The sequence below is a fragment of the Rutidosis leptorrhynchoides genome, chromosome 1 (assembly GCF_046630445.1).
Source record: "Rutidosis leptorrhynchoides isolate AG116_Rl617_1_P2 chromosome 1, CSIRO_AGI_Rlap_v1, whole genome shotgun sequence".
NCBI lineage: Eukaryota > Viridiplantae > Streptophyta > Magnoliopsida > Asterales > Asteraceae > Rutidosis > Rutidosis leptorrhynchoides.
The window spans coordinates 579,682,092-579,970,449 of NC_092333.1; the positions used below are offsets into that span (position 1 = coordinate 579,682,092).

At 34.5% G+C, this 288,358-nt stretch overlaps 2 protein-coding genes and 1 non-coding gene across 3 annotated transcripts; 2 read left to right on the plus strand and 1 right to left on the minus strand.

Annotated features, from left to right (window-relative positions):
- Positions 1-30,161: 30,161 nt before the first annotated feature.
- LOC139845621 (uncharacterized) lies at positions 30,162-152,512 on the plus strand. Its single transcript, XM_071835886.1, has 4 exons — positions 30,162-30,385; positions 151,830-151,912; positions 152,018-152,094; positions 152,180-152,512. The coding sequence occupies exons 1-4, from the start codon at positions 30,162-30,164 to the stop codon at positions 152,510-152,512; spliced, it is 717 nt and encodes a 238-aa protein (XP_071691987.1).
- Positions 123,289-123,395, minus strand: LOC139887295 (small nucleolar RNA R71). The gene has a single exon (XR_011773132.1). It is a non-coding gene; the product is annotated as a small nucleolar RNA R71 (small nucleolar RNA).
- Positions 152,513-166,569: 14,057 nt separating the features above from the next.
- LOC139845629 (DNA polymerase-like) lies at positions 166,570-169,200 on the plus strand. The gene has a single exon (XM_071835897.1). It carries the CDS (start codon positions 166,570-166,572, stop codon positions 169,198-169,200), a length of 2,631 nt encoding a protein of 876 aa, XP_071691998.1.
- The last annotated feature ends 119,158 nt before the right edge of the window (positions 169,201-288,358 follow it).

The window sequence follows — 288,358 nt, forward strand, 5'->3', positions numbered from 1 at the left end:
ATTTTTGGGCTGAGATTACATGCGCAATTTTTATAAATGTTTTACGAAATAGACACAAGTGATCAAAAACTACCTTATATGGTTGGATTATTAAACCGAATATCGCCCTTCAAGTCTGGTAACCTAAGAATTTAAGGAAATGGCCCCTGATTGACGCGAATCCTAAAGATAGATCTTTGGACCTTGACAAGTCCCATTCGGGTACGAATGCTTTAGTACTTCGAGATTATTAAACAGACGAAAGGTTCTGTTTTGGGGATATTCTATGCATTAAATTAACGTCGGTTACCAGGTGTTCAATCCATATGAATGATTTTTTTATCTCTATGCAGTTTGCGAAATGCCTGATATGAGAATGATGTTTATGAAATATGAAAATCTTGTGGTCTATTAAAATGATGAAAATGATTATTTATGTTAAACTAATGAACTCACCAACCTTTTGGTTGACACTTTAAAGCATGTTTATTCTCAGGTATGAAAGAAGTCTTCCGCTGTGAAATTGCTCATTTTAAAGATATTACTTGGAGTCATTCATGACATATTTCAAAAGACGTTGCATTCGAGTCGTTGAGTTCATCAAGATTATTATTAAGTCAATTATAGTTAGATATATTATGGAATGATATACATGTCGTCAACTTTCGATGTAATGAAAGATGGTCTTTTCAAAAACGAATGCAATGTTTGTAAAATGTATCATATAGAGGTCAAGTACCTCACGATGTAATCAACTGTTGTGAATCATTTATAATCGATATGGACTTCGTCTGGATGGATTAGGATGGGTCTCTACAGTTGGTATCAGAGCGGTGGTCTTAGCGAACCAGGTTTGCATTAGTGTGTATAACTGATAAGTCGTTAGGATGCATTAGTGAGTCTGAACTTCGACCGTGTCTGCATGTCAAAAGGTTTGCTTATCATTAGTGTCGAAAATTATTTGCTTATCATCCTTAAAGTCTAGACACGTCTTACTGCCTCTATTGCATAGATAGTGTATAGATAAATTCATATCTTAGCGTATCTGTTATTGTTACCTTTGCCTGACAGGTTTCGTAAATTCCTCCGTAACTTATGGGATTTTAGTATTATATATGCATATGTAAACTATATATTGCAGGGTACTAATCTACATCCTATAATCTATTTCTTATCGAAAATCCTTCATCTGATCGTACGAGGTGAATCCCTCAACTAGTTTGAGTCCCTTAGATTCCGATAGCTATTCCGATAGTTATTCCGACAGCTATTCCGACATGAATATTCACCTAAGCTCCGAAGGCAGTGTAACCGGAATGGATCAGCCAATCAGCCATCATCAATCCTAAACGAATTGGGGCTGAGTTCGTAGTCGACTGAATCAATGGAGACGAAAAGAAGGTGATCTTTTCCATCAATCAAATTTCCCTCTTGGCAAAGAACCTGAAGCACTTACCGGCGAACCAGTCCGAAACACCATTTTCTCTCTCATTTCCAGAGTATCTCGCCACGACTATATCACAACTCAGATTCTAAACCTTATTCATTCACTCGTTCCTACCGACAATCATCCCTGAATAATATAATAAGTCAACGAGCTTCGCGCCCGAGTTGTAGTCTTGGAAAATATGGTGCAAAACATACCAGCTTCAGCAACATCACCACCACCAACAGTACCACCAACATCAATACCAGTATCACCAACAACCTAAGTTTCAACATCACACGCCTCAACATCTCATTCTGTACCTCGAGTATAATTATCATTCTACGAATCGTTCTACATCATTTATTTTCGTTCGACATGGCGATTATGTAATCTTTAATGTTTTAGATATTATATATTCTTGTTCTAACGATAAATCAAAAGAGTTTAATATCATATTGACTCATTAAATCCATGATTACATCTGAAGAAAATATATATGTATATATGTTTTCATAATGATTGTAATTAAAAATTCTTTTGTACAAACTGTTAATGATGAAAATATTTTAACGGGTAGGTGATACCCGAGGAATATTTAAGATTTCACATTAATAAGTTACACTGTACATTCTTCGAATCTGATTCGACGGTCGTTTACTATCCTACTTACGTCCATCGATATACGTATCCGTTCACCACAGAATAACTATTTTCATTCAATTTCAAATTTGGATTTTGACCTATCAGAATCCGACAAGTGGCATAATGAAGAAAACATTGGACAAAATAAAATTTGTTAGAAACAAATAAATTAATTATGAGAAATTTTGTTAAGAATCCACGCTAACTGTTCCTAGCTAACTGATTACATTTTATTGATCGCAATTTATTTAACGCAATTTATTTATCGCATTTTAATTATCACAATTTTAATTCTCGCAATTTATTTATCGTCGTTTAATTTCTGTTATTTATTTTACGCACTTTAAATATCGGGACACGTATACAAGGTTTTGACATATCATATCGACGCATCTATATATATTATTTGGAATAACCATAGACACTCTATATGCAATAATGCTGGAGTTAGCTATACAGGGTTGAGGTTGATTCTACAATAATATATATAGTTTGAGTTGTGATCGAGTCTGAGACGTATACAGGTCACGATACGTATTAATTAATTCAGATATTATATATTAAGCTATATATGAATTATTGGACTGTTAATTGTGGACTATCAACTGTGGACTGCCGACATTGGACAATTAAAATGAATTAAAATATTGATTATAAAATATGAAACTAAACAATTCTTCAAGTTTGCCACTTGATTTCATCTTAAACCTCATTTGTATCTTGACGATTACAATCTGCGTTCAACACCTTTCATGACTCTTGAAAACATCTCAATCGAGAGGATGAACCAACCGCACTTCATCTACGAAAGGAAGAACTTATGCATATAGTTATGCATCTGAAAACACTCGAAACCTGAGTAAACGTTTAACACTTATTTATGCTAGCTCCTTTGGCGTTGTTATTACCGAAAATAACTTTGCAATCCCATTTCAAATTAGCCAATTTTGTCACAGCTCCAACAAGTCAACTTCGACTTTTCATTTGGATTAACCTTATTATAACCTTGATATATATGCGTGCTCTTTTATTGTTACCGGGGAACCTTTTATATTCCACCATATTACCAGCAGATGTACCAGCAACCACGTTACTCCTTGGCTTAAATCTCTCCGACAAATCACTATATTTATCTATTGAAGTCTCATCATGTACTCATCCGTATCTTGTAACAAGAATTGCCATACCAATTACCGGGAATCAGCAAATCTGTATTGTGAATCTCGCAACGTTTCCACATCAACAATTACATGTATCCATATAACATTTATCTCTTAGAACTATGATCTTCCATTCTGAAATTCTGAAAAGCACACAGTCTGCAAATTAATGCTCTAAATTTTGAAAAGTTGAATGAAGCAACAAAAACTGTAAATGACCTCAACAGCCAAAAGTTGATGATAAAGAATGGAGTATTGGAAACACTCAATAGAAAATTTAGTACCGAAAAGCGGATTATGCAAAACTATGAAGGAAACCGTGGACAAATCACAAAGAATAAGTTTGACTTCAAAGAATCCAAATAATTCAATGCCTGCTGAAGTCTTTAGCGAATATCTTGCTCCTTACTCTAGACCCTTGCGGACAATAGTCTCCATCATCCTCTGATCTTAGATATTCAAAGATATTATCGTATCTTTCATTATAAATATCCTCCATATTTCTGAAGGTATTTTCATAACTATTCTTATCTGAAATCATTAATCTCTTCATGCTATCAGTGTTACATCATATAGAAACTGTTAGTTTCTATATTCTGTAAACTTTCAAGTTTAAAATAGGAATGTTATTGAAATAATGTTGGAAACTGATGCATGAGTTAGTATAATATAATGACACTTGATCAACGTGATTATATTACAGTAAGTCATGCTGAGTTTCTAAATGGAACATGATGATTCACAGATTATAACATCATTATGTGTCATGTTACATAACCCTTTCATTCTGCTTAAATTCTGAACATATTGTAACGACCCGCACTTTTTCGATCATACTATACTTATAAGATTAATATTTACATAAAATAAACATTACCAACTTGATAAGCAATCCAAATTGTTGAGACTTATGTTTCCGAAAAGAGTTTTACACAACGTTCGACCGTCTAGTTTGACCGATGATATCACGAACTATACAATATATGATAATTATACGTTTGTGTATATATATGTATATATACATATTTAACATGATTAAAGAATGTTTTAATACCTCATTTTATATTAATAACAACAAGTTATATGTGTATTTTGAAACTACTAACTTAAGTTTTCAAAACGATAACAATACGTAACGTTATTTGACATATATATTTAAGACTTATAATGTTATACATATATTGTATAAGTAATGTATTTAATTACTTTTAAAGAACTTAAATACATAAAATCATATAAGTGTATTCACAAAAGATAGCTATATTTGAATCCTCATTTCATTTTTCACAAAATTTCTATACGTATACCTAGAGTATTTGTACTCGTATCATACCTAGCTCCTATACGTATTTACTAATAGTAAATACACATCAAAATCACCACCTAACCAGCCATTATTCATGCCCTTAGAGCTAGGTAATTACTTTTGGATGATTACTTGACTAATTAACAAAATTACAAACTAAAAATCTTATCATGTATTACATGATACACATTTTTTTTAGGTTATAAGTATCACCATTTCTAGTTCATTTTCTAACCTCATTTTTAGTTAAACACACACTCTTTCACAACCCTTAAAACCCTTAATCAATTCAGCAAAGTTTCCAAGAAGATCTAGCTTCAAAAACCATACTAAAACACCATAAGAAAACCATACAAAAACACTTCAAGAAAACCCTCCAAGAACACCAACTTACTACCAATCTTTCATCCACTTCTATCACCCTTTTGATTCTAGCTTCTTACTTCTCTTTTACAGCAAACTTATCCAAGGAACTTGAGGTAGAATCTATGTTCATAACCTTATTCGATTCATATATATATAGCTATCTTATTTTGTGGTACAAAAGTTTAACAACAAGAACATAGTTTGAATGTTTTCAAACTTGTTTGCAAACTAAATAGATCCTTCTAACTTAACTTTTAAAATACTTCAAGACATGTAACATAACTTATTTATATGTTAATTTAACAAGGTAAAACTTGGTTTTTTCAAAGTATAAGTATTTTTGGAAAAATGGTCATTAAATGATTTTGTTGTAACAAAAATGTTTAATTTCATATGTTTCACTAATGTTTCACTTATGCCGTATGATTTTGAATACAAACCAAGGTATTTACAGTTCATAGTCTTAAAGAAGAACTCGATCCAAGAAGATGGCAATTTGAATCAACGAAAACGGATTTGTAACGAAGAAACTATGACCGAAACAAAATTGGTTATCCTAGATCATTTCAACTACGGGATCAATTGGAAAAAAATGATATAAATCACATATTTCTAAGATAACATGATATTTTATATATATGTACTTATAATTCAATTTTATATGGTTCAGGATCACCCGTAAACAACACGAGAAGATTAATCATAAGATCCCATGATTGTACGCAACACGTCATTTGACAACACCGGTACTTTATGTACGCAACACGTCATTTGACAACACCGGTACCATGGGTCAAGATTAATCTCGACCAATACATATACGATGGGGTTTTATTTATTTTGTTGGGGGTTTTATTTATTTCATTGCGGGTATATTAAACATCTAAAAATGAACCATTAAAATTGAATTACTAACATCGGACTGCTAACTACGGACTAAGGAATTATTCAAAGTATTAAAAGTATAACAAGTATATATTTATAACGTTTGTTTAAAAATGAAAACATATTGATATATTATATATGGATAGGTTCGTGATATCAACCGGAAGACCGAGTCAAATTATTTATATCATCAAGACAAGAGTGAGTATATAGTCCCACTTTTAAACTCTAAATATTTCGGGATGAGAATACATGTATTTTATGTTTTACGATATGGACACAAGTAACTGAAAAATATGTTCTACGTTGAGTTGTACCACTGGCATACTTCCCTGTAGCTTGGTAACTAATATTTACAGCGGTATTGTAAACGCGAATCCTGTTGATAGATCTATCGGGCCTGACAACCCCAACCGGACTGGACGACCAGTATTCAACGGTTGCACAGTACTTCGTTTTGTGACTACACTTGGTACGGTGTAGTAAGATTTCATATTAAAGGGAATATGCGACGTGAAAATGTTAAGTATGGTTACCAAGTGCTCAACCACTTAGAATATTTTTATTGAAATGTTTATATACGAAATCTTGTGGTCTATATATATATATTGCTGCGCACTAAACCTATATCTCACCAACTTTATGTTGACGTTTTTTTAAACATGTTTATTCTCAGGTGATAATTAAAGCTTCCGCTGCATTATGTTGAATCTAAGCAGGATCATGCGTACTCATATTTGTGTCAAAAATAAAACTGCATATCCGAGGACGTGTGTTGTAAAATATGCTAGAAATCGTGTTGTTATTATCATTTGTAAAGTTTGTAAGTCGAAGATTATCGTTAAACGATAATCATCTTTTTATTGTCTAAAGCTTGTAACAAAAATAATGGTTTGGTTTGTAATGTATAATATATGCAGTTTTCCTTTTTAAAAATGTCGCATATAGAGGTCAATACCTCGCAATGAAATCATACGTTATCTAACACGTTCTTATGGTTAAGGACGGGTTATGACATGTGGTATCAGAGCGGTGGTCTTAGCGAACCAGGTTTGCATTAGTGTGTCTAACCGATAAGTCGTTAGGATACATTAGTAAGTCTGGACTTTGACCGGGTCTGATTTAAAAAAAAAACCATTGCTTATCACTGTTGGTTAAAATTTATATGTAAATATTATATAAGTACTAATGGGTTAGTTGTTGTGTGATAGATGTCGAGCTCAAAAATTGTTATCACAATCAACGACTCCGAATCAGAATCTTCAGATGGCGTTCCAGTCATTAACCTGTCCGATGACGAAAATGATATCCTTGGGGAAGACTCACAAATTCCGGATGAACCAACTATAAAGAACCCGGAAAGTGAACCCGAGGAGGAAAGTGAACCCGAGGAGGAAAGTGAACCCGAGGAGGAAAGTGAAACCGAGGAAGAAATACTAGAAATTACGAAAGAAAAATTCGATCAAGGAAAGAAACGAAAAGCGAATGAATTAGAAAATTCAAATCCCGAACTTAGTGAGAATGAAGTGGCACCAATTCCACTCAATACTACCACCCCTATCCCCGCTATTCCTATTCGTTCTGTCCCGGCATCCAGTTCTTCAGTCCCACAGCCAAAATATAGGCAGACAGTTAGGATAAGCGTTAAGCAAATCTTTGTGTCTAAACGTCCTAGAAAATAGATCAAACGATGCGCTGCTGTGTCAAACCATGGAACCGAATAATGTTTTGTATAATATTAATAGTGTGGTTTGCTTAATGTTCGATGTAAGATAAGCATATGTAAAATATTGAAGTATGAAATGCAATAATTTTCCATGGTTAAGTATTATTTAGATTGTAGTAATTGATTCTGTACTAAGCTATTAAGTATGAACATTAACGGGTAGGTACTACCCAAGATATAATTATAAAACGCTAATAAGAAGAAAAGGCTTTTATAATAATACCTGGTTCATATTATTAACAAGCTATAAATGTACTATAAATACACACTACATCTATAATATTCCATGTGAATAATTATTTTCTTTCATTAGGAAATGGCGCGATTGAATAGAATGACGGAACAAGAACTCGAGGAACTCATCAACCAGCGAGTGAACGACAGAATGTTATGGGTTGAGGCTGCAAGAGCTGCTGCAGTTAATCCAAATCCTCGTGTAGGATGCTCCTACAAGACGTTTCAAGCTTGCAAGCCTTCATCATTCAGTGGAACGGAAGGGCCGATCGGTTTAACCCGATGGATAGAAAAGATGGAGACGGTGTTTAAAATCAGTGGTTGTGATGAAAAAGACATGACCAAGTTTGCATCGTGCACTTTACAAGATAGTGCACTCACATGGTGGAAGAATTATGTGAAGGCGGTAGGAGGAGATGTAGCTTATGATACTCCATGGGAAGAATTCAAAGCAATGATAATCACCGAGTATTGTCCAAGGAATGAGGTTATTAAGTTAGAAGATGAGTTACGAAGTTTGAAGGTGGTTGGTACTGAAATCACCAACTACAACCAGCGATTCATGGAATTAGTTTTGCTATGTCCTGAATTGGTTCCAACCGAAGAACGGAAGATTGAAATGTACAAAGCTGGTTTGCCCAAAAAGGTCAAGGCAAATGTTACAGCATCGAAACCTAAGACAATTCATGAAGCTATAACCATGGCGAACGAGCTAATGGATCAGGTCATTTTGGACAAGAAAGCATTCAATACTGAGGTGAAGGTATTGGGAAACAAGAAAAAGTGGAATGGAAGTTATGATCGAGGTAACCAACAACAACCTTATAAGAAACAAGAAACCACAAAAGGTGCGAGTAGTGGTTCAGGTTTTGGTTATAAAGGACAAAGTCCTTTATGCAACTGTTGCCACAAACATCACTTTGGTTACTGTAGTGTGTTATGCACCAAGTGTAATCGACAAGGTCATCTTGCGGAAGATTGTAAGGCTCTCGTTACAAATGGCAACAAGACTCCTGCCACCAACGCAAATAGAACTGCTTTGGCTACCATTACTTGTTTTGGTTGTGGAAAACAAGGTCACTATAAGAGTCAGTGCCCGAATCAGAATGGCGGACCTGCACGTGGAAGAGCGTTTGTTATTAATGCTAGAGAGGCACGAGAAGACCCGGAGCTTGTTACGGGTACGTTTACCATTAATAACTTATCAGCATCTATTTTATTTGATACTGGCGCCGATAGAAGCTACGTGTGTATAAATTTTTACACTAAATTGAATTGTTCATCATTACCTTTAGATGCTAAGTACTTGATTGAGTTAGCTAATGGTAAACTAATTGAAGCCGATAAAATTTGTCGTGATTGTGAAATAAATTTAGCCGGAGAAACGTTTAAAATCGACTTAATACCCGTAGAATTGGGAGGTTTTGATGTAATAGTCGGCATGGACTGGATGTCCAAAATAGGAGCGGAAGTTGTTTGTGCTAAGAAGGCAATTCGTATTCCTGGTAAGGATAAAATACCGGTGATGATTTATGGAGAGAAGGGTAATTCAAAGCTAAAACTCATTAGCTGTTTGAAAGCCAAGAAGTGTTTAGAAAAGGGATGTTACGCTATTTTAGCACATGTTAATAAAATCGAAAAGAAAGAAAAGTGCATCAACGACGTGCCTGTGGCAAGAGATTTTCCTGAAGTTTTTCCGGAAGAATTGCCGGGATTACCTCCATTTAGATCGGTAGAATTTCAAATAGATTTAGTACCAGGAGCTGCACCAGTGGCTCGTGCTCCATATAGACTTGCACCGTCCGAGTTAAAAGAACTTCAAAGTCAGTTAAAAGAATTACTGGACCGTGGATTCATACGACCGAGTACTTCACCGTGGGGAGCTCCAATTTTGTTTGTTAAGAAGAAAGATGGATCTTTCAGGATGTGTATAGATTATCGTGAATTAAATAAGTTAACTATCAAGAATCGGTATCCACTACCGAGAATTGATGACTTATTTGATCAATTGCAAGGATCATGTGTGTATTCGAAAATCGACTTAAGATCGGGCTATCATCAACTACGCGTTAAAGAAGAGGACATTCCGAAAACTGCTTTTCGGACACGTTATGGTCATTATGAATTTTTGGTTATGCCGTTTGGATTGACGAATGCGCCAGCTGTATTCATGGACCTCATGAATCGAGTTTGTAGTCCGTATTTAGATAAGTTTGTTATCGTTTTCATTGATGATATTCTTATCTATTCCAAGAGTGAGCAAGAGCATGAAGAGCATTTAAGGTTGATATTGGAGTTGTTAAGAAAAGAACAGCTATATGCTAAATTTTCTAAGTGTGCTTTTTGGTTGAAAGAAGTGCAATTTCTTGGCCATGTTGTTAATAGCGAAGGAATTCAGGTTGATCCAGCAAAAACTGAAGCTATTGAAAAATGGGAGACTCCTAAGACACCAACACAGATACGCCAATTTTTGGGTTTAGCCGGTTATTATAGAAGGTTTATTCAAGATTTTTCCCGAATAGCTAAGCCGTTGACAGCATTAACGCAAAAAGGGAAGAAATATGAATGGACTTCGGAGCAGGAGAACGCATTTCAATTACTGAAGAAGAAGTTAACTACGGCGCCTATTTTATCGTTACCTGAAGGGAACGATGATTTTGAAATATATTGTGACGCTTCGCGACAAGGTTTTGGTTGTGTTCTTATGCAACGAAAGAAAGTTATTGCATTTGCATCCCGACAATTGAAGATTCACGAGCGAAATTATACGACGCATGATCTAGAATTGGGAGCAGTCGTGTTTGCATTGAAGATGTGGAGACACTACTTGTATGGGGTTAAATTCACTGTGTTTACTGATCATAAAAGCCTTCAACATATTTTTGATCAGAAACAATTGAACATGAGGCAACGTAGGTGGGTCGAGTTAATAAACGACTATGATTGTGAAATTCGTTATCATCCCGGAAAGGCGAACGTGGTGGCCGATGCTTTAAGCAGAAAGGAACGAGAACCAATTCGAGTTCGAGCAATGAATATAAAAATTCGCATGAATCTCAACTCACAAATCAAAGAAGTTCAACGAGAAGCACTTACTAAAGAAAATAAAGGAAATGAAATAATGAAGAAGTATGAGAAGCAACTCGTTATGCGGGAAGACGGAATTAGATATTTTGCAAATCGTATTTGGGTACCGAAGTTGGGTGGATTAAGGAAGTTGATATTGAACGAGGCACATAAGACAAGATATTCGATACATCCTGGAGTTGGAAAGATGTACCAAGATCTTAAGACGCATTATTGGTGGCCTAACTTAAAGACCGACGTTGCAACATATGTTGGGGAATGTTTGACTTGCTCCAAAGTCAAAGCAGAACATCAAAAGCCGTCAGGGTTACTTCAACAACCAGAAATTCCAGAATGGAAATGGGACGGTATTACCATGGATTTCATCACAAAGTTACCAAAGACTGCCTGGGGACACGACACCATTTGGGTAATTGTTGATCGTCTCACCAAGTCTGCACATTTCTTGCCTATAAAGGAAACAGATAGAATGGAGAAACTATTACGATTGTATATAAAGGAAGTTGTTTCAAGGCATGGAATACCTATTTCCATTATATCCGATCGTGATAGTAGATTTACCTCAAAGTTTTGGCAATCACTACAGGAGGCACTAGGAACTCGGTTGGATATGAGTACCGCATATCATCCACAAACCGATGGACAGAGTGAAAGAACGATTCAGACTCTCGAAGACATGCTCAGGGCATGTGTGATCGATTTTGGAAACGGATGGGATAAATACCTACCGTTAGCAGAATTCTCGTATAATAATAGTTATCATGCGAGCATTGGAGCTGCGCCATTCGAAGCATTGTACGGAAGGAAGTGTAGATCTCCTATCTGTTGGAATGAAGTAGGAGATCGACATTTAACTGGTCCCGAGATCATACATGAAACGACTGAGAAGATAGTACAAATCAAGGAGAGATTGAAAACAGCCCGTAGTCGCCAAAAGAGCTACGCCGATGTTCGAAGGAAACCATTAGAGTTTCAGGTCGGGGACATGGTTATGCTAAAGGTGTCACCTTGGAAAGGTGTAATACGTTTCGGCAAAAGGGGTAAACTGAACCCAAGATATGTAGGCCCGTTCAAGATCATCGAACGCATTGGACCGGTAGCTTATCGACTCGAGTTACCGCAACAACTCGCCGGAGTACATAATACCTTTCACATCTCGAACCTTAAGAAGTGTCTTGCAAAGGAAGACCTTACCATTCCTCTTGAAGAAATCCATGTCGACGAGAAACTACAATTCGTCGAAGAACCAATTGAAATCATGGACCGTGAAGTTAAACAGCTCAAACAGAGCAATATACCGATTGTTAAGGTTCGTTGGAATGCTAGAAGAGGTCCCGAGTTTACTTGGGAACGAGAGGATCAGATGAAACGAAAGTATCCGCATTTGTTTCTCGATGACGCAAAATAGGTACAATTTTAAAATTTCGGGACGAAATTTATTTAACGGGGAGGTAATGTAACGACCCGCACTTTTTCGATCATACTATACTTATAAGATTAATATTTACATAAAATAAACATTACCAACTTGATAAGCAATCCAAATTGTTGAGACTTATGTTTCCGAAAAGAGTTTTACACAACGTTCGACCGTCTAGTTTGACCGATGATATCACGAACTATACAATATATGATAATTATACGTTTGTGTATATATATGTATATATACATATTTAACATGATTAAAGAATGTTTTAATACCTCATTTTATATTAATAACAACAAGTTATATGTGTATTTTGAAACTACTAACTTAAGTTTTCAAAACGATAACAATACGTAACGTTATTTGACATATATATTTAAGACTTATAATGTTATACATATATTGTATAAGTAATGTATTTAATTACTTTTAAAGAACTTAAATACATAAAATCATATAAGTGTATTCACAAAAGATAGCTATATTTGAATCCTCATTTCATTTTTCACAAAATTTCTATACGTATACCTAGAGTATTTGTACTCGTATCATACCTAGCTCCTATACGTATTTACTAATAGTAAATACACATCAAAATCACCACCTAACCAGCCATTATTCATGCCCTTAGAGCTAGGTAATTACTTTTGGATGATTACTTGACTAATTAACAAAATTACAAACTAAAAATCTTATCATGTATTACATGATACACATTTTTTTTAGGTTATAAGTATCACCATTTCTAGTTCATTTTCTAACCTCATTTTTAGTTAAACACACACTCTTTCACAACCCTTAAAACCCTTAATCAATTCAGCAAAGTTTCCAAGAAGATCTAGCTTCAAAAACCATACTAAAACACCATAAGAAAACCATACAAAAACACTTCAAGAAAACCCTCCAAGAACACCAACTTACTACCAATCTTTCATCCACTTCTATCACCCTTTTGATTCTAGCTTCTTACTTCTCTTTTACAGCAAACTTATCCAAGGAACTTGAGGTAGAATCTATGTTCATAACCTTATTCGATTCATATATATATAGCTATCTTATTTTGTGGTACAAAAGTTTAACAACAAGAACATAGTTTGAATGTTTTCAAACTTGTTTGCAAACTAAATAGATCCTTCTAACTTAACTTTTAAAATACTTCAAGACATGTAACATAACTTATTTATATGTTAATTTAACAAGGTAAAACTTGGTTTTTCAAAGTATAAGTATTTTTGGAAAAATGGTCATTAAATGATTTTGTTGTAACAAAAATGTTTAATTTCATATGTTTCACTAATGTTTCACTTATGCCGTATGATTTTGAATACAAACCAAGGTATTTACAGTTCATAGTCTTAAAGAAGAACTCGATCCAAGAAGATGGCAATTTGAATCAACGAAAACGGATTTGTAACGAAGAAACTATGACCGAAACAAAATTGGTTATCCTAGATCATTTCAACTACGGGATCAATTGGAAAAAAATGATATAAATCACATATTTCTAAGATAACATGATATTTTATATATATGTACTTATAATTCAATTTTATATGGTTCAGGATCACCCGTAAACAACACGAGAAGATTAATCATAAGATCCCATGATTGTACGCAACACGTCATTTGACAACACCGGTACTTTATGTACGCAACACGTCATTTGACAACACCGGTACCATGGGTCAAGATTAATCTCGACCAATACATATACGATGGGGTTTTATTTATTTTGTTGGGGGTTTTATTTATTTCATTGCGGGTATATTAAACATCTAAAAATGAACCATTAAAATTGAATTACTAACATCGGACTGCTAACTACGGACTAAGGAATTATTCAAAGTATTAAAAGTATAACAAGTATATATTTATAACGTTTGTTTAAAAATGAAAACATATTGATATATTATATATGGATAGGTTCGTGATATCAACCGGAAGACCGAGTCAAATTATTTATATCATCAAGACAAGAGTGAGTATATAGTCCCACTTTTAAACTCTAAATATTTCGGGATGAGAATACATGTATTTTATGTTTTACGATATGGACACAAGTAACTGAAAAATATGTTCTACGTTGAGTTGTACCACTGGCATACTTCCCTGTAGCTTGGTAACTAATATTTACAGCGGTATTGTAAACGCGAATCCTGTTGATAGATCTATCGGGCCTGACAACCCCAACCGGACTGGACGACCAGTATTCAACGGTTGCACAGTACTTCGTTTTGTGACTACACTTGGTACGGTGTAGTAAGATTTCATATTAAAGGGAATATGCGACGTGAAAATGTTAAGTATGGTTACCAAGTGCTCAACCACTTAGAATATTTTTATTGAAATGTTTATATACGAAATCTTGTGGTCTATATATATATATTGCTGCGCACTAAACCTATATCTCACCAACTTTATGTTGACGTTTTTTTAAACATGTTTATTCTCAGGTGATAATTAAAGCTTCCGCTGCATTATGTTGAATCTAAGCAGGATCATGCGTACTCATATTTGTGTCAAAAATAAAACTGCATATCCGAGGACGTGTGTTGTAAAATATGCTAGAAATCGTGTTGTTATTATCATTTGTAAAGTTTGTAAGTCGAAGATTATCGTTAAACGATAATCATCTTTTTATTGTCTAAAGCTTGTAACAAAAATAATGGTTTGGTTTGTAATGTATAATATATGCAGTTTTCCTTTTTAAAAATGTCGCATATAGAGGTCAATACCTCGCAATGAAATCATACGTTATCTAACACGTTCTTATGGTTAAGGACGGGTTATGACACATATCAAGAAAGTATGTTCTTGATAGTTCTATTCTCAGTGACTCAGGTAATTTGACAAATCAAATCGTGTGATTACGTTCTTTCTTGTTTAGGACATTAAATTCATTCGAAACTCTATACTTATGAATTCAGGACCGTTACTCGCGTTACTACCGGTCAAGAAGACAATAAAAAGGCAAAGAGCTCCAAAATATAAGAGAAAATATAAAGCCCAATAACAACACGGAGGTTACAAACCATGTATATTAATATGAATATCAATATAAGGACACGGTAGAATTAAGAATAGTATCACTCCAAGGTAATAGTAGAAGTAAACAGATTTTTCTGGTGGAAGGATTGAAAAGAGGGATGACAGAAATGATAATTAGAAAAACATCAAGGATTAGAAATGGATTAAGCATTTTCACAATCTTTTAGATGTATAAACTAAGAAAGAAAGTATAGGAATGGTGAGAATAATGGAACGGAAAAAGTTTAATTTATAATGGAAATATCAGATAGAGTAATCGAGGCAGATCACCGTATTTAATTATAAAGATCTTAATTTCCTTACTTGCCGAAGAATCAAATCTTTTAGATTTCGAAGATTTTCTTTAAATCCCTTGAATTCCGAAATTCAACCAAGACAACTTCAAAAGTTAAGACGCACCTTATTTTATAAATTCAACCATGACTACGTCAAAAGTTAAGACGAATCTTTATTTCTTCATCTCACTCTTTTGTGATAGCTTCACTCGTACGCTTCGAGTAATCGAATCGTTTTAACCTAATTATTCAATGGTGATAAAACTTTAATTATCAGCTCATATTCGTCAGGAAAACATTCTTATTGTTAGCTATGATGACCTCACTCAAATTTCAGGATGAAATTTCTTTAACGGGTAGGTACTGTGACGACCCGGGAATTTCTGACCAAATTTAAACTTAATCTTATTATGATTTCGACACGATAAGCAAAGTCTGTAACGTTGAAGTCTCAAAAACTGTGAACTGTGTTTATGTATTCATTTGACCTTTGACTACTCCTGACGATTCACGAACAATTAATTGTAAATAGATATGTGTGTGTGTGTGTATATATATATATATATATATATATATAAATAATAAATGGAAGTATAATTTGAAATATTATATGTTATTGCTATTAAAATTTAATTATGTAAAAAAAATAAAAAAAATAAGATATTATAATAATTATTATTTAAAATATATCTATATATAAATAAAGTATATTAAAAAATAAATATTTAATGATTGTAATACTCATTTGATGTCTCGATTGATATTAAGTAAGTTAAATTCAAACTTATTTGATTTTAAAATAAACGATGATCCGAAACTGAGTTATATAAATTATAGACTTATTAAAAATGTATTTAGGAGCTATTTTCTAAATTTTAGAACTTTTTATATTTTATCTAGAATCGAGTACGGACAGTTGATTTAATTTTTATTTAATATTTTTTTAAACAATTAATGATCATTTTTTTTATAAATATTTATTATAAGATTTTTGGGAAGACCTTTATCCGCCACCGATGATCAACGGAGCATGAATTACAGTCCGTTAATGAAATAGTAGACGACGACTAAAAATATACACGTTTATATTTCTTTGATTATTATAATATTATTATTAAATGCATCCGTGAACTATGAATGATCAACAAGATATAATGAATGAAATTTAGATCACTATTTTTGATTGATGTTGATTGAATTACGTGCCTCTTAAAATCTATCTTTATATATAACATCTCTCATCTATATATACAGATCATATATGCATATCTGTATTGCAATTTTTTTATATATCATCGGAGAACAAATCTTCTTCTTCTTCAATTACATATCGACTCACCATCAACCTTCACAAAAACGCTATATATTAAACTTGTTTCTATTAACAAGCTTCAACAACCGAACCATCATTATTGTTGATGATATCAATGAGACACAAACCCATAAACCTCTCACCTGCTACTTTGAACTGCGGTTGTGTACCATCATCATCATCGAACACCCAAACCACAAGCATCCTGATCACAGGTCTACTACAAGTAAGTTGCTGCAATAGTTATGGTCCGGTCTAAAATACCATCACTAACTTGACCTGTACTTTTGTTTAGTTAACTTGCAATTGTTACTATGTTTTGGTTTTACTATTGTTGTGTTCGATTATTTTGATCACCAAAAACCACCACTTAAACACCACCTACAATCACACATTAGTTGCCATTATTTTTTTTATTGATTCTTACATGAACCACCTTTGAACACCAACATCAAACCCACAACTAAACCCTCTCCTTCCAACTGCTAGTGTGTCTGCCCATTGTCGGGTAAAACTGAAGACCAAACAACCAAACAATCAATCGAAACATTTTTGATACAAACCATTCAACAAATCATGGTTGCTATTACATCGCTGCTACGGCTGCTATTCTTTTTCTGTTCTAATCAGTTTAAGAAAACTCCACTAGTTGCTTGCCTCTTTCTTCTCTTCTTTAAATCACCCCACCTTCGGCCTTCTTCCTTTTGTAGCTAGACACAAACCACCATCGATCAAAAGCATTCACATTCACATCATCTTCTACAACTAATTAAGCTGCTACAGCTCTTTTATTATGGTGTTGAGAACTAGACTCAAACCCATACCACCCAAGAACCCCCACAGCTATGTCTTCTATTTCAATAACAAACCCAAAACCCAATCAAACCCATTCGATTTCTGTGACTAACCGAAACCTGTAACCTTTCTACCATGTTACTATTTTCTGTTTAATTCTACAAACACACCTCAAAGAAAATCCCATCATACGTTATTTATATTCTTCTGTGTCAGCTGCAATTTGTGATCACCTTGATCCAATAACAAGCTATTCGTATGAGGTTATATACAAAAGAATGTAGCCGATCCATAAATGGGTCACATAGGTGGTGTGTTATTTTTTTTTATAATGATGAAGTAGATAAAGTGGATGATGATGAAGTAGCAATGGAGTCAATAATGTAGGATATGATAGTTCCTTTACAGCTCAATCTCACTTTTCTTTTAATCAAACAACAAAAAAATTCTTGCCATTATTTGATTAGTGGTTAGTGGGTTGATGATGTAGGGCAGTGTACAAGGATCGGTTTATAAAGGAAACATTATAATAATGTTGTTACATAACATCACATTATAAAGCATGAGGATGTGTTAAACATTAGTCTTCTGCCTGTACGAAATCTAAAGGGACCGTAATAATTCATAGGCTGTGAAACTTGATCTTTGTATATTGGGTTCCTTTTAAATGATAAATGGATTAATTATAAAGTGGGCCGATTAAGTATTGCTTGTTGGGCCATGATTTAAATGCTCATTGGACTGAAAGAACTTGGGCCGAGATCCAAGTAATTAAATTGGGCCACGATTCAATTTACTAATTTGGGCTGAACCCAAATTTAATTAGATTACGTAATGAGGGTTATATGGTATTGATTCGGTATTAGAACAGAAAGATACCAAACAGATGAATGGTTAAGATTGTGGGGTTGTTAAGCGAGAGGTCGTGAGTTCGAGCCCGGTCTGAGGCATTTTTTATTTTGGAAAAAGCTTTAAAGGTAGTTTACTTATTATTAGTATCATTATTGTTAGTATTATTATTATTATTATTAATGTTATTATTATTATCATCATTATTATTATCATTAATATTATTATTATTACCACAAGTATTAGTATTATTATTATTAGTAAAAATTATTATTTTTACAGTTACTATTATTAGTATTAATTATTATTAAAAGTATCATTTTTATAAAAATTATCATTTTTGTTATTATAACTATTATTATTATTATAGGATGAAACAACTTTTTATTTATTATTATTAATATTATTTTATCAAATAACTATTAGTTATATAAAACGAAATTTACTACATATAACATGACTATATTAATATTTTTATAATAAATATTAATAAATGTAATTAATTAGGTTATTAATGAAACACATAATTAAAATAACAATTTAATCACTAATAATACATAATTTTGTTCGATTACCATTATATGTGTTAATATATATATATATATAAATGATATATGTTCGTGAATCCGAGGTCAACTCTGCATTGTTCAGTTTCATCATATGTATTTTTTCTACAAAATACAGTATTGTGAGTTTCATTTGCCTTTTTACCCTTTATATTTTTGGGCTGAGAATACATGCGTAATTTTTATAAATGTTTTACGAAATAGACACAAGTGATCAAAAACTACATTATATGGTTGGATTATTAAACCGAATATCGCCCTTCAAGTCTGGTAACCTAAGAATTTAGGGAAATGGCCCCCGATTGACGCGAATCCTAAAGATAGATCTATGGACCTTGACAAGTCCCATTCGGGGTACGAATGCTTTAGTACTTCGAGATTATTATACAGACGAAAGGTTCTGTTTTGGGGATATTCTATGCATTAAGTTAATGTCGGTTACTAGGTGTTCAATCCATATGAATGATTTTTTTTATCTCTATGCAGTTTGCGAAATGCCTGATATGAGAATGATGTTTATGAAATATGAAAATCTTGTGGTCTATTAAAATGATGGAAATGGTTATTTATGTTAAACTAATGAACTCACCAACCTTTTGGTTGACACTTTAAAGCATGTTTATTCTCAGGTATGAACGAAGTCTTTCGCTGTGAAATTGCTCATTTTAAAGATATTACTTGGAGTCATTCATGACATATTTTAAAAGACGTTGCATTCGAGTCATTGAGTTCATCAAGATTATTATTAAGTCAATTATAGTTAGATATATTATGGAATGATATACATGTCGTCAACTTTCGATGTAATGAAAGATGGTCTTTTCAAAAACGAATGCAATGTTTGTAAAATGTATCATATAGAGGTCAAGTACCTCGCGATGTAATCAACTGTTGTGAATCGTTTATAATCGATATGGACTTCGTCCGGATGGATTAGGACGGGTCTCTACATATATTACAGTAAGTCATGCTGAGTTTCTAAATGGAACGTGATGATTCACAGACCATACCGTCATCATGTGCCATGTTACACGACTCTTGTATTATACTTAATCTCTAAAATATCCAGAAAATATTTCTTGATGATTCGGCTTCTTCCGAGGTATTCTGGTAATTTGACAAGTCAAGATCGTGCCATTACAATTTTCTTCCTAGAACATTAACAATGTTCATTCCGAAATTCATATCTGCGAATTCTATACCATTACAAACGGTGCTTAATCGCAAGAAGAAGAAACGAGCGGACAAAGCTCCGAAACAGAAATTGGAGATGACAATGATTATGGGAAACAGAAGCAGGGACATCGAAATATAAGAGAAGATATAAAGCCCAACAACTACCCATAAATTATAAACCGTATATATCGATGCATATAGCAATATAAAGACACGGGAGGACTAAAAACACTATAAACCCAAGGGTATAGTAAAAGTAAATAGATTCTTCCGGCGGCAGATGAAAAAGGAGAATGACAGATATGAAGGTAAGGAGTATATCAAGAATTAGAACTGGATGGAGCATATTAATGAATGCCTTAAAGTATGAATTGAGGAGAAGGAATATAAGGTAATGAAGGAGGGTGGATTTATAGTGAAATATCTGACAAAGCAATCGAAACAGATTATTGCATTTAATCAAAAGAAGATTCTAATTTCCTTAATCGCCGAAGAACCAAATCTTATTACGAAGATTTTCTTTAAATCACATGAATTCCGAAAATAAATCATAACTAAGTCATCGGTTAAAGAGAATATACATTTTCTCATTTCACACTCTTGCGATAGCTTCACTTATACTCCTCGCGTAATCAAATTGTTTTATCTATATTACTCAATGATGGTAAAACTCTAGTTACCAACTCATATTCGTCATGAAAACATTTTTAGAGTTAGCCATGACGACCTCGATCAAATTTCGGGACGAAATTTCTTTAACGGGTAAGTACTGTGATGACCCGGAAATTTCCGATCAAATTTAAACTTTAATCTTTATATGTTCCCAACACGATAAGCAAAATCTGTAATGTTGAGCCTCGAAAGTTTGAAATCTATATTCATGTAATCAATTACCCTTTGACTATGTTCAACGATTCACGAACATTATGTATATATAGATATGTGTATATAATATATACTTATTAAGTGAAAACCTTAACAAAGTATTAGATGCATAATACTTTACATGAACGTATTTTGTTTCAATATAAAGTTATTATAGTTATCGACAGAATTAAAAGATAATATCATACGATTGAATTATCAGATACATTGAATTATGATTACGAGTCTCTGTTATGAGGTCCACTCTGAATTAGGAAACCCTTACTTTTTAACTGTATTCGGAATAATTGGTAAAGTGATTTACAAATGAGAACAAAGCATCACTTATCAAGTGTCAGACAAACGTTAGTGGAGAATTGAATTTCATACTACTTGATTGATCTATTTTCAAACGTACGAAAACGATTTTCGATATAATATAACTTGATTATTAAAATGTCTTTGTTTAAATAACGTAAGTTAGAATATTGGTTATTAGATATATAAATAACGTGCAACGTATATTTAAGTAAGCGATAGTAACACTTGTTTATTTAATTCGATTTCAAATATATTTAAAACGTGTTTATGTTTATTAAATATATATGATTTCAAATTAGTTAAGTAAGCGATAGTAACACTTGTTTATTTAATTCAATTGATATTAAGATATATAATTTAGAAATTAAAATAAACGTTGGCGCATAAAAGAATTTTATCAAATTAAGTTTAAAGCGTAAACGTTATATGATATAATATTTTCGATTATGTAAACGATCTTAAATTATACTTTGAAATATAATTAGTTTTGAAAATCTAAATATTGTATTATTAGATACATATTTCAATAATACATATTTCAAACCTATATATTATGTATATTTTAATTTAGTCATAAAACGTTTTGATTTAAACTAATAATATTAAATATTCTTTGATAAATAACGAGACTTTGAATTATAAAAGTTAATGACCAAAACGCTTAAATGATTAGGTTACATTTAGAGTAAAATAATTTTTCATTGATTTGAGTCTTGTCATATATAAAGGTACGTTACACAAAACACAAAGTATCAGTTTTCTACACGTACGAAAATGTGTTCGAAAAACCGAAAGTGGTACATGAGTCAAGTGACAACGTACGTGTCATTTGAGTAAAAATTATATTTTTACCATATACGTAAATATAATATTATATATAATTAATTATATAGATTATTAATTAATTAATTATATTTATTATTTAAACGAGTGTCGGCAGGTTTTATTGGTCGAATGGGGGCTGCCAAGAGGAGCCATGCGATCGCATGGCCCTAAGGCACACTAACCATGCGATCGCATGGTGATGGAAGTCAGGCCAACTCTTTATAGTTCGAACGAATTCATTTTGCACACACACATATCACTCTATATCTCTTTATCTAAGATATTACTCCTTATGTATGTATTTATTTATTTATTTATTATTATTATTAATAAAGATTATTATTATTAATCTAAAAATATTATGAGTAGTAGTATTATTATTATGTATTATACATAAAATACTACGACAAGAGGTACGCGCGAGCTATTATAACATGAGTTTTATGAAAGGGATAGAGCTAAGGAAATTATGGGTTATAGCTTTGGAGGTTATGGGTATAGTTCGGGGGTTTTGCTCGTGAGTCAAACTAGTGTTTATCATCTTCGTTGTGTCTACGTACTTTCCTGCAATATTGAATCTCAATATTGATACGTGAGCACTCATAACTTAACTTTTATATACTATTAGTGTATCCCTGGCTAGTGCTCGAGTATTTAGGATTATGCATGCTTGTACTTTTGATATTTCCTTTAGTTAGGTTATGTTGAATCCTGAATTAGTTACATATGCGGTTGAGATAAGGTATAAGATATGCATGTCGTTGGAAAGCTAGCAAAAAATTAAGAACTTTTCCTTTAGATATCGAATGGTTTCGATGAACGGATTTGAAGTTATAGTCAATCGAATTTTTTGTATTAAAAATGATTATTATTATCGTCATTCTAGTTTTATCATATTATTATTATCTTTTATCAATAAAAGGATTTATCATTAAAAATTATTATTTTTATTATTATTACTATCGTTAATATCGTTAAAGTTATAATTATTATTATTATTATTATTATAATAATAATTATTATTATTATTATTATCTAATTATTATTATTATTATTATTATTATTATTATTATTATTATTATTATTATTATTATTATTATTATCATTATTAATATATATACATCATTATTTAAAAATGGTTATTGTTATTGTTATTATTATTATTATATTATCATTAAAATAATTATTAGTATTATCGTTAATAATGTTATAGTAATTATCATTATTAGTATTATTGTAATTAAAACTAATATTAGTAACACCAAATTATTTTGATTACTATTATTATCATTATTATGAACGCGATATAAAAGACGATTAAAAGCTATTAAACGAAACGATTAGGATATAATGAGTATGAGTATCATGATGAAATTAAAATATTGTAAGATATTGATTTAGATAAAACTATCGTTCTTAGTATTTTTATCATTACTATTATTAAATGTATCGTTAGTATTGAAACTATCATTTTAACAAAAATTATCATTTTAAACGAAATGTCATTGTTATTAAAAAATATCATTATTATTATTATTTTAAATAAAATTATTATTTTAAAGTTAATATTAAAAGGTATCGTAAATATTAAAGTTATTATAATTAGAATTATCATTTTATCATAATATCAAATTGAGTAAATATAAATATTGATATTTTTATTAATAGAATAATAATAATAATTATTACAAAAAATACAAATTTTACTTATTATTATCATCAATGTTATTTTATCAAATAAATATGTAATACAAATAATATAATTACCTTAATAAGATTTATCATAATATTTTTATGAACTTTATAAATTTTATTACTTAAGATATATAAAAGAATATTTTTTTATATAAAGTTTTATTTATTAATAAATGAATTATATTATTTACTTTATTAAATCTTTTAAAAATATTTTAAAATATAAAACGACGATATTTAAACTATATAATAATCATGGATAAATTTTGGAAATCATTTTAAGTCAAATTGACTTTTGTCGACTTTTGCATACTAGACTCGAGCATTAGGATTGTGGTACACTATGACTTGACCTAAATTGTTAGACAAATATTGACCAACATATAAATATATATAATTAATTTAGGTTCGTGAATCCGAGACCAACCTTGCACTTGTTCAATGACGTTATATGTATTTTTACTACGAAATACAGTATGGTAAGTTTCATTTGCCTTTTTACCCTTTATATTTTTGGACTAGGAATACATGCGCAATTTTTATAAATGTTTTACGAAATAGACACAAGTAATCGAAACTACATTATATGGTTGAATGATCGAAGCCGAATATGCCCCTTTTTGCTTGGTAGCCTAAGAATTGGGGAACATCACTAATTTTGAGAATTAGTGCACCCCTAATTGACGCGAATCCTAAAGATAGATCTATTGGGCCTAACGAACCCCATCCAAAGTACCGGATGCTTTAGTACTTTGAATTCGTTTTTATCATGTCCGAAGGATTTCCCGAAATGATAAGGGATATTCTTATATGCATATTGTTAATGTCGGTTACCAGGTGTTCAATCCATATGAATGATTTTTGTCTCTATGCATGGGACGTATTTTATGAGAATTGGAAATGAAATTCTTGTGGTCTATTAAAATGATGGAAATGAATGATTATGATAAACTAATGAACTCACCAACCTTTTGGTTGACACTTTAAAGCATGTTTATTCTCAGGTATTTAAAGAAATCTTCCGCTGTGCATTAGCTCAATTTAAAGACATTACTTGGAGTCTTTCATGGCATACATTTCGAAAGACGTTGCATTCGAGTCATTGAGTTCATCAAGATTATTATTAAGTCAATTATAGTTTGGATAGTGGATTTTAAGAAAGGGTATTCATGTCTGTCAATTTTCGATGTAAAGAAAGTTTATCTTTTAAAAACGAATGCAATGTTTGTAAAATGTATCATATAGAGGTCAAATACCTCGCGATGAAATCAACTATTGTGAATCGTTTATAATGTATATGAACGGGTCCTTTCACGTTTTTCGTTGACAGTTTTCTATAAGTTTTCTCAGGTTCTTTATTGGCTACTTGATACATGCTTCCGCGTACACTTATATTTGCTTGGGGTCAAGCATACATGCATACATTCTGATTTCTTGCTTAGGGTTAAGCATACATGCACACGCTTTGATTACTTGCTTGGGGTCAAGCATACATACATACGCTATTGATAGCATTCATGATTTTCAAATTATATTATGTCGCAAATTATTTCATTCATACTTTATAACTTTTGTAAACTTAAACTTGTTGTCGAACCGTTTGGTTTACTTAAAACTTTGCAAGTCTTATACGTTTCAAATGAATGCGACATAATTTTAGTCAAACGCATCTCATTTAGGGACTATGACCACGTAACGAGACCTAAGTTAACAACGTCGTCAATGACGATTTTGTCGGGTCATTACAGATGGTACCAGAGCGTTGGTTGTAGGGATCTAGGATATGCATTAGTGTGTCTGACAGAGTCGTTAGGATGCATTAGTGAATCTAGACTATAACCGGATAGTTAATCATTGCATTCTGACTTGCATTTGCTATAGATAGCAGTTACTTGACTACTTGTGCATATATACTTGAATCTTTCTTACGTGAACTTCTTAATGGTACCAAATTTTCATCATACGAACTCGTACTCTGCCACTTTCGGGTAACATACGTAAACTTAAGATTCATACGCGTAAGGATGACGACGACTTCATAAGTTACACTAGTCCGGGAACTTTGTCTCCCATGTTGTTATTCACCCCATCTCAGCTTACTATCCACAAGAGTTTTAAAGTTATCACCACTACTTTAGATGAGTATCATCATCACTATTTATCACTACGGTTACGTACTACTCGTTATCATAATTCGTTACTCTTTTTGTGCCTAAAGGCATTATTTTTTGACTTGAACCGCATTGACGTGAACAATCAATTATACACTTCCCTCGGGAAACGCTTCTTCAGAGTTGCACTAATTCTTTCGATTCAATACGAGTCACGTTAGAGACGTCGTTACACTTTGTTCATTTTAAAACTTCACGATCACACGAACTTAGTTCTATGGAGTGATGTGGGAATGGAGGTATGAGTTAGCGTAATATAACGACACTTGATCAATGTGGTTATATTATGGTAAGTCATACCAAAGTTCTAATGACTCGCGATGGTGATTGGACTCGATCAACCTAATCACCACCATGTGCCATGTACATGACTTCATTTTCTTGTTGGACATCTAAAAACTCCGAGAATACTGATAACAACCATACCAAGGACGCACCTTTGATTATTGTTAAACCATATTTATGCTTCCGAATGAATGACAAATTCTTTCAACTTCAAACATATGTTACACGTGTATACTATCTCGTTTTCGCAGAGTTTTATCGACGAACTACAATATGCTTGATATGCTCACATCGAGGCGGAAACTTCTCTCACATTACACTCGTACTTCCATATAAGGAAATCTTTAATCTAAATTCTCATTGGAGAGAGAGACTCTTCACATTATGCTATATTCGCCTCGAGGGTGAATAGTCCTAACGAACATTTTCAGAAACCGATAAGAAACTTGTTCTAACAAACGTTTTCAAGTCCTAAAAACTTGTTCAAAAATGTATCTTAAATAAATGTACCTCGTTTCGGATCGAGATGCTCGTTTCACTTCTAGACTTACAAAAAGCCTCAGGACCACGTTTAGACATGAGTACGGCGTATCAACCACAAACTGACGGACCAAGTAAATGTACGATTCAAACCTCGGAAACCATAATGCGAATTTGTGTTATCAACTTCAAATTTACTTGAGAAAATTATTTGCCTTTAGCCGAATTCTCTTACTAAAATAATTTTCATTCGAGTATTAACGCCACACCTTTCAAAGCTTTATATGGCCGCAAATGTCGTTCTACTATTTGTTGGGCCAACGTAGGTAACAATCAAACCATCCTTCTAACTTGACTTTTAAAATCAACTAAACACATGTTCTATATCTATATGATATGCTAACTTAAAGATTTAAAACCGGGAAACACGAAAAACACCGTAAAACCGGATATACGCCGTCGTAGTAACACCGCAGGCTGTTTTGGGTTAGTTAATTAAAAACTATGATAAACTTTGATTAAAAGTTATTTTTCTGGGAAAATGATTTTTCTTATGAACATGAAACTATATCCAAAAATCATGGTTAAACTCAAAGTAGAAGTATGTTTTCCAAAATGGTCATCTAGACGTCGTTCTTTCGACTGAAATGACTACCTTTACAAAAACGACTTGTAACCTGTATTTTCGACTATAAACTTATACTTTTTCTGTTTAGATTCATTAACTTAAGTTCAATATGAAACCATAGCAACTTGAAACACTCAAAACGGATTTAAAACGAAGAAGTTATGGGTAAAACAAGATTGGATAATTTTTCTTGTTGTAGCTACGTGAAAATCGGTAACAAATCTATATTAATCATATCCTAGCTAACTTATATTGTATTACATGTATTCTAATATATTATGTAATCTTGGGATACCATAGACACGTATGCAAATGTTTTGACATATCATAACGACCCATGTATATATATTATTTGGAACAACCATAGACACTCTATATGCAGTAATGTTGGAGTTAGCTATACAGGGTTGAGGTTGATTCCAAAAATATATATACTTTGAGTTGTGATCTAGCCTGAGACGTGTATACGCTGGGTCGTGGATTGATTCAAGATAATATATATCGATTTATTTCTGTACATCTAACTGTGGACAACTAGTTGTAGGTTACTAACAAGGACAGCTGACTTAATAAACTTAAAACAGTAAAACGTAATAAAAATGTTGTAAATATATTTTGAACATACTTTGATATATATGTACATATTTATTACAGGTTCGTGAATCGACCAGTGGCCAAGTCTTACTTCCCGACGAAGTAAAAATCTGTGAAAGTGAGTTATAGTCCCACTTTTAAAATCTATTATTTTTTTGGGATGAGAATACATGCGATTTTATAATGGTTTTACAAAATAGACACAAGTAATCGAAAATACTTTCTATGTTGGATTATCGAACCGAATATGCCCCTTGTTAGCTTGTAGCCTAAGAATTAGGGAAATGGCCCCTAATTGATGCGAATCCTAAAGATAGATCTATTTGGCCCAACAAGCCTCATCCGAGTTACGGATGCTTTAGTACTTCGATTTATCATATCCGATGAGAGTCCCGGATTTATCATATCCGATGAGAGTCCCGGAATGATGGGGATATTCTATATGCATCTTGTTAAGGTCGGTTACCAGGTGTTCAACATATGAATGATTTTTATCTCTATGCAGTTTGCGAAATGCCTGATATGAGATGTGTTATAAAAATGAAATCTTGTGGTCTATTATTATGATTTGATAATAATAATATGTAGGTTAAACCTATAACTCACCAACAATTTTGTTGACGTTTTAAGCATGTTTATTATCAGGTGATTATTAAGAGCTTCCGCTGTTGCATACTAAATTAAGGACAAGATTTGGAGTCCATGCTTGTATAATATTGTTTAAAAAATGCATTCGAAGACTTATGTTGATGTGTAATATTATTGTAAACCATTATGTAATGGTCGTGTGAAAAACGCTATATTTTAGATTATCATTATTTGATAATCGTCGTAATATTTTAAAGGTTATGGTTTGTTCTAAAATCGAATGCAGTCTTTGAAAAACGTCTCATATAGAGGTCAAAATCTCGCAACGAAATCAATTAATATGGAACGTTTATAATCAATATGAACGGGACATTTCAATATGATATAAAAGGTTTCTTGTCTTTTATTTTCACTACTATTATTAGTAAAATTTGTTACATATTTTGATTGCTTTGGTTGTATCTTTTATATTAAGAAAATAATAATTTGTTAGTCACTACAATTTTATTAATCTTTAAGGAAATTTTTTAACGACTAACAACTGCTTGACAGTTCGAACTATCATTAAGTTGAATAAAAGTGACGATTATGAAATTATACTTGACTTTTATCGTTAGATTATTTTTTTGTTATATATTTTATTATTATTATTATATTATTATTATTTATAATTATAATTATTATTAATTATTTTGTACAACCAGTGATTATTATTTCTAGATCCGCCACTGATGACAAGACGTGGCAAAACAGCACGATATGGAGGGGACCACGTGGGTGCACGATCCACACGACATAATAGTACTAGTTTGTACTATTCTGTCCCCTCCTCCTTTCTTGTCGCCTACTTGGCAGAAGAAAGGACTGCCACTCTTACTTATAAATACTCACATCCAACTTCTCAAACAACACATTCAAGATAGAGGGAAAAAACTCATCTTTCACAACACTCTATCTGTACGGTTACAATAACGGTTCTCATGTAACGTTCCTTGAACATCAAATCCTAACACCGTCCAATGAGCCATCGCCTCCGATTAACCCGAATGATGGTGGGTTACGTTTAACCACTCTTTATGAGATCATCATCTCGTATGAGGGTTATTCACGGTACTCCGGACTGGATAGTTAAACTCAAGAAACCCTTAAATCCCCCTTGATTGTTGATCTTGAATGAACCGAACCCCTTAGACCATTTTATGCTTGATCATCATCATCATCATCATCATCATCATCACCACCACCACCACCACCACCACCACCACCATCATCATATTATTATTATTATTATTATTATTATTATTATTATTATTATTATTATTATTATTATTATTATTATTATTATTATTATTATTATTATTATTATTATTATTATTATTATTATTATTATTATTATTATTATTATTATTGTGTAAAGGGTGAGATAGATTGCGGAAATCAAAAATGAACATGGTAATGTTTGAAAGGCTTACACCATGCGAACTTGACAAAAAACAGGGGTGGCACGCCGTGCCAGAAAGTGGCGCTCCGTGCCACATGGTGACTGAAAATAGCAGAAGTGAAGTGGCACGTCGTGTCACTTGTGGCACGCCGTGCCACATACGGGTATACCTGGAAAATGGGTCGAGATGGGTCGGTTGGGTCGAAGATCGAATGGGTTTGGGTCAAAATGGGTCAGAAATAAAATGGGTCGAATGGGTTGGGTCGAGACCCGGGTCGGGTTGGGTCGAGACCCGGGTCGGGTTGAGTCGAGACCCGGGTCGGATGGGTCGGACTAGTTAACATGTTAACAAGCTGATCAAAAATTCATATAGTTCACCCCATTTGTTAATCAAAAATTCAAAATCAAGATGACAAAGACAACCATGTTAACATGCTGATCAAAATTTCATATAGTTCACCCCATTTATTAATCAAAATCAAAATATATATAACAAAGTCAAATGAATACCCAAACATCATAGTCAAATAAATTACTTTATTTAATACATTGAGACTAAAAGAACAGTATTCATTGCATTATAGGTATGATATACTCGATGGTTCTTAACATTGCAACCACCCATCATTTAGGTATTCAAATGAACTATTTAAAAAATGCAAGTTATAGGTATGAAACCTTAAAAATAACATTACAAAGTTTATGAATTTATTAACCTGGATGAAATTTAGGTACAAAACTTCAGACAATTACATGTTTTCAGAATCATGTAGTACTATTGAAAAATCATAACTGCTACCCTATTCAATTTCAACAGCATGATATAACCGTATTACATACCTTATAATGTGTGATGACCAGGGAATTTCCGACCAAATTTAAACTCAATCTTTCTATGATTTCGATACGACAAGTAAAGTATGTAATGTTGAGTCTAGAAAAGTTTGAAACTATGTTCATGTATTCAATTGACCTTTGACTATTCCTGACGATTCACGAACAATTGTATATAATTAAATATGTATACTTATATGTATAAATGTAAATATATATATAAATATAAATAAAAGTGTATATATATATATAATAAATTGAATTAATAAAATACACTTTAATTAATTGGAATTAAGAATTTAAAATGTTAAATAAAATAATTAAGTTACTATTAAAATGAATATATATATAAATATATATATAATTTATAATTAGTTGTAATATATAAATATTAAATAAATGTTATCATACAATATAATATTGGATATTATATTAAATGTAGTTATCAGTATAGTTGTTATATATTTATATTCAATATTATTAATATGATTAAAACCCATTATATGAGATTCGATACATTTAAGTTATTATAATTACTAATAATATTGTCGTCGTTGTTAACATCATTATTATTATTAAAACTAGTAGTAAAGTTATAACTTTAATTAATATTAACAATTAATATAACAATTTTAATTATAAATTATATTGTTGTAGTAATATAATAATCACTTTCAATATTAAAAATATATATGTGTAATAGTAATATGAAAATATGTATATATAAATAAATTGTTATATTATTTCTAATATAATTGTAATTAATGGTATCATCAATAATATAATTCTTATTAATATTATTAGTGTAAGCTTGATAGAATTATTATCAATATTATTAATAATTCTATAATTATTATTATTACTAGTATTCTCATTTAACATTAATATTATTAACAGATTTTATTAATAGAATTATATTATTAATTAGTATTACTGAATTTAATATAACAATATATAAATATATATATATATATATATATATATATATATATATATATATATATATATATATATATATATATATATATATATATATATATATATATATATATATATATATATATATATATACGTTTACTGATATATAGATATTGTTTTTACAGATAATAAAATATAGATAGATTCAATGTCTGTTACATGTCGCCATCTTCACTATTTAATTTGTCTATCTAATTGATTTATTTGCGAATCCAATCTAACATAATCCAAATTGAGATGCAAGATCGATATCTGCTTTTATTTTAATTCTTTTGTTTGGTTGTTTCTTTTCTTTCCTAACAGATTCTATCTGTCGATCTTTATTTGCATATACACCATCAAATAACTCACGGTATGGGATAAAACCGTTCGAGTGTATCACAAGTACTATCATTTATCAATCATATGTATTTTGTTTTCAAGAAAATTAATCAGAAAACATATAAAACAGTCCGGTTACCCTGTTCTTGGTTCATCACATCAAAAGCTCGATTTAGAGTCATATTTCAAAATGTAAAAATGCTGTTTTGTTAGGATTTATGTATGTAAACTACCTGCTAAGTTTCAAAATCCAATTCATTATATCAAGATCGAATTCTTGAGTCAAAGTTTTAGTTTTCAAAGTCAAACGAAGTAATTATCATGAAATTCAAACTTTGTATGATGTTTTAGGATCAATTGAGAGTACAGAAAGTTTATAGGATGGATTTGCAACATTTTTCATTCAGAAACCGTGGGCTAAAACTTCATAAATTTCTGAAAGTGATTTGGAGTTCATCCCAAATTATACAGCATTTTTTTTAAAAGCTTGATTTTTTTTACTTCTTGTTTATTCTGTTAATCTATAACAATCACAATAACTACTTCTGTTTCATTTAATAATTTAAAACTCATCTTTGGGGTTGCTGTTCTGATCCATGATATTGCTCTGGCCGATTTGGAATATGAAGAAGAAGAAGATACACTTATATGGGTTATAAACAAATAAAACTGATATAAAACAGAATCTGGGCAATAGCCCAACGGTTCAGTGTGTTATGAGTATTCAGGAGGTCTAGGGTTCGATCTCTGCTGGTGGCATTTTTTTTTAAAGCCTACTTACATGAGGTAGTTTTTCTTTAATAATAATAATAATAATAATAATAATAATAATAATATTATTATTATTATTATTATTATTATTATTATTATTATTATTATTATTATTATTATTATTATTATTATTATTGTTATTGATATTGTTATTATTATTAGTAATATACTTATTATTGTTGTTATTGCTACTAAATCAAGATTATAGATCATTTATCATTATTGTAATTATAAAGATTATAATTATTATTATTAGGATTATATCTAAAAGTATTATAATTATCATTAGTATTATTATTATTATTATTATTATTATTATTATTATTATTATTATTATTATTATTATTATTATTATTATTAATGATTGTATTAAAACAAGTATTAGAGTTGTTATCATTATTATTACTAATATTAGTATTAGTATAATTATGTACCTATTAGTAATATTAGAATCATTATTAACATATGTATTATTATTATTATTAATATCATTATCATTTTATTATTAGTATCATCTTATTAATAAAATTATTATTGGTAAGACTATTATTAGTAAATCATTAATATTAAAAACTATCATTTTTGTTACAAATAAATATTTTGACTTAACATATATATTTTATTAATAGTTTATATACCTATATATAAAACCTATTAACATTAATTACATAAATCCTTATATATAACAAACCAATGAATTTTAGATATAATACGAACCATAAATATATAAAATGAAAATTTAAATGTAATGAAACTTGTTAATCAACTATATATATAAATTACATCACTAATCATAATATATTTGTTCGATTATAATTATGTATATTAATAAATACACAAATGATATAGGTTCGTGAATCCGAGGCCAACCCTGCCTTGTTCAATATTGTCATATGTATTTTTACTACAAAATACATTAGGTGAGTTTCATTTGCTCTCTTTTTAATTGCTTTTGCATTATATATTTTTGGGCTGAGAATACAAGCGCTGTTTTATAAATAATAGACACAAAAACTAATCCCATTTTTAAAACTCTTTAAATGTTTTGGGATGAATAAATGAGCTTTTTGATTTACAAAATAGTTTCTTCAAAAACTAAATTCTATGTAGAGTTGTATCAACAAATATTTTTGGTTACACCTCAGGCTGTGGAATAGAACTATAGATTACTATATGCTGTTTAGCATGGATTATTATATGATGTTTAGCATTGATTTTAAATTCTAAGCTGAGTTGTATCATTAAATATTTTTGTTACACCTCAATGTAGAATAATTTTATAAAATGTTTTATAAATCTATTGGGCCTAACAAACCCCATCCAAAGTACCGGATGCTTTAGTACTTCGAAATTTATATCATATCCGAAGGGTGTCCCGGAATGATGGGGATATTTTTATATATGCATCTTGTTAATGTCGGTTACCAGGTGTTCACCATATGAATGATTTTTATCTCTATGTATGGGATGTGTATTGAAATATGAAAATCTTGTGGTCTATTAAAATGATGGAAATGATTATTTATGTTAAACTAATGAACTCGCCAACCTTTAGGTTGACACTTGAAAGCATGTTATTCTCAGGTACGAAAGAAATCTTCCGCTGTGCATTTGCTCATTTTAAGAAATATCACTTGGAGTCATTCATGGCATATTTCAAAAGACGTTGCATTCGAGTCGTCGAGTTCATCAAGATTATTATTAAGTCAATTATAGTTGGATATATATTCTGAAATGGTATGCATGCCGTCAACTTTTGTTGTAAAGAAAGATTGTCTTTTAAAATCGAATGCAATGTTTGTAAAATGTATCATATAGAGGTCAAGTACCTCGCGATGTAATCAACTGTTGTGAATCGGTTATAATCGATATGGACTTCGTCCGGATGGATTAGGACGGGTCTCTACAGTTGGTATCAGAGCGGTGGTCTTAGCGAACCAGGTCTTGCATTAGTGTGTCTAACTAATAGTTGTTTAGATGCATTAGTGAGTCTGGACTTCGACCGTGTCTGCATGTCAAAAGTTTTGCTTATCATTTAGTGTCGAAAATTATTTGCTTATCATCCTTAAAGTCTAGACACGTCTTACTGCCTCTATTGCATAGACTGTGTATAGATAAATTCATATCTTAGCGTATCTGTTATTGTTACCTTTGCCTGACAGCTTCCGTAGATTTCTTCGTAACTTATGGGATTTTAGTATTATATATGCATATGTAAGTTATGTATTGTAGGGTACTAATCTACATCCTATAATCTATTTCTTATCGAAAAATCCATCATCTGATCGTACGAGATGAATCCCTCAACCAGTTCGAATTCCTCGGATTCCGACAGCTATTCCGATATGGAGTTTCGCCTAAGCTCCGAAAGAAGTGTCACCAGAATGAATCAGCCAATCAGCCATCCCCAATTCATCTGATGGGTTCGTAGCCTACTTAATCATTGGTGGCAAGAAAAAAGTGATCCCTTCCATCCACCAAATTGCCCTCTTAGCGAAGAACCTGAAACACTTACCGGCGAATCTATCCGAAACACCATTTTCAGCCTTAGTTCCAGAGTAGCTCGACACGATTATATTCTATCCACAATTCTAGATCTTATTCATCCACTCGTTCGAACCGACAATCATCCCGGAGTAATAAGTCAACGAGTTTCGCACCCGAGTTGTAGCCTTGAAAAAATATGGTGCAAAACTTACCAGCTTCAGCAACATCAACGGCACCAACAGTACCAATAACACAACAATCAACATCACACACCTCAACATCTCATTATGTACCTCGAGCATAATCATTAATCTGCGAATCGTTCTACATCATTTATCTTCGTTCGACATGACGATTATGTAATCTCTAATGTGTTAGAGATTATATATTATAGTTCTAACGATAAATCAAAATGAGTTTAATATTATGTTAACTCATTAAATCCATGATTACATCTGAAGAAAATATATATGTATATATGTTTTCATAAAGATTGTAATTAAAAATTCTTTTGTACAAACTGTTAATGGTGAAAATATTTTAACGGGTAGGTAATACCTGAGGAATATTTAGATTTCACATTAATAAGTTACATTGTACATTCTTCGAATCTGATTCAACAGTCATTTACTATCCTACTTACATCCACAAGATATACGTATCCGTTCACCGCAGAATAACCATTTTCATTCAATTTCATATTTGGATTTTGACCTATCAGAATCCAACAAGTGGCATAATGAAGAAAACATTTGATAAAAATAAAATTTGTTAGAAACAGACAAATTAACTATGAGGAATTTTGTTAAGAATTCACGCTAACAAAATCCTAGCTAACTGTTCCTAGCTAACTGTTAATTCCTTATTACATTTTATTTATCGCAGTTTATTTATCGCAATTTAATTATCGCAATTTTATTTATCGTCATTTAATTTCTGTTATTTACTTTACGCACTTTATTTATCGTCATTTAATTTCTGTTATTTTTTTTACGCACTTTAAATATCGGGACACGTATACAAGGTTTTGACATATCATATCGACCCATCTATATATATTATTTGGAATAACCATAGACACTCTATATGCAGTAATGCGGGAGTTAGCTATACAGGGTTGAGGTTGATTCTACAATAATATATATAGTTTGAGTTGTGATCGAGTTTGAGACATATACACGGGTCACGATACGTATTAATTAATTCTAATATTATATATTAAATTATATATGAATTATTGGACTGTTAACTGTGGATTATCGACTGTGGACTAATGACATTGGACAATTAAAATAAATTAAAATATTAATTATAATATATGAAACTAAATAATTCTTCAAGTTTGCCACTTGATTTCATCTTAAACCTCATTTGTATCTTGACGATTACAATCTGCGTTCAAACCTTTCGTAATTCTTGAAAACACCTCAATCGAGAGGATGAACCAACCGCACTTCATCTACGTAAGAAGAGATTGATGCATATAGTTATGCACTTGAAAACTCTTAGAACCTGAGTAAATGTTTAACACGTATCTGTGCTAATTCCTTTAGTATTATTATTACCAAAAATTACTTGGTAATTCCTTTTAAAGTAGCAAATTTTGTCACAGCTCCAGCAAGTCAACTTTGACTTTTTGTTTGAAACAACCTTATTATCACCTTGATTTATATGCATGCTCTTTTATTGTTACCAGAGAACCTTTTATATTCCACCATATTATCAGCAGATGTACCAGCAACCTCGTCGCTCCTTGGTTTAAATCCCTCCGACAAATCACTATATTTATCTATTGAAGTCTCATCATGTACACATCCGTATCTTGTAACAAGAATTACCATACCAATTACCAGAAATCAGCAAATCTGTATTTTGAGTCTCGCAACGATTCCACATCAACAGTTATATGTATCCATATAACATTTATCTCTTAGAACTATGATCTTCCATTCTGAAATTCTGAAAAGCACCAAGTTTGCGAATTAATACTCTGAATTTTGAAAAGTTGAATGAAGCAACAAAAACTGTAAATGACATCAACAGCCAAAAGTTGATAATAAAGAATTGTATGTTGGCAAAGCTCAGAAAAAGTTTGAAACTGAAAAAAAAAACTGATTGAGCAAACTACGAAGGAGTCTCTGAACAAATCAAAAGGACTTAACTTTTACATTAAGAATCCTGATGATTCTGTTTCTGATGAAATCTTTAGCGAATACCTTGCTTCTGACTCCAAACTCTTGCGGACAAATTTTCTTCACCATCCTTCGATATTAGAAATTCCAAGATATCATCGTATCTTTCATTATAAATATCCTCTATATTTCTGAAGATATTTTCATAATTATTCTTATCTAAAATCATTAATCTCTTTGTGCTATCAGTGTTACATCATATAGAAACTGTTAGTTTCTATATTCTGTAAACTTTGGAGCTTAAAATATAAATGTTATTGAAGTAATGTTGGGAACTGATGCATGAGTTAGTATAATATAATGACACTTGATCAACGTGATTATATTACAGTAAGTCATGATGAGTTTCTAATGAAATGTGTTGATTCACAGACCATAACGTCATCATGTGCCATGTTACACGACTCTTACATTTTATCTGATATATAAATATATCAAGAACATATTTTCTTGATAGTTCTATCTTTCCCGAATATTCTGGTAATTTGACGAATCAAGATCGTGCTATTACCATTTCTTTCTTAGAACATTAACTATATTCATTTCGAAATTCATATCTATGAATTCTGGACCGTTGCTCGCGTTACTAGAGGACGAGAGGATAATAAAAAGGCAAAGAAATCCAAAATATAAGAGAAAATATAAAGCCCAATGACAACACCGGAATTACAAACCGTGAATATTAATACGAATAGCAATATAAAAACACGGTATAATTACGAATAGTATCATCCCAAGGTAATAGTAGAAGTAAACAGATTTTTCTGGTGGAAGATTGAAAAGAAGGATGACAGAAATGATAATTAGGAAAATATTAGGGATTAGAACTTGACTAAGCATTTTCACAATCTTTTGGATGTATGAACTAAGAAGGAAAGTATAGGAATGGTGAGAATAATGGAACGGATGAGTTTAATTTATAATGAAAATATCAGACATAGTAATCGAGGCAGATCATCGTATTTAATTATAGAGATCTTAATTTCCTTACTCGCTGAAGAATCAAATCTTTTAGATTTCGAAGATTTTTTTTAAATCCCTTGAATTTCGGAATTCAACCCTGTTTACGTCAAAAGCTAAGGAAAATCTTATTTTCTTCAATTCACTCTTTTGCGATAGCGTCACACGTATTCTTAGAATAATCGAATTATTTTATCATTATTATTCAATGATGATAAACCTCTAATTATCAACTCGTATTGGTCATGAAAACATTTTTATTGTAAGCTATGACCACCTCACTCAAATTTCGGGACGAAATTTCTTTAACGGGTAGGTACTGTGATGACCCGGGAATTTCCGACCAAATTTAAACTCAATCTTTCTATGATTTCGATACGACAAGCAAAGTATGTAATGTTGAGTCTAGAAAAGTTTGAAACTATATTCATGTATTCAATTGACCTTTGACTATTCCTGACGATTCACGAACAATTGTATATAATTAAATATGTATACTTATATGTATAAATGTAAATATATATAAATATAAATGAAAGTGTATATATATAATAAATTGAATTAATAAAATACACTTTAATTAATTGGAATTAAGAATGTAAAATGTTAAATAAAATAATTAAGTTACTATTAAAATGAATATATATACAAATATATATATATATATATATATATATATATATATATATATATATATATAATTTATAATTAGTTGTAATATATAAATATTAAATAAATGTTATCATACAATATAATATTAGATATTATATTAAATGTAGTTATCAGTATAGTTGTTATATATTTATATTCAATATTAATAATATTATTAAAACCCATTATATGAGATTCGATACATTTGAGTTATTATAATTACTAATAATATTGTCATAGTTGTTAACATCATTATTATTATTAAAACTAGTAGTAAAGTTATAACTTTAATTAATATTAACAATTAATATAACAAGTTTAATTATAAATTATATTGTTGTAGTAATATAATAATCACTTTCAATATTAAAAATATATATGTGTAATAGTAATATGAAAATATGTATATATAAATAAATTGTTATATTATTTCTAATATAATTGTAATTAATGGTATCATCAATAATATAATTCTTATTAATATTATTAGTGTAAGCTTGATAGAATTATTATCAATATTATTAATAATTCGATAATTATTATTATTACTAGTATTCTCATTTAAGATTAATATTATTAACAGATTTTATTAATAGAATTATATTATTAATTAGTATTACTGAATTTAATATAACAATATATAAATATATATATATATATATATATATATATATATATATATATATATATATATATATATATATATATATATATATATACGTTTACTGATATATAGATATTTTTTTACAGATAATAAAATATAGATAGATTCAATGTCTGTTACATGTCGCCATCTTCACTATTTAATTTGTCTATCTAATTGATTTATTTGCGAATCCAATCTAACTTAATCCAAATTGTAGCGAGGGGGTACGTAATAGTTATTATTTTACTACGAAATAATATTAAATACGATACAATTTTACACAAGTTATTTATTTATTTAAAGAATGGATATACCTAAACCTTGCTACAACACTTATAGGCAGTGTACCTAATCGTAGATTAGTGTAGTTTTTAGTAAGTCCGGTTCGTTCCACAGGGAGCTAATTGAAAACGTACTATATTTTTATACAACTATATTTATAGAAATATATATAATTATATATAGGTATTATTATTATTATTATTATTATTATTATTATTATTATTATTATTATTATTATTATTATTATTATTATTATTATTATTATTATAAAAAGGGGGTTTTACCATTTAATGACCGGTTTGTCGATTTTATATTTTTAGGTGTAAAGATAAATGACAATAATTAAAGTGCGTAAAATAAATAACGATAAATAAAATGCGATATAAAAAATTGCGAGTAATAAAATGACGGTAAATAAATGTACGATGAAATATGAAATAAAAGTATTATGATTATTTAAACTTCCTTAATCATGATATTCGACGTGTTGATTTTAATTTATTATCGTGTTGATTTTAATTTATTATCATGGGTTAATTGTCCTTTGTCCTGGTTTATTCGATATGTCCATACGGTTTTTGTCCATAACGGTCCATCGGTCATAAATATAAAGTGCGAGTGTCTTCGTCAAATTAAACTTATACCCGAAGTCAAATATTCCAACTAATTGGGGATTCGAACTGTAACAAGGTTTTAATACTTAGTTTAATGAATACACCAGGTTGTCGACTGCGTGCAATCCAAGGTTTTAATATTTTGTTAACAATTACACCAATTATTGTTGTATGTAATCCACCCCTGTTTTAATGAGATATGAATATTAATTTATCCAATTGATCAGTTTGAATAATCAATTACCCAACCCGAATAATTAATTAAATGATTGTAAAGGATGTCGTATAAACGTCACTAAATAGGACATTCGTAATCATTTTAATAATTATTAGATTAACTAATTTGAAGATAGGTTCGACAGATTCCAATGAGTTGTCTCTCAATCAGACAATACCCCCCATCTATTAATAGTCATAGTCCAATGTCCACAAGTGTCGGTCTTTTGTCCAAACCCGAATTATGGTACAAAATCCAATAACCCCATCTTAATATTTAGCCCAATATCACGATTACTTCGATTTAAATAAACATAATAAAAACTTAGTTACTAGACATTAAATTAAAAAGGAAGAATATAGCTTACAGTGATTATTAATAGCATAGCGTTACACGGACAGAGTTTCGACTTATAAACTTAAAACATTTGCCACTATAACCTTATTATTATGAACTTAAATTAAAATTAAAATTATAAATATAAATATATATATTTTACATAGATAGAAAGAAAGAAAAAGGGATGGTTCATCGAGCAGAATTCGCGAGCTTTTATAGGCTCACTTTGAACTGTACAGCTCCGCGAGTGCGGAGCTTTTGTGCTTCACAGCTCCGCGAGTGCGGAGGTTCGCATTCCAGCTCACACAAATTGGATCCTAGGCTGCCGACGTTTATTTTAATAATATATAAATATAATATATATAATTTACATAATTAATTATATATTATATTATATTTATGTGCATAGTTGACTTGTAATTTTAGGTTCGTTGCATCGTGCATTGAAAGTTGGTTCATGTCTCGGTTCCGGATTTTCGAACGCCTTTTTGTACGATTTAATATCTTGTACTTTACGTTTCACGGCTTGTACTCTTGTCATTTTTAGGCGTTTCTCATCAATAATTTGAACCTCTTTGATTGTACTTTGTACTTTTTGGCGTTTTGGTCATTTGCGTCTTCAATTCGTCGAATCTGCCTTTTGTCTTCACCTTTTATTATTTAAACAAATATCACTTGTAAATAGAACAATTGCAACCAAAAGCTTGTCTTTCTTGAGGGATAATGCCATGAAATATATGTTCGTTTTTAGCATTATCAAATATTCCCACACTTGAGCGTTGCTTGTCCTCAAGCAATATAGTCTTTAAATAAAAATACTAGAATCACTTCTTTATTCTTCACACTTTGTACATCAGTGATTTCTATACGGCGGTATGAACAATGGTAGTAACATTGTGGTTTACAGTCCCACATGACTATAAAAATTTAGATCCTTTAGGAAATTGGATCTTTATGAAAACATTTGATCTTTTGAAAATTCAATCTAGCTTTTATCCTAGATAAGTTTTCCGGAATAACCCTTCCCCGGTGTTTGCAAAATATTTTTGTGGGTTGCGTGGGTTTCATATATAAAATTTTAGCTCAAAACTTGCGGTTTTGTGTCACTCACTTGCTAACCTTGTATTAGGAAAGCAACACGTCCAGTATACTTGCTCCGTATATTACCTTTCGGTAAACTATCGTCCGGTTGTAAAGGAAAGCGTTGAACAAGCAACTGTTAAGGCAATGTCCCGTGACATGCTTTTGATTATAGTCTATATCGTGTTAGATACAATTACTATCCTTGGTAGGAGCAATATTAAAGATCACCCTATAGTTTTTCGGTTTGGCACAAGGTCCTGTCTTCGACCATTCTATGCAACCACCGTTCTTACAGTTGACACCCGATTTGGTTCAGGTGACCTAATGAATTCCGGTGAATTCTTAGGATTTTACGTTCAATGGTAATGAGCGCATTGAAAATGGGTTTTTAGAAAACAAATCGTTTTGTAATTTTGATCAAAATATTTTCTCGTTCAAGCTCGAGTATAGATATCATCGAATTCCATGAGTTTGTAATTCTCAATCTTTAAGGTCAATCTCTAGGATTGAGTAATATCAGGCTTAAATGCTGATTTTTAATCTTTAAGAAGATTATCCTTTCTGGGGGTCTGATTCATTAGTCTTATCAAGCTAATTTGCACGGCGCCCTCCCCATTTTACGAGACAGATCCTCTCATGGTTAGGATAAGTCTGACCACATGGCGACCCTGTTTGATGCTGAGGTTCGTGGATTTCCAGCTGATTTTTGAGATGACTTTTCTAGATTTTTCGTCAACCTACAGCTGGTCTGGACGACAACTTCCTAACCTAAATTAAGAAGCGTGTGTCTTTTTCCTCGGAAGACTTTACTTCCCTTTAAATCAAGTGGTACATTTCTTTCAAATATATTATAAGCAATCGGGTAAAACTGATAAAATCATTCAAAACAAAAGTATCTTCAATTATTTGTACAAAAATATGTGATATGTAATTTGAATAACTTGGTAAATTTTTCCTCCACTTGGCTTTTATTTTATTTTCTTTGTCTTTTTAATCTCCTCTATTCCATTTTTAAATGAATTTTAACATTTTGGGTTGTTTCTCAATTTATGTCCTTTCCGAGGTAACAATAATTTCGATGTTAACACCTAGTTTTATCGTTCATAAATATGTATAAACATGATTTTGAATTCATTTAGTTGAAAATTTTTAAAATTTTACTAGAATTGGGTAGTCAGTATATAAGACTAGGGCTGTTCTTTATTATCAGAGAGCACTAGATTCTAATAAAACTACTGCGTTACTAGTATTTTTTAATGGTAACCAAGCGTTAAAATCAAAAAATTTAAAAATCCGAAAGAATTTAACCCCTTCCCACACTTAAGATCTTGCAATGCCCTCATTTGCAAGACATCAGTAACAATTTAAATTATTGAGGGTGATTAGCGTAAAAAGATGATTAAAATTTTACCTAAGTTTCCAAACATATTGTTTTATGCTTTGAATGATAAATGGTGCACTTCATTTGTTCATTTCATCTGTTGTTACATCACATTTGTTTTTCGTTTTGTCATCAAAATTATTACTTTTGCTGAACTTAATGCCAGTTTTTGAAAGTTCGCTGTTTTTACCCTGTTTATAAGATAAACTACAAACAAATATATACATTTTTTTTAATAAAACCTTTTACTTATAAAAAAAATAATTAATTAATTTTAAAAATTTGTTTTCCTTGGTATTTAGGACGAGGTCGTTTCGGTACGTTTACCTAATCCGTCCCTCGACAAAATTTTAAATATTGTCATTTTAAAGCGATTGTTTTAAAAGCAAAGATTTTTGGGTTTTTTTAAATGTTTTTGGCATACTTTAAATCAATAAGATTAAAAATAATGATAATAAAATTTCTCGTCCCGCCCTCGGGTAAAGCAATTTCGGTTCAACGACCTAGTCTTCAACTCACGACGAATTTTTGAAATCATTTTTTAAACTTCATGAAATAAAGTAAATTTTGTTTTTAAATTCACACAAAACTTAAATAAAGAAAACATATAAATTTTAAATAAAACCTACAAAACAAAAAAAAAAATCAGAATGGGGGGAGAAAACTAGTTCTTTATTGTCTGCTAGCGTAAAAGACCAATCGGATTCCATTCTCGGAACTACACGAGAACAGAACAACTAACTCTAGACAACATTTTCTTTTTAGAACATTTGAATCTCCCCACACTTAGGTAGCTTTGGTGTCGAAATTGTGATTAACTTCATCATCAATTTCTCTTGGACCATATTTAACTTGCATATCTGTGACTTTTGCTTTAAGCCATTGGTCGGATTCTTGTGTAATATCCACAAATTCAACTAGTTTCGCCTTTTCTTTGGGCAATAGATTGGATACTAACCGGTTACATAACTTAAAGTTCCCCTTGGTTCTAGCATCGCGAATCCGTTTAATAAGTTTCTTCATTGAACTGTTAATAACGGGGTCATTTAATTTCGCATCAACAACGGGGTTCTTTGTTATCAAGTCATCATTAGGTGTTACTTCATCTTCCCCACACTTAGGCGTTTTATTATTGTTAAGTACTACCGTTGAAGTTGGTAAAACAATGTGCTTCTCATCGATCGTTTTTACTGGTTCAACGGTTTTGGTTGGTAGAGATTTAGACTTTCGACTCACAAAGGTGATCGATTTTTCACCATCACTAAGTGTCATTCTACCCTTTCTTACATCAATAAATGCCTCGGTGGACGCTAAGAATGGTCAACCTAAAATTAAAGGAATGTTTGAGTCCTCTTCTATGTCAATAACAACAAATTCGACTAGAAACGTTAAATTACCCACTTGAACGGGTAGGTTGTCAGCAATTCCAACTGGGTGCCTAATGGTTTGATCAAAGAGTCGAACACTCATTTTCGTTGGACTTAACTCACCTACTCCTAATCTCTTATATAATGAAAGAGGCATAACACTCACACTCGCACCTAAATATGCTAGTGCATCATACATGACACAATCACTAAGTAGACAAGGAACAATAAATTCACCCGGATCACCCAACCTTGGTGGAGGTTTTGGTGGATCCGTCTTTACCGGGTTTACTTTTACGGTTTTTGTTTCTTGCACTTTCTTATTCTTCTTCTTCTTTCCAGAGGTATCACAAACTTTATTACCTATTACTTGCTCATACTCAACTCCTTTTCTTGGAAACGGGATGGGTGATCTGTATGGTGCCACCACTGGCTTTACATACTCGGGTGGTGGTGGTGTTGTAACTTCTTCATTGTTACTCACATCAAAAACCTTCCCATCTTCTGATGCTGGTTTTTCAGAATTTGTTGAAATCATATTAACATTCTCATTCTGAGGATTTACTTCAGTATTACTCGGTAGCTTTCCTTGTTCCCTCTCACTCATCAAGCTAGCAAGAGTACCTACGTGTTTTTCTAGATTCAAAATGGAAGCTTGTTGAGTTCTTAATGACTGATCAAACCTCTCATTCGTTTGGGTTTGAGATGTAATGAATTCTGTTTGAGATTCCATTAGCTTTGCCATCATTTCTTCCAGATTTGGCTTTTTCTCTTCGGTTTGTTGTGGTGGTTTATATAAGTCAGGTCTTTGTTGATTGAAAGTGTTGTTTTGAGTTGGTTGGTTATTCGGACCTTGTTGGTTGTACGAGTTATTGTTGGGTCCATTTGGATTGTAAAGAATGTTTTGATTTCGATTTAAGTTTCGCCTTGGCGGTTGATAATTATTTTGATAATTATTTCCCGGCCTTTGATTCATGTAGGAAACATTCTCACGTTGTTCCATTGTTTGCTCAATGTGACAATCTTTCGTTAAGTGTGGTCCACTGCATTGCTCACAACTGATTCGTATTGCGTGAATATCTTTAGTCATCTTTTCCATTCGTCTTTCGAAAGCATCTATTTTTGCGGAAACGGAATCAAAGTCATGGCTAGAATCGGCACTAGCCGCTTTAGATGAACGAAAAATATCTTTTTCCTGGTGCCACTCATGCGAGTGGGAAGCTGTGTTATCAATGATTTTGTGAGCTTCGGTTGCGGTTTTCTTCATAATGGAACCACCAGCTGCTGTGTCGATGTCTTTTCGTGTAGCAACGTTGACACCTTGGTAGAATATTTGTACTATTTGATAAGTGTCTAAACCATGTTGTGGACATCCTCTCAACAACTTTCCAAATCTTGTCCACACCTCATATAGAGTTTCATTTGGCTTTTGTGTGAACGTAACTATTTCTCCTTGAAGTCTCACGGCTTTAGATGCCGAAAAGAATTGTTTAAGAAATTTTTCAACTAAAACATCCCATGTATCAATCACCCCTTCAGGTAACGATTTTAACCACTCTTTGGCTTCTCCCTTTAAAGTCCAGGGAAATAACATGAGATATATCTGTTCATCCTCAACTTCTCGAATTTTGAATAGTGTACAAATCCTATTAAAGGTACGAAGATGTTCGTTTGGATCTTTTTTTGGCGTACCACTAAATTGGCATTGGTTAGTTACCATGTGTAGGATTTGTCCTTTGATTTCATAATCTGGTGCATTAACATCTGGCTTAATAATGGCGTGACCTTGGCCCGTGCGTGTAGCTCTCATTCGGTCTTCCATACTTAGAGGTTCTTGATTTTCCATGATTGGATTTGTTGAATCTGAATCACTAAGGGATTCTGATTTAATGGTTTCTTCCTCGACAATCTCTGTTTGAATGATTGGTGGTTCCGGAGGAAAGATTAATGGTTCAGGATCTCTGAATTATCCCTGAATATCCTCCGGATTCTCAATTGTGAGGTCGGGTTCAAAAAATGGATTATCGGAAATGTGAATTGGAGTACTTGGTCGACTTGATGACGATTCTAAAGAAAAATCAACGGCGACAATATTTGCTAAATGTCTTGATCGAGTTACAGGTGGTGAACGTATGAAAGGTGGTGAACGTTTTGCTCGGTGCATTCACAGAATATCCTATTAGTTATAAAAAGAAAGAAAAATTATATAAGTTATCCAATTAATAGACTTTTCTGCTTTTGCCCACGTTTCGAATAGCTAAAAGATGTAGCAGGGAGCCAGAACCCGTTAAATCGGAAGCTCACAACTCAGCCACTAACAAATCCAACTATTACTACGAAGCAGAAAATTTTGATGTCTATCAATTTAACCGCTTAAAATAATTTTTCGTTGAAATTTAAAGAAATTTTAGAGAAGTAATAGAGAAAATTCTAAGTCCTAAAAACTAGAGCGGCGAGAAATAAGAAAAAAAAAGAGTGCGTCGAAAAACGTCAAAAAATAAAAGGTCGAAAAATAAGGCGTCGAAAAATAAAAATAGGGTAGCGCGTCGAAACTTAAAAAAAAACTAAAATTTATAAACAGCGGCGCAAAATTCTAAAGCACCTAAATCTTAGTCTAAAGAAAAAGCACTTAAGGAATTTTACGGTAAATCCTAAGAATCTAAAAATAAAAATAACTACGACAAATACTAGTCTTAAAACTAATTACGAATGATAATAATACAAATTATGAATAAAAAAAATACAAAATAAAAATGAACTTAAAGTTATAAAAATACAATTTTTATAAAAATATTATTTTTATATTATATTTTATAAAAGTATTAATTTATATATTAATAAAACTAAATAAAACTTAAAAATACAAATTTAATTAACTAAAACTAATTAATATTTTAATTAAACCCTAATTAATAATAATAATAAGTTTTAGTTAATTAAATTTGTTTTTGGCGTATTACTACGAAATCAAATCTTTTAGAATTTCAAAGATTTTCTATAAATCCCTTGAATTCCAGAATTTAACAGTGACTATGTCAAAAGTTAAGACGTACCTTAATTTCTGAATTCAACCGAAACAACGTCAAAAGTTAAGACGCATCCTATTTTCTAAATTCAATCGTGACTACGACAAAAGTTAAGACGAAACTTTTCATTCTTTTGTGATAGCTTCATTCGTACTCTCCGGATAATCGAATTGTTTTATTCACATTACTCAATGATGATAAAACTCTATGTATCAACTCATATTCGTCATAAAAATATATTTATGGTTAACCATGACAACCGCACTCAAATTTCGGGACGAAATTTCTTTAACGGGTAGGTACTGTGACGACCCGGGAAATTCCGACTAAATTTAAACTTAAATCTTAATATGATATCGACACGATAAGCAAAGTCTATAATATTAAATCACTAAATGTTTGAACTATTGATTTAACCTCAGACTATCCCCGACGATTCACGAACCAATGTTTGTAAATAAATATGTATTTATATATAAATGTTAGTAGACATAGTAATATTATTATTATTTCGATGTTAACATCTATATTAGTAACTATTAATATGAAGGTGAAAATATATATATATATATATATATATATATATATATATATATATATATATATATATATATATATATATATATATATATATATATATATATATATCATTATATTATTGTTATTACTAATATTATTATGACTAGTATTATTATTAGTAATAATATCATTATTAGTATTTTATTTTTATTAGTAATTCTATTACTACATTTATCATTATTAGTTTCATTATTATTATTAAAATTAATATCAAGTATTAATAATTATATAGTTAATATTATTATGTTACTTTATAAAAAATTAATATTCATATATATATATATATATATATACACACACGAATATTAAAATATCTCGTTTACCCACAATTTAGAGTGAAGATATCTGATAATCCTAAAAACGAACATATATTTCATAGCATTATTCCTCAAGAAAGACAAGCTTTTAGTTGCAATTGTTCTATTTACAAGAGATATTCGTTTAAATAATAAAAGGTGAAGACAAAAGACAGATTCGACGAATTGAAGACGCAAACGACCAAAAAGCTCAAAAGTACAAAAGACAATCAAAGAGGTTCCAATTATTGATAAGAAACGTCTCGAAATTACAAGAGTACAAGATTCAAAACGCAAAATACAAAATATAAAAGTGTACGCGAGGACGTTCGAAAATCCGGAACCGGGACCAGAGTCAAATCTTAACGCTCGACGCAACGGACTAAAAATTATAATTTAACTATGCATATAAATATAATATAATATATAATTAATTATATTAATTATATATATATTATATATATATATTATAAAACCGTCGGCAGAGAAACTCCAAGGGTGTGAGCTGTAAATACATTCTCCGCGACTCGCGGAGTTTGAAGAGCATTTTGCCGCGAGTCGCGGAGCCCCAAATTTCAACTCTGGCTATAAAGCAAACCGAATTCTGATCATTTTTCATATTCTATTTTCTCTCTTCTCTCATATATACGTAAAATATATATATATATAATTTATATTTTAATTTTAATTTTAATTATAATTCTAATAATAAGGGTATGTTAGCGAATATTGTAAGGGTGTAAGTCGAAATTCTGTCCGTGTAACGCTACGCTATTTTTAATCATTGTAAGTTATGTTCAACCTTTTTATATTAATGTCTCGTAGCTAAGTTATTATTATGCTTATTTAAAACGAAGTAATCATGATGTTGGGCTAATTACTAAAATTGGGTAATTGGACTTTGTACCATAATTGGGGTTTGGACAAAAGAACGACACTTGTGGAAATTAGACTATGGGCTATTAATGGGCTTTATATTTGTTTAACTAAATGAAAGTTTGTTAATGTTAATATAAAGATTTACAATTGGGCGTCCCTATAAATTACCATATACACTCAATCGGACACGATGGGCGGGGTATTTATACGTACGAATAATCGTTCATTTAACCGGACACGGGAATGGATTAATAGCCACTAGAATAATTAAAACAGGGGTGAAATTACATTCAAGGGTAATTGGTGTAATTGTTAACAAAGTAGTAAAACCTTGGTTTACACGCAGTCGATAACCTGGTGTATTCATTAAACAAAGTATTAAAACCTTGTTACAATTCGAATCCCCAATTAGTTGGAATATTTAACTTCGGGTATAAGAATAATTTGATGAGGACACTCGCACTTTATATTTATGACTGATGGACTGTTATGGACAAAAACCAGACGGACATATTAAATAATCCAGGACAAAGGACAATTAACCCATGGGCATAAAACTAAAATCAACACGTCAAACATCATGATTACGGAAGTTTAAATAAGCATAATTCTTTTATTTCATATTTAATTTCCTTTATTTTATATTTAATTGCACTTCTAATTATCGCACTTTTATTTATTGTTATTTAATCGCACTTTTAATTATCGTACTTTTTAATTATCGTAAGTTTATTTTATCGCACTTTTATTATTCGCAATTTCATTATCGTTATTTACTTTACGCTTTAATTTAAGTCTTGTATTTATTTTATATTTTACATTAGGTTTTAACTGCGACTAAAGTCTTAAAATCGACAAACCGGTCATTAAACGGTAAAAACCCCCCTTTATAATAATAATATTACTTATATATATATTTGTATTTTTAATAAAAGTAAACTAATATAGCGTTGAGCTTTGTTTAAAGATTTCCCTGTGGAACGAACCAGACTTACTAAAAACTACACTACTGTACGATTAGGTACACTGCCTATAAGTGTTGTAGCAAGGTTTAAGTATATCCATTCTATAAATAAATAAATATCTTGTGTAAAATTGTATCGTATTTAATAGTTTTTCCTGCTAAAATTAATAACTATTTTGTATACACCTCGCTTTGACATCAAGTATTTTTGGCGCCGCTGCCGGGGAAAGTTATCTTAAAAGCCGGAAACGCAACGCTAAAATATAAAAAAAAAAGATTTTTAGTTAACTTTTATTAAAATTCGTTTTTGTAAAAATACGTTTTAATTATTCAAAAATATAAAAAGAAAAACAAAAATATATGTATTTTTAAGATTTTGTTAAATATTTAAGTTTTATAAGTTTCTTTATTTTTATTTTAGTTTATAAAAATATAAGTTTTATTTTAAAATCTTTTATTTATTTAAAAACAGAAAACAGAAAAAAAAAAAATATAAAAACGCGTAAAATTTCAAACCTGTCAGCTGAATTCTGGAACCCCGCGACTCGCGGGGTTTGATGCTTTAATTGCCGCGACTCGCGGAGCCTTTCTGACAGGCGACAGGAAGCCCTAATTCAGCATTAATTACGGTTTATTATTAATTATAATTATTATTTAAACCTAATTATTATTATTATTATTATTAGTTTTATTTTTATTTTTACTTTTTATTTAATTTATGTATTTAGTATTAATTAGTTTTATTAAATTGTAAAATTAGTAGTTTTATTAAATAAATAATATAAAAATAATATTTTTATAAAAATTGAACTTATTACAACTTTTTGTATATTTTTATATTTTGTCCCTTTTTAATCGTTGCAGCATAACTTTTGAATTTTTAAGCTCATATTTAATTTTAAACTCAGTTTTTGCTATAGTTATTTTTACTCCTAGATTTTTAGGCTTTGCCGTAGAATTCCTTAAGTGCTTTTTCTTTAGACTAAGATTTAGGTGCTTTAGAATTTTGCGACGCCTTTTTAAGTTTTAGTTTCTTTTTAAGTTATTTCCATTTGGAATTTAGTTTTTCCTGTAAGCTTTAATATTTTTAGACACCTTTTACTATGTATCAATTATCATTCCAATTAGTAATTTCAATTTGCGATTATAATTTTAAGTTAGTTGTAGTAATAAGGTTAGGTTAGTTAAGTATTTTTAAGTTTTTATAAGTTTCTTTTATTTTTCCGTCACCTTTTATTTTTCAACCATTTTTTTTTTCTTTTTCGACCTTTTGCGACGAACTCTTTTTCTCTCTTATTTCTCGCTATTCTAGTTTTTAGGACTTAGAATTTTTTCTACTTCTTATCTAAATTTCTTAAAATTACGAAAATTTATGTTGAGTGGTTAAATTGATAGACATCAAAATTTTCTGGTTCGTAGTAATAGTTGGATTTGTACGTGGACCGGGTTATTGGAGCCAAACAGTCCTCAATTATATTGAGACCAAACGAATCATGCCCCTCTGCTGCATCTTTTGGCTATTCGAAACGTGGGCAAAATCAGAAAAGTCTATTGATTGGATAACTTATTATAATTTTTCTTTCCTTTTTAAAACTAATAGGATATTCAGTGAATGCACCGAGCAAGACGTTCATCACCTTTTGTACGTTCACCACCTGTAACTAGATCAAGACATTTAGCAAATATAACCGCCGTTGATTTTTCTTTAGAATCGTCATCCAGTCGACCAAGTACTTCAGTTCAAATTTCCGATAATCCATTTTTTGAACCCGACCTCACAATTGAGAATCCGGAAAATATTCAGGAACGGTTCGTAGATCCTGAACCATTAAACTTTCCTCCGGAGCCACAAATCATTCAAACAGAGATTGTTGAGGAACGAACCATTAAATCTGAATCCTCTAGTGATTCCGATTCAACAAATTCAATTATGGAGAATCTGGAACCTTTAAGTATGGAAGACCGAATGAGAGCTAAACGCACTGGCCAAGGTCACGCAATTACTCATCCAGACATTAATGCGCCAGATTATGAAATCAAAGGACAAATTCTACACATGGTGACTAATCAATGCCAATTTAGTGGTGCGCCGAAGGAAGATCCAAATGAACATCTACGTACCTTTAATAGAATCTGCACACTATTTAAAATCCGAGAAGTGGAGGATGAACAGATATATCTCATGTTATTTCCCTGGACTTTAAAGGGAGAAGCCAAAGATTGGTTGGAATCGTTACCTGAAGGGGCGATCGATACATGGGACGTTTTAATTGACAAATTTCTTAAACAATTCTTTCCTGCATCTAAAGCCGTAAGACTTCAAGCAGAAATTGTTACGTTCACACAGAAACCAAATGAAACTCTATATGAGGCGTGGACAAGATATGGAAAGTTGTTAAGAGGATGTCCGCAACATGGTTTAGACACCTGTCAAATAGTACAAATATTCTACCAAGGATGCGACATCACTACAAGAAAAGACATAGATATAGCAGCTGGTGGTTCTATTATGAAGAAAACCGAAACTGATGCTTACAAAATTATTGATAATACTGCTTCCCACTCACATGAGTGGCACCAAGAAAAAGATATCATTAGATCATCTAAAGCAGCTAGAGCCGATTCTAGCCATGACTTAGATTCCATTTCCGCAAAGATAGATGCTGTGAAGAGACGAATGGAAAAGATGACTAAAGATATTCACTCAATACGAATTAGTTGTGAGCAGTGTGGAGGACCACATTTGACAAAAGATTGTCTCAGTATTGAATTAACAATGGAACAAAGAGAGAATATTTCATACATAAACCAAAGGCCTGGAAATAATTATCAGAATAATTATCAACCGCCAAGACCGATTTACAATCAAAACCAGAATTATAACCGAAATATTCCATACAACAACCAACAAGGTCCTAGCAATCAACAAGTATCCAATAATACTTACAACCAGCAAAGACCGAATTTTCAAAACAAACCACCACAACAAACCGATGATAAAAAGCCGAATTTAGAAGATATGATGACGAAGCTAGTTGAAACTCAAAAACAGTTTTTCACATCTCAAAAACAAACCAATGAACAAAATGTTCAAGCATTTAGAAATCAACAAGCTTCTATTCAAAATCTGGAACAAGAAGTAAGTAACCTAGTAAGGTTGATAGGTGAAAGAAAACCGGGAAGTCTACCTAGTGATACAAACGCTAACCCCCGGAATGAAACAGCTAAAGCTATTACCACAAGAAGTGGTACAACACTTAAACCACCTGAAATACCTGTAACTTCTGATGAAACTATTCCTACTCCACAAGAACCACAACCTGATCAAGATAAGGAAAAAGAACCGGTAGTTGAAAAGGTTAATGAAGATAACACAGTTAAGGCTAAACCTTATGTTAAACCGTACCAACCACCACTTCCTTACCCGAGTAAAATGAAGAAAGAAAAACTTGAAGCCGAGCAATCCAAATTTTTGGATATGTTTAAACAGATAAATGTAAATCTTCCTTTCATTGATGTGATTTCAGGAATGCCAAGATATGCTAAATTCTTGAAAGATCTAATCACGAATAGAAAGAAAATGGAAGAACTCTCGGCTGTCACTATGAATGCAAATTGTTCAGCAGTGCTGTTGAATAAGATACCAGAAAAATTATCTGATCCAGGAAGTTTCACAATTCCATGTTTTCTGGGTAGTCTTAGTTCAATAGAAGCATTGGCAGACTTAGGTGCTAGTATAAATCTAATGCCGTATTCACTATACGCTAAACTAAACCTTGGAGAATTGAAACCAACCCGAATAAGCATACAACTAGCCGATAGATCAATAAAATATCCTAGAGGGATAATGGAGAACATGCTAGTTAAAGTTGGTACTTTAGTATTTCCAGTAGATTTTGTTGTTTTGGACATGGAAGAAGATTCTCAAGTTCCTCTCATATTAGGAAGACCATTCTTAAACACGGCTAAAGCAATGATAGACGTGTTCGGTAAGAAACTGACCCTAAGTATAGAGGATGAGAGTGTTACCTTTTCAGTTGATAGAGCAATGCAACAACCACAATCTGCAGATGATACATGTTATTATATTCAAACTATAGATGCACATGCAGAATTATTAGAAGAATTTCCAGAATTACAAGGAACAGGAGAATGTTCTTTAGGAGAAGGTAATGAACCAATTGATGAAGCTGAAATGTTAGCTACACTTATAGCTAATGGATATGAACCAACAACAGAAGAAATTCAAATGCTAAAAGAAGAAGACAGATATCGATATAAATCATCGATAGAAGAACCTCCGAAATTAGAGTTAAAGCCACTTCCAAACCATTTGGAATACGCTTATTTACATGGTGAATCTGAATTACCTGTAATAATATCGTCTTCTCTTACTGAAAATGAGAAATCACAACTCATTTCTGTGTTGAAAGCTCATAAACCAGCCATTGCATGGAAGATTCATGATATTAAAGGAATAAGTCCTTCGTATTGCACACATAAAATCCTTATGGAAGAAGGTCATAAAACGTATGTGCAACGCCAACGAAGACTAAATCCTAATATGCAAGATGTAGTTAAGAAAGAGATTATTAAACTGCTAGATGCAGGTTTAATTTATCCAATCTCTGATAGTCCATGGGTAAGCCCAGTTCAATGCGTGCCTAAGAAGGGTGGCATGACTGTCATCACAAATGAGAAAAATGAGCTTATTCCTACTAGGACTGTAACAGGATGGCGTGTATGTATTGATTATAGAAAATTAAATGACGCCACCAGAAAAGATCACTTTCCCTTACCTTTCATAGATCAAATGTTGGAAAGATTAGCCGGAAATAGTTACTATTGTTTTCTAGATGGATTTTCCGGATATTTTCAAATTCCAATAGCACCCGAGGACCAAGAGAAAACCACATTCACGTGCCCTTATGGTACTTTTGCTTACAAACGCATGCCATTTGGACTTTGTAACGCCCCTGCAACCTTTCAAAGGTGTATGATGGCGATTTTTCATGACATGATAGAAGAATGCATGGAAGTTTTCATGGATGACTTTTCAGTCTTCGGTGATACATTTAAATCATGTCTAGTTAATCTGGAACGAATGCTAATTAGATGCGAAAAATCAAATCTAGTACTTAATTGGGAGAAATGCCATTTCATGGTTAAAGAAGGCATCGTTCTTGGACATAAAATTTCAAAAGAAGGAATTGAAGTGGATAGAGCTAAAGTAGATGTAATTGCTAAACTTCCACATCCCACCAATGTTAGAGGAGTTAGGAGTTTTCTAGGGCATGCCGGTTTTTACCGACGTTTCATAAAAGATTTTTCTAAAATTGCCACTCCTATGAATAAACTCCTAGAAAAGGATGCGCCATTCATCTTTTCAGATGAGTGTATCAAATCTTTTAATATTCTTAAAGAAAAACTCACTAATGCACCGATCATGATAACACCAAATTGGAATCTACCATTTGAACTAATGTGCGATGCAAGTGATTTTGCAATGGGAGCCGTTTTAGGACAAAGGATTGAAAAACGATTTCAACCTATATATTATGCTAGTAAGATGTTACAAGGAGCACAAACGAACTATACAACTACTGAAAAAGAACTCCTTGCTATTGTCTTTGCTTTTGACAAATTTCGATCATATCTCGTTCTAGCAAAAACGGTGGTCTATACCGACCATTCTGCTCTTAGATACCTATTTTCAAAACAAGATGCTAAACCAAGATTAATCCGTTGGATCTTACTCTTACAAGAGTTTGATATTGAAATCCGAGATAAAAGAGGAGCAGAAAATCTCGCCGCTGATCATCTTTCTCGTCTTGAAAATCCCGAATTAGAAGTTCTGAATGAATCAGCCATACAAGACAACTTTCCTGATGAATATCTATTGAAGATAGATTATAAAGAAATCCCATGGTTTGCAGACTATGCAAACAACTTAGTTTGTGGATTCCTTGAAAAAGGATTATCGTACCAAAGACGAAAGAAATTCTTCAGTGATATAAAATACTATTTCTGGGAAGATCCACATCTGTTTAAAAGTTGTCCCGATGGAATAATACGCCGATGTGTATTTGGAGATGAAGCTAGTAAAATTTTAAACCATTGTCACACAGGACCAACAGGAGGGCATTATGGGCCTCAACTAACAGCAAGAAAAGTTTATGAAGCTGGATTCTATTGGCCTACAATTTACAAAGACGCACACCTTCTTTGCAAATCCTGTGATGCATGTCAAAGGGCCGGAAAAATAAGTCAACGTGATGAAATGCCACAAAATGTCATCCAAGTATGTGAAGTATTTGACATTTGGGGTATTGACTTTATGGGTCCATTTCCAAAATCTCATAATAATCTATATATACTCGTAGCCATTGATTATGTATCTAAATGGGCGGAAGCACAAGCTCTCCCAACTAACGATGCACGAGTTGTAGTCAACTTTTTAAAACGTCTTTTTGCAAGGTTTGGAACACCGAAAGCTTTAATAAGTGATCGGGGTACTCATTTCTGTAATAATCAACTTGAGAAAGTTCTTAAAAGATATGGAGTAACTCATAAAATCTCCACCGCATATCATCCACAAACAAGTGGACAAGTTGAAAATACCAACCGAGCTTTAAAACGTATTCTAGAGAAAACCGTAGGATCAAATCCGAAGGAATGGTCCATTAAATTGGAGGATGCACTCTGGGCTTTTAGAACAGCCTACAAAACTCCAATTGGAACCACACCTTTTAGACTTGTTTATGGAAAAGCATGTCATCTTCCAGTAGAAATTGAACACAAAGCATTTTGGGCTTTGAAGACATGTAATCTTGATTTACATGAAGCCGGACGTCTACGATTAAGTCAACTAAACGAATTAGAAGAATTAAGACATGAAGCATACGAAAATTCGTAAATCTATAAAGAAAGAACGAAGAAATGGCATGATAAAAGAATCAGAAGTTCAAAAGAATTTAAAGAAGGAGACAGAGTTCTTCTTTTCAATTCACGATTCAAGCTATTTCCTGGAAAATTGAAATCAAGATGGTCTGGACCATTCATAGTCAAAAGAGTTTTCCCATACGGAACGATAGAATTGATAAATTCAAATGGGATTGAATTTAAAGTTAATGGTCACAGAGTTAAACATTACATACATGGTCCGATGGAAGTCGACAACGAAGTTAATCACAATTTCGACACCACAGCTAACTAAGTGTGGGGAGAATCAAGTCTTTAAAGGATAATATGTATTTCTGTTAGAGTTAGATTGTCTGTTTTCGTGTAGTTCTCGAAAATGGAACACGAATGGTCTTTCCCTAGCAGACCCTAAAGAACTAGTCTTCTCCCCCCATTCTGAATTTTTATTTTTTTTAGGTTTTTACAAAATGAAGACTGCCTGTGAACTAAACCATGGTCTAATGCTACACGCTTTGATCACTAAACGTAATAATGACATACTACCGAGTGAGATAGTATCAGTAATCAGAGAAAGAATGGACGGAGTTAGAAAAGAATCCAGATGCGAAGATAATAAGTTACAATTTGGTAAAGGAAAATCAAAATCCGCAGCGAAAAGAAGAGCACGACACCTAGAACGATGTCACAAATGCGGAAAATGGTCACATGGAGGTAAATGTTCAAATAATCAAACCTATTCAAATACCGAATTTGTTACTTTATGCAGAGACGGACCGTTCATATGTTTAGAAGAAAAGACACTGAATGCTCGAGGTTACGCCTATGTAGCCATGGAAAACCAATTAAACCGACTATCTTATGAATGGAATAGATCATATAACTAAGAAATCTATTTCACAGGTATGTCTGTACAGTTTTTATTTTTATTTTTATTTTTAACCTTTTGATAATAAACGCTAATTTGTTCGCTAAAAAGTATTAAATTGGTATTAAATAAAATTAGGTTTGGCGACCGAAATTATTGATATTATTCAAAAATTTATTACATCACTGCGAAATTTAACGTTTATTCTTAAGGTATAAATATCTTTAATCAATCAACCCAAAATATTTCAAAAATTCGTCATGAGTTAAATTAGGTCTTGGAACCGAAATTACTTTACCGAAAAGAGGGGCGCATATTTTTGATAATATTTGATTGATTAAAGTGGGATAAAAAGACAAAAAGATTTTTAATTTTATTTTTACCATATTTTAAAAATTAATATTTAAATCTTAAATTAATATTGTAAACTTTGTAAAAACAATATATTTAAAATTGTAAATATTTGAAAAATTAATATAAGTTTGATATGAATTTATAAATTTTTAAATTAAAGTTGGTGTGAATTTTTAATTTTTAAAATATTAATTTTTAATTTTATGCATTTCAAATTTTAAGTTTGGTGTGAATTTTTAATATTAATTTTGAATTTTATATTTAAGTTGTGTGAATTTAAAAACAAAAATTTACTTTATCTCATTAAGTTAAGAATATGATTTTTAAAATTCGTCGTAAGTTGAAGACTAGGTCTTTGAACCGAAATTGCTTTACCCGAGGGAGGGACGAGAACTTTTATTATCATTATTTTTAATCTTATTGATTTAAAGTATGCCAAAAACATTGAAAAAACTCAAAAAAATCTTAGCTTTTAAAACAATCGCTACAAAAAGACAAATTTTAAAATTTTGTCGAAGGACGGACTAGGACATCGATCCGAAACGACCTCGTCCTAAATAACAAGGGAAACAAAATTTTAAAATTAATTTCTTAATTGTTTCAAAAGTTAATGATTATAAAAAAAAAAAAAAAAAAAAAAAAAACTCCGCGAGTCGCGGAGTTTGAAGTGCATTTCGCCGCGACTCGCGGAGGGACCGGAAATCAGAAAAAAAATATAGAGCTGCAACAGCTCAGTTTCACACACCCAAAACAAAAATACTGCGAACATAACCCCGAAAATACACGAAAAACACCCCCAAAAATCCCAATTTTTAACCGTTAATCACCAAATTTTTTGCTAAAATCATGTTGAGAAGGATGCTATCTAAGAATTACTCAAGAAAAACGTTAAATTTCTACACCTATACACCATTTAATTCGAAATTTGATGTTCTTGAGCTATTTTTTCCCCAATTTGATTTTGATGCTTTTTAGTGTAATTAGACTTAAATTGTTTATGTATTATGCTTGTATAACCTAGATTGATGCTGTTTAACATGATTAGAAGCCTTAAACTTCAAATTTTGAGTAATCTAGGGTTTGTGTTCTTGAGCAAATTTGGGGCTTTTTGATATAAACAGGTTATGGCCGATTTTTGTCATGAATTATTGCCAAATTGAGTAGTGTAACATGTTTAGATAGTTAAATGATCCAAACTTTGAGCCTAAACATGATTTTGAGAATTAAAGTGGACTTTTTCAAGTCTAAAATTCATGAACTTGATTTTTGAAAGATAATGCCATTTGAGACTTGTTTAATTGCTAGTAATGATTATTTTGACATGTTATTTGAGTTGAATGCTTATGAACTTGGCAAACATTTTCGTATATGCTTATTTGAAAAAGTGTAGATTTGATGAAAATGTAAAAATAAACTTAAGTTTGATATAAATTGATAATGTCATTGTAATTATTTTGATTGATGATTTTGCTGACACTAATGCATATTTGGATGCACAAAAATTGTGTTTGATGTGTTTTGCAGAATGAAAGGGGTGAATCTTCATCCCAAGCCCGCAATGCTCCTACTGAGAATTTGGAACAACAGGAGGTGGATAACTACTACAAGCAGGATGTACCTCATCCAGTCATCACCTTTTCCGATATGCACTTGGAAGAGTTGCACCCGAACCTGAGATTTGACAGACTTTGGATAGATTATCCAAAATATCAACGGGGTTTGCATACTCTTCATTCTAAGGTTGTTGAGGTACCGAGGGTCATAGAATGGGGACCCTTAGAAGCTGTAGAATTGGCCAGGCCAATTAGGGAATTACTTGTACAGAGGTATGGTAATTCTTCTTTTAATGACTGGATATGTTTATTCACCATACGTAGACCTGTATATTAAGTATGGTGTGAAGAATTGTTATGTAGTATAGAGTTGAATGATCGGGTAGCTAGTTTAACCGATCGTTCTTTTATTAGATTTTTGTTAGGCGGTTCGATGCGCCACATGTCTTTACTGGACATGGCTCAGGCTTTACGTATATATATGCCTGAGGAGTTAGCGTCTGCCGATTGTAGATGATTGATACTAAACGGTAGAAAGATAGATGAGAATTTTGATACACACGGTGTGTGGAGTCAAATGACAAGCCATCACCGTTTCAAAGGGGGAAACTACTCTTATTTGGATATAGATAGAGCCGAATTAAGAGTGATACATAGGTTTTTAGCTAATTCGATTACACAAAGGGGTAAGAACAAAGAAAAAGTAAATGAACAAGATTTGTTTTACCATATGTGTATTCGAGACCCACAAAGCGCTGTAAGTATACCATATTGTGTGGGTTATTATTTATCAGCTATGGTTCGAGGGATGCGACCACATAGCATAATAGGAGGTGGTATTTTTATTACTTTGATTGGTGAATATCTCGGTGTGGATATAAGTCGGGGGAGATTATTACTAGAAGAGCCGGAACCCCGCGACACTATAGGTTTAAATGTATACCATGGTGCGAAAGTTTTGAAGAGGCGAAATAACGCCGCAGTACGATACCATGGTAGACATCCACAGGTGGAGAGAAACCAGCAGCAAGGTAATGTAGGAGGGGGGAATGAGATGCAAGAAATGTATAGGTTTATAACTTCCCAGGAATACGAAAATGCTAGACAGAGAGCATTTGAAGATTGGCAAGTTCATCAGAACCAGATCATAGCTCATTGCCAACATATAGGTAGAAACTATATTCCTACACCGAAACCCATCTTCCCTCCTTGGTCGATAGAGATGCAGCCACCATATCCTACGTATGACCCTGCCGAAGCATTCTATAGCACTTATGGTTATGCCTGGAACCCCTATTGGTACCAATATCATCCTTAGTTTACTTATTATTTTTTTATTATTTTGTAATTTGTAATTATTGATACAATTAATACTTTTGTTAATATTGTAATCATTTTTATAATTATCTAACTTTTATTCTTAGACTTTAATAATTTTTGAATGTGGGGTAATGTACCAAACTTCAAAAATATGTATATATGTTTGCAGTTTATCTTATGTACACAACAGGGTAAAACAACGCATTTTCAAAGACTGGCATTAAGTTCAGCAAAAGCAACTAATTTTGACGACAAGATGCAAAATATATGTGAAATAACAACAAGACGGAATGAACAAATGATGTGCACCATTTATCATTCAGCAAACAAACACCAATATATTTGGAAACTTTGGTAAAAATTTAATCATTTTCACACAAATCACCCTCAATAATTTAAATTGTTACTGATTTCTTGCAAATGAGGGCATTGCAAGATCTTAAGTGTGGGAAGGGGTTAAATTCTTTCGGATTTTAAAATTTTTCACTTTATCCACTTGGTTACCATTAAAAATACTAGTAAAGCAGTAGTTGTATTAGAATCTAGTGCTCTCTGATAAAAAAGAACAGCCCTAGTCTTATATACTGACTACCCAATTCTAGTAAAATTTTTCAATTAAATGAATTCAAATCATTTTTATACATATTTATGAACGATAAAACTAGGTTTTAACACCGAAATTATTGTTATCTCAGAAAGAACATAAATTAAGAAACAAACTAAAATGTCAAAATTCATTTAAAATGGAATAGAGGACGATAAAAAGGAAAATAAAAGCCAAGTGTGGGAAAATTTACCAAGTTATTTTAAACATATGTCACATATATCTGTAACAAATAACTGAAAATACTTTTGCTTTGGACTAAACTAAACTGTTTTACCCGATGAAAGAAAAGAAGAGATGGATCTACACGATGAATCAATTCCATCATTAAAAGGAAGTAAAGTCTTCCGAAAAAGAAACGCGCTTCTTGATTTAGGTCATGAAGTTGTCGTCCAGACCAGCTGTAGGTTGACGAAAAATCTAGAAAAGTCATCACTAAAATCAGCAGGAAATCCACGGACCTCAGCATTAAACAGGGTTGCTAAGTGGTCAGATTTATCCTAACCATGAGAAGGATTTATCTCGTACAATGGGGGGGGCACCATGCAAATTAGCTGGATAAGACTAATGAATCAGATCCCCAGAAAGGATAATCTCCTTAAAGATTAAAAATCAGCTTTTAAGACTGATATTACTCAATCCTAGAGATTGACCTTAAAGATTGAGAATTACAAACTCATGGAATTCGATGATATCTAAACTCGAGCTTAAACGAGAAAATATTTTGATCAAAATTATAAACCGATTTGTTTTCTGAAAACCCTATTTTCAATGCGTTCATTACCATTGAACGTAAAATCCTAGGAATTCACCTGGAATTCATTAGGTCACCTGAACTAAATCGGGTGTCAACCGTAAGAACGGTGGTTGCATAGTGGTCAAAGACAGGACCTTGTGCCAGACTGAAAAATTATAAGGGTGAGCTTTACTATTGCTCCTACCAAGGATAGTAATTGCGTCCGACACGTTAAAAGACCATAATCATCTGCATGTCACGGGACATTGCCTTAACAGTTGCTTGTTCAACGCTTTCCTTTACAACCGGACGGTAGTTTACCGAAAGGTAATATACGGGACAAGTAAACTGGACGTGTTGCTTTCCAAATACAAGGTTAGCAAGTGGGTGACACAAAACCGCAAGTTTGAGCTAAAATTTTCAAATCTGAAACCCACCAAACCCACAAAAATATTTTGCAAACACCGGTAAAGGGTTATTCCGGAAAACTTATCTAGGGTAAAAACTAGATTTAAAAAAAAATCAAATGTTTTCATAAAGATCCAATTTCCTTAATGGATCTAAATTTTTATAGTCATGTGGGACTGTAAACCATATCGTTACTACCATTGTTTATACCGCCGTATAGAAATCACTGATGTACAAAGTGTGAAGAATAAAGAAGTGATTCTAGTATTTCAAGACGATATTGCTTGAGGACAAGCAACGCTCAAGTGTGGGAATATTTGATAATGCTAAAAACGAACATATATTTCATAGCATTATTCCTCAAGAAAGACAAGCTTTTAGTTGCAATTGTTCTATTTACAAGAGATATTCGTTTAAATAATAAAAGGTGAAGACAAAAGACAGATTCGACGAATTGAAGACGCAAACGACCAAAAAGCTCAAAAGTACAAAAGACAATTAAAGAGGTTCCAATTATTGATAAGAAACGTCTCGAAATTACAAGAGTACAAGATTCAAAACGCAAAATACAAAATATAAAATTGTACGCGAGGACGTTCGAAAATCCGGAACCGGGACCAGAGTCAACTCTTAACGCTCGACGCAACGGACTAAAAATTATAAGTTAACTATGCATATAAATATAATATAATATATAATTAATTATATTAATTATATATATATTATATATATATATATATATTATAAAACCGTCGGCAGAGAAACTCCAAGGGTGTGAGCTGTAAATACATTCTCCGCGACTCGTGGAGTTTGAAGAGCATTTTGCCGCGAGTCGCGGAGCCCCAAATTTCAACTCTGGCTATAAAGCAAACCGAATTCTGATCATTTTTCATATTCTATTTTCTCTCTTCTCTCATATATACGTAAAATATATATATATAATTTATATTTTAATTTTAATTTTAATTATAATTCTAATAATAAGGGTATGTTAGCGAATATTGTAAGGGTGTAAGTCGAAATTCTGTCCGTGTAACGCTACGCTATTTTTAATCATTGTAAGTTATGTTCAACCTTTTTATATTAATGTCTCGTAGCTAAGTTATTATTATGCTTATTTAAAACGAAGTAATCATGATGTTGGGCTAATTACTAAAATTGGGTAATTGGGCTTTGTACCATAATTGGGGTTTGGAAAAAAGAACGACACTTGTGGAAATTAGACTATGGGCTATTAATGGGCTTTATATTTGTTTAACTAAATGAAAGTTTGTTAATGTTAATATAAAGATTTACAATTGGGCGTCCCTATAAATTACCATATACACTCAATCGGACACGATGGGCGGGGTATTTATACGTACGAATAATCGTTCATTTAACCGGACACGGGAATGGATTAATAGCCACTAGAATAATTAAAACAGGGGTGAAATTACATTCAAGGGTAATTGGTGTAATTGTTAACAAAGTAGTAAAACCTTGGTTTACACGCAGTCGATAACCTGGTGTATTCATTAAACAAAGTATTAAAACCTTGTTACAATTCGAATCCCCAATTAGTTGGAATATTTAACTTCGGGTATAAGAATAATTTGATGAGGACACTCGCACTTTATATTTATGACTGATGGACTGTTATGGACAAAAACCAGACGGACATATTAAATAATCCAGGACAAAGGACAATTAACCCATGGGCATAAAACTAAAATCAACACGTCAAACATCATGATTACGGAAGTTTAAATAAGCATAATTCTTTTATTTCATATTTAATTTCCTTTATTTTATATTTAATTGCACTTCTAATTATCGCACTTTTATTTATTGTTATTTAATCGCACTTTTAATTATCGTACTTTTTAATTATCGTAAGTTTATTTTATCGCACTTTTATTATTCGCAATTTCATTATCGTTATTTACTTTACGCTTTAATTTAAGTCTTGTATTTATTTTATATTTTACATTAGGTTTTAACTGCAACTAAAGTCTTAAAATCGACAAACCGGTCATTAAACGGTAAAAACCCCCCTTTATAATAATAATATTACTTATATATATATTTGTATTTTTAATAAAAGTAAACTAATATAGCGTTGAGCTTTGTTTAAAGATTTCCCTGTGGAACGAACCGAACTTACTAAAAACTACACTACTGTACGATTAGGTACACTGCCTATAAGTGTTGTAGCAAGGTTTAAGTATATCCATTCTATAAATAAATAAATATCTTGTGTAAAATTGTATCGTATTTAATAGTTTTTCCTGCTAAAATTAATAACTATTTTGTATACACCTCGCTTTGACATCAATATCCATAATCTTCTATCCATGATGGCTTTGCTTTTTGACACACTTATTTATCTCGTGAATTAAAGTATGTTAGTAAATTATCACTCTTTTTGGATTCCAACTAACTAAAGTTATATTATATACATACTTAATACATATTGAGTAAGTATATTACACCACATCACTTTCTGCTATTGGATTCATCTTCGACAAACAACATCACTTCAATCACCTAACAAATTCGATTTCATGTCATCAACAAACAACTCCACCATCAATTATTATTACCCCACTCCATTATTATCACCTCAATATTATGGAAGATAGAATGAATATATAATATAAAATTTATATATATATATATATATATATATATATATATATATATATATATATTTGTTAAATGATTATATATATATATATATATATATATATATATATATATATATATATATATATATATAAATCATTTAACACACTTGCAGATTATAAATAAAACAATGTAACCACCACCTTCCAACCTCTTTAACCCTTCGATTACAGGTATTGCTTGTATGAGCTGTCTCCACCGTTGCCATCATCTTGATCAACCCACTACCACCATTAACTCACCACTACCGCTACCCGATATCACCACAACCACCTTGAACCATCACCATTAATTACTCAACGTCAACCCAACTCGACATCACCTTCATCAAAGCTCATGGCAACCATCATCTTTAATCATCATCTCACTTGATTGTGTTACTACTACTCTTCTGTCCAAACGCCACCTTTCGTTCCGATTATTAAGTGAACAAGACAACCCACTACCATCGAAAAACCATTTAAAACATCATCATGAATCATTTCTATTCGTGCTTAATAGTGCTTCTATGTACCAATTATGCTTCTTCATTTCCTGCTGTTACAGCTTCTACTCATCATCCTGGTTCGAGCAAGAACGTCAAGGCCGACATCATCAAGTTGTCACAGCTACTGCAATAGTTCTGTTCCCTGCTCAAACCAAACCCCTTCTACGATCAGCACCCTAAACTTATAGTTACTGCCGATTGTTTATCTTTCTGTTCTCTTTTCGATTATCACCAAGAAGCCACCACAATTTCTGTTTCTATTTCATTACTACGACTTGCAATTATAAATCGTTTATAAATGACTACAACCTTTATCTTTAGCCGACAAACTTTACATTAGGAATACCCCACTTCAATTGGTGCAACATGTGCTTCTACATCTAAAGTAATGACTTTATGAATTCAATATACATTTCTTTCTTTTCTTTTGGATTACAGCTATTAAACCAAATACCACTTAATGTGGACCTCATTCCCCCACTTGTAACCATAAAAATCAATATTTAAACACCCCTTGAGCAGTTACTATCGAGTTTAAATTGAAGATCCAGACAACTAAGCTTTTACTAGGCTAGGCTATTATTATCTTTTTCTGTTGGACTGTAAACTCTTCTAATTTGGGCCGAGATGATCCAGGTTATTTGTGGGATGAGACCCATATTATTCTTAGTTTTGTGGACGGGACCTTCAATATTGAATGAATACTTAATGAGGATGTTTCGTATAGAGGATGATATAGGGTGATGAATCTAATTGCTGCTACTCTGTGTCTTCTTGTTCTAGAATAACAATAACGAATGATAATTATCGAAAGATAATGTTTAACGATGATGATGGTAACGATGGGGTAATGTTATGTATGTGTTGATAATGAAGATATTTAGATGATGGATAAATGATGAATTAAAAATTGTAATTTTTTGTTAGTGATGCGAATAAGCTGTTAATCGATGATATGATTGTCGATAATGATATTGGATTTTAGATTTTTTTTCAAGAAGAAGAAGAAGAACAGGCTGTTAGAAGGGTTATATGAATTTAAATCCATGTACTAAACAGAAAAACAGATTAGCTTAAGGGGTTAGGGGTATTTGTGTTGAGAACCGAGAAGTCCCAGGTTCGATTCTAGGCCCAGGACATAATTTTTTTTTTTTGAGAATAGCATGTGCTGGGCTGCCATATTGGGCCTAGATAAATCTCAAAATCTTGTTGGGCCAGACAAATAGCAGCTTATATAAATTTGGTCTAGGGTATTAAACAGCAAAACTAAAATAGTGGATTGGTTAAAGGGTGTTTTCTTTGAGCGGGAGGTCTTAAGTTCAAGCACGAGCCAGGGCAATTTTTTTTTTTTTTTTAAAGCCTTTCCCATGTAAGGTAGTCATTTTAATTATTATTATTATTATTATTATTATTATTATTATTATTATTATTATTATTATTATTATTATTATTATTATTATTATTATTATTAATAACATCATTGATATTATTGTTATTATCATTAGTGTAAAAAAAATATCATCTTTATAAATATCATTTAGTAAAAGTAGTAGTATTATTGTTATTATTGATATTATTATTATTATTATTATTATTATTATTATTATTATTATTATTATTAGTAAAATCATTATTTTTATAATTATTATTATTAGTATACATCATTAACAAAATTAACATTTTTATTAAAAGTATTATTTTTATTAAAGTTATCATTTTATTATTAATATTAAAAGTATCATTTTTAACTCTATTATCATTATTATTATTTTTATAATTTCTAATATTAATTTTAGTATTAATACAAGTTTAACAAACAAAAGATATATATACATATATATATATATATATACAAAAATGTATTACTACATATAACATAACGATATTAATATTTTTATAATAAATAGTAATAAATGAAATATATTAGGGTATTAATCAAACACATAATTAAAATAACAATTTATTCACTAATAATACATAAATTTGTTCGATTATCATTATATGTGTTAATATATATATATATATATATATATATATATATATATATATATATATATATATATATAAATGATATAGGTTCGTGAATCCGAGGCCAACCCTACACTTGTTAAATGAAGTCATATGTATTTTTACTACAAAATACAGTATAGTGAGTTTCATTACTCCCCTTTTAAATGCTTTTGCAATATATATTTTTGGGACTGAGAATACATGCGCTGTTTTTATAAATGTTTTACGAAATAGACACAAGTAATCGAAACTACATTATATGGTTGAATGATCGAAGCCGAATATGTCCCTTTTGCTTGGCAGCCTAAGAATTAGTAAACTGATCTACTAATTGACGCGAATCCTAAAGATAGATCTATTGGGCCTAACAAACCCCATCCAAAGTACCGGATGCTTTAGTACTTTGATGATGTTTTATATCATGTCCGAAGGATTTCCCGGAATGATAGGGGATATTCTTATATGCATCTTGTTAATGTCGGTTACCAGGTGTTCAATCCATATGAATGATTTTTGTCTCTATGCATGGGACGTATATTTATGAGAACTGAAAATGAAAATCTTGTGGTCTATTAAAATGATGGAAATAATTATTTATGTTAAACTAATGAACTCACCAACCTTTTGGTTGACACTTTAAAGCATGTTTATTCTCAGATATGAAAGAAGTCTTCCGCTATGCAATTGCTCATTTTAAAGATATTACTTGGAGTCATTCATGACATATTTCAAAAGACGTTGCATTCGAGTCGTTGAGTTCATCAAGATTATTATTAAGTCAATTATAGTTAGATATATTATAAAATGATATGCATGCCGTCAACTTTCGATGTAATGAAAGATTGTCTTTTCAAAAACGAATGCAATATTTGTAAAATGTATCATATAGAGGTCAAGTACCTCGTGATGAAATCAACTGTTGTGAATCGTTTATAATCGATATGGACTTCGTCCGGATAGATTAGGACGGGTCTCTTCAATTAATATTACGTAAAATAACTATTACAATTGTTTAAATGAAACCTACAAAACAAAATAAATTTTGGTTGCAATTGTTCTATTTACAAGTGATATTCGTTTAAATAATAAAAGGTGAAGACAAAAGGCAGATTCGATGAATTGAAGACGCAAATGACCAAAACGCCAAAAAGTACAAAGTACAATCAAAGAGGTTCAAATTATTGATGAGAAACGCCTAAAAATGACAAGAGTACAAGCCGTGAAACGTAAAGTACAAGATATTAAATCGTACGAAAAGGCGTTCGAAAATTCGAAACCGAGACATGAACCAACTTTCAATGCACGACGCAACAGACCTAAAATTACAAGTCAACTATGCACATAAATAGAATATAATATATAATTAATTATGTAAATTATACATATATTATATTTATATATTATAAAAATAAACGTCGGCATCCTAGGATCCAATTTGTGTGAGCTGGAATGCGAACCTCAGCACTCGCGGAGCTGTGAAGCACAAAAACTCCGCACTCGCGGAGCTGTACAGTTCAAAGTGGGCCTATAAAAGCTCGCGAATTCTGCTCGATGAACCATCCCTTTTTCTTTCTTTCTATCTACGTAAAATATATATATTTATATTTATAATTTTAATTTTAATTTAAGTTAATAATAATAAGGTTATAGTGGCGAATGTTTTAAGTTTGTAAGTCAAAACTCTGTCCGTGTAACGCTACGCTATTAATAATTACTGTAAGCTATGTTCTTCCTTTTTAATTTAATGTCTCGTAACTAAGTTATTATTATGCTTATTTAAATCGAAGTAATCGTGATGTTGGGCTAAATATTAAGATGGGGTTATTGGATTTTGTACCATAATTCGGGTTTGGACAAAAGACCGACACTTGTGGATATTAGACTATGACTATTAATAGATGGGGGGTATTGTCTAATTGAGCGACAACTCATTGGAATCTGTCGAACCTATCTTCAAATTAGTTAATCTAATAATTATTAAAATGATTACGAATGTCCTATTTAGTGACGTTTATACGACATCCTTTACAATCATTCAATTAATTATTCGGGTTGGGTAATTGATTATTCAAACTGATCAATTGGATAAATTAATATTCATATCTCATTAAAACAGGATTGGATTACATACAACAATAATTGGTGTAATTGTTAACAAAGTATTAAAACCTTGGATTGCACACAGTCAATAACCTGGTGTATTCATTAAACAAAGTATTAAAATCTTGTTACAGTTCGAATCCCCAATTAGTTGGAATATTTGACTTCGGGTATAAGATTAATTTGACGAAGACACTCGCACTTTATATTTATGACCGATGGACCGTTATGAACAAAAACCGCATGGACATATCGAATAAACCAGGACAAAGGACAATTAACCCATGATAATAAATTAAAATCAACACGTCGAACATCATGATTACGGAAGTTTAAATAAGCATAATACTTTTATTTCATATTTCATCGTACTTTTATTTACCGTCATTTTATTACTCGCAATTTTTTATATCGCATTTTATTTATCGTTATTTATTTTACGCACTTTAATTATTGTCATTTATCTTTACACCTAAAAATATAAAATCGACAAACCGGTCATTAAACGGTAAAACCCCCTTTTTATAATAATAATAATACTACTACCTATATATAATTATATATATTTATATAAATATAGTTGTATAAAAATATAGTACGTTTTCAGTTAGCTCACCTGTGGAACGAACCGAACTTACTAAAAACTACATTACTCTACGATTAGGTACACTGCCTATAAGTGTTGTAGCAAGGTTTAGGTATATCCTGAAATGTCCCGTTCTTATTGATTAAAAACGTTCCATATTAATTGATTTTATTGCGAGGTTTTGACCTCTATATGAGACGTTTTTCAAAGACTGCATTCATTTTTAAAACAAACCATAACCTTTATTTCATAGATAAAGGTTTTAAAAAGCTTTACGTAGATTATCAAATAATGATAATCTAAAATATCCTGTTTACACACGACCATTACATAATGGTTTACAATATAAATATGTTACAACAAAATAAGTTTCTTGAATGCAGTTTTTACACAATATCATACAAGCATGGACTCCAAATCTCGTCCTTATTTAAGTATGCGACAGCGGAAGCTCTTAATAATCACCTGAGAATAAACATGCTTAAAACGTCAACAAAAATGTTGGTGAGTTATAGGTTTAACCTATATATATCAAATCATAATAATAGACCACAAGATTTCATATTTCAATACACATCCCATACATAGAGATAAAAATCATTCATATGGTGAACACCTGGTAACCGACATTAACAAGATGCATATATAAGAATATCCCCATCATTCCGGGACACCCTTCGGATATGATATAAATTTCGAAGTACTAAAGCATCCGGTACTTTGGATGGGGCTTGTTGGGCCCGATAGATCTATCTTTAGGATTCGCGTCAATTAGGGTGTCTGTTCCCTAATTCTTAGATTACCAGACTTAATAAAAAGGGGCATATTCGATTTCGATAATTCAACCATAGAATGTAGTTTCACGTACTTGTGTCTATTTTGTAAATCATTTATAAAACCTGCATGTATTCTCATCCCAAAAATATTAGATTTTAAAAGTGGGACTATAACTCACTTTCACAGATTTTTACTTCGTCGGGAAGTAAGACTTGGCCACTGGTTGATTCACGAACCTATAACAATATATACATATATATCAAAGTATGTTCAAAATATATTTACAACACTTTTAATATATTTTGATGTTTTAAGTTTATTAAGTCAGCTGTCCTCGTTAGTAACCTACAACTAGTTGTCCACAATTAGATGTACAGAAATAAATCGATAAATATTATCTTGAATCAATCCACGACCCAGTGTATACGTATCTCAGTATTGATCACAACTCAAACTATATATATTTTGGAATCAACCTCAACCCTGTATAGCTAACTCCAACATTCACATATAGAGTGTCTATGGTTGTTCCGAAATATATATAGATGTGTCGACATGATAGGTCGAAACATTGTATACGTGTCTATGGTATCTCAAGATTACATAATATATAATACAAGTTGATTAAGTTATGGTTGGAATAGATTTGTTACCAATTTTCACGTAGCTAAAATGAGAAAAATTATTCAATCTTGTTTTACCCATAACTTCTTCATTTTAAATCCGTTTTGAGTGAATCAAATTGCTATGGTTTCATATTGAACTCTATTTTATGAATCTAAACAGAAAAGTCTAGGTTTATAGTCGGAAAAATAAGTTACAAGTCGTTTTTGTAAAGGTAGTCATTTCAGTCGAAAGAACGACGTCTAGATGACCATTTTAGAAAACATACTTCCACTTTGAGTTTAACCATAATTTTTGGATATAGTTTCATGTTCATAATAAAAATCATTTTCTTAGAATAACAACTTTTAAATCAAAGTTTATCATAGTTTTTAATTAACTAACCCAAAACAGCCCGCGGTGTTACTACGACGGCGTAAATCCGGTTTTACGGTGTTTTTCGTGTTTCCAGGTTTTAAATCATTAAGTTAGCATATCATATAGATATATAACATGTGTTTAGTTGATTTTAAAAGTCAAGTTAGAAGGATTAACTTTTGTTTGCGAACAAGTTTAGAATTAACTAAACTATGTTCTAGTGATTACAAGTTTAAGCCTTCGAATAAGATAGCTTTATATGTATGAATCGAATGATGTTATGAACATCATTACTACCTTAAGTTCCTTGGATAAACCTACTGGAAAAGAGAAAATTGGATCTAGCTTCAACGGATCCTTGGATGGCTCGAAGTTCTTGAAGCAGAATCATGACACGAAAACAAGTTCAAGTAAGATCATCACTTGAAATAAGATTGTTATAGTTATAGAAATTAAACCAAAGTTTGAATATGATTATTACCTTGTATTAGAATGATAATATACTGTAAGAAACAAAGATTTCTTGAGGTTGGATGATCACCTTACAAGATTGGAAGTGAGCTAGCAAACTTGAAAGTATTCTTGATTTTATGAAACTAGAACTTTTGGAATTTATGAAGAACACTTAGAACTTGAAGATAGAACTTAAGAGAGATCAATTAGATGAAGAAAATTGAAGAATGAAAGTGTTTGTAGGTGTTTTTGGTCGTTGGTGTATGGATTAGATATAAAGGATATGTAATTTTGTTTTCATGTAAATAAGTCATGAATGATTACTCATATTTTTATAATTTTATGAGATATTTCATGCTAGTTGCCAAATGATGGCTTCCACATGTGTTAGGTGACTCACATGGGCTGCTAAGAGCTGATCATTGGAGTGTATATACCAATAGTACATACATCTAAAAGCTGTGTATTGTACGAGTACGAATACGGGTGCATACGAGTAGAATTGTTGATGAAACTGAACGAGGATGTAATTGTAAGCATTTTTGTTAAGTAGAAGTATTTTGATAAGTGTATTGAAGTCTTTCAAAAGTGTATAAATACATATTAAAACACTACATGTATATACATTTTAACTGAGTCGTTAAGTCATCGTTAGTCGTTACATGTAAGTGTTGTTTTGAAACCTTTAGGTTAACGATCTTGTTAAATGTTGTTAACCCAATGTTTATAATATCAAATGAGATTTTAAATTATTATATTATCATGATATTATCATGTATGAATATCTCTTAATATGATATATATACATTAAATGTCTTTACAACGATAATCGTTACATATATGTCTCGTTTAAAAATCATTAAGTTAGTAGTCTTGTTTTTACATATGTAGTTCATTGTTAATATACTTAATGATATGTTTACTTATCATAGTATCATGTTAACTATATATATATCCATATATATGTCATCATATAGTTTTTACAAGTTTTAACATTTGTGAATCACCGGTCAACTTGGGTGGTCAATTGTCTATATGAAACATATTTCAATTAATCAAGTCTTAACAAGTTTGATTGCTTAACATGTTGGAAACATTTAATCATGTAAATATCAATCTCAATTAATATATATAAACATGGAAAAGTTCGGGTCACTACAGTACCTACCTGTTAAATAAATTTCTTCCCGAAATTTTAAGCTGTTGAAGGTGTTGACGAATCTTCTGGAAATAGATGCGGGTATTTCTTCTTCATCTGATCTTCACGCTCCCAGGTAAACTCGGGTCCTCTACGAGCATTCCATCGAACCTTAACAATTGGTATCTTGTTTTGCTTAAGTCTTTTAACCTCACGATCCATTATTTCGACGGGTTCTTCGATGAATTGGAGTTTTTCGTTGATTTGGATTTCATCTAACGGAATAGTGAGATCTTCTTTAGCAAAACATTTCTTCAAATTCGAGACGTGGAAAGTGTTATGTACAGCCGCGAGTTGTTGAGGTAACTCAAGTCGGTAAGCTACTGGTCCGACACGATCAATAATCTTGAATGGTCCAATATACCTTGGATTTAATTTCCCTCGTTTACCAAATCGAACAACGCCTTTCCAAGGTGCAACTTTAAGCATGACCATCTCTCCAATTTCAAATTCTATATCTTTTCTTTTAATGTCAGCGTAGCTCTTTTGTCGACTTTGGGCGGTTTTCAACCGTTGTTGAATTTGGATGATCTTCTCGGTAGTTTCTTGTATAATCTCCGGACCCGTAATCTGTCTATCCCCCACTTCACTCCAACAAATCGGAGACCTGCAATTTCTACCATAAAGTGCTTCAAACGGTGCCATCTCAATGCTTGAATGGTAGCTGTTGTTGTAGGAAAATTCTGCTAACGGTAGATGTCGATCCCGTTTGTTTCCGAAATCAATAACACATGCTCGTAGCATGTCTTCAAGCGTTTGTATCATCCTTTCGCTCTGCCCATCAGTTTGTGGATGATAGGCAGTACTCATGTCTAGACGAGTTCCTAATGCTTGCTGTAATGTCTGCCAGAATCTTGAAATAAATCTGCCATCCCTATCAGAGATAATAGAGATTGGTATTCCATGTCTGGAGACGACTTCCTTCAAATACAGTCGTGCTAACTTCTCCATCTTGTCATCTTCTCTTATTGGCAGGAAGTGTGCTGATTTGGTGAGACGATCAACTATTACCCAAATAGTATCAAAACCACTTGCAGTCCTTGGCAATTTAGTGATGAAATCCATGGTAATGTTTTCCCATTTCCATTCTGGGATTTCGGGTTGTTGAAGTAGACCTGATGGTTTCTGATGCTCAGCTTTGACCTTAGAACACGTCAAACATTCTCCTACGTATTTAGCAACATCGGCTTTCATACCCGGCCACCAAAAATGTTTCTTGAGATCCTTGTACATCTTCCCCGTTCTAGGATGTATTGAGTATCTGGTTTTATGAGCTTCTCTAAGTACCATTTCTCTCATATCTCCAAATTTTGGTACCCAAATCCTTTCAGCCCTATACCGGGTTCCGTCTTCCCAAATATTAAGATGCTTCTCCGATCCTTTGGGTATTTCATCCTTTAAATTTCCCTCTTTTAAAACTCCTTGTTGCGCCTCCTTTATTTGAGTAGTAAGGTTATTATGAATCATTATATTCATAGATTTTACTCGAATGGGTTCTCTGTCCTTCCTGCTCAAGGCATCGGCTACCACATTTGCCTTCCCCGGGTGGTAAAGAATCTCAAAGTCGTAATCATTCAATAATTCAATCCACCTACGCTGCCTCATATTCAGTTGTTTCTGATTAAATATGTGTTGAAGACTTTTGTGGTCGGTATATATAATACTTTTGACCCCATATAAGTAGTGCCTCCAAGTCTTTAATGCAAAAACAACCGCTCCTAATTCCAAATCATGCGTCGTATAATTTTGTTCGTGAATCTTCAATTGTCTAGACGCATAAGCAATCACCTTCGTTCGTTGCATTAATACACAACCGAGACCTTGCTTTGATGCGTCACAATAAATCACAAAATCATCATTCCCTTCAGGTAATGACAATATAGGTGCCGTAGTTAGCTTTTTCTTCAATAACTGAAACGCTTTCTCTTGTTCATCATTCCATTCAAATTTCTTCCCTTTATGCGTTAATGCAGTCAAGGGTTTTGCTATTCTGGAAAAATCTTGGATGAACCTTCTGTAGTAACCAGCTAGTCCTAAAAACTGGCGTATGTGTTTCGGAGTTTTTGGGGTTTCCCACTTTTCAACAGTTTCTATCTTTGCCGGATCCACCTTAATACCTTCTTTGTTCACTATGTGACCGAGGAATTGAACTTCTTCCAACCAAAATGCACACTTTGAAAACTTAGCGTACAATTCTTCCTTCCTCAATACTTCTAACACCTTTCTCAAATGTTCACCGTGTTCTTGGTCATTCTTTGAGTAAATAAGTATGTCATCAATGAAAACAATGACAAACTTGTCAAGGTATGGTCCACACACTCGGTTCATAAGGTCCATGAACACAGCTGGTGCATTAGTTAAACCAAACGGCATGACCATAAACTCGTAATGACCGTAACGTGTTCTGAAAGTAGTCTTTGGAATATCATCTTCTTTCACTCGCATTTGATGATACCCGGAACGTAAGTCAATCTTTGAATAAACAGACGAGCCTTGTAGTTGATCAAATAAGTCGTTGATTCTCGGTAGTGGGTAGCGGTTCTTGATGGTAAGTTTGTTCAAGTCTCGGTAGTCGATACACAACCTGAATGTACCATCTTTCTTCTTGACAAACAAAACAGGAGCTCCCCACGGTGATGTGCTTGGTCGAATGAAACCACGCTCTAAAAGTTCTTGTAATTGGCTTTGCAGTTCTTTCATCTCGCTGAGTGCGAGTCTGTAAGGAGCACGAGCTATTGGTGCAGCTCCTGGTACAAGATCTATTTGAAATTCAACGGATCGCTGTGGGGGTAATCCCGGTAATTCTTTTGGAAATACATCGGGAAATTCTTTTGCAATGGGAACATCATTGATGCTCTTTTCTTCAGTTTGTACTTTCTCGACGTGTGCTAGAACAGCATAGCAACCTTTTCTTATTAGTTTTTGTGCCTTCAAATTACTAATAAGATGTAGCTTCGTCTTGCCCTTTCCTCCTTACACCATTAAGGGTTTTCCTTTTTCTCGTATAATGCGAATTGCATTTTTGTAACAAACGATCTCTGCTTTCACTTCTTTTAACCAGTCCATACCGATTATCACATCAAAACTCCCTAACTCTACTGGTATCAAATCAATCTTAAATGTTTCGCTAACCAGTTTAATTTCTCGATTCCGACATATATTATCTGCTGAAATTAATTTACCATTTGCTAATTCGAGTAAAAATTTACTATCCAAAGGCGTCAATGGACAACTTAATTTAGCACAAAAATCTCTACTCATATAGCTTCTATCCGCACCCGAATCAAATAAAACGTAAGCAAATTTATTGTCAATAAGAAACGTACCCGTAACAAGCTCCGGGTCTTCCTGTGCCTCTGCCGCATTAATATTGAAAACTCTTCCACGGCCTTGTCCATTCGTGTTCTCCTGGTTCGGGCAATTTCTAATAATGTGGCCCGGTTTTCCACATTTATAACAAACTACATTGGCATAACTTGCTCCGACACTACTTGCTCCGCCATTACTCGTTCCGACACCATTTGTTCCTTTCGTTCTATTAACCCCTGGTCCGTAGACCTCACACTTCGCAGCGCTATGACCATTTCTTTTACACTTGTTGCAAAATTTGGTGCAGAACCCCGAGTGATACTTTTCACACCTTTGGCATAGCTGCTTCTGATTGTTGTTGTTGTTGCGGTTATTATTGTTGTTGGGATGATTGTTGTAGTTGCTGTTGTTGTTGTTGTTGTTGTTGTTGGGCCGTTTGTTGTAGTTGCGATTGATGTTGCGATTGTTGGGATAATTGTTGCGATTATTGTTGTAATTGCTGCTGTTGTTGTTGTATTGGTGATTCTTATCACCGTTTTCCTCCCACTTTCTTTTTACTTGCTTTACATTGGCCTCTTCAGCAGTCTGTTCTTTAATTCTTTCTTCAATCTGGTTCACTAGTTTGTTAGCCATTCTACATGCCTATTGTATAGAGGCGGGCTCGTGTGAACTTATATCTTCTTGGATTCTTTCCGGTAATCCTTTTACAAACGCGTCGATCTTCTCTTCTTCATCTTCGAATGCTCCCGGACACAATAGGCACAATTCTGTGAATCGTCTTTCGTACGTGGTAATATCAAATCCTTGGGTTCGTAACCCTCTAAGTTCTGTCTTGAGCTTATTGACCTCGGTTCTGGGACGGTACTTCTCGTTCATCAAGTGCTTGAATGCTGACCACGGTAGTGCGTACGCATCGTTTTGTCCCACTTGCTCTAAATAGGTATTCCACCATGTTAACGCAGAACCTGTGAAGGTATGCGTAGCGTACTTCACTTTGTCCTCTTCAGTACACTTACTTATGGCAAACACCGATTCGACCTTCTCGGTCCACCGTTTCAATCCGATCGGTCCTTCGGTTCCATCAAATTCCAAAGGTTTGCAGGAAGTGAATTCTTTGTAGGTGCATCCTACACGATTTCCTGTACTGCTAGATCCAAGGTTATTGTTGGTATGTAACGCAGCCTGTACTGCGGCTATGTTTGAAGCTAGAAAAGTACGGAATTCCTCTTCATTCATATTCACGGTGTGTCGAGTAGTCGGTGCCATTTCCTTCAAAATAGTCAAATGGAACAAGTTAATCATACAGAATATTAAGAGTAGTTAATAGTATTTCGTAGCATAATATGAACTCATTTATAAAAGCTTTTTCTTCATATTAGCGTTTTATAAGTTTAAATTCGGGTAGTACCTACCCGTTAAGTTCATACTTAGTAGCTAATATACAATTCAACTACTACAATTCTATATGAAAAACTGATTATAATAATATTTCGCGTTCAAACTTTTATACAATATTTTACAACTTACAATACCGCTTATTTTACATAAAGCATGAAATATAGCACACAATAACTTTGATACAAGATAGTTGTGAAGATAATTCTAGCTAGTACACAAGTCGTTCAGCAAAGGCAATAAAGACACGTAATTCATACGTCCAGAAACAAGTCATGCATTCTGGTTTTACTAGGACTACTTCCCATCCTTGGTCTTGTGGAACATAACCGTTATGGCCGTTGATAAGACAACGTGTTGTAACGTCGTCAAAGGGACGAGGGTTACGTAATGTCCAACAGTCCCGTAACAATCTAAAAACCTCATTTCTTACCCCAATTACCGACTCCGTCACTTGTGGAAACGTTTTGTTTAATAGTTGTAGCCCGATGTTCTTGTTCTCACTTTGGTGAGAAGCAAACATTACTAATCCGTAAGCATAACATGCTTCTTTATGTTGCATGTTAGCCGCTTTTTCTAAATCACGAAGTCCAATATTCGGATATATTGAGTCAAAATAATTTCTTAACCCGTTGCGTAAAATAGCATTTGGGTTCCCCGCAATATATGCGTCAAAGTAAACACATCGTAACTTATGGGTTTCCCAATGTGATATCCCCCATCTTTCAAATGAAAGCCTTTTATAAACCAAGGCATTCTTGGAACGTTCTTCGAATGTCTTACAAAATGATCTCGCCTTAAATAGTTGTGCCGAGGAATTCTGACCGACTCTAGACAAGATTTCATCAATCATGTCTCCGGGTAGGTCTCTTAAAATATTGGGTTGTCTATCCATTTTGTGTTTTTATACTGTAAAATAGACAAGAGTTAGTTTCATAAAAAAAATACTTATTAATACAAGCAATTGTTACATATATCATAAAGCATAAGCACACTATATTACATATATTACACCACACGAATACAACTATCTTATTCCAACTCGCTCGTTTCTTCTTGTTCGATTTTGGTTCGTTTTGCCAAGTTTCTAGGGATATATGATGTTCCCCTAATACGAGCCGTCGTTATCCACATTGGTTTAGAAAAACCTGGTGGTTTAGAGGTTCCCGGGTCATTGTTACAACTTAAGGACTTCGGGGGTTGACGATACATATAAAGTTCATGGGGGTTGGAATTAGATTTCTCTATTTTTATGCCCTTTCCCTTATTATTTTCTTTTGCCTTTTTAAATTCAGTTGGGGTAATTTCTATAACATCATCGGAATTCTCGTCGGAATCCGATTCATCGGAGAATTGGTAATCCTCCCAATATTTTGCTTCCTTGGCGGAAACACCATTGACCATAATTAACCTTAGTCGGTTGGTTGAGGATTCTCTTTTACTTAACCATTTTATTATTTCCCCCACCGGTTCTATTTCTTCTTCCGGTTCCGATTCTTCTTCCGGTTCCGATTCTTCTTCCGGTTCCGACTCTTCTTCCGGTTCCTCTTCGGGAACTTGTGAATCAGTCCACGAATCATTCCAATTTACATTTGACTCTTCATTATTATTAGGTGAGTCAATGGGACTTGTTCTAGAGGTAGACATCTATCACATAATATCAAACGCGTTAAGAGATTAATATATCACATAATATTCACATGTTAAAAATATATAGTTTCCAACAAAATTTGTTAAGCAATCATTTTTCAAGTAAACACGGTCGAAGTCGAGACTCACTAATGCATCCTAAGAAACTAAATAAGACACACTAATGCAAAATTCCGGTTCTCTAAGACCAACGCTCGGATACCAACTGAAATGTCCCGTTCTTATTGATTAAAAACGTTCCATATTAATTGATTTCGTTGCGAGGTTTTGACCTCTATATGAGACGTTTTTCAAAGACTGCATTCATTTTTAAAACAAACCATAACCTTTATTTCATAGATAAAGGTTTTAAAAAGCTTTACGTAGATTATCAAATAATGATAATCTAAAATATCCTGTTTACACACGACCATTATATAATGGTTTACAATACAAATATGTTACAACAAAATAAGTTTCTTGAATGCAGTTTTTACACAATATCATACAAGCATGGACTCCAAATCTCGTCCTTATTTAAGTATGCGACAGCGGAAGCTCTTAATAATCACCTGAGAATAAACATGCTTAAAACGTCAACAAAAATGTTGGTGAGTTATAGGTTTAACCTATATATATCAAATCATAATAATAGACCACAAGATTTCATATTTCAATACACATCCCATACATAGAGATAAAAATCATTCATATGGTGAACACCTGGTAACCGACATTAACAAGATGCATATATAAGAATATCCCCATCATTCCGGGACACCCTTCGGATATGATATAAATTTCGAAGTACTAAAGCATCCGGTACTTTGGATGGGGCTTGTTGGGCTCGATAGATCTATCTTTAGGATTCGCGTCAATTAGGGTGTCTGTTCCCTAATTCTTAGATTACCAGACTTAATAAAAAGGGGCATATTCGATTTCGATAATTCAACCATAGAATGTAGTTTCACGTACTTGTGTCTATTTTGTAAATCATTTATAAAACCTGCATGTATTCTCATCCCAAAAATATTAGATTTTAAAAGTGGGACTATAACTCACTTTCACAGATTTTTACTTCGTCGGGAAGTAAGACTTGGCCACTGGTTGATTCATGAACCTATAACAATATATACATATATATCAAAGTATGTTCAAAATATATTTATAACACTTTTAATATATTTTGATGTTTTAAGTTTATTAAGTCAGCTGTCCTCGTTAGTAACCTACAACTAGTTGTCCACAATTAGATGTACAGAAATAAATCGATAAATATTATCTTGAATCAATCCACGACCCAGTGTATACGTATCTCAGTATTGATCACAACTCAAACTATATATATTTTGGAATCAACCTCAACCCTGTATAGCTAACTCCAACATTCACATATAGAGTGTCTATGGTTGTTCCGAAATATATATAGATGTGTCGACATGATAGGTCGAAACATTGTATACGTGTCTATGGTATCTCAAGATTACATAATATACAATACAAGTTGATTAAGTTATGGTTGGAATAGATTTGTTACCAATTTTCACGTAGCTAAAATGAGAAAAATTATCCAATCTTGTTTTACCCATAACTTCTTCATTTTAAATCCGTTTTGAGTGAATCAAATTGCTATGGTTTCATATTGAACTCTATTTTATGAATCTAAACAGAAAAGTCTAGGTTTATAGTCGGAAAAATAAGTTACAAGTCGTTTTTGTAAAGGTAGTCATTTCAGTCGAAAGAACGACGTCTAGATGACCATTTTAGAAAACATACTTCCACTTTGAGTTTAACCATAATTTTTGGATATAGTTTCATGTTCATAATAAAAATCATTTTCTTAGAATAACAACTTTTAATTCAAAGTTTATCATAGTTTTTAATTAACTAACCCAAAACAGCCCGCGGTGTTACTACGACGGCGTAAATCCGGTTTTACGGTGTTTTTCGTGTTTCCAGGTTTTAAATCATTAAGTTAGCATATCATATAGATATATAACATGTGTTTAGTTGATTTTAAAAGTCAAGTTAGAAGGATTAACTTTTGTTTGCGAACAAGTTTAGAATTAACTAAACTATGTTCTAGTGATTACAAGTTTAAGCCTTCGAATAAGATAGCTTTATATGTATGAATCGAATGATGTTATGAACATCATTACTACCTTAAGTTCCTTGGATAAACCTACTGGAAAAGAGAAAATTGGATCTAGCTTCAACGGATCCTTGGATGGCTCGAAGTTCTTGAAGCAGAATCATGACACGAAAACAAGTTCAAGTAAGATCATCACTTGAAATAAGATTGTTATAGTTATAGAAATTAAACCAAAGTTTGAATATGATTATTACCTTGTATTAGAATGATAATCTACTGTAAGAAACAAAGATTTCTTGAGGTTGGATGATCACCTTACAAGATTGGAAGTGAGCTAGCAAACTTGAAAGTATTCTTGATTTTATGAAACTAGAACTTTTGGAATTTATGAAAAACACTTAGAACTTGAAGATAGAACTTGAGAGAGATCAATTAGATGAAGAAAATTGAAGAATGAAAGTGTTTGTAGGTGTTTTTGGTCGTTGGTGTATGGATTAGATATAAAGGATATGTAATTTTGTTTTCATGTAAATAAGTCATGAATGATTACTCATATTTTTGTAATTTTATGAGATATTTCATGCTAGTTGCCAAATGATGGCTCCCACATGTGTTAGGTGACTCATATGGGCTGCTAAGAGCTGATCATTGGAGTGTATATACCAATAGTACATACATCTAAAAGCTGTGTATTGTACGAGTACGAATATGGGTGCATACGAGTAGAATTGTTGATGAAACTGAACGAGGATGTAATTGTAAGCATTTTTGTTAAGTAGAAGTATTTTGATAAGTGTATTGAAGTCTTTCAAAAGTGTATAAATACATATTAAAACACTACATGTATATACATTTTAACTGAGTCGTTAAGTCATCGTTAGTCGTTACATGTAAGTGTTGTTTTGAAACCTTTAGGTTAACGATCTTGTTAAATGTTGTTAACCCAATGTTTATAATATCAAATGAGATTTTAAATTATTATATTATCATGATATTATCATGTATGAATATCTCTTAATATGATATATATACATTAAATGTCTTTACAACGATAATCGTTACATATATGTCTCGTTTAAAAATCATTAAGTTAGTAGTCTTGTTTTTACATATGTAGTTCATTGTTAATATACTTAATGATATGTTTACTTATCATAGTATCATGTTAACTATATATATATCCATATATATGTCATCATATAGTTTTTACAAGTTTTAACATTTGTGAATCACCGGTCAACTTGGGTGGTCAATTGTCTATATGAAACATATTTCAATTAATCAAGTCTTAACAAGTTTGATTGCTTAACATGTTGGAAACAATTAATCATGTAAATATCAATCTCAATTAATATATATAAACATGGAAAAGTTCGGGTCACTACAGTACCTACCTGTTAAATAAATTTCGTCCCGAAATTTTAAGCTGTTGAAGGTGTTGACGAATCTTCTGGAAATAGATGTGGGTATTTCTTCTTCATCTGATCTTCATGCTCCCAGGTAAACTCGGGTCCTCTACGAGCATTCCATCGAACCTTAACAATTGGTATCTTGTTTTGCTTAAGTCTTTTAACCTCACGATCCATTATTTCGACGGGTTCTTCGATGAATTGGAGTTTTTCATTGATTTGGATTTCATCTAACGGAATAGTGAGATCTTCTTTAGCAAAACATTTCTTCAAATTCGAGACGTGGAAAGTGTTATGTACAGCCGCGAGTTGTTGAGGTAACTCAAGTCGGTAAGCTACTGGTCCGACAGGATCAATAATCTTGAATGGTCCAATATACCTTGGATTTAATTTCCCTCGTTTACCAAATCGAACAACGCCTTTCCAAGGTGCAACTTTAAGCATGACCATCTCTCCAATTTCAAATTCTATATCTTTTCTTTTAATGTCAGCGTAGCTCTTTTGTCGACTTTGGGCGGTTTTCAACCGTTGTTGAATTTGGATGATCTTCTCGGTAGTTTCTTGTATAATCTCCGGACCCGTAATCTGTCTATCCCCCACTTCACTCCAACAAATCGGAGACCTGCAATTTCTACCATAAAGTGCTTCAAACGGCGCCATCTCAATGCTTGAATGGTAGCTGTTGTTGTAGGAAAATTCTGCTAACGGTAGATGTCGATCCCAACTGTTTCCGAAATCAATAACACATGCTCGTAGCATGTCTTCAAGCGTTTGTATCATCCTTTCGCTCTGCCCATCAGTTTGTGGATGATAGGCAGTACTCATGTCTAGACGAGTTCCTAATGCTTGCTGTAATGTCTGCCAGAATCTTGAAATAAATCTGCCATCCCTATCAGAGATAATAGAGATTGGTATTCCATGTCTGGAGACGACTTCCTTCAAATACAGTCGTGCTAACTTCTCCATCTTGTCATCTTCTCTTATTGGCAGGAAGTGTGCTGATTTGGTGAGACGATCAACTATTACCCAAATAGTATCAAAACCACTTGCAGTCCTTGGCAATTTAGTGATGAAATCCATGGTAATGTTTTCCCATTTCCATTCTGGGATTTCGGGTTGTTGAAGTAGACCTGATGGTTTCTGATGCTCAGCTTTGACCTTAGAACACGTCAAACATTCTCCTACGTATTTAGCAACATCGGCTTTCATACCCGGCCACCAAAAATGTTTCTTGAGATCCTTGTACATCTTCCCCGTTCCAGGATGTATTGAGTATCTGGTTTTATGAGCTTCTCTAAGTACCATTTCTCTCATATCTCCAAATTTTGGTACCCAAATCCTTTCAGCCCTATACCGGGTTCCGTCTTCCCGAATATTAAGATGCTTCTCCGATCCTTTGGGTATTTCATCCTTTAAATTTCCCTCTTTTAAAACTCCTTGTTGCGCCTCCTTTATTTGAGTAGTAAGGTTATTATGAATCATTATATTCATAGATTTTACTCGAATGGGTTCTCTGTCCTTCCTGCTCAAGGCATCGGCTACCACATTTGCCTTCCCCGGGTGGTAACGAATCTCAAAGTCGTAATCATTCAATAATTCAATCCACCTACGCTGCCTCATATTCAGTTGTTTCTGATTAAATATGTGTTGAAGACTTTTGTGGTCGGTATATATAATACTTTTGACCTCATATAAGTAGTGCCTCCAAGTCTTTAATGCAAAAACAACCGCTCCTAATTCCAAATCATGCGTCGTATAATTTTGTTCGTGAATCTTCAATTGTCTAGACGCATAAGCAATCACCTTCGTTCGTTGCATTAATACACAACCGAGACCTTGCTTTGATGCGTCACAATAAATCACAAAATCATCATTCCCTTCAGGTAATGACAATATAGGTGCCGTAGTTAGCTTTTTCTTCAATAACTGAAACGCTTTCTCTTGTTCATCATTCCATTCAAATTTCTTCCCTTTATGCGTTAATGCAGTCAAGGGTTTTGCTATTCTGGAAAAATTTTGGATGAACCTTCTGTAGTAACCAGCTAGTCCTAAAAACTGGCGTATGTGTTTCGGAGTTTTCGGGGTTTCCCACTTTTCAACAGTTTCTATCTTTGCCGGATCCACCTTAATACCTTCTTTGTTCACTATGTGACCGAGGAATTGAACTTCTTCCAACCAAAATGCACACTTTGAAAACTTAGCGTACAATTCTTCCTTCCTCAATACTTCTAACACCTTTCTCAAATGTTCACCGTGTTCTTGGTCATTCTTTGAGTAAATAAGTATGTTATCAATGAAAACAATGACAAACTTGTCAAGGTATGGTCTAAGATTTAGGTGCTTTAGAATTTTGCGACGCTGTTTATAAATTTTAGTTTTTTTTTTTAAGTTTCGACGCGCTACCCTATTTTTATTTTTCGACGCCTTATTTTTCGACCTTTTATTTTTTGACGTTTTTCGACGCACTCTTTTTCTTTCTTATTTCTCGCCGCTCTAGTTTTTAGGACTTAGAATTTTCTCTATTACTTCTCTAAAATTTCTTTAAATTTCAACGAAAAATTATTTTAAGCGGTTAAATTGATAGACATCAAAATTTTCTGCTTCGTAGTAATAGTTGGATTTGTTAGTGGCTGAGTTGTGAGCTTCCGATTTAAAGGGTTCTGGCTCCCTACTACATCTTTTGACTATTCGAAACGTGGGCAAAAGCAGAAAAGTCTATTAATTGGATAACTTATATAATTTTTCTTTCTTTTTATAACTAATAGGATATTCTGTGAATGAACCAAGCAAAACGTTCACCACCTTCATACGTTCACCACCTGTAACTCGATCAAGACATTTAGCAAATATTGTCGCCGTTGATTTTTCTTTAGAATCGTCATCAAGTCGAACAAGTACTCCAATTCAAATTTCCGATAATCCATTTTTTGAACCCGACCTCACAATTGAGAATCCGGAGGATATTCAGGGACAATTCAGAGATCCTGAACCATTAATCTTTCCTCCGGAACCACCAATCATTCAAACAGAGATTGTCGAGGAAGAAACCATTAAATCAGAATCCCTTAGTGATTCAGATTCAACAAATCCAATCATGGAAAATCAAGAATCTCTAAGTATGGAAGACCGAATGAGAGCTACACGCACGGGCCAAGGTCACACCATTATTAACCCAGATGTTAATGCACCAAATTATGAAATCAAAGGACAAATCCTACACATGGTAACTAACCAATGCCAATTTAGTGGTACGCCAAAAGAAGATCCAAACGAACATCTTCGTACCTTTAATAGGATTTGTACACTATTCAAAATTCGAGAAGTTGAGGATGAATAGATATATCTCATGTTATTTCCCTGGACTTTAAAGTGAGAAGCCAAAGAGTGGTTAGAATCGTTACCTGAAGGGGCGATTGATACATGGGATGTTTTAGTTGAAAATTTTCTTAAACAATTCTTTCTGGCATCTAAAGCCGTGAGACTTCAAGGAGAAATAGTTACGTTCACACAAAAGCCAAATGAAACTCTATATGAGGCGTGGACAAGATTTGGAAAGTTGTTGAGAGGATGTCCACAAAATGGTTTAGACACTTATCAAATAGTACAAATATTCTACCAAGGTGTCAACGTTGCTACATGAAAAGACATCGACACAGCAGCTGGTGGTTCCATTATGAAGAAAACCGCAACCGAAGCTCACAAAATCATTGATAACACAGCTTCCCACTTGCATGAGTGGCACCAGGAAAAAGATATTTTTCATTCATCTAAAGCAGCTAGAGCCGATTCTAGCCATGACTTTGATTCCGTTTCCGTAAAAATAGATGCTTTTGAAAGACGAATGGAAAAGATGACTAAAGATATTCACGCAATACGAATCAGTTGTGAGCAATGCAGTGGACCACACTTAACGAAAGATTGTCACATTGAGCAAACAATGGAACAACATGAGAATGTTTCCTACATGAATCAAAGGCCGGGAAATAATTATCAAAATAATTATCAACCGCCAAGGCCAAACTTCAATCGAAATCAAAACATTCTTTACAATCCAAATGGACCCAACAATAACTCGTACAACCAACAAGGTCCGAATAACCAACCAACTCAAAACAACACTTTCAATCAACAAAGACCTGGCTTATTTAAACCACCACAACAAACCGAACAGAAAAAGCCAAATCTGGAAGAAATGATGGCAAAGCTAATGGAATCTCAAACACAATTCATTACATCTCAAACCCAAATGAATGAGAGGTTTGATCAGTCATTAAGAACTCAACAAGCTTCCATTTTGAATCTATAAAAACATGTAGGTACTCTTGCTAGCTTGATGAGTGAGAGGGAACAAGGAAAGCTACTGAGTAATACTGAAGTAAATCCTCAGAATGAGAATGTTAATATGGTTTCAATAAATTCTGAAAAACCAGCATCAGAAGATGGGAAGGTTTTTGATGTGAGTAACAATGAAGAAGTTACAACACCACCACCACCCGAGTATGTAAAGCCAGTGGTGGCACCATACAGATCACCCATACCGTTTCCAAGAAAAGGAGTTGAGTATGAGCAAGTAATAGGTAATAAAGTTTGTGATACCTCTAGAAAGAAGAAGAAGAATAAGAAAGTGCAAGAAACAAAAATCGTAAAAGTAAACCCGGTAAAGACAGATCCACCAAAACCTCCACCAAGGTTGGGTGATTCGGGTGAATTTATTGTTCCTTGTCTACTTAGTGATTGTGTCATGTATGATGCACTAGCAGATTTAGGTGCGAGTGTGAGTGTTATGCCTCTTTCATTATATAAGAGATTAGGAGTAGGTGAGTTAAGTCCAACGAAAATGAGTGTTCGACTCTTTGATCAAACCATTAGGCACCCAGTTGGAATTCCTGACAACCTACCCGTTCAAGTGGGTAATTTAATGTTTCTAGTCGAATTTGTTGTTATTGACATAGAAGAGGACTCAAACATTCCTTTAATTTTAGGTCGACCATTCTTAGCATCCACCGAGGCGTTTATTGATGTAAGAAAGGGTAGAATGACACTTAGTGATGGTGAAAAATCGATCACCTTTGTGAGTCGAAAGTCTAAATCTCCACCAACCAAAACTGTTGAACCAGTAAAAACGAACGATGAGAAGCACATTGTTTTACCATCTTCAACAGTAGTGCTTAACAATAATAAAACGCCTAAGTGTAGGGAAGATGAAGTAACACCTAATGATGACTTGATAACAAAGAACCCCGTTGTTGATGTGAAATTAAATGACCCCGTTATTAACAGTTCAATGAAGAAACTTATTAAACGGATTCACGATGCTAGAACCAAGGGGAACTTTAAGTTATGTAACCGGTTAGTATCCAATCTATCGCCCAAAGAAAAGGCGAAACTAGTTGAATTTGTGGATATTACACAAGAATCCGACCAATGGCTTAAAGCAAAAGTCACAGATATGCAAGTTGATTATGGTCCAAGAGAAATTGACGATGAAGTTAATCACAATTTCGACACCAAAGCTACCTAAGTGTGGGGAGATTCAAAATTTCTAAAAAGAAAATGTTGTCTAGAGTTAGTTGTTCTGTTCTCGTGTAGTTCCGAGAATGGAATCCGATTGGTCTTTTCCGCTAACAGACATTAAAGAACTAGTTTTCTCCCCCCATTCTGAATTTATTTTTGTTTTTTTGTTTTGTAGGTTTTATTTAAAATTTATATGTTTTCTTTATTTAAGTTTTGTGTGAATTTAAAAACAAAATTTACTTTATTTCATTAAGTTTAAAAAATGATTTCAAAAATTCGTCGTGAGTTGAAGACTAGGTCGTTGAACATAAATTGCTTTACCCGAGGGCGGGACGAGAAATTTTATTATCATTATTTTTAATCTTATTGATTTAAATTATGCCAAAAACATTTAAAAAACCCAAAAATCTTTGCTTTTAAAACAATCGCTTTAAAATGACAAATTTTAAAATTTTGTCGAGGGACGGATTAGGTAAACGTACCGAAATGACCTCGTCCTAAATACCAAGGAAAACAAATTTTTAAAATTAATTAATTATTTGTTTTATAAGTAAAAGGTTTTATTAAAAAAAAAAAGTATGTATATATTTATTTGTAGTTTATCTTATAAACAGGGTAAAAACATCGAACTTTCAAAAACTGGCATTAAGTTCAGCAAAAGCAATAATTTTGACGACAAAATGAAAAAAAATGTGATGTAACAACAGACGAAATGAACAAATGAAGTGCACAATTTATCATTCAAAGCATCCAACAATATGTTTGGAAACCTAGGTAAAATTTTAATCATCTTTTTACGCTAATCACCCTCAATAATTTAAATTGTTACTGATTTCTTGCAAATGAGGGCATTGCAAGATCTTAAGTGTGGGAAGGGGTTAAATTCTTTCGAATTTTAAAATTTTTTGATTTTAACGCTTGGTTACCATTAAAAAATACTAGTAACGCAGTAGTTGTATTAGAATCGAGTGCTCTCTGATAATAAAGAACAGCCCTAGTCTTATATACTGACTACCCAATTCTAGTAAAATTTTAAAAATTTTCAACTAAATGAATTCAAAATCATGTTAATACATATTTATGAACGATAAAACTAGGTGTTAACGTCAAAATTATTGTTACCTCGGAAAGGACATAAATTGAGAAACAACCCAAAATGTTAGAATTTATTTAAAAATGGAGTAGGGGAGATTAAAAAGACAAAGAAAATAAAATAAAAGCCAAGTGTGGGAAAAATTTACCAAGTTATTCAAATTACATATCACATATTTTTGTACAAATAATTGAAGTTACTTTTGTTTTGAATGATTTTATCAGTTTTACCCGATTGCTTATAATATATTTGAAAGAAATGTACCACTTGATTTAAAGGGAAGTAAAGTCTTCCGAGGAAAAAGACACACGCTTCTTGATTTAGGTCAGGAAGTTGTCGTCCAGACCAGCTGTAGGTTGACGAAAAATCTAGAAAAGTCATCTCGAAAATCAGCTAGAAATCCACGGACCTCAGCATCAAACAGGGTCACCATGTGGTCAGACTTATCCTAACCATGAGAGGATTTGTCTCGTAAAATGGGGAGGGCACCATGCAAATTAGCTTGATAAGACTAATGAATCAGACCCCCAGAAAGGATAATCTTCTTAAAGATTAAAAATCAGCATTTAAGCCTGATATTACTCAATCCTAGAGATTGACCTTAAAGATTGAGAATTACAAACTCATGGAATTCGATGATATCTGAACTCGAGCTTGAACGAGAAAATATTTTGATCAAAATTACAAACCGATTTGTTTTCTAAAAACCCATTTTCAATGCGCTCATTACCATTGAACGTAAAATCCTAAGAATTCACCGGAATTCATTAGGTCACCTGAACCAAATCGGGTGTCAACCGTAAGAACGGTGGTTGCATAGCATGGTCGAAGACAGGACCTTGTGCCAAATCAAAAAACTATAGGGTGATCTTTATTATTGCTCCTACCAAGGATAGTAATTGCATCAGACACGATATAGACCATAATCAAAAGCATGTCACAGGACATTGCCTTAACAGTTGCTTATTCAACGCTTTCCTTTACAACCGGACGGTAGTTTACCGAAAGGTAATATACGAAGCAAGTATACTGGACGTGTTGCTTTCCTAATACAAGGTTAGCAAGTGGGTGACACAAAACCGTAAGTTTTGAGCTAAAATTTTAAATATGAAACCCACGCAACCCACAAAAATATTTTGCAAACACCGAGGAAGGGTTATTCTGGAAAACTTATCTAGGATAAAAGCTAGATTAAATTTTCAAAAGATCAAATGTTTTCATAAAGATCCAATTTCCTAAAGGATCTAAATTTTTATAGTCATGTGGGACTGTAAACCACAATGTTACTACCATTGTTCATACCGCCGTATAGAAATCACTGATGTACAAAGTGTGAAGAATAAAGAAGTGATTCTAGTATTTTTATTTAAAGACTATATTGCTTGAGGACAAGCAACGCTCAAGTGTGGGAATATTTGATAATGCTAAAAACGAACATATATTTCATAGCATTATCCCTCAAGAAAGACAAGATATTGGTTACAATTGTTCTATTTACAAGTGATATTCGTTTAAATAATAAAAGGTGAAGACAAAAGGCAGATTCGACGAATTGAAGACGCAAATGACCAAAACGCCAAAAAGTACAAAGTACAATCAAAGAGGTTCAAATTATTGATGAGAAATGCCTAAAAATGACAAGAGTACAAGCCGTGAAACGTAAAGTACAAGATATTAAATCGTACGAAAAGGCGTTCGAAAATCCGGAACCGAGACATGAACCAACTTTCAATGCACGACGCAACGGACCTAAAATTACAAGTCAACTATGCACATAAATATAATATAATATATAAATAATTATGTAAATTATATATATATTATATTTATATATTATAAAAATAAACGTCGGCAGCCTAGGATCCAATTTGTGTGAGCTGGAATGCGAACCTCAGCACTCGAGGAGCTGTGAAGCACAAAAGCTCCGCACTCGCGGAGCTGTACAGTTCAAAGTGGGCCTATAAAAGCTCGCGAATTCTGCTCGATGAACCATCCCTTTTTCTTTCTTTCTATCTACGTAAAATATATATATTTATATTTATAATTTTAATTTTAATTTAAGTTAATAATAATAAGGTTATAGTGGCGAATGTTTTAAGTTTGTAAGTTGAAACTCTGTCCGTGTAACGCCACGCTATTAATAATCACTGTAAGCTACGTTCTTCCTTTTTAATTTAATGTCTCGTAACTAAGTTATTATTATGCTTATTTAAATCGAAGTAATCGTGATGTTGGGCTAAATATTAAGATGGGGTTATTGGATTTTGTACCATAATTCGGGTGTGGACAAAAGACCGAAACTTGTGGACATTGGACTATGACTATTAATAGATGGGGGGTATTGTCTAATTGAGCGACAACTCATTGGAATCTGTCGAACCTATCTTCAAATTAGTTAATCTAATAATTATTAAAATGATTACGAATGTCCTACTTAGTGACGTTTATACGACATCCTTTACAATCATTTAATTAATTATTCGGGTTGGGTAATTGATTATTCAAACTGATCAATTGGATAAATTAATATTCATATCTCATTAAAACAGGAGTGGATTACATACAACGATAATTGGTGTAATTGTTAACAAAGTATTAAAACCTTGGATTGCACGCAGTCGATAACCTGGTGTATTCATTAAACTAAGTATTAAAACCTTGTTACAGTTCGAATCCCCAATTAGTTGGAATATTTGACTTCGGGTATAAGATTAGTTTGACGAATACACTCGCACTTTATATTTATGACCGATGGACCGTTATGGACAAAAACTGTATGGACATATCGAATAAACCAGGACAAAGGACAATTAACCCATGATAATAAATTAAAATCAACACGTCGAACATCATGATTACGGAAGTTTAAATAAGCATAATACTTTTATATCATATTTCATCGTACTTTTATTTACCGTCATTTTATTACTCGCAATTTTATATATCGCATTTTATTTATCATTATTTATTTTACGCACTTTAATTATTGTCGTTTATCTTTACACCTAAAAATATAAAATCGACAAACCGGTCATTAAACGGTAAAACCCCCCTTTTATAATAATAATAATAATACTACCTATATATAATTATATATATTTATATAAATATAGTTGTATAAAAATATAGTACGTTTTCAATTAGCTCCCTATGGAACGAACCGGACTTACTAAAAACTACACTACTCTATGATTAGGTACACTGCCTATAAGTGTTGTAGTAAGGTTTAGGTATATCCATTCTTTAAATAAATAAATAACTTGTGTAAAATTGTATCGTATTTAATATTATTTCGTAGTAAAATAATAACTATTACGTACCCCCTCGCTATAACATCAACTGCCATTTTCAAAATCTCAAACGATTCCACCACGATCGTTTTTTGAGCAGCGATTAATTTAGGGTTCTTGAGCGATTAGCCGATTAAGATCGAGGATCGTTTAGGGTTTTTTTAGTAGCGATTGAGGGATTGAGGGATTAAGAATTTAAGATCGTTCGCTGACGAATTGAATGGATGCGATTAAGATCGTTCATCATTGCAGATCGCCAGATCTAATCCGAGATTCAATTTTAGTACCAAGACCCTTTTGGGTCATGCCTAGACCCAATTGATCTTTTAAAATAACTTGGACTTTGGTGGGCTTAAAATTTGGACCCCCTTCTTTGTCTTTTCTATTAAATACTTGGACCCATTTGGGTCTTCAATTAAACTCACTTGACCTCTTTTTAATGGTTTGAGTCTTACTTGCCAAGTATACATACGGGCTGCACTGAAAGGGTGGTAACTTTTGACTGAAAATTTGCTTCGGTTCACCAAAAGTTGTACTTCATTCCTGGAAGGTAAGGCACGGTTTTAACATGTTTTCTAGCCCATTTTAACACCATTTCAAGGGGTTAATTACCAAGGGTTGTGTCATATCAAAATTGTTAATTACCAAGGGTTGTGTCATATCAAAATGACCCATTTTGAAAGGTTGCAACACTTTATTGCATCTTTTGACCCATTATAAATATATGAAGTTATTTTCATATGAAGGGTTAGAGATTTTGCTGTAGTTACCCGAGCTTTTCCATGATTATATATTAAATCAAAACTATATTTACATGATTAAATGTTTCCAACATGTTAAACAATCAAACTTGTTAAGACTTGATTATTTGAAATGAGTTTCATGTAGACAATTGACCACCCAAATTGACAAACGATTCACAAACGTTAAAAACTTGTAAAGACTACATGATGATATATATATGGATATATATATATATATATATATATATATATATATATATATATATATATATAGTTAACATGAGATTATGATGAGTAAGTATCTCATCAAGTATATTAACAAAGAGTTATATGCATAAAATGAAACTACTGAATTAAAGAAACTCGAAACGATATATATATATATATATATATATATATATATATATATATATATATATATATATATATATATATATATATATATATATATATATATATATATATAACGATTATCGTTATAACAACGTTCTAATTAAAATAAATACATATGTATTGTATTAGGATATTAACACACTATGTTTAACATGATAAAATTATAATTAAATATATCATTAAATGTATTAACAATGAACTACACGGGTAAGACGAGACTACTAACTTAAGGGTTTCGAAACAATATATATATTTAACGATTACCGTTGTAATAACATTTTAACATATATATATATATATATATATATATATATATATATATATATATATATATATATATATATATATATATATATATATATATGATATTAAGATACATTAATACACCATGTTATCATGTTAACATAAAAATTTAACATCTCATTAAATATAATAACAATGGACTAATTACATTTAACAAGATAGTTAACTTAAAAGTTTCAAAATAACACTTACATGTAACGACTAACGATGACTTAACGACTCAGTTAAAATGTATATACATGTAATGTATTAAGATGTCTTAATACACTTTTGGAAGACTTCAAGATACATATCAAAACACTCATACTTATCAAAGTTGGTCACAATTACATTCTCATTCGTTTTCATCAACAATTCTACTCGTACTCATCCGTATTCGTACTCGTACAATACCCAGCTTCTAGATGTATTCACTATTGGTATATACACACTCAATAATCAGATCTTAGAAGCCCTAAATGACTCATCATCCATTATAGAAACATGTAGGGATTAACCTTTGTCATTTACCATGAATTATTAAGCTAAATAACAAAACTAGAAAGCCTTTGTTGACTAGCTAAAATAAACGTGGGAATGCATTGATATATACATCCATTTCATGCTAGATTACTACATCATATTACTCTCTAAACACACACACTTCCATCTCTTTTAACCCTCATCATATTCAGCAAGTTTTGATCTCATAATCAAAGTTTAGATCACCATAAAAAGAATCATTCAAGAACACTTCAAGAAACCTTTCAAGTTGCAAGATTACTTTCAATCTTTCTAATCCATTTCAAGTGATCATTCAACCTCAAGAAATCTTTCTTATTTACAGTAGTATATCTTTCTAATTCAAGGTAATACTCAGATTCAAACTTTGATTCAATTTCTATAACTATAACAATCTTAATTCGAGTGATAATCTTACTTGAACTTGTTTTCATGTCATGATTCTACTTCAAGAACTTTCAAGCCATCCAAGAATCCTTTGAAGCTAGATCATTTCTTGTCACTTCTAGTAGGTTTGCCTACTAAACTTGAGGTAGTAATGATGTTCATAACATCATTCGTTTCATATATATATAACTATCTTATTCGAAGATTTAAACTTGTAATCACTAGAACATAGTTTAGTTAATTCTAAACTTGTTCGCAAACAAAGTTAATCCTGCTAACTTAACTTTTAAAATCAACTAAACACATGTTCTATATCTATATGATATGCTAACTTAACGATTTAAAACCTGGAAACACGAAGAACACCGTAAAACCGGACATACGCTGTTGTAGTAAAACCGGGGACTGTTTTGGGTTAGATAATTAAAAACTTTGATAAACTTTGATTTAAAAGTTGTTATTCTGGGAAAATGATTTTTCTTATGAACATGAAACTATATCCAAAAACCATGGTTAAACTCAAAGTGGAAGTATGTTTTTCAAAATGGTCATCAAGACGTCGTTCTTTCGACTAAAATGACTACCTCTTACAAAAATGACTTGTAACTTATATTTCTGACTATAAATCTATACTTTTTATGTTTAGATTATTAATCTTTGGTTCGATATGAAACCATAGCAATTGGATTCACTCAAAACGGATTTAAAACGAAGAAATTATGGGTAAAACAAAATCGGATAATTTTGCTTGCTTTAGCTACGTGAAACTTTGTAATAAATCTATACTAACCATAATTTAACTAACTTAAATTGTATTATACATGTATTCTAACATATATTATGTAATCTTGATAGACCATAGACACGTATACAATGTTTTAACATATCATATCGACGTCATCTATATATATTATTTGGAACAACCATAGACACTCTATATGCGGTAATGATCGAGTTAGCTTTACAGGGTTGAGATTGATTCCAAAATAATATATATACTTTGAGTTGTGATCGAGTCTGAGACTTGTATACACTGGGTTGTGGATTGATTAGAGATATTATATTGATTTATTTATGAACTACTAACTGTGGACTACTAATTGTGGACTTCTAATGTTGGACTGCTAATTTAACAATTTAAATCGTTAAAACGTAATAAAATATGTTGTGAATATATTTCGATCATACTTTGATATATATATATATATATATATATATATATATACATATATATATACACACATATATATATATATACACACACACACACACACACACATATATATATATATATATATATATATATATATATATATATATATATATATATATATATATATATATATATATATATATATATATATATATATATTTGTTATAGGTTCGTGAATCGACCCGTGGCCAAGTCTTATTTTCTGACGAAGTGAAAATACGTGAAAGTGAGTTATAGTCCCATTTTTACTATCTAATATTTTTGGGATGAAAATACATGCAATTTTGTAAATGTTTTACAAAATAGACACAAGTACTTGAAATTACATTCTATGTTGGATTATGAATACCGAATATCACCTTTTTAGCTTGGTAGCCTAAGAATTAGGGAACAGACACCCTAATTGACGCGAATCCTAAAGGTAGATCTATGGGAACTAACTCCCCCCATACTGGGAAATGGTATGCTTTAGTACTTCGAGTTATTAATACAGATGGATTTCTGTTTTGGGGATATTCTATATGCATTTTGTTAATGTCGGTTATCAGGTGTTCAACATATGAATAATTTTTATGCAGATTGTTATATGCATGCATGATGTTTATGAAAAATGGAAATGAAATCTTGTGGTCTATTATTACAATTTGATATATAGGTTAAACCTATAACTCACCAACATTTTTGTTGACGTTTAAGGCATGTTTATTCCCAGGTGATTATTAAGAGCTTTCGCTGTTGCATGCTAATTAAAGACAAGAAATGGAGTCAGCATGCTTGTATAATATTGTTTAAAACTGCATTCGAAGAACTTAAATTGTAGTATAATATTATTGTAAACCATTATGTAATGGTCATGAGTAAACGCTATATTTTAGATTATCATTATTTGATAATCTTAGTAATGCTTTTAAAACCTTTATCGATAAAATAAAGGTTATGGTTGTTTTAAAAATCGAATGCAGTATTTGAAAAACGTCTCATATCGAGGTCAAAACCTAGCAACGAAATCAATTAATATGAAACGTTTATAATCGATATGAAAGGGGACATTTCAGTTGATATCCGAGCATTGGTCTTAGAGAACCAGAAATTGCATTAGTGTGTCTTATCGAGTTTGTTAGGATGCATTAGTGAGTCTGGACTTCGACCGTGTTTTTCTTTAAAAACGATTGCTTAACACTTTTTTTTGGAAACTGCATATTGTTAACATGTAAATATTATGTGATATATTAATCTCTTAACGTGTTTGATATTGTGTGATAGATGTCTACCTCTAGTACAAATCTCATCGACTCACCTAATAATAATGAAGAGTCGAATATATTTTGGGAAGATTCACAAATTCCCGAAGAGGAACCGGAAGAAGAGGAACCGGAAGAAGAGGAACCGGAAAAAGAGGTTCTGGAGGAGGAAATATTAGGAACCCCAGAAAAATAGAGAAATAAAAGAAAATCCTTAACCAATGGACCAAAGTTAAAAATGGTCAATGGTGTTTCCGCCGAGGAAGCAAAATATTGGGAAAATTACCAATTTTCTGATGAATCGGATCCCAATAAGGATTCCGATGATGTTATAGAAATACCCCAACCCAATTTAATGAAGTAAAAGAAAATAATAAGGGAAAAGCTATAAAAATAGAAAAACCCGATTTCCAAATCTGATGAACTCTATCGTAAACACCCGTATTTCTTAAATTTTAACTATAACCCGAGAACATCTAAGCCACCAGGTTTTTCTAAACCATTTGTGAAAACGACGACTCGTATTAGAGGAACACCATATATCCCTAGGAAGTTAGCAAAGCGAACCAAGTCCGAAGAGCAAGAAACGAGTGAGTCAGAATAAAGAGTTGTAATCATATTGTGTAATATATGTATTGTAGTGTGTTTGTACTTTTATGTTATATGTAAAAATTGCTTGTAATGTTTGTTAATTATCTGTTACAAATCTAATCTTCGTCTATTTTACAGTATAAAAACACAAAATGGATGTTAAGGATAGACGACCAAATATTTTAGAAGACCTACCAGGGGATATGATTGATGAAATCTTGTCTAAAGTTGGTCAGAATTCATCGGCACAATTATTTACGGTGAAATTAGGTTGTCGAACGTTTGAAAGACATTCCAGGCATGCCTTAGTTTATAAAAGGCTTTCCTTTGAAAGATGGGGTATATCACATTGGGGAGACCTTAAGTTACGCCGTGTTTTCTTTAAAGCATTAAGTGCGGGGAACCCAAATGCAATTTTACGCTACGGGTTAAGAGCCTATTTTGACTCCACATATCCTAAGATAGGATTTCGTTCTTTAGAAAGAGCTTCCAACACGCAACTTAAAGAAGCATGTTATGTTTACGGATTAGTGATGTTCGCTTCTCACCAAATTGAGAAAAAGAACATCGAATTGCAACTGCTAAATAAAACATTCCCACAAGTGACGAATTCAGTAGTTGGAGTGAGTGATAATGCTAAAAACGAACATATATTTCATATCATTATCCTTCAAGAAAGACAAGCTTTTAGTTGCAATTGTTCTATTTACAAGTGATATTCGTTTAAATAATAAAAGGTGAAGACAAAAGACAGATTTGACGATTTGAAGACGCAAACGACCAAAAAGCTAAAAAGTACAAAGTACAATCTAAGTGGTTCAATTTATTGATGAGAAACGTCTAAAAATGTCAAGAGTACAAGCCGCAAAAAGCAAAGTACAAGATATTAAATTATACGAAAAGGTGTTCGAAAATCCGGAACCGGGACATGAACCAACTTTCAGCGCGCGACGCAACGGACCAAAAATTACAAGTCAACTATGCACAAGAATATAATATAATATATAATTAATTATATATATTATTATATATTATAATTATACACAACCCACGTTTTGGATTTGATCTATGAGTTGGAATCCAGAGCTCGCACTCGCGGAGCTGTGATGAATAAAACCTCCGCACTCGCGGAGTACAACAGTTAAACGTGGGCCTATAAAAGGCCACCATTCTTCTCGATGAAAACACACCTTTTTCTATCTATCTATCTACAATATATTTATATTTATATTTTATAATTTTAATTTTAATTTAAGTTTAATAATAATAAGGTTATAGTGGCGAATGTTTTAAGTTTGTAAGTCGAAACTCTATCCGTGTAACGCTACGCTATTAATACTCATTGTAAGTTATGTTCAACCTTTTAAAATTAATTTCTAGTAGCTAAGTTATTATTATGCTTATTTAAATCGAAGTAATCATGATGTTGGGCTAAATATTTAAGACGGGGTTATTGGGCTTTGGACCATAATTGGGGTTTGGACAAAAGATCGACACTTGTGGAAATTAGACTATGGGCTATCAATGGGCTTTATATTAAATAAACGATACCTCGTTAATTTAATATAAAGGTTACAATTTGACGTATCTATATATAACCACATACGCTTAATTGGGTACGGTGGGGGGATACTTATAAATACGAATTATTGTTCATTTAACCGGACACGGGAATTGATTAATAGTCAATGGACTCATTAAAACAGGGGTGGATTATATTCAAGGTTAATTGATGTAATTATTAACAAAGTATTAAAATCTTGGACTACACGCAGTCAATAACCTGGTGTATTCATTAAACAAAGTATTAAGACCTTTATAATTATGACTGATGGACTATTATGGACAAAACCATATGGACATATCGAATAATCCAGGACAAAGGACAATTAACCCATGGTAATAGATTAAAATCAACACGTCAAGCATCATGATTACGGAAGTTTAAATAAGCATAATTCCTTTATTTTATATCTTATCGCACTTTTAATTATCGTACTTTTTAATTATCGCAATTTTATTTATCGTCATTTTATTTATTGCACTTTAAATTATCGCACTTTTATTATCGTTATTTACTTTACACTTTAAATTAAGTTATTTTTATATTTAATATTTTACATTAGGTTTTAATTGTGACTAAAGTTTTAAAATCGACAAACCGATCATTAAACGGTAAAACCCCCTTTTTATAATAATAATACTACTTATATATATATATATATATATATATATATATATATATATATATATATATATATATATATATATATATATATATATATATATATATATATATATATATATATATATATATATATATATATATATATATATATATATATATATATATATATATATATATATATATATATATACAAATATAGTTTAAAATAAAATATAGCGTTGAACTTGGCTAGCTCCCTGCGGAACGAACCGGACTTACTAAAAACTATACTACTTTACGATTAGGTACACTGCCTATAAGTGTTGTAGCAAGGTTTAGGTATATCCACTCTATAAATAAATAAATAACTTGTGTAAAATTGTATCGTATTTAATAGTATTTTGTAGTAAAAATATAACTATTTCGTATACACCTCGCAAAAAAATCAAGTATTTTTGGCGCCGCTGCCGGGGAAAATTCAACGCCGAAGCGAAACGCTATAAAAAAAAGATTTTTATTAAGTTTTAATCTATTTTTGTAAAAATATAAGTTTTAAATATTAAAAACAAAAATATAAAAACATAAAAAAATATATCTATTTAGGTGTTTTAATTAAAAAGTTTATTTTTTTTAGAATTATAAAAATCTAATAAGTAATTGTTAAAATATAAGTTTTATTTAAACTAAAAATAGAAAATATAAAAAAAATTAAAAGTAAAAAAGTAAAAAAAAAACGTTGAAACTGCACGAATTTGAACCTACAGCTCGTTTGAATTTGCATCCTCCGCACTCGCGGAGTTTTTTGTCAGAAGACAACCGCACTCGCGGAGCCGTCTGACATCTGCGAACTGGTACCTCATTTATTACGAAATTAGGGTTAAAAAATTAATTATTATTAATTATAATTAAGGTTTAGTAATTTAATATAATTAGTTTTAAGTTTTAATTAAATTTTGTATTTTTAAGTTTTAATTAGTTTTATTAATATATAAAACTAATATTTTTTATAAAATACTCTATATAAAAATAATATTTTTATAAAAATTGTATTTTTATAACTTTAGTTTTATTTTTAAATTTTGTATCTTTTTAATCGTTTAATCGTAATTTGTATTTTTATCATTCGTAATTAGTTTTAAGTTAGTTTTTGCAGTAGTTATTTTCATTTCTAGATTTTTAGGCTTTGCCGTAAAATCCCTTAAGTGCTTTTTCTAAGATTTAGTCGCCTTAGAATTTTACGACGTTGTTTATCGCTTTAGTTTTAAATAAAGTTTTAGTGCCTAATTAAGTTATTGCCGATTTGGATATAGAATTCCTTTTAAGCTTTAATACCTTTAGACGTAAGTTTTAATTTTTAGTTTTTAGACTTTTAAGTTTCGACGCTGCATTTTATTATTTTTTGACCTTTTATTTTTCGACGTTTTTCGACGCACTCTTTTTCTTTCTTATTTCTCGACGCTCTAGTTTTTAGGACATAGATTTTTATTTCAAAATTTCGACGAAAAATTATTTTAAGCGGTTAAATTGATAGACATCCAAAATTTTCAGATTAGTAGTAATAGTTGGAATTGTTAGTGGCGAGTTGTGGGTTTAACGACCCATCAAAGTACACTTGACGACCACCGTTATCTTGGTCGCACAGCTTGATCATAACTCTATATGAATTTAATAAATAACCTTGCATTCTTTATTTAAAAATGATTTCCTATAAAGGAAACCTATCAAAATATGTAAGTTTTGAAAAACCATAAATTATTACTTAACCAAAAGTTGACCAAAACAAAGTCAACAGCATCCACTATTAAATGTATCAAAATAGAATGCAAGTTATTGTTTAACAAAAGCTGCCATCATAAATATGCAAACTCTCAAAACACAGCGAAAGCAATCAATCATGAACCTGAGAATAATACATGCGAGTAACTGTAAACAAAAATGTTGAGTGAATTATAGTTTTAATATTGCAAACAATATTTAATAAAAACCATAAAAATTTATGTTTGAAAACATAAAAACTCCTTTTTGGACCATAAAATTATATGCTAGAAAACATATAAAAATATTATTTCATTTTCCGTGAGCCACCTGGTAACCACTTAACCATTTATTTACCCTTGCCAAACACAATAAATAATATACACCGAACAAGTGTATCTACAATAAAATACGAAGTACTAAACATTCCGATTAAAAATTGCTAGCGCGACTAGCTCGAAATGGGGTTATCAAACTCGATAGATCTATCCATAGGATTCGCGTTCACCAGTAGAAACCAGTGATTATAGTTACCAGACTAGGGAATTTTTTGTTCAACTCACAATGAATAATTTAAACCAACTTCCACTTGTGTCTAAAATATAAATAAATTGCATGTATTCTCATCTCAAAAGATTTAAAATAGAAAAATGGGACTATAACTCACCTTAATAGCAAACGAAGTAACCACACAAATATGCGAACAGCAAATGAAGTAAAGTGATCAGGAATGATCACAACGCCGACCTATAAATAAAGAAGGTCAATATAAATAACTAACTTAGGTCAAGTCTTAGTATGATAGCTATTGTACATGTTGCAAGTAGTCATAGAACAATACTCAACATGCATCGGTTTGATCGGAACAGCGGACGGACATACACTTTCTATTTTTAGAAAGTTTCTATTTTTAGCAGGTTTCCATTTTTGGAAAGCTCCTATTTTAGGAAAGTTTCTATTTTTGGAAAGTTTCTATTTTTAGAAAGTTTCTAGGTTAGGAAAGTTTCCTTAATTAGAAAGTCAACAGAAGTCAACTGAAAGTCAAAGTCAACCGAAAGTCAACTCAAAAGTCAACCTTGGTCAACATAGTCAACATTAATTTTAAAAGTGTAAGTTATATTAATAATATAAGTTATAATGTTAATTAAAAACAAATGTGTATAATTATGTCATAACATAAGTTTAATTAAATTAAAATGAATTATTAAAGTTAATATAAGTCTAAATGATATAATTAGTATAACATAAGTATTTAATTAATTAATTAAATATTAATCATAATATAAGTATTATTAATTAATAACAAATTTTAATCATATCATAAGTATTATTAATTAATAATGAATTATTAATCATATCATAAGTTTCTAATTATAATTATTAAATCATAAGTATTTAATAATTAAATTATAATTAAATAATAATTAAATAATAATTAAGTCTTATAATAATTAAATAATTAATTAATCCTTATTATAAGTCTTATAATAATAATCTCATAATATAAGTTTAATACTTACCATAAGTATTTTTCATTAATAATAAAAATATTATTAATCATAAGTTTAATTAAAGTTTCATTAATCATAATTAATTAATAAATGATATAATAAATATGTATATCATAAATCTTAAATTAAAATAATTACTTTTTATATCATAAGTAATTTATTAATAATGAAAATCATTATTCATATCATAAGTCTTATTTAATAACCATAAGTTTTATTTAAAAGTTCATCGGGTCATAACTTGAGCCTCGGGAATCAGTTTTCGGCGAGTCTTATATATATCTTCGCCTAACCAACCCACCCAACACCTTAGTGTTCTTAAGAACATCCCAAGAATAGCCACCAAGTCATGAGTTATAGCCATTAATCAGTTTGGATCTTTAATCCGCTCAAAAACGTGTTTTAGTCATAACGGGTGATCCGTGGCTCGGATTTCGATGAACCGAACATGAAAGTTCATCCCATCATTAATCTTAACACACTAGTACACCCTAAAGACTCTAAAAATGGTCACAAAGTCAGACCATACCTGTACCAATTCGTTTTCACCTTTTAATTCCAATTAAACACCATTTTGATCATAACTTATGTTCCGGGAATCGAAATAACATGAATCCGGAGTCTAAAATTAATGTCTTGATGAGAGAAACTCATCTAGACACTTTAATTTCACTTTTATATTAGTTGTATTTACAGAACCAATCAAACAAACCGCTGTCCCAAATCAATCAAACCAAAAACATGAATTAACGAGCATTTCTACGCATACTATCAATAATACAATAACATACAATCATCATACTATCATAATATCATATAAAAACAGTAAAATTAAAGAAAAATCAAAAAGTTAGGGTTAGGGTTTATACCCTAATCAAAAATTGATTTATATGAACGCGTAGAGAAGAACGAAAGCAATCTGATTATGTAAAAAGCCCTATGATCCAAGCTTGATTTGATGATGAATTTATGATGATTATGGTGATATGGGATGGCATAGAGAGAAAAGGGAAAGGGAGAAAAGAATTTTTAGGTTAAAATGAAGTAGTATGCTAGGTTTTGATCAAGTAAACCTCAAGTTTCAAAAAGTGACACATACCCCCCCTCCATGGGGGTATTCGGCTGAACCATCACAAGGGAGTGGGATCACTAAGCCCACTTTGATGACTAGATAATAATCTTGTGGCCCAAAAGCCCGATCGAAGCCCAAAATGCGAAAACGCTACTACGCGATTGATTTTTCGGAGAGATAACAATTACGCGACGAATAAAATATATAAACACTATATATAATCATATGATATTAAAATATCATATTTAAAATAATTAAGATTCAAAAATCCCAAAAGTCTGACAGTTGGTTTGAAAACCGAAATGATTCGCCGGATAGAAATCCGCGACACGTAGAAACGTACAATTTAAAATATGAATACAAATATTCATATAGCATATAATAATTAATATATTACTACTAAAATAACAATATAGGTCATAGAAATGACGTGGCATGAATAACAATTAACGGTCGTTAAATAATTAACGGTAAAAGATAACGGAAAAAGTAGGGTCGTTACAGTACCTTCCCGTTACGGAAAAAGTAGGGTCGAAATTTAAGTAGGTGCAGGGGTTGACTCAGCATCCGGGAACAAATGCGGGTACTTCTGCTTCATCTGATCTTCACGCTCCCAAGTGAACTTAGGACCGCGTCTGGCGTTCCATCTAACTCGAACAATGGGAATTCTACTCTGCTTAAGAGTCTTAACCTCTCGATCCATAATTTCAACAGGTTCCTTAATAAAATGAAGTTGCTTATCAACATGAAGTTCCTCCAGAGGAATAGTTTCATCAGCCTCTGCCAAACATTTCTTCAAATTCGACACGTGAAAAACGTCGTGAACAGCACTGAGTTCTTGTGGCAATTTCAAACGATAAGCCACAGGTCCAACTCTCTCAATAATCTCAAATGGTCCAAAAAAACGAGGATTCAACTTTTCTCTCTTACCAATCGTACCACATCCTTCCAAGGTGATACTTTCAACATAACACGGTCACCGACCTGATACTCAATATATTTCCTTCTCCTTGTGGCATAGCTCTTTTGCCAACTTCTGGCAGTTCTCAATCTTTCTTTAATCTGTACGATTTTCTTGGTAGTCTCATGAATAATTCCTGGACCTGTGAGTTGAGCATCCCCAACCTCATTCTAACAGACAGGAGACCTACACTTTCTGCCATACAGAGCTTCAAACGATGCGGCCTTAATACTTGCATGATAACTGTTGTTATAAGAAAATTCAACCAACGGCAAGTATCTATCCCAACCATTACTAAAATCAATTACGCATGCCCTCAACATATCTTCCAACATTTGGATAGTCCTTTCACTTCGACCATCCGAATGTGGATGATAATTGGTGCTCATACCCAATTTGGTTCCCAAAGCATCTTGTAAGGACTACCAAAACCTCGATGTAAATCGACTGTCTCAGTCCGAAATAATCGATACAAGAACACCATGTCTCGAAACAATCTCCTTCAAATACAAATGAGTAAGCTTCTTCATTGAATCTGTTTCCTTAATTGGCAAGAAATGAGTTGACTTAGTGAGTCGGTCAACAATCACCCAAATGGTATTATAACCACCCACAGCTCTTGGTAACTTCGTAATTAAGTCCATCGTAATACCTTCCCACTTCCACTCGGGAATTTCAGGTTGCACCAAAAGTCCTGACTGTTCCGATGTTCAGCTTTAACCTTAGCACTGGTCAAACACTTAGCCACATACGTAGCAACATCAGCCTTCAAATGAGGCCCTCAATACAGCTCTTTAAGATCCTGATACATCTTTCCCGAACCAGGATGAATAGAGTACCTAGACCTATGAGCCTCCTCTAGAACAAGTTGTCGCAGATCACCAAACTTCGGAACCCAAAGGCGCCCCGCAAAATACCGAGTACCATCGGTTCGTTCCTCTAACTGTTTACTCAAGCCTCAGACCTTCCCGTTACAAAATTCTCCTCCTTCAAGGCTTCTTGTTGTGCCTCAAGAATCTGCCTAGCGAGGTTTGTTCGAATTGTCATATTCAAGGCCCTAAACCTGCGAGGTTCAGCCCCTTTCTTTATGACTTAATGCATCAGCCACAACATTGGCCTTTCCCAGATGATATAAAAGCTCACAATCATAATCATTCAACGTCTCAATCCATCTTCATTGACTCATATTCAACTGTTTCTGATCAAGGAAATGTTGGAGACTTTTGTGATCGGTGTACACAGTACTTTTGACCCCATAAAGATACTGTCTCCAAATCTTAAGCGCAAACACAACAGCTCCCAATTCTAAATCATGGGTTGTATAATTCTGTTCATGGATCTTTAACTGACGTGACGCGTACGCAATAACTTTCTTTTACTGCATCAAAACACAGCCAAAGCCCTGACGCGATGCATCACAATAAACAACAAAATCATCATTACCCTCAGGTAGTGACAATATCGGAGCGGTAGTCAACTTCTTCTTCAAAATCTGAAAAGCATTCTCTTGTTTATCCTTCCACTCGTACTTCTTCCCCTTGTGCGTTAAAGCAGTCAGAGGTTTCGCTATACGAGAAAAATCTTGAATGAACCTTCTATAGTAACCTGCCAACCCTAGAAACTGACGAATATGAGTAGGAGTTTTCGAAATTTCCCACCTTTCAATCGCCTTAATTTTAGCAGGATCAACTTGTATTCGCTATTCACTAACAATATGTCCAAGGAATTGAACTTCTCCTAACCAGAAAGCACACTTAGAGAACTTAGCGTACAACTCTTCTTTTCTCAATAAATCAAGCACTAACTTCAAATGTTCTTCATGCTCTTCATCATTCTTAGAATAAATAAGGATGGCGTCGATGAAAACAATAACGAATTTGTCCAGATAGGGTCTACACACACGGTTCATGAGGTCCATGAACACAGCAGGTGCATTTGTCAATCTGAACAGCATAACAAGGAATTCAAAGTGACCATAACGGGTGCGAAAAGCAGTTTTCAGAACATCAGATTCTTTAACACGCAACTGATGATAGCCGGAACGAAGAATGATCTTAGAATAAACAGACGAACCTTGAAGCTGATCGAATAGATCATCAATTCTCGGAAGAGGGTAACGGTTTTTAACAGTAAGCTTGTTCAATTCACGATAATCAATACACCATTGGAATGATCCACCCTTCTTCTTAATAAACAAAACAGAAGCTCCCCAAGGGGACGAACTGGGATGAATGAAATATAGTTGCAACAATGAAGGAAGAAATATATGGAGTAGTCACATAAGTGGCATAGATATTTAAGGCAATTCTCTCAAAGGAGATAACGAGGATCATGGATTTCAAAGTAGATTTTTATTACATTTCCGAAAGGAAGACGTACGAAAGGTGTGATATTTCAACGAGAGTGAACTCCCTTGCTCAATGAGCGAGGAAATCTAGGATTCATCTATATTCTTAAATTTATGTGCGGATGAAAAGAATGCGAATCATGGGTTATAAAGAATGGCCGACTCCAGGTGGGATGAATCTCCAAAAATAATTTTGTGCGCCTCAAAGTATTGAATCCTAGGATTGATGTTTACGAGGGTGTTGCGGTTGACAGCGAATATTGAGAGTAGAAACTCCTCAAAAGGTCTAGTGTAATATATATCCATGATACCCACTATAATAACAGTTGGGGTAGAAACCCACCTAGCGCCTTTTCTACAATAGGGTCACCACCGAGCGTATCCCAGAAAATTGATTTATCGGTCCGTGTTTCGGCCATGTCCAATCATAAGAGGGAAAATTTTATGAGCGCAAAGACTTTCCAACAAATTTTATAAAACTGACATCCAAAGTGGCGTAAGAGTTTCTATCAATGAACTTAATGGTAAGTTTCATCCTTAAACCGAGGATGAGAAGAACTGTGATCCAGACACTCTGTAGGGTAATGTGAAATGTTGATAAAATTAATCAAAGGAGTTTTGAAAAAGCTTTAAACGTTTGATGTGACAACATAAACGGAACGAAGTTCTTAGTAATTTAGAAGTATGTACAATGTGTACCATTTTATATAAAATAATCTGACTTAATTAAACAACTCAATAAAGGTGTGGTTTTAAAATAATTTTGAAGGTATAATTTAGTATGTACTAATCAAAATAGGTTAAGGTAAACTTATTCATTTGAATCCATACGTACATATACGATTTTATAAATTGTATACATGACAAAATATTTCATTACTTCTATTCGCCTATAAATCCGTGAGAACCACCCAATTAAACAAATGTGTAAAACTCCCGATGATAAACAGAGTATCTGTATTTCAGAGGTTACAAGTTGAAGTAAGATTGTGAAAGATCGAGTAAATGACCTGAAACGTCGTGCGACATTTGACCAACAAATGTTACGAGGTCATGAAAACCAATGAGTTAAATGTTGTTTTGACTATTATCAGGACATAAGTCCTTGGGCCAAAACTATTCCCGAGCGAAGCTGTTGCTAACAAGCGAGTTATGAAAGGGTAGAGCATGAGATAGATAATCTAGTTAAGATGAGCTCCTCGTATATCAACAAATAAGATAATGAATATTTTCCCTACCCATGTAATACATCTGAATTTCTAAATGAGTAGTGTAAAAATTTTCTTTGACTCGCTTTCTATTCCTCATGTCACAATATTGAGACTTCTTTATGAATTAACGTAATATAATCATGTTGGCCTGACGCCATTATATTTCACTAATTCGTAGTTCCATTCCAATAGCACTACATGAGGTCAGGACACGCGATCAACCTCAAATTTTCACACAATTTCTCTAAAACGATTTCTTAAACAATGTGCTAAGGATAGCACAAGAGACAAAAATATCAAAAGTAATGAATAGGAGTAACGATGACATAAAAATGTCTTCGAGGTACCAAGAATCTCTAAAAGTCAAGAATGACGTTTTCCGGTTCAAAAACCAAAGCACATAGGCACAACGGCACAAAGGCACGTAATATAACAAGAATGTTATATACCTAAACATAATAGCTGACATTGAAATGCCGAGCATTTAGAAGTCAAGAATAACATCTCGCGTAACATAACTCAAACGTCAAACACATAACCATAATAGATGACATAGGAATGTCAAGAATTTCAGAAGTCAAGAATGACATCCCTCGGTTTCACTATCCGAGGTGTTCTTATAAAAGATAAACTCACATGAGTCGAAGAATACGTTTAAATCGGAATGGGAGTTCCTCCCGGATTCAGAACATAACAGAGATGTATGTATGATAACAATATACATGGCAATACGATACAAATAATCACATATAATAATATATAATAGGTAGGGCTGTAGACTAGACTCACTAATGCACCCTACTGACTCGGGTAACGCCATCAATGCAGCCTAATTCAGTACAACCAGAGCTCTGATACCAACTTTAACGACCCGTCAAAGTACACTTGACGACCATCGTTATCTTGATCCCACAGCTTGATCATAACTCTATATGAATTTAATAAATAACCTTGCATTCTTTATTTAAAAATGATTTCCTGTAAAGGAAACCTATCAAAATATGTAAGTTTAGAAAAACCATACATTATTACTTAACCAAAAGTTGACCAAAACAAAGTCAACAGCATCCACTATTAAATGTATCAAAATAGAATGCAAGTTATTGTTTAACAAAAGCTGCCATCATAAATATGCAGACTCTCTAAACACAGCGAAAGAAATCAATCATGAACCTGAGAATAAAACATGCGAATAACTGTCAACAAAAATGTTGAGTGAATTATAGGTTTAATATTGCAAACATTATTTAATAAAAACCATAAAAATTTATGTTTGAAAACATAAAAACTCCTTTTTGGACCACAAAATTATATGCTAGAAAACATATAAAAATATTATTCCATTTTCCGTGAGCCACCTGGTAACCACTTAACCATTTATTTACCCTTGCCAAACACAATAAATAATATACACCGAACAAGTGTATCTACAATAAAATACGAAGTACTAAACATTCCGATTATAAATTGCTAGCGCGTGTAGCGACCCGACCAAATCGTCATTGACGGCGCCGACTACTTAGGTCCCGTTGCGTGGTCGTAGTCCCTATATGAGACTCGTTTGACCAAAATTATGTCGCGTTCATTTGAAAGGTACAAAGTTTAGTTTAGCAAACGGATCGACAATAAGTTTAAGTTTACAAAGTTATAAGGTATGAATGAATAACTTGCGACATAATTAGTTTGAAACCACAGTTGCTAAAAATAGCGTAAGTATGTAAACAAAAGTTTGAATCCAAAGGTGCTATCACTAGCGTATGTATGTATGTATCTTGACTCCAAGCAAATAATCAGAGTGTATGCATGTATGCTTGACCCCAAGCAAGTATGAGTGTACGCGGAAGCATGTATCAAATAGCCAAGTATGAACCTGAGAAACATATAGAAAACTGTCAACGCAAAAACGTTGGTGAAATCATAGGTGTATTAGTAAAAGTTATATTTTGAACCACAAGATTTAGTATTTCCATAAATTGATCATCCAAAAGTTGCATTCCAAAAGTTGGTTCGCGAGCACCCAATTATCAAGACTTAACGTTTCCTTCCATAGAACCCCATCACAATAGTGTTAGAACATACACTGTTTCCCGAAAATATATTTCATCCGTAGACGGTAGCGAACTGTCCGTAATGAGGGTTTGTCAAACCCGTATGGCCACACAATATAAGTTCTCGCTTACACCCTGCAAGTGTAACTAATGATAATCGAATTGAGGATTTTTGTTCTAACTCGCTGTGGAATGTTTGTTTTCCTTGTACTTGTGTTCAAGTATAAAAGCAAGTAGTACAAAATGTAACAAAGTATATGTTTCTCAGCCCACAATTTAAAGTATAAAAAGTTGTTGAAAAGGTGGGACTATGATCTCACCTCGAGTGCACGAGTATAAAAGTACTTCAACAAGTAAACGTGTGCATGAAAGTTGCTTAGCCTTGACCTAAACAAGTAAGTTATATCAATTAACCGGTTACGACACAAGGTCGGGTGAAATGTGTTCAATTAGTCCTATGGCTCGTTACGACTCGATTAAGTATAGCATGTGAATCACGTTGTCAAGTTTCATACAAGAAACAAGTATAAAAGCATGTTAGAATGATTGTATAAAAGTTTGGTTAAGTTTGACTAAAAGTCAAACTTGGTCAAAGTCAACGAAAAAGTCAACACGTTCGGGTTCGGTCCCGAACTATTTTTCTGAGGTTTTTATTCATATATAAGCATATTAGAACAAGTTTCATGTGAATCGGAGGTCGGTAGCTAGTCAAACATTTCGCGTGAAATGTGACAAAGTGAGCAGAATCTGGCCAGGCGATTCTGCGCGCCGCGCGGGTATGTGGCGCGCCGCGCCACTACCTGGCCAGAGAATTCTGGTCAGTTTTTCCAAGTGTGCACGAACCAAAACCTTTTCCAACCCAATTCTTGACCCGCAAACACTTATAATGCCTATCATATATCGTCGGAAAGGTATTTTGACGAGGAATACAACTAACCACATATCATCAATCAAAAACATCATTTACAATAACCGAAAACTCGTCAATTGATCAAGAAAGGTTTATTTTCAAAGTTTCAAGTTCGTAAAACGTATTTTATGATTCGGGAATCCAATTTACACATACGATATGCCGTTTTGAAGGTAATGAGGCATACATTACAACTAAACACTAACAATTAACATTCCATGGCATTCAAGCATCCAAAAATTCATGTCAAGAACTATCAAACCCTAGTCAAACATCACAAAATCAATATTCATGTTTTTGAAGTTTTCTTAATCAACCTACGCATCAAAACGAAGCTAGTGATACTAGTAACACAATTAAAACATGCACTTTAACAATCTAACAACATTAACTCATCCAAAATCAAGGATTAAGCACACCCATTTCAAGTTCATGCTAGTTACTCCAAAAACAACAAATCGAGCAAACCAAACATATATTCATGTTAGACTTGAGCCATAGACACTAACTAACACCATTTCAAATCAAAAACACGAATTTAGAGAAATCTAGAGTTTTAGAAATGTTACCCAAACGAGATGAAGTTGGTATCAAATTGTAGAGGATGAAGAGAGGATTCCAAATATGTAATTTGTTTTGAAGTTTGCTTCCAATCCCGAATTTAGATGATGATTCTATGAAGTTGGGGTTTGTGTGTGTTCTTGAGATGGAGAGAAAAGGGATGAGGGAGATGATGGAATGGATGAAATGGGTTGACTAGTTGACCTAGTCAACTAGTTTGCCCATTTGGCAACTCCGGTCCCTCGAGTTTCAAAGCGGGTGCGGGATTTAACCGATCGAGTATTTTTAAAACGCAAGTTAACGAGAGATGTTATAATTAAATGACGGAATTATTATGAACGTTAGTCAACGGAAACTACGAATTTAAATAACGAAATGTATTATTTAAAAGAAAAAGACGGTGTTAAAAATAAATTTAACGGAAAAAGGCGGGATGTTACATTATCCACAACTCAAAAGAAATTTCGTCCCGAAATTTAGTTGGAAGTAGTAGTTGTTGAATCTTACTCGAGACCTTGCGTTGTAAATTCTACGAATAAGTGAAGGTACGTCCTTGAGTATTTCCACGAATTTTGACGGTCGGGATCATATGTTGTTTTAAGGTTTGGCTTCCATGATTCATGGTTTCAACCGGTCCTCCTAGGAAGTGAGGGTTATCGTCGATAGTGAGTTCATCAAAGGAGATAACAAGTTCTCGTTTCGCAAAACACGTCTTTGAGTTGATACATCGAATGTAGGATAAACGGAGACCCAAAATGAGTCGGAAAAGTCTAAACGGCTAGCGACGGGTCCAAAACACCCCAAGAATTTAAAGGATCAAAATACCGCGGATTTAGCTTCCTACGTTTTCCCGAAACGGATTGCACCTTTCCAAGGTGCGACTCTTAACGTGACGCGGTTTCCCACGTGGAATTTGAAATGTTTACGTCTAACATCGGCGTAGCTCTTGGTGATTACGAGTCGCGTAGGGTTTTACCTGAATATGAATAAATTTTCTCGGTTGCTCATGAATAACCTCGGCCCCGGTGAATTGATCATCGTTTACTTGGTTCGATAAAGGAGAATGACGTTTCCGATCACATGTGGTTTCAAAAGGAGTGACGTTAAAACTCGAATGAAAATCATTGTAGTACGAGGATTCGGTTAAAGGAAAATACTTTTCTCAAGTAAATTTGAAGTTGGTAATACAAATTCGTATTATGGTTTTCAAGACTTAAATCGTATGTTTGTTCGGTCCGTCGGGTTATGGTTGATGTGCGGTACTCATGTCTAAACGTGGTCCCGAGACTTTTTGTGAGGCACTCCAAAATCTAGAAGTGAAACGAGGATCTCGGTCCGAAACGGAGTACATTCCGTATGGTATATTTGGACAAGTTTGTTAGGACAAGTTTCTCAAGAAAATTCGCGTCGCGGAAGATTTATCGGTTTCCAAAAACGTTCGTCGGGGCAAGTTCTTATCGGGTTTTGAAAACGATTGTTAGGACTATCCACCCTCGCGGCGAATACTTGTATGACGTGAAGAGTCGCTCTCCATTGAGATTTTAGAATAAGGACCTCCTGAACCGGAAGTACGAGGGTGATGCAAGAGAAGTTCCCGCCCCGATGTGAGCATAACGAGTAAATTGTAGTTAGTCAATAAGACTGCGCGAGGACGAGCTAGTATACCCGTGTGACATACGGTTGAAGTCGAATGGAATCGGTAATTCATTCGGAAGCATAAATATAATTTGACAATAACTGAAGGTGTGTCCCCGGTATGGTTGTTATAAATATTCTCGGAGTTTTCGGATGTCCAAACCTGAAAAGATGAAGTCATGTACATGGCACATGGTGGTGTTTAGGTTGATCGAGTCTAACCACCATCACGCGTCACTAGAACTTTGGTATGTCTTACCGTAATATAACCACGTTGATCGAGTGTCGTTATATTACGCTAACTCATACCTCCATTCCCACATCACTCTATAGATTCAAGTTCGTGTCATCGCGAAAATCTAAAATGAACAAAATGTAACGACGTCTCAAACGTGACTCATATTAAATCGAAAGAATTTCTGCAAATCTAAGGAAGCGTTCCCCGAGGGAAGTGTATAAATGATTGTTCACGTCATTGTGGTTCAAGTCAAGCGATAATGCCCTTAGGCACGAAAGGAGTAACGAATCATGATAACAAAAAGTACGCAACCGTAGTGATAAACGTTGATGACGATACTCACCTAGAGTAGTGATGGTAGTAACACCAAAAAGTAGATAGTAAGAAACACCAGTGGGAAACCGATAGTAAGTTGAAACGGTGGCAAATAACAATCCGGGAGACAGAGTTCCCGAACAAGTGTGACTAATGAAGTCGTCGTCATCCATACGTGTATGAATCATGAATTTGCGTGTGTTACCAAAAAGTGGCGGTATACGAGTTCGTATGATGAAGGTTGGGCATCATTAAAAAGTTTGCCTAAGAATGATTCAAGTATAATGCACAAGTAGTCAAGTAAGTGCTATCTATAGCAAATGTATGTCAGAATGCAAATGCTAACTATCCGGTTGTAGTCTAGACTCACTAATGCGTCCTAACGACTCTGTTAGACACACTAATGCACGTCCTAGTTCCCTACAACCAACGCTCTGATACCATCTGTAGCGACCCGACCAAATCGTCATTGACGGCGCCGACTACTTAGGTCCCGTTGCGTGGTCGTAGTCCCTATATGAGACTCGTTTGACCAAAATTATGTCGCGTTCATTTGAAAGGTACAAAGTTTAGTTTAGCAAACGGATCGACAATAAGTTTAAGTTTACAAAGTTATAAGGTATGAATGAATAACTTGCGACATAATTAGTTTGAAACCACAGTTGCTAAAAATAGCGTAAGTATGTAAACAAAAGTTTGAATCCAAAGGTGCTATCACTAGCGTATGTATGTATGTATCTTGACTCCAAGCAAATAATCAGAGTGTATGCATGTATGCTTGACCCCAAGCAAGTATGAGTGTACGCGGAAGCATGTATCAAATAGCCAAGTATGAACCTGAGAAACATATAAAAAACTGTCAACGCAAAAACGTTGGTGAAATCATAGGTGTATTAGTAAAAGTTATATTTTGAACCACAAGATTTAGTATTTCCATAAATTGATCATCCAAAAGTTGCATTCCAAAAGTTGGTTCGCGAGCACCCAATTATCAAGACTTAACGTTTCCTTCCATAGAACCCCATCACAATAGTGTTAGAACATACACTGTTTCCCGAAAATATATTTCATCCGTAGACGGTAGCGAACCGTCCGTAATGAGGGTTTGTCAAACCCGTATGGCCACACAATATAAGTTCTCGCTTACACCCTGCAAGTGTAACTAATGATAATCGAATTGAGGATTTTTGTTCTAACTCGCTGTGGAATGTTTGTTTTCCTTGTACTTGTGTTCAAGTATAAAAGCAAGTAGTACAAAATGTAACAAAGTATATGTTTCTCAGCCCACAATTTAAAGTATAAAAAGTTGTTGAAAAGGTGGGACTATGATCTCACCTCGAGTGCACGAGTATAAAAGTACTTCAACAAGTAAACGTGTGCATGAAAGTTGCTTAGCCTTGACCTAAACAAGTAAGTTATATCAATTAACCGGTTACGACACAAGGTCGGGTGAAATGTGTTCAATTAGTCCTATGGCTCGTTACGACTCGATTAAGTATAGCATGTGAATCACGTTGTCAAGTTTCATACAAGAAACAAGTATAAAAGCATGTTAGAATGATTGTATAAAAGTTTGGTTAAGTTTGACTAAAAGTCAAACTTGGTCAAAGTCAACGAAAAAGTCAACACGTTCGGGTTCGGTCCCGAACTATTTTTCTGAGGTTTTTATTCATATATAAGCATATTAGAACAAGTTTCATGTGAATCGGAGGTCGGTAGCTAGTCAAACATTTCGCGTGAAATGTGACAAAGTGAGCAGAATCTGGCCAGGCGATTCTGCGCGCCGCGCGGGTATGTGGCGCGCCGCGCCACTACCTGGCCAGAGAATTCTGGTCAGTTTTTCCAAGTGTGCACGAACCAAAACCTTTTCCAACCCAATTCTTGACCCGCAAACACTTATAATGCCTATCATATATCGTCGGAAAGGTATTTTGACGAGGAATACAACTAACCACATATCATCAATCAAAAACATCATTTACAATAACCGAAAACTCGTCAATTGATCAAGAAAGGCTTATTTTCAAAGTTTCAAGTTCGTAAAACGTATTTTATGATTCGGGAATCCAATTTACACATACGATATGCCGTTTTGAAGGTAATGAGGCATACATTACAACTAAACACTAACAATTAACATTCCATGGCATTCAAGCATCCAAAAATTCATGTCAAGAACTATCAAACCCTAGTCAAACATCACAAAATCAATATTCATGTTTTTGAAGTTTTCTTAATCAACCTACGCATCAAAACGAAGCTAGTGATACTAGTAACACAATTAAAACATGCACTTTAACAATCTAACAACATTAACTCATCCAAAATCAAGGATTAAGCACACCCATTTCAAGTTCATGCTAGTTACTCCAAAAACAACAAATCGAGCAAACCAAACATATATTCATGTTAGACTTGAGCCATAGACACTAACTAACACCATTTCAAATCAAAAACAAGAATTTAGAGAAATCTAGAGTTTTAGAAATGTTACCCAAACGAGATGAAGTTGGTATCAAATTGTAGAGGATGAAGAGAGGATTCCAAATATGTAATTTGTTTTGAAGTTTGCTTCCAATCCCGAATTTAGATGATGATTCTATGAAGTTGGGGTTTGTGTGTGTTCTTGAGATGGAGAGAAAAGGGATGAGGGAGATGATGGAATGGATGAAATGGGTTGACTAGTTGACCTAGTCAACTAGTTTGCCCATTTGGCAACTCCGGTCCCTCGAGTTTCAAAGCGGGTGCGGGATTTAACCGATCGAGTATTTTTAAAACGCAAGTTAACGAGAGATGTTATAATTAAATGACGGAATTATTATGAACGTTAGTCAACGGAAACTACGAATTTAAATAACGAAATGTATTATTTAAAAGAAAAAGACGGTGTTAAAAATAAATTTAACGGAAAAAGGCGGGATGTTACAGCGCGACTAGCTCGAAATAGGGTTGTCAAACCCGATAGATCTATCCATAGGATTCGCGTTCACCATTAGAAACCAGTGATTATAGTTACCAGACTAGGGAATATTTTTGTTCAACTCACAATGAATAATTTAAACCAACTTCCACTTGTGTCCAAAATATAAATAAATTGCATGTATTCTCATCCCAAAAGATTTAAAATAGAAAAATAGGACTATAACACACCTTAATAGCAAACGAAGTAACCACATAAATATGCGAACAACAAATGAAGTAAAGTGATCAGGAATGATCACAACGCCGACCTATAAATAAAGAAGGTCGATATAAATAACTAACTTAGGTCAAGTCTTAGTATGATAGCTATTGTACATGTTGTAAGTAGTCATAGAACAATACTCAACATGCATCGGTTTGATCGGAACAGCGGACGGACATACACTTTCTATTTTTAGAAAGTTTCTATTTTTAGCAGTTTTGGAAAGCTCCTATTTTAGGAAAGTTTCTATTTTTGGAAAGTTTCTATTTTTAGAAAGTTTCTAGGTTAGGAAAGTTTCCTTAATTAGAAAGTCAACAGAAGTCAACTGAAAGTCAAAGTCAATCGAAAGTCAACTCAAAAGTCAACCTTGGTCAACATAGTCAACATTAATTTTAAAAGTGTAAGTTATATTAATAATATAAGTTATAATGTTAATTAAAAACAAATGTGTATAATTATGTCATAACATAAGTTTAATTAAATTAAAATGAATTATTAAAGTTAATATAAGTCTAAATGATATAATTAGTATAACATAAGTATTTAATTAATTAATTAAATATTAATCATAATATAAGTATTATTAATTAATAACAAATTTTAATCATATCATAAGTATTATTAATTAATAATGAATTATTAATCATATCATAAGTTTCTAATTATAATTATTAAATCATAAGTATTTAATAATTAAATTATAATTAAATAAAATTAAATAATAATTAAATAATAATTAAGTCTTATAATAATTAAATAATTAATTAATTCTTATTATAAGTATTATAATAATAATCTCATAATATAAGTTTAATACTTATAATAAGTATTTTTCATTAATAATAAAAGTATTATTAATCATAAGTTTAATTGAAGTTTCATTAATCATAATTAATTAATAAATGATATAATAAATATGTATATCATAAGTATTAAATTAAAATAATTACTTTTTATATCATAAGTAATTTATTAATAATGAAAATCATTATTCATATCATAAGTCTTATTTAATAACCATAAGTTTTATTTAAAAGTTCATCGGGTCATAACTTGAGCCCCGGGAATCAGTTTTCGGCGAGTCTTATATATATCTTCACCTAACCAACCCACCCAACACCTTAGTGTTCTTAATAACATCCCATGAACAGCCAAAAAGTCATGACTTATAGCCATTAATCAGTTTGGATCTTTAATCCGCTCAAAAACGTGTTTTAGTCATAACGGGTGATCCGTGGCTCGGATTTCGATGAACCGAACATGAAAGTTCATCCCATCATTAATCCTAACACACTAGTACACCCTAAAGACTCTAAAAATGGTCACAAAGTCAGACCATACCTGTACCAATTCGTTTTCACCTTTTAATTCCAATTAAACACCATTTTGATCATAACTTATGTTCCGGGAATCGAAATAACATGAATCCGGAGTCTAAAATTAATGTCTTGATGAGAGAAACTCATCTAGACTCTTTAATTTCACTTTTATATCAGTTGTATTTACAGAACCAATCAAACAAACCGCTGTCCCAAATCAATCAAATCAAAAACATGAATTAACGAGCATTTCTACGCATACTATCAATAATACAATAACATACAATCATCATACTATCATAATATCATATAAAAATAGTAAAATTAAAGAAAAATCAAAAAGTTAGGGTTAGGGTTTATATCCTAATCAAAAATTGATTTATATGAACGCGTAGAGAAGAACGAAAGCAATCTGATTATGTAAAAAGCCCTATGATCCAAGCTTGATTTGATGATGAATCGATGATGATTATGGTGATATGGGATGGCATAGAGAGAAAAGGGAAAGGGAGAAAAGAATTTTTAGGTTAAAATGAAGTAGTATGCTAGGTTTTGATCAAGTAAACCTCAAGTTTCAAAAAGTGACACATACCCCCCCCCCCCTCCATGGGGGTATTCGGCTGAACCATCACAAGGGAGTGGGCTCACTTAGCCCACTTTGATGACTAGATAATAATCTTGTGGCCCAAAAGCCCGATCGAAGCCCAAAATGTGAAAACGCTACTACGCGATTGATTTTTCGGAGAGATAACAATTACGCGACGAATAAAATATATAAACACTATATATAATCATATGATATTAAAATAACATATTTAAAATAATTAAGATTCAAAAATCTCAAAAGTCTGACCGTTGGTTTGAAAATCGAAATGATTCGCCGGATAGAAATCCGCGACACGTAGAAACGTACAATTTAAAATATGAATACAAATATTCACATAGCATATAATAATTAATATATTACTACTAAAATAACAATATAGGTCATAGAAATGACGTGGTACGAATAACAACTAACGGTCGTTAAATAATTAACGGTAAAAGATAACGGAAAAAGTAGGGTCGTTACAGTGGGCTTCCAATTTAAAGGGTCATGGCTACCTGCTGCATCTATTGGCTATTCGAAACGTGAGCAAAATCAGAAAAGTCTATTAATTTGATAGCTTATATAATTTTTATCTTTATAACTAATAGGATATTCAGTGAATGCACCGAGCAAAACGTTCACCACCTTTCATACGTTCACCACCTGTAACTCGATCAAGACATCTAGCCAATATTGTCGCCGTTGATTTTTCTTTAGAATCGTCATCTAGTCGACCAAGTACTCCAATTCAAATTTTCGATAATCCATTTTTTGAACTCGACCTCACAATTCAGAACCCGGAGGATATTCAGGGACAATTCAGAGATCCTGAACCACTAATCATTCCTCCTGAACCACAAATCACTCATCCAGAGATTGTCGAGGAAGAAACCATTAAGTCAGAATCCTCTAGTGATTCAGATTCAACAAATTCAATCATGAAAAATCTGGAACCTCTAAGTATGGAAGACCGAATGAGAGCTAAACGCACTAGCCAAGGTCATGCAATTACTCAACCAGACATTAATGCGCCAGATTATGAAATTAAAGGACAAATCTTACACATGGTAACTAATCAATGCCAATTTCGTGGTGCGCCGAAGGAAGATCCAAACAAACATCTTCAAACCTGTAATAGGATCTGTACACTATTCAAAATCAGAGAAGTTGAGGATGAACAGATCCATCTCATGTTATTTCCCTGGACTTTAAAGGGAGAAGCCAAAGATTTGTTAGAATCGTTACCTAAAGGGGCGATTGATACATGGGATGTTTTAGTTGAAAAATTTCTTAAACAATTCTTTCCAGCATCTAAAGTCGTGAGACTTCAAGGAGAAATTGTTACGTTCACACAAAAGCCAAATGAAACTTTATATGAGGCGTGGACAAGATTTGGAAAGTTGTTGAGAGGATGTCCTCAACATGGTTTAGACACTTATCAAATAGTACAAATATTCTATCAAGGATGCGATATTACTACACGAAAAGACATCGACATAGCAGCTGTGATGATCGCTCCAAATCCATATGGACGAACACGTCATTCATCAATTTCATTGCGAGGTATTTGACCTCTATATGATACATTTTGTAAACATTGCATTCTTTTGAAAAGGCACACCATAAATGAATATTTAAATCAAAGGTTTTCGACATCTGATTATTTCTACATATAGACAATCACCGTAATATAATAGTTTACAATGATACTTCCGTTGACAATGCAGTCAAAATAAGATACATGGTGATGATTTGGTGAATGCAACGTTTTCTTGAAAAAAATATGTCATGTAAAACTCCATGCACATAGCTTTTCTAACATATATGCAAACAGTGGAAGACTTCTAGGAAACCTGAGAATAAACATGCTAACAGGTGTCAACACAAAGGTTGGTGAGTTCATATTTTATTGTTTCGTATAATCTGTATGTAATGGTGGATCACAAGATTTCAGTTGTTTCATCCAGAAACGTTTATCAAAATATTCTACAAGATTGAGCAGCCTGGTAACTAAGCTTTAACGTTATAATAAATACCCCTGTTTTAACATACATGCAACCAACATGTACAATACACGCAAACCAACGTATACTAAACTCAAATAGCATACGTCTGTTTAATAGTTCAGGCTAGGGTTTCTAAACCTGGAACAGACGGGGATGTCAAGCCCTATGGATCCATATATAACTACTCGCGCCCACCAGTTTTTATAACCGGCAGTTACTAGTTACCAAAGCTAAGGAATTTTCGGTTCAAACTCGGTGTAGAATTTAGTATGTACTTGTATCCATTGCGTTTAAAATAAAGTGCATGTATTCTCAGCCTAAAATATAAATTGCAAAAGCATTTAAAAGGGGAGCAAATGAAACTCACCTTAGCAGCATATAAAGTTGTTCACCAAAATGTGACCGAAACTCGGATTACCAATTAATCGTAGATCTCAACCTAGAGAACATATGTTGGTCAATAAATGTCTATCAAGCTAAGTCAGGTCATAGTGTATCACAATCCTAATGCTCGAGATCAACATACAAAAGTTATCAAAAGTCATTTCAAAAAGTCAATTTTGACAAAAGTTCAACAAAACGAGATGTACCTTATATAAGGATTCATTTACTAAGTTGGCAATATTCAAAAATCCAATTTATCAATCTCATAAACTAGTTATTTAAATCTTAATTGCAGATTCAAAAGCAATTTCAATTAACGTCAATCATAATTCAGTTGATCATATCTTTTAATCCGTTCATCGAAATTACGCGATTTCTAAATGAAAAGTTATTGATTTTTCGCCAGCTTTCCAAAAACATGTATATCATATACCTTTTACCAGTAATATATGTATTTATTTTATGATTCATTATATCCTCTTTAATGATGAAATTTAGTATACAAGCATGCATAAACATATATACTCGAGCACTAGACATGTATACACTATTAATATATAAAAAATAAGATATAAATGCTCACGTATCAAAATTGTGATTCAATATTGCAGGAAAGTACGTAGACGCAACGGAGATGATAAACACTAGGTTTGACTTGCGAACAATACTCATAATTTCCTTAGCTCTATCCCGCTCAAAACTCGTTTTGAAAGTGACACGCTCATGACCTTGTCGTAATATTTTATGTATAATACTACTAATAATATTAATATTAAAAATAATAATAATAATAATAATAATAATAATAATAATAATAATAATAATAATAATAATAATAATAATAATAATAATAATAATATAATTAATAAATACATACGGAGTAAAAATGAATATATGTGTGTGTGATTAAGCCTGAACTCGCTCGAATTTATAGATGTTTGCTGATCTCTGTGGTCATGCGATAGCATGACTCTGGAGTGCAATACTCATGCGATCGCATGAGATCAATTGTCTGCTTAAATTGTTTTTGTAATCTAGCTTGTCGACATAATAAATAAATATATAATAGATATAATTTAAATAATTAATTATATATTATATTAAATTCACATGCATAGTTGATTTGTAATTTTAGTTCCGATAAGTCGTACGTTATCACTCGACTTATGTCCCGGTTCCGGTTTTTCGAACGTTGTTTCGTACATTTAGAAAACTTGCATTTTACGTTTCATGTCACGTACCTTTGTCAAAATATAGCCTTAAATTATCCATAAACTATACCACTCAAAGTATATCTTAAAATTTCGAGTGTTTTGGTCATTTACTTCTATAAATTATCGCCTCGTTATACACACACACACACACATACACACACACACACACACACACACACATATATATATATATATATATATATATATATATATATATATATATATATATATAATAGCATCCTTTTTACTCAAAACGTTATATAATTAAATTAATCTCAAATTTATTATATCATATAACGTTTTTATTTTAAAACTAAACTAAGTAGTTCATTTATGTACTAGCATTTATTACTTCTTTATGTACTATATGACATAACTAAATTTCAATCGAATCCATAAGAGAGCGTAACAATCGTTTACTTAATTAATTTGAAATCAAATATATCTAATATATATATAAACACGTTTTAAATACACTTTGCAAGTTATTCATATATCTAATTCTAACAGTTAATATTCCTTATTATTGTATGTGTCCAAAATACGTTATTTAAACAAACACTTTACCATTAATTCCGAATACCGTTAAACATGAATGATTTCCCAAATCAACGTGGACCTTACAACAGAGACCCGTAATAATATCATAATCATTAAGGGACTCAGTAAATATCTTTTAATTCAATCGTTTAGCATAACCTTTTAACTTAGCAGTTAAATATATTAATCAGATAATCAAACCAATATGTTTAATGCACAGTATCATTTACTTAACACTTTGTTACGTTTTCAAGTTATAGTATATGTATCTATTTACATATAATTGTTCACGAATCGTTGAGAACAATCGAAGTTGAATAGTTCAAAATTTTGAGATTCAACTTCATAGACTTTGCTTATCATGTCAGAAACGTTAAAGATTAAGTTTAAATTTGGTCAGAAATTTCTGGGTCATCACAGTACCTCCCCGTTAAAGAAATTTTGTCCCGAAATTTGAGTGAGGTCGTCATGGCTAACAATAAAAATGTTTTCATGACGTACATGAGTTGATAAATAGAGTTTTATTACCGTTGAATATTATGGATAAAACAATCCAATTACCCGAAGCGTATGAGAGAAGTTATCGTAAAAGAGTGAAATGAGGGAATAGAGATTCATTTTAACTTTTGACGTATTAACGATTGATTTCCGAAATTTAAGGAATAGAAAATCTTCATAATCTAAATAAGATTTGATTCTTCGGAATTTGCGGAAATTAGGATTTTCTTTGATTAAATGCGTAATCTGCCTCGATTGCTATGTCTGATATTTCGCTATAAATTGACCTCTTCCGTTTCATTATTTTCACCACTCCTATATCTTCTTCCTGATTTCATACTTCCAAAAGATTGTGAAATGCTTCATCCAGTTCTGATTCTTGATATACTCCTAACTTTCATATCTGTCATTCTTCTTTTTCATCTACCACCAGAGGAAGTTATTTTTTTCAACTATTACCTTGGGGTTATAGTGTTTTTCATTCTCCCGTGTCTTTATATTGCTATACCCATTGATATACACGGTTTGTAAATTTCGGGGTTGTTATCGGGCTTATATTCTCCTTTATATTTCAGAGCTCCATGCTTTCAATTTCTCTTCCCGATTTTAAGTCAAACGAATAATGGTCCAGCATTTGTAGGTATGGATTTCTGAATGAACATAGTTAATGTTCTAAGAAAGAAATTGAAATGACACGATCTTGATTTGTCAAATTACCAAAATATCCGAAAAAGACCGAATCATCAAGAAATATATTTTCTTGATATATTTAGAGATTATATAGAATGAAAGAGTTATGTAACATGGTTCATGATGAGGGTGTGATCTGTGAACCTTTATCACGTTCCATTAGAAACTCAACATGACTTACTGTAATATAATTACGTTGATCAAGTGTCTTTATATTATACTAACTCATGCTTCAGTTCCCAACATTACTTCAAAACATCCATTTTTTTGAATTTTTCAGATTTTAGAAACTAAAATAGTTTCTTTTATGATGTAACACAGATAGCGCGAAGAGGTAATGATTACAGATAAGAATGGTTTCGAAAAATATATTCAGAAATATGGAGGATATTTATAATGGGAGATACGATGATATCTTAGAATATTTAAGATAAGATAAGATGATGATGAAGAATATTGTCTGCAAAGGTTTTAGAGTAAGGAGCAAGGTATTCGCTAATGATTTCAGCAGATACTGAATCATTTGGATTCTTTGAAGGTAGATTTAGTCTTTGTGATTTGTCCACAGCCTCCTTCATGGTCTGCTCAATCCGTTTTTCAGTTCCAAACCTTCTCTTTTTCTCAGCTTTACCACCATACTATTCTTTATCATCAAACTTTTGACTGTTAAGGTTGTTTTTCGTTTTTGCTGCTTCATCAGCATTGTTCCAATTTCAGAGAACTAGTTCATAGTTTGGGATATTTTTCAGAAACTTCACATTCGAAGTATGTAAGTCTAGAAGATAGATGTTATCTATATATAACTATTATCGTAGAAAATGCTGCGAGATTCAAAATACTGATTGCTAATTCCAGGTAGTTGGTATGGCAATTACCATTACAAGATGTGAATGAGTACATGATAGGGTTTTAATGAGTATAAGGATTTTTCGGAAGGTCAAGGATCAATGAAGTTGTTGGTAAATTTACTGCTAATGTGGTGGAATATAAAAGGTTCCCGGTAACAAAAATGTATATGTCAAGGTTATAATAAGGCTAATCCAAAAAGTCAAAATTGACTGGTTGGAAGTGGGGTAAAACTGGATAATTTGAAAAAGAAATTGCAAGGTTATTTTCGGTAAAAACAACGCTAAAGGATCTTGCACAGTTTTGAAGTCAAAGTATAGATTTGAAAGATGTAGAGATCTAAGAGTGATGTCATTTGTTAAATCTTTACTTGGATTCTGTTCTGTCAGAATATGTAATTGAATTTGAATAAGAATGGTTGTTTAAATTTCTATGAACGAATGTATAGCGTTGTGAAAGTAGTGTAGTTAATGATTATTGAATAATAGGATGATGTACTGTGTAACATATTAATTTTGAACTTAAATATTTCCCCGGGTATTACCTACCCGTTAAAGATTTCACAATTAATACTTTGTACAAAAGAATTTTTATTACCATCTTTATGAAAATATGTGTATGTACATTTCTTCAGATATAATACTGTTTTAATGAGTTAAAATCATATTAAGCTCATTTGATTTTTTTTAGCTTGAATTATAAATGAATAATCTCTAAAACATTAGAGATTACATAATCTTCGCGGAGTATTTCACTAATGAAATTTATTCTTATTGATATTCCTTGGTGGAGGATGTTGATGCTTGTGGAATTCTTGAAAACTTTGCAAGGCACGGATGATATTTTCTGGAAAGTTTCGAGTATATCGAAAATGAAAATGTAAAATCAATTATGTAATTGATTAATACACTTGGTTTATTATGAAATGGAATTCATTGAGTTGAAACAGAGATTGTTGTTAACGATGGTTAAGTCGTTAACGAAGGATGTACATCATAGCATATTAGTAATATGAATTATCCGAGTAATATTTACCCTTTTTCAATTCATACATAATAGCTTAGTACGAAAAGATTTATGATGGTTTTAAAATTTATATATTTAAGATATACATATAAATTCTTTAGAGGAATTGAGTTATTACTTCATAACTCATTGATACAATATACTCGTTGTTGACTCGTAATAATGTCCACGGTGCTTTCTTGAACTGGCAGAGCTTGTGATGTTAGAGGCGATGTTGACAGCACTGACTGTGCTGGTGAGGCTAAGGGTACTATTGATGCTGTTGGTAAAACAAGTCTAGCTTGTACCTTACACACCATTCTTGTCAGGGTTTCTATTCTTCCTTCTTTCATCTCTATTCATTTACGGTTAGAACTGGGATACATAATCTCTAAGATTTTAGAGATTACCTAATTGCCGTAGAATATTTCTCCGATGAAGTTATGAATCAATACTTTATCGTTTATTGTTGTTGGTACTCCTTAGTACCTATGGTGCGTATGATGTTGATATCCGAGGTACAGATTGTGATGTTGAGGTGTGTGATGGGGATGTTGTTGTTGGTGGTACTGTTGCCGCTGATGCTGGTGGTGCCTGTGATGCCTGCAAGTTGCGCATCATGTTCTCCAAAGTCACTACTCGAGCGCGAAGCTCGTTGACTTCTTCTACTACTCCCGGATGATTGGCGGTTCGGATAAAAGGATGAATAAAATTTAGAATATTGGATATTACGTAGTCGTTGTGAGCTATTCTGGAAATGAGGGTGAAAATGGTGTTACGAACAGGTTCGTCGGTAAGTGCTTCAGGTTCTTAACCAAGAGGTGAATGTGGTGGATGGAAGGGATCACCTTCTTCTTGTCTCCAATGATTAAGTAGATTACGAACCCATCCCCAATTCATCCAGAATAGGTGATGGCTAATTGGTTGATCCATTCCGGTTACGCTGCTTTCGGAGCTCGAAGTGAAATCCATATCGGAATAGCTGTCGGAATCTGAGGAATTTGAACTAGATGCGGAATTCATCTTACACGGTTTGAATAAAGGATTTTTTATATGAAATGATTTTTAGATATCGGATGATATTCTAATTACATAGAATACCTATATATAGTACAAGGGATCCGCAATTTACGGAGGAATCTTTCGAAAGCTGTCAGGCAAAGTTTACAGTAACAGATACGCTAAGATATGAATTAGCAGATACGCTATGATACGAATTTTGTCTATACACTATTCATGCAATCAATGCAGTAAGATGTGTCTAGACTAGGAATGATAAGCAGGTAATTTCCGACAAGAAATGATAAGCAAAACTTTTGACATGCAGACACAGTCAAAGTCCAGACTTACGAATGCATCCTAACAACTATCAGTTAGACACACTAATGCAAGACCTGGTTTACTAGGACCAACGCTCTGATACCAACTTTGACGATCACTCCAAATCCATATGAACGAACACGTCATTCATCGATTTCATTGCGAGGTATTTGACCTCTATATATTACGTTTTGTAAACATTGCATTCTTTTGAAAAGGCACACCATAAATGAATATTTAAATCAAAGGTTTTCGACATCTGATGATTTCTACATATAGACAATCACCGTAATATAATAGTTTACAATGATACTTCCGTTGACAATGCAGTCAAAATAAGATACATGGTGATGATTTGGTGAATGCAACGTTTCCTTGAATAAAATATGTCATGTAAGACTCCATGCACATAGCTTGTCTAACATATATGCAAACAGCGTAAGACTTCTAGGAAACCTGAGAATAAACATGCTAACAAGTGTCAACACAAAGGTTGGTGAGTTCATAGTTTTATTGTTTCGTATAATCTGTATGTAAAGGTGGATCACAAGATTTCAGTTGTTTCATCCAGAAACATTTATCAAAATATTCTACAAGATTGAGCACCCTGGTAACTAAGCTTTAACGTTATAATAAGTACCCCTGTTTTAACATACATGCAACCAACATGTACAATACACGCAAACCAACGTGTACCAAACTCAAATAGCATACGTTTGTTTAATAGTTCAGGCTAGGGTTTCTAAACCTGGAACAGACGGGGATGTCAAGCCCTATGGATCCATATATAACTACTCGCGCCCACCAGTTCTTATAACCGGCAATTACTAGTTACCAAAGCTAAGGGATTTTCGGTTCAAACTCGGTGTAGAATTTAGTATGTACTTGTATCCATTGCGTTTAAAATAAAGTGCATGTATTCTCTGCCCAAAATATAAATTGCAAAAGCATTTAAAAAGGGAGCAAATGAAACTCACCTTAGCAGCATATAAAGTTGTTCACCAAAATGTGACCGAAACTCGGATTACCAATTAATCATAGATCTCAACCTAGAGAACATATGTTGGTCAATAAATGTCTATCAAGCTAAGTCAGGTCATAGTGTATCACAATCCTAATGCTCAAGACCGACATACAAAAGTTATCAAAAGTCATTTCAAAAAGTCAATTTTGACAAAAGTTCAACAAAACGAGATGTACCTTATATAAGGATTAATTTACTCGGTTGGTAATATTCAAAAATCCAATTCATCAATCTCGTAAACAAGTTGTTTAAATCTTAATTTCAGATTCAAAAGCAATTTCAATTAACGTCAATCATAATTCAGTTGATCATATCTTTTAATCCGTTCATCGAAATTACGCGATTTCTAAATGAAAAGTTATTGATTTTTCGCCAACTTTCCAAAAACATGTATATCATATACCTTTTATGTAGTGACCCGAACTTTTCCATGTTTATATATATTAATTGAGATTGATATTTACATGATTAAATGTTTCCAACATGTTAAGCAATCAAACTTGTTAAGACTTGATTAATTGAAATATGTTTCATATAGACAATTGACCACCCAAGTTGACCGGTGATTCACGAACGTTAAAACTTGTAAAAACTATACGATGACATATATATGGTTATATATATAGTTAACATGTTTTTATTATAAGTATGTATCTCATTAGGTATTTTAACAATGAGTTATATACATAAAAATGAGACTATTAATTTAAGAAACTCGAAAACGATATATATAACGATTATCGTTATAACAACATCTTACTAGGTACATATGAATCATATTAAGATATTGATACACTTGGTTAATTATGTTAAATGATAAGTAAATATATTATTAAGTGTATTAACAATGAAATACATATGTAAAAATAAGACTACTAACTTAATGATTTCGAAACGAGACATATATGTAACGATTATCATTGTAACGACATTTAACTGTATATACATCATACTAAGATATATTATATATCATGATAATATAATAATTTAACATCTCATTTGTTATAATAAACAATGGGTTAACAACATTCAACAAGATCGTTAACCTAAAGGTTTCAAAACAACATTTACATGTAACGACTAACGATGACTTAACGACTCAGTTAAAATGTATATACATGTAGTGTTTTAATATGTATTCATACACTTTTGAAAGACTTCAAGACACTTATCAAAATACTTCTACTTAACAAAAATGCTTAAAATTACATCCTCGTTCAGTTTCATCAACAATTCTACTCGTATGCACCCGTATTCGTACTCGTACAATACACAGCTTTTAGATGTATGTACTATTGGTATATACACTCCAATGATCAGCTCTTAGCAGCCCATGTGAGTCACCTAACACATGTGGGAACCATCATTTGGCAACTAGCATGAAATATCTCATAAAATTACAAAAATATGAGTAATCATTCATGACTTATTTACATGAAAACAAAATTACATATCCTTTATATCTAATCCATACACCAACGACCAAAAACACCTACAAACACTTTCATTCTTCAATTTTCTTCATCTAATTGATCTCTCTCAAGTTCTATCTTCAAGTTCTAAGTGTTCTCATATATTTTACAAGTTCTAGTTACATAAAATCAAGAATACTTTCAAGTTTGCTAGCTCACTTCCAATCTTGTAAGGTGATCATCCAACCTCAAGAAATCTTTGTTTCTTACAGTAGGTTATCATTCTAATACAAGGTAATAATCATATTCAAACTTTGGTTCAATTTCTATAACTATAAACTATCTTAATTCGAGTAAAAATCTTACTTGAACTTGTTTTTGTGTCATGATCCTACTTCAAGAACTTTCAAGCCATCCAAGATCCTTTGAAGCTAGATCATTTCTTGTCACTTCCAGTAGGTTTACCTACTAAACTTGAGGTAGTAATGATGTTCATAACATCATTCGATTCATATATATAAAACTATCTTATTCGAAGGTTTAAACTCGTAATCACTAGAACATAGTTTAGTTAATTCTAAACTTGTTCGCAAACAAAAGTTAATCCTTCTAAATTGACTTTTAAAATCAACTAAACACATGTTCTATATCTATATGATATGCTAACTTAATGATTTAAAACCTGGAAACACGAAAAACACCGTAAAGCCGGATTTACTCCGTCGTAGTAACACCGCGGGCTGTTTTGGGGCTAGTTAATTAAAAACTATGATAAACTTTGATTTAAAAGTTGTTATTCTGAGAAGATGATTTTTATTATGAACATGAAACTATATCCAAAAATTATGGTTAAACTCAAAGTGGAAGTTTGTTTTCTAAAATGGTCATCTAGACGTCGTTCTTTCGACTGAAATGACTACCTTTACAAAAACGACTTGTAACTTATTTTTCTGACTATAAACCTATACTTTTTCTGTTTAGATTCATAAAATAGAGTTCAATATGAAACCATAGCAATTTGATTCACTCAAAACGGATTTAAAATGAAGATGTTATGGGTAAAATAAGATTGGATAATTTTTCTCATTTTAGCTACGTGAAAATTGGTAACAAATCTATTCCAACCATAACTTAATCAACTTGTATTGTATATTATGTAACCTTGAGATACCATAGACACGTATACAATGTTTCGACCTATCATGTCGACACATCTATACATATTTCGGAACAACCATAGACACTCTATATGTGAATGTTGGAGTTAGCTATACAGGGTTGAGGTTGATTCCAAAATATATATAGTTTGAGTTGTGATCAATACTGAGATACGTATACACTAGGTCGTGGATTGATTCAAGATAATATTTATCGATTTATTTCTGTACATCTAATTGTGGACAACTAGTTGTAGGTTACTAACGAGGACAACTGACTTAATAAACTTAAAACATCAAAATATATTAAAAGTGTTGTAAATATATTTTGAACATACTTTGATATATATGTATATATTGTTATAGGTTCGTGAATCAACCAGTGGCCAAGTCTTACTTCCCGACGAAGTAAAAATCTGTGAAAGTGAGTTATAGTCCCACTTTTAAATCTAATATTTTTGGGATGAGAATACATGCAGGTTTTATAAATGATTTACAAAATAGACACAAGTACGTGAAACTACATTCTATGGTTGAATTATCAAAATCGAATATGCCCCTTTTTATTAAGTCTGGTAATCTAAGAATTAGGGAACAGACACCCTAATTGACGCGAATCCTAAAGATAGATCTATTGGGCCTAACAAACCCCATCCAAAGTATCGGATGCTTTAGTACTTCGAAATTTATATCATATCCGAAGGGTGTCCCGGAATGATGGGGATATTCTTATATATGCATCTTGTTAATGTCGGTTACCAGGTGTTCACCATATGAATGATTTTTTATCTCTATGTATGGGATGTATATTGAAATATGAAATCTTGTGGTCTATTGTTACAATTTGATATATATAGGTAAAACCTATAACTCACCAACATTTTTGTTGACGTTTAAAGCATGTTTATTCTCAGGTGAATACTAAGAGCTTCCGCTGTTGCATACTAAAATAAGGAAAAGATTTGGAGTCCATGTTTGTATGATACTGTGTAAAAACTGCATTCAAGAAACTGATTTCGATGTAACATATTTATATTGTAAACCATTATGTAATGGTCGTGTGTAAACAGGATATTTTAGATTATCATTATTTGATAATCTACGTAAAGCTTTTTAAACCTTTATTTATGAAATAAAGGTTATGCTTTGTTTTAAAAATGAATGCAGTCTTTGAAAAACGTCTCATATAGAGGTCAAAACCTCGCAACGAAATCAATTAATATGGAACGTTTTTAATCAATAAGAACGGGACATTTCAGTTGGTATCCGAGCGTTGGTCTTAGAGAACCAGAATTTTGCATTAGTGTGTCTTATCGAGTTTGTTAAGATGCATTAGTGAGTCTGGACTTCGACCGTGTTTACTTGAAAAATGATTGCTTAACAAATTTTGTTGGAAACTATATATTTTTAACATGTGAATTTTATGTGATATATTAATCTCTTAACGCGTTTGATATTATGTGATAGATGTCTACCTCTAGAACAAGTCCCATTGACTCACCTAATAATAATGAAGAGTCAAATGTAAATTGGAATGATTCGTGGACTGATTCACAAGTTCCCAAAGAGGAACCGGAAGAAGAGTCGGAATCGGAAGAAGAATCGGAACCGGAAGAAGAATCGGAAGCTGAAGAAGAAATAGAACCGGTGGGGGAAATAATAAAACGGCTAAGTAAAAGAGAATCCTTAACCAACCGACCAAGGTTAATTATGGTCAATGGTGTTTCCGCCAAGGAAGCAAAATATTGGGAGGATTACCATTTCTCTGATGAATCGGATTCCGACGAGAAGTCCGATGATGTTATAGAAATTACCCCAACTGAATTTAAAAAGGCAAAAGAAAATAATAAGGGAAAGGGCATAAAAATAGAGAAATCGAATTCCAACCCCGATGAACTTTATATGTATCGTCAGCCCCCGAAGTCCTTAAGTTGTAACAATGACCCGGGAACCTCTAAACCACCAGGTTTTTCTAAACCAATGTGGAAAATTACGGCTCGTATTAGGGGAACATCATATATCCCTAGAAACTTGGCAAAACGAACCAAAACTGAAGAAGAAGAAACGAGCGAGTCGGAATAAGATAGTTGTATTCGTGTGGTGTAATATATGTAATATAGTGTGCTTATGCTTTATGATATATGTAAAAATTGCTTGTATTAATAAGTATTTTTTTATGAATCTAACTCTTGTCTATTTTACAGTTTAAAAACACAAAATGGATAGACAACCCAATATTTTAAGAGACCTACCCGGAGACATGATTGATGAAATCTTGTCTAGAGTCGGTCAGAATTCCTCGGCACAACTATTTAAGTCGAGATCAGTTTGTAAGACATTCGAAGAACGTTCCAAGAATGTCTTGGTTTATAAGAGACTTTCGTTTGAAAGATGGGGGATATCACATTGGGAAACCCATAAGTTACGATGTGTTTACTTTGACGCATATATTGAGGGGAACCCAAATGCTATTTTACGCAACGGGTTAAGAAATTATTTTGACTCAATATATCCGAATATTGGACTTCGTGATTTAGAAAAAGCGGCTAACATGCAACATAAAGAAGCATGTTATGCTTACGGATTAGTAATGTTCACTTCTCACCAAAGTGAGAACAAGAACATCGGGCTACAACTATTAAACAAAACGTTTCCACAAGTGACGGAGTCGGTAATTGGGGTAAGAAATGAGGTTTTTCGATTGTTACGGGACTGTTGGACATTACATAACCCTCGTCCTTTTGACGACGTTACAACACGCTGTCTTATCAATGGCCATAACGGTTATGTTCCACAAGACCAAGGATGGGAAGTAATCCTAGTAAAACCAGAATGCATGACTTGTTTCTGGACGTATGAATTACGTGTCTTTATTGCCTTTGCTGCACGACTTGTGTACTAGCTAGAATTATCTTCACAACCATCTTGTATCAAATTTATTGTGTGCTATATTTCATGCTATATGTAAAATAAGCGGTATTGTAAGTTTGTAAAATATTGTATAAAAGTTTGAACGCGAAATATTATTATAATCAGTTTTTCATATAGAATTGTAGTAGTTGAATTATATATTAGCTACTAAGTATGAACTTAACGGGTAGGTACTACCCGAATTTAAACTTATAAAACGCTAATATGAAGAAAAAGCTTTTATAAATGAGTTCATATTATGCTACGAAATACTATTAACTACTCTTAATATTCTGTATGATTAACTTGTTCCATTTGACTATTTTGAAGGAAATGGCACCGACTACTCGACACACCGTGAATATGAATGAAGAGGAATTCCGTACTTTTCTAGCTTCAAACATAGCCGCAGTACAGGCTGCGCTACATACCAACAATAACCTTGGATCTAGCAGTACAGGAAATCGTGTAGGATGCACCTACAAAGAATTCACTGCCTGCAAACCTTTGGAATTTGATGGAACCGAAGGACCGATCGGATTGAAATGGTGGACCGAGAAGGTCGAATCGGTGTTTGCCATAAGTAAGTGTACTGAAGAGGACAAAGTGAAGTACGCTACGCATACCTTCACAGGTTCTGCGTTAACATGGTGGAATACCTATCTAGAGTAAGTGGGACAAGATGATGCGTACGCACTACCGTGGTCAGCATTCAAGCACTTGATGAACGAGAAGTACCGTCCCAGAACCGAGGTCAATAAGCTCAAGACAGAACTTAGAGGGTTACGAACCCAAGGATTTGATATTACCACGTACGAAAGACGATTCACAGAATTGTGCCTATTGTGTCCGGGAGCATTCGAAGATGAGGAAGAGAAGATCGACGCGTTTGTGAAAGGATTACCGGAAAGAATCCAAGAAGATATAAGTTCACACGAGCCCGCCTCCATACAACAGGCATGTAGAATGGCTCACAAACTAGTGAACCAGATTGAAGAAAGAATTAAAGAACAGACTGCTGAAGAGGCCAATGTGAAGCAAGTCAAAAGAAAGTGGGAGGAAAATAGTGATAAGAATCACCAATACAACAACAACAGCAATTACAACAATAATCGCAACAATTATCCCAACAATCGCAACATCAATCGCAACTACAACAAATGGCCCAACAACAACAACAACAACAACAACAATAACAACAGCAACTACAACAATCATCCCAACAACAATAATAACCGCAACAACAACAACAATCAGAAGCAGCTATGCCAAAGGTGTGAAAAGTATCACTCGGGGTTCTGCACCAAATTTTGCAACAAGTGTAAAAGAAATGGTCATAGCGCGGTGAAGTGTGAGGTCTACGGACCAGGGGTTAATAGAACGAAAGGAACAAATGGTGTCGGAACGAGTAATGGCGGAGCAAGTAGTGTCGGAGCAAGTTATGCCAATGTAGTTTGTTATAAATGTGGAAAACCGGGCCACATTATTAGAAATTGCCCGAACCAGGAGAACACGAATGGACAAGGCCGCGGAAGAGTTTTCAATATTAATGCGGCAGAGGCACAGGAAGACCCGGAGCTTGTTACGGGTACGTTTCTTATTGACAATAAATCTGCTTACGTTTTATTTGATTCGGGTGCGGATAGAAGCTATATGAGTAGAGATTTTTGTGCTAAATTAAGTTGTCCATTGACGCCTTTGGATAGTAAATTTTTACTCGAATTAGCAAATGGTAAATTAATTTCAGCAGATAATATATGTCGGAATCGAGAAATTAAACTGGTTAGCGAAACATTTAAGATTGATTTGATACCAGTAGAGTTAGGGAGTTTTGATGTGATAATCGGTATGGACTGGTTGAAAGAAGTGAAAGCAGAGATCGTCTGTTACAAAAATGCAATTCGCATTATACGAGAAAAAGGAAAACCCTTAATGGTGTACGGAGAAAAGGGCAACACGAAGCTACATCTTATTAGTAATTTGAAGGCACAAAAACTAATAAGAAAAGGTTGCTTTGCTGTTCTAGCACACGTCAAGAAAGTACAAACTGAAGAAAAGAGCATCAATGATGTTCCCATTGCAAAACAATTTCCCGATGTATTTCCGAAAGAATTACCGGGATTACCCCCACAGCGATCCGTTGAATTTCAAATAGATCTTGTACCAGGAGCTGCACCAATAGCTCGTGCTCCTTACAGACTCGCACCCAGCGAGATGAAAGAACTGCAAAGCCAATTACAAGAACTTTTAGAGCGTGGTTTCATTCGACCAAGCACATCACCGTGGGGAGCTCCTGTTTTGTTTGTCAAGAAGAAAGATGGTACATTCAGGTTGTGTATCGACTACCGAGAGTTGAAAAAACTTACCATCAAGAACCGCTACCCTCTACCGAGAATCGATGACTTATTTGATCAACTACAAGGCTCGTCTGTTTATTCAAAGATTGACTTACGTTCCGGGTATCATCAAATGCGGGTGAAAGAAGATGATATTCCAAAGACTGCTTTCAGAACACGTTACGGTCATTACGAGTTTATGGTCATGCCGTTTGGTTTAACTAATGCACCAGCCGTGTTCATGGACCTTATGAACCGAGTGTGTGGACCATACCTTGACAAGTTTGTCATTGTTTTCATTGATGACATACTTATTTACTCAAAGAATGACCAAGAACACGGTGAACATTTGAGAAAGGTGTTAGAAGTATTGAGGAAGGAAGAATTGTACGCTAAGTTTTCAAAGTGTGCATTTTGGTTGGAAGAAGTTCAATTCCTCGGTCACATAGTGAACAAAGAAGGTATTAAGGTGGATCCGGCAAAGATAGAAACTGTTGAAAAGTGGGAAACCCCGAAAACTCCGAAACACATACGCCAGTTTTTAGGATTAGCTGGTTACTACAGAAGGTTCATCCAAGACTTTTCCAGAATAGCAAAACCCTTGACTGCATTAACGCATAAAGGGAAGAAATTTGAATGGAATGATGAACAAGAGAAAGCGTTTCAGTTATTGAAGAAAAAGCTAACTAAGGCACCTATATTGTCATTGCCTGAAGGGAATGATGATTTTGTGATTTATTGTGATGCATCAAAGCAAGGTCTCGGTTGTGTATTAATGCAACGAATGAAGGTGATTGCTTATGCGTCTAGACAATTGAAGATTCACGAACAAAATTATACGACACATGATTTGGAATTAGGCGCGGTTGTTTTTGCATTAAAGACTTGGAGGCACTACTTATATGGGGTCAAAAGTATTATATATACCGACCACAAAAGTCTTCAACACATATTTAATCAGAAACAACTGAATATGAGGCAGCGTAGGTGGATTGAATTATTGAATGATTACGACTTTGAGATTCGTTACCACCCGGGGAAGGCAAATGTGGTAGCCGATGCCTTGAGCAGGAAGGACAGAGAACCCATTCGAGTAAAATCTATGAATATAATGATTCATAATAACCTTACTACTCAAATAAAGGAGGCGCAACAAGGAGTTTTAAAAGAGGGAAATTTAAAGGATGAAATACCCAAAGGATCGGAGAAACATCTTAATATTCGAGAAGACGGAACCCGGTATAGGGCTGAAAGGATTTGGGTACCAAAATTTGGAGATATGAGAGAAATGGTACTTAGAGAAGCTCATAAAACCAGATACTCAATACATCCTGGAACGGGGAAGATGTACAAGGATCTCAAGAAACATTTTTGGTGGCCGGGTATGAAAGCCGATGTTGCTAAATATGTAGGAGAATGTTTGACGTGTTCTAAGGTCAAAGCTGAGCATCAGAAACCATCAGGTCTACTTCAACAACCCGAAATCCCGGAATGGAAATGGGAAAACATTACCATGGATTTCATCACTAAATTGCCAAGGACTGCAAGTGGTTTTGATACTATTTGGGTAATAGTTGATCGTCTCACCAAATCAGCACACTTCCTGCCAATAAGAGAAGATGACAAGATGGAGAAGTTAGCACGGCTGTATTTGAAGGAAGTCGTCTCCAGACATGGAATACCAATCTCTATTATCTCTGATAGGGATGGCAGATTTATTTCAAGATTCTGGCAGACATTACAGCAAGCATTAGGAACTCGTCTAGACATGAGTACTGCCTATCATCCACAAACTGATGGGCAGAGTGAAAGGATGATACAAATGCTTGAAGACATGCTACGAGCATGTGTTATTGATTTCGGAAACAGTTGGGATCGACATCTACCGTTAGCAGAATTTTCCTACAACAACAGCTACCATTCAAGCATTGAGATGGCGCCGTTTGAAGCACTTTATGGTAGAAAGTGCAGGTCTCCGATTTGTTGGAGTGAAGTGGGGGATAGACAGATTACGGGTCCGGAGATTATACAAGAAACTACCGAGAAGATCATCCAAATTCAACAACGGTTGAAAACCGCCCAAAGTCGACAAAAGAGCTACGCTGACATTAAAAGAAAAGATATAGAATTTGAAATTGGAGAGATGGTCATGCTTAAAGTTGCACCTTGGAAAGGCGTTGTTCGATTTGGTAAACGAGGGAAATTAAATCCAAGGTATATTGGACCATTCAAGATTATTGATCGTGTCGGACCAGTAGCTTACCGACTTGAGTTACCTCAACAACTCGCGGCTGTACATAACACTTTCCACGTCTCAAATTTGAAGAAATGTTTTGCTAAAGAAGATCTCACTATTCCGTTAGATGAAGTCCAAATCAACGAAAAACTTCAATTCATCGAAGAACCCGTCGAAATAATGGATCGTGAGGTTAAAAGTCTTAAGCAAAACAAGATACCAATTGTTAAGGTTCGATGGAATGCTCGTAGAGGACCCGAGTTCACCTGGGAGCGTGAAGATCAGATGAAGAAGAAATACCCGCATCTATTTCCAGAAGATTCGTCAACACCTTCAACAGCTTAAAATTTCGGGACGAAATTTATTTAACGGGTAGGTACTGTAGTGACCCGAACTTTTCCATGTTTATATATATTAATTGAGATTGATATTTACATGATTAAATGTTTCCAACATGTTAAGCAATCAAACTTGTTAAGACTTGATTAATTGAAATATGTTTCATATAGACAATTGACCACCCAAGTTGACCGGTGATTCACGAACGTTAAAACTTGTAAAAACTATACGATGACATATATATGGTTATATATATAGTTAACATGTTTTTATTATAAGTATGTATCTCATTAGGTATTTAAACAATGAGTTATATACATAAAAATGAGACTATTAATTTAAGAAACTCGAAAACGATATATATAACGATTATCGTTATAACAACATCTTACTAGGTACATATGAATCATATTAAGATATTGATACACTTGGTTAATTATGTTATATGATAAGTAAATATATTATTAAGTGTATTAACAATGAAATACATATGTAAAAATAAGACTACTAACTTAATGATTTCGAAACGAGACATATATGTAACGATTATCGTTGTAACGACATTTAACTGTATATACATCATACTAAGATATATTATATATCATAATATCATGATAATATAATAATTTAACATCTCATTTGTTATAATAAACAATGGGTTAACAACATTCAACAAGATCGTTAACCTAAAGGTTTCAAAACAACATTTACATGTAACGACTAACGATGACTTAACGACTCAGTTAAAATGTATATACATGTAGTGTTTTAATATGTATTCATACACTTTTGAAAGACTTCAAGACACTTATCAAAATACTTCTACTTAACAAAAATGCTTACAATTACATCCTCGTTCAGTTTCATCAACAATTCTACTCGTATGCACCCGTATTCGTACTCGTACAATACACAGCTTTTAGATGTGTGTACTATTGGTATATACACTCCAATGATCAGCTCTTAGCAGCCCATGTGAGTCACCTAACACATGTGGGAACCATCATTTGGCAACTAGCATGAAATATCTCATAAAATTACAAAAATATGAGTAATCATTCATGACTTATTTACATGAAAACAAAATTACATATCCTTTATATCTAATCCATACACCAACGACCAAAAACACCTACAAACACTTTCATTCTTCAATTTTCTTCATCTAATTGATCTCTCTCAAGTTCTATCTTCAAGTTCTAAGTGTTCTTCATATATTTTACAAGTTCTAGTTACATAAAATCAAGAATACTTTCAAGTTTGCTAGCTCACTTCCAATCTTGTAAGGTGATCATCCAACCTCAAGAAATCTTTGTTTCTTACAGTAGGTTATCATTCTAATACAAGGTAATAATCATATTCAAACTTTGGTTCAATTTCTATAACTATAAACTATCTTAATTCGAGTAAAAATCTTACTTGAACTTGTTTTTGTGTCATGATCCTACTTCAAGAACTTTCAAGCCATCCAAGATCCTTTGAAGCTAGATCATTTCTTGTCACTTCCAGTAGGTTTACCTACTAAACTTGAGGTAGTAATGATGTTCATAACATCATTCGATTCATATATATAAAACTATCTTATTCGAAGGTTTAAACTCGTAATCACTAGAACATAGTTTAGTTAATTCTAAACTTGTTCGCAAACAAAAGTTAATCCTTCTAACTTGACTTTTAAAATCAACTAAACACATGTTCTATATCTATATGATATGCTAACTTAATGATTTAAAACCTGGAAACACGAAAAACACCGTAAAACCGGATTTACGCCGTCGTAGTAACACCGCGGGCTGTTTTGGGGTTAGTTAATTAAAAACTATGATAAACTTTGACTTAAAAGTTGTTATTCTGAGAAGATGATTTTTATTATGAACATGAAACTATATCCAAAAATTATGGTTAAACTCAAAGTGGAAGTTTGTTTTCTAAAATGGTCATCTAGACGTCGTTCTTTCGACTGAAATGACTACCTTTACAAAAATGACTTGTAACTTATTTTTCTGACTATAAACCTATACTTTTTCTATTTAGATTCATAAAATAGAGTTCAATATGAAACCATAACAATTTGATTCACTCAAAACGGATTTAAAATGAAGATGTTATGGGTAAAATAAGATTGGATAATTTTTCTCATTTTAGCTACGTGAAAATTGGTAACAAATCTATTCCAACCATAACTTAATCAACTTGTATTGTATATTATGTAATCTTGAGATACCATAGACACGTATACAATGTTTCGACCTATCATGTCGACACATCTATACATATTTCAGAACAACCATAGACACTCTATATGTGAATGTTGGAGTTAGCTATACAGGGTTGAGGTTGATTCCAAAATATATATAGTTTGAGTTGTGATCAATACTGAGATACGTATACACTGGGTCGTGGATTGATTCAAGATAATATTTATCGATTTATTTCTGTACATCTAATTGTGGACAACTAGTTGTAGGTTACTAACGAGGACAGCTGACTTAATAAACTTAAAACATCAAAATATATTAAAAGTGTTGTAAATATATTTTGAACATACTTTGATATATATGTATATATTGTTATAGGTTCGTGAATCAACCAGTGGCCAAGTCTTACTTCCCGATGAAGTAAAAATCTGTGAAAGTGAGTTATAGTCCCACTTTTAAATCTAATATTTTTGGGATGAGAATACATGCAGGTTTTATAAATGATTTACAAAATAGACACAAGTACGTGAAACTACATTCTATGGTTGAATTATCGAAATCGAATATGCCCCTTTTTATTAAGTCTGGTAATCTAAGAATTAGGGAACAGACACCCTAATTGACGCAAATCCTAAAGATAGATCTATTGGGCCTAACAAACCCCATCCAAAGTACCGGATGCTTTAGTACTTCGAAATTTATATCATATCCGAAGGGTGTCCCGGAATGATGGGGATATTCTTATATATGCATCTTGTTAATGTCGGTTACCAGGTGTTCACCATATGAATGATTTTTTATCTCTATGTATGGGATGCATATTGAAATATGAAATCTTGTGGTCTATTGTTACAATTTGATATATATAGGTTAAACCTATAACTCACCAACATTTTTGTTGACGTTTAAAGCATGTTTATTCTCAGGTGAATACTAAGAGCTTCCGCTGTTGCATACTAAAATAAGGACAAGATTTGGAGTCCATGTTTGTATGATACTGTGTAAAAACTGCATTCAAGAAACTGATTTCGATGTAACATATTTATATTGTAAACCATTATGTAATGGTCGTGTGTAAACAGGATATTTTAGATTATCATTATTTGATAATCTACGTAAAGCTTTTTAAACCTTTATTTATGAAATAAAGGTTATGGTTTGTTTTAAAAATGAATGCAGTCTTTGAAAAACGTCTCATATAGAGGTCAAAACCTCGCAACGAAATCAATTAATATGGAACGTTTTTAATCAATAAGAACGGGACATTTCATTTTACCAGTAATATATGTATTTAATTCGTGATTCATTATAAACTGTTTAACGACGAAATTTAGTATACAAGCATGCATAAACATATATACCCGAGCACTAGACATGTATACACTATTAATATATAAAAGATAAGATATGAATGCTCACGTATCAATATTGTGATTCAATATTGCAGGAAAGTACGTAGACGCAACGGAGATGATAAACACTAGGTTTGACTTGTGAACAATACTCATAATTTCCTTAGCTCTATCCCGCTCAAAACTTGTTTTGAAAGTGACACGCTCATGACCTTGTCGTAATATTTTATGTATAATACTACTAATAATATTAATATTAAAAATAATAATAATAATATAATTAATAAATACATACGGAGTAAAAATGAATATATGTGTGTGTGATTAAGCCTGAACTCGCTCGAATTTATAGATGTTTGCTGATCCCTGTGGTCATACGATCGCATGACTCTGGAGTGCAATACTCATGCGATCGCATGAGATCAATTGCCAGCTCAAATTGTTTTTGTAATCTAGCTTGTCGACATAATAAATAAATATATAATATATATAATTTAAATAATTAATTATATATTATATTAAATTCACGTGCATAGTTGATTTGTAATTTTAGTTCCGATAAGTCGTACGTCATCACTCGACTTATGTCCCGGTTCCGGTTTTTCAAACGTTCTCTCGTACATTTAGAAAACTTTCATTTTACGTTTCGTGTCACGTACCTTGCCAAAATATAGCCTTAAATTATCCATAAACTATACCACTCAAAGTATATCTTAAACTTTCGAGTGTTTTGGTCATTTACTTCTATAAATTATCGCCTCGTTATATATACATATACATATATATATAATAGTATCCTTTTTACTCAAAACGTTTTATAATTAAATTAATATCAAATTTATTATATCATATGACGTTTTTATTTTAAAACTTAACTAAGTAGTTCATTTATGTACTAGCGTTTATTACTTCTTTATGTACTATATGACATAACTAATTTCAATCGAATCCATAAGAGAGCGTAACAATCGTTTACTTAATTAATTTGAAATCGAATATATCAAATATATATATATATATATATATATATATATATATATATATATATATATATATATATATATATATATATATATATATATATATATATATATATATATATATATATATATATATATATATATATATATATATATATATATATATATATATATATATAAGCACGTTTTAAATACACTTTGCAAGTTATTCATATATCTAATTCTAACAGTTAATATTCCTTATTATTGTATGTGTCTAAATTACGTTATTTAAACAAACACTTTACCATTAATTCCGAATACCGTTAAACATGAATGATTTCCCAAATCAACGTGGACCTTACAACAGAGACACGTAATAATATCATAATCATTAAGGGACTCAGTAAATATCTTTTAATTCAGTCGTTTAGCATAATCTTTTAACTTAGTAGTTAAATATATTAATCAGATAATCAAACCAATAAGTTTAATGCACGGTATCATTTACTTAACACTTTGTTACATCTATTTACATATAATTATTCACGAATCGTTGAGAACAATCGAAGGGTAATTGAATAGTTTAAAATTTTGAGATTCAACTTCATAGACTTTGCTTATCGTGTAGGAAACATTAAAGATTAAGTTTAAATTTGGTCAGAAATTTACGGGTCATCATTGTAGCTGGTGGTTCCATTATGAAGAAAACCGCAACTGAAGCTTACAAAATTATTGATAACACTGCTTCCCAATCACATGAGTGACATCAAGAAAAAGATATCATTAGATCATCTAAAGCAGCTAGAGCCGATTCTAGCCATGACTTTGATTCCATTTCCGCAAAGATAGATGCTTTCGAAAGACGAATGGAAAAGATGACTAAAGATATTCACGCTATACGAATTAGTTGTGAGCAGTGTGGAGGACCACATTTGACAAAAGATTGTCTCAGTATTGAACAAACAATGGAATAAAGAGAGAATGTTTCATACATGAACCAAAGGCCTGGAAATAATTATCAGAATAATTATCAACCGCCAAGACCAAACTACAATCAAAATCAGAATTATAACCGAAATATTCCATACAACAACCAACAAGGTCCTAGAAATCAACAAGTATCTAATAATACTTACAATAAGCAAAGACCTAATTTTCCAATTAAACCACCACAAACTGATGATAAAAAGCCAAATTTAGAAGATATGATGTCGAAGCTAGTTGAATATCAAACGCAATTTTTCACATCTCAGAAACAAACCAATGAACAAAGTGCTCAAGCATTTAGAAATTAACAAGCTTCTATTCAAAATCAGGAACAAGAAGTAAGTAACCTAGCAAGGTTGATAGGTGAAAGAAAACCGGGAAGTCTACCCAGAGATATAAATGCTAACCCCCAGAATGAAACAGCTAAATCCATTACCATAAGAAGTGGTATTACACTTAAACCACCTGAAATACCAGTAATTTCTGATGACTCTATCCCTACTCCACAAGAACCACAGCCTGAGCAAGATAAGGAAACAGAACCGGTAGTTGAAAATGTTAATGAAGATAACATAGTTAAGGCTAAACCTTATGTTAAACCATACCAACCACCACTTCCTTACCCAAGTAAAATGAGAAAAGAAAGACTTGAAGCCGAGCAATCCAAATTCTTGGATATGTTTAAACAAATAAATGTAAATCTTCCTTTCATTGATGTGATTTCAGGAATGCTTAGATATGCTAAATTTCTGAAAGATCTAATCACAAATAGAAAGAAAATGGAAGAACTCTCGGCTGTAACTATGAATGCAAATTGTTCTGCAGTGCTGTTGAATAAACTACCAGAATAACTCTCAGATCCAGGAAGTTTCACAATTCCATGTTTTCTGGGTAGTCTTAGTTCAATAGAAGCATTGACAGACTTAGGTGCTAGTATAAATTTAATGCCGTATTCAATATACGCTAAACTAGACCTTGGAGATTTGAAACCAACACGAATAAGCATACAACTAGCCGATAGATCTGTAAAATATCCTAGAGGGATAATGGAAAACATGCTAGTTAAAGTTGGTACTTTAGTATTTCCAGTAGATTTTGTTATTCTGGACTTGGAAGAAGATTCTCGAGTTCCTCTCATATTAGGAAGACCATTCTTAAACACGGATAAAGCAATAATTGACATGTTCGGTAAGAAACTGACCCTAAGTATAGAGAACGAGAGTGTTACCTTTTCTGTTGATAGAGCTATACAACAACCGCAATCTGCATATGATACATGTTATAATGTTCAAACTATAGATTCACATGCAGAATTGTTACAAGAATTTCCAGAATTACAAGAAACAGGAGAATGTTCTTTAGGAGAAGGAACTGAACCAATTGATGAAGCTGAAATGTTAGCTACACTCATGGCTAATGAATACGAACCAACAACAGAAGAACTTCAAATGCTAAAAGAGGAAGACAGATATCGATATAAATCATCGATAGAAGAACCACCGACATTAGAGTTAAAGCCACTTCCAAACCATTTGGAATATGCTTATTTACATGGTGAATCTGAATTACCTGTAATAATATCGTCTTCTCTTACTAAAAATGAAAAATCTCAACTCATTTCTATGCTAAAAGCTCATAAACCAGCTATTGCATGGAAGATTCATGACATTAAAGGTATAAGTCCTTCGTATTGCACACATAAAATCCTTATGGAAGAAGGTCATAAAACGTATGTGCAACGCCAATGAAGACTAAATCCTAATATGCAAGATGTTATTAAGAAAGAAGTTATTAAACTGCTAGATGCAGGTTTAATTTATCCAATCTCTGATAGTCCATGGGTAAGCCCAGTTCAATGCGTACTTAAGAAGGGTGGCATGACTGTCATCACAAATGAAAAAAATGAGCTTATTCCTACTAGGACTGTAACAGGATGGCGTGTATGTATTGATTATAGAAAATTAAATGACACCACCAGAAAAGATCACTTTCCCTTACCTTTCATTGATCAAATGTTGGAAAGGTTAGCCAAAAACAGTTACTATTGTTTTCTTGACGGTTTCTCCGGATATTTTCAAATTCCAATCGCACCTGAGGACCAAGAGAAAACCACATTCACGTGCCCTTATGGTACTTTTGCTTACAAAAGCATGTCATTTGGGCTTTGCAACGCCCCTACAACCTTTCAAAGATGCATGATGGCGATTTTTCACGACATGATAGAAGATGTAGTGACCCGAACTTTTCCATGTTTATATATATTAGATGAAATTGATATTTACATGATTAAGTTTTTCCAACATGTTAAGCAATCAAACTTGTTAAGACTTGATTAACTGAAATAGGTTTCATATAGACAATTGACCACCCAAGTTGACCGACGATTCACGAACGTTAAAACTCGTAAAAACGACATGACGATATATATATGGATATACATATTGTTAACATGAGATTATGATAAGTAAGTATCTCCATAAGTATATTAACAATGAGTTATATACATAAAAACAAGACTACTGACTTAAGGATTTCGAAACGAGACATATATGTAACAATTATCATTGTAACGACATTTAAATGTATATATATCATATTAAGATATATTAATATATCATAATATCATGATAATATAATAATTTAATATCTCATTAGATATAATAAACAATGGGTTAACAATATTAAATGAGATCGTTAACTTAAAGGTTTCAAAACAACACTTACATGTAACGACTAACGATGACTTAACGACTCAGTTAAAATGTATATACATGTAGTGTATTTAGATGTATTAATATACTTTTGGAAGACTTCAAGACATATATCAAAACACTCATACTTAACAAAAATGGTTACAGTTACATTCCCATTCTTTTTTCATCAAGAATTCTAGTCGTATTCATACCCGTATTATACACAGCTTCAAGACGTACTTACTATGGGTATATACCAATAGGAACTAGCATGGGATTCCACTCTTGATTATGTCATACATGACTAATCAATTTTAACTTCTACCATGAACTAGTCAACTAACTAGAACTTCTTTTAACCCCACTCACCACTCACCACTCACCACTTACCACTCATCATTCACTCCATTTCACTTCCAATTCTCTTTCTAATTCTCTCTTAACACACACACACACATACTTATGAACGAATTTTGCCAGTAGCTAATCATCATCTTCATCAAAAATTACTTCAAGAATCAAGCTATAATCATCTTAGGAAGAACAATTCAAGAACACTTCGAAAATCCTTTCAAGTTTACTAGTTTACATCCAAGCTTTCTAATCCATTCCAAGTAATCATCTAAGATCAAGAAACCTTTGTTACTTATAGTAGGTTATTTTCTTATTCAAGGTAATATTCATATTCAAACTTTGATTCAATTTCTATAACTATAAACTATCTTAATTCAAGTAAAAATCTTACTTGAACTTGTTTTTGTGTCATGATCCTACTTCAAGAACTTTCAAGCCATCCAAGATCCTTTGAAGCTAGATCATTTCTTGTCACTTCCAGTAGGTTTACCTACTAAAATTGAGGTAGTAATGATGTTCATAACATCATTTGATTCATATATATAAAACTATCTTATTCGAAGGTTTAAACTCGTAATCACTAGAACATAGTTTAGTTAATTCTAAACTTGTTCGCAAACAAAAGTTAATCCTTCTAACTTGACTTTTAAAATCAACTAAACAAATGTTATATATCTATATGATATGCTAACTTAATGATTTGAAACCGGAAAACACGAAAAACACCGTAAAATTGGATATACGCCGTCGTAGTAACACCGTTGGCTGTTTTGGGTTACTTAATTAAAAACTATGATAAACTTTGATTTAAAAGTTGTTCTTTTGGGAAAATGATTTTTCTTATGAACATGAAACTATATCCAAAAATCATGGTTAAACTCAAAGTGGAAGTATGTTTTCCAAAATGGTCATCTAGACGTCATTTTTTTCGACTGAAATGACTACCTTTACAAAAATAACTTGTAACTTATGTTTCTGACAATAAACCTATAATTTTTCTATTTAGATTCATAAAATAGAGTTCAATATGAAACCATAGCAATTTGATTCACTCAAAATGGATTTAAAAAGAAGAAGTTATGGGTAAAATAAGATTGGATTTTTTTTTATTGTTGTAGCTACGGGAAATATTGTAACAATTTTATACAAATCATAACTTAACAAACTTATATTATATTATTCATGTATTCTAATATATATTATGTAATCTTGGGATACCATAGACTATATATATATATATATATATATATATATATATATATATATATATATATATATATATATATATATATATATATATATATGTTCAGGTACCGCAGCGGTCGACGACTTGGCTGGGGCAGATCTTCACTCATTATCCTTCTTCGAACCTTTTGGTATGTATTGCCCCCTAACTATAGATCAGATCCAGCAGACGAGAAAGAAAATTCCGCACTGCTGCTGAGTCGTCAGACTTATCCACCAAGGGATTCATGGAATTTCTGTGGATTGCGTTGGGGGAAATCTACCAAAGCTAGGCAGATAGATAGACTCCTTTCCCGCTGCTAAGGGAGAGCAAGAAAGAGAAAAATTCTTGTTTTTTAACCAGCGCCCCCTTTTGGGTATGCAGGTACTAAGAGTCCTCTCACTACCAACCAGCAGACATCATCTGGCTGGGTCTTGCCGGTATCAACAACGATAAAAAAACTACCAAATGGAAACAGCAACTAACTATGGCTCTTGGTGGGCCCAGACAACGTCCTAGGCGTAGGGGAGATCGGAGCAACAGGTAACGCCTAGACGACGTTTTTATTCTTGGGCTGCAGTAAGTAGATCGAGAGGTCGTTTCGCCCCTTGTCCCCGAATATGGGTAATATGTTCTCATACAATGTTGCTCCAATCTGACCTAGCTGGCGAGCGATCCCAGTTCGCGACAGAGAACAAGACAGCAAGTGAGCGTACCTTTGTTCGCTTCTTCTCTACCAAGCACGGAAGTTTAAGGATAACTGTAGGTCGGTGGCTACCTAAGGAAACTCCGATTCGATCCGCCCCCCGGCTGGGAGGCATCTACCTCATCCCGATCACAAGGAGAGGTTCACTATGATGGGGGGTACTTCTTTTTTTCCCTTCTGGAAAGAATGAAATGCATAGGGGACCATCCTTTTGTTGCGGCATGCTCCTCAGATTTACGGATTCACAGGGGGCCTCAGGCCCTACTTAGTTGACTGACAATGACAAAGGCTTACGAAACTAAGTAGGGCCTTTTGAGTTGAATCTTAAGTAGTCTATCAGTGGTGCAAAGCTAATTGCCCCTTTTCAGTAAGGGGCGAAAGGTTAGACCTTAGAAAGTCAGCGAACAGCGGTTCTTCTATGTAGGCCCCCTTGACTCTCCTAACGTCGAGCTAAGTGATCTCGTAACCTTTTCGTAGCGTAGTAGAATGAAGGCTACGCACCGACGCTCTCTTTTCTATTAGCCTAAGCGTCTTCGCTAACTCGCTCGCCTACTATACCCTACTATACCACTTTTAGGGTAGGCTAGGCTAACTCAGCCGCTTACTTCTACTAATGTAGGGCTATATAGCGCCTTTTCTTTTTAAAATAACCAATTCTCATTATTGCGAACCTATAGGTCCCTAGTAGCGTTGACAAAGAAGAACAGCCGGTTAAAAGACAACTTTTTATTTACATCTTAATTATATATATATATATTTTTATATATAATAATTAAGAATATATCAAATTTTAGGCCAGCTTGACAAGCTACCCTTCCTCTTGATCTGAGGTGCGAAGATCAAGATATCTTTTTTATGACTTCCATTCCACTTATCGATCCCGGCCCAGAAAAGTGACCGACCAGGGCCCTATTGATGAATGAAAGAATTTATGAGCCCTGTAAGCCCACACCTGTGTAGAGTGGATCGTTCAACACCTGCGGCACAAACCCATTTTTGACCTATTGGTCCTAGTATCATAGACGACCGAACGGCCGCCCCCTAATTACTAGACCGACCTGCTATAATAATTCCATAAACACCTAGCGAAGATATGGCAAACAAATAAAGTAGCCCTATGTTCGGATCTGACAATACCATACCATAATTAAAAGGTACAACGGCCCGAGCGACCAGACTTAACATAAATGTAGCCACTGGAGCCATTCTAAAAAGGGAGAAATTTGCACTACTTGGTGAAATAGGTTCTTTTATAATCAATTTAAAACCATCTGCTAGAGGTTGTAACAATCCAAACGATCCCAATACATCAGGACCCTTTCAACGTTGCGCAAAAGCCATTACTTTACGTTCAGCTAGCACTAAAAAGGCTACTCCTAGTAGAAGTGGTAGAATTATTCCAAGTATTTCAGCTGGCACTGCTATGTACATTTTCTATTTTCTATTCACTCATGATCTGGCCTAGTCGACCCGATCATGATATTTCACTCATGATCTGGCCTGGTCGACCCAATCATGATATTGAAGGATGGGACCTTTTCTCGAAAAAGAAAGGAGATTCTATTTCTTCTTCCAAGCCCTTCTTAGAAGATGCAGTCAGTAAGCTCTCACTTATCTTCTTCATTTACGAAAATAGATAGATAAGAAAAGATGTCAGCCTCTCTTTTCTCGCGGAACACTCACTTAATGGGGCTATTTGAATTGGAAGACAACGACAAAAGTGAAAGAAGGAGGTCTATTTCGTTGATCGATGTCAATGGACCAAGAAACCTGTCCTTTGCTGAAAGCTCATAGGGTAAGAAGAATTCAAAGGTAGGTTTTGTCAGTGATTAAATGGAAAGGTTAGCTGGAGCGAAAACCAATCAAACTCAGAAAGATAGGTAGATCGAGCGCGCTGAGGGAAATTAGAGAGATCCGGAGACATGGCCACTACTGGCCTACGGTCCTTGCAGATTACATAGCACATGCTAAGAGCTGCGATGCCTGCCAGAGGTATGAAGGAATCCAGCACAAGCCGGCTTCCGAGTTATACCCGATTATAAAGCCTTGGCCATTTCGAGGGTGGGCCATGGATACCATCGGAAAGATCTATCCCAGATCTTAAAGAGGTCATACTTTTATCCTAGAATAGTAGCTACGGCCCAGCCTTCTCCACCTTCTGCCCTGGGTAGAAGCCGAGCCTCCCCAGAATGTGACTTCTACGGAGGTAATAAGGGTCTGGTATATATTACTGTTATTCGTCCAGATATTGCTTATGCAGTTCATGTAGTGAGTCAATTTGTGTCTGCTTCTACCGGTCCCCGTCGCGGCGTTAGGAGACATTCATTGGGTAATTCCGCAGAAGACCACACAGGCCATAGGTAACGGCTCTTATGCCTTGCCAGCAGAAATCAATCCAGAGACCGTCCTCCCTATCGCCCGCCCAATGCTTACTATCGAGATTGGTTCGTCGGGCTTGACTCCCATTCCAAAGTTTCTGAATTTGCTTTAGAGATTGAACAAGTGTAAAAAGTATAGAGTGATCTGGTTTGCGCGGCTTTCGGGTTATGTCTACTAGAATAACAACCCGTAGTCTAGTTGAAACCCTCTTTTACAAGATTACAGACTAAAATGACTCGCTTTCTTTCTGAATCTGCTTTCTCTATTGACATATAAGAGTCTCGACTTGAGCGCTTCCTCGAGATAAAACGGCGAAGGAACACCTTCTCTCTCGTGCTATGGCTTTGCTTCCTTATCTGGAGAGACGTGACTAAGCCTAAAAGGCGCTAGACGGCACTGTTGACGCCTTATTTTCTTTCCATAGGAACTCCTAAAGTATACTTATGCATTTGAGTCTGTTCAGTCGTGCCTATCCCCGATAGTCACTCCTTCACTCACTTTATTTCCTTATTTATGTGATTATGTGACACGTCTATCTTTGAAACTATTACCATTAGCTAAAAGACAAAGATGAAATGAAAGGTAAGGTCTAACTAAACCGGCTCAGTACTATGACCCCGACTCTGTTTCTCTATCCCTTTCCCGACTCTGTTAAGGAGGATCGCTAACCCAACTCTTTGAATCTCTGACTAAGCCTGTTCCTCGAGTACCGCTTGCTAATCGGCTAACGGAACTGGTAACCGTTGACTACTTCTTCTCTTGTCTTTAACGAGTCACTCTAACTCTCTCCTCTGTCTACGCTCATTCCTGTCCTTAAACGAAGCTCTCCGGTTGCTTCCTTCTCCTTGCTAAACTAGAAATGATCTCTTACGACTAGCATTGCGATTCACGCATCTCGCACAACCGTGCCTGAGAGATTAGTGGTGAATACTCTTGTATACTAGCCATCTCACAGGTTCTCGTTAGCAAGGATAGAGAGACAAAAGGATAGCTTCGAAAGTAGGTAGGCTAGGGAGATGCTCAAACCGGGGCTGGATCGAATTCCTGTAAGACTTCTATCCTTTTTATCTTTCTTTCTTACTATATTCCCCTGCCCCCTATATTCAACTAAAAGACTAGAAAACCTCTCTTGTGCGTCTACGTACCCGTCTTACCAACAATTGAGTTGCTTCCCCCCTTTTCTTTTCCCTCACCCTACCCTTTCATTTCCGCTTAAGCTTCCCCGGTTTGGGGGATTAATTGATTGGATACCCGAGAACCATAATCTTTCCTAGGAACAGCTTCTACGACGATAGATAGGGGTCAGGTTTGTTTGGCATCTATGCCCCCTGCCCTCCAAACAGTATGGGAGCCTTTCAGCTCGTACTGCTCACACTCCTAGATCTTCACGGCACCTCCTCCACCATAGTGTGAGCTAGGAGCAGCTCCGAAAAGTGAGGCCTACCTAAATAAGTAATGAGCTTTCAACAACGTTAACAACACTACGAAAAAAGTAAACTATGGTTGCCCACTGATCTGATCATAGGTGAAATCCAACCCCTTCTCTGCTCCTTTCCTGACCCTTTCTAAGCTCTTGGATCCTGCCCTGCGCCTCTCTAGGCTTCGCTATCGCTCATGACTGGTATATGGATCTCTCTATGTAGTGGTCGGCCTTCTAGAAGCTTCGTCAGAAGCGACTAGTCGCTTCCCGAATGCCCCGGCACCTTCGCTACTAGGAGAGTCGCTAGCTTGCTTCATTATATTCTATAAGCGGAGCGACTTGTCGAGTCTACGAAGCTTCGTAGTTGCTCCCCCCCCCCCTTTTCTTTTGCCCCGCCATGCCACTAGATCCATAATGACCGGCGAGTCGGAACATGTATGAATATAACCACGCAGAGCACCGTACCGGCCTATCGAAGGAAGAAAGAGATCATTGAGCCTATTTAGCCGAGCGGAACCCTTTAGAAATAATATCTATAGATATATGAAAATAATAAGCTAAGGGGGCTGGGAATCGCAAGAATTTAAAAGTCCTCCATTGAATGGGATGAGAAAGACAGGTTCGGAAATGGCCGGATTAGCAGGAGGAAGGGCGGCCCCACCCTGAAACAAAGGTGTACGTACATAAATAAAGAGACTGGTTATGGCCTTGATAGGGCTCCTTCCCATCAGACCGGGAAGAGGGGGGAGGCTCTTGCGGAAGCCCTGCCCGCCCTTCTCTATTCTATTTTGAGGATCCGGCTTTCCGGACTCGTAAAAGACGGCTAGGAACAAGAATAGGGTCAGTAGTCTCTGCCGTTGCAGGTCCTTCTCCTTCCGCTGAGATGGCCCTCTTTTTTGTTTTGTTTGTTCACCGCGGCACGAAATCATGAAAAAGCTGGAATAACTCAGAAAGAGAGTGGCGCCTAGCCGTTGAGAGCGTCTGCTGTCTTTGTAGAGGAACAGTACGATCTTGGACTGGCCCCCTTCGCATGACCTAGAAAGAAAAAAAAGTCCGTGCTACTATAAGGCCTCTAAACTCCTCCCTCAGGACATTGTTGCGTTGCCCATGGGGACGGGCTAGCCCCGACTTCCATAGGTCCTTGGTTCGACCTCCTAATGAGAATTGAGGTCCTTACGCGGGCGTCTCATCCCTAAGACTTGTTTGCTCTGTATGGAGTGCCCCGTGGTTCCTCGAGTGCCAGCCGTAGAGAGGAATGCCATCAACTAGGGCGCTATTGGCCATTAACCACTCGCTCACCGGACGCTCGGGCTCCGTGTTTCAAGTTCGTTATCCTAACCGTATCCTCTGCTCCACCGGGAGCCTGACCACTTCTTCTATCTTATCTGCTGCCTTGCTCCTCGGCTCCATACTGCTCCAGCCACTCGCTGTAATAGCTTGCTTCTCGGGTGGCTCGCACCCTGGGTGGTGCGGTTGAGCCAGAGTGGGCTCAGCAGTCGGCCTATCTTTCCGGGCGCACGCATAAAGGCATGATTAGTTCCACAAGTCTCACTGCACTAACCATAGTAAACTCCTTCTCATTGTACCGAAATAGAGATTTGATTTAAACGACCAGGTACAGCATCACATTTTACACCTGAGGAAGGTACAGCCCAACTATGAAGTACATCAGCAGATGTTACAATAACACGTAGATGACTTTTGGCTGGTACAACCACTCGATTGTCCACTTCTAATAAACGTAATTGACCCAATTCTAGATCATCTTCTGGAATCATATAACTGTCAAAAGTGAGTGACTGTTCATCGGAACTGTTATAGTCCGAATACTCATAGGTCCAATACGATTGATGTCCAATAGCTTTGATGGTAATGGCTGGATTTACTACTACCTCGTCCATTGAGTATAAGAGAGCAAATGATGGTATAGCAATGAACATCAGGATGATACTAGGAAATATGGTCCAAAGAATCTCGATAGTAGTTCCATGAACAATCCTTTGCGGGATTGGATTTTTTTCTTTTCGGAAATGCCATAAAGCGCGAACCAAGATCCGTGATACGAAAACCATAAAATATGAATAATGAAACGTGAGGAAGAGTATACCCTTTTGTGACATAGCAGTTCTCCTAATCGACTACTTATCATAATGAACATTCCAAAACTCAAAAAAGCCCTTTCTCGGATTTGAAGCGATGACTTAAGCCTCTTTCTTAGCTTAGGGCCTTTAAAGTGAAAGAGCGTGACTCTTTAAAATAAAACCATTTGATTCAATTCATGAATTAGCCCACTATGAGTCTACTCTACTGCATTTAAAAAAAATATATATATAATAATATTATTAGAATATAATATAGTATATCATTCGTGTTTCTGTTACAACACCGCGAAAGTCAATAGTTCGAATGAAGAGAAAAAAAAAGTGGAGGCTGTACACCTCATTTTCCTGGGATTGTAGTTCAATCGGTCAGAGCACCGCCCTGTCAAGGCGGAAGCTGCGGGTTCGAGCCCCATTAGTCCCGACGCCGGATTCCAAAAATGTGGGAATAAAGAGTATTAACAGAAAAGATTTCATCTTTCCTTGATGCGGCGATACAATAAATAGTCCTTACTTTCCTGAAAGCTTACTAAGGTACGACGCCTGATTGTGAGTCTCATAGCCATACGAGAGCTTGGAATTACACCCTAGAAGGAGTTAGTCAAAGCCTTCCTTTCGCCCTCGCTTTCCTTCATCTCATGCATCTGGGTAAGGAAGCGAAGCTGTTTAAGTAAGAGTTAGCGCCTATGGAAAAGAGATTTGAATCGCTTGAGTGAACCGGAATCAGAAAGGTAGTTCCTTTGGTGAGATTCTTCCCCACACCCGTTCGGTAGTCTACTTCAGTTACAAGACTCTTTCCCCCCTCCGATCCGTGGCTAATTTTGCTTGCTTCCCCTTCTATGGGATAGTAGACAGGCTAGCTGCCCTCTTTCTTATGTTTGGCTTGGAAGTCTATTATCAGAAGGACTCTTTGGGAAGTGAAAGACTACTACAACTTTTCTAGGAAGTATGAAGTGTACAGCGCACTAGCAGGAGGACTAGAATCATCTTCTTCTTATTCAATTCCTTTCCCCGGCCAGGAGACATAGTGCTTTCATTCGCAAAAGACGAAGACGAATCTCTTGTTCAAGAATCCCCCGCCCGATTGTTCTTAGGAGTTTGGTTCGCAGTAGAATCACATAGGTGCTGGCACATAGAAAAATCGCTTCTACCGAAGCTACCTCGATGCAATGAGCTCTTCCGAGTCAGTCTACTTCTCAGTCTAAGAGGTCAGCAAGAACAGCACAAAGAGCAGCAGTTGATTCAGCCGTCACGACTTCAACTAAACTTCCGGGGAACTTTTGCTAGAATCAGGAAAATGCTTTTGCTTTATAGAGCCAAGAAAGGCCTTTGAAAGCAAGACATAAGGAATGGGAGTCAGAAGGAAGGGACCCCTATGAAGTAGAGCCTGTAGCGCTTTTACCCGCAGAACTCAAACCTATCCGAGGGTTAGGTGAAAGGGATCGGGAGAGCAGTTGAAGACCCCTCGCCTTCGTTGAGCGTATTTCAAAACCTCCCAAAAAGTGCACTTGAGGAGTTTAGCGGCCACGCTTGTACCTGTACGGCTCCTTCTTTCACCTTGAAAACCGAGTTGGAATGCTTTTAGAATAGAATGCTTCGTAACCTCACCCTTTCCATCATTAACACTCCTCCTTAAGCTTCGCTAAAGCAAGTACCTCGCTGCTGCTAAGTGTGAATATCCTGAGGCTATCGAGAGTAGGCAGAGGACTATAACATAGAAGAATGGCTACCCGGGCCAAGAAGGGCGATCCATTAGCACGCACCTAGCAAGTCAAGAGTCTGGTCTGATAAGGAATGCGAATGAAGCTATCTTTCCTACTAAATGTATGGTATGCTCTATCTATCGTTAACTCCTTAGTTCCTTAGAAAAGGATAATAAGGGAGAAGAAAAACGCTCCTAAAGAATGGATACGATCTCATCCGGCTAATGAGAAGGCAAAGGAGGCTTTCTCAATCTGTCTTTGCTTTAACCTCATTCCTAGCTCTTATAGGCATCGCTCGCTAAGATAAAGTCATAGATTACGATCTATTTCAAGAAGTATGCGAACACCTTCTTCGGGACTTCTTTTTTAGTAAGAGATTCGTGAGTTTCAGGCTTCCTAGAATAAGATACTATACTCAATGTCAGGTTAACTCGTTGTCAGTCCTAATGCAAGACTTTGGCATGACACCTTTAAAAGGGATAGCTTACGAGAGTTCCAGAAAGGGATAGAACCTGGACAGGAATAAGAGAAAGCGCTATCAAAGCCGCTGTCCCAATAGCTTCGTTCAGGAGCGAACAACCACTAAATTGCTTGTTAAATGGAGGAGCGGAAGGGGCAAAGTGACTGAGGCCAGAAGGTAAGTGAAAGTAGAAGCCAGGGACAGAGAGAGCAGAGGAGAAGACTGATTGAATGAATGTCATTTCACGCTGATAGGAATGGGGGTTCTCCCTGTATTTTCTATTTCTCCTGTCTTATTGATCAATGGTGTGCCATGAGATGCTTCGCCCGGAGGATCATTCATGGTGAAGATCCCAACATGATCTACTCGGTCAAGTCTGATTAAAGCACTCCAACCTACCCAACAAAAGAAGCAACAGGCATACAAACTCACTCTCCCGGGGCAGCAGAGGAAGGCAAGATTTATTAGGAGGTGGGGCAACTAGCTAGCCTTAGTAGTAAGGACGGGAATCATACAACCTAGCTCCGGAGTTCATACATTTTGAATGCGGCTAACTATCAATTTAGACGGAATTGTAAGGAATTCTGTAGAGTGGCAGGTCAGAAGCAAGCCTATAGCCTTTGAAGGAAAGAAATCCCAGAAAAGTCTCAATGCGGGGGAAGCCCCATAGCTGAAAGAACGTTTGGAAAAGGCTAGAGTACTCAAGACGGATAAGGGATCCGCTATAGGCCTGTGTTGATTGTTCTTTCCTAGGTCGAATGTGTATTCGCTGGCTGGGTTCAACTGCTATTAGAGCTCGTACAACCATGAGTAATCTGTGACATCAACTAGTTCAAACAAGTTACTAGCCTAGTGCTACTTATCCTCCAATGAAGACTTGCTAGAATAGCTTACATGGAGAGCTGTTTTGACTGGAAGTAGTACAAACCTATCTATTGAGAAAGGTAAGGAAGGCGGGTTCACATCACTATCTAAGGGCAGACGTTACTAAACGGAAGATGGTCTAGGTGTTCGAAGCATGATTCATCAACTGGTAAAGGGTGTAGTTCATCGGAAACCATTCCTCTCAAAAGTCAAGGAAAAAGCGAAGTGAACCCAGCAAGTCTTTTAGGCAGCTTTCGAAAAACATTCTTCATCGACAGGGAGCAAGCTCAGTCATTACAACTTGGGCTAAAGCCGATTGCTTTCTTCCGGAGAATCTACGGCAACGTGAGAAGCGAAGTTTCTAATTTGATCACAAAAAATAGGTAGCTCAAAGCGCCAACCCTTCCTCTTGGACACTACTACTGATCAGCATGACTTTCTTTCTTGAGTAAGGTAAGGGGTACGGAAACGTCCTCTTATCACAGCTTGAACGGGATTCATTGTTGGGAAGAAGTCAATTCAATCCAACTCCAACCGACCGGCTGTAGAGATATTTAGTCATGAAAGAAATAAGAAAGAGATTATTCCCTAAGAGCTTGTCCAGTACCTTTTGTTTAGAGTCTTTCTCTCAGCTATAACCAAGTTGCTATTTCGGGGTTAAGGAAATGAGTTGTAAGTCGCGTAATCCCCCTTCCACCCTTGCAGTAAAAACTCTCCTCTAATAGCAGAAAGCTTCCATGCCCTATTTTGGAAAAGGACCTCTTACGACAGTTGACAGTGGAAACTTTCCAGCTAGCGATTGATCTAGTTACCGGTAAAGGACAGAAGAAAGAAGAGAGATGAGCTACTATCACTCAAGAAGAAGGAAAGAAAACGAACCACTTCTAGTCTCTCGCCCAGCCTTCGCCTTCTTCAGTGGCCAAGTTGAAGCGTTCAACGGTTCTTCGGCCTACCACCTTTCTCAAGGTTGAGCTTGTTTAATTGAAGCTAATGCTATGCTGCCCTTCCCTTGTTCAAGAGAAAGCGAGGACTTTCTTTTGGCCCAAACAAAAGAGATTAGCCTCTTGATCGATCGATTGATTGGATCGAAGTACGAAAGGCTTGATTGAAGTGTGAGATCAGCCCAAGACTAAGGCCGAGCAACTAGCTGCTTAGCCAATGACGATGAAGGTTAGTAACACTCCTTAAGGTCGATGTTAAAGAGCGTACTTAAGACCAACCCCGGGCAAGCACCCAGGAAGGAAGACTAACAAGCTCGCCGTATTCAATAGGGGCTTAGCGAGTGTTTGAAGCCTCCTCTCTTAAAGGTCCTAGCTTTAGGGGCGGCAGGGCGTTTTAGACTACTTATACCCCTCACCATGCTGCTTCCTTCGCACCTTCAAAGGCTATAGGCTTGCTTCTTTCAACGACCGGAATACTTTACCCGGAAATGCACTATTCGGCCTTCGACTGCTTGCTTTACGCGAGCAATGAGGATGCGCGTTACTAAGGCTTGAGCTCTTGGAGTTGGGGAGTCAGCTCTTTTCCCATGCTTGTCTTTGTTAGCGATCGAACCATCTCGAAAGCACTAGGATCCGGATCTGTCTTATTGACCGGCTTTTAGACTTTGAATAGGCAAGTGGGGTTGGACGTGCCCGCGAAACCATATGAGAATGTAGAGTAGGCTAGGCTTGGGGATGAACATCTTCCGTTTTTGATTCAAAAGATGCAATTTCCAGCTCTTCTTTCTGGTCAGTCTTATCGGTCTTCTGGCAGTATAAGGCATAGAATCTATTATTTGACACCCTGATTTGGTCGAACAACCATTTATTACATTTGATTTGAACGGCTGCAGCCTACATAACACATTTCCCAAGGAAGTGAGTCTCAGACCTATGTAGTTCTTGCACCCTTTTTTAGACAGTTCCATAATAACTTAGGAGGAGGCCAACCTAACTCTACTCCAGCGATAGTCTCCCTAACGGTCGACGGTAGTCTCCCTTCTAAGGTCGGTCGACAGGTAGCACTTCTCCTCCCCAAAAGAAAGCTGCATACATACCCGTTTAAGCATAGTCGCTCGTCTAAGGTTTCGGGACAAGAGGAGAGGCGGTTTCGAGTGCTCATGTGCCAATTTTGGGTGAGGTAATGCTAATTGATCCTCCGTAGTTGATGAACCTCTTTCAGAGCCTGTTACTCGTAAGTCAAAAGAATTCTATGCCCATGGAAAAAAGGATTTCAATGCTGATTTATGGCCGGCCAAACGAATGAGACTTGTTCACCGACGGAAAGAGAGAGTGCTAACCCGAAGCACCGTCCCCCCTACTATCCCAATTGACTTACCCAATTGACTTACCGACTCTCCCGCTGCTGCTGCTGCTACTGCTCGGAAGAGAAGACCCTGGGTCCTTAGGAATGCCACAGGCAGAGAGAAAGAAGCAAGACAAACTTATCTCAGATGCAGAGAATCTTCCTTGATTCCGTCATGCTTGGAAATTGGAATCACTCCACCTTGCCCGGTGAACTGCTAACGGGCTACTGTCTTTCTTGAACAGAACGAGAGGAATACCTTACACGAGTATAAAGGACCAGGCCAAAGAAGCAATAAACTGACCTACAGAGTGAGTTTAAACAGGCGATAAGCCGACTACATTGCTACCTGAAAAGCGAGCGCTAATGGAGTTAAAGCAATAAATAAACCAATACCTCTCTCCTCTTGCTAAAAGGGGGAATAAAGCACTACTGAGAGACATTATCTATTAAGAGAGTATGAAGGCTACCTAAAAAAGTGTATTCCTACCCTTTCCCCTTTCTGTCAATGTTGCCAATTCCCAGAAGACTAATGTACCCTCGTGTATACAGTTGCCCAATTTCTTCCTCCGACTTCTTTAGCCACTTCCGTCTTCCCCGCTTCCGCATCTGTCATATTCGGGAGAGCTTGCTTCGTGGCGGAGAATTTAGCAATGCTAGCAGCCTGGTGAGGGCTGGCTGTCTGGGGACATTTTAAGGTAGGGCCTGCTGGGCTTGCTTCTCATGAGATTGGGTAAGGGAATCGGAAATGGGCTCATAAACCGGGCGGGCTTTTAGGTACACGGAAAAGGGGAAGTGGATGGAGGGTGCTTCTCAGCTAGAGTTGGGGGTGGGGTCGCTATAGTGGCTAGGGTGAGTCTTCCTACACGGCTGGACGCCCGGCTCTAGACGAAGCTGAGGGGGGGGGGGGGGTTACCACCACATCCTCTCCCGATAGACTCAAAGCTCTTCATAGTCAGGCGTGGTATAAAATCTTCTCTCAAAAAGAGACAGACCAGAGATGACAGAGGAAGGTATTCGGTTCAAAAAAGATACGCCAGTCAGAACAGCTTCAGTCCAAAATTGACTAAGGACAGAAGCAAGCTACAAGCATTAGCAACCGCTTTCGTTTAATCTTTTGTAAAAAAAAAAGAAGCAGCGAAGAAAACAAGACAGTAAGTTGTTGCGCTAACTCGCTAGCGCTAGCGCACTACGGCTTTTCAGCCTCCTGCAGTTCATTCCATTCCCTTCGCTACACTCGACTTAAACCACCCACGAACTCACCCATAAGGAAACTTGTCAAGTAGGTCTTTCGAGCCTTTCCTTTTTTTACAAATCTGGTAAGGTGGGGTATTATCCTAAGGTCTGCTTTATAAATATTTAGTCGTCTTTCAGTACTGGCGAAGCTTTAATTGAAGACCCTTCAGTGCCGTTTCATTTGGTCCCCTGGGTACCTTCTCCGCACTTAGCTATAAGCATTTCAAGTAGATAAAATCATAAAAGAAGAAATGGGAAGGAGTACAACCATTATGCGATGCGCTATTATTTGAATGCGAAGGTCAATCATTCCCGGTGAAGGTATGGGGAGGAGTACGTTATTCAAATAGAGGGCTCTCACGGGGGCGTAGTCCACGGCTTTAACCTTAAGCTTGGGCTGTAGTTCTTGTATTGGGCGAACCAAAGCATTAAATAGCACCGTTTAGTGGCGTGCAGGGGGTAGTCGTCTTGTTGTGCTGGTAGGTGCGACTATGTGAGTTGACAAGAATACACTGCGGTATGTGTGAGTGAAGATTTTCCTTAGTGATCCAAAGGAGCAAGTAGAGTTACTGCAGACTGGCTTCCCCCCATATACCCCCACGGATGCGGATTTCCTACCATTGAAGGAAATAGATCAAACTGCTAATCCCACCCACGCCGTAAATGGATGCCCTATCTGATCCATCTCAAATCCAGTCGGAGGTCTTCGAGCCTTGTTACGAACTAAAGTTCTAAAGCAAAGCGACCCCAATCCCTCCCCAGCCCAGGTCAAAGGTCTCCCAGCTCTTTTTAGGGGGTTCGTTACGGTCAGCAAATAAGCCCCGCATCGTATCGATAGCGATTCAGATCACCTCCCCAAGCCTGCCTAACCTAATTGTGTGTGAGCAATCAATCGTGACAAGTCGACCGATCCATAATGAAAGAACCTGTAGATAGAAGCCGTTTGCCGACCGGTGGACTCATCCTCAATGCCGTTTAGGCTCCCCAGTTCAGTCGGTTGTCCGCCGCTTTTCTTTCCCATGCCGGGTATGACCTTATGGGCAGCAGCCTCCCACAGAGATGGCTTTGTGGTCACCTTCTATTCTGCTTGTTGGAAGGTTCGTCCGGGCCCGGGTCAACCCACCCTCAACTGAGAATCATGAGAAGCAGTACTGCTTGAAGGATCGGCAGAAATCTGTATGTGCTGAGAATTTGATTATTTATTAAAAGAAAAAGATTCTGCTCCGTCTTTCTTCTACTAGTTCGGGTGGAAACCCTGATCAGGCGGGGGGCCTAGCTAACCCCTTTCTTCGTGCTTTTACGACAGATCGCTTCGCTTTCCATTGAACGGATCACAGGAAATCACCCAGCAGATAGAATCCGGAAAGAGCCAAGACAAAGATACTACAGCAGCATTGTACACATTAAGACACCTACGGTTTAGAGAATGACCAGGTCTTACACACCTAAACAAGAAATACATAAAAGAAATGCCTAACATGGCACTCCCGTGGCAGCTCTGAGAAAGATAGGAGTGAGAGTGTCTCTTGAGTAGAGTAGACTTCCCTTCAGCCTCTAAACTCATGCACAAAAGAGAGTGGATCGCCTTTAAAGTAAGAGTTTTTCTCATTTCTTTAAGATAAGTAAGTTAGAAAGCCGATTCCTGTCCTTTTCTTATATTAGCGAAAACTCTTCTTTCCTAAAATCTTCCAGTTTCTTTATAGTTTCAAATTGTTATCCAGAACCTTTTATTAACGATGTCGATCTTCATACTCTCTTAATAATGGATCTATTAAACCAGTTTGCTTACCCTTCAATCACTACTGGTTACGCTAAATTTGGTATTTTAATTACCATAAGGCGATCTTACGGAGAGGAGATCACATTTTCGATTGGTCCTGCTATCCCTTTAACTGACGATAGTGGGTGTTTACTTTCCAAAAGTGTGGTCTATTCTAATATCTATAAATTAATCACTAAACAAGCAGAAATTGATGATGGGGATCAACTTGTTCGAGTCACGATTAGAGTCTATCTAGACCAGGATAAAAAGAAGAAAAGGCCTTCCCTAGACGAAGAAGATAGATATAACTTACTTAATGAAATTATTGAAGTGGGAGTTGTTGATACCAATGATATAATAGCAATGAAAATCCAGCATAATAAGCGTAGATATCTTAAAAATATAAGCCCGATAGATGTAAAAGATCAAAATCTTAGACCTTTCATTGTATCTGATCTCGAGACCTTACTGGATAAGAATCAGTTTCATAAGCCTTATGCAGCTGGTCTCTTGATGGTTTTCCCAGGTAAAGAAATCCAGAATTGGATGATCGAAACCTGGTATAGCGAAGATTACTCTATACTATATCCTGAAGCCTTTGAAAAACGGAGTAAGAAAGTACTTACTGACTTGGTATTAAGGATCACTGCTCTTGTTAAAAAGAACAAGGAAGTCCAAACTATTTACTTCCACAACTTTTCTAGATTCGATGGTATTATCTTGCTAAAGCACCTTGCGTGTAATCACAAGGACTTCCATCTAAAACCTCTTATGAGGAATCATAGGCTTTACGAGTTAGCAGTCTATTCAGGTAAAAAGATGTTATTCCGCTTCAGGGACTCATTGAATCTACTCCATGGTTCACTTAATGATCTGGCTAAGAGTCTCTGTCCTGATTTTGGTACGAAGGGTTCTATCAACTATGACGAAGTTACCGTGGATAAGCTTCCAGCTATGAAAGATGAATATATTGACTATATGAAACAGGACATCTATCTATTAGGTGGTGTGATGCAAAAAGCACAAGAGATCTATAGTAATCTGTATAAAGTGGACATTGAGAGTAAAATCACCCTTTCAGCACTGTCACTGAGCATCTTTCGTATGAAATACTTCGATGACTCTCATTTTAGTATCCACATCCCTAACAGAAATGAAGACCAATTTATACGACATGGATACTACGGGGGTCACACGGATGCGTACAAGCCACATGGCAAGGACCTATACTTTTATGATGTAAACTCTCTCTATCCATTTATCATGAAGGAATTCCCAATGCCACATGGTGCGCCTGTCTGGTATGGAAATCTTCAAGAGAAGGACTTAGATAACAAGTTAGGGTTTATTGAGGCATATGTGGAATGTCCGAAAACTCTCAAGAATCCATTTCTACCCTATCGAGACAAGAACGGGCTTCTCCTTTTTCCAACAGGAAAGTTTGTGGGTGTATACTTTAGCGAAGAATTGAAGTTTGCTAGAGAGATTGGCTACACTGTGATTCCACTCTCTGGCTACCTCTTTGAGAAGAAGGAAAGCCCTTTCAGTAACTTTGTAAGCAATCTCTTTGAAAGCAGGTTAGAAGCTAAGAAGTCTGGGAATGATGCGTTGTCTTATGTGTACAAAATCCTTATGAATTCGCTCTATGGTAGATTTGGCATTAACCCTCAGAGCACAAAAACCGAGGTCTGCGATACAGTAAGATCCAGAAAGTTATTAAGAAGAAGTGAATTGATATCAGCTGATGTGCTTAACGACAACTGCAACGTTGTTTCCTACCATCACAACTATAAATCCAATGATTATTGGGATCCACCGAAGAACACAGCTGTCCAACTTTCAGCTGCTATCACAGCCTATGCTAGGATCTATATATACCCGTATATCTCAAGAGAGGACTGTTACTATACAGATACAGACTCTGTTGTGCTAGGTAATCCACTACCTGATGAATTGATTTCAAGTTCTATCTTAGGTAAGTTTAAGCTAGAGGACAGAATCTCTGAGGGATTCTTTTTAGCACTGAAGTCCTATTGCTACAAAACTGTAGATGGAAAGGAGATAGTCAAGTTCAAAGGGGCTGCGAAGGACCAAATCAGTCCTGAATGGTTTCCGTCACAGCTCGCTAACCCTGATCTGAAGCAACAAGTAACTGTGGAAGCCCACTTCCGGATTGAGTGGTCAACACTTGAAGTTTACAAGAAAGACCAAAAATTCCTGGTTGGAATTAATAAGGGGGCAAAAAGGAAACCTGTACATATTCATGAGAAATGGTCTGATACTGAGCCTATTGAAGTGAATGACTTGTCTAGACTAGATCACATTAGCAAAAGACTAGTCATGTTTCTAAGTGAAAATATAACACATCTTGTGAGAGAGAATCACAGTCTCCATGAAAAATTATCGCTTATGGAAAAGGGGATAGACCCTGAGATGAAAGAAGAACCTACAGAGGTCACTAACCCAACTGTAGACGAGATACCTTTGACTGACAATCAACCTAAGAAGAAGCCTAAGACAGACAAGAAAGAACCTAAAAAGAAAGCTAAAAAGAAGAAAGCACCGTTGACTGACAATCAACCTAAGAAGAAACAACCTAAGAAGAAACCACCTAAGAAGAAACCACCGTGATGAAGACTCTACTAAAGTCTCGCTAGAAGTTCTTACTAAAAAAGTAAGGGATAGTCTAGCTAGAGGTTCTTACTAAAAGGTATGAAGTTCTTACTAAAAAGTAAGGGATAGTCTCGCTAGAGGTTCTTATTTACATCGCTGGATATTAAGTCGAGAGATGACAGCAATAAACCGTTTTCCTTCTTTTGCTCTTTAGAGTCTTAGGAAGAAAGGTAGGAAGTCACTGATTTGTCAGAGAAGCAGGGACAGCACCTTTCGAAAAAGGATGAACCTCACCTACGTTTGAAAACGAACTGCCGGTACTCCACTTAGAAAAAATGCTCTTCTGCACCTGACCTAGTGGCTGAATCGACAGCAAAACTCCAATTGGCATAGCAGCTGCAAGAGAAGGAAGGCAATCTTGTTGGCAGAGAAAGAGGAGTTTAGCTAGCCTGATAGTAGGTTGAGTAAGAGAGAGTTCTCCGTGGCTTAAACTTTTCTTTGAGAAATGACAGCTACAAAGGCAGTCCTAACTAAAGAGCAATCCGCTGCGCTAGTGATGATCGGGAAGTACTTGACCTTTTTCTTTTCTCCAACTGTCATTGCAAGAGAATCAACTAAAACTGGCTTGGCAGATACAACTCACTGAACACTCTTTCACCGCTAATGAACCCGAAGGTACGGAGTAGAATGCTTTCCCGCCTGCTTCTCTCTATAGGGGTGCCAGTAGCTTTCTTCTGTCACTTCTTTCAGATCAATGAAGTTGAAAAGGAATAGAGTATACAAAGCTGTCACTCCAAGAACTCGAATAGTTGTGAGCTTAACTACCTGTGCAAAGAGAATCGATGCCTTCTATCTTAGAGTAAGCAAGGGCTAGAAATCGAGCACCGCTACAGCGATTCATCTGCTCTCCATTTCGATCCATTTGCAACCTTTCTTAGGTTAATCTGTTAGGTTCAAAAGCCTTTCCGAATCATCGCTCCTCACCCTCATCAATGGGAGGAATATCCATCTCAATCGGTTCCAAGTGGTGGTCTCATGCAATAAAGCTAGTAATTCTGAGTTGTGGATATATCATATTGAATGCGTGGCACACAAACCATATCATATCACACAGGATCGGGTGAACCAATATTGTTAGATGGTTGAAACTCTTTAAATTGAGTATGATATTGATATAAGGTGCAATGGCTACAACTGGGATGATGAATAGCTAATGGTTTGATCATCCTATGATCACTGAACTTGCTGAGTGCTTGCTGCTTTTGGCTCCCGGTCTTCTTTTCTTGCCACAAGGGTCAACACTTTGCTTCTCATGATTCTTCTAGCCGTCATGCATTCGGCCAGTCTATTGTTGTCAATCTAACTAGTAATAAATAAAGACTCCTCCCTTCCCCCAGCTTGCCCAACCTAGTAAAGGGGCTTATTTCGAAAGAGAGTACCGCTTACCCCTTTCAGTGCAGGTTGGTGAAATGACGTACTGAGGATTCCCTCCTGCAAGCAAGGGTATCAAAACCACTCTTTAGAAAGATAGCCTACATTGAACCAAAGGACTGATCCCCACGCCGAATGAGATGTCGTATACGCAACCGTTGCAGGCATAAGCGCTGCAAACATGGCCACTTCAGCTCTTTTCTTTTCAGAAGGGAAGAGAGTTCCATCACTTCTGGGCTTAGGGCAGCTCATGACGAGAAAACCATCACCCAAGCATCAAGCAGTCTTCCACAACGGGTTAATCCAAAGCCCACAAAGCCATAAAAGTGGCCCATCAAGATCCCACCCACCAAGAACAGGCTAATGAAGCTAAGCAGAGTGCACCAGTCCCAGCTCAGGACCTCTATGTGAATTTTACGATACGTAGAGAAAGTCTTTAGATAAGGTACGGGAGTAACGTCTATTTCAAAAAGTGCAACTCTTCCAATGGGAAAAAAGGTAGCAATCAGGGGAAACTTTGACTGATAGGTTACGGAGTTGAATACTTGGAGCTAGAGCGAAGCCGTAATCCAGTAGGAAGTGCCTCAATTGTTAAGGGGAGAGTTCCAGATGCTCGACGGTACCTAAAAAGAAGATTGCCAAAGAGGCTAAATTCCTTCTACCGATTGACTCTTCAATTCTTTCTCCTTTCGCAGGGGACTCTAGGGAGAAGAGAAGGCTTTCATTCACCTTACGTACTGTGAGAGCTACCTAGTGACTTTCTTACCTTGCTTACGTCCCTATGGGATAGAATTGACAAGATTACCGCTACTCCTTGCTTGAAGGCATTCGCCATTCACATTCAGGTCCGGCATTGAGTAATTGGTAAGATAAGTCAGTCAGTCTCTTGATCACCATGCCCTCATCTACTGCTGAAGGGCTTGTTCACGAATGCCCTGTTATGTTAGAAGGAAATCTCTTGTGTATTCAAAAGGGCTATTAAATGTCCAAGAAGAGATGACTGGTTAAGTCTTTGACTTTCTGTGTTCTGTGGGATTACCCTTTGTCATAGAAAGAGCTTTCACTCAACAGTCTGGCAACTGCCTTGCGAGGTTGTAGAGCCCACCTAAGATCGAAAAAGGTCTGTCTGTGATTGAGACTAAGGAACGCTAGCTATATGCTTAACACCAGGTTCTATATTTGTTTGAAGAAAATGCTTAGCTTATCTACGCTATTTATTTAGTTTCCTCCCGGAAGTAGCTTTCTCTAATAAGATCGGCATAGGGGAGATGGTTGATAGCTTAGGTTTAGCAAGAAATTTGGGGATGGCTTCGCTCCTCTTGAACCAGTCTAGCTCGTAAACTCGCTCCATTAATATTGTATCAGAATGACAAGGCAAAAGATATGGGCTGAGTCTAGCTTGGGACGAGCCTTAGAGAAAGGTCATTTTCGAGAGAGATGACCTGGCAGTTCTTCAGATCAGCAACTCGGCGGATAGAGAGCTTTTGAGCCCAATGGACTTCTTATTTATGAATCTCGCTACCTCTTAGCTAGAGACTGGGAGAGAGATTTTCGACATAGCAGGGGAATTTCTGCGCATATGGACTTGCCGGCTTCATAAGAGCCTGAAAAAAGGGTGGTCTCTTTCATGTACTTGATTTTCTTATCTTAGGGGTCAGTTTCCTTACATCCAGCTGTCGTTCCCCTCGGATTAGAAAGCAAGCCAAGTCCATGCTTTCTTCTATGACTGAACTTCGCTTCGTTCGTACCCGCTGGATCTATCCAAATTCAAAGCCAGTCAAAGGTGGCTCTTCACATGAAATCATGCAAAGGAGATGCGCAACCAGTCAATCATGCTATACATGAAATCATGCAAAGGAGATGCGCAACCAGTCAATCATGCTATACATACCTTCCAACCAATCGGCCAATCATGCTATCCTTACCTTTCAAGCAAGCCCTTCGATTCCGCTTCTGCAGCAGTATATAATCTTGGTCCCTTACCTTGATGCCTACAGCTCAATTGATTTTCCAGTGATGGCAAGAATCTGCAAAATACTGCTTTTTCTTTTTCTTCTTCTTGGTCTCTTCTTTCTAAATGGCATCACGGCTACACGACAGAAAGCGATGCTGCCCACTCTGCCGAAAAAGGGGGCCGCTTTCTTCCCCCCAAAAATGCAAGTTCCACCATCAGGGCACAGCAAGCACCATAATTCTGTTCCGGAGCGGTCCTTCATTCCAGCAACAGTAGTCTATGGTTCAAAGCGCCTTGTTCCATCCGGCGCGAATCCCCTCCATCACTAGTATAGTGGAGGTCTTATTTGTATTGCAATAATGAATAAATGTACGAACACAAAGAATGAGCAGACCAGCTCACTTTTATATGTGGGTTCATTTCATAATGTATTTATGTTTTGAATAAAGGGCGACTGAAAGGAGCCTGTTAGTGTAACGTAGGTGTCTTTCTTGGTTGATGATGGGATAAATGCCTATATCGCTTTGTAATGTTATTGTCATGTTGATGCTATTGCTATATTAAAGAATATAATCTAAAAAAGTTGCTTTAGTCCCATTCTTTATAATTGTCTTTCTCGCCTTTCTCTACTATGCCGGTAAACGAACTTCAAGTCTGAATTGTGTACTCACCAGGAAGCGTCACAGCCTAGGTTTGGGCCACCTCCGATGTCGATCTGCAGTAATAGTTTGTTTTCGAAAGTCGTTTTCCGAGGTAGGTTTTATTTTAACCTAGAGCGATTTGACTGCTTCTTTCTAGGCTATAGTTTACCTGTATCATGCAAATGTCCAACACTTAGGTGCTTTCTAAGATCATCCTATATGAAAGATGTATGACATGTGTGGATAATGAATTACTTGCATGGTATGCAGAACATCCACAGAGTACAAAAGGTAAGACCTAATAAGAGAAATGAGCTTAGCACAACACGATATGGGATAGAAACCTAATCGTAAAAGGAGAAAACCCATCACTGAACAATCATAGGAATAGAAGAAATAGGTTCAGACCAAGTGACAGAACTCTCTATGAGTTGGGCTACATAAAATATCCTATTGTAAAATGGATGTAGCTTAACTAAAGCTCAATGCAGGTTGAACTCTATGGAATCTAAGCCTCACTACCCTCTTAGAGCGTTACAAGGAATTTTGGGCCTAATGACAAGAGTTTAAAGTATGGGTTAAACCATAGGTGAAAGATAGCCTACACAAGCTAGGCCTAACACAATGCCCCATATAGATTCAGCTTAGGGGTTTATGAGAGATTGATTGATGGACCTAAGCTAAACTTAGTTGATTGAACCTAAACTAAAGCCTATAGACTTTATTAGGAGAGCAGAGGTTTAATCCAAGACCAGGTGACGTAGGGAACGAAATCCAATAGTTTGGCTGTTGTGCGTACGAAACTAGCCTTCAAGCTTGAAACTTCTTGTCCATCCATCCTGGCTTTAAACATAGGATTTGCGGCATATGACTATTACTATTTAAAAGGAAGCATGGAAAGAGCATTCGATTATCGCCATATACTATTTATATCGAACCCCATTTTTTAATATGCCTTAGTATAAAGAGCTGGCTTAGTACATATCCATAAATATGTCTTTTTGACTGCGGCATAGCTATCCCGTTGTTTTCCTTTTCATAAGAGAAAGGATCCGTATAGGTATAGTATACGTAAGTTTACCTAGATCTATGTATTTACCTTATGTGCCTTAAATCTACAGATGAGTCGGGATCCTAATCTTACTATTACAATTATAGGATCAGCTCTTATTTGCAATCTTCCTTAAAGAAAGTCTAAGGTAGTTGCAGGTCCATTTTCCTTTTTTTATAATGTGCGGGATTCCTAATCTGAGTAGGCTTCTTCGTGCGTGCCATTCTAGGAGTCTTCATTTACTCCGGTATAAAAAGGGTTATATCAAGGTCAAAAATGTCTTTCTGGTCCACCAAGAATTTTTTTTCAACTAAGGTTTGTCCACCACAGCATGCCTTTTCCGTCTATAGCGGATAGGTAATTTAGCTACCTCCGCAACAACAATTGCTTCAGCGGGAGCTGTCGTCGTGGGATCCGTAATAGTGAGCATTGTAACTGATACCGGGAGTTTCATATCTAGTTTTTTCTGCTTACGAAATGCTTACGCTTACCAAAAGGACTAGGGCATCTTGTCAAGAGCAAAAGCGAGCAGTGACTCTATCGGAATCTATAGAACTCGACTGGAAGCGGGTGGAACCCAGAATGGAATATGTCCTGTCTAGAGCTCTTTGCCCTAAACCACTGCGTGTTTACTGACACACTATCCCACCTTAGGGTAGCCCCCTTCTTTCAAATAGAATACCTATCCTATTAGCTCTGAATAGCTCTGAAGCAGGAAAGATTCTTTTCTTTTCTACACTACATTCTGGACGGAAAGGAGATGGTTGTTGAACATCTTCCTAGGCCCCTCCCATCGTACTCGTCCCTTCTTCTTCCCCTCCGACCTGTGCTATCCATTCTGCATGCAGTATTATAATATTAGTCGGTCTTGGGTCTAGGAAATGCCAACAGAGAAGCAAGCCGAACCACCATAAGTGGATCCTGAGCATGAGTCAGTACGTCAACAATCATAAAAAAAACCTCCATATAGCACATTTCCCAATAGTTGGATTCTTTGTCAGGTCTTTCCAATGCCGGGGACAGCAGCAAACCACCTTTTTTATTCACAAATGATTGTGATTGTGGAGTTGAGGCAGGGAACGGTGCTAGACGACTCGGCGATTCTACCCTACCTTTTTCCCAGGATTTTCTTGCTGCTTGACGAGAAAAAACCGCATGTTTGGCTCTATATTCCGCTTTTTAGCTTAGTAAGCTCTTCTTTCTCTTTCAGGCACTCTACCTCAGCAAAGGATGCGATGAAGGAGTCACCATCTGTCACATGGGTGATCATGGCGGACATTGTTCTTTCGTCAGTGCAGTCAGATTGGATCTGAGGCAGAATGGATAGAAGGAGAAGTTGTTCTTCTTTTTTCTGCATCAGCTACTAATCACACGTTTGGAATCGATCTAGCTGCTTAGCTTATCTTATGTGGTTTGGGCATACAGATTCGACTAGCATTCACGCGGGTAGCATTTGAATGCGGAATCACCCGAAAGCACGGGATTCTACTTGACTTTCTTTCCGATGGTCCTATCTTATTAGAAATAAGTAAATAGTGGATCTTCGACTAGCATTTCGTGGAAATCATAGTTGGTAGTGGCTTTTTTGCTTTGACCAGGCCAAAGGCGAAAAAGAGAGAAAAAAGGCAATTCCTTCTCTTCTGTTGTCACAAGAAGGGACTAGGTTCCTAGCCAAGCCAGGGAATCCACGACCGATTGTCAAAAAATATCCCACTACGGGGGTAAGAAGCAAGGAAGGAGTGCCACTTTCAAAAATTCTTTTTTAGTTCAATCACCCGCCGAAGCGAATCCTTCGAAATAGCCAAGCCAATAAGTAGAAGGGCAAGGTGACCACAGGGAAAGGCATTACCAGAAGGAAAGTAGTCCAACTCAATGTCTTACGCATCAGTGGCATTTGAGTGAAAGCAGTAAGTCAGTGGCCAAGAATCGTCGATTTTGGAGTTACCAGCTCAAGGCAGCTCATGGGAATTTCTTTAAGTAAGAACGATCCCCAGTGTCATCCTCTTCGTCTTCTCTTTAGGAAAGCAAGCCCCATCGAGTGGAGTCAAGGCATGCCTTAAGGTAGCGACTGACTTTCAGGTGAGATGGTTCAATAGTAGATTAGATAAAGGCTCTTGCTACTTCCCACGAGGGGAGGAAAGTCAATAGCGTAGATAAGGAAGTGGTTGTTCTTGTTTGTTCATGATTCCGCTGCGCTCCTATTTCATGGAATAAGCGCCTTTTCTCTTACAGACAAAAGAAATGGATCTCTTCCGGCTAGCTCGAAGGAAAGAGCGCTATAAGAGTAAGAGAAAGAGTGCCTCGAGAATATTTGGGATTTTTGCTGAAAGCAGAGGAAGCATTCGATGCATCATAAAAAAAAGTGCAGCTGCCAGAGCCCCGTATTTACCAGCGGGGGTCCCAAGATATTCTATGATCAAAGGCTTTGTGGTTGTCACGAACTGGATTCGAACCAGCACCTCTGGGAGCAAAAGACAGACCCAGCGAACTACCATTCATTCTGATCGCGACTTTGTTTACCCGGTTCCCCTCGCGGCTAAAGGGTACATCCGGGTTCGGTCGCATGGACCTACTTACCTTGCTTGTAGACCAGCTGCAGAGCTAACCCTTGTTCTATTGCTTTGATGCTACCAAGATGACTTCTTTATGCCCATCAAAGGACCCCGAGATGCTAATCCACGAAAAACGAGACGAGAAATTCGAAAGAACTTATATACGGAACGAGGGCGACCCGTGGAAATACATCGGTTTCTTACTCGTGCAAAGGAACTATTTCTTGGCAACTTGGACAAATTCTAATGATGTTTGTCCCGCATATCACTAGATCGATCGGTATCTTTACAAATTGATAAAGCTTTCGTCTCAATTCATACTTAGCCGCGAGCAATCTACGTTTGTGATCTCGTATATTTTGCTTCTCCAACATCTTACTGACTTTCCCCCTCATCTTTTTGAAAAAAGCCGCTCCACGGTGGTAAAGTCTCATCTTGTGTGTTGGCCGAAGTTACAATAGTGACATTGAACCCTCGAATATGTTCGAAGATCTCGAAATGATCTTCCAGTTCCGGGGAGAATTCGCAAAACTCCATTTCCATCAAGAATTGAATGGACTTTTCCCGTATTTCGACCGGAAAATCTAACAGAGACATTACTGCGGAGATTCTTACCAAAAAATGAGACATTCCAGGGCCTCGGAGAGTGCTTTGCCGTGCTAGGTCACTGACATATCCTTTTTTGTCTTTATTTGACCCCGAGAATGAATTGGATCGAAACGACTTTCCTGTCGAAGCCCTTTGTGTCTGTATTAATTTCTGACCGCACGGAATCTCCATAGCCAATTTTCCATTTTTGATTATGAAATCAGAAGGTGCTGCCTTTGGTACTACTCTTATTTTACACGATCCAGGAACTTCCATAACGTTGGCGTGATTCGGTTTGAGCAACGGATCCTGACGTGATACATCTTCGTAATGAAAATGGAGTGTAAACATTATTCTTTTTTTTCCCTGTATCGATAGAATGAGCACTGTGAACTATCTGCTTCAAAAAAGAGAATTGTAAATCAGAGCAATATATCGTAGTGTAGAACATATTTGAAGTAATGGGGATCACATTAGTAGGAATATAGGCCAGTCTCCAGCTTCTATCCTTTTCTTTTCCGCTGGCATCTCGTATTCACGCCCCCGTTTGACTGCTGCTGTTAGAACACCACAATATTCGTCCTTTTGGGCTTAATGCTCTCAATGGTGAATTGATCATTCGATATCCTTCCTCTTATGAGAGGACAGAATGGAATAAAAGTAATGAAACCCGCGATGGCTACTGAATAACCTCCTTTTACTTTATCAATAAAAAAGCCACCTATACTGATCAGATTACGGATCAAGACTCCCTAGATTCCGCGTCAAGACTCTCTTTTCTCAGGGATACTTTTTCGCTCAATGAAAAGAAAGTTCTAGAGGTCCTCCCGTACTGATCGAGATCCTCCAGAAGGCTATAGAGCCTTCTCAAGGACGACTCCTCTGTAGCGCTATTGGGGGAGAGCTCGTAGGCCTTATTCTGCAGATCAAAGAGCGACTGAATTCCCCATTCATCCGAAATAGTATTTTAGTATAGAACAGAGGCATCGTGGGCCGACTACTATGACTACATGCGCATCTAGTGCAGTGGCTTGGAAGCAAGCTACCTTGACCATCTTCCGAAGTTCTAAATAATCTACTGATCAAAGGCTGTAAGGGCGGGCTGCTCTACATTCAGCCACATCACAGTAACCCCCGAAGCGATCTTATTCTAGTTGCGGGACGAAATCCGACAGCCAATTGCTGGCTCTGAATAACCCGCCCACAATTTTTTGACATATCATATCGACCCATATATATAATATATTGGAACAACCATAGACACTCTATATGCATTAATGTTGGAGTTAGCTATACAGGGTTGAGGTTGATTCCAAAATAATATATATAGTTTGAGTTGTGATCTAGCCTGAGGGTTGTATACACTGGGTCGTGGATTGATCCAAGATAATTTATATTTATTTATTTCTGTACATCTAACTGTGTACAACTAGCTGTAGGTTACTAACGAGGACTGCTGACTTAACAAACTCAAATCATTAAAACGTAATAAAAAATGTTGTAAATATATTTTGATCATACTTTGATATATATGTACATATTTGTATAGGTTCGTGAATCGATCAGCAGCCAAGTCTTACTTCCCGACGAAGTAAAAATCTGTGAAAGTGAGTTATAGTCCCACTTTTAAAATCTAATATTTTGGGATGAGAATACATGCAACTTTATAAATGTTTTATGAAATAGACACATGTAAATGAAACTACATTATATGGGTGAATGATCGAAGCCGAATATGCCCCTTTTTAGCTTGGTAGCCTAAGAATTTAGGAACAGACCCCCAAATTGACGCGAATCCTAAAGATAGGTCTATCGGGCCCAACAAGCCCCATTCTGGAATTTGGAATGCTTTAGTACTTCAAAATTATCATGTCCGATGGGTGTCCCGAAATGATGGGGATATTCTATATGCATCTTGTTAATGTCGGTTACCAGGTGTTCACTATATGAATTATTTTTGTAGTGACCCGAACTTTTCCATGTTTATATATATATTAAATGAAATTTTTATTTACATGATTAAGTGTTTCCAACATGTTAAGCAATCAAACTTGTTAAGACTTGATTAATTGAAATAGGTTTCATATAGACCATTGAACACCCAAGTTGACCGGTGATTCACGAACGTTAAAACTTGTAAAAACTATACGATGACATATATATGGTTATATATATAGTTAACATGATTTTATTATAAGTATGTATCTCATTAGGTATTTTAACAATGAGTTATATACATAAAAATGAGACTATTAATTTAAGAAACTCGAAAACGATATATATAACGATTATCGTTATAACAACGTCTTACTAGGTACATATGAATCATATTAAGATATTGATACACTTGGTTAATTATGTTAAATGATAAGTAAATATATTATTAAGTGTATTAACAATGAAATACATATGTAAAAATAAGACTACTAACTTAATGATTTCGAAACGAGACATATATGTAACGATTATCGTTGTAACGACATTTAACTGTATATATATCATACTAATATATATTATATATCATAATATCATGATAATATAACAATTTAACATCTCATTTGATATTATAAACATTGGGCTAACAACATTTAACAAGATCGTTAACCTAAAGGTTTCAAAACAACACTTACATGTAACGACTAACGATGACTTCACGACTCAGTTAAAATGTATATACATGTAGTGTTTTAATATGTATTTATACACTTTTGAAAGAATTCAATACACTTATCAAAATACTTATACTTAAAAAAAATGCTTACAATTACATCCTCGTTCAGTTTCATCAACAATTCTACTCGTATGCACCCGTATTCGTACTCGTACAATACACAGCTTTTAGATGTATGTATTATTGGTATATACACTCCAATGATCAGCTCTTAGCAGCCCATGTGAGTCACCTAACACATGTGGGAACCATCATTTGGCAACTAGCATGAAATATCTCATAAAATTACAAAAATATGAGTAATCATTCATGACTTATTTACATGAAAACAAAATTACATATCCTTTATATCTAATCCATACACCAATGACCAAAAAGACCTACAAACACTTTCATTCTTCAATTTTCTTCATCTAATTTATCTCTCTCAAGTTCTATCTTCAAGTTCTAAGTGTTCTTCATAAATTCCAAAAGTTCTAGTTTCATAAAATCAAGAATACTTCCAAGATTGCAAGTTTACTTCCAAGTTTTCTAAATCCATTCCAAGTAATCATCCAAGATCAAGAAACCTTTGTTACTTACAGTAGGTTATCTTTCTAATACAAGGTAATAATCATATTCAAACTTTAATTCAATTTCTATAAATATAACAATCTTATTTCGAGTGGAAATCTTACTTGAAATTGTTTTCGTGTCATGATTCTGCTTCAAGAACTTTCAAGCCATCCAAGGATCCTTTGAAGCTAGATCTATTTTTCTCATTTCCAGTAGGTTTATCCAAGGAACTTGAGGTTGTAATGATGTTCATAACACCATTCGATTCATACATATAAAGCTATCTTATTCGAAGGTTTAAACTTGTAATCACTAGAACATAGTTTAGTTAATTTTAAACTTGTTAGCAAATAAAAGTTAATCCTTCTAACTTGACTTTTAAAATCAACTAAACACATGTTCTATATCTATATTATATGCTAACTTAATGATTTAGAACCTGGAAACACAAAAAACATCGTAAAATCGGATTTACGCCGTCGTAGTAACACCGCGGGCTGTTTTGGGTTAGTTAATTAAAAACTATGATAAAATTTGATTTAAAAGTTGTTATTCTAGGAAAATTATTTTTATTATGAACATGAAACTATATCCAAAAATTATGATTAAACTCAAAGTGGAAGTATGTTTTCTAAAATGGTCATCTAGACGTCGTTCTTTCGACTGAAATGACTACCTTTACAAAAATGACTTGTAACTTATTTTTCCGACTATAAACCTATACTTTTTCTATTTAGATTCATAAAATAGAGTTCAATATGAAACAATAGCAATTTGATTAACTCAAAACGGATTTAAAATGAAGAAGTTATGGGTAAAACAAGATTGGATAATTTTTCTCATTTTAGCTACGTGAAAATTGGTAACAAATCTATTCCAACCATAACTTAATCAACTTGTATTGTATATTATGTAATCTTGAGATACCATAGACACGTATACAATGTTTTGACCTATCATGTCGACACATCTATATATATTTCGGAACAACCATAGACACTCTATATGTGAATGTTGGAGCTAGCTATACAGGGTTGAGATTGATTCCAAAATATATATAGTTTGAGTTGTGATCAATACTGAGATGCGTATACACTGGGTCGTGGATTGATTCAAGATAATATTTATCCATTTATTTCTGTACATCTAACTGTGGACAACTAGTTGTAGGTTACTAACGAGGACAGCTGACTTAATAAACTTAAAACATCAAAATATATTAAAAGTGTTGTAAATATATTTTGAACATACTTTGATATATATGTATATATTGTTATAGGTTCGTGAATCAACCAGTGGCCAAGTCTTACTTCCCGACGAAGTAAAAATCTGTGAAAGTGAGTTATAATCCCACTTTTAAAATCTAATATTTTTGGGATGAGAATACATGCAGGTTTTATAAATGATTTACAAAATAGACACAAGTACGTGAAACTACATTCTATGGTTGAATTATCGAAATCGAATATGCCTCTTTTTATTAAGTCTGGTAATCTAAGAATTAGGGAACAGACACCCTAATTGACGCGAATCCTAAAGATAGATCTATTGGGCCTAACAAACCCCATCCAAAGTATCGGATGCTTTAGTAATTCAAAATTTATATTATATCCGAAGGGTGTCCCGGAATGATGGGGATATTCTTATATATGCATCTTGTTAATGTCGATTACCAGGTGTTCACCATATGAATGATTTTTATCTCTATGTATGGGATGTGTATTGAAATATGAAATCTTGTGGTCTATTGTTACGATTTGATATATATAGGTTAAACCTATAACTCACCAACATTTTTGTTGACGTTTAAAGCATGTTTATTCTCGGGTGAATACTAAGAGCTTCCGCTGTTGCATACTAAAATAAGGACAAGATTTGGAGTCCATGTTTGTATGATATTGTGTAAAAACTGCATTCAAGAAACTGATTTCGATGTAACATATTTGTATTGTAAACCATTATGTAATGGTCGTGTGTAAACAGGATATTTTAGATTATCATTATTTGATAATCTACGTAAAGCTTTTTAAACCTTTATTGATGAAATAAAGGTTATGGTTTGTTTTAAAATGAATGCAGTCTTTGAAAAACGTCTCATATAGAGGTCAAAACCTCGCAACGAAATCAATTAATATGGAACGTTTTTAATCAATAAGAACGGGACATTTCAATTTTTATCTCCATGTATGGGATGTATTGAAATATGAAATCTTGTGATCTATTATTATGATTTGATAATATATAGGTTAAACCTATAACTCACCAACATTTTTGTTGACGTTTTAAGCATGTTTATTCTCAGGTGATTATTAAGAGCTTCCGCTGTTGCATACTAAAATAAGGACAAGATTTGGAGTCCGTGCTTATATGATATTGTGTAAAAACTGCATTCAAGAAACTGATTTTTGATGTAATATATTCTTATTGTAAACCATTATGTAATGGTCGTGTGTAAACCGTATATTTTAGATTATCATTATTTAATAATCTACGTAATGCTTTTTAAACCTTTATCGATAAAATAAAGGTTATGTTTGTTTTAAAAATGAATGCAGTCTTTTAAAAACGTCTCATATAGAGGTCAAAACCTCACAACGAAATCAATTAATATGGAACGTTTATAATCAATATGAACGTGACATTTCAGTTGGTATTAGAGTGTTGGTCTTAGAGAACCAGAAATTTGTATTAGTGTGTCTTATCGAGTTTGTTAGGATACATTAGTGAGTCTGGACTTCGACCGTGTTTTCTTTAAAAATGATTGCTTAACACTTTTGTTGGAAACTATATATTATTAACATGTAAATATTATGTGATATATTAACCTCTTGATGTGTTTGATATTGTGTGATAGATGTCTACCACTAGTACAAATCCCATCGATTCACCTAATAATAATGAAGAGTCGAATATATTTTGGAAAGATTCACAAATTCCCGAAGAAGAACCGGAAGAGGAGGAATCGGAAGAGGAGGAACCGGAAGAAGAAGAACCGGAAGAGGAGGAACCCGAAGAAGAAGATGTTCCGGAGGAAGAAATATCGATACCTACATTAATTCGATTAAATAAAAGAAAATCCTCAGCGAACGGACCAAAGTTAATAATGGTCAATGGTGTTTCCGCCGAGGAAGCAAAATATCGGGAAGACTACCAATTTTTCGATGAATCGGATCCCGATGAGGATTCCGATGATGTTATAGAAATTACCTCGACCCAATTTAATAAAGCGAAAGAAAATAATAAGGGAAAAGGTATAAAAATAGAGAAACCCGATTCCAACCCCGATGAACTTTATATGTATCGGCAACATCCGTATTTCCTAAAATGTAACAATGACCCGGGAACCTCTAAACCACTAGTTTTTCTAAACCATTATGGAAAATGACGGCTCATATTAGAGGAACACCATATATTCCTAGAAAATTAGGAAAACGAACCAAGTCCGAAGAAGAAGAAACCAGTGATTCAGATTAGAGGGTTGTAATCATGTTGTGTATGTATTGTAGTGTGCTTGTACTTTTATGTTCTATGTAAAAATTGCTTGTATTGTTTGTTAATTATCTTTTACGAATCTAATCCTTGTCTATTTTACAGTATAAAAACAAAATGGACGTTAAGGGTAGACAACCGAATATTTTAGAAGACCTACCAGAGGATATGATTGAGGAAATCTTGTCTAGAGTCGGTCAGAATTCATCAGCACATTTTGTTATGGCGAAATTAACTTGTCAAACATTTGAAAGACTTTCCGGAAATGCCTTAGTTTATAAAAGGCTTTCCTTTGATAGGTGGGGTATATCACATTGGGGAGACTGCAAGCTACGCCGTGTTTTCTTTAAAGCGTTAAATGCGGGGAACCCAAATGCAATTTTATGCTACGGGTTACGAACCTATTTTGACTCAACATATCCCAATATAGGATTTCGTGAGTTAGAAAGAGCTTCTAACATGCAACATAAAGAAGCATGTTATACTTATGGGTTAGTGATGTTCGCTTCTTATCAAAGTGAGAAAAAGAATATCGGGTTACAACTTTTAAATAAAACATTCCCACAAGTGACGGACTCAGTAGTTGGGGTAAGGAACAAGGTTTTTAGATTGCTACGAGGCTGTTGGGCATTACGAAACCCTCGTCCTTTTGACGACATTACAACATGCTGCCTAGCTAATGGTCATAACGGTTACTTTCCACAAGACCAAGGATGGGAAGTCGTCTTAGTAAAACCTGAATGCATGACTTGTTTCTGGACTTATGAATTACGTGTCTTTATTTCCTTTGCTGAACAACTTGCGTATTAACTAGTTTTATCTTCAAAACTGTTCTGTATCAAAGTGTACTATATTTCATGTTATATGTAATATAGCGAAGTTGTAAGTTTGTAAAATAATTGTATGTGATATATTATTAAAATCAGTTTTTCATATGGAATTGTAGTAGTTGAATTGTATATTAGCTACTAAGTAAGAACTTAACGGGTAGGTAGTACCCGAATTTAAACTTATAAAATGCTAATATGAAGAAAAAGCTTTTATAAATAAGTTCATATAATGCTACGAGATACTATTGACTACTCTTAAATTCTATATGATTAACTCAATTCTTTGGCTATATTTTGAAGGAAATGGCAACTGCGACTCGTCAGAATTTGAACATGAGCGAGGAAGACTTCCGTGTTTTCCTTGCAGCAAACATAGCCGCAGTACAGGCTGCGATGCAAAATAACAATAACTCTGGATCTAGCAGTGGAACTAATTCCATAAGAAATCGTGTAGGATGCACCTACAAAGAATTCACTGCCTGCAAACCTTTGGAATTTGATGGAACTGAAGGACCAATTGGATTGAAACGGTGGACCGAGAAAGTTGAATCGGTGTTTACCATAAGTAAGTGTACTGAAGAGGACAAAGTTAAGTACGCTACACATACCTTCACAGGTACTACGTTAACATGGTGGAACGCCTATCTTGAACAGGTAGGACAAAATGCTGCTTACGCACTACCGTGGTCGGCATTCAAGCAATTGATGAACGAGCAGTACCATCCTAGAAACGAAGTCAATAAGCTCAAGGTAGAGCTTAGAGAATTACGAACACAAGGGTTCGATATTACCACATATGAACGACGATTCACAGAGTTGTGCCTATTATGTCCAGGAACGTTCGAAGATGAAGAAGAGAAGATCGACGCGTTTATAAAAGGGTTACCAGTAAGGATTCAAGAAGATGTGAGTTCACACAAGCCCGCTTCCATACAAAAGGCAAGTCGAATGGATCATAAACTCATAAATCAGATTGAGGGAAGAATTAAAGAGCAGGCGGCCGAAGAAACCAACACGAAACAACTCAAGAGAAAGTGGGAAGAAACCAGTGACAAGGGTCACCAATACAACAACAACAACAACAACAACAATTACAACCACAACCGCAACAATAATCGCAACAATAACCGCAATCCTAACAATAACTACAACAAACGTCCCAACAACAACAACTACAATAACCGTTCCAACAACAATAAAAATCTCAACAACAACCTCCATAACAACAACGGCAACAAAAACCAAAAATGTCAAAGGTGTGAAGAGTACCACCAAAATGGGTTCTGCACGACATTTTGCACCAAGTGTAAAAGAACTGGCCATGGTGCAAAAAAGTGTGAGGTCTACGGACCAAAGTTTAACAGAACTAAAGGAACAAATAGTGGCGAAACAAGTAATGCCGCCTTTGTTTGTTATGGATGTGGAAAAACCGGGCCACATTAGAAGTAATTGCCCGAATCAGGGGAACACTAGTGGGCAGGGCCGCGGAAAAGTTTTCAATATTAATACGGCAGAAGCGCAGGAAGACCCGGAGCTTGTTATGGGTACGTTTCTTATTGATAATAAATCTGCTTATGTTTTATTTGATTCGGGTGTGGATAGAAACTATATGAGTAGAGATTTTTGTGCTAAGTTAAGTTGCCCATTGACGCCTTTAGATTGTAAATTTTTACTCGAATTAGCAAACGGTAAATTAATTTCAGCAGATAATATATGTCGGGATAGAGAAATTATACTGGGTGATGAAACATTTAGGATTGATTTAATACCAGTCGATTTAGGGAGTTTTGATGTAATAATTGGCATGGACTGGTTGAAGAGAGTGAGAGCAGAGGTCGTTTGTTACAAAAATGCGATTCGCATTATGCGTGAAAAGGGAAAACCTTTAATGGTGTACGGAGAAAAGAACAATGCAAAATTAAATCTTATTAGTAGTTTGAAAGCGCAAAAACTAATAAGAAAAGGTTATTACGTCATTCTAGCACACATCAAGGAAGTTAAACCTGAAGAAAAGAACATCAGTGATATTCCCATCGCAAAAGAATTTCCCGATGTATTTCTGAAAGAATTACCGGGATTACCCCCACATCGATCCATTGAATTTCAAATAGACCTTGTACCAGGAGCTGCACCAATAGCTCGTGCTCCATACAGACTCGAACCCAGCTAAATGAAAGAATTACAAAGTCAATTACAGGAACTTTTAGAGCGTGGTTTCATTCGACCAAGCACATCACCATGGGGAGCTCCTGTTTTGTTTGTCAAGAAGAAGGATGGTACATTTAGGTTATGTATCGACTACCGAGAGTTGAACAAACTTACCATCAAGAACCGCTACCCACTACCGAGAATCGACGACTTATTTGATCAACTACAAGACTCGTCGGTTTATTCGAAGATTGATTTACGTTCTGGGTATCATCAAATGCGGGTGAAGGAGGATGATATTCCAAAGACTGCTTTTAGGACGCGTTACGGTCATTACGAGTTTATGGTTATGTCGTTCGGGTTAACTAACGCACCAGCTATGTTCACGGACCTCATGAACTGAGTGTGTGGACCATACCTTGACAAGTTTGTCATTGTTTTCATCGATGACATACTTATTTACTCAAAGAATGACCAAGAGCATGAAGAACATTTGAGAAAAGTGCTAGAGTTGTTAAGAAAGGAAAAATTGTACGCTAAGTTTTCAAAGTGTGCATTTTGGTTGGAAGAAGTTCAATTCCTCGGTCACATAGTGAACAAAGAAGGTATTCAGGTGGATCCAGCAAAGATTGAAATCGTTGAAAAGTAGGAAACCCCGAAAACTCCGAAGCACATACGCCAATTTTTAGGGCTGGCTGGTTATTACAGGAGATTCATCCAAGATTTTTCCAAAATAGCAAAACCCTTGAATGCATTAATGCATAAAGGGAAGAAATTTGAATGGAAGGATGAACAAGAGAAAGCGTTTCAATTGTTGAAGAAAAAGTTAACTACGGCACCTATATTGTCATTACCTGAAGGGAATGATGATTTTGTGATATATTGTGATGCCTCAAAGCAAGGTCTCGGTTGTGTATTAATGCAACGAACGAAGGTAATTGCTTATGCGTCTAGACAATTGAAGATTCACGAGCAGAATTATACGACTCATGATTTGGAATTAGGCGCGGTTGTTTTTGCATTAAAGACTTGGAGGCACTACTTATATGGGGTCAAAAGTATTATATATACCGACCACAAAAGTCTTCAACACATATTTAATCAGAAACAACTGAATATGAGGCAGCGTAGGTGGATTGAATTGTTGAATGATTACGACTTTGAGATTCGTTATCACCCGGGAAAGGCAAATGTGGTAACCGACGCCTTGAGCAGAAAGGACAGAGAACCTATTCGAGTAAAATCTTTGAATATAATGATTCACACTAACCTTACTACTCAAATAAAGGAGGCGCAACAAGGAGTTTTAAAAGAAGGAAACTTAAGGGATGATATACCCAAAGGATCAGAGAAGCATCTTAATATTCGAGAAAACGGAATCCGGTATAGGGCTGAAAGAATTTGGGTACCAAAATTTGGAGATATTAGAGAAATGGTACTTAGAGAAGCTCATAAAATCAGATACTCAATACATCCTGGAACGGGAAAGATGTACAAGGATCTCAAGAAACATTTTTGGTGGCCGGGTATGAAAGCCGATGTTGTTAAATACGTAGGAGAATGTTTGACATGTTCTAAGGTCAAAGCGGAACATCAGAAACCATCAGGTCTACTTCAACAACCCGAAATCCCGGAATGGAAATGGAAAAATATTACCATGGATTTCATCACTAAATTGCCAAGGACTGCAAGTGGTTTTGATACTATTTGGGTAATAATTGATCGTCTCACCAAATCAGCACACTTCCTGCCAATAAGAGAAGATGACAAAATGGAGAAGTTAGCACGACTGTATTTGAAGGAAGTTGTCTCCAGACATGGAATACCAATCTCTATTATCTCTGATAGGGATGGAAGATTTATTTCAAGATTCTGGCAGACATTACAGCAAGCATTAGGAACTCGTCTAGACATGAGTACTGCCTATCATCCACAAACTGATGGGCAGAGTGAAAGGATGATACAAATACTTGAAGACATGCTACGAGCCTGTGTTATTGATTTCGGAAACAGTTGGGATCGACACCTTCCGTTAGCAGAATTTTCCTACAACAACAGCTACCATTCAAGCATTGAGATGACGCCGTTTGAGGCACTTTATGGTAGAAAGTGCAGGTCTTCGATTTGTTGGAGTGAAGTGGGGGATAGACAGATTACGGGTCCAGAGATAATATAAGAAACTACCTAGAAGATCATCCAAATTCAACAACGGTTGATAACTGCCCAAAGTCGATAAAAGAGTTACGCTGACATTAAAAGAAAAGATATAGAATTTGAAATTGAAGAGATGGTCATGCTTAAAGTTGCACCTTGGAAAGGCGTTGTTCGATTTGGTAAACGAGGGAAATTAAATCCAAGGTATATTGGACCATTCAAGATTATTGATCGTGTCGGACCAGTAGCTTACCGACTTGAGTTACCTCAACAACTCGCGGCTGTACATAACACTTTCCACGTCTCGAATTTGAAGAAATGTTTTTCTAAAGAAGATCTCACTATTCCGTTAGACGAAATTCAAATCAACGAAAAACTTCAATTCATCGAAGAACCCGTCGAAATAATGGATCGTGAGGTTTAAAGACTTAAGCAAAACAAGATACCAATTGTTAAGGTTCAATGGAATGCTCGTAGAGGACCCGAGTTCACCTGGGAATGAGAAGATCAGATGAAGAAGAAATACCCGCACTTATTTCCAGAAGATACGTCAACACCTCCAACTGCTTAAAATTTCGGGATGAAATTTATTTAACGGGTAGGTACGGTAGTGACCCGAACTTTTTCATGTTTATATATGTTAGATGAAATTGATATTTACATGATTAAGTTTTTCCAACATGGTAAGCAATCAAACTTGTTAAGACTTGATTAACTGAAATAGGTTTCATATAGACAATTGACCACCCAAGTTGACCGACGATTCACAAACGTTAAAACTCGTAAAAATGACATGACGATATATATATGGATATACATATTGTTAACATGAGATTATGATAAGTAAGTATCTCCATAAGTATATTAACAATGATTTATATACATAAAAACAAGACTACTAACTTAAGGATTTCGAAACTTGACATATATGTAACGATTATCGTTGTAACGACATTTAAATGTGTATATATCATATTAAGATATATTAATATATCATAATATCATGATAATATAATAATTTAATATCTCATTAGATATAATAAACAATGGGTTAACAATATTAAATGAGATCGTTAACTTAAAGGTTTCAAAACAACACTTACATGTAACGACTAACGATGACTTAACGACTCAGTTAAAATGTATATACATGTAGTGTATTTAGATGTATTAATATACTTTTGGAAGACTTCAAGACATATATCAAAACACTCATACTTAACGAAAATGGTTGCAGTTACATTCCCATTCTTTTTTCATCAAGAATTCTAGTCGTATTCATACCCGTATTATACACAACTTCAAGACGTACTTACTATGGGTATATACCAATAAGAACTAGCATGGAATTCCACTCTTGATTATGTCATACATGACTAATCAATTTTAACTTCTACCATGAACTAGTCAACTAACTAGAACTCCTTTTAACCCCACTCACCACTCACCACTTACCAATCATCATTCACTCCATTTCACTTCCAATTCTCTTTCTAATTCTCTCTCAACACACACACACACACACACACACACACACACACACACACACTTATGAACGAATTTTGCCAGTAGCTAATCATCATCTTCATCAAAAATTACTTCAAGAATCAAGCTATAATCATCTTAGGAAGAACACTTCAAGAACACTTCGAAAATCCTTTCAAGTTTACTAGTTTACATCCAAGCTTTCTAATCCATTCCAAGTAATCATATAAGATCAAGAAACCTTTGTTATTTATAGTAGGTTATCTTTCTTATTCAAGGTAATATTCATATTCAAACTTTGATTCAATTTCTATAACTATAAACTATCTTAATTTAAGTAAAAATCTTACTTTAACTTGTTTTTGTGTCATGATCCTACTTCAAGAACTTTCAAGCCATCCAAGATCCTTTGAAGTTAGATCATTTCTTGTCACTTCCAGTAGGTTTACCTAATAAACTTGAGGTAGTAATGATGTTCATAACATCATTCGATTCATATATATAAAACTATCTTATTCGAAGGTTTAAACTCGTAATCACTAGAACATAGTTTAGTTAATTCTAAACTTGTTCGCAAACAAAAGTTAATCCTTCTAACTTGACTTTTAAAATCAACTAAACACATGTTATATATCTATATGATATGCTAACTTAATGATTTGAAAACGGAAAACACGAAAACCACCGTAAAATCGGATATACGCCGTCGTAGTAACACCGCGGGCTGTTTTGGGTTAGTTAATTAAAAACTATGATAAACTTTGATTTAAAAGTTGTTCTTCTGGGAAAATAATTTTTCTTATGAACATGAAACTATATCCAAAAATCATGGTTAAACTCAAAGTGGAAGTATGTTTTCCAAAATGGTCATCTTGACGTCGTTTTTTCGACTGAAATGACTACCTTTACAAAAATGAATTGTAACTTATGTTTCCGACTATAAACCTATACTTTTTCTGTTCAGATTCATAAATAGAGTTCAATATGAAACCATATCAATTTGGTTCACTCATAATGGATTTAAAACGAAGAAGTTATGGGTAAAACAAGATTGGATTTTTTTTATTGTTGTAGCTACGGGAAATATTGTAACAATTATATACAAATCATAACTTAACAAACTTATATTGTATTATTCATGTATTCTAATATATATTATATAATCTTGGGATACTATAGACACGTATACAATGTTTTGACATATCATATCGACCCATCTATATAATATATTTTGGAACAACCATAGACACTCTATATGCAGTAATGTTGGAGTTAGATATACAGGGTTGAGGTTGATTCCAAAATAATATATATAGTTTGAATTGTGATCTAGCCTAAGGCTTGTATACACTGGATCGTGGATTGATCCAAGATAATTTATATTTATTTATTTCTGTACATTTAACTGTGAACAACTAGCTGTAGGTTACTAACGAGGACTGCTGACTTAACAAACTCAAATCATTAAAACGTAATAAAAAATGTTGTAAATATATTTTGATCATACTTTGATATATATGTACATATTTGTATAGGTTCGTGAATCGATCAGTGGCCAAGTCTTACTTCCTGACGAAGTCAAAATTTGTGAAAGTGAGTTATAGTCCCACTTTTAAAATCTAATATTTTGGAATGAGAATACATGCAACTTTATAAATGTTTTACGAAATAGACACAAGTAAATGAAACTACATTATATGGGTGAATGATCGAAGCCGAATATGCCCCTTTTTAGCTTGGTAGCCTAAGAATTTGGGAACAGACCCCCAAATTGACGCGAATCCTAAAGATAGATATATCGGGCCCAACAAGCCCCATTCTGGAATTTGAAATGCTTTAGTACTTCGAAATTATCATGTCCGATGGGTGTCCCGGAATGTTGGGGATATTCTATATGCATCTTGTTAATGTCGGTTACCAGGTGTTCACTATATGAATGATTTTTATCTCTATGTATGGGATGTATTGAAATATGAAATCTTGTGGTCTATTATTATGATTTGATAATATATAGGTTAAACCTATAACTCACCAACATTTTTGTTGACGTTTTGAGCATGTTTATTCTCAGGTGATTATTAAGAGCTTTCGCTGTTGCATACTAAAATAAGGACAAGATTTGGAGTCCATGCTTGTATGATATTGTGTAAAAACTGCATTCAAGAAACTGATTTTTGATGTAATATATTCTTATTGTAAACCATTATGTAATGGTCGTGTGTAAACAGTATATTTTAGATTATCATTATTTGATAATCTACGTAATGCTTTTTAAACCTTTATAGATAAAATAAAGGTTATGTTTGTTTTAAAAATGAATGCAGTCTTTGAAAAACGTCTCATATAGAGGTCAAAACCTCGCAACGAAATCAATTAATATGGAACGTTTATAATAAATATGAACGGGACATTTCAGAAGAATGCATGGAAGTTTTCATGGATGACTTTTCAGTCTTCGGTGATACATTTGAATCATGTCTAATTAATTTTGAACGAATGCTTATTAGATGCGAACAATCAAATCTAGTTCTTAATTGGGAGAAATGCCATTTCATGATTAGAGAAGGCATCGTTCTTGGTCATAAAATTTCAAAGGAAGGAATTGAAGTGGATAGAGCTAAAGTAGATGTAATTGCTAAACTTCCACATCCCACCAATGTTAGAGGAGTTAGGAGTTTTCTAGGGCATGCCGGTTTTTACCGACGTTTCATAAAAGATTTTTCTAAAATTGCCACTTCCATGAATAAACTCCTAGAAAAGGATGCTCCATTCATCTTTTCAGATGAATGCATCAAATCTTTTCATATTCTTAAAGAAAAACTCACTAATGCTGTAACGACCCGGAATTTTCCGATCGTTCTATACTTATGAGATTAATATTTACATAAATTAAACCTTACCAACATGATAAGCAATCCAAACTGTTGAGACTTATATTTTTGAAAAGAGTTTTACACAACGTTTGACCGTCCAATTTGACCGATGATATCACGAACTATATAACACACGATAATTATACGATTATGTATATGTACATATCTATACATATTTAACATGATTTAAGGATGGTTTAACATTTCATTGTGAACTAACAACAATGAGTTATAAGTATACTTTGAGACCACTAACTTAAGTTTTCAAAACGATAACTATATGTAACGTTCTTTGACATATATACTTACAATCTATAATGTGTTGTGATTTATGTCACCAATATGATTTAAGTGTAATGGGATTAATTTGTAACCAAAATAATCTTGATAAATATTGAACAAGTTTGGGGAAGTGTGGAGTGCACACTTGTTTGAACTTATCTTGATTATGACGGGGGTTCGGAGGCAGCGCCCCCGATAAGCGGGGTCCAAGGGGCAGAGCCCCTGGCTGGGTCGAGCTGCCAGGTCAGCTTGGAAATTTTTTTTTGGCTAACATTGCTTTATTAAAAATGTCTTAAAATTTTATTTTTGGCCCGGTTGGACCCAAAATAAAAGCCCAATTTTGAGCTTCTTTTACCGTATCATACCCATCATCCATACGTATTTACTATTGGTAAATACACATCAAATCAATATCCTTATCAGCTTTAGATCTGCCCTAGATAAGAGGGAATCTTATTTGTAAGCTAGCATACATTATTACTCAAAAATTCAACACAATAATTTGTCCTTGTTCCCTCAACAACCAGACTGTCCTATAAGTATCACCATCACCTTGGTTTTTCATTTCATTCTTACAACCATCTTTCTCTAACAAAAAAAAACACACTCTTAGGAACTCTAAGTGTTCTTCACAATCTCAGCAAATACTCATGAAGAACTAGCTTCATGAACAACCTATAATCCTCATAAGAAAGTTTGATCAAGATTATTTTCTATCTTTTCCAGTAGCTTTATCCAAGTAACTTGAGATAGTAACCTTATTCATAATCTTATTCGATTCATATTTATATAGCTATCTTATTTTGTGTTATAAAATTTTTAACAACAAGAACATAGTTTGAATGATTTCAAACCTGTTCGCAAACTAAATAGATCCTTCTAAATTGATTTTTAAAACACTTCAAAACCTGTAATATATCATATTATGACAAAATCGGATTAATCATATCTTGGCTAATTAACATAATATTTAATATATATTTACTTATGATTTGATTTTATATATTCCAGGACCACCCATAAACAACACGAGAAGATTAATCATAAGACCTCATGATTGTACGCAACACGTCATCTGACAACACGGTACTTTATGTACGCAACACGTCATTTGACCACATGGTACCATGGGTCGAGATTAATTCTGATCAATACGAATACGATGGGGTCTTTATTTATTTTATTGAGAAACTAATTATGGACCATTAACAACAGACTGCTAACTACGGACTAAGAAAATATTAAAACTATTATAAGTATATATATATATATATATATATATATATATATATATATATATATATATATATATATATATATATATATATATATATGTAATGATTACTTGAAAAGAAAATATGTTGATATATTATATATATGGTTAGGTTCGTGATATCTATCGGAGACCAAGTCGAGTTAAATACCTTCAAGGAAAAGGTGAGTATATAGTCCCACTTTTAAACTCTAAATATTTCGGGATGAGAATACATGCATTTTATGATTTACGTTATGGACACAAGTGATTAAAAATATATATTCTACGTTGAGTTGTACCACTGGCATACTTCCCTGTAACTTGGTAACTATTATTTACATGAGGTATTGTAAACGCGAATCCTGTTGATAGATCTATCGGGCCTGACAACCCCAACCGGACTGGACGACCAGTATTCAACGGTTGCACAGTACTTCGTTTCGGTAACTACACTTGGTACGGTGTAGTAAGATTTCATAATAAAGGGATTATGCGACGTTGATTAAATGTTAAGTATGGTTATCAAGTGCTCAACAACTTAGAATATTTTTATTAAAACGTTTATATATGAAATCTTGTGGTCTATATTTATAACGCTGTCGGCATTAAACCTATATCTCACCAACTTTATGTTGACGTTTTAAGCATGTTTATTCTCAGGTGATAACTAAAAGCTTCCGCTGCAACATGTTGAATTTAAGCAAGATCTTGAGTATGCATATTTGTGTCAAAAATAAAACTGCATATCGGAGGATTTGTAATGTAAAATATGTTGGAGGTCGTATTGTTATTATTACATGTAAAGTTTGTAAGTCTAAGATTATCGCTAAACGATAATCATTATTAAGTTGTTTAAACCTTGTATTTGTAATAAAAGCTATGGTTTGTATTGTAAAAACGAATGCAGTTTTTGAAAAATGTCGCATATAGAGGTCAACACCTCGCGATGAAATCATATGTTATTGTATTCATCCTTATGGTTAAGGTCGGGTTATGACAAATGCGCCGATCATGATAACTCCAAATTGGAATTTACCATTTGAACTTATGTGCGATGCAAGTGATTTTGCAATGGGAGCCGTTTTAGGACAAAGGATTGAAAAATGATTTCAACCTATCTATTATGCTAGTAAGACGTTACAAAGAGCACAAACGAATTACACAACTACTGAAAAAGAACTCCTTGCTATTGTCTTTGCTTTTGACAAATTTCGTTCATATCTCGTTCTAGCAAAAACGGTGGTCTATACTGACCATTCTGCTCTTAGATACCTATTTTCGAAACAAGATGCCAAACCACGATTAATCCGTTGGATCTTACTCTTACAAGAGTTCGATATTGAAATCCAAGACAAAAAGGGAGCAGAAAATCTCGCCGCTGATCATCTTTCTCGTCTTGAAAATCCCGAATTAGAAGTTCTAAATGAATCGGCCATACAAGATAACTTTCCTGATGAATATCTATTGAGAATCGATTATAATGAAATTCCATGGTTTGCAGACTATGTAAAATACTTAGTATGTGGATTCCTTGAAAAAGGATTGTCATACCAAAAATGACAGAAATTCTTTAGTGATATAAAACACTATTTTTGGGAAGATCCACATTTGTTTAAAAGTTGTCCCGATGGAATAATCCGCCGATGTGTATTCGGGGATGAAGCTAGTCAAATCTTAAACCATTGTCACACAGGACCAACAGGAGGGCATTATGGGCCTCAACTCACAGCAAGGAAAGTTTACGACGCTGGATTCTATTGGCCTATAATTTTTAAAGACGCACACCTTCTTTGTAAATCATGTGATGCTTGTCAAAGGGCCAGAAAAATAAGTCAACGTGATGAAATGCCACAAAATGTCATTCAAGTATGTGAAGTATTTGACGTTTGGGGTATTGACTTTATGGGTCCATTTCCAAAATCTCATAATAATCTCTACATTCTAGTTGCCATTGATTATGTATCTAAATGGGCGGAAGCACAAGCTCTCCCAACTAACGATGCACGAGTTGTAGTCAACTTCTTAAAAAGTCTTTTTTCTAGGTTCGGAACACCGAAAGCTTTAATAAGTGATCGGGGTACTCATTTTTGTAACAATCAACTTGAGAAAGTTCTCAAAAGATATGGAGTAACTCATAAAATCTCAACCGCTTATCATCCACAAGCAAATGGACAAGTTGAAAATACCAACCGAGTATTAAAACGTATTCTAGAGAAAACCGTATGATCAAATCCGAAGGAATGGTCCATGAAATTGGAGGATGCACTCTGGGCTTTTAGAACAGCCTACAAAACTCCAATTGAACCACACCTTTTAAACTTGTTTACGAAAAAGCATGTCACCTTCCAGTAGAAATTGAGCATAAAGCATTTTGGGCTTTGAAGACATGTAATCTTGATTTACATGAAGCCGAACGTCTACGGTTAAGTCAATTAAATGAATTAGAAGAATTAAGACATGAAGCATATGAAAATTCGTTAATCTATAAAGAAAGAACGAAGAAATGGCATGATAAAAGAATCAGAAGTTCAAAAGAATTTAAGAAAGGAGACAGAGTCCTTCTTTTCAATTCACAATTCAAGCTATTTCCGGGAAAATTGAAATCAAGATGGTCTGGACCATTCATAGTCAAAAGAGTTTTCCCATACGGAACAATAGAGTTAATAAATTCAAATGGGATTGGATTTAAAGTTAATGGTTGTAACATCCCGCCTTTTTCCGTTTACTTTTTCGTTTAACTATTTTAAATTCCGTTATATGTTTATAACATCTCCCGTTAATACGCGTTTTAAAAATATCTCGTTTAGGTAAATCACGTACCCGCAACCGAACTCGAGGGACTAGTTTCGCCAAAGTGCCAAAGAGGTGACTAGCATTTGACTAGTCAACCCCACCTCCCCATTTACTTTTTCATTTCATTTCCATTTTCATTTAATACTTTCCAAATTTCTCTCAATCTTCATTTCAAAGATTCATCATCTAAATCCGTTCAAGCAAGCATCAATCAAAACAAATTACATATTTGGAATCCTTGTAACTTCCTCTTCGATTCCATACCGATTTCATTACATTTGGGTAACTTTCTAAAATCACTAGATTTTGTGTTCTTGATGTTTTAAACTTATAAAGTTGTTAATTAGTGTCTATGGCTCAAGTCTAACATGATTATATGATTTATATGCTCGATCTCGTTGTTTGAAGTAACTAGATTGAATATGAACTTTAGTGTGTTTGATTTGATGATTTGGTTGCTTGAATGTTGTTAAATGATATAAGTACATGTATTAAATGTGTTCCTAGTATCACTAGCTTCAATTTGATGTGTAGGTTGCTTGAGAAAACTCCATAAACTTGATTAGTGATTTTGGTGAATTTGGGTTAGGGTTTGATAAGCTTGAAATGAATATTTGATGCATTGAATGCCATGAATTATTGTTAGTAAGTAGTTAGTTGTATTGTATGTTTGATTATCTACAAAACGGCGTGTTTTATGTATGCATTAGATGCCCGAATCATAAATGTGCACTTGTAAAGTTTGAAGCATTAAATATGTGCATTGATTGATCATTTGATTTGAAAAGTTGGTTATTGCAAATAATGTTTTTGGTTGGTGAAATGTATTTTGTTGTGTTCTTTGTCAAATTACCTTTCTAACGATATAAGATACGAGTTCTAAGTGTTTACGGTTTGTGTTTTATGTTTGTTTGAATTTTGGTTTGGGACTTAGACAATTGAGACTGACCAGGTACCAGCACCCGTTATTCGCCGCGGCGCGACCAGCCTTTATCGCGGCACGACAATAGGCGTAGTTGGACTCTGACCTACATGGTCAAAATATGAAAAATGTTTGGCATGCTATGGACCTCCGATTAGCATGTAACTTGTTCTAACATGCTTATATATGAATAAAAACCTCAGAAAAATAGTTCGGACCCGACCCGAACGTGTTGACTTTTTCGTTGACTTTGACCGACCAAAGTTGACTTTTAATCAAACTTAACCAAATGTTTGTGCAATTATTCTAACATGCTTTTATACTTGTACCTTACATGAAACATGACAATTTGATTCACATGCTATTATGATCGAGTCTTAACGAGCCATAGGACTACTTGAACACTTTGACCTATCGTGTTTACCGTTATTGATACAAACCTATTTGTTTAGGTCAAGACTAGCATTCGTTCTTGCACACGTTTACTTGTTGAAGTACTTTTACATACGTGCACTCAAGGTGAGATCATAGTCCCACTTTTACTCTTTTGAACTTATATTTGGGATGAGAAAACATAAACGTTTCTTTTTACTAAGTGAACACAAGTACAGGAAAACAAACATTCTACATACGTGTTTGAACAAAAATCCTCAATTCGATTATCATTAGTTACACTTTCCGGGTGTAAGCGAGAACTTATGTTATATGGCCATATGGGTTTGACAAACCCTCATTCAAACTGTTCGCTACCGTTTACGAATGGAATATATTTTCGAGAAACAGTGTATGTTCTAACACTATTGTGATGGGGTTCTATGGAAGTAATGTTAAGCATTGATAATTGGGTGCTCGTGAAACAAACTTTTAGAATGTATTACTATTATATCAATGATACAAATCTTGTGGTTCACTTATACTTACTTACTTAAACCTATGATTTCACCAACGTTTTCGTTGACAGATTTCTATGTTTTTCTCAGGTCCTTGAACGTTTTGTGATACATGCTTCCGCTCATTACTTTTGATACTTACTTGGATGTCGAGTATATACATGCATACATGGAGCATCTTTTGGCTACTTTTAAATCGTGTCGCATAGATTTCAATTGTACTTATAACTTTGTAACGTAACTTTTGGATGAACGATTCTTGTAAACTTGGGAACAAATCTTAACTTTTGAAATGAATGCGACATATTTTCGGTCAAACGTCATTTTAAAGACTTATGACCACGTAATGGGACCTAAGTAGTCGGCGCCGTCAATGACGATTTTGTCGGGTCGCTACAGATGGTATCAGAGCGTTGGTTGTAGGGATTTAGAGTCATTGGTGTCAACCCCTAGTCATAGGGTACATTAGTGAGTCTAGACTACAACCGGCATATAGACTTGAAGTAGGAATTACTTGACTACTTGTGCATTTATACTCGAACGTTTCTACTCATATCTACTCTTTGTTCATCTTAATCTCACGTTGTTTAATTTGATTGACATGCCACCTTGACTATATGAAATGATGTCGAATGCACATATGAATTAGGGAAACATAATTTCCGGGATTATATTACGGTGACTCATATGAACGTTCCGACACTATGGCATAAAGAATTTAAGGCGAGTCAAGGAAAATTTTTCTCTCGATCCTTATTCCATATCATGATTAGTATTATTGAAAATACTAATCAACGGTATTCTTGTGTTTTGAAGGAACAATGCCTCCTCGTCGTGTGCCACGCCATGAGACTCCCGAACAAGCTCTACAACGAATGATAGCCACCGCCGTGGATGCGGCCATGGCCAGTCACTCCTCCAACAACAACAATAACAACAACCACAACAACAATAATCAAGGAGCCGGTAACTCAATCGAGGGGTGCTCCTATAAAGCCTTCATGGGGTGCAAACCTCATACTTTTGATGGGACCGGGGGACGGTTACTCTCACTCGATGGTTCGAACAAACGGAGGCCGTCTTTAGCATAAGCGGTTGTCGGGACCAAGATAAAGTCAAATACTCCACTCACACTTTCGCCGGTGTCGCCCTCACATGGTGGAACACCTATGTACAATCGGTAGGTACCGATGAAGCTCACGCCCTCTCTTGGGCTGACTTAAGGGAAAAGATGATCGTCGAATATTTCCCTCGTGAAGAAACTCGAAGGCTCGAACAAGAGCTAAGAACTTTGAAGGCGGTCGGAAACGATCTCAAGGCTTATAATCAACGATTTTCTGAACTAGCCTTGATGTGCCCAAACCTTGTGAACCCCGAAGCTTTAAGGGTTAACCTTTACATGGATGGTCTCCCAAAGAGCATCAAACATGGGGTAATGTCATCCAAACCCACTAATCATCAAGAAGCTTTGAACATGGCCCGCAAGTTGATAGGAACGGCGGATGAAATTGTAGTGCTGGCACCTAAAGCCGAGGATAAGTCGGGTAACAACAAAAGAAAATGGGAAACCCCCCAACCAAGAAACAACAACTTTGCCAAGAAGGCTTACACCTCCGACGGCAAGAAAGGTTATGCCGGAAACCTACCTCTTTGCAACAAATGCAACAAGTACCACTTTGGTGAATGTGGCAAGCTAATTTGCCATCGGTGCCAAGGAGTTGGTCATCAGGCCAACGAATGTAAAAGTGTTGCCCCCATCGCTTGAAAGGGGCCCAATGCACCAAAAATGGGCACTTGTTACGAATGTGGCCAAACGGGCCATTATAGAAATATATGCCCGAAGAAGAAAGATAACCCCAATACGCGCGGCCGAGCTTTCAACATCAACACCGAGGAAGCCCGAGATGACAATGAATTAGTCACAGGTACGTTTCTTCTCAACAACACTTATGTTACTTGTTTATTCGATTCGGGTGCCGATAAATGCTTTGTATCCAAGACTTTGATTCATTCTTTTAGCACTCCACCACTCCCACTAGATACCACTTATACCATTGCAGTGGCCAACGGGAAACAATTGAGTGCCGAAACATATTACCGGGGGTGTACGTTAAACATTTTGGGTAATGAGTTTGAAATTGACTTGATACCCATGGAACTAGGAAGCTTCGATGTAATAATCGGTATGAATTGGCTAGCCATAACGAAATCTCACATCCTTTGTGATCTTAACGGAATCCGGATTCCTATCGAGAACGGTGAACCTTTGATCGTCTATGGCGATAAGAGTTGCACCGGACTCAACCTCGTTTCATGCATTAAAGTTAGAAAACTACTCCATAAGGGTTGTTTTGCGATCCTTGCCCACGTTAAGAAAGTCGAGTCCGATGAGAAGCATATCGATGATGTGCCAATTGTTAGTGACTTTTCTGATGTATTTCCCGACGAATTGCCGGGTCTTCTACCTCATCGACCGGTTGAATTTCAAATCGATCTTATTCCGAGAGCCGCACCCGTAGCACGTGCACCATATAGACTCGCTCCATCCGAAATGCAAGAATTGCAAAGTCAAATCCAAGAACTACTTGATCGTGGTTTTATCCAACCTAGCCATTCACCTTGGGGTGCTCCGATTTTATTCGTTAAGAAGAAAGATGGATCCCTACGAATGTGCATTGATTATCGTTAACTAAACAAATTGATGGTTAAGAAACGATATCCTCTTCCGCGCATCGATGACCTCTTTGATCAACTACAAAGGTCTTGTGTATATTCGAAAATTGATCTCCGCTCGGGTTATCATCAATTAAGGGTTAAGGGGGAGGATGTCTCCAAAACCGCTTTCCGAACTCGTTATAGTAGTTATGAATTCCTTGTCATGCCATTTGGTCTCACTAACGCACCGGCGGTGTTCATGGATCTTATGAACCGCGTGTGCAAACCGTATCTTGATAAATTCGTTATTGTGTTCATCGATGACATCTTGGTCTATTCTAAAAGCGATGAAGAACACGAACAACATCTCCGAATTGTGCTTGAACTCTTGAGACAAGAACGACTCTATGCCAAATTCTCCAAGTGTGAATTTTGGTTAAAGGAAGTTCAATTTCTTGGTCATGTTGTAAGTGACCAAGGTATTAAAGTCGATCCATCAAAAATCGAAGCCATTAGTAAATGGGAGACTCCTACTACTCCTACTCACATTAGTCAATTCTTGGGTCTCGCCGGATACTATCGTAAATTCATCAAGAATTTCTCTTTGGCTGCTCGTCCTCTAACCGCGTTAACTCACAAGGGAAAGAAATTCGTTTGGGCGACCGAACAAGAATCCGCATTTTAAATCTTGAAAACGAAGCTAACCACCGCTCCTATCTTGTCACTTCCCGAAGGTAATGATGACTTTGTTATGTATTGCGACGCCTCAAAACATGATTATGGGTGTGTATTGTGAAATGTCCCGTTCTTATTGATTAAAAACGTTCCATATTAATTGATTTCGTTGCGAGGTTTTGACCTCTATATGAGACGTTTTTCAAAGACTGCATTCATTTTAAAACAAACCATAACCTTTATTTCATCAATAAAGGTTTAAAAAGCTTTACGTAGATTATCAAATAATGATAATCTAAAATATCCTGTTTACACACGACCATTACATAATGGTTTACAATACAAATATGTTACAACAAAATAAGTTTCTTGAATGCAGTTTTTACACAATATCATACAAGTATGGACTCCAAATCTCGTCCTTATTTAAGTATGCGACAGCGGAAGCTCTTAATAATCACCTGAGAATAAACATGCTTAAAACGTCAACAAAAATGTTGGTGAGTTATAGGTTTAACCTATATATATCAAATCATAATAATAGACCACAAGATTTCATATTTCAATACACATCCCATACATAGAGATAAAAATCATTCATATGGTGAACACCTGGTAACCGACATTAACAAGATGCATATATAAGAATATCCCCATCATTCCGGGACACCCTTCGGATATGATATAAATTTCAAAGTACTAAAGCATCCGGTACTTTGGATGGGGCTTGTTGGGCCCGATAGATCTATCTTTAGGATTCGCGTCAATTAGGGTGTCTGTTCCCTAATTCTTAGATTACCAGACTTAATAAAAAGGGGCATATTCGATTTCGATAATTCAACCATAGAATGTAGTTTCACGTACTTGTGTCTATTTTGTAAATCATTTATAAAACCTGCATGTATTCTCATCCCAAAAATATTAGATTTTAAAAGTGGGACTATAACTCACTTTCACAGATTTTTACTTCGTCGGGAAGTAAGACTTGGCCACTGGTTGATTCACGAACCTATAACAATATATACATATATATCAAAGTATGTTCAAAATATATTTACAACACTTTTAATATATTTTGATGTTTTAAGTTTATTAAGTCAGCTGTCCTCGTTAGTAACCTACAACTAGTTGTCCACAGTTAGATGTACAGAAGTAAATCGATAAATATTATCTTGAATCAATCCACGACCCAGTGTATACGTATCTCAGTATTGATCACAACTCAAACTATATATATTTTGGAATCAACCTCAACCCTGTATAGCTAACTCCAACATTCACATATAGAGTGTCTATGGTTGTTCCAAAATATATATAGATGTGTCGACATGATAGGTCGAAACATTGTATACGTGTCTATGGTATCTCAAGATTACATAATATACAATACAAGTTCATTAAGTTATGGTTGGAATAGATTTGTTACCAATTTTCACGTAGCTAAAATGAGAAAAATTATCCAATCTTGTTTTACCCATAACTTCTTCATTTTAAATCCGTTTTGAGTGAATCAAATTGCTATGGTTTCATATTGAACTATATTTTATGAATCTAAACAGAAAAAGTATAGGTTTATAGTCGGAAAAATAAGTTACAAGTCGTTTTTGTAAAGGTAGTCATTTCAGTCGAAAGAACGACGTCTAGATGACCATTTTAGAAAACATACTTCCACTTTGAGTTTAACCATAATTTTTGGATATAGTTTCATGTTCATAATAAAAATCATTTTCTCAGAATAACAACTTTTAAATCAAAGTTTATCATAGTTTTTAATTAACTAACCCAAAACAGCCCGCGGTGTTACTACTACGGCGTAAATCCGGTTTTACGGTGTTTTTCGTGTTTCCAGGTTTTAAATCATTAAGTTAGCATATCATATAGATATAGAACATGTGTTTAGTTGATTTTAAAAGTCAAGTTAGAAGGATTAACTTTTGTTTGCGAACAAGTTTAGAATTAACTAAACTATGTTCTAGTGATTACAAGTTTAAACCTTCGAATAAGATAGCTTTATATGTATGAATCGAATGATGTTATGAACATCATTACTACCTTAAGTTCCTTGGATAAACCTACTGGAAAAGAGAAAAATGGATTTAGCTTCAACGGATCCTTGGATGGCTCGAAGTTCTTGAAGCAGAATCATGACACGAAAACAAGTTCAAGTAAGATCATCACTTGAAATAAGATTGTTATAGTTATAGAAATTGAACCAAAGTTTGAATATGATTATTACCTTGTATTAGAATGATAACCTACTGTAAGAAACAAAGATTTCTTGAGGTTGGATGATCACCTTACAAGATTGGAAGTGAGCTAGCAAACTTGAAAGTATTCTTGATTTTATGTAACTAGAACTTGTATAATATATGAAGAACACTTAGAACTTGAAGATAGAACTTGAGAGAGATTAATTAGATGAAGAAAATTGAATAATGAAAGTGTTTGTAGGTGTTTTTGGTCGTTGGTGTATGGATTAGATATAAAGGATATGTAATTTTGTTTTCATGTAAATAAGTCATGAATGATTACTCATATTTTTGTAATTTTATGAGATATTTCATGCTAGTTGCCAAATGATGGTTCCCACATGTGTTAGGTGACTCACATGGGCTGCTAAGAGCTGATCATTGGAGTGTATATATGATAATGCTAAAAACGAACATATATTTCATAGCATTATTCCTCAAGAAAGACAAGCTTTTAGTTGCAATTGTTCTATTTACAAGTGATATTCGTTTAAATAATAAAAGGTGAAGACAAAAGACAGATTCGACGAATTGAAGACGCAAACGACCAAAAAGCTCAAAAGAACAAAAGACAATCAAAAAGGTTCCAATTATTGATAAGAAACGTCTCGAAATCACAAGAGTACAAGATTCAAAACGCAAAGTACAAGATATTAAATTATACGCGAGGACGTTCGAAAATCCGGAACCGGGACTAGAGTCAACTCTTAACGCTCGACGCAACGGACTAAAAATTACAAATTAACTATGTATATAAATATAATATAATATATAATTAATTATATTAATTATATATATATTATATATATAAATTATTAAAACCGTCGGCAGCAGGAAACTCCAAGGGTGTGAAATGAAAATACCTCTCCGCGACTCGCGGAGTTTTAAGGGTATTTTGCCGCGAGTCGCGGAGCCCCAAAATTCACTTCTGGCTATAAAGCCAACCGAATTCTGATCGAATTTTAAATCATATTTTTCATCTCTCTCTCAATATATACGAGTAATATATATTTATATTTATAATTTATATTTTAATTTTAATTATAATTCTAATAATAAGGGTATGTTAGCGAATGTTGTAAGGGTGTAAGTCGAAATTCTGTCTGTGTAACGCTACGCTATTTTTAATCATTGTAAGTTATGTTCAACCTTTTTACATTAATGTCTCGTAGCTAAGTTATTATTATGCTTGTTTAAAACGAAGTAATCATGATGTTGGGCTAATTACTAAAATTGGGTAATTGAGCTTTGTACCATAATTGGGGTTTGGACAAAAGAACGACACTTGTGGAAACTAGACTATGGGCTATTAATGGGCTTTATATTTGTTTAACTAAATGAAAGTTTGTTAATGTTAATATAAAGATTTACAATTGGGCGTCCCTATAAATTACCATATACACTCGATCGGACACGATGGGCGGGGTATTTATATGTACGAATAATCGTTCATTTAACCGGACACGGGAATGGATTAATAGCCACTAGAATAATTAAAACAGGGGTGAAATTACATTCAAGGGTAATTGGTGTAATTGTTAACAAAGTAGTAAAACCTTGGTTTACACGCAGTCGATAACCTGGTGTATTCATTAAACAAAGTATTAAAACCTTGTTACAATTCGAATCCCCAATTAGTTGGAATATTTATCTTCGGGTATAATAATAATTTGACAAGGACACTTGCAATTTATATTTATGACTGATGGACTGTTATGGACAAAAACCAGACGGACATATTGAATAATCCAGGACAAAGGACAATTAACCCATGGGCATAAAACTAAAATCAACACGTCAAACATCATGATTACGGAAGTTTAAATAAGCATAATTCTTTTATTTTATATTTAATTTCCTTTATTTTATATTTAATTGCACTTCTAATTATCGCACTTTTATTTATTGTTATTTTATTTAATCGCACTTTTAATTATCGTACTTTTAATTATCGCAATTTAATTTTATCGCATTTTTATTCACAATTTCATTATCGTTATTTACTTTACGCTTTAATTTAAGTCTTGTATTTATTTTATATTTTACATTAGGTTTTAACTGCGACTAAAGTTTTAAAATCGACAAACCGGTCATTAAACGGTAAAAACCCCCCTTTATAATAATAATATTACCTATATATATATTTGTATTTTTATAAAAGTAAACTAATATAGCGTTGAGCTTTGTTTAAAGATTTCCCTGTGGAACGAACCGGACTTACTAAAAACTACACTACTGTACGATTAGGTACACTGCCTATAAGTGTTGTAGCAAGGTTTAAGTATATCCATTCTATAAATAAATAAATATCTTGTGTAAAATTGTATCGTATTTAATAGTATTTCCTGCTAAAATTATAAACTATTTTATATACACTTAGTTTTTGCTATAGTTATTTTTACTCCTAGATTTTTAGGCTTTGCCGTAGAATTCCTTAAGTGCTTTTTCTTTAGACTAAGATTTAGGTGCTTTAGAATTTTGCGACGCCTTTTTAAGTTTTAGTTTCTTTTTAAGTTATTTCCATTTGGGATTTAGTTTTTCCTGTAAGCTTTAATATTTTTAGACCTTTTACTATGTATCAATTATCATTTCAATTAGTAATTTCAATTTGCGATTATAATTTTAAGTTAGTTGTAGTAATAAGGTTAAATTAGTTAAGTTTTTTTTAAGTTTTTATAAGTTTCTTTTATTTTTCCGTCACCTTTTATTTTTCAACCATTTTTTCTTTTTCGACCTTTTGCGACGAAATCTTTTTCTTTCTTATTTCTCGCTATTCTAGTTTTAGGACATAGAATTTTTTTTTCTACTTCTTATCTAAATTTCTTAAAATTACGAAAATTTATTTTGAGTGGTTAAATTGATAGACATCAAAATTTTCTGGTTCGTAGTAATAGTTGGATTTGTACGTGGACCGGGTTATTGGAGCCAAACAGTCCTCAATTATATTGAGACCAAACGAATCCTGCCCCTCTGCTGCATCTTTTGGCTATTCGAAACGTGGGCAAAATCAGAAAAGTCTATTGATTGGATAACTTATTATAATTTTTCTTTCCTTTTAAAAACTAATAGGATATTCTGTGAATGCACCGAGCAAGACGTTCATCACCTTTTGTACGTTCACCACCTGTAACTCGATCAAGACATCGTTTAACAAATATAACCGCCGTTGATTTTTCTTTAGAATCGTCATCCAGTCGACCAAGTACTTCAGTTCAAATTTCCGATAATCCATTTTTTGAACCCAACCTCACAATTGAGAATCCAGAAAATATTCAGGAACGGTTCGTAGATCCTGAACCATTAAACTTTCCTCCGGAACCACCAATCATTCAAACAGAGATTGTTGAGGAACGAACTATTAAATCAGAACCATCTAGTGATACCGAGTCAACAAATTCAATTATGGAGAATCTGGAACCTTTAAGTATGGAAGACCGAATGAGAGCTAAACGCACTGGCCAAGGTCACGCAATTACTCATCCAGACATTAATGCGCCAGATTATGAAATCAAAGGACAAATTCTACACATGGTGACTAATCAATGCCAATTTAGTGGTGCACCGAAGGAAGATCCAAATGAACATCTACGTACCTTTAATAGGATCTGCACACTATTTAAAATCCGAGAAGTGGAGGATGAACAGATATATCTCATGTTATTTCCCTGGACTTTAAAGGGAGAAGCCAAAGATTGGTTGGAATCGTTACCTGAAGGGGCGATCGATACATGGGATGTTTTAGTTGATAAATTTCTTAAACAATTCTTTCCTGCATCTAAAGCAGTAAGACTTCAAGCAGAAATTGTTACGTTCACACAGAAGCCAAATGAAACTCTATATGAGGCGTGGACAAGATATGGAAAGTTACTAAGAGGATGTCCGCAACATGGTTTAGACACCTGTCAAATAGTACAAATATTCTACCGAGGATGCGACATCACTACAAGAAAAGACATAGATATAGCAGCTGGTGGTTCGATTATGAAGAAAACCGAAACTGATGCTTACAAAATTATTGATAACACTGCTTCCCACTCACATGAGTGGCACCAAGAAAAAGATATCATTAGATCATCTAAAGCAGCTAGAGCCGATTCTAGCCATGACTTAGATTCCATTTCCGCAAAGATAGATGCTTTCGAGAGACGAATGGAAAAGATGACTAAAGATATTCATGCTATACGAATTAGTTGTGAGCAGTGTGGAGGATCACATTTGACAAAAGATTGTCTAAGTATTGAATTAACAATGGAACAAAGAGAGAATATTTCATACATAAACCAAAGGCCTGGAAATAATTATCAGAATAATTATCAACCGCCAAGACCGATTTACAATCAAAACCAAAATTATAACCGAAATATTCCATACAACAACCAACAAGGTCCTAGCAATCAACAAGTATCCAATAATACTTACAATCAGCAAAGACCGAATTTTCAAAACAAACCACCACAACAAACCGATGATAAAAAGCCGAATTTAGAAGATATGATGACGAAGCTAGTTGAAACTCAAACGCAGTTTTTCACATCTCAAAAACAAACTAATGAACAAAATGCTCAAGCATTTAGAAATCAACAAGCTTCTATTCAAAATCTGGAACAAGAAGTGAGCAACCTAGCAAGGTTAATAGGTGAAAGAAAACCGGGAAGTCTACCAAGTGATACAAATGCTAACCCCCGGAATGAAACAGCTAAAGCTATTACCACAAGAAGTGGTACAACACTTAAACCACCTGAAATACCTGTAACTTCTGATGAAACTATTCCTACTACACAAGAACCACAACCTGATCAAGATAAGGAAAAAGAACCGGTAGTTGAAAAGGTTAATGAAGATAACACAGTTAAGGATAAACCTTATGTTAAACCATACCAACCACCTCTTCCTTATCCGAGTAAAATGAAGAAAGAGAAACTTGAAGCCGAGCAATCCAAATTTTTGGATATGTTTAAACAGATAAATGTAAATCTTCCTTTCATTGATGTGATTTCAGGAATGCCAAGATATGCTAAATTCTTGAAAGATCTAATCACGAATAGAAAGAAAATGGAAGAACTCTCGGCTGTTACTATGAATGCTAATTGTTCAGCAGTGCTGTTGAATAAGATACCAGAAAAACTATCTGATCCAGGAAGTTTCACAATTCCATGTTTTCTGGGTAGTCTTAGTTCAATAGAAGCATTGGCAGACTTAGGTGCTAGTATAAATCTAATGCCGTATTCACTATACGCTAAACTAGACCTCGGAGAATTGAAACCAACAAGAATAAGCATACAACTAGCCGATAGATCAATAAAATATCCTAGAGGGATAATGGAGAACATGCTAGTTAAAGTTGGTACTTTAGTATTCCCAGTAGATTTTGTTGTTTTAGACATGGAAGAAGATTCTCAAGTTCCTCTCATATTAGGAAGACCATTCTTAAACACGGCTAAAGCAATGATAGACGTGTTCGGTAAGAAACTGACCCTAAGTATAGAGGATGAGAGTGTTACCTTTTCAGTTGATAGAGCCATGCAACAACCACAATCTGCAGATGATACATGTTATTATATTCAAACTATAGATGCACATGCAGAATTATTAGAAGAATTTCCAGAATTACAAGGAACAGGAGAATGTTCTTTAGGAGAAGGAAATGAACCAATTGAAGAAGCTGAAATGTTAGCTACACTTATAGCCAATGGATATGAACCAACAACAGAAGAAATTCAAATGCTAAAAGAAGAAGACAGATATCGATATAAATCATCGATAGAAGAACCTCCAAAATTAGAGTTAAAGCCACTTCCAAACCATTTGGAATACGCTTATTTACATGGTGAATCTGAATTACCTGTAATAATATCGTCTTCTCTTACTGAAAATGAGAAATCACAACTCATTTCTGTGTTGAAAGCTCATAAACCAGCCATTGCATGGAAGATTCATGATATTAAAGGAATAAGTCCTTCGTATTGCACACATAAAATTCTTATGGAAGAAGGTCATAAAACGTATGTGCAACGTCAACGAAGACTAAATCCTAATATGCAAGATGTAGTTAAGAAAGAGATTATTAAACTGCTAGATGCAGGTTTGATATATCCAATTTCTGATAGTCCATGGGTAAGCCCAGTTCAATGCGTGCCTAAGAAGGGTGGCATGACTGTCATCACAAATGAGAAAAATGAGCTTATTCCTACTAGGACTGTAACAGGATGGCGTGTATGTATTGATTATAGAAAATTAAATGACGCCACCAGAAAAGATCACTTTCCCTTACCTTTCATAGATCAAATGTTGGAAAGATTAGCCGGAAATAGTTACTATTGTTTTCTAGATGGATTTTCCGGATATTTTCAAATTCCAATAGCACCCGAAGATCAAGAGAAAACCACATTCACGTGCCCTTATGGTACTTTTGCTTACAAACGCATGCCATTTGGACTTTGTAACGCCCCTGCAACCTTTCAAAGGTGTATGATGGCGATTTTTCACGACATGATAGAAGAATGCATGGAAGTATTCATGGATGACTTTTCAGTCTTCGGTGATACATTTAAATCATGTCTAATTAATCTGGAACGAATGCTAATTAGATGCGAAAAATCAAATCTAGTACTTAATTGGGAGAAATGCCATTTTATGGTTAAAGAAGGCATCGTTCTTGGACATAAAATTTCAAAAGAAGGAATCGAAGTGGATAGAGCTAAAGTAGATGTAATTGCTAAACTTCCACATCCCACCAATGTTAGAGGAGTTAGGAGTTTTCTAGGACATGCCGGTTTTTACCGACGTTTTATAAAAGATTTTTCTAAAATTGCCACTCCTATGAATAAACTCCTAGAAAAGGATGCGCCATTCATCTTTACAGATGAGTGTATCAAATCTTTTAATATTCTTAAAGAAAAACTCACTAATGCGCCGATCATGATAACACCAAATTGGAATCTACCATTTGAACTAATGTGCGATGCAAGTGATTTTGCAATGGGAGCCGTTTTAGGACAAAGGATTGAAAAACGATTTCAACCTATATATTATGCTAGTAAGACGTTACAAGGAGCACAAACGAACTATACAACTACTGAAAAAGAACTCCTTGCTATTGTCTTTGCTTTTGACAAATTTCGATCATATCTCGTTCTAGCAAAAACGGTGGTCTATACCGACCATTCTGCTCTTAGATACCTATTTTCAAAACAAGATGCTAAACCAAGATTAATCCGTTGGATTTTACTCTTACAAGAGTTTGATATTGAAATCCGAGATAAAAAAGGAGCAGAAAATCTCGCCGCTGATCATCTTTCTCGTCTTGAAAATCCCGAATTAGAAGTTCTGAATGAATCGGCTATACAAGACAACTTTCCTGATGAATATCTATTGAAGATAGATTATAAAGAAATCCCATGGTTTGCAGACTATGCAAACTACTTAGTTTGTGGATTCCTTGAAAAAGGATTATCATACCAAAGACGAAAGAAATTCTTCAGTGATATAAAACACTATTTCTGGGAAGATCCACATCTGTTTAAAAGTTGTCCCGATGGAATAATACGCCGATGTGTATTTGGAGATGAAGCTAGTAAAATTTTAAACCATTGTCACACAGGACCAACAGGAGGGCATTATGGGCCTCAACTAACAGCAAGAAAAGTTTATGAAGCTGGATTCTATTGGCCTACAATTTACAAAGACTCACACCTTCTTTGCAAATCCTGTGATGCATGTCAAAGGGCCGGAAAAATAAGTCAACGTGATGAAATGCCACAAAATGTCATCCAAGTATGTGAAGTATTTGACATTTGGGGTATTGACTTTATGGGTCCATTTCCAAAATCTCATAATAATTTATATATACTCGTAGCCATTGATTATGTATCTAAATGGGCGGAAGCACAAGCTCTCCCAACTAACGATGCACGAGTTGTAGTAAACTTTTTAAAACGTCTTTTTGCAAGGTTTGGAACACCGAAAGCTTTAATAAGTGATCGGGGAACTCATTTTTGTAATAATCAACTTGAGAAAGTTCTTAAAAGATATGGAGTAACTCATAAAATCTCCACCGCATATCATCCACAAACAAGTGGACAAGTTGAAAATACCAACCGAGCTTTAAAACGTATTCTAGAGAAAACCGTAGGATCAAATCCGAAGGAATGGTCCATTAAATTGGAGGATGCACTCTGGGCTTTTAGAACAGCCTACAAAACTCCAATTGGAACCACACCTTTTAGACTTGTTTATGGAAAAGCATGTCATCTTCCAGTAGAAATTGAACACAAAGCATTTTGGGCTTTGAAGACATGTAATCTTGATTTACAAGAAGCCGGACGTCTACGATTAAGTCAACTAAACGAATTAGAAGAATTAAGACATGAAGCATACGAAAATTCGTTAATCTATAAAGAAAGAACGAAGAAATGGCATGATAAAAGAATCAGAAGTTCAAAAGAATTTAAAGAAGGAGACAGAGTTCTTCTTTTCAATTCACGATTCAAGCTATTTCCTGGAAAATTGAAATCAAGATGGTCTGGACCATTCATAGTCAAAAGAGTTTTCCCATACGGAACGATAGAATTAATAAATTCAAATGGGATTGAATTTAAAGTTAATGGTCACAGAGTTAAACATTACATACATGGTCCGATGGAAGTCGACAACGAAGTTAATCACAATTTCGACACCACAGCTAACTAAGTGTGGGGAGAATCAAGTCTTTAAAGGATAATATGAATTTCTGTTAGAGTTAGATTGTCTGTTTTCGTGTAGTTCTCGAAAATGGAACACGTATGGTCTTTCCCTAGCAGACCCTAAAGAACTAGTCTTCTCCCCCCATTCTGAATTTTTATTTTTTTAGGTTTTTACAAAATGAAGACTGCCTGTGAACTAAACCATGGTCTAATGCTACACGCTTTGATCACTAAAAGAAATAATGATATACTACCGAGTGAATTAGTATCAGTAATCAGAGAAAGAATGGACGGAGTTAGAAAAGGATCCAGATGCGAAGATAATAAGTTACAATTTGGTAAAGGAAAATCAAAATCCGCAGCGAAAAGAAGAGCACGACACCTAGAAAAATGTCACAAATGCGGAAAATGGTCACATGGAGGTAAATGTTCAAATAATCAAACCTATTCAAATACCGAATTTGTTACTTTATGCAGAGACGGACCGTTCATATGTTTAGAAGAAAAGACAATGAATGCTCGAGGTTACGCCTATGCAGCCATGGAAAACCAATTAAACCGACTATCTTATGAATATAATAGATCATATAACTAAGAAATCTATTTCACAGGTATGTCTGTACAGTTTTTATTTTTATTTTTATTTTTAACCTTTTGATAATAAACGCTAATTTGTTCGCTAAAAAGTATTAAATTGGTATTAAATAAAATTAGGTTTGGCGACCGAAATTATTGATATCCTTCAAAAATTTATTACATCACTGCGAAATTTAACGTTTATTCTTAAGGTATAAATATCTTTAATCAATCAACCCAAAATATTTCAAAAATTCGTCATGAGTTAAATTAGGTCTTAGAACCGAAATTACTTTACCGAAAAGAGGGGCGCATATTTTTGATAATATTTGATTGATTAAAGTGGGATAAAAAGACAAAAAGATTTTTAATTTATTTTTACCATGTTTTTAAAATTAATATTTAAATCTTAAATTAATATTGTAAACTTTGTAAAAACAATATATTTAAAATTGTGAATTTATAGATTTTTAAATTAAGTTTGGTGTAAATTTTTAATTTTTAAAATATTAATTTTTAATTTTATGCATTTTAAATTTTGAGTTTGGTGTGAATTTTTAATTTTAATTTTGAATTTTATATTTAAGTTGTGTGAATTTAAAAACAAAAATTTACTTTATCTCATTAAGTTAAAAATATGATTTTTAAAATTCGTCGTAAGTTGAAGACTAGGTCTTTGAACCGAAATTGCTTTACCCGAGGGAGGGACGAGAACTTTTATTATCATTATTTTTAATCTTATTGATTTAAAGTATGCCAAAAACATTAAAAAACCCAAAAATCTTAGCTTTTAAAACAATCGCTACAAAAAGACAAATTTTAAAATTTTGTCGAGGGACGGACTAAGACATCAATCCGAAACGACCTCGTCCTAAATAACAAGGGAAACAAAATTTTAAAATTAATTTCTTAATTGTTTTATAAGTTAAAGATTATAAAAAAAAAAAAAAAAAAAAAAAAAAAAAAAAAAAAAAAAAAAAAAATAACTCCGCGACTCGCGGAGTTTTCAGTGAAAACCTCCGCGACTCGCGGAGGGACCAAATTACAAAAAAAAATAAAACAGCTGCACACGAACTGATCACTCTCACACACACATAAACACCCAAATACAGCTCGAACAGAACCCGAAAACCCACGAATTTCACCCCCAAAAATCTCAATTTTTAACCGTTAATCTTCAAATTTTTTGCTATAATCATGTTGAGAAGGATGATATCTAGGAACTACTCAAGAAAACAGGTACAATTACACCCCAAATCACCTTTAAATCCGAATTTTAGTGTGTTCTTGAGCATATTTTCATAATTTGAATTTTGTTAATTTTTAGTGTAATTAGTGTTAAATTGTTAGTATATTATGCATGTATAACCTAGATTGATGCTTGTTAACATGATTTGAAGCCAAAAACTTCAAAATCTTTAGAATCTAGGGTTTGTGTTCTTGAGCAATTTGGGGCTTTTTGATATAAACAGGTTATGGCCGATTTTTGTCATGAATTATTGCTAAATTGAGTAGTGTAACATGTCTAGGTAGTTAAAAGATCCAAACTTTAAGCCTAAACATGATTTTGAGAATTAAAGTGGACTTTTTCAAGTCCAAAATTCATGAACTTGATTTTTGAAAGATAATGCCATTTGAGACTTGTTTATTTGCTAGTAATGATTATTTTGACATGTTATTTGAGTTGAATGCTTATGAACTTGGCGAAAATTTTCGTATATACTTATTTGAAAAAGTGTAGAATTGATAAAAATGTGAAAATAAGCTTAAGTTTGATATAAATTGATAATGTCATTGTAATTATTTTGATTGATGATTTTGCTGACACTAATGCATATTTGGATGCACAAAATTTGTGTTTGATGTGTTTTGCAGAATGAAAGGGGTGAATCTTCATCCCAAGCCCGCCATGCTCCTGCTGAGAACTTGGAACAACAGGAGGTAGATAACTACTACAAGCAGGATGTACCTCATCCAGTCATGACCTTTTCAGATATGCACTTGGAACAGTTGCACCCGAACCTGCGATTTGACAGACTTTGGATAGATTATCCAAAATATCAACGGGGTTTGCATACTCTTCATTCCAAGGTTGTTGAGGTACCGAGGGTCATAGAATGGGGACCCTTGGAAGCTGTAGAATTGGCCGGGCCAATTAGGGAATTACTGGTACAGAGGTATGGTAATTCTTATTTTAATGACTGGATATGTTTATTCACCATACGCAGACCTGTATATAAAGTATGGTGTGAAGAGTTGTTATGTAGTATAGAGTTGAATGATCGGGTAGCTAGTTTAACCGATCGTTCTTTTATTAGATTTTTGTTAGGCGGTTCGATGCGCCACATGTCTTTACTGGACATGGCTCAGGCTTTACGTATATATACGCCTGAGGAATTAGCGTCTGCCGATTGTAGAGGATTGATACTAAACGGTAGGAAAATAGATGAAAATTTTGATACACACGGTGTGTGGAGTCAAATGACAAGCCATCACCGTTTTAAAGGGGGAAACTACTCTTATTTGGATATAGATAGAGCCGAATTAAGAGTAATACATAGATTTTTAGCTAATTCGATTACACAAAGGGGTAAAAACAAAGAAAAGGTAAATGAACAAGATTTGTTTTACCATATGTGTATTCGAGACCCACACAGCGCTGTAAGTATACCATATTGTGTGGGTTATTATTTATCAGCTATGGTTCGAGGGATGCGTCCACATAGCATAATAGGAGGTGGTATTTTTATTACTTTGATTGGTGAATATCTCGGTGTGGATATAAGTCGGGGGGGATTATTAGTAGAAGAGCCAGAACCCCGCGACACTATAGGTTTAAATGTATACCATGGTGCGAAAGTGTTGAAGCGGCAAAATAACGCCGCAGTACGATACAATGGTAGACATCCACAGGTAGAGAGAAACCAGGAACAAGGTAATGTAGGAGGGGGGCAAGAAATACATAGGTTTATAGCTTCTCAGGAATACGAAAATGCTAGACAGAGAGCATTTGAAGATTGGCAAGTTCATCAGAACCAGATCATAGCACATTGCCAACATATAGGTAGAAACTATATTCCTACACCGAAACCCGTCTTCCCTCCTTGGTCGATAGAGATGCAGCCACCATATCCTACGTATGACCCTGCCGAAGCATTCTATAGCACTTATGGTTATGCGTGGAACCCCTATTGGTACCAATATCATCCTTAGTTTACTTATTTTATTTTTTATTATTTTGTAATTTGTAATTATTGATACATTTAATATTTTTGTTTATATTGTAATCATTTTTATAATTTCTAACTTTTATTCTTAGATTTTAATAATTTTTGAATGTGGGGTAATAAACCAAACTTCAAAAATATGTATATATGTTTGCAGTTTATCTTATGTACACAACAGGGTAAAACAACGCGTTTTCAAAGACTGGCATTAAGTTCAGCAAAAGCAAGTAATTTTGACGACAATGATGCAACATGTATGTGAAATAACAACAAGACGGAATGAACAAATGATGTGCACCATTTATCATTCAGCAAACAAACGCCAATATATTTGGAAACTTTGGTAAAAATTTAATCATTTTCACACAAATCACCCTCAATAATTTAAATTGTTACTAATTTCTTGCAAATGAGGGCATTGCAAGATCTTAAGTGTGGGAAGGGGTTAAATTCTTTCGGATTTTAAAATTTTTATATTAAACACTTGGTTACCATTAAAAATACTAGTAAAGCAGTAGTTGTATTAGAATCTAGTGCTCTCTGATAAAAAAGAACAGCCCTAGTCTTATATACTGACTACCCAATTCTAGCAAAATTTTTCAAAATTTTCAATTAAATGAATTAAAATCATGTTTATACACATTTATGAACGATAAAACTAGGTTTTAACACCGAAATTATTGTTACCTCGGAAAGGACATAAATTGAGAAACAAACTAAAATGTTAAAATTCATTTAAAATGGAATAGAGGACGATAAAAAGAAAAATAAAAAGCCAAGTGTGGGAAAATTTACCAAATTATTTTAAACATATGTCACATATATCTGTAACAAATAACTGAAAATACTTTTGCTTTGGACTAAACTAAACTGTTTTACCCGATGAAAGAAAAGAAGAGATGGATCTACACGATGAATCAATTCCATCATTAAAAGGAAGTAAAGTCTTCCGAAAAAGACACGCGCTTCTTGATTTAGGTCATGAAGTTGTCGTTCAGACCAGCTGTAGGTTGACGAAAAATCTAGAAAAGTCATCACTAAAATCAGCAGGAAATCCACGGACCTCAGCATTAAACAGGGTCGCCAAGTGGTCAGATTTATCCTAACCATGAGAAGGATTTATCTCGTACAATGGGGGGGCACCATGCAAATTAGCTGGATAAGACTAATGAATCAGATCCCCAGAAAGGATAATCTCCTTAAAGATTAAAAATCAGCTTTTAAGACTGATATTACTCAATCCTAGAGATTGACCTTAAAGATTGAGAATTACAAACTCATGGAATTCAATGATATCTAAACTCGAGCTTAAACGAGAAAATATTTTGATCAAAATTATAAACCGATTTGTTTTCTGAAAACCCTATTTTCAATGCGTTCATTACCATTGAACGTAAAATCCTAGGAATTCACCTGGAATTCATTAGGTCACCTGAACTAAATCGGGTGTCAACCGTAAGAACGGTGGTTGCATAACATGGTCAAAGACAGAACCTTGTGCCAGACCGAAAAATCATAGGATGAGCTTTACTATTGCTCCTACCAAGGATAGTAATTGCGTCCGACACGTTATAGACCATAATCAAAAGCATGTCACGGGACATTGCCTTAAACAGTTGCTTGTTCAACGCTTTCCTTTACAACCGGACGGTAGTTTGCCGAAAGGTAATATACGGAACAAGTAAACTGGACGTGTTGCTTTCCAAATACAAGGTTAGCAAGTGGGTGACACAAAACCGCAAGTTTTGAGCTAAAATTTTCAAATCTGAAACCCACAAAACCCACAAAAATATTTTGCAAACACCGGTAAAGGGTTATCCCGAAAAACTTATCTAGGGTAAAAACTAGATTTCAAAAGATCAAATGTTTTCATAAAGATCCAATTTCCTTAATGGATCTAAATTTTTATAGTCATGTGGGACTGTAAACCATATCGTTACTACCATTGTTTATACCGCCATATAGAAATCACTGATGTACAAAGTGTGAAGAATAAAGAAGTGATTCTAGTATTTCAAGACAATATTGCTTGAGGACAAGCAACGCTCAAGTGTGGGAATATTTGATAATGCTAAAAACGAACATATATTTCATAGCATTATTCCTCAAGAAAGACAAGCTTTTAGTTGCAATTGTTCTATTTACAAGTGATATTCGTTTAAATAATAAAAGGTGAAGACAAAAGACAGATTCGACGAATTGAAGACGCAAACGACCAAAAAGCTCAAAAGAACAAAAGACAATCAAAAAGGTTCCAATTATTGATAAGAAACGTCTCAAAATCACAAGAGTACAAGATTCAAAACGCAAAGTACAAGATATTAAATTGTACGCGAGGACGTTCGAAAATCCGGAACCGGGACCAGAGTCAATTCTTAACGCTCGACGCAACGGACTAAAAATTACAAGTTAACTATATATATAAATATAATATAATATATAATTAATTATATTAATTATATATATATTATATATATATATTTAAAACCGTCGGCAGCAGGAAACTCCAAGGGTGTAAACTGTAAATACCTCTCCGCGACTCGCGGAGTTTTAAGGGTATTTTGCCGCGAGTCGCGGAGCCCCAAAATTCACTTCTGGCTATAAAGCCAACCGAATTCTGATCGAATTTTAAATCATATTTTTCATCTCTCTCTCAATATATACGAGTAATATATATTTATATTTATAATTTATATTTTAATTTTAATTATAATTCTAATAATAAGGGTATGTTAGCGAATGTTGTAAGGGTGTAAGTCGAAATTCTGTCCGTGTAACGCTACGCTATTTTTAATCATTGTAAGTTATGTTCAACCTTTTTACATTAATGTCTCGTAGCTAAGTTATTATTATGCTTGTTTAAAACGAAGTAATCATGATGTTGGGCTAATTACTAAAATTGGGTAATTGAGCTTTGTACCATAATTGGGGTTTGGACAAAAGAACGACACTTGTGGAAACTAGACTATGGGCTATTAATGGGCTTTATATTTGTTTAACTAAATGAAAGTTTGTTAATGTTAATATAAAGATTTACAATTGGGCGTCCCTATAAATTACCATATACACTCGATCGGACACGATGGGCGGGGTATTTATATGTACGAATAATCGTTCATTTAACCGGACACGGGAATGGATTAATAGCCACTAGAATAATTAAAACAGGGGTGAAATTACATTCAAGGGTAATTGGTGTAATTGTTAACAAAGTAGTAAAACCTTGGTTTACACGCAGTCGATAACCTGGTGTATTCATTAAACAAAGTATTAAAACCTTGTTACAATTCGAATCCCCAATTAGTTGGAATATTTATCTTCGGGTATAATAATAATTTGACAAGGACACTTGCAATTTATATTTATGACTGATGGACTGTTATGGACAAAAACCAGACGGACATATTGAATAATCCAGGACAAAGGACAATTAACCCATGGGCATAAAACTAAAATCAACACGTCAAACATCATGATTACGGAAGTTTAAATAAGCATAATTCTTTTATTTTATATTTAACTTCCTTTATTTTATATTTAATTGCACTTCTAATTATCGCACTTTTATTTATTGTTATTTTATTTAATCGCACTTTTAATTATCGTACTTTTAATTATCGCAATTTAATTTTATCGCATTTTTATTCACAATTTCATTATCGTTATTTACTTTACGCTTTAATTTAAGTCTTGTATTTATTTTATATTTTACATTAGGTTTTAACTGCGACTAAAGTTTTAAAATCGACAAACCGGTCATTAAACGGTAAAAACCCCCCTTTATAATAATAATATTACCTATATATATATTTGTATTTTTATAAAAGTAAACTAATATAGCGTTGAGCTTTGTTTAAAGATTTCCCTGTGGAACGAACCGGACTTACTAAAAACTACACTACTGTACGATTAGGTACACTGCCTATAAGTGTTGTAGCAAGGTTTAAGTATATCCATTCTATAAATAAATAAATATCTTGTGTAAAATTGTATCGTATTTAATAGTATTTCCTGCTAAAATTATAAACTATTTTATATACACCTCGTTCGACATCAATATACCAATAGTACATACATCTAAAAGCTGTGTATTATACGAGTACGAATACGGGTGCATACGAGTAGAATTGTTGATGAAACTGAACGAGGATGTAATTGTAAGCATTTTTGTTAAGTAGAAGTATTTTGATAAGTGTATTGAAGTCTTTAAAAAGTGTATAAATACATATTAAAACACTACATGTATATACATTTTAACTGAGTCGTTAAGTCATCGTTAGTCGTTACATGTAAGTGTTGTTTTGAAACCTTTAGGTTAACGATCTTGTTAAATGTTGTTAACCCAATGTTTATAATATCAAATGAGATTTTAAATTATTATATTATCATGATATTATCATGTATGAATATCTCTTAATATGATATATATACATTAAATGTCTTTAGAACGATAATCGTTACATATATGTCTCGTTTAAAAATCATTAAGTTAGTAGTCTTGTTTTTACATATGTAGTTCATTGTTAATATACTTAATGATATGTTTACTTATCATAGTATCATGTTAACTATATATATATATATATATATCCATATATATGTCATCATATAGTTTTTACAAGTTTTAACGTTCGTGAATCACCGGTCAACTTGGGTGGTCAATTGTCTATATGAAACATATTTCAATTAATCAAGTCTTAACAAGTTTGATTGCTTAACATGTTGGAAATATTTAATCATGTAAATATCAATCTCAATTAATATATATAAACATGGAAAAGTTCGGGTCACCACAGTACCTACCCGTTAAATAAATTTCGTCCCGAAATTTTAAGCTGTTGAAGGTGTTGACAAATCTTCTGGAAATAGATGCGGGTATTTCTTCTTCATCTGATCTTCACGCTCCCAGGTGAACTCGGGTCCTCTACGAGCATTCCATCGAACCTTAACAATTGGTATCTTGTTTTGCTTAAGTCTTTTAACCTCACGATCCATTATTTCGACGGGTTCTTCGATGAATTGAAGTTTTTCGTTGATTTGGATTTCATCTAACGAAATAGTGAGATCTTCTTTAGTAAAACATTTCTTCAAATTCGAGACATGGAAAGTGTTATGTACAGCCGCGAGTTGTTGAGGTAACTCAAGTCGGTAAGCTACTGGTCCGACACGATCAATAATCTTGAATGGTCCAATATACCTTGGATTTAATTTCCCTCGTTTACCAAATCGAACAACGCCTTTCCAAGGTGCAACTTTAAGCATGACCATCTCTCCAATTTCAAATTCTATATCTTTTCTTTTAATGTCAGCGTAGCTCTTTTGTCGACTTTGGGCGGTTTTCAACCGTTGTTGAATTTGGATGATCTTCTCGGTAGTTTCTTGTATAATCTCCGGACCCGTAATCTGTCTATCCCCCACTTCACTCCAACAAATCGGAGACCCGCACTTTCTACCATAAAGTGCTTCAAACGGCGCCATCTCAATGCTTGAATGGTAGCTGTTGTTGTAGGAAAATTCTGCTAACGGTAGATGTCGATCCCAACTGTTTCCGAAATCAATAACACATGCTCGTAGCATGTCTTCAAGTGTTTGTATCGTCCTTTCGCTCTGCCCATCAGTTTGTGGATGATAGGCAGTACTCATGTCTAGACGAGTTCCTAATGCTTGCTGTAATGTCCGCCAGAATCTTGAAATAAATCTACCATCCCTATCAGAGATAATAGAGATTGGTATTCCATGTCTGGAGATGACTTCCTTCAAATACAGTCGTGCTAACTTCTCCATCTTGTCATCTTCTCTTATTGGCAGGAAGTGTGCTGATTTGGTGAGACGGTCAACTATTACCCAAATAGTATCAAAACCACTTGCAGTCCTTGGCAATTTAGTGATGAAATCCATGGTAATGTTTTCCCATTTCCATTCCGGGATTTCGGGTTGTTGAAGTAGACCTGATGGTTTCTGATGCTCAGCTTTGACCTTAGAACACGTCAAACATTCTCCTACGTATTTAGCAACATCGGCTTTCATACCCGGCCACCAAAAATGTTTCTTGAGATCCTTGTACATCTTCCCCGTTCCAGGATGTATTGAGTATCTGGTTTTATGAGCTTCTCTAAGTACCATTTCTCTCATATCTCCAAATTTTGGTACCCAAATCCTTTCAGCCCTATACCGGGTTCCGTCTTCCCGAATATTAAGATGCTTCTCCGATCCTTTGGGTATTTCATCCTTTAAATTTCCCTCTTTTAAAACTCCTTGTTGCGCCTCCTTTATTTGAGTAGTAAGGTTATTTTGAATCATTATATTCATAGATTTTACTCGAATGGGTTCTCTGTCCTTCCTGCTCAAGGCATCGGCTACCACATTTGCCTTCCCCGGGTGGTAACAAATCTCAAAGTCGTAATCATTCAATATTTCAATCCACCTACGCTGCCTCATATTCAGTTGTTTCTGATTAAATATGTGTTGAAGACTTTTGTAGTCGGTATATATAATACTTTTGACCCCATATAAGTAGTGCCTCCAAGTCTTTAATGCAAAAACAACCGCGCCTAATTCCAAATCATGCGTCGTATAATTTTGTTCGTGAATCTTCAATTGTCTAGACGCATAAGCAATCACCTTCGTTCGTTGCATTAATACACAACCGAGACCTTGCTTTGATGCGTCACAATAAATCACAAAATCATCATTCCCTTCAGGCAATGACAATATAGGTGCCGTAGTTAGCTTTTTCTTCAATAACTGAAACGCTTTCTCTTCTTCATCATTCCATTCAAATTTCTTTTTTCCTAAAAACTGGCGTATGTGTTTCGGAGTTTTCGGGGTTTCCCACTTTTCAACAGTTTCTATCTTTGCCGAATCCACCTTAATACCTTCTTTGTTCACTATGTGACCGAGGAATTGAACTTCTTCCAACCAAAATGCACACTTTGAAAACTTAGCGTACAATTCTTCCTTCCCCAATACTTCTAACATCTTTCTCAAATGTTCACCGTGTTCTTGGTCATTCTTTGAGTAAATAAGTATGTCATCAATGAAAACAATGACAAACTTGTCAAGGTATGGTCCACACACTCGGTTCATAAGGTCCATGAACACAGCTGGTGCATTAGTTAAACCAAACGGCATGACCATAAACTCGTAATGACCGTAACATGTTCTGAAAGCAGTCTTTGGAATATCATCTTCTTTCACCCGCATTTGATGATACCCGGAACGTAAGTCAATCTTTGAATAAACAGACGAGCCTTGTAGTTGATCAAATAAGTCGTCGATTCTCGGTAGTGGGTAGCGGTTCTTGATGGTAAGTTTGTTCAACTCTCGATAGTCGATACACAACCTGAATGTACCATCTTTCTTCTTGACAAACAAAACAGGAGCTCCCCACGGTGATGTGCTTGGTCGAATGAAACCACGCTCTAAAAGTTCTTATAATTGGCTTTGCAGTTCTTTCATCTCGCTGGGTGCGAGTCTGTAAGGAGTACGAGCTATTGGTGCAGCTCCTGGTACAAGATCTATTTGAAATTCAACGGATCGATGTGGGGGTAATCCCGGTAATTCTTTCAGAAATACATCGGGAAATTCTTTTGCAATGGGAACATCATTGATGCTCTTTTCTTCAGTTTGTACTTTCTCGACGTGTGCTAGAACAGCATAGAAACCTTTTCTTATTAGTTTTTGTGCCTTCAAATTACTAATAAGATGTAGCTTCGTGTTGCCCTTTTCTCCGTACACCATTAAGGGTTTTCCTTTTTCTCGTATAATGCGAATTGCATTTTTGTAACAAACGATCTCTGCTTTCACTTCTTTCAACCAGTCCATACCGATTATCACATCAAAACTCCCTAACTCTACTGGTATCAAATCAATCTTAAATGTTTCGCTAACTAGTTTAATTTCTCGATTCCGACATATATTATCTGCTGAAATTAATTTACCATTTGCTAATTCGAGTAAAAATTTACTATCCAAAGGCGTCAATGGACAACTTAATTTAGCACAAAAATCTCTACTCATATAGCTTCTATCCGCACCCGAATCAAATAAAACGTAAGCAGATTTATTGTCAATAAGAAACGTACCCGTAACAAGCTCCGGGTCTTCCTGTGCCTCTGCCGCATTAATATTGAAAACTCTTCCGCGGCCTTGTCCATTCGTGTTCTCCTGGTTCGGGCAATTTCTAATAATGTGGCCCGGTTTTCCACATTTATAACAAACTACATTGGCATAACTTGCTCCGACACTACTTGCTCCGCCATTACTCGTTCCGACACCATTTGTTCCTTTCGTTCTATTAACCCCTGGTCCGTAGACCTCACACTTCGCCGCACTATGACCATTTCTTTTACACTTGTTGCAAAATTTGGTGCAGAACCCCGAGTGATACTTTTCACACCTTTGGCATAGCTGCTTCTGATTGTTGTTGTTGTTGCGGTTATTATTGTTGTTGGGATGATTATTGTAGTTGCTGTTGTTGTTGTTGTTGTTGTTGTTGTTGTTGTTGGGCCGTTTGTTGTAGTTGCGATTGATGTTGCGATTGTTGGGATAATTGTTGCGATTATTGTTGTAATTGCTGTTGTTGTTGTATTGGTGATTCTTATCACCGTTTTCCTCTCACTTTCTTTTGACTTGCTTCACATTGGCCTCTTCAGCAGTCTGTTCTTTAATTCTTTCTTCAATCTGGTTCACTAGTTTGTGAGCCATTCTACATGCCTGTTGTATGGAGGTGGGCTCGTGTGAACTTATATCTTCTTGGATTCTTTCCGGTAATCCTTTCACAAACGCGTCGATCTTCTCTTCCTCATCTTCGAATGCTCCCGGACACAATTCTGTGAATCGTCTTTCGTATGTGGTAATATCAAATCCTTGGGTTCGTAACCCTCTAAGTTCTGTCTTGAGCTTATTGACCTCAGTTCTGGGACGGTACTTCTCGTTCATCAAGTGCTTGAATGCTGACCACGGTAGTGCGTACGCATCGTCTTGTCCCACTTGCTCTAGATAGGTATTCCACCATGTTAAAGCAGAACCTGTGAAGGTATGCGTAGCGTACTTCACTTTGTCCTCTTCAGTACACTTACTTATGGCAAACACCGATTCGACCTTCTCGGTCCACCGTTTTAATCCGATCGGTCCTTCGGTTCCATCAAATTCCAAAGGTTTGCAGGCAGTGAATTCTTTGTAGGTGCATCCTACACGATTTCCTGTACTGCTAGATCTAAGGTTATTGTTGGTATGTAGCGCAGCCTGTACTGCGGCTATGTTTGAAGCTAGAAAAGTACGGAATTCCTCTTCATTCATATTCACGGTGTGTCGAGTAGTCGGTGCCATTTCCTTCAAAATAGTCAAATGGAACAAGTTAATCATACAGAATATTAAGAGTAGTTAATAGTATTTCGTAGCATAATATGAACTCATTTATAAAAGCTTTTTCTTCATATTAGCGTTTTATAAGTTTAAATTCGGGTAGTACCTACCCGTTAAGTTCATACTTAGTAGCTAATATACAATTCAACTACTACAATTCTATATGAAAAACTCATTATAATAATATTTCGCGTTCAAACTTTTACACAATATTTTACAAACTTACAATACCGCTTATTTTACATATAGCATGAAATATAGCACACAATAAATTTGATACAAGATGGTTGTGAAGATAATTCTAGCTAGTACACAAGTCGTTCAGCAAAGGCAATAAAGACACGTAATTCATACGTCCAGAAACAAGTCATGCATTCTGGTTTTACTAGGATTACTTCTCATCCTTGGTCTTGTGGAACATAACCGTTATGGCCGTTGATAAGACATCGTGTTGTAACGTCGTCAAAGGGACGAGGGTTACGTATGAAGGTATTTCGTATGCCCGAGAGACATATTAAATTAACGCGGCTAATATGTTTTGATCCAAGTCGGGGCATACCCAATAACAAACTTACCAACACCTTATTCGTATTTGATTTTAACGATTGGTTCATTGATCAAATACGCGACACTTGAACTTTAAGAAAAATGGTTTTCTTAAATATTACTTGATGTGTATTTATATAAATTATGGAATAATTTATATAATATGGATTTAATTATTTATAGGTAAATAATTAATAATGATTATATTACATTTTGTTATAAATTGGTTTTATATAAAATGTATATATATTTGTATGTAGAAGTTTATAAAAATGGTTTTATAAAAATTAATACCTTTTATAAAACTAATTTTTTATAAACAAGATGGAAGTGGCATGGGGAATCTTGCACACATGCTTAGATGCTTTTCTTGGTCAATTACAATTGCCATTCTCTATAAGCATGGTCTAAAGACTTGTAGAAAATAACATACATGCAAAACCACATCAAGACTTGCAAAATTCTGCTCTCATTCTTGCTTGCTGCTGCCGTGACTTTGAGAGGGAGAAAAGGGTTCTCAAAATTTTTTTGCAAGCTATTTACAAGTGTTATTAAATCCTAACCAAAAGCTAGGTGTTGGTGCACAAGTTTGGGGTATTATTCACTTGAGGTTTCATCCATTTGAAGCTCCATTTTGCATCATCTTCTTCATCATCTTGCAACCTTGTAAACAACCCTCAACTAGCTTGAGGAGGTACATAAATCTTCTCTACTTGTTATATTTGTAAGCATTTATCCAAGACTTGATATTAACAAGGAATTTAACATAAATGGTTAAACTTAAAACATGAACTTTTGCATGCTTCCGCTTACTCTATCTTCATAAAATGAAATTATGAACTTGTTAATATGTAGAACATGTTGTTTAAAGATTGTTAAAATTCCTTCAACGTAATGTCCAACAGTCCCGTAACAATCTAAATACCTCATTTCTTACCCCAATTACCGACTCCGTCACTTGTGGGAACGTTTTGTTTAATAGTTGTAGCCCGATGTTCTTGTTCTCACTTTGGTGAGAAGCGAACATTACTAATCCGTAAGCATAGCATGTTTCTTTATGTTGCATGTTAGCCGCTTTTTCTAAATCATGAAGTCCTATATTCGGATACATTGAGTCAAAATAATTTCTTAACCCATTGCGTAAAATAGCATTTGGGTTTCCCGCAATATATGCGTCAAAGTAAACACATCGTAACTTATGGGTTTCCCAATGTGATATCCCCCATCTTTCAAACGAAAGTCTCTTATAAACCAAGACATTCTTGGAACGTTCTTCGAATGTCTTACAAACTGATCTCGCCTTAAATAGTTGTGCCGAGGAATTCTGACCGACTCTAGACAAGATTTCATCAATCATGTCTCCGGGTAGGTCTCTTAAAATATTGGGTTGTCTATCCATTTTGTGTTTTTAAACTGTAAAATAGACAAGAGTTAGATTCATAAAAAAAAATACTTATTAATACAAGCAATTTTTACATATATCATAAAGCATAAGCACACTATATTACATATATTACACCACACGAATACAACTATCTTATTCCGACTCGCTTGTTTCTTCTTCTTCAGTTTTGGTTCGTTTTGCCAAGTTTCTAGGGATATATGATGTTCCCCTAATACGAGCCGTCGTTTTCCACATTGTTTTAGAAAAACCTGGTGGTTTAGAGGTTCCCGGGTCATTGTTACAACTTAAGGACTTCGGGAGTTGACGATACATATAAAGTTCATCGGGGTTGGAATTAGATTTCTCTATTTTTATGCCCTTTCCCTTATTATTTTCTTTTGCCTTTTTAAATTCAGTTGGGGTAATTTCTATAACATCATCGGAATTCTCGTCGGAATCCGATTCATCGGAGAATTGGTAATCCTCCCAATATTTTGCTTCCTTGGCGGAAACACCATTGACCATAATTAACCTTGGTCGGTTGGTTGAGGATTTTCTTTTTCTTAACTGTTTTATTATTTCCCCCCATCGGTTCTATTTCTTCATCCGGTTCCGATTCTTCTTCCGGTTCCGATTCTTCTTCCGGTTCCGACTCTTCTTCCGGTTCCTCTTCGGGAACTTGTGAATCAGTCCACGAATCATTCCAATTTACATTTGACTCTTCATTATTATTAGGTGAGTCATTGGGACTTGTTCTAGAGGTAGACATCTATCACATAATATCAAACGCGTTAAGAGATTAATATATCACATAATATTCACATGTTAAAAATATATAGTTTCCAACAAAATTTGTTAAGCAATCATTTTCAAGTAAACACGGTCGAAGTCCAGACTCACTAATGCATCCTAACAAACTCGATAAGACACACTAATGCAAAATTCTGGTTCTCTAAGACCAACGCTCGGATACCAACTGAAATGTCCCGTTCTTATTGATTAAAAACGTTCCATATTAATTGATTTCGTTGCGAGGTTTTGACCTCTATATGAGACGTTTTTCAAAGACTGCATTCATTTTAAAACAAGTGTTATTACAAGTGTTATTAAATCCTAACCAAAAGCTAGGTGTTGGTGCACAAGTTTGGGGTATTATTCACTTGAGGTTTCATCCATTTGAAGCTCCATTTTGCATCATCTTCTTCATCATCTTGCAACCTTGTAAACAACCCTCAACTAGCTTGAGGAGGTACATAAATCTTCTCTACTTGTTATATTTGTAAGCATTTATCCAAGACTTGATATTAACAAGGAATTTAACATAAATGGTTAAACTTAAAACATGAACTTTTGCATGCTTCCGCTTACTTTATCTTCATAAAATGAAATTATGAACTTGTTAATATGTAGAACATGTTGTTTAAAGATTGTTAAAATTCCTTCAATGGTATCTAGAGCCGAGGTCTATGGATTATGCTTCTTATATAGTCTTTAAACCCACTATATTTGCATTCCATGCACATGCATGAATATGGAATACAAAATATTTCGGGTTCGGGAGGGTTTATAATTTTGGCCGAATTTGGAAGGGTTCCAAAGTGGGTTTTGGGTCTTCCATTTTGGTCAAATTTTGGTTGCATGTTGTTCACAATCTTAGCCTTGACCTTGTGTATGGTTGCATGTATGTTTGGTTGAATTAATCATTCATTTGGTATGTAATATTAATTCATTCATGTGGTTGTAATATTGGTTTGTAATAATATTATTTTGGTCATGTAATTTATTTTATATTTGGTATGTAAAATAGATTAGGTTGTATTCTCATTTTCTAGACAAAATGTATTAGGATATATTTTGTAAAATGATGAAGATGATGAAGACTTGAAGAACACATGAAGATGCATTTGGATGCAAGTTTAAGTGGGAGGTTAAAACCTCCTACTTTGTGTTAAAACCCCTTAACCGGTGGCATTTGTTTTCGGCTAAACAAATGCCTACCAAAATGGCTAGATTGTGAACATTTTTGTTTTGCATGCGTGGTTGTTTTAATTCTTGTATGATTGTGGATTGTATGTTTGTATGCTACAAGTTAATCACACAAGTTAACAACAAACAAAACTAAAATTTAATTGGTTAAATTAGACGTTATTGAACACATGCAAAGCGACAATTTAAAATGGTTAAATTGAAATGGCAAAAGGACACTAATAAATGGTTATTAAAACACATATAAAATGGTTTATATCAAAGTAATAAAATCGGCTTTATTACATGACATGAAAATGGATTTCAAATAAACCATACACTAAATGCATGTTGGTGTGTGGTGCAAAAGTTTTCTCAAACTAGAATTAACGAAAACTCAAAATCCCTTTAACAAACAAGGTAAACAAGTTAAACGCCATCCTATTGTGTGACACTTAAAAGTATTAGGGAACTCATGATGGGATAAAGGTCACCTAACCATTATGAGCAAACTAATATGATTAAGGTAAATTTCGCATGCTTGTGGGATAAAGGTCACCTAACCACATGTATGTTAAATTTACAAGTCTATACAAGTAGGACGACTTGATTTGGGAATCATGAACTTAGGGTCACCGAAGCATGAGGAACAAATAGGCGTTGATGGGATAAATATGCCATGCAAAAGGATTGCATGATCCCATACTCTAGAAGTTGCAAATGGATTGCAATTGTCATTTATTGACTACCTAGCTAAATCAAATTGCGGGATAAAGGTCACCTAACCAAAATTTGGTTTACCGTTGGATTCTAGAATTTAATAATTCAATTGATTTAAAGGGTATTGAATGTTAAATTAAAATCGATACTTAAACGAACTTTGTTAATTTTGTAGATGGCCGCCAATAACAACAACAACATTCCAAACGCACCACTTAACCTAAACCACCTATCATTAAGGTCTCTCCTCGAGAAAGACAAACTCAACCATACTAACTTTATGGATTGGTTCCGCAATCTTCGGATTGTCCTCAAACAAGAGGATAAAGCGTATGTACTTGAGGACCCCATTCCCGATCAACCGGATGAGAATGATGTGGAGGCAATGGCCTCTTACGATAAGTATTGCCACGACTCCCTTCAAGTCTCATGCTTAATGCTTGGGACTATGATACCCGAACTCCAAAAGGATTTCGAGCATCATAGTGCATACGACATGATAACGCAATTGAAGGAGATGTTCCTCCAACAAGCGCGTGTCGAACGCTTCGAAACGGTTCGGGCGCTACATGCTTGTCGTATGGACGATACCCAATCGGTTTCATCTTATGTACTTAAGATGAAAAGCCTTATCGATCGTGCTAACCGTCTTAACCTAAACATATCTAATGAGTTAGCCACCGATCTTATCCTTAACTCCCTATCAAAAAGGTTTGATCAATTTGTAATTAATTACAATATGAATGGGATGGATAAGAGCATAGGTGAGCTTCACGGTATGCTTAGAACGGCGGAAACTAGCATGGGTAAAAGGGCTTTACCCGTGTTAGCAATCGATCAAGGTGGATCCAAAGGTAACACCTCTAAGCCAAAGGTGGCTAAGAGGAAAGGACCCGCCCATCAAGGCAAAGGGAAGGGGAAGATGGTTACCCCAACCAAGAACAAGACTAAGAAGCAAAAGGTAGCCAAGAAGGCAAACCCCAAGGAAGACCCATGTTTCAGTTGCGGTGAAATGGGTCATTGGAAACGAAACTGTCCGATCTATCTTAAGGAGTTGAAGGACAAGAGGGATGCAGGGCAAACCTCAGGTAATATATATATATGGTATATATAGAGCTTAGTATTACTTCTTCTAATACATGGGTATTAGACACTGGATGTGGAACTCACATTTGCAATTCATTGCAGGGGTTCAAAAGAAGTAGCAAGCAAACGGGAACATCAAGTCTCTAGAGCCAAAGTGCAAGTGAAGGCTCAAGGAGACTTTGTGTTAAAGCTTCCAAGTGGTTTGGAACTTATTTTGAAAGATGTTTTGTATGCACCCGATTTATGTCGAAACATTATTTCCATTTCCCGTTTGAAACAATGTGGGTTTTATCTTAATTTTGTTAATGATGATATCCATATTTATTTAGATAATGTATTCTATTTCAAGGCTTCACCTTCAAATGGAATTTATGAATTGGTTCATGATGACACATCATCTAGTAGCTCAATGTACCATACAAGCACCAAGAAACTCAAAAGGGATTTGAGTGATTCCTACTTATGGCATTGTCGCCTTGGTCACATAAACAAGAACCGAATGCATACACTACAAAAGAATGGGCTTTTGAAATCAAATGAAATGGATTCGTTTGATGTATGTGAATCTTGTTTACAAGGCAAGATGACTAAAGCACCTTTCAAAGGGACTTATGAAAGGGCTAAAGATTTATTGGGATTAATACATTCGGATGTATGTGGACCCTTTAAACCCATGACTAGGAATGGTGAAAGATACTTTGTTACTTTCATTGATGACTTTAGTCGTTTCGGATATGTCTACTTAATAAGACACAAGGACGAAACGTTTGAAGCATTCAAAGAATATCAAAACGAAGTACAAAATCAACTCAATAGGACAATTAAGGTACTTCGTACCGATAGAGGAGGTGAATACCTAAGCGATGCCTTCCAAGATCATCTTAGGAGTTGTGGGATTATCTCACAACTTACTCCACCCGGAACACCCCAACTTAATGGAGTTTCCGAAAGGATGAACCGAACCCTAATGGATATGGTTCGATCTATGATGGCAAGAAGCTCGTTGCCTCTATCATTTTGGGGTTATTGTCTGAGCTCCGCGGCTCGTATTTTAAATATGGCCCCAACCAAGAAAGTGGAACGAACTCCTCATGAGATGTGGTTTGGAAAACCTCCTTCTCTTTCATACTTGAAAGTATGGGGATGTGAAGCTTACCCTAAGCGTTATGTAGCAAATAAGCTACATGCTCGATACACAAAGTGTATCTTCATAGGATATCCCAAAGATGACATGGGATATTACTTCTATGATCCATCCGAGCAAACGGTATTTGTTGCTCGGAAAGCGGAATTCCTAGAAACCAAGTTCCTTATGGAAGGTGATGGTGAAAGGAAGATAGATCTTGTAGAGGTACAAGATCAAGCCGATGATACACAATTGGTTGGCACTAGTACTCAACATGAGGATGTTGAAAATGATCAAGTGGATGATCAAGGTACACAAGACGTTCGAAGATCTAGTAGGATTAGTAATCCTCCCGAGAGATATGGGTTTCTCGTGGATGGTTGCTACACGGTTGATTTGGATGAACCGACAAACTACGAAGATGCTTTATCAAGGATTGATAAAGATAAATGGCAGGAAGCCATGAACGCCGAGATGCAATCCATGTATGAAAACCAAGTGTGAGAACTTGTTGAGCAACCTCCTAGCTCTAAGCTAGTTGATTGCAAATGGCTTTTCAAGAAGAAAACCGACATACATGGAAACTTGGATACATACAAAGCTAGACTTGTAGCAAAAGGTTTCATTCAAACTCAAGGGGTTGATTATGATGAAACTTTTTTGCCTGTGGCAATGCTAAAGTCTATTAGGATATTATTTGCCATTGCTGCTCATTATGATTACGAAATATGGCAAATGGATGTCAAGACCGCTTTCCTGAATGGATATCTTATGGAAGATGTCTATATGGTTCAGCCTGAAGGTTTTGTTAATTCAAAATATCCTAAAAAGGTATGCAAGTTAAAGAAGTCAATCTACGGATTGAAACAAGCATCTAGAATGTGGAATCATCGTTTTAATGAGGAAGCCGAGAAATTTGGCTTCATTAAAAATGGTGATGAAGCTTGTGTATATAAGAAAGCTAGTGGGAGCACTATCATGTTCCTTGTACTATATGTGGATGATATATTATTATTTGGGAATGATATTACCACAATGCAAGGAGTCAAAACTTGGCTAAAGAGTTGCTTCTCCATTAAGGATCTTGGAGATGCACAATACATATTGGGGATAGGGATCTATAGGAATAGATCCAAGAGATTGATAGGTTTAAGTCAAAGTACATACATTGATAAAATCTTGAAAAGGTTCAAGATGGAAAACTCAAAGAGAGGTTTGGTACCTATTCAAAAAGGAACCGTTCTCAGTTCATCTCAGTGTCCTGCCATGAAAGATGAACAAGAGAGAATGAAGAAAGTCCCATACGCATCTGCTATTGGGTCTATCATGTATGCAATGATATGTACTAGACCGGATGTGTCATGCGCTCTAAGCTTGACAAGTAGATACCAGAATAACCCAGGAAATAGTCATTGGATTGCTGTTAAAAGCATATTGAAATACCTTAGGAGGACTAAGGATATGTTTCTAATATATGGGTCTGGTGTGGAGGAACTCGCCGTAAAAGGTTACGTGGAAGCGAGTTTCCAAACTGATCGAGATGACTCTCGATCACAATCCGGTTATGTCTTCATGTTAAATGGTGGTGCGGTCTCTTGGAAGAGTTCGAAACAGGAGGTTGTTGCGTTATCCACTACAGAGTCGGAGTACATTGCCGCCTCACTGGCAGCTCAGGAAGCTGCATGGATGAAGAAATTCATCGACGACTTAGGAGTGGTCCCTTCCATTCAGGACCCTCTTGAGATCTTTTGTGACAACGAGGGTGCGATTGCTCAAATCAAGGAACCTCGTGCTCATCAAAAGACTCGTCACATTGAGCGGAGATTCAACTACATCAGGGATGAGGTTGAAAAGGGAAAGATATGTATTCACAAAGTTCACACAGATCAAAATGTTGCGGATCCACTCACGAAGCTTTTATATGGGCCAAAGCATGAGGGACATGTTTGTGCATTAGGGCTTCGATATTCTAGTGATTGGAATTGATCTATTTTATGTATTGTATCGGAACGAATTAGTTCAAACTCATTAATATAATTATGGTATTAATTTATTTATGTGTCATGTTCCAATTTTGCATATTTTATCCATGAATAAACTATTATTCTGAATTCCGTAGTTGATCACATTTGTGGGAGCAAGTGTGAGGCTTAGACTATTATGAACTTGGATTGGTATACATTCAGGATGAATGTGGGGCAAGGTTGCTGCCAAGGTTTATAGATATTTGTGGGATACAAATATTGGAAGACCCGCTCTCAAGATTTACTGTATGGAGCCTTTGTGGTTGATCACATGTAATCTTGAGTAAAGGAGAATATCATTGTATCCTCTGACCTGAGATACATATAGGGTTCAGATATTCACCAAATATTGTGCCTTGATTCTTTCCTTCGCTATTCTGAAAATGGTAGCTCATAAGGAAGGCTTCAGGTATGGTATGACGTGTAGTGTCTTGGACGTATGTAGTCAAGATGGAATTTGTCCCTCTTATTCGTTGAGAGTCAGATGTCTAAGGCCTGATAAAGTTAAATCTATAAGAGAGTGATCACTCTATATCTCTTGGATTTAACATGACATCTAGGACGAAAGGATATAATGAAAGATTCACCTACATATATCAGTTCGAGTAGGGAGCTCGAAAGGGATGATGTTATTGAATGGCACAAAGTCATAACATATTAAGGGTGATGGACGGTGTGTTAGGCTGTATCCATCACTTGCATTAATTTCTTATGTTTCCCGTGCAAGTGGGAGATTGAAGGTATTTCGTATGCCCGAGAGACATATTAAATTAACGCGGCTAATATGTTTTGATCCAAGTCGGGGCATACCCAATAACAAACTTACCAACACCTTATTCGTATTTGATTTTAACGATTGGTTCATTGATCAAATACGCGACACTTGAACTTTAAGAAAAATGGTTTTCTTAAATATTACTTGATGTGTATTTATATAAATTATGGAATAATTTATATAATATGGATTTAATTATTTATAGGTAAATAATTAATAATGATTATATTACATTTTGTTATAAATTGGTTTTATATAAAATGTATATATATTTGTATGTAGAAGTTTATAAAAATGGTTTTATAAAAATTAATACCTTTTATAAAACTAATTTTTTATAAACAAGATGGAAGTGGCATGGGGACTCTTGCACACATGCTTAGATGCTTTTCTTGGTCAATTACAATTGCCATTCTCTATAAGCATGGTCTAAAGACTTGTAGAAAATAACATACATGCAAAACCACATCAAGACTTGCAAAATTCTGCTCTCATTCTTGCTTGCTGCTGCCGTGACTTTGAGAGGGAGAAAAGGGTTCTCAAAATTTTTTTGCAAGCTATTTACAAGTGTTATTAAATCCTAACCAAAAGCTAGGTGTTGGTGCACAAGTTTGGGGTATTATTCACTTGAGGTTTCATCCATTTGAAGCTCCATTTTGCATCATCTTCTTCATCATCTTGCAACCTTGTAAACAACCCTCAACTAGCTTGAGGAGGTACATAAATCTTCTCTACTTGTTATATTTGTAAGCATTTATCCAAGACTTGATATTAACAAGGAATTTAACATAAATGGTTAAACTTAAAACATGAACTTTTGCATGCTTCCGCTTACTCTATCTTCATAAAATGAAATTATGAACTTGTTAATATGTAGAACATGTTGTTTAAAGATTGTTAAAATTCCTTCAACGTAATGTCCAACAGTCCCGTAACAATCTAAATACCTCATTTCTTACCCCAATTACCGACTCCGTCACTTGTGGGAACGTTTTGTTTAATAGTTGTAGCCCGATGTTCTTGTTCTCACTTTGGTGAGAAGCGAACATTACTAATCCGTAAGCATAGCATGCTTCTTTATGTTGCATGTTAGCCGCTTTTTCTAAATCATGAAGTCCTATATTCGGATACATTGAGTCAAAATAATTTCTTAACCCGTTGCGTAAAATAGCATTTGGGTTTCCCGCAATATATGCGTCAAAGTAAACACATCGTAACTTATGGGTTTCCCAATGTGATATCCCCCATCTTTCAAACGAAAGTCTCTTATAAACCAAGACATTCTTGGAACGTTCTTCGAATGTCTTACAAACTGATCTCGCCTTAAATAGTTGTGCCGAGGAATTCTGACCGACTCTAGACAGGATTTCATCAATCATGTCTCCGGGTAGGTCTCTTAAAATATTGGGTTGTCTATCCATTTTGTGTTTTTAAACTGTAAAATAGACAAGAGTTAGATTCATAAAAAAAAAATACTTATTAATACAAGCAATTTTTACATATATCATAAAGCATAAGCACACTATATTACATATATTACACCACACGAATACAACTATCTTATTCCGACTCGCTTGTTTCTTCTTCTTCTTCAGTTTTGGTTCGTTTTGCCAAGTTTCTAGGGATATATGATGTTCCCCTAATACGAGCCGTCGTTTTCCACATTGTTTTAGAAAAACCTGGTGGTTTAGAGGTTCCCGGGTCATTGTTACAACTTAAGGACTTCGGGGGTTGACGATACATATAAAGTTCATCGGGGTTGGAATTAGATTTCTCTATTTTTATGCCCTTTCCCTTATTATTTTCTTTTGCCTTTTTAAATTCAGTTGGGGTAATTTCTATAACATCATCGGAATTCTCGTCGGAATCCGATTCATCGGAGAATTGGTAATCCTCCCAATATTTTGCTTCCTTGGCGGAAACACCATTGACCATAATTAACCTTGGTCGGTTGGTTGAGGATTTTCTTTTACTTAACTGTTTTATTATTTCCCCCCACCGGTTCTATTTCTTCATCCGGTTCCGATTCTTCTTCCGGTTCCGATTCTTCTTCCGGTTCCGACTCTTCTTCCGGTTCCTCTTCGGGAACTTGTGAATCAGTCCACGAATCATTCCAATTTACATTTGACTCTTCATTATTATTAGGTGAGTCATTGGGACTTGTTCTAGAGGTAGACATCTATCACATAATATCAAACGCGTTAAGAGATTAATATATCACATAATATTCACATGTTAAAAATATATAGTTTCCAACAAAATTTGTTAAGCAATCATTTTCAAGTAAACACGGTCGAAGTCCAAACTCACTAATGCATCCTAACAAACTCGATAAGACACACTAATGCAAAATTCTGGTTCTCTAAGACCAACGCTCGGATACCAACTGAAATGTCCCGTTCTTATTGATTAAAAACGTTCCATATTAATTGATTTCGTTGCGAGGTTTTGACCTCTATATGAGACGTTTTTCAAAGACTGCATTCATTTTAAAACAAACCATAACCTTTATTTCATCAATAAAGGTTTAAAAAGCTTTACGTAGATTATCAAATAATGATAATCTAAAATATCCTGTTTACACACGACCATTACATAATGGTTTACAATACAAATATGTTACAACAAAATAAGTTTCTTGAATGCAGTTTTTACACAATATCATACAAGTATGGACTCCAAATCTCGTCCTTATTTAAGTATGCGACAGCGGAAGCTCTTAATAATCACCTGAGAATAAACATGCTTAAAACGTCAACAAAAATGTTGGTGAGTTATAGGTTTAACCTATATATATCAAATCATAATAATAGACCACAAGATTTCATATTTCAATACACATCCCATACATAGAGAAAAAAATCATTCATATGGTGAACACCTGGTAACCGACATTAACAAGATGCATATATAAGAATATCCCCATCATTCCGGGACACCCTTCGGATATGATATAAATTTCGAAGTACTAAAGCATCCGGTACTTTAGATGGGGCTTGTTGGGCCCGATAGATCTATCTTTAGGATTCGCGTCAATTAGGGTGTCTGTTCCCTAATTCTTAGATTACCAGACTTAATAAAAAGGGGCATATTCGATTTCGATAATTCAACCATAGAATGTAGTTTCACGTACTTGTGTCTATTTTGTAAATCATTTATAAAACCTGCATGTATTCTCATCCCAAAAATATTAGATTTTAAAAGTGGGACTATAACTCACTTTCACAGATTTTTACTTCGTCGGGAAGTAAGACTTGGCCACTGGTTGATTCACGAACCTATAACAATATATACATATATATCAAAGTATGTTCAAAATATATTTACAACACTTTTAATATATTTTGATGTTTTAAGTTTATTAAGTCAGCTGTCCTCGTTAGTAACCTACAACTAGTTGTCCACAGTTAGATGTACAGAAATAAATCGATAAATATTATCTTGAATCAATCCACGACCCAGTGTATACGTATCTCAGTATTGATCACAACTCAAACTATATATATTTTGGAATCAACCTCAACCCTGTATAGCTAACTCCAACATTCACATATAGAGTGTCTATGGTTGTTCCGAAATATATATAGATGTGTCGACATGATAGGTCGAAACATTGTATACGTGTCTATGGTATCTCAAGATTACATAATATACAATACAAGTTCATTAAGTTATGGTTGGAATAGATTTGTTACCAATTTTCACGTAGCTAAAATGAGAAAAATTATCCAATCTTGTTTTACCCATAACTTCTTCATTTTAAATCCGTTTTGAGTGAATCAAATTGCTATGGTTTCATATTGAACTATATTTTATGAATCTAAACAGAAAAAGTATAGGTTTATAGTCGGAAAAATAAGTTACAAGTCGTTTTTGTAAAGGTAGTCATTTCAGTCGAAAGAACGACGTCTAGATGACCATTTTAGAAAACATACTTCCACTTTGAGTTTAACCATAATTTTTGGATATAGTTTCATGTTCATAATAAAAATCATTTTCTCAGAATAACAACTTTTAAATCAAATTTTATCATAGTTTTTAATTAACTAACCCAAAACAGCCCGCGGTGTTACTACTACGGCGTAAATCCGGTTTTACGGTGTTTTTCGTGTTTCCAGGTTTTAAATCATTAAGTTAGCATATCATATAGATATAGAACATGTGTTTAGTTGATTTTAAAAGTCAAGTTAGAAGGATTAACTTTTGTTTGCGAACAAGTTTAGAATTAACTAAACTATGTTCTAGTGATTACAAGTTTAAACCTTCGAATAAGATAGCTTTATATGTATGAATCGAATGATGTTATGAACATCATTACTACCTTAAGTTCATTGGATAAACCTACTGGAAAATAGAAAAATGGATTTAGCTTCAACGGATCCTTGGATGGCTCGAAGTTCTTGAAGCAGAATCATGACACGAAAACAAGTTCAAGTAAGATCATCACTTGAAATAAGATTGTTATAGTTATAGAAATTGAACCAAAGTTTGAATATGATTATTACCTTGTATTATAATGATAACCTACTGTAAGAAACAAAGATTTCTTGAGGTTGGATGATCACCTTACAAGATTGGAAGTGAGCTAGCAAACTTGAAAGTATTCTTGATTTTATGTAACTAGAACTTGTATAATATATGAAGAACACTTAGAACTTGAAGATAGACCGTGAGAGAGATTAATTAGATGAAGAAAATTGAATAATGAAAGTGTTTGTAGGTGTTTTTGGTCGTTGGTGTATGGATTAGATATAAAGGATATGTAATTTTGTTTTCATGTAAATAAGTCATGAATGATTACTCATATTTTTGTAATTTTATGAGATATTTCATGCTAGTTGCCAAATGATGGTTCCCACATTTGTTAGGTGACATGGGCTGCTAAGAGCTGATCATTGGAGTGTATATACCAATAGTACATACATCTAAAAGCTGTGTATTATACGAGTACGAATACGGGTGCATACGAGTAGAATTGTTGATGAAACTGAACGAGGATGTAATTGTAAGCATTTTTGTTAAGTAGAAGTATTTTGATAAGTGTATTGAAGTCTTTAAAAAGTGTATAAATACATATTAAAACACTACATGTATATACATTTTAACTGAGTCGTTAAGTCATCGTTAGTCGTTACATGTAAGTGTTGTTTTGAAACCTTTAGGTTAACGATCTTGTTAAATGTTGTTAACCCAATGTTTATAATATCAAATGAGATTTTAAATTATTATATTATCATGATATTATCATGTATGAATATCTCTTAATATGATATATATACATTAAAGGTCTTTAGAACGATAATCGTTACATATATGTCTCGTTTAAAAATCATTAAGTTAGTAGTCTTGTTTTTACATATGTAGTTCATTGTTAATATACTTAATGATATGTTTACTTATCATAGTATCATGTTAACTATATATATATATCCATATATATGTCATCATATAGTTTTTACAAGTTTTAACGTTCGTGAATCACCGGTCAACTTGGGTGGTCAATTGTCTATATGAAACATATTTCAATTAATCAAGTCTTAACAAGTTTGATTGCTTAACATGTTGGAAACATTTAATCATGTAAATATCAATCTCAATTAATATATATAAACATGGAAAAGTTCGGGTCACTACAGTACCTACCCGTTAAATAAATTTCGTCCCGAAATTTTAAGCTGTTGAAGGTGTTGACGAATCTTCTGGAAATAGATGCGGGTATTTCTTCTTCATCTGATCTTCACGCTCCCAGGTGAACTCGGGTCCTCTACGAGCATTCCATCGAACCTTAACAATTGGTATCTTGTTTTGCTTAAGTCTTTTAACCTCACGATCCATTATTTCGACGGGTTCTTCGATGAATTGAAGTTTTTCGTTGATTTGGATTTCATCTAACGAAATAGTGAGATCTTCTTTAGTAAAACATTTCTTCAAATTCGAGACATGGAAAGTGTTATGTACAGCCGCAAGTTGTTGAGGTAACTCAAGTCGGTAAGCTACTGGTCCGACACGATCAATAATCTTGAATGGTCCAATATACCTTGGATTTAATTTCCCTCGTTTACCAAATCGAACAACGCCTTTCCAAGGTGCAACTTTAAGCATGACCATCTCTCCAATTTCAAATTCTATATCTTTTCTTTTAATGTCAGCGTAGCTCTTTTGTCGACTTTGGGCGGTTTTCAACCGTTGTTGAATTTGGATGATCTTCTCGGTAGTTTCTTGTATAATCTCCGGACCCGTAATCTGTCTATCCCCCACTTCACTCCAACAAATCGGAGACCTGCACTTTCTACCATAAAGTGCTTCAAACGGTGCCATCTCAATGCTTGAATGGTAGCTGTTGTTGTAGGAAAATTCTGCTAACGGTAGATGTCGATCCCAACTGTTTCCGAAATCAATAACACATGCTCGTAGCATGTCTTCAAGTGTTTGTATCATCCTTTCGCTCTGCCCATCAGTTTGTGGATGATAGGCAGTACTCATGTCTAGACGAGTTCCTAATGCTTGCTGTAATGTCTGCCAGAATCTTGAAATAAATCTACCATCCCTATCAGAGATAATAGAGATTGGTATTCCATGTCTGGAGATGACTTCCTTCAAATACAGTCGTGCTAACTTCTCCATCTTGTCATCTTCTCTTATTGGCAGGAAGTGTGCTGATTTGGTGAGACGATCAACTATTACCCAAATAGTATCAAAACCACTTGCAGTCCTTGGCAATTTAGTGATGAAATCCATGGTAATGTTTTCCCATTTCCATTCCGGGATTTCGGGTTGTTGAAGTAGACCTGATGGTTTCTGATGCTCAGCTTTGACCTTAGAACACGTCAAACATTCTCCTACGTATTTAGCAACATCGGCTTTCATACCCGGCTACCAAAAATGTTTCTTGAGATCCTTGTACATCTTCCCCGTTCCAGGATGTATTGAGTATCTGGTTTTATGAGCTTCTCTAAGTACCATTTCTCTCATATCTCCAAATTTTGGTACCCAAATCCTTTCAGCCCTATACCGGGTTCCGTCTTCCTGAATATTAAGATACTTCTCCGATCCTTTGGATATTTCATCCTTTAAATTTCCCTCTTTTAAAACTCCTTGTTGCGCCTCCTTTATTTGAGTAGTAAGGTTATTATGAATCATTATATTCATAGATTTTACTCGAATGGGTTCTCTGTCCTTCCTGCTCAAGGCATCGGCTACCACATTTGCCTTCCCCGGGTGGTAACGAATCTCAAAGTCGTAATCATTCAATAATTCAATCCACCTACGCTGCCTCATATTCAGTTGTTTCTGATTAAATATGTGTTGAAGACTTTTGTGGTCGGTATATATAATACTTTTGACCCCATATAAGTAGTGCCTCCAAGTCTTTAATGCAAAAACAACCGCGCCTAATTCCAAATCATGCGTCGTATAATTTTGTTCGTGAATCTTCAATTGTCTAGACGCATAAGCAATCACCTTCGTTCGTTGCATTAATACACAACCGAGACCTTGCTTTGATGCATCACAATAAATCACAAAATCATCATTCCCTTCAGGCAATGACAATATAGGTGTCGTAGTTAGCTTTTTCTTCAATAACTGAAACGCTTTCTCTTCTTCATCATTCCATTCAAATTTCTTCCCTTTATGAGTTAATGCAGTCAAGGGTTTTGCTATTCTGGAAAAGTCTTGGATGAACCTTCTGTAGTAACCAGCTAGTCCTAAAAACTGGCGTATGTGTTTCGGAGTTTTCGGGGTTTCCCACTTTTCAACAGTTTCTATCTTTGCCGGATCCACCTTAATACCTTCTTTGTTCACTATGTGACCGAGGAATTGAACTTCTTCCAACCAAAATGCACACTTTGAAAACTTAGCGTACAATTCTTCCTTCCTCAATACTTCTAACACCTTTCTCAAATGTTCACCGTGTTCTTGGTCATTCTTTGAGTAAATAAGTATGTCATCAATGAAAACAATGACAAACTTGTCAAGGTATGGTCCACACACTCGGTTCATAAGGTCCATGAACACAGCTGGTGCATTAGTTAAACCAAACGGCATGACCATAAACTCGTAATGACCGTAACGTGTTCTGAAAGCAGTCTTTGGAATATCATCTTCTTTCACCCGCATTTGATGATACCCGGAACGTAAGTCAATCTTTGAATAAACAGACGAGCCTTGTAGTTGATCAAATAAGTCGTCGATTCTCGGTAGTGGGTAGCGGTTCTTGATGGTAAGTTTGTTCAACTCTCGATAGTCGATACACAACCTGAATGTACCATCTTTCTTCTTGACAAACAAAACAGGAGCTCCCCACGGTGATGTGCTTGGTCGAATGAAACCACGCTCTAAAAGTTCTTATAATTGGCTTTGCAGTTCTTTCATCTCGCTGGGTGCGAGTCTGTAAGGAGTACGAGCTATTGGTGCAGCTCCTGGTACAAGATCTATTTGAAATTCAACGGATCGATGTGGGGGTAATCCCGGTAATTCTTTCGGAAATACATCGGGAAATTCTTTTGCAATGGGAACATCATTGATGCTCTTTTCTTCAGTTTGTACTTTCTCGACGTGTGCTAGAACAGCATAGAAACCTTTTCTTATTAGTTTTTGTGCCTTCAAATTACTAATAAGATGTAGCTTCGTGTTGCCCTTTTCTCCGTACACCATTAAGGGTTTTCCTTTTTCTCGTATAATGCGAATTGCATTTTTGTAACAAACGATCTCTGCTTTCACTTCTTTCAACCAGTCCATACCGATTATCACATCAAAACTCCCTAACTCTACTGGTATCAAATCAATCTTAAATGTTTCGCTAACTAGTTTAATTTCTCGATTCCGACATATATTATCTGCTGAAATTAATTTACCATTTGCTAATTCGAGTAAAAATTTACTATCCAAAGGCGTCAATGGACAACTTAATTTAGCACAAAAATCTCTACTCATATAGCTTCTATCCGCACCCGAATCAAATAAAACGTAAGCAGATTTATTGTCAATAAGAAACGTACCCGTAACAAGCTCCGGGTCTTCCTGTGCCTCTGCCGCATTAATATTGAAAACTCTTCCGCGGCCTTGTCCATTCGTGTTCTCCTGGTTCGGGCAATTTCTAATAATGTGGCCCGGTTTTCCACATTTATAACAAACTACATTGGCATAACTTGCTCCGACACTACTTGCTCCGCCATTACTCGTTCCGACACCATTTGTTCCTTTCGTTCTATTAACCCCTGGTCCGTAGACCTCACACTTCGCCGCACTATGACCATTTCTTTTACACTTGTTGCAAAATTTGGTGCAGAACCCCGAGTGATACTTTTCACACCTTTGGCATAGCTGCTTCTGATTGTTGTTGTTGTTGCGGTTATTATTGTTGTTGGGATGATTATTGTAGTTGCTGTTGTTGTTGTTGTTGTTGTTTTTGTTGTTGTTGTTGTTGGGCCGTTTGTTGTAGTTGCGATTGATGTTGCGATTGTTGGGATAATTGTTGCGATTATTGTTGTAATTGCTGTTGTTGTTGTATTGGTGATTCTTATCACCGTTTTCCTCCCACTTTCTTTTGACTTGCTTCACATTGGCCTCTTCAGCAGTCTGTTCTTTAATTCTTTCTTCAATCTGGTTCACTAGTTTGTGAGCCATTCTACATGCCTGTTGTATGGAGGCGGGCTCGTGTGAACTTATATCTTCTTGGATTCTTTCCGGTAATCCTTTCACAAACGCGTCGATCTTCTCTTCCTCATCTTCGAATGCTCCCAGACCCAATAGGCACAATTCTGTGAATCGTCTTTCGTATGTGGTAATATCAAATCCTTGGGTTCGTAACCCTCTAAGTTCTGTCTTGAGCTTATTGACCTCAGTTCTGGGACGGTACTTCTCGTTCATCAAGTGCTTGAATGCTGACCACGGTAGTGCGTACGCATCGTCTTGTCCCACTTGCTCTAGATAGGTATTCCACCATGTTAACGCAGAACCTGTGAAGGTATGCGTAGCGTACTTCACTTTGTCCTCTTTAGTACACTTACTTATGGCAAACACCGATTCGACCTTCTCGGTCCACCGTTTTAATCCGATCGGTCCTTCGGTTCCATCAAATTCCAAAGGTTTGCAGGCAGTGAATTCTTTGTAGGTGCATCCTACACGATTTCCTGTACTGCTAGATCCAAGGTTATTGTTGGTATGTAGCGCAGCCTGTACTGCGGCTATGTTTGAAGCTAGAAAAGTACGGAATTCCTCTTCATTCATATTCACGGTGTGTCGAGTAGTCGGTGCCATTTCCTTCAAAATAGTCAAATGGAACAAGTTAATCATACAGAATATTAAGAGTAGTTAATAGTATTTCGTAGCATAATATGAACTCATTTATAAAAGCTTTTTCTTCATATTAGCGTTTTATAAGTTTAAATTCGGGTAGTACCTACCCGTTAAGTTCATACTTAGTAGCTAATATACAATTCAACTACTACAATTCTATATGAAAAACTCATTATAATAATATTTCGCGTTCAAACTTTTACACAATATTTTACAAACTTACAATACCGCTTATTTTACATATAGCATGAAATATAGCACACAATAAATTTGATACAAGATGGTTGTGAAGATAATTCTAGCTAGTACACAAGTCGTTCAGCAAAGGCAATAAAGACACGTAATTCATACGTCCAGAAACAAGTCATGCATTCTGGTTTTACTAGGATTACTTCCCATCCTTGGTCTTGTGGAACATAACCGTTATGGCCGTTGATAAGACATCGTGTTGTAACGTCGTCAAAGGGACGAGGGTTACGTAATGTCCAACAGTCCCGTAACAATCTAAAAACCTCATTTCTTACCCCAATTACCGACTCCGTCACTTGTGGGAACATTTTGTTTAATAGTTGTAGCCCGATGTTCTTGTTCTCACTTTGGTGAGAAGCGAACATTACTAATCCGTAAGCATAGCATGCTTCTTTATGTTGCATGTTAGCCGCTTTTTTCTAAATCATGAAGTCCTATATTCGGATACATTGAGTCAAAATAATTTCTTAACCCGTTGCGTAAAATAGCATTTGGGTTTCCCGCAATATATGCGTCAAAGTAAACACATCGTAACTTATGGGTTTCCCAATGTGATATCCCCCATCTTTCAAACGAAAGTCTCTTATAAACCAAGACATTCTTGGAACGTTCTTCGAATGTCTTACAAACTGATCTCGCCTTAAATAGTTGTGCCGAGGAATTCTGACTGACTCTAGACAGGATTTCATCAATCATGTCTCCGGGTAGGTCTCTTAAAATATTGGGTTGTCTATCCATTTTGTGTTTTTAAACTGTAAAATTGACAAGAGTTAGATTCATAAAAAAAAATACTTATTAATACAAGCAATTTTTACATATATCATAAAGCATAAGCACACTATATTACATATATTACACCACACGAATACAACTATCTTATTCCGACTCGCTTGTTTCTTCTTCTTCGGTTTTGGTTCGTTTTGCCAAGTTTCTAGAGATATATGATGTTCCCCTAATACGAGCCGTCGTTTTCCACATTGTTTTAGAAAAACCTGGTGGTTTAGAGGTTCCCGGGTCATTGTTACAACTTAAGGACTTCGGGGGTTGACGATATATATAAAGTTCATCGGGGTTGGAATTAGATTTCTCTATTTTTATGCCCTTTCCCTTATTATTTTCTTTTGCCTTTTTAAATTCAGTTGGGGTAATTTCTATAACATCATCGGAATTCTCGTCGGAATCCGATTCATCGGAGAATTGGTAATCCTCCCAATATTTTGCTTCCTTGGCGGAAACACCATTGACCATAATTAACCTTGGTCGGTTGGTTGAGGATTTTCTTTTACTTAACTGTTTTATTATTTCCCCCACCGGTTCTATTTCTTCATCCGGTTCCAATTCTTCTTCCGGTTCCGATTCTTCTTCCGGTTCCGACTCTTCTTCCGGTTCCTCTTCGGGAACTTGTGAATCAGTCCACGAATCATTCCAATTTACATTTGACTCTTCATTATTATTAGGTGAGTCATTGGGACTTTTTCTAGAGGTAGACATCTATCACATAATATCAAACGCGTTAAGAGATTAATATATCACATAATATTCACATGTTAAAAATATATAGTTTCCAACAAAATTTGTTAAGCAATCATTTTCAAGTAAACACGGTCGAAGTCCAGACTCACTAATGCATCCTAACAAACTCGATAAGACACACTAATGCAAAATTCTGGTTCTCTAAGACCAACGCTCGGATACCAACTGAAATGTCCCGTTCTTATTGATTAAAAACGTTCCATATTAATTGATTTCGTTGCGAGGTTTTGACCTCTATATGAGACGTTTTTCAAAAACTGCATTCATTTTAAAACAAACCATAACCTTTATTTCATCAATAAAGGTTTAAAAAGCTTTACGTAGATTATCAAATAATGATAATCTAAAATATCCTGTTTACACACGACCATTACATAATGGTTTACAATACAAATACGTTACAACAAAATAAGTTTCTTGAATGCAGTTTTTACACAATATCATACAAGTATGGACTCCAAATCTCGTCCTTATTTAAGTATGCGACAGCGGAAGCTCTTAATAATCACCTGAGAATAAACATGCTTAAAACGTCAACAAAAATGTTGGTGAGTTATAGGTTTAACCTATATATATCAAATCATAATAATAGACCACAAGATTTCATATTTCAATACACATCCCATACATAGAGAAAAAAATCATTCATATGGTGAACACCTGGTAACCGACATTAACAAGATGCATATATAAGAATACCCCCATCATTCCGGGACACCCTTCGGATATGATATAAATTTCGAAGTACTAAAGCATCCGGTACTTTGGATGGGGCTTGTTGGGCCCGATAGATCTATCTTTAGGATTCGCGTCAATTAGGGTGTCTGTTCCCTAATTCTTAGATTACCAGACTTAATAAAAAGGGGCATATTCGATTTCGATAATTCAACCATAGAATGTAGTTTCACGTACTTGTGTCTATTTTGTAAATCATTTATAAAACCTGCATGTATTCTCATCCCAAAAATATTAGATTTTAAAAGTGGGACTATAACTCACTTTCACAGATTTTTACTTTGTCGGGAAGTAAGACTTGGCCACTGGTTGATTCACGAACCTATAACAATATATACATATATATCAAAGTATGTTCAAAATATATTTACAACACTTTTAATATATTTTGATGTTTTAAGTTTATTAAGTCAGCTGTCCTCGTTAGTAACCTACAACTAGTTGTCCACAGTTAGATGTACAGAAATAAATCGATAAATATTATCTTGAATCAATCCACGACCCAGTGTATACGTATCTCAGTATTGATCACAACTCAAACTATATATATTTTGGAATCAACCTCAACCCTGTATAGCTAACTCCAACATTCACATATAGAGTGTCTATGGTTGTTCCGAAATATATATAGATGTGTCGACATGATAGGTCGAAACATTGTATACGTGTCTATGGTATCTCAAGATTACATAATATACAATACAAGTTCATTAAGTTATGGTTGGAATAGATTTGTTACCAATTTTCACGTAGCTAAAATGAGAAAAATTATCCAATCTTGTTTTACCCATAACTTCTTCATTTTAAATCCGTTTTGAGTGAATAAAATTGCTATGGTTTCATATTGAACTATATTTTATGAATCTAAACAGAAAAAGTATAGGTTTATAGTCGTAAAAATAAGTTACAAGTCGTTTTTTTAAAGGTAGTCATTTCAGTCGAAAGAACGACGTCTAGATGACCATTTTAGAAAACATACTTCCACTTTGAGTTTAACCATAATTTTTGGATATAGTTTCATGTTCATAATAAAAATCATTTTCTCAGAATAACAACTTTTAAATCAAAGTTTATCATAGTTTTTAATTAACTAACCCAAAACAGCCCGCGGTGTTACTACTACGGCGTAAATCCGGTTTTACGGTGTTTTTCGTGTTTCCAGGTTTTAAATCATTAAGTTAGCATATCATATAGATATAGAACATGTGTTTAGTTGATTTTAAAAGTCAAGTTAGAAGGATTAACTTTTGTTTGCGAACAAGTTTAGAATTAACTAAACTATGTTCTAGTGATTACAAGTTTAAACCTTCGAATAAGATAGCTTTATATGTATGAATCGAATGATGTTATGAACATCATTACTACCTTAAGTTCCTTGGATAAACCTACTGGAAAAGAGAAAAATGGATTTAGCTTCAACGGATCCTTGGATGGCTCGAAGTTCTTGAAGCAGAATCATGACACGAAAACAAGTTCAAGTAAGATCATCACTTGAAATAAGATTGTTATAGTTATAGAAATTGAACCAACGTTTGAATATGATTATTACCTTGTATTAGAATGATAACCTACTGTAAGAAACAAAGATTTCTTGAGGTTGGATGATCACCTTACAAGATTGGAAGTGAGCTAGCAAACTTGAAAGTATTCTTGATTTTATGTAACTAGAACTTGTATAATATATGAAGAACACTTAGAACTTGAAGATAGAACTTGAGAGAGATTAATTAGATGAAGAAAATTGAATAATGAAAGTGTTTGTAGGTGTTTTTGGTCGTTGATGTATGGATTAGATATAAAGGATATGTAATTTTGTTTTCATGTAAATAAGTCATGAATGATTACTCATATTTTTGTAATTTTATGAGATATTTCATGCTAGTTGCCAAATGATGGTTCCCACATGTGTTAGGTGACTCACATGGGCTGCTAAGAGCTGATCATTGGAGTGTATATACCAATAGTACATACATCTAAAAGCTGTGTATTATACGAGTACGAATACGGGTGCATACGAGTAGAATTGTTGATGAAACTGAACGAGGATGTAATTGTAAGCATTTTTGTTAAGTAGAAGTATTTTGATAAGTTATTGAAGTCTTTCAAAAGTGTATAAATACATATTAAAACACTACATGTATATACATTTTAACTGAGTCGTTAAGTCATCGTTAGTCGTTACATGTAAGTGTTGTTTTGAAACCTTTAGGTTAACGATCTTGTTAAATGTTGTTAACCCAATGTTTATAATATCAAATGAGATTTTAAATTATTATATTATCATGATATTATCATGTATGAATATCTCTTAATATGATATATATACATTAAATGTCTTTAGAACGATAATCGTTACATATATGTCTCGTTTAAAAATCATTAAGTTAGTAGTCTTGTTTTTACATATGTAGTTCATTGTTAATATACTTAATGATATGTTTACTTATCATAGTATCATGTTAACTATATATATATATCCATATATATGTCATCATATAGTTTTTACAAGTTTTAACGTTCGTGAATCACCGGTCAACTTGGGTGGTCAATTGTCTATATGAAACATATTTCAATTAATCAAGTCTTAACAAGTTTGATTGCTTAACATGTTGGAAACATTTAATCATGTAAATATCAATCTCAATTAATATATATAAACATGGAAAAGTTCGGGTCACTACATATTGATGCAACAAAAGAAAGTCATTGTTATGCCTCTCGACAACTCAAAACTCATGAATGGAACTATACGACACATGATCTCAAACTCGGAGCTGTTGTCTTCGCACTTAAAATGTGGAGATACTATCTTTATGGAACCAAAAGTACCATCTTCACCGATCACAAAAGCCTTCAACACATCTTCGATCAAAAGCAACTAAACATGAGACAACGACGGTGGATTGAAACTTTAAACAATTATGATTGTGAGCTTCGTTACCATCCCGGGAAGGCAAACGTAGTAGCCGACGCCTTGAGTCAAAAAGAAAGAGCGGTGCCTCTTCGTGTTCGAGCTTTAAACATCACCATTCACACCAACCTTAATAGCCAAATTCGGGTAGCCCAAGATGAGGCTCTCAAGGATGAAAACGTTTCACACGAGCTCTTGAACATTCTTGTCTCTCGATTCAAAATTAGGGAAACCGGACTCCGATATTTCGCCGGAAGGATTTGGGTGCCTAGATATGGGGACATACGAAACCTTATTTTAGATGAAGCCCATAAGTCACGATACTCGATTCACCCAAGTGCCAATAAGATGTACCACGACCTTAAAGAACAATATTGGTGGCCGAACATCAAAAGGGACGTTGCTACTTATGTTGCCAAGTGTTTGACATGTTCCAAAGTCAAAGCCGAACACCAAAGACCGTCCGGACTACTTCAACAACCCGAGATCCCGCAATGGAAGTGGGAAAGAATAATGATGGATTTTATCACCAAGCTACCAAAGACGATTGGCAGTTATGATACTATTTGGGTTATTGTTGACCGACTCACCAAATCCGCGCACTTCCTAGCCATGAAGAAAACCGATAAAATGGAGAAACTTGCACAACTTTACATTAAGGAGATCGTAGCCCGACACGGTGTACCGTTATCGATTATCTCCGACCGAGATGGTCGTTTTGTTTCTAGATTTTAGCGTACTTTACAAGAAGCGTTGGGAACGCGTTTAGACATGAGCACCGCATACCATTCGCAAACCGACGGACAAAGCGAACGCACAATTCAAACCTTGAAAGAAATGCTATGAGCTTGCATTGTCGACTTTGGAAAAGCTTGGGATAAGCACTTACCTCTCGCCGAATTCTCCTACAATAATAGTTATCACGCGATTATTAACGCCGCACCATTCGAAGCTTTATATGGCTGAAAATGTCGTTCACCTCTTTGTTGGGCCGAAGTAGGCGACACACAAATCACCGGACCCGAACTCATTCATGAAACAACCGTGAAAATCGTTCAAATCCGAGATAGGCTTAGGACGGCCCGAAGTCGTCAAAAGAGCTATACCGACAAATGACGCAACGACCTCGAATTTCAAGTCGGTGATCGAGTAATGTTAAAAGTCGCACCTTGGAAAGGTGTAATCCGTTTTGGGAAACGCGGGAAGCTAAATTCGCGGTATATTGGTCCTTTCGAAATCTGGGAGCGTATTGGAACCGTTGCTTATCGTTTAGATCTTCCGCCTCAATTGAGCTCCGTTCATCCTACCTTCCATGTATCTAACTTGAAAAAGTGTCTTGCCGAACCCGATATTGTCATCCCTCTCGAGGAACTTACTATTGATGACAAACTTCATTTTATGGAGGAACCGGTTGAAATTGTGGACACCTCCATCAAGACATTGAAACAAAGCCGAATCCCGCTTGTCAAGGTCCGTTAGGACGCCAAAAGGGTAACCGAGTTTACTTGGGAAAGGCAAGATAAAATGCAAAAGAAATACCCTCACTTGTTCCCAGTTCCAGAAACACAAGATCCCGAGGAAGAAACAACGACTACTACGCCTACTTAAATTTTGGGACGAAATTTCTTTTAAGGAGTAGGTAATGTAACATCCCGCCTTTTTCCATTTACTTTTCCGTTTAACTATTTTAAATTCCGTTATATGTTTATAACATCTCCCGTTAATACGCGTTTTAAAAATATCTCGTTTAGGTAAATCACGCACCTGCAACCGAACTCGAGGGACTAGTTTCGCCAAAGTGCCAAAGAGGTGACTAGTATTTGACTAGTCAACCCCATCTCCCCATTTCCTTTTTCATTTCATTTCCATTTTCATTTAATACTTTCCACATTTCTCTAAATCTTCATTTCAAAGATTCATCATCTAAATCCGTTCAAGCAAGCATCAATCAAAACAAATTACATATTTGGAATCCTTGCAACTTCCTCTTCGATTCCATACCGATTTCATTACATTTGGGTAACTTTCTAAAATCACTAGATTTTGTGTTCTTGATATTTTAAACTTATAAAGTTGTTAATTAGTGTCTATGGCTCAAGTCTAACATGATTATATGATTTATATGCTCGATCTCATTGTTTGAAGTAACTAGCTTGAATATGAACTTTGGTGTGTTTGATTTGATGATTTGGTTGCTTGAATGTTGTTAAATGATATAAGTACATGTATTAAATGTGTTCCTAGTATCACTAGCTTCAATTTGATGTGTAGGTTGCTTGAGAAAACTCCATAAACTTGATTAGTGATTTTGGTGAATTTGGGTTAGGGTTTGATAAGCTTGAAATGAATATTTGATGCATTGAATGCCATGAATTATTGTTAGTAAGTAGTTAGTTGTATTGTATGCTTGATTATCTACAAAACGGCTTGTTTTATGTATGCATTAAATGCCCGAATCATAAATGTGCACTTGTAAAGTTTGAAGCATTAAATGTGTGCATTGATTGATCATTTGATTTAAAAAGTCGGTTATTGCAAATAATGTTTTTGGTTGGTGAAATGTATTTTGTTGTGTTCTTTGTCAAATTACCTTTCTAACGATATAAAATACGAGTTCTAAGTGTTTACGGTTTGTGTTTTATGTTTGTTTGAATTTTGGTTTGGGACTTAGACAATTGAGACTGACCAGGTACCAGCACCTGTTATTCGCCGCGGCACGGCCAGCCTTTGTCGCGGCGTGACAATAGGCGTAGTTTGATTCTGACCTACATGGTCAAAATATAAAAAATGTTTGGCACGCTATGGACCTCCGATTCACATGTAACTTGTTCTAACATGCTTATATATGAATAAAAACCTCAGAAAAATAGTTCGGGACCCGACCCGAACGTGTTGACTTTTTTGTTGACTTTGACCGACCAAAGTTGACTTTTAATCAAACTTAACCAAATGTTTGTGCAATCATTCTAACATGCTTTTATACTTGTACCTTACATGAAACATGACAATTTGATTCACATGCTATTATGATCGAGTCTTAACGAGCCATAGGACTACTTGAACACTTTGACCTATCGTGTTTACCGTTATTGATACAAACCTATTTGTTTAGGTCAAGACTAGCATTCGTTCTTGCACACGTTTACTTGTTGAAGTACTTTTACATACGTGCACTCAAGGTGAGATCATAGTCCCACTTTTACTCTTTTGAACTTATATTTGGGATGAGAAAACATAAACGTTTCTTTTTACTAAGTGAACACAAGTACAGGAAAACAAACATTCTACATACGAGTTTGAACAAAAATCCTCAATTCGATTATCATTAGTTATCATTAGTTACACTTGCCGAGTGTAAGCGAGAACTTATGTTATATGGCCATATGGGTTTGACAAACCCTCATTCAAACGGTTCGCTACCGTTTATGAATGGAATATATTTTCGAGAAACAGTGTATGTTCTAACACTATTGTGATGGGGTTCTATGGAAGGAATGTTAAGCATTGATAATTGGGTGCTCGTGAAACAAACTTTTAGAATGTATTACTATTATATCAATGATACAAATCTTGTGGTTCACTTGTACTTACTTACTTAAACCTATGATTTCACCAACGTTTTCGTTGACAGATTTCTATGTTTTTCTCAGGTCCTTGAACATTTTGTGATACATGATTCCGCTCATTACTTTTGATACTTGCTTGGATGTCGAGTATATACATGCATACATGGAGCATCTTTTGGCTACTTTTAAATCGTGTCGCATAGATTTCAATTGTACTTATAACTTTGTAACGTAACTTTTGGATGAACGATTCTTGTAAACTTGGGAACAAATCTTAACTTTTGAAATGAATGCGACATATTTTCGGTCAAACGTCATTTTAAAGACTTATGACCACGTAATGGGACCTAAGTAGTCGGCACCGTCAATGACGATTTTGTCGGGTCTCTACAATGGTCACAGAGTTAAACATTACATACATGATCCAATGGAAGTTGACAATGAAGTCAATCATAATTTCACCACCCAAGAAAACCCTCAGAATGAAAACATAAATATGTTATCAACAACATATGAAAAACAAAAATTGGAAGACGGGGAAGCTTCAAATTGGAGTGATGAAGAAGAATTCCTATACAAACCTCCCATTCCAAGAAACGACGAAAAATGTGAACAAGAAGTTCAAGTAGAAGTGAAAGAACCAAGAAAAGATCACTTGGAAAAGGTTAACAAACCAACTCTACTTACTAAAGTAGGAAACCCAAGTGAATTTATCATTTCTTGCTTGCTTAATGATGGTGCTATGTATAATGGACTCACAGATTTAGGAACAAGTGCAAATGTTATGCCTCTTTTCTTATACAACAGATTAGGTGTGGGTAAATTACGACCAACCAGCATAGGTGTTCAATTATTTGATCAAACCATTAAACACCCGGTTGGAATAGCCAATAATTTACTTGTTAAAGTGGGAAGTTTGACCTTTGTTGCAAACTTCATAGTTATTAATATGGAGGAAGACCTTGATATTCCTCTAATTTTAGGTCGCCCATTTTTAGCAACCACCGAAGCGTTCATTGATGTAAGAGAAGGTAGAATGACACTTAGGCATGGTGACAAATCGGTCACCTTTGTGAATCGAAAGTTTAGATCTCCGCCAACCAAAACTGTTGAACCAATAAAAATGCCTAAGTGTGGGGAAGATGAAGAAACACCTAATGATGAACCGATATAACAAAGAACCCCGTTATTGATACGAAATTAGATGAACTCGTTTTCAACTGTTCAACGAAGAAACTTTATAAACGGATTCAAGATGCTAGGATTAAGGGGAACTTTAAGTTATGTAACCGATTAGTATCCAATTTGTCGCCTAAAGAAAAGGCAAAGTTAGTTGAATTCGTGAAAGTTGCAGAGGAAATCAACAATTGGCGTGAAGCAAAAGTCAGAGATATACAAGTTGTTGATAGTCCAATTGAAAATGAAGTTAATCACAATTTCGACACCACAGCTAACTAAGTGTGGGAAGATTCGAATATTTTAAGGGTAATATGTATTTATGTTAGAGTTAGATTTTCTGTTCTCGTGTAGTTCTCGAGAATGGAATCCGAATGGTCTTTCCCTAGCAGACCCTAAAGAACTAGTCTTCTCCCTCCATTCTGAATTTTTATTTTTTTAGGTTTTACGAGATGAAGAATTCCTTTGATCTAAACCATGGTCTACTACTACACGCTATGATTATAAACGTAATAATAACATCTTTCAGAGTGAACTGGTATCATTAATAAGAGGCAAAATGGATGAAGTGAGGAAAGAACTCAGGAAGAATCATCATAAGCTACATTTTGGTAAAGGAAAATCAAAATCCGCAACAAAAAGAAGAGCACGACACCTTGAAAGATGTCATAAATGCGGAAAATGGTCACACGAAAGTAAATGTTTGAACAATCAAACATATTCAAATACCGAATTTGTTAGGTGGGGTATATCACATTGGGGAGACCGTAAGCTACGCCGTGTTTTCTTTAAAGCGTTAAATGCGGGGAACCCAAATGCAATTTTACGCTACGGGTTACGAACCTATTTTGACTCAACATATCCCAATATAGGATTTTGTGAGTTAGAAAGAGCTTCTAACATGCAACATAAAGAAGCATGTTATACTTATGGGTTAGTGATGTTCGCTTCTTATCAAAGTGAGAAAAATAATATCGGGTTACAACTTTTAAATAAAACATTCCCACAAGTGACGGACTCAGTAGTTGGGGTAAGGAACAAGGTTTTTAGATTGCTACGAGGCTGTTGGGCATTACGAAACCTTCTTCCTTTTGACGACATTACAACATGCTGCCTAGCCAATGGTCATAACGGTTACTTTCCACAAGACCAAGGATGGGAAGTCGTCTTAGTAAAACCTGAATGCATGACTTGTTTCTGGACTTATGAATTACGTGTCTTTATTTCCTTTGCTGAACAACTTGCGTATTAACTAGTTTTATCTTCAAAACTGTTCTGTATCAAAGTGTACTATATTTCATGTTATATGTAATATAGCGAAGTTGTAAGTTTGTAGAATAATTGTATGTGATATATTATTAAAATCAGTTTTTCATATGGAATTGTAGTAGTTGAATTGTATATTAGCTACTAAGTATGAACTTAACGGGTAGGTAGTACCCGAATTTAAACTTATAAAACGCTAATATGAAGAAAAATCTTTTATAAATAAGTTCATATAATGCTACGAGATACTATTGACTACTCTTAAATTCTATATGGCTATATTTTGAAGGAAATGGCACCGGCGACTCGTCAGAATTTGAACATGAGCGAGGAAGACTTCCGTGTTTTCCTTGCAGTAAACATAGCCGTAGTACAGGCTGCGATGCAAAATAACAATAACTCTGGATCTAGCAGTGGAACTAATTCCACAAGAAATCATGTAGGATGCACCTACAAAGAATTCATTGCCTGCAAACCTTTGGAATTTGATGGAACTGAAGGACCAATTGGATTAAAACGGTGGACCGAGAAAGTTAAATCGGTGTTTACCATAAGTAAGTGTACTGAAGAGGACAAAGTTAAGTACGCTACACATACCTTCACAGGTACTACGTTAACATGGTGGAACACCTATCTTGAACAGGTAGGACAAAATGCTGCTTACGCACTACCGTGGTCGGCATTCAAGCAATTGATGAACGAGCAGTACCGTCCTAGAAACGAAGTCAATAAGCTCAAGGTAGAGCTTAGAGAATTACGAACACAAGGGTTTGACATTACCACATATGAACGACGATTCACAGAGTTGTGCCTATTATGTCCAGGAACGTTCGAAGATGAAGAAGAGAAGATCGACGCGTTTATAAAAGGGTTACAAGTAAGGATTCAAGAAGATGTGAGTTCACACGAGCCCGCTTCCATACAAAAGGCAAGTCAAATGGCTCATAAACTCATAAATCAGATTGAGGGAAGAATTAAAGAGCAGGCGGCCGAAGAAACCAACACGAAACAACTCAAGAGAAAGTGGGAAGAAACCAGTGACAAGGGTCACCAATGCAACAACAACAACAACAACAATTACAACCACAACCGCAACAATAATCACAACAATAACCGCAATCCTAACAATAACTACAACAAACATCCCAACAACAACAACTACAACAACCGTTCCAACAACAATAAAAATCTCAACCAACAACCTCAATAACAACAACGGCAACAAAAACCAAAAATGTCAAAGGTGTGAAGAGTACCACCAGAATGGGTTCTGCACGACATTTTGCACCAAGTGTAAAAGAACTGGCCATGGTGCGAAAAAGTGTGAGGTCTACGGACCAAAGTTTAACAGAACTAAAGGAAAAATAGTGGCGAAACAAGTAATGCCGCCTTTGTTTGTTATGGATGTGGAAAAACCGGGCCACATTAGAAGTAATTGCCCGAATCAGGGGAATACTAGTGGGCAGGGCCGCGGAAAAGTTTTTAATATTAATACGGCAGAAGCGCAGGAAGACCCGGAGCTTGTTACGGGTACGTTTCTTATTGATAATAAATCTGCTTATGTTTTATTTGATTCGGGTGCGGATAGAAACTATATGAGTAGAGATTTTTGTGCTAAGTTAAGTTGCCCATTGACACCTTTAGATTGTAAATTTTTACTCGAATTAGCAAACGGTAAATTAATTTCAGCAGATAATATATGTCGGGATAGAGAAATTATACTGGGTGATGAAACGTTTAGGATTGATTTAATACCAGTCGATTTAGGGAGTTTTGATGTAATAATTGGCATGGACTGGTTGCAGAGAGTGAGAGCAGAGGTCGTTTGTTACAAAAATGCGATTCGCATTATGCGTGAAAAGGGAAAACCTTTAATGGTGTACGGAGAAAAGAACAATACGAAATTAAATCTTATTAGTAGTTTGAAAGCGCAAAAACTAATAAGAAAAGGTTGTTACGTCATTCTAGCACACATCAAGGAAGTTAAACCTGAAGAAAAGAACATCAGTGATGTTCCCATCGCAAAAGAATTTCCCGATGTATTTCTGAAAGAATTACCGGGATTACCCCCACATCGATCCGTTGAATTTCAAATAGACCTTGTACCAGGAGCTGCACCAATAGCTCGTGCTCCATACAGACTCGCACCCAGCAAAATGAAAGAATTACAAAGTCAATTACAGGAACTTTTAGAGCGTGGTTTCATTCGACCAAGCACATCACCATGGGGAGCTCCTGTTTTGTTTGTCAAGAAGAAGGATGGTACATTTAGGTTATGTATCGACTACCGAGAGTTGAACAAACTTACCATCAAGAACCGCTACCCACTACCGAGAATCGACGACTTATTTGATCAACTACAAGGCTCGTCGGTTTATTCGAAGATTGATTTACGTTCTAGGTATCATCAAATGCGGGTGAAGGAGGATGATATTCTAAAGACTGCTTTTAGGACGCGTTACGGTCATTACGAGTTTATGGTTATACCGTTTGGGTTGACTAACGCACCAGCTGTGTTCACGGACCTCATGAACTGAGTGTGTGGACCATACCTTGACAAGTTTGTCATTGTTTTCATCGATGACATACTTATTTACTCAAAGAATGACCAAGAGCATGAAGAACATTTGAGAAAAGTGCTAGAGTTGTTAAGAAAGGAAAAACTGTACGCTAAGTTTTCAAAGTGTGCATTTTGGTTGGAAGAAGTTCAATTCCTCGGTCACATAGTGAACAAAGAAGGTATTCAGGTGGATCCAGCAAAGATTGAAATCGTTGAAAAGTGGGAAACCCCGAAAACTCCGAAGCACATACGCCAATTTTTAGGGCTGGCTGTTTATTACACGAGATTCATCCAAGATTTTTCCAAAATAGCAAAACCCTTGACTGCATTAACGCATAAAGGGAAGAAATTTGAATGGAAGGATGAACAAGAGAAAGCATTTCAATTGTTGAAGAAAAAGTTAACTACGGCACCTATATTGTCATTACCTGAAGGGAATGATGATTTTGTGATATATTGTGATGCCTCAAAGCAAGGTCTCGGTTGTGTATTAATGCAACGAACGAAGGTAATTGCTTATGCGTCTAGAGAATTGAAGATTCACGAGCAGAATTATACGACTCATGATTTAGAATTAGGCGCGGTTGTTTTTGCATTAATGACTTGGAGGCACTACTTATATGGGGTCAAAAGTATTATATATACCGACCACAAAAGTCTTCAACACATATTTAATCAGAAACAACTGAATATGAGGCAGCGTAGGTGGATTGAATTGTTGAATGATTACGACTTTGAGATTCGTTATCACCCGGGAAAGGCAAATGTGGTAACCGACGCCTTGAGCAGAAAGGACAGAGAACCTATTCGAGTAAAATCTATGACTATAATGATTCACACTAACCTTACTACTCAAATAAAGGAGGCGCAACAAGGAGTTTTAAAAGAGGGAAACTTAAGGGATGATATACCCAAAGGATCAGAGAAGCATCTTAATATTCGAGAAGACGGAACCCGATATAGGGCTGAAAGAATTTGGGTACCAAAATTTGGAGATATTAGAGAAATGGTACTTAGAGAAGCTCATAAAATCAGATACTCAATACATCCTGGAACGGGGAAGATGTACAAGGATCTCAAGAAACATTTTTGGTGGCCGGGTATGAAAACCGATGTTGTTAAATACGTAGGAGAATGTTTGACATGTTCTAAGGTCAAAGCGGAGCATCAGAAACCATCAGGTCTACTTCAACAACCCGAAATCCCGGAATGGAAATGGGAAAACATTACCATGGATTTCATCACTAAATTGCCAAGGACTGCAAGTGGTTTTGATACTATTTGGGTAATAGTTGATCGTCTCACCAAATCAGCACACTTCCTGCCAATAAGAGAAGATGACAAGATGGAGAAGTTAGCACGACTGTATTTGAAGGAAGTTGTCTCCAGACATGGAATACCAATCTCTATTATCTCTGATAGGGATGGCAGATTTATTTCAAGATTCTGGCAGACATTACATCAAGCATTAGGAACTCGTCTAGACATGAGTACTGCCTATCATCCACAAACTGATGGGCAGAGTGAAAGGATGATACAAATACTTGAAGACATACTACGAGCCTGTGTTATTGATTTCGGAAACAGTTGGGATCGACACCTTCCGTTAGCAGAATTTTCCTACAACAACAGCTACCATTCAAGCATTGAGATGGCGCCGTTTGAAGCACTTTATGGTAGAAAGTGCAGGTCTCCGATTTGTTGGAGTGAAGTGGGGGATAGACAGATTACGGGTCCAGAGATAATATAAGAAACTACCGAGAAGATCATCCAAATTCAACAACGGTTGATAACTGCCCAAAGTCGATAAAAGAGTTACGCTGACATTAAAAGAAAAGATATAGAATTTGAAATTAGAGAGATGGTCATGCTTAAAGTTGCACCTTGGAAAGGCGTTGTTCGATTTGGTAAACGAGAGAAATTAAATCCAAGGTATATTGGACCACTCAAGATTATTGATCGTGTCGGACCAGTAGCTTACCAACTTGAGTTACCTCAACAACTCGCGGCTGTACATAACACTTTCCACGTCTCGAATTTGAAGAAATGTTTTGCTAAAGAAGATCTCACTATTCCGTTAGACGAAATTCAAATCAACGAAAAACTTCAATTCATCGAAGAACCCGTCGAAATAATGGATCGTGAGGTTAAAAGACTTAAGAAAAACAAGATACCAATTGTTAAGGTTCGATGGAATGCTCGTAGAGGACCCGAGTTCACCTGGGAATGAGAAGATCAGATGAAGAAGAAATACCCGCACTTATTTCCAGAAGATACGTCAACACCTCCAACTGCTTATAATTTCGGGACGAAATTTATTTAACGGGTAGGTACTGTAGTGACCCGAACTTTTCCATGTTTATATATGTTAGATGAAATTGATATTTACATGATTAAGTTTTTCCAACATGTTAAGCAATCAAACTTGTTAAGACTTGATTAACTGAAATAGGTTTCATATAGACAATTGACCACCCAAGTTGACCGATTCACGAATGTTAAAACTCGTAAAAATGACATGATGATATATATATGGATATACATATTGTTAACATGAGATTATGATAAGTAAGTATCTCCATAAGTATATTAACAATGAGTTATATACATAAAAACAAGACTACTAACTTAAGGATTTCGAAACTTGACATATATGTAACGATTATCGTTGTAACGACATTTAAATGTATATATATATCATATTAAGATATATTAATATATCATAATATCATGTAATATAATAATTTAATATCTCATTAGATATAATAAACAATGGGTTAACAATATTAAATGAGATCGTTAACTTAAAGGTTTCAAAACAACACTTACATGTAACGACTAACGATGACTTAACGACTCAGTTAAAATATATATACATGTAGTGTATTTAGATGTATTAATATACTTTTGGAAGACTTCAAGACATATATCAAAACACTCATACTTAACAAAAATGGTTACAGTTACATTCCCATTCTTTTTTCATCAAGAATTCTAGTCGTATTCATACCCGTATTATACACAACTTCAAGACATACTTACTATGGGTATATACCAATAGGAACTAGCATGGGATTCCACTCTTGATTATGTCATACATGACTAATCAATTTTAACTTCTACCATGAACTAGTCAACTAACTAGAACTCCTTTTAACCCCACTCACCACTCACCACTTACCAATCATCATTCACTCCATTTCACTTCCAATTCTCTTTCTAATTCTCTCTCAACACACACACACACACACACACACTTATGAACGAATTTTTCCAGTAGCTAATCATCATCTTCATCAAAAATTACTTCAAGAATCAAGCTATAATCATCTTAGGAAGAACACTTCAAGAACACTTCGAAAATCCTTTCAAGTTTACTAGTTTACATCCAAGCTTTCTAATCCATTCCAAGTAATCATATAAGATCAAGAAACCTTTGTTATTTATAGTAGGTTATCTTTATTATTCAAGGTAATATTCATATTCAAACTTTGATTCAATTTCTATAACTATAAACTATCTTAATTTAAGTAAAAATCTTACTTGAACTTGTTTTTGTGTCATGATCCTACTTCAAGAACTTTCAAGCCATACAAGATCCTTTGAAGCTAGATGATTTCTTGTCACTTCCAGTAGGTTTACCTACTAAACTTGAGATAGTAATGATGTTCATAAAATCATTCAATTCATATATATAAAACTATCTTATTCGAAGGTTTAAACTCGTAATCACTAGAACATAGTTTAGTTAATTCTAAACTTGTTCGCAAACAAAAGTTAATCCTTCTAACTTGACTTTTAAAATCAACTAAACACATGTTATATATCTATATGATATGCTAACTTAATGATTTGAAAACGGAAAACACGAAAACCACCGTAAAATCGGATATACGCCGTCGTAGTAACACCGCGGGCTGTTTTGGGTTAGTTAATTAAAAACTATGATAAACTTTGATTTAAAAGTTATTCTTCTGGGAAAATGATTTTTCTTATGAACATGAAACTATATTCAAAAATCATGGTTAAACTCAAAGTGGAAGTATGTTTTCCAAAATGATCATCTAGACGTCGTTTTTTCGACTGAAATGACTACCTTTACAAAAATGAATTGTAACTTATGTTTCCGACTATAAACCTATACTTTTTATGTTCAGATTCATAAATAGAGTTCAATATGAAACCATAGCAATTTGGTTCACTCATAATGGATTTAAAACGAAGAAGTTATGGGTAAAACAAGATTGGATTTTTTTTTATTGTTGTAGCTACGGGAAATATTGTAACAATTATATACAAATCATAACTTAACAAACTTATATTGTATTATTCATGTATTCTAATATATATTATATAATCTTGGGATGCTATAGACACGTATACAATGTTTTGACATATCATATCGACTCATCTATATAATATATTTTGGAACAACCATAGACACTCTATATGCAGTAATGTTGGAGTTAGCTATACAGGGTTGAGGTTGATTCCAAAATAATATATATAGTTTGAATTATGATCTAGCCTAAGGCTTGTATACACTGGGTCGTGGATTGATCCAAGATAATTTATATTTATTTATTTCTGTACATTTAACTATGGACAACTAGCTGTAGGTTACTAACGAGGACTGCTGACTTAACAAACTCAAATCATTAAAACGTAATAAAAAATGTTGTAAATATATTTTGACCATACTTTGATATATATGTACATATTTGTATAGGTTCGTGAATCGATCAGTGGCCAAGTCTTACTTCCTGACGAAGTCAAAATCTGTGAAAGTGAGTTACAGTCCCACTTTTAAAATCTAATATTTTGGGATGAGAATACATGCAACTTTATAAATGTTTAACGAAATAGACACAAGTAAATGAAACTACATTATATGGGTGAATGATCGAAGCCGAATATGCCCCTTTTTAGCTTGGTAGCCTAAGAATTTGGGAACAGACCCCCAAATTGACGCGAATCCTAAAGATAGATATATCGGGCCCAACAAGCCCCATTCTGGAATTTGGAATGCTTTAGTACTTCGAAATTATCATGTTCGATGGGTGTCCCGGAATGATGGGGATATTCTATATGCATCTTGTTAATGTCGGTTACCAGGTGTTCACTATATGAATGATTTTTATCTCTATGTATGGGATGTATTGAAATATGAAATCTTGTGGTCTATTATTATGATTTGATAATATATAGGTTAAACCTATAACTCACCAACATTTTTGTTGACGTTTTAAGCATGTTTATTCTCAGGTGATTATTAAGAGCTTCCGCTGTTGCATACTAAAATAAGGACAAGATTTGGAGTCCATGCTTGTATGATATTGTGTAAAAACTGCATTCAAGAAACTGATTTTTGATGTAATATTTTCTTATTGTAAACCATTATGTAATGGTCGTGTGTAAACAGTATATTTTAGATTATCATTATTTGATAATCTACGTAATGCTTTTTAAACCTTTATAGATAAAATAAAGGTTATGTTTGTTTTAAAAATGAATGCAGTCTTTGAAAAACGTCTCATATAGAGGTCAAAACCTCGCAACGAAATCAATTAATATGGAACGTTTATAATAAATATGAACGGGACATTTCAGAAGAATGCATGGAAGTTTTCATGGATGACTTTTCAGTCTTCGGTGATACATTTGAATCATGTCTAATTAATCTTGAACGAATGCTTATTAGATGCGAACAATCAAATCTAGTTCTTAATTGGGAGAAATTCCATTTCATGATTAGAGAAGGCATCGTTCTTGGTCATAAAATTTCAAAGGAAGAAATTGAAGTGGATAGAGCTAAAGTAGATGTAATTGCTAAACTTCCACATCCCACCAATGTTAGAGGAGTTAGGAGTTTTCTAGGGCATGCCGGTTTTTACCGACGTTTTATAAAAGATTTTTCTAAAATTGCCACTTCCATGAATAAACTCCTAGAAAAGGATGCTCCATTCATCTTTTCAGATGAATGCATCAAATCTTTTAATATTCTTAAAGAAAAACTCACTAATGCGCCGATCATGATAACTCCAAATTGGAATTTACCATTTGAACTTATGTGCGATGCAAGTGATTTTGCAATGGGAGCCGTTTTAGGACAAAGGATTGAAAAACGATTTCAACCTATCTATTACGCTAGTAAGACGTTACAAAGAGCACAAACAAATTACACAACTACTGAAAAATAACTCCTTGCTATTGTCTTTGCTTTTGACAAATTTCGTTCATATCTCGTTCTAGCAAAAACGGTGGTCTATACTGACCATTCTGTTCTTAGATACCTATTTTCGAAACAAGATGCCAAACCACGATTAATCCGTTGGATCTTACTCTTACAAGAGTTCGATATTGAAATCCAAGACAAAAAGGGAGCAGAAAATCTCGCCGCTGATCATCTTTCTCGTCTTGAAAATCCCGAATTAGAAGTTCTAAATGAATCGGCCATACAAGATAACTTTCCTGATGAATATCTATTGAGAATCGATTATAATGAAATTCCATGATTTGCAGACTATGTAAAATACTTAGTATGTGGATTCCTTGAAAAAGGATTGTCATACCAAAAACGACAGAAATTCTTTAGTGATATAAAACACTATTTTTGGGAAGATCCACATTTGTTTAAAAGTTGTCCCGATGGAATAATCCGCCGATGTGTATTCGGGGATGAAGCTAGTCAAATCTTAAACCATTGTCACACAGGACCAACAGGAGGGCATTATGGGCCTCAACTCACAGCAAGGAAAGTTTACGACGCTGGATTCTATTGGCCTATAATTTTCAAAGACGCACACCTTCTTTGTAAGTCCTGTGATGCTTGTCAAAGGACCGGAAAAATAAGTCAACGTGATGAAATGCCACAAAATGTCATTCAAGTATGTGAAGTATTTGACGTTTGGGGTATTGACTTTATGGGTCCATTTCCAAAATCTCATAATAATCTCTACATTCTAGTTGTCATTGATTATATATCTAAATGGGCGGAAGCACAAGCTCTCCCAACTAACGATGCACGAGTTGTAGTCAACTTCTTAAAACATCTTTTTTCTAGGTTCGGAACACCGAAAGCTTTAATAAGTGATCGGGGTACTCATTTTTGTAACAATCAACTTGAGAAAGTTCTCAAAAGATATGGAGTAACTCATAAAATCTCAACCACTTATCATCCACAAACAAATGGACAATTTGAAAATACCAACCGAGTATTAAAACGTATTCTAGAGAAAACCGTAGGATCAAATCCGAAGGAATGGTCCATGAAATTGGAGGATGCACTCTGGGCTTTTAGAACAGCCTACAAAACTCCAATTGAACCACACCTTTTAAACTTGTTTACGAAAAAGCATGTCACCTTCTAGTAGAAATTGAGCATAAAGCATTTTGGGCTTTGAAGACATGTAATCTTGATTTACATGAAGCCGAACGTCTACGGTTAAGTCAATTAAATGAATTAGAAGAATTAAGACATGAAGCATATGAAAATTCGTTAATCTATAAAGAAAGAACGAAGAAATGGCATGATAAAAGAATCAGAAGTTCAAAAGAATTTAAGAAAGGAGACAGAGTCCTTCTTTTCAATTCACAATTCAAGCTATTTCCGGGAAAATTGAAATCAAGATGGTCTGGACCATTCATAGTCAAAAGAGTTTTCCCATACGGAACAATAGAGTTAATAAATTCAAATGGGATTGGATTTAAAGTTAATGGTTGTAACATCCAGCCTTTTTCCGTTTACTTTTCCGTTTAACTATTTTAAATTCCGTTATATGTTTATAACATCTCCCGTTAATACGCGTTTTAAAAATATCTCGTTTAGGTAAATCACGCACCCGCAACCGAACTCGAGGGACTAGTTTCGCCAAAGTGCCAAAGAGGTGACTAGCATTTGACTAGTCAACCCCACCTCCCCATTTCCTTTTTCATTTCATTTCCATTTTCATTTAATACTTTCCAAATTTCTTTCAATCTTCATTTTAAAGATTCATCATCTAAATCCGTTCAAGCAAGCATCAATCAAAACAAATTACATATTTGGAATCCTTGCAACTTCCTCTTCGATTCCATACCGATTTCATTACATTTGGGTAACTTTCTAAAATCACTAGATTTTGTGTTCTTGATGTTTTAAACTTATAAAGTTGTTAATTAGTGTCTATGGCTCAAGTCTAACATGATTATATGATTTATATACTCGATCTCGTTGTTTGAAGTAACTAGCTTGAATATGAACTTTGGTGTGTTTGATTTGATGATTTGGTTGCTTGAATGTTGTTAAATGATATAAGTACATGTATTAAATGTGTTCCTAGTATCACTAGCTTCAATTTGATGTGTAGGTTGCTTGAGAAAACTCTATAAACTTGATTAGTGATTTTGGTGAATTTGGGTTAGGGTTTGATAAGCTTGAAATGAATATTTGATGCATTGAATGCCATGAATTATTGTTAGTAAGTAGTTAGTTGTATTGTATGCTTGATTATCTACAAAACGGCTTGTTTTATGTATGCTTTAAATGCCCGAATCATAAATGTGCACTTGTAAAGTTTGAAGCATTAAATATGTGCATTGATTGATCATTTGATTTAAAAAGTCAGTTATTGAAAATAATGTTTTTTGTTGGTGAAATGTATTTTGTTGTGTTCTTTGTCAAATTACCTTTCTAACGATATAAGATACGAGTTCTAAGTGTTTTCGGTTTGTGTTTTATGTTTGTTTGAATTTTGGTTTGGGACTTAGACAATTGAGACTGACCAGGTACCAGCACCTGTTATTCGCCGCGGCGCGGCCAGCCTTTGTCGCGGCGTGACAATAGGCGTAGTTTGATTCTGACCTACATGGTCAAAATATAAAAAATGTTTGGCACGCTATGGACCTCCGATTCACATGTAACTTGTTCTAACATGCTTATATATGAATAAAAACCTCAGAAAAATAGTTCGGGACCCGACCCGAACGTGTTGACTTTTTTGTTGACTTTGACCGACCAAAGTTGACTTTTAATCAAACTTAACCAAATGTTTGTGCAATCATTCTAACATGCTTTTATACTTGTACCTTACATGAAACATGACAATTTGATTCACATGCTATTATGATCGAGTCTTAACGAGCCATAGGACTACTTGAACACTTTGACCTATCGTGTTTACCGTTATTGATACAAACCTATTTGTTTAGGTCAAGACTAGCATTCGTTCTTGCACACGTTTACTTGTTGAAGTACTTTTACATACGTGCACTCAAGGTGAGATCATAATCCCACTTTTACTCTTTTGAACTTATATTTGGGCTGAGAAAACATAAACGTTTCTTTTTACTAAGTGAACACAAGTACAGGAAAACAAACATTCTACATACGAGTTTGAACAAAATTCCTCAATTCGATTATCATTAGTTATCATTAGTTACACTTGCCGGGTGTAAGCGAGAACTTATGTTATATGGCCATATGGGTTTTACAAACCCTCATTCAAACGGTTCGCTACCGTTTACGAATGTAATATATTTTCGAGAAACAGTGTATGTTCTAACACTATTGTGATGGGGTTCTATGGAAGGAATGTTAAGCATTGATAATTGGGTGCTCGTGAAACAAACTTTTAGAATGTATTACTATTATATCAATGATACAAATCTTGTGGTTCACTTGTACTTACTTACTTAAACCTATGATTTCACCAACGTTTTCGTTGACAGATTTCTATGTTTTTCTCAGGTCCTTGAACATTTTGTGATACATGCTTCCGCTCATTACTTTTGATACTTGCTTGGATGTCGAGTATATACATGCATACATGGAGCATCTTTTGGCTACTTTTAAATCGTGTCGCATAGATTTCAATTATACTTATAACTTTTTAACGTAACTTTTGGATGAACGATTCTTGTAAACTTGGGAACAAATCTTAACTTTTGAAATGAATGCGACATATTTTCGGTCAAACGTCATTTTAAAGACTTATGACCACGTAATGGGACCTAAGTAGTCGGCACCGTCAATGACGATTTTGTCGGGTCGCTACAATGGTCACAGAGTTAAACATTACATACATGATCCAATGGAAGTTGACAATGAAGTCAATCATAATTTCACCACCCAAGAAAACCCTCAGAATGAAAACATAAATATGTTATCAACAACATATGAAAAACAAAAATTGGAAGACGGGGAAGCTTCAAATTGGAGTGATGAAGAAGAATTCCTATACAAACCTCCCATTCCAAGAAACGACGAAAAATGTGAACAAGAAATTCAAGTAGAAGTGAAAGAACCAAGAAAAGATCACTTGGAAAAGGTTAACAAATTAACTCTACTTACTAAAGTAGGAAACCCAAGTGAATTTATCATTTCTTGCTTGCTTAATGATGGTGCTATGTATAATGGACTCACAGATTTAGGAACAAGTGCAAATGTTATGCCTCTTTCCTTATACAACAGATTAGGTGTGGGTAAATTACGACCAACCAGCATAGGTGTTCAATTATTTGATCAAACCATTAAACACCCGGTTGGAATAGCCAATAATTTACTTGTTAAAGTGGGAAGTTTGACCTTTGTTGCAAACTTCATAGTTATTAATATGGAGGAAGACCTTGATATTCCTCTAATTTTAGGTCGCCCATTTTTAGCAACCACCGAAGCGTTCATTGATGTAAGAGAAGGTAGAATGACACTTAGGCATGGTGACAAATCGGTCACCTTTGTGAATCGAAAGTTTAGATCTCCACCAACCAAAACTGTTGAACCAATAAAAATGTCTAAGTGTGGGGAAGATGAAGAAACACCTAATGATGAACCGATATAACAAAGAACCCCGTTATTGATACGAAATTAGATGAACTCGTTTTCAACTGTTCAACGAAGAAACTTTATAAACGGATTCAAGATGCTAGGATTAAGGGGAACTTTAAGTTATGTAACCGATTAGTATCCAATTTGTCGCCTAAAGAAAAGGCAAAGTTAGTTGAATTCGTGAAAGTTACAGAGGAAATCAACAATTGGCGTGAAGCAAAAGTCAGAGATATACAAGTTGTTGATAGTCCAATTGAAAACGAAGTTAATCACAATTTCGACACCACAGCTAACTAAGTGTGGGAAGATTCGAATATTTTAAGGGTAATATGTATTTATGTTAGAGTTAGATTTTCTGTTCTCGTGTAGTTCTCGAGAATGGAATCCGAATGGTCTTTCCCTAGCAGACCCTAAAGAACTAGTCTTCTCCCTCCATTCTGAATTTTTATTTTTTTAGGTTTTACGAGATGAAGAATTCCTTTGATCTAAACCATGGTCTACTACTACACGCTATGATTACTAAACGTAATAATAACATCTTTCAGAGTGAACTGGTATCATTAATAAGAGGCAAAATGGACGAAGTGAGGAAAGAACTCAGGAAGAATCATCATAAGCTACATTTTGGTAAAGGAAAATCAAAATCCGCAACAAAAAGAAGAGCACGACACCTTGAAAGATGTCATAAATGCGGAAAATGGTCACACGAAAGTAAATGTTTGAACAATCAAACATATTCAAATACCGAATTTGTTACTCTATGCAGAGAAGGACCGTTTATATGTTTAGAAGAAAAGTTATTGAAGAATCGAGGTTACGCTTATGTAGCTATGGAAAATCAAATCACACGACTCTCCTATGAGTCGGCTAAAGCAGGTCTCTGAGAATTCTATCTCACAAGTATGTATGTACAATTTTATTTTTTATTTTATTGCTTTTAACCTTTTGATAATAAACGCTGAATCGTTCGCTATAAAGTATTAAATTAATATTCAATAAAATTAGGTATGCGAAACCGAAATTATTGATATCATACAAAAATTTATTACATCACTGCGAAATTTACCGTTTATTCTTAAGGTATAAATATCTTTAATCAATCAATCCAAAATATTTCAGAAATTTGTCAGGAGTAAAACTAGGTAATATTTGATTAATTAAAGTGGGATAAAAGACCAAAAAGATTTTTAATTTTATTTTTACCATATTTTTAAAATTAATATTGTAAATTTTTAAAATCAATATACTTAAGTTTGTAAATATTTTAAAAAAACTAATATTTTCAATATAAGTTTGTAAAATTAATGTATAAAAATATTAATAATATTAATATAAATTTTAATTTTATGCATTTTAAATTTAAGTTTGGTGTGAATTTAAAAAAAAAAATTTACTTTATTTTATTAAGTTAAAAATTTGATAATTAAAATTCGTCGTGAGTTGAAGACTAAGTCATTGAACCGAAATTGCTTTACCCGAGGGCGGGACGAGAAATTTTGTTATCATTATTTTTAATCTTATTGATTTAAAGTATGCCAAAAACATTTAAAAAACCCAAAAATCTTTGCTTTTAAAACAAACGCTTTAAAATGACAAATTTTAAAATTTTGTCGAGGGACGGACTAGGTAAACGTACCGAAACAACCTCGTCCTAAATAAAAAGGAAAACAAAATTTTAAATTTAATTAATTGTTTTATTATTAAAGGTTTTATAAAAAATAATATATAATAAAAATATTATGGATGTTTGTAGTTTATCTAATGTACAAAACAGGGTAAAACAGCGCACTTTCAAAGACTGGCATTAAGTTCAGCAAAAGCTATTAATTTTGACGACAAAACGAAAACCAAGTGTGATGTAACAACAGACAGAATGAACAAATGATTGCACCATTTATCATTCAACACTAACAACAATATGTTTGGAAACTTGGGTAAAATTTAATCATTTTTCTACGCTAATCACCCTCAATAATTTAAATTGTTACTAATTTCTTGCAAATGAGGGCATTGCAAGATCTTAAGTGTGGAAAGAGGTTAAATTCTTTCGGATTTTTTTTAAAAAAAAAATTTAATTTAAACACTTGGTTACCATTAAAAATACTAGTAACGCAGTAGTTGTATTAGAATCTAGTGCTCTATGATAATAAAGAACAGCCCTAGTCATATATACTGACTACTCACTTCTAGTAAAAAAAAATTAAAAAAAAAAATTTCAACTAAATGAATTCAAAATCATGTTTATACATATTTATGAACGATAAAACTAGGTATTAACACCGAAATTGTCGTTACCTCGTAAAGGACATAAATTGAGAAACAACCCAAAACGCTTGAATTCATTTAAAAATGGAATATAGGAAAATAAAAAGGCAAAGAAAGGAAAATAAAAACCAAGTGTGGGAAAAATTTACCAAATTATTCAAATTACATATATCACATATTTTTGTACAAATAATTGAAGATACTTTTGTTTTGGACAAACTTTATCAGTTCTACCCGATTTCTTATAATATATTTGAAAGAAATGTGCCACTTGATTTAAAAGGAAGTAAAGTCTTCCGAGAAAAAGACACGCGCTTCTTGATTTAGGTTAGAAAGTTGTCGTCCAGACCAGTTGTAGAGTCTACGAAAAACCTTGAAAAGTTTTCTCGAAAATTAGCTGGAAATCCACGGACCTCAGCATCAAACAGGGTCACCAAGTGATCAGACTTATCCTAACCATGAGAGGATCTGTCTCGTACAATGGGGGAGCACCGTGCAAATTAGCTTAAAAGACTAATGAATCATATCCCCAGAAAGGATAATCTCCTTAAAAGATCAAAAATCAGCTTTTAAGACTGATATTACTCAATCCTTGAGATTGACCTTAAAGATTGAGAATTCAAACTCATGGAATTCAATGATATCTAAACTCGAGCTTGAACGAGAAAATATTTTGATCAAATTACAAACTGATTTGTTTTCTGAAACCCTATTTTCAATGCGTTCATTACCATTGAACGTAAAATCCTAGGAATTCACCTGGAATTCATTATGTCACCTGAACCAAATCGGGTGTCAACCGTAAGAATGGTGGTTGCATAGCATGGTCAAAGACAGGACCTTGTGCCAGACCAAAAAACTATAGGGTGATATTTACTATTGCTCCTACCAAGGATAGTAATTGCATCCGACACGATATAGATCATAATCAAAAGCATGTCACGGGACATTGCCTTAACAGTTGCTTGTTCAACGCTTTCCTTTACAACCGGACGGTAGTTTACCGAAAGGTAACATACGAAGAAAGTATACTGGACCTGTTGCTTTCTTAATACAAGGTTAGCAAGTGGGTGACACAAAACCATAAGTTTTGAGCTAAAATTTTCAAATCTGAAACCCACAATACCCACAAAAATATTTTGCAAACACCGGTGAAGGGTTATTCTGGAAAACTTATCTTGGGTAAAAGCTAGATTGAATTTTCAAAAGATCAAATATTTTCATAAAGATCCAATTTCCTAAAGGATCTAATTTTTTTATAGTCACGTGAGACTGTAAACCACATCGTTACCATCATTGTTCATAACCGCTGTATTAAATAAAATGTCCCTTTCTTATTGATTATAAACGTTCCATATTAATTGATTTCGTTGCGAGGTTTTGACCTCTATATGAGACGTTTTTCAAAGATTGCATTCATTTTTAAAACAACCATAACCTTTATTTTATCAATAAAGGTTTTAAAAGCATTACATAGATTATCAACTAATGATAATCTAAAATATACTGTTTACACATGACCATTACATAATGGTTTACAATAGAAATATATTACATCGACATATGTTTCTTGAATGCAGTTTTTACACAATATCATACAAACATGGACTCCAAATCTTGTCCTTATTTTAGTATGCAACATCAGAAGCTCTTAGTATTCACCTGAGAATAAACATGCTTTAAACGTCAACAAAAATGTTGGTGAGTTATAGGTTTAACCTATATATATCAAATCGTAACAATAGACCACAAGATTTCATATTTCAATACACATCCCATACATAGAGATAAAAATCATTCAAATGGTGAACACCTGGTAACCGACATTAACAAGATGCATATATAAGAATATCCCCATCATTCCGGGACACCCTTCGGATATGATATAAATTTCGAAGTACTAAAGCATCCGGTACTTTGGATGGGGTTTGTTAGGCCCAATAGATCTATCTTTAGGATTCGCGTCAATTAGGGTGTCTGTTCCCTAATTCTTAGATTACCAGACTTAATAAAAAGGGGCATATTCGATTTCGATAATTCAACCATAGAATGTAGTTTCACGTACTTGTGTCTATTTTGTAAATCATTTATAAAACCTGCATGTATTCTCATCCCAAAAATATTAGATTTTAAAAGTGGGACCATAACTCACTTTCACAGATATTTTCTTCCTCGGAAATAAGACTTGGCCACGGATCGATTCACGAACCTATACAAACATGTACATATATATCAAAGTATGATCAAAATATGATTACAACCATTTTTATTATGTTTTAAAGATTGGGTGTATTAAGTCAGCTGTCCTCGTTAATAACCTACAACTAGTTGTCCACAGTTAGATGTACATAAATAAATCAATATATATTATCTTGAATCAATCCACGACCCAGTGTATATACGTCTCAGGCTAGATCACAACTCAAAGTATATATATTTTTGGAATCAACCTCAACCCTGTATAGCGAACTCCAACATTACTGCATATAGAGTGTCTATGGTTGTTCCAAATAATATATATACATGGGTCGATATGATATGTCAAAACATTTGCATACGTGTCTATGGTATCCCAAGATTACATAATTATTAGAATACATGTATAATACAATATAAGTTAGCTAGGATATGATTTGTATAGATTTGTTAAACATTTCCCGTAGCTAAAAAGATCAAAAATATCCAATCTTGTTTTACCCATAACTTCTTCATTTTAAATCCGTTTTGAGTGAATCAAATTGCTATGGTTTCATATTGAACTCTAATTTAAGAATCCAAACAGAAAAAGTATAGGTTTATAGTCAGAAATTTAAGTTACATGTCAATTACTAAAGAGGTAGTCATTTCCGTCGAAAGAACGACATCTTGATGACCATTTTGAAAACCATACTTTCACTTTGAGTTTAACACAGATTGTTGGATATAGTTTCATGTTCATATGAAAAATCATTTTCCCAGAAGAACAACTTTTAAATCAAAGTTTATCATAGTTTTTAATTATCCAAACCAAAACAGCCCCCGATTTCACTACGACGGCGTATATCCGATTTTATGGTGTTCATCGTGTTTCCAGGTTTTAAATCATTAAGTTAGCATATCTTATAGATATAGAACATGTGTTTAGTTGATTTTAAAAGTCAAGTTATAAGGATTAACTTTTGTTTGCGAACAAGTTTAGAATTAACTAAACTATGTTCTAGTGATTACAAGTTTAAACCTTCGAATAAGATAGTTTTATATGTATGAATCGAATGATGTAATGAACATCATTACTACTTTAAGTTTTCTGGATAATACTACTGGAAATGAGATAAATGAATCTAGCTTCAAAGGATCCTTGGATGGCTTGAAAGTTCTTGAAGCAGAATCATGACACGAAAACAGTTCAAGTAAGATTTTTACTCAAAATAAGATTGTTATAGTTGTAGAAATTGAATCAAAGTTTGAATATGAATATTACCTTGAATTAGAAAGATAACCTACTGTAAATAACAAAGGTTCCTTGATCTTAGATGATTACTTGGAATGGATTAGAAAGCTTGGAAGTAGACTTGCAAACTTGGAAGTATTCTTGATTTTTATGAAACTATACTTATGAAATTTATGAAGAACACTTAGAACTTGAAGATGGAACTTGAGAGAGATCCATTAGATGAAGAAAATTGAAGAATGAAAGTGTTTGTAGGTGTTTTTGGTCGTTGGTATATGGATTAGATATAAAGGATATGTAATTTTGTTTTCATGTAAATAAGTCATGAATGATTACTAATATTTTTGTAATTTTATGAGATATTTTATGCTAGTTGCCAAATGATGGTTCCCACATGTGTTAGGTGACTCACATGAGCTGCTAAGAGCTGATCATTGGAGTGTATATACCAAAAGTACAGACATCTAAAAGTTGTGTATTGTACGAGTACGAATACGGGTGCATACGAGTAGAATTGTTGATGAAACTGAACGAGGATGTAATTGTAAGCATTTTTGTTAAGTAGAAGTACTTTGATATGTGTCTTGAAGTCTTTCAAAAGTGTAAGAATACATATCAAAACACAACATGTATATACATTCTAATGGAGTCGTTAAGTCTTCGTTAGTCGTTACATGTAAGTGTTGTTTTGAAACCTTTAAGTTAACGATCTCAATTAATGTTGTTAACCCAATGTTTATTATATCAAATGAGATGTTAAATTATTATGTTATCATGATATTATGATGTATGAATATCTCTTAATATGATATATACATTAAAATATCGTTACAACGATAATCGTTACATATAAGTCTCGTTTCGTAATTCTTGAGTTAGTAGTCTTGTTTTTACATATGTAGTTCATTGTTAACACACTTAATGATATATTTAAATATCATTTTATCATGTCAAATATAGTGTATCAATATCTTAATATGATACATATGTATTTAGTAGACGTTATCATAACGATAATCGTTATATATATCATTTCGAGTTTCTTAACTTAGTAATCTCATTTCTTATATATATCACACATTGTTAATATACTTAGTGAGATACTTACTTATCATAATCTCATGTCAACCATATATATATGTCTATATATACCACAACATGTAGTTTTTACAAATTTGTAACGTTCGTGAATCCCCGGTCAACTTGGGTGATCAATTGTCTATATGAAACTTATTTCATTTAATCAAGTCTTAACAAGTTTGATTGCTTAACATGTTGGAAACATTTAGTCATGTAAATACCAATCTCAATTAATATATATAAACATGGAAAAGTTCGGGTCACTACATTAAAATCACTGATGTACAAAGTGTGAAGAATAAAGAAGTGATTCGTGTAAAGTTTTATTCAAGATCTATATTGGTTGAGGACAAGCAACGCTCAAGTGTGGGAATATTTGATAATGCTAAAAACGAACATATATTTCATAGCATTATCCTTCAAGAAAGACAAGCTTTTAGTTGCAATTGTTCTATTTACAAGTGATATTCGTTTAAATAATAAAAGGTGAAGATAAAAGACAGATTCGATGATTTGAAGACGCAAACAGCCAAAAAGCTAAAAAGTACAAAGTACAATCCAAGTGGTTCAAATTATTGATGAGAAACGTCTAAAAATGGCAAGAGTACAAGCCGCAAAAAGCAAAGTACAAGATATTAAATTATACGAAAAGGCGTTCGAAAATCCGGAACCGAGACATGAACCAACTTTCAGCGCGCGACGCAACGGACCAACAATTACAAGTCAACTATGCACAAGAATATAATATAATATATAATTAATTATATATATTATTATATATTATAATTATACACAGCCCACGTTTTGGATTTGATCTATGAGCTGGAATCCAGAGCTCCGCACTCGCGGAGCTGTGATGAATAAAACCTCCGCACTCGTGGAGTACAACAGATAAACGTGGGCCTATAAAAGGCCGCGCATTCTGCTCGATGAAAACACACCTTTTTCTATCTATCTATCTACGATATATTTATATTTATATTTTATAATTTTAATTTTAATTTAAGTTTAATAATAATAAGGTTATAGTGGTGAATGTTTTAAGTTTGTAAGTCGAAACTCTGTCCGTGTAACGCTACGCTATTAATACTCATTGTAAGTTATGTTCAACCTTTTTAAATTAATGTCTAGTAGCTAAGTTATTATTATGCTTATTTAAATCGAAGTAATCATGATGTTGGGCTAAATATTTAATACGGGGTTATTGGGCTTTGGACCATAATTGGGGTTTGGACAAAAGATCGACACTTGTGGAAATTAGACTATGGGCTATCAATGGACTTTATATTAACTAAACGTTACCTCGTTAATTTAATATAAAGGTTGCAATTTGATGTATCTATATATAACCACATACGCTTAATCGGGTACGGTGGGCGGGATATTTATAAATACGAATTATTGTTCATTTGACCGGACACGGGGATGGATTAATAGTCAATGGACTCATTAAAACAGGGGTGGATTACATTCAAGGGTAATTGGTGTAATTGTTAACAAAGTATTAAAACCTTGGACTATACGCAGTCGATAACCTGGTGTATTCATTAAACAAAGTATTAAGACCTTGTTACAGTTCGAATCCCTAATTAGTTGGAATATTTGACTTCGGGTATAAGGATAATTTGACGAAGACTCTCGCACTTTATAATTATGACTGATGGACTATTATGGACAAAACCATATGGACATATTGAATAATCCAGGACAAAGGACAATTAACCCATGGTAATAGATTAAAATCAACACGTCAAACATCATGATTACGGAAGTTTAAATAAGCATAATTCCTTTATTTTATTTCTTATCGCACTTTTAATTATCATACTTTTGAAATATCGCAATTTTATTTATCGTCATTTTATTTATCGCACTTTAAATTATCGCACTTTTATTATCGTTATTTACTTTACGCTTTAAATTAAGTTATTTTTATATTTAATATTTTACATTAGGTTTTAACTGTGACTAAAGTTTTAAAATCGACAAATTGGTCATTAAATGGTAAAACCCCCTTTTTATAATAATAATAATACTTCTTATATATATATATATATATATATATATATATATATATATATATATATATACACAAATATAATTTAAAATAAAATATAGCGTTGAACTTGGCTAGCTCCCTGCAGAACGAACCGGACTTACTAAAAACTACACTACTCTACGATTAGGTACACTGCTTATAAGTGTTGTAGCAAGGTTTAGGTATATCCACTCTATAAATAAATAATTAACTTGTGTAAAATTGTATCGTATTTAATAGTATTTCGTAGTAAAAATATAACTATTTCGTATACACCTCGCAAAAACATCAGTGAGAAACAAGGTTTTTAGATTTATACGGGGTTGTTGGGCATTACGTAACCCCCGTACTTTTGACGACGTTACCACATGATGTCTTGCTAACGGCCAGAATGGTTATTTTCCACAAGACCAAGGATGGGAAATAATACTAGTAAAACCCGAATGCATGACTTGTTTCTGGACTTATGAATTACGTGTCTTTATTGTCTTTGCTGAACGACTTGCGTATTAACTAGAATTGTCTTCACAACTTCCTTGTATCAAAGTTATTGTGTGCCATATTTCATGCTATATGTAAAATAACGGCATTGTACATTTGTAAAATATTGTATAAAAGTTTGAACGAAATATTACTGTAATCAGTTTTTCATATAGAATTGTAGTAGTTGAATTGTATATTAGCTACTAAGTATGAACTTAACGGGTAGGTAGTACCCTAATTAAAACTTATAAAACGCTAATATGAAGAAAAAGCTTTTATAAATGAGTTCATATTATGCTACGAAATACTATTGACTACTCTTAATATTCTATATGATTAACTTAATTCTTTTGGCTATTTTTGAAGGAAATGGCACCGACTACTCGTCAGAATTTGAACATGAAAGAGGAAGACTTCCATGTTTTCCTTGCATCAAACATAGCCGCAGTACAGACTGCGATGCAAAACAATAATAACTCTGAATCCAGCCATGGAACTAATGCCACAAGAACTCGTGTAGGATGCTCCTACAAAGAATTCACTGCCTACAAACCTTTGGAATTTGATGGAACTGAAGGACCAATCAGATTGAAACGGTGGACCGAGAAGGTCAAATCGGTATTTTCCATAAGTAAATCTACCGAAGAAGATAGGGTGAAGTACGCTACGTATACCTTCACATGTACTGCGTTAACATGGTGGAACACCTATCTCAAGCAGGTGGGACAAGATGCTGCTTACGCACTACCGTGGTCAACATTCAAACACATGATGACTGAGCAGTATCGTCCAAGAAACGAGGTCAATAAGCTCAAGGTAGAGCTTAGAGAACTACGAACGCAAGGATTTGATATTACCACATACGAATGACAATTCACAGAGTTGTACCTATTGTGTCCAATAGTGTTCAAGGATGAAGAAGAGAAGATCGACGCATTTGTAAAAGGGTTACCGGAAAGGATTCAAGAAGATGTGAGTTCACACGAGCCCGCCTCCATACAAAAGGCAAGTCGAATGGCTCAGAAACTAATAAACTAGATTGAGGGAAGAATTAAAGAGCAGGTGGCCGAAGAGGCCAAAATGAAGCAAGTTAAGAGAAAGTGGGAAGAAACCAGTGAGAAAGGTCACCAATACAACAACAACAACAACAACAACAACAACAACAACAATCACAATAACAATCGCAACAACTATCCCAACAACCGTAACATCAACCGCAACAACAAAAATCGCAACCCCAACAACAACTATAACAACCAATTCAACAACAACAACAACCATCCCAACAATAATAACAAAAGGCAGAAGCCATGCCAGAGGTGTGAAGGATACCATCCGACTGGGTTCTGCACGACAACGTGTACTAAGTGTAATAGAAGTGGTCATGACGCGACGAAGTGTGAAGTCTACGGACCAGTGATTAACAAAAATAATGCGACAAATAATGTCGGGACAAATAATGCCGCCTTTATTTGTTACGGATGTGGAAAACCGGGCCACGTCAAGAGTAAATGCCCAAACCAAGGGAATACAAATGGGCAAAGCCGTGGAAGAGTCTTCAACATCAATGCGACAGAAGCGCAGGAAGACCCGGAGCTTGTTACGGGTATGTTTCTTATTGATGAAAAATCTGCTTATGTTTTATCTGATTCGGGTGCGGAAAGAAACTATATGAGTAGAGATTTTTGTGCTAAATTAGGTTGCCCATTGACGCCTTTGGATAATAAATTTTTACTCGAATTAGCAAACGGTAAATTAATTACAGCAGATGAAATATGTCGGAATCGAGAAATTAAAATGATTAGTGAAACGTTTAAGATTGATTTAATACCGGTAAAGTTAGGGAGTTTTGACGTGATAATTGGCATGCACTGGTTGAAATAGGTGAAAGCAGAGATCATTTGTTACAAAAATGAGATACGCATTATGCGCGAGAAGAGAAAACCCTTAATGGTGTACAGAGAGAAGAGCAACGCGAAGCTAAATCTTATTAGTAATTTGAAGGCACAAAAACTAATAAGAAAAGGATGTTATGCCATTCTAGCACACATCGAAGAAGTCAAACCCGAAGAAAAGAACATCAATGATGTTCCGGTCGCAAAAAAAATTTCCGATGTATTTCCGAAAGAATTACCGGGACTATCTCCACACCGATCTCTTGAATTTCAAATAGATCTTGTACCAGGAGCTGCATCAATAGGTCGTGCTCCTTACAGACTTGCACCCAGTGAAATGAAAGAATTACAAAGTCAATTACAAGAACTTTTAGAGCGTGGTTTCATTCGACTAAGTACATCACCGTGGGGAGCTCCTGTTTTATTTGTCAAAAAGAAGGATGGTACATTTAGGTTGTGTATCGACTACAGAGAGTTGAACAAACTTACCATCAAGAACCATTACCCACTACCGAGAATCGATGACTTATTTGATCAACTACAAGGCTCATCAGTTTATTCGAAGATTAATTTACGTTCTGGGTAACATCAAATGCAAGTAAAGGAGGATGATATTCCGAAAACTACTTTCAGGACGTGTTACGGTCATTATGAGTTTATGGTTATGCCGTTTGGATTGACTAACACACCAGCTGTGTGTAAGACCCTAATATGTATTGTACATATAGTATTTATGGTGTACATAAAGTGTGTAAAGTGTGGAACAATTTGTAAACTGGCAGGCTGTTCTGACCTCTGTTCGCGCCGCGCAAGGTCAAGGATGCGCGCCGCGCACCCCACCTGGGACAGTTTTTCCTATTTCGTTTTAATTAGAGTTTAATGAGGGGCTTTTTGGTATTTTCACTTAAGGACGGACCTGAGAGCTTATCAGCTGGTTTGGATCCAATTTTGGATCACTTTCACATCCACAAAACACTCTCATCTATCTTAGAGAGTGGGGGGGTTTCTAGAGAGAGATTTGGGGTTTTGGAGAAGAAGGAGCCCGAATTGATCAAAAGCTCGAGTGTTAAAGTTGTTCACCTCATTCCTAGCTACGTTTTGGTTGTTGTGGTAAGTTCTAACTCTGAATTTCATTGTTTGATTTTGATATTCAAGTTATGGTTTGAACTTAAATTGTGGAGAAACCCATTTAAACTCATGAAGTGAGTTTAGTGTTGTTAGTAATCGGGTTTAGTGTTGTTGTTGGCGGGTTTTGGGTTGGAAACCGACTTAACCATGATTAGGACTTGTATTTGGGTTTAATCACTAGGTTTGGTGATTTTGGAAGTGTTGGAACCCATTTTAGTGTATTTGAAAGACTAATTTTGAAATGAGTCAAAATTAGGGTTATGGGTGATTTTGAGAATGGTAACTGTTTAACACTTGTGTTTGGGTTTAATTGGCGTATTAGGACCATTGTCACTAGTGTTAGTGATTATTGATTAGTTTGGGGGCGTTTCGTGCTTGAAAGTGCAATTGGTCGAAATTGCACTAAGTGTCATTTTGAGTTGGTTTGTGAATCCACCCTAAGTGTGTTACTTATATCATGATATTGGAATAGGTACTTTCCTTTGGCGAGTTGCGGATTATTCGATAGCATTCATCAAGGTGACAAGGTGAGTGTTAATATCCTATGTGCATATGTATGTGTAGGATGGGTGCGGGTCGGGTGAAGTGGTTCTCAGTTATAGAGCTCACTTCACATATAGGTGGATTTTATGGACTTGTGTTTTAGGTCCAATTGGCACGGTTGTGCGTTTGGTATTTGATTTCGGTTGATTAACTCCGAGGTCGTGGATTTTAGTAATCTTGAGACCGTGGGTTATGGTTTGGGACGTGAATATCGGGTCGTTCGTATTCACAATACTTCGGGTTGTACGATTGTCCTTTGGCTGAATTCGTGGTTGAGGTGGTGAATAACGGGTTGTACGTATTCACTAAGGCTTAGTTAGCACGTCCATCCTCGGTTATTCTACGAAGTGAAAGTAGTGAGCATCGGGTTGTACGTATTCACTAAGGCCGGGTTACACGGTCATCCTTCGGGTGTTTAAGGTTAAATGGTTAACCTTGGGTTGTGGGTTCGTTGGTTATATATTTCATATATATACGTTATTGATATGATTGTTACGTAGCTAACCCTCCGGGTGTAGCTTGATGGCGTTGTTCTTATTGTTTGGTGTTCGCGCATCGTTGATTATTAGCTTGTTGTATAGCGTTCGTACGGTATGCTTAGATTAGCTTATCTTTATGCATTGGACTCCGGTATGTATTATTTAATTATTATTGTGTGGCGTGTCCATTTTATGCATATATATGCATGTAGTATATTTTCACTCACTAAGCGTTAGCTTACCCTCTCGTTGTTTATATTTCTATAGATTTGCATGGAGGCGGTGGCTCGGGTAAGCGTGGGGACTACTGGGCTTGCGTAGTGGCTTAGAAGACGTGCTTTTAGATTGATTAGGATTGGGTAGCGTATCCCCAATCGCCATGCTCGGTCTTTATTTGGTGTTAAAAACATGTAGTCGAAAAATGTATTTTGTACTAAATTCGTAAAATGGGCCGATGTGGGCCCGGCGTCGTGAAACTTGTTTTATTATAAAAACGTGTGAGTTTTACTTATTAGAATGTGTTGTGAAAACATTTTCATCTAAAGGTGTCGGGAAGTGATAGATCTTTAACGCAAAAACGTAAAATCCGGACAGAAGCTGGAATGGCCTTGTGCGCGCCGCGCACTAGGAGGGTTGCGCGCTGCGCACCCTACTGTTATATATAAAAAAAATGTTGCTGCGTTTTCGGTTGGATAACGGGTTGGGTCGTTACAAGTGGTATCAGAGCATGGTCTAGGAGATTTAGGTGACTTGAGATAGGTGCCTAGACTTAGACTTTTGTGTGTGCTTAATTGTTGTGGGACTTGTAGGAGTACGGGTTGGAATGGGAAATGTGGTTAGTGCCTTAATTTGCTGGTGGACTAGCGGTCATATTAATATGCGGATATTATTAATATACTGTAACGACCCGACTTTTTCGACTTGCTTTTGTGCCTTGTGTTTTTACGAAACTGCGTATTTGTGCGTATTGTGCTATCTTATACTCTGAAATCTTAATACCCGTGGTTTAATTTCATTTATATGTTAAAATGTGCCTTTAAGTATGTAGGATACTTAACTTGATCAACGGAAGCCTTTATGACCGCTAGAATCACTTGACGTTTCGAACAAACTGCGTACTGCGTACACGTTTAACTTTTGTCGTAATCGGAATATTATGACTACGAAATATTAATTGTTATTTTATAATAGCAATTACTTGGGTTTTTGGATGCTTAATTACGCGTAGTAATTTACTTATGCTTACTAGTTAGTCTTGTTGGACTTTCTACCTTGTTGGGCCTTAGCCCACTCTACACTAGTTAGTGGACTATTTAATTAGCCCAATTATTAATAGCTAGTGACCCATTAATACGTAAGACAAATGCCCATTTATTAGAGGGAACATACTAGCATTTATGTCAAGTATTATCCTTAATGTTGCATGGGATCCTAACATAAGCACCAACTTTAGACAACCATTAACCAAAAAGCAAAAGTTGGTCTCCCTTGTCCCCCCTCCAAAATCACGGCCACATACCCCCTCCCACACCCTCATTCACCTATAAATACAAGCCTTATTCCATCCATTTTACACTTGCTTTCATTTGTAATTTACACACACTCACTCTCTAATTCTTTCTCTAGTTCTTTCTCTCTCTAAAAAGTGTAAGTATTGATTTTTTTTCTTCTTCTTCTTCCTCTCTCTCTCACGAATTCATCATCATCATTATCATGGGTCTAGCTTTTTAGCTTTGATCTTGATTACATCTTGTAGATTCAAACTTGGATTTGAATCCTTCAAGAACATGGAAGATTCAAGCTTTCTAGCTTTGAATCTTCACCTACTATGTAGATCTATATCTTTTAACTTTAATCTTGCTGTTTTGTTATAAAGATTCAAACTTGTGTTTGTAATCTTCATGTAACTTAAAGATCCAAGCTTTATGCTTCAAGATCTTCAAGAACAACCAAGATGCAAGCTTTCTAGCTTGAATCTTCATATCTTTTGATGGATCTAAGTTTTCTAACTTATGATCTCATTATTCTGTTATAAAGATCAAAACTTGTGTTTATGGTCTTCATATAACTTAAAGATCTAAGCTTTATGCTTCAAGTTCTTCAAGAACACTAAAGGATCAAGCTTTCTAGCTTTGTGACCTTATAACTTGTGTGAAAAGGATCCAAGCTCTCTAGCTTAGGGTTCCATCACTTCATTTGACTTAGATTATGTTCATACTTGCTTGATTGAAGTAAAGTTTGTAGCTTTAGTTGTAAATGTTACTTGTAATTGTGTTAAGACTAAGGATATGATGTAACATTGGTTCATCATCCATCTAAGACACTTAAATGAGTTGTGTTCTTACTTGGTCTTAACATATTGTGTGTTGATGGTAGAATCTTGGTCAAGGTGATGCTAACCCATCAACGAGTTGTATCAAGGATGAGAACCGTGATGAGCATCAAGCACTAAGAACCCCACCGGAGCACTTTGCTTACTGTTTTCGGGATCTGATCAGACCACCTGGGCTACTGGAAAGTTAATTTTCAGTTAGTTCGGTTCGATTAGATGATTTTCCTTTTAGACCTCGTCTTAATCCGAGTTACGGTTTACGATTTATGGCCTTCCGAAAGTCACTACACCCTATTAACGTTGTGCTGAAATTTCTGACCTACTCTCACTTAAACCATTGCCACGGTCAAACGAAGAAGAGTTTGGTTCTGGAAATTGGTCATCAACTAGAGGACTCCCATACGGAGCGATGGTCACTGATTGCGCGTCTTTTCGATTTACGTAGAGGTCGTAGCAGCTGACCGAAATCAGCCTATTGTTTTGATCTCTATTCTTGTCAAACTTACTTAGCTTTTATGATGATGAATGATGATGATGATGAGACTTAAACTTAATTTATGCACTTTCAAACCTTTTTGGGACAACATACTGACTTAGTAACCTTTGACTTAGGTTGACGACCTTTCGGACCGACTTACTACTTGCACACTTTCGTGACGACTTTTACTGCTTATTCACTGTGAGTTATAGCATCCCTTTTTACTTTAACTATTTTGGGACTAAGAATACATGCGCTTTTTATGTTTTACATACTAGGCACGAGTACTTAAACTTTATATATGTGT

What these genes read in the sequence shown, in the direction of transcription:
- LOC139845621 (XM_071835886.1), top strand. Translation starts at nt 30,162, where the DNA reads ATGGTAATGTTTGAAAGGCTTACACCATGCGAACTTGACAAAAAACAG. An exon ending in ATGGGTTTGGGTCAAAATGG is followed by an intron (nt 30,386 to 151,829) that starts GTCAGAAATAAA and finishes CCCTAACTATAG; the next exon opens with ATCAGATCCAGCAGACGAGA. An exon ending in AAGGGATTCATGGAATTTCT is followed by an intron (nt 151,913 to 152,017) that starts GTGGATTGCGTT and finishes TTTTTTAACCAG; the next exon opens with CGCCCCCTTTTGGGTATGCA.
- LOC139845629 (XM_071835897.1), top strand. Translation starts at nt 166,570, where the DNA reads ATGGATCTATTAAACCAGTTTGCTTACCCTTCAATCACTACTGGTTAC.